Raw genomic sequence first — 256058 nt, forward strand, 5'->3', positions numbered from 1 at the left:
GCGGAGCGACCGAGAGGGGGGGGGGGGGGGGGGGGGGGAAGGGGTGTCCCCCTCCCACGGTGAGAACTCTTTGCAATCTGGTGTTGAAAAAAAGGGGCAATCTATAAATGCATGTTTTTGCGTATTTTATCGCATTGAAACAGTCCCACTTGTTCAAGGTAGCAGTACATTTTGATGTAGATTTTTATCGAACAATTTGCCAATAAAATGACATAATTAATATTACACTGAAAGTCTGAACGCGACCGAGTCCGAGCAAGGAGCGGAGCGCCTGGCGAGCAGGGACGGAGGGGAGGGTGTGGGAGGAGGTTGTTCCCCCTCCCACGATGAGAACTTTTCGCATTTTGATGTTGCAAATGGTGCAATTTGATGCATGTTCTTGCGTGTTTTATCGTCTTGAAACAGTTCCACTTATTTAAGGTAGCAGTATATTTTGATGTAGAGTATCACTGAACAATTTGGAAATAAAATGACATTTAGATAAGCTTCTATTCTTACACTGAATGTCATGAACACGACCAAGTCCGAGCGAGAGGAGCGAGCGAGGGGGAGGGGAGGGTGTTTGAGGGTGAGGTTGGGGGGTGTTCAAAGGTGCATTAATTCTCCTCCCACACGAAGGTGATTTTACATTTTCAGACCTGAAATTCACCGATCTGGTGCAACCTTTTGGTGCAACACTTAGATTTTTTTTTTTTTCAGTGCCAAATAATATTATGCAGATATGCATGTGTCACTTTTCTGGGTCAGGAACATGTTTAAATTTAATTAACTGTTGGGTAGCCTCACTGTTTGTTTGTTTTTTTCATTGAAAAAAAGAGAAAAATTGCAAAACAATAACATTTCATTTCTTTCATGAAAGTTTCAATACTCCAAGAGAAATCATCAGATATCATTGAAGAATGTAGATTTAACTTTGTGGTTGCAAAACAATAGCATTTAATTTCTTTCATGAATGTTTCAATACTCCAAGAGAAATTATCAAATATCATTGAAGAATGTCGATTCAAGTTTGTGGTGTAGCTTGTGAAGTAATGATACGGCATCATTTCTTTATTTCATCATTACGTTAGGCACATGAACATCATATCATCTTTCTCTGAAATATGCTTGCTCATGCAGTTGCAACCAAGTGCCAAGACTTCCAGGCATCTGTGCAAATGCACCCAACTGAAAAATGGAGGAAAAAAGAGCAACGCAAAGGAGCCATTAGACTTGGTGAAAGAAAAAAAAAACATATCTCACATATTTATACCTAACATGCTTAACACGATGAAAACATAGATACATTACGTGCCCTCCCTATGGAGTGAATCACATGTTGGTACATTATTGCACACTGCTTCTTTAGAGGCGGCTTAAAATGTTTAATGGGCAGAGTAAAACATCACGGTGTAGTACAACCTCAAACATCAAACTATAAAAAGTGTTCAGCATGGGAAAGTAAGTGTAAATTGTAAAGAAAAATGTATGGCGGATTATGTAACCTAAATTCTGTGCTTGCACACCTTCTTCATCGTGGTGTCTCACAGGGAGATGATGGGAAGTAGAATATTAAGTTTTACATGAAGAATTTATATGCATACACTAATAATATGACTCCATTTAATGTGATTTGTGGTAATATCCTAATGCATTGACGTATGCTCACTTTCAGTTTTGGATATGTAACTATACACAGCCCAGTCGCTGTGGGCACGGCGTCTAGTCGGGCTACTTATAATGGATATGTTGAATCACATTTAATATGCATCACACAGTTTTTAGGTTTCTTAGGTCCAGTTCGATGCATAGACCACCCTCGACAATGATAATTTTAAAAGTATTATAGTGAATCAATCCAATTACAATTTCAGGGTATGAAACTATAACTCATTGCCCACATCTTACAGAAAACCCCATTCGATTTGCTTCAGTGGTCAAAGAGAAATGAGGAATTTTGTAGAGCATGTCGGGAATCTCTTCCCTCCAAGTTCTACAGCTAATGTGTTCACACATTAATATGCAGTTCCAGGAGCATCCAAGTGCTAAATTTCGAAAAATCAGAGTCATGACATGCTTTACAACAATTCACATTTCTCTGTGACCGCTTAACCAAATTGAATGGGGTTTTCTGCAAAATAGAGCTAAGATGTTATATTTTAAGACTCTGAAGTAGCATTTAGACAGTTTAGTCAAATTGGGGGTTATCAATGCGAAAATCCAATTGTATTTTTTGACATAGGATGCATGTCGTGAGTTCGACACCCATGAATCATACAGCCCACCAGTAGCGTAGACAGGTCCTCAGACCTGGAGGTATGATTTGCGGCCCAAAGAGGCAATATCGTTCAAAGAGCCACACACAGACACATGGCCATACGTAAGAAAAGTGGCAGTCCAGATTGGGGGGGGGGGGGGGGAGGGAGCGGCAAAAATATACTTAAAAAAATAATATTCAAATACATAGCGAAGGGCTTATTGTGGTATCTGTCATTTCCGTGTGTGTCTTTATTGTGCCCTATTAAAGTCAATGGGAACTGGACCAAAGGAGAGGGTTCGGATCTTTTGCATTTTTGGAGCTAAAATTCTACGATTTCGAGCACACTTTTGCACTTCTGCACACTATTGTCAATCGGGGAAAAAATGAACATTCAAGGCAACGTGAATGACCATTATGTGATATTTTTCATATCGTTTTCAGAGTCTGCGTCTTCACTGTGTACATAATTCAATACACGGAAATAGAAAGTTGGGGAGGGTGTGGGAGCCTCTGCATTTTCAGAACTGAAATTCAACGATCAGGTGCACACTTTTTGGGGAATATATTTCGGAAAACTTTCATTTAAAATAAATCATATTTAAAGACATTGCGAATGTCTTTCACGAAAATACTTGCAGGGTACTCTCGATTTCATTTATATTACGTCTGCATCTATATCAAATGTTATTTCTATATATTTCCGTGTCCTTTTCACGCATCCCATTATTCTTTTCGATATACTTCTGTTGAGGATCGCTGAAACTGTTATGCCTTTCTGTCCGTTGTATTGTCTTCCTGTCATGTTAGTTTTGTCTAATTCTGACTTGTCTCTTAGTCTCCCTTTATTAGTTTCATTGTCCCAGTCTCGTTTAGTGTTTATTCGCGCGCGTGTGTGTGTCTGTTTGTTACTCTGTCTTCTTAGTGGGCTTCCAGACATTTTTTTTCCAGACTTTTTCCCCAGACTTTTTCCCCCTTTGCACATCAGCTTATTTTCCTATTTGACATCCTGTACCTGAGGGGCCCACATTCTACAAGCTTTTTATTTGGTCCCGCCATTTTTCGAAGTTTGCGTATTGTTTTATTTCGTCTTTATCACTATCAAAAGTTCTCATGACAACGTGATATAACTACAAGGTTCCACAATTATATTCTTCTCAGTTTACTTTGTTATGCTTATGCAACCTTATTCTCTGTTACCAAGGAAAGTGAAGTGTGTATGTTATTTTCGAAAAAATTAAACAAAATTTGAATTTGAAATTGAGTTTGAATTTGTATTTGAAATTGAATTTGAATGGCTTAAATTGTGGTATCTGTCATCTCCCTTTTCCTCGTGTGTATCTTCATTGCATCTGTACTAAGTATATAGAGCTGGACCAAAGGGTAAGATGTGGAGCTTCTGCAGTTTTAGAACCGAAATTCAACGATATGGCGCACACTTTTAAGAAAATGAATGGAAAATGTTCAATCCCAAGTAAGAAAAATGATTATTCAAGGAGTGTGAATTCAGCGTATAATAGTGATTACAAATAAGATATAAACCCTCAAAAAAAGTTTGGAAATCTGAGTTTTATCAATCATTTCTCATTTTTTCTTAGAAATAATTCATATTTGCCCAGTACCACACAAAGATTATTTAATTCTCTTTAAAATGATACCATACTTGTTATGATTACCGTATACATGGAGGTGCAGTGCTTACAAATATGAGTTAAAGTTAGAATTCAAAAGCTGCAAAATGGCCCAATTTTTGACGTCCCTATAATGGAGTTTAATAATAAGTTGTACTTATGAGTGAGTTCCCCATTGTTTTGGTGTTCTTTTGCTGTAACATCATCGTTTTTATGGAGTGAAACATGTTTTCGTTCAACCAAACAGATAAACACACACACACACACACACACACACACGCACACACACACACACAAACGATCATGACTCAAACCATTTTATCTCACAGAACCTCGCCACATTAACCACAATAAGGACATAGAGAAGTGAAATGGCATGGTCTTGATTTTATTGCAGTTTCATCTTTATTTTGTCTTCATTTTGTCGTTATTTTGTATTTACTTTATGTTTACTTTGTCTTTATATTGTCGATGAACATGATCGGGGCACAGTATCTGGAGGATGCTTGCTCAGACACCGTGTCTTCATGCTGTTGATTAGCTTCGTGATTCGCTGCTGAGGAATGCCGTTCCACTCATCAACCAGTGTCTGACGGAGTCCCGCCAATGTCGTTGCATTTGTGACCCTCTTCCCCACAGCTCGGCCAAGTTGATCCCAAAGATGTTCTATGGGGCTGAGCCCCGATCATGTTCATTGACAATTTTGGTGCCTTGTCACCATTAATCCACGCCTGAAATGCATGAAATTAAACGCTGAGCCGATACACGAGCGTGGCGTTCTTGGGACAGAATTATCAAGGAGTGAGACTGGGCAGTTTGCAAATCACTGTTCAAAGATCATTGTTTGTTTGTTTGTTTGTTTGTTTGTTTGTTTGTTTTTCTTATTTTCTTCTGAGAGAAGATGGCTGCATGGATAGCCCATATTCACCTGCAAGAGCTTGTCTTCCATGGGGTTCAGTTGGATGTCAGACGGGACCATTATTCACTGGGTTAACCCTGAAAGTCCGGTGGAGGAGGGGGGGGGGGGGGGCACATCGTATATTCTTTTGTCACTCCTATTCGCCCTTTAACAGAATTCAACAAAATTTGGTGACTTTTCTTAAAATTTTATTGCAAACATTTTGATATATAATGTAAGCTATGTCCGATATTTTTGGTTGGCATTGCAACCGTAAACTGACAACCATGTCCGTCAGATTTTGTATGTTTTCCTGTTCCAATTTCAGTTCACAATAAAATAATGGATGAGAAGGGGATTTTCTTGGCTGGAACATGCTGAAGGACCAAAGTGTGAAGTAGTTATGGTCGTGAATTACCCTGAAAAAGTCTTCTTATTATTTCCTCTATTTTTATATGACACAGGCATCCAAACAATAAAATGAATTTCCAAAGACTACCCTTTTATTTTGCGTCATTTTCAAACAAGTTTTGCCTGTAGTTTCATTTGTTTATCATGTCAATAATTTGCAAACTCAAATTCCAATATTATGGAAATATCATACCAAATATCAAGTAGACATCCCCAGCAATCATCAGAAGTCTCATAATGCTTCTTTATATTGTTTTGAATAGCGCCCCCACGTGTTGACCGTGAGAAATCTCAACCATAGCAAATGGTAAAGGTTGCTTTCTGGATCTGGATTTGTTACTCTGAAAAGCTCAGGTTGAGCATCACTCAGAACGTGACTGTGACTGGAGTGTCGTTTAGTTCAAATGCAAATGCTTTTGTAGAGCCGTTTTGAAAGAATTTGTGCTTATTATTGATGTAAGCTCTTCAGGCAATTTGTTCCACTCTCCTGCCATTTGCGGGAGAAGATATGAGAATAATGAGGTTGAGAGTTCGATCGTGGAATCACCAGTTCTTCAGGTTTACAGCTCCTAGTTCTTATCCGGTTCTTTATAAAAGAATTCTGGAAACTCAAAAAAAATATTAATATCTATACGTCGACATGGTCATGAATGATTTTGTGGAACATGACCAGGCTATTGAGTTGTCTTCTGTGCTGGAGGAGGGGTAGTTTGAGGTTCCTTAGCATGGTAGAAACAGAACTGTGATTACTGAAGCAATGGTCCCGACGTTGAACAGCGTTGTCTACGGTGGGACCATACAGAACTGCAGTACTCCACATGAGGTTGTACTAGTTTTACATGAGTCGGGGCATTGCTGACATTTCTTTGGATGAACCCATTAACACTGCTGGCCTTTGCCGAGACCGTGTCTATGTGACTGTTCCACTTCATATCTGACGAGAGAATGACTCCTAGGTACATAATATTTATGCCGATTTGTTTCTCTAAGGGTGTGACCCGAGAGTGTGATATAGCGTTGGAGGACAGGTGACCGTTTCCTTGAGAATCGCATGACGTTACACTTCTCTGGCTTAAAATTCATCTGCCATTTTCTTTCCCAGGTTTTTAGGGAGTGTAGGCCGTTTTGGAGTGCAATACAATCCTTCTTAGTCTTTAATGGGACGTAGTAGGAGGCAGTAATCTGCGAAGAGGCAAACTCTGGATGTCAGGCCGTCTGGCAGATTGTTAATAATAACATAAAAACAAGAGAGGTCCCAATACTGTGCCCACAGAGGCTACATGGACAGGTTTAGAGGACTTGCCTTGGGTGACAACAGATTGCTCTCTATCAGTGTAGATGAAAAAAAAATATTTGTGGCAAATTTCGATTATATTGAAAAAAAATGTATGAGATAAAAGCGAAATAGGCACCCTTTAAAGGCCTACTACATAGCGATAAAGAAACATAAAGGGAAAAAAGGATTTTAGCGTATTTTCTATGTAGATTCTTCATATGTTGGTAAATAGCGCCCTCAATTGGTAACCTTGAGAAATTTTAAATATTGAGTCATACATGTAGAGTATGAGTAATGTTGCTCTATATACCCATGTGTCAAACATGACGGCGATACATTATAATAAAGAGATTATAAAGAGGGCACAATGTGTTGTATTTTCAGTTATTTCTATTACATCTATTGTTTGATGCCTATGTGGCGTGAAAAATAAAGGAAATAATACGAAAACCATTTTCGGGTAATTCACGACCATATCACGACCATATCATACACAGCAAAAAAAGAAAAAAAAAGAGAGAAAGTAAACACTTTTTCGAGATCATATTTTTTTTATAGAAGATTTTGATGAAATTCAATGTATTAAATACCATTTTAAAGGTAATTTAATTGGCTATCAATTTAGTAAGTTGATACAAAAGGAAACTTTACGCATGAGTGAACACATTCATTTTTACCCGCCAAGACACAAAAGTAACTAGATCTATCGTCTTTGGGACATAAGTTTGAAATCGATAGGCATCAGAGCTAACCTCTGCACAACTTTTGAGGAGAAATAAAGAAGAAGAAGAAGAAGAAGAAGAAAAACAAAGAATCAGTACAGATACAGAAGGTGATCCGAGAGGATACTCGGATCACCTAATAATTGCAAAATTTGACAAGTTGCCTTCCATTTGGCAATGACAACAAAAAGCCATTTTAATACAATGAGAGACATTAATGAAATTGCATGATTTTTTTTGTTCTCTTTATCTCTTTATAACCTCAAACAAAAACAAAATGGGAAACTAAAGGGTTAAAATAAAAATTTGTTGTCAGCTTAAACTTCTCGAAATGACATGGTGAGTAATGGTATAAAGATAAATAAACCGAATTTCGTTATTTTACTTTTTTTTACTTAGTAAGTCAAGGATTCATGAGACGAATATCAAGAACCTAATATCATTAAAATACTTCTCCTAATTTGAAAGCAAATTGAAATTTCTACCATTTTTATCAATATTGCTTCTTCTCTTATTTCACTTGAATTTTGGCTCGACCCAAGATTCTTCATTTTCTCCCTTATTGTTTGCCTTTATTGATATTTGGGCTTCAAAGATATCACTAGAGAGATCAAAGGTTCATTTTTGCAACTCAATTCATGTATCTAATTGTGTTTAATTTGTCTTTTGTTCTTATTGTTATATGGAGGAGCACTTGCACATGAATGACAACTTGTTCAATTTTGCAATTTTTGTTTTCGTGCCTTAGAAGAAAAAAACCAAAGGTCTTCATTCATGCGTAAAGTTTCCCATTTTATTGACCTACAAGGCTGATAGCCAATTAAATAACCTTCAATGTGGTATATAATATATTAACTTTTAGCCAAATATTCTATGAGAAATATAAACTTGAAAAAGTGTTTACTTTCTTTTTTTGCTGAGTGTATGTTTAACTGTAATGATTTCATTGGAATAAAAAACAACAACAGGCAAATCTGACGGACATAGTTGTCAGTTTACGGTCGCCATGGCAACCAGCAATATCGGACAAAACAAAGTTATATTATATATCAAAATATTTGCAATTAAAATTCAAAAGTCGAAATTTGGTTGAAATTGGGTACAGGGTGTAACGAGTGGCAAATGAAAATATGGAAGGGGAACACTGTGCTCCCTTTGGGCTTAGAGGGTTTAAAGAAAGATCCATCATGTTGATTGATTTAAAGAGGCATTGTGATTACAAAGATATTCTGTTTGAAATTATCAATCCTCCTGCTGGATATTCTGTCTTCTCTCCATCTCTTATTTCCCCTCTCATATCAACTTCATTTCAATTATTTCATATCCTCTCCTCTTATGTATCCCCCTCTCTCTCTCTCCCATGCGGAGCTTCAGTTTATAGTTTAAAATAATTGTCGCGGTTCTCAATAGTCATTCGTATGCCATTCCGATATCTGCTTATTGTTATACGTGTCTCATTATGATGTGACTTGATCTTTTTTCCTTCTTCTTCTCCGGCGGCCAAAGTAAGTACTTTGTTTTTGATTTTGACTCCCCCATGTACTTTGGTTCTTACGACTGCAAGTGTTGCAAGTGATGTCATTAATTCATGCATTGTTGTTTCGATTATTTTTGTACTTAAAAATAGGAAAAAATAAATTAGTGTACAGTAATGATTGTAATAATCATTCTAACTCAGTTTGGATGTTTGTTTCATACTTTTGTGAAGACAAAGTGGAAACAAATTAAAATCAAAGCTATCAATACATCCGTATAACAAGATAGACCACCAAATACAAAGAAACAGCGAGCCTTGCATCAGCAAAGCAAATTGTACGGTCTGATTGCGTATCAGGGCAATTCCCCCCTTCGATTTTATTTCCTATTGGTTAGCAGGGGCGAATTCAGAAATTTCGTAAAGGGGTGGCGCGGAGGCTCAGTTGCAAATTTAAAGGGGGGGGGGGGGTTGCACCCCCTCGCCCAGTTTTTCTTTTCCTTTTCGTTTTAACAAGAAAAATAAAAAGGGTACGCATCCCCTCCATCCCCCCCCCCCCCCCCCCCCGTGGATCCGCCACTGATGGTTAGTGATAAGGTAAAGATTAGGGTTAGGGTGAGGTTTAGGATTCCGGGTTTGGGTTAGGGTTATGAGTTTAATGTTAGGTTCAGGATTAGGATTAGGATTGGGATTAGAGTTAGGGCTGGGGGAAGGGTCCGGGGTACCTATATTGCCCGCAGGGAGTAATTGCCCTAGACCCTCTGATTGTGATAAATTTGCATTTTGAAAACAAAAATTCCGGTATTGTGAATGAAACAGCAATATAGTAAGTCGAGAGAGACGGAAATACTGAAGGCGAGGGGGGGGGAGGGGGGGGGGGGGGCAAACAGAAAAGAAAACGAAGGTGACAAAACCCAGACCTCGTCTGTTGAAGTCTTTTCGATGTTTGTCTTTTGTGCAAATGCGCAGCGCGAAATGGGTTCAAAGATTGCCAACCAGTCTTTGTTTGTAAATCAATATGATTGGTACCTGCGGAAAGTTTAGTTGCTCATCGATCCGATAAGGACAAGAGCGGCGTGGGAACTGTTGCTAAAGAGCCGACGCTGTCTGGTGCATGCTGGCGAAGCACGGAGCACGGATCGCACCGAGCTATGTGATCGCAGTAGCGCCACAGGTACCGGTACTGTGTACCATAATACCAGTACAGAGCTAACAAGTATCCCCTTTCTCAGCTCCGCTCCCTGGTAACAGCAACTGAGCCGCTAGCCCGGTATCCGGACTGCACTACGCGCACCACTGTCGCTAATTAACTGCCCGCAATTTTCTTAACGTGTGTGAATGAAATGTAGCGGATGAGATCAGGTAGCGGTATCCACGCAGAATAATGTCCCGTGTATTTAGGCATCGCTAACATCGTCATTAAAACAAGACAGAGAGAAGGTTCAAAGGAAACACCGGCAATGCAGAAGTTTGCATGAACTGTAGTGTAGAGTAACACTCACAAGCCTTGTGGATGACGAGAATCAAGTGGGAGTTTGTTGGTTGCTGCAAGCATGTAAAGGTAAGCTCCCCATCTCAGAAGTGAAGCTCAAAACTGGAGAACTTCGCGCCCGACACGAAGTGGTTAGTAGTAGTATATGACTTATGAGCTGTGAAGTATACTAGTAGTACCTGTAAGTAGATCTAATATCAAATCCAAAGTGTAAGATCAACAACATACACATTACAACATGTAAATGTACAAAACGGTGTAACTTTTTAGAACTTAGATCTGCAAGTTTTCTTCTACTAGCTCATTGCCTCATTGGCAGATTGGTTTCTTACGTTTTTTAGAACAGTTATTTTTTTTTTCTCTCAAGTGTATCTCTACAAATTGTATGAAGTCTAACGTTAAATCTCTAGTGAAGAGTCTGTTTTCAGCTTAGTGTCTTCAATACTCTTAGCAACTCTTAGTCTTAAAGGGAAGATAAACCCCAAGAGCAATGTGGATTGAGTTAAAGCAACAACATTAGTAGAACACATCAGTAAAAGTTTGAAGAAAATCGGACAATCGATGCAAAAGTTATGAATTTTTAAAGTTTTGATGTTGGAACCGCTGGATGAGGAGACTACTAGAGGTTATGACGTATGAGTGGACATTAATACCAAGAAAATATAAAGAAAATTCTGCAAAAATAAATTTTTCATGAAAATTACAAATTCCATCAACTTGATGTTGACATATATTAAGGGTAGCAATTATTCCTCCTGCTCTCTGAAAGCGGTTGGTCCATTGCTCTTTCATAATTCTAGAAAAGTGAATTTTTGTTGAATTTCCTTTATATTTTCTTTGTATTGTTGTCCACTCATACGTCATATCCTCTAGTAGTCTCCTCCTCCAGCGGTTCCAACATCAAAACTTTAAAAATTCATAACTTTTGTATCGATTGTCCGATTTTCCTCAAACTTTCACTGATGTGTTCTACTAATGTTGCTGCTTTCACTCAATCCACATTGTTCTTTGGGTTTACCTTCCCTTTAAACGTTAGACATGCACCATTTATAATCCTGAAGATCCATTTTGAAGCAAGAGGATTCTGAACTGAGCTTTCCCCTAACGTTACAGTTTGTGAGCATGTTTCTGCAAAGACAAGTTTGTTACTGTTTTTTGCAAATAGTATTACCGTAGTTGTGGGTAAACTCGGCCTAGGGAAAGAGTGCTGACACAAGCTGTATTTAGGCTGTTTGGGCAAGGTGCCATGTCTCACTCTAAGATTTTATTTGAACCGAGGACCTTCCATGCTGAGAAATGAGATACCGGTAGTCAACCATTGTAAACTAGAAAAGCACTAAGAGAGTGCAGACCTCTGCCAACCTTCAGCTACTTTCCACTGATGGTCTTGCTCTTCCGTAGAGATCAGTGATTTCCAACCATACGTATGCATGCTGAAAAATTGCCCTATTTTCCAATATAGAAGCCTTTGTTACATCGTAAACCCTCAGCTGCGCGGCACGCCTCGCCCTAGCAGAAACTATAGCACACACTTTAGTGCGTGTATGAAACCTCAAGAATGCACAGCTTGAACTCTCAAGGTCATTGACTCTACCCCAGTACCTGCCAAAATATTGTAAATCGTTTAAAAAGTCCATTAAAATTTCCGGATGACTACCAAAATTTAATTTTCTGTTCCTTGTTTAATTCTCAACATTCCCTGCAAGTTTCATCTGTGCACAACTTTTTGCATTATTTTGCACAAGGACAAACTAGCTACACGTGTAACTAACAAACAAACCAATCCTTCCTTGGCGGAGGTAATTAAATCACCTCTCTAACCTTGTTAAGCTCTAACCTCTTGTGTACACATTCCCACTCAACATGCATGCCATGAACTGACTCCGCGTGATCGATACGATGATGCTGGTAATACTGCAGAAAGGATGATTTACAAATTATCTCACAAAATGTTTTAGGATGAATCAGTGTGTGTGCTTTTTTGCCTCCGCCAAGGGAGGAGGTTATGTTTTCGTTACCGTTGGTTTGTTTGTTTGTTCATTAGTTAGTTTGTCCGTGTGCAAAATAACTCAAAAAGTGGTGAACGGATTTGGATGAAACTTGCAGGAAAGGTTTAGAATGACACAAGTAACAAACGATTAACTTTTGGTAGTGATCCGAGAATTTTTGGGGAATTTATGAAGGATTTTTTATATTTTGGCAGGTAGGGTCAATGAACTTGGGAGTTCAGGCTGCGCGTATTTGAGGTTTGCATGCACGCACTAAAGTGTGTGCTGTAGTTTCTGGTAGGGCGAGGCGCGCCGTGCAGGTGAGGGTTTATGACGTACATGTAACAAAGGCTTCTATATTGGGAAATCGGGCGACTCTCAGCACACAATGCTATAAGTACGTATGGGTGGAAATCAACGATATTTCTATGGAAGAACAAGATCAGTGGTGGAAATGAGCTGCATGCTTGGCAGAGGTCTGCGCTCTCAGAGTGCTTTTCTAGTTTTTCAAGTATTTTCATAGATGAGAGATTTTTTATTAAGAATGTAATGTTGAGAACATATTTTATTTCTTATAGTCCAGTGGAGCGTGAAATGCATGGAAATGCCTGCACTTCAAAATGTTCAAACACTTACAGCTTAGAACAATTGCCATCATCTTAACTAAACATAGAATCTATACAAGTGAACGTGCACCCCATGCACTGACAAGATACAGTTGTATATTATTCTAATGCAGTTTCATATCCAAGAGGATTTTAATGATATCTAGATTAAATTGCAGCAAAAGTACACAAAATTTTACAGGAAACGGCCATTTATGGCTATGATATTCAATGTCATTGTATGTACATTAATAGAGTGAACACATCACTATACTGCTAGTTGCAGATTATTTAGCCCACTGAAACCCAGGATAGCCGAATCGACCAGAGAGACAGTGATATTAGCTCCTTATGAGGCTTAGCGCATCTAACTTGTGAACCACTGACTTTTATATCTTCAATTTGTTACTGGAAAATGGAGTTTTCCCAGATGCTCCGAAAATAGCAAGTAAGTTACTCCAATTTACAAGAAAGGTTCTAGGGAAGAACTGGGCAATTGGGGACCAATTTCAGTATTGCCAAAAATTGCAAAGATTTTTGGCAATGTTGTTTAATTACCCTCAACAGTATTTGTTTTGACATTGGCAGTAAGTATTATAATACAACATGGTGCATGTGTTGAATAGGAAGTTATACTTTCCATTTATCATAGTGAGATGATAGTTTCCACAGGTGTCTCTCTAGACAAACAATTTGGTTCTGCTTCCTTGAGCCCCAACTCATGCATTCTTATGGTGACTCTGCCATGTCATCATCCTTGTTCATTGCAATTTGTTCTAAATTTTGAAAGTATTCTTATTCTTTATCCCAGTCATCACAAATTCGCAAACTCTGTCTTCAGTATAACTAATTTATATAGTTATTCAAATGTAAAAATCTGAAAATCATCCGGAGGTCTCCTTTAAACACTCGTCTCCCGCTGCACAAGTGTATTTGTAAGATCGCACCTACTCGTCAGGATTTCAATAAGCATGTCTAAAAAAATGTGACATATAATTTTTCTTGTTAGTGTAGATACATGTAGCAGTTCTGATCATAAACTTGTACAGAGGGAGACAACTGATGAAAATTTTTCATTGCACATTTTCACTCCTATGCTTTAATAATCTCTTGCTCTTGATTTGGTCTTGTTTGTAGTAACTTGTGTACATGTCTAGTCCCATATTTTTGACATTTAACTGAAGGATACTTATAGTTGTTTTCAGTTTTGTTGTATGATTATATGATGTGCCCCTCATACTTATGTATGGATTCCCAGGGTTGGTTTTCCTGAGCGTCCTGTTTTTTTTGGGCAACTTTGTTTCAGAGGAAGTGAGTAATTACCATCGAACGTAAAGGTCCAACATTGTCCTTGCCTCTGTGCTTCCTGTGATTTGTAATACATTGCGGCACGCTTTGCTTGCTTGCAGTGTTGACAGCAGGCAGTGTTGTGGTGTGTGTATTTACCAAATGCTGTTCTGATGTGGGTGGAGTCTTACATTTTATCTGCTTTATCGAAGAGCTCTAGGCATATATACATAGTGGCATATGTATCTCATTCTCTATTGGCTGATTTCAAGCAGAGATTGGCATGTTTGCAGAATTTACTTTGCACACATAATTTTAAAGCTTTAAAAGTATCTCTTAAGAGATGTTTTAATTGTATGGACACATTTAATTCAAGTTTGCCTTTGTGACAACTGATTCACTTACGTTCTTTATCATTCACAGATATCTGGGCATTATGTTCATCTCAGTGAGGAAGGCAGATATTTGAGACAGGGGCCTCCCAAATCTAATGTAGTGTGGTTCCCAGCGATCCTGGTGCATCAAGCATGGGGAAGTCAAGACCCAAGTTACAGCGCAGTTTCAGCACCATCAAGCGGCAGTTCAGCTGGCGGAAATCCATTCGGCCCTTCATCAGCTCCACCTTCCTAGATTTCCAGGAGGAGAGAGGACATCTCCTCCGCTACGTCTTCCCCCAACTCAACTCCGTCTGCCACGCTCGCGGGACCTACTTTGCCCCCGTCGACCTGCGTTGGGGGATTAATGATGAGCAGGCCCAATCTGGCAACGTAGTGTCGCTCTGTCTCGAGTACGTGAACCACTGCAGCCCGTTCTTTATCTGCCTCATTGGGGAACGATACGGCACGCACAGGCCCGCGGACGCCAAGCTGCTCCCCTCTTCCCTTGACAAACTTCCAAAGAATGTCTCGTGGCTGGATCGAAACTATCTCGTCGCGGCCAGCAAAGGGTACGACTGGATCCTGCAAGAAGCCTATCAGTATTGCAGCGTCACCGAACTTGAGATCATTCAGGCGGCCTTCTTGAATGACAACAAATTCTGTCGTTTCTATGTCCGGGATGTCAGACACATTGAAGACAAATTTCTTGACCTGCCTGAAAGTGTCCGTCAAGAAAAGTTGAAGGTGGGTGATTATTAATCCTACAATGGAAGAAAAAAACAACAACCCCAAAAATACTGACAGTAACATTGTTTTCATATCAAGCCCATGAGCTTGGATAGTTCTTGATTTTGAAATCAGCAATTCAGGTTTTATATAAAAGGTACATGTAGTTAGCAACAGTGTAATATTACATGTCTCTATAGGGTAACCGAGTGATGATGTCACAGTCTTTTGTTACTGCTTGGATTGTAATTGGCAGAGTGCATTTAAATTCGGGCCAGGTGAGGTTGTTTGGAATCAGTTTCCATGACAACGAGTGGCTATGACATCACACTTTAGTGCTCTGCATGCCGAGTTTCTGTGGTGTAGATCTACCAGTCTCACATTTGATTTGAAAACCCCATAGAATTACAATAAGTTAAAGCAGCTCTGTGCTTTGGACGGATATCTATGTGTATTTGAGCAGAAAAATTGATTTGATCTAAAGGGATTACCAGATAATGTGACATTGTTTGCTGCATAATCCAGTCATAAGGTTTGTCATTAAATCCAAACAATGACATGGAGTGACTTAAATCTAGCACATGCTCAACTTCTCGCCTGAGGCCATTGCACTACACAGCAATCAAAATCTTTAAAATGTTTGTGAATGTTGGTATTGATTTTTTCTATACAGTGCATTCCTTTATGTGACAACAGTGAATGCAGGGTAGAAGGTTGTCAAGATTGTACAATGTAAGGCCTCGTGCACTGTAGACAAGTCTCCTGTACACACACAGTTTAGCAACACTGCAGGTGACTTATCTTTGCCGATTTCCTGGCAGATGCCAGCTAGGGTTTTTTTTGGGTTTAATTTTGGTTCTTGTTTAAACATTGTTTTTGGAGATACATAGTGTACTGGCCTGGGGTAGTGGGCTGGTGCCTCCCCTATGCACACTGACATGTGCATTGCAATAGATGTTTGCACTGCATTTCTGTAAAATCTGTGGAGTAAGCAAAAGGGTACCGGCAAAATTTAGACCTCACGTTATGTTGGCCATACAATTTATTTGCCTGAAAAGAAATTACGTAAGGAAATGTCACCAATTACATTAATTATTAATTAGATGTTTTGAATTGCGATTCTATTTGTTTTTAAGTAGCTTATGCTCATAGGAGAGAGCTACAGTAGAGTAGAACAACAACAATAAGAGAGCTGGATATATGTAAATAGGCCAGGAGGAACTTATATTGTTTTTTTTTTCTTTTTGGGGACTGTTTTTTTTTTTCTTTCTTTTTTTAACAGTGTATGTGCAGGTGTATTTCAGATTCAGCATGAGGGTAAGAGTGTGAATTGCACCATATCCTGTGTTTAGTCTGATGTGTGTGGAAACCTAAATGTTGATGTACTTTGGATTGTGAATTTCACCAGCATGTTGCAATCTGCCTTTTGCATTGCAAATATGAAAAAAACATAATTGTCATATTGGACTGTGGTTCACAACCCATGTTTTTATCCACATAGTAGTCACTACAAAATCTTTTCGGAATGAGCTGGGCTTGTGACATTGCTAACAGTTTGAATGGAGCAAGGACGTTGTGATTCATAGTTCATAGATGCAATTCATTCATGAGCTAACTACCGGAAATGTCGACATTTTCACGTAATTTATTATTTTTTTTTGTTGTTGCGCTGAGTGGCTCAAAAACATATTTGCAGGTTCTTGAATTCCCGCTGCACAGTTGTCAAGAAATTCGAAATGTGCAGAAAAGAATTTTGAAGATATTTTTACTTTATATAATGCAAAAATCAATGTAGTGCAAAAATTTCGACGTCTACAGTACCTCAGGATTGGCCATTTGAATACTTTGAATGGTTTTGAATCATTGTTATGTCAGTTGGATCATATTTGTATCATGTTGTGTTCAAGATGTTTTGAAATCTCATTGAAATTCTTTCATACATCATGGCTTAATCTCATACAATGTGCTGTTACTGTATGTCTAATGAATGTAAAAGTGTGCAAAATGGCAATATTGTTTTTAGTAGACACCTTGATTCATGGAAGATTTTGCTGTGAAATATCAAGTGTATAGTCCCTTGAAAGGGACTTCCATATGCAGTATGCCAGGTCTGCCCATGATTTAGTTCATTCTGTGTACAATGTATACTAAATGTAAATAACATGACCCCATACATCACTTCCTGAAGCAGTACATGCATGTATGTGTAGATTAAGTCAGTGTGGGGGTCGAATAATTGCCTCAAGCATGTATGGAGGAACAATTGTTTGATACAATTCGGTTTCAAGGAGATAGCTGATTGCCATCAGCTAAAGAAAATGGTGATATTTTCAAATGAATACAATTGTACTTACAGTTTCACTTTGCAGTGAGGAATGCATTGATTGTTGAAGGGAAGCCCTGCTCCACTTGAAATTCAAGTAGACTTTAGTGAAAAGAGCAAAATGACTTCATCGCATATTACAAAATTTTTAATGATTTATGGGCCAAAAGAAAAAAAGATAGTGAATGAGAAAGTCTTTCATAAATTTTAAAAAGAAAAAAAGTATATCAATCACTATAAAACTGTTATAATGTATAAGATGTAACATTTGAAGACCTGAATATAAGAATGACCCAAGTCCGATTTTTGGCCAAATTCAGTTTGACATGGGAAATTGTAGCTTATGCATGGACTCATCTTGTGTATAAATGATAAATCCTAATTACCCCCGGAAGTGCCTGATATAAATGAGTTAAATCTTATATCAATGTAAGAATGAAGGACTTGGGTCATTCTTTATTCATATCATAGCGCCCTCTATCACCCTTCTCTCATCTCTATAGCAGAATATCATGTATATGAATCAAAGAACGACCCAAGTCCATATGATTCAAAGAACGACCCAAGTCCATCACACAAAATGGCCTCTCCACAATTAATGTAAAATTATGTTAATTGTCAAAATAATATATGTTCTAATTTGTAGAAATGTTACCTTCCCATCACAGTTAAACATTATTGGACAAATAAAAAAGATATGAAGTTTTTTAAAGTTTACTCGAAATGGTCTTCCATGGACTTTGGTCGCTCTTTGTACTTTTATATTCAGATACTCATTTGCTTATTGCCTTACACACTTTTAAATTCCATAATCTTTTTATTTTTTTTTTTGAAAAGTATAATTCTACATCTATCATTCTGTGATATTACTCATGAAAATCCACATACTGATAAGTTTTCTCTTTTATTTTGTACAGCACAATTAATGAAAGAAGCTTTGAGTCAAATAGTCTACAGTTAAACATCAATAGATTAGGATGTTCTGATATGCTGCAAATTGAAATTCAAGACTTCACAGTTATCTCTATAATTAACTAATTGGTGGATAGATTTCAAGACCATGGATATAATGGTACATGAATGGAAAATATCTTGATATTGTGCAACAAATCATGCAAATCACAGATCTGATTGAAGCAAAGAGAATGAATGTAAGAAAGAATATTGTTTGCTTACAGGGACTCAAAGCAATTTAAGGAATTGCAGACCAGATCAAAGGTTCTATAGTAATAACTAGTTGTTTAAGAAACCATGAAAAAAGATGTCAAATATTTGCTTTGTGTGGCCCATTGTTTGTAAATTATCGTTGCCGCCCATGTCACGTTCAAAGTGCTAGACAAACAGTTGTGGGTTGTATCTGAGGTCAAGTATGCATCCTGGTATTAAAACAGGGAGATACAAGGTACTTGCAAAGTTTTGCTGGTGAGATTCCATGTCTGTGTACTGTAAAATCCTTGCCTTGCTTGCCTTGTGAACGGTATGATGTCACGGAGACGACTTTGCAAAATAGTCTTATAAATCAAGACCACAATCTTTTGAGTGGTCCAGCAAAGGCCTCCATAAATGCATTTTAGAAGAATGCTTGAATGATCATGTCCAACATGATCCTGTCATGCCCAAGAAGGGTACATCATATTTTCATGTTCTTGGCTTCAAATCCACCCTACTGAAAAACTTTACTCTGTGACAGGCTATTCATGAACCAAGTTTTGACAGATCCTCTGGAAATTTTTCCCTCTTGTAGGATCTGTGACACTTTTCATTCGCCAAAGGGAAATTCCATCCATATCCTGACATTACAATGTCTGTCACTTGGTATTAAAACAGAAAAACTGGAGAAGTAAATTAGTAAAGATTTTTGGTGAAAAAAAATCAGACACATAAAAAAGTAACAACCTGTTAAAGTTTAGACAGTAAAACAAATCAGCAACACTGTGTGACATGCGTTAGGCAGCTCTCCATTTGTGTTGTACACAGAGGTTAACTCATTTTCATTTTTCTCAAATATTTGGTTGGACACAGAACTTATCCACTGCTCAAGGAGGACATGCAAAGACATATGATCCTTATAACATACTAAGAACAGGTCTGAAGGAAAATTTTCTCAGGAGATAAATGAAAACTTGGTGACTTTTGTGTACATACAAACCAAATGGAGACCTGCTCATCTCTTATGTCACACAGAGTTGCCAATTTGTCTTGATACTTCCTGAACTTTAACAGTTCATAAATTTTCATGTGTGTCTGATTTTGTGTCCAAATTTTCACTGATATACTTCTCTGATTTTTCTGATTTCTGAATACAATTATGCAACATGACATCAGGATGGACTTTCCCTTTAACTAGTAGTCATGATGTGTAAAACTTGATGTGCTGTGGTTTGAACAAAAACATGAGCTCAGAGTAGCTTAAAAATCACAGAACATGCGAATGTGTGCACTTCCGTCTGAGAGGTGCATTGTAGTTCTAACGAAATTGACTGCGCCATTATGATAATAATCATCGAGATTTTGTATTAGGTACTGGGACCATTTTTAAAATCTAAAGAGGGTTTTTTTTTGCTTGTCACCTCAAAATACATTGTTTTCTTATTTGTACCCTTATCTCATACAGATATATCAGGCTGAGAATGCGGAGACAGAAATGCGAGTGACAGCTCTCAAGCACCGCATCATCAACAAGGGCCTGAGGGTCAAGTTCTTTCGCACCCCAGAGGAGCTTGGCCAGTTGGTCCTGGAAGAATGGATGGAAGTGATTAATGACCTTTATCCCCCACTGGATGACATTCTTGGTGATGTTGGTATGTTTTGCCCCTTTTTTCTCTCCATTTTTGTTGTTGCATCTTCCCTGTAAAAGCTTCTATCATATTTGTGATAACAACCCTTAACACTGGCACTCGTCCGACAGTCCTAGATTAGTAAAAATCACTGTTACAGTTACTCTTCAGGAATTACCAATTTAATTGGTCCAACTTACCAATAAAAAAAAAAGTTTGGACCAATTGAAAAAATGATCAGTACCAGTAAATTCTTTATTGCAACCGATTTGCCAAATTACCCTAACATATACATTGACATAGATAAGCACCAAATTAATCAAAGTGCTACTCAACTCGATGCAAGAATTTCATGAATTTAAAGGGCCAGTATGTTTTAGGTTCAGACCAGTAAAATATGGACAACTGAGCATCTACTGGTCGGACAGAGACAGGTTGGAGCAGTAGAACAAATAATGGTTAGTGTGCAGCCCTGAATTAAAAATGTATTAAGTTCTAACTTTGTGTCTTTTGTAGTCAAGACGTAATGAATGTTGAATGTGAATTACTCAGTGCCACTTATAATCGTTTGAGATAGATTTTAGGGGTTTTTTCATTAATGAGCTTTTGTTGTAACCTGAATCAGATGGCTTTGAAGAGAGCTTTCTGAGGGGAAAAGTCTTCAGTTATTGCTTTATGAGGGTTGTGATCTTAGGGGAACAGCAGAAAAGCAAGGAAAGAAAAGAAATTGTTTAATGAACATCCTGTTAGCGTCCAGGAGGTCATGTGTAAGTACTCCGAGGTGTATTCACGACAGGTACAATTTGTACATTGTACATTATTGTATTGGACGTATAATAGTTGTGTGTGTTCTTTAGTATAGGATTGTGCATTGAGTTTGTGTATAGGTTGTTTTTGTTGTAGTATGTGTATAAAAAGGGAGGAGTTTATGTGTGTGTATTTGATATATAGGTAAAGCATGGCATGCCCCAGTGTGGAGACAGTATGTCTCTGCAAATATTGTCAGAGAAAAGATCCCTGAATCCTGTGAAGTGCCCTTGCTACTAGCATTTAATCCTGCACAAACTAATACAGTGAACGAACACAGTTATAACGAAATTCCGGTTACACCGAGTAAAAATTCAGGCCGCAGCATTATCCACTCTATGTATTTTTGTTGTTTATTTGTTCAGTTATAAAGAAATTTTGATATAACGAAAAAAAACTGCAGGTCCCGAGGACTTCATTTTAACGGGAGTCTACTGTAGGAAACAGCAACAGCAGAATATATCACTCTGCAACATAACATATTAGTCCCCTCTTTCAGCAACCTCAGATGCATGCCATGTTTTTATGTACCCAGCAAACTGTCCAGAACTCACAGTAAATAACCTGTTAACTACAACATCTAATAGTCATTACTTTCCGATGAATCAAAAGTTGCATGAGATGTACTCATAGATGGCTTGATGCATTCATAAATGATGAATTGATATTCTTTGTAAATGGATAAACTAAATTGACCAACAAAGGGAAATCAATTCAAAACAGTAGACAAACAACCCTTAATGAGCATTATTGTGATTAATGATGTTAATTACTCCTGGTAGACAAAAAATGAGCCACAGTAAGCATTACATTCTATGACTTCCATACAGATGGAGAGCAGTTCAGGGAGTGGGCTGCTCACGAGGCGTATGCCGAGACGCGACGAAGGGTCTTTGTGAAGACGCCAGAGATCGACAAGCTCTTTCAGAAGGTGACGGATCACTGCGAGGCTTGGATTGACCCCGACACACCAACAACGAGTGAGAAGTCCGAGGAGTGGGTGGTCGTCAAGGGCAAGAAGAAAACACAGTATGTCTCTGCCGAGAAGCGTTCTCATCCTCCTCCTACTCCTTCTTCTCCTTCTTTTGTTCTTTCTCATAATCATCATCATCATCATCATCATCATCATCATCATCATCATCATCATCATCATCATCATCCTTTCACACTGCACTAGAGTTATTATTATGCATACGTATATAGTTTTATGTATCCATATACACTTTTTAGTTGGTCTGTTTTGCTTCTCTTTATGTTTTTCAGTATTCTTGAGTTTTCAACCAAAGATACATTTTAGTTTTCATTGAGAAATATTATATTAAGTTTTCTGCAAATACGACAAGCAAATAGGATTTTTGGTAGCAGACAAAGTCTTATAGTTCGTCAGGATATGAATATCACACCAATTGTTCTAATTTTCATTGTCGTTTGATTTGTCTCATCTTGACTACCATGGTTATTAATTTTTCTGGCGTCTTTGATGGTAGCTTCGGGGTAACAAATTAAAAGCAGAGTTTGTCTACTACTTGTGTTGCTCTCATGGATGAATATTGCCATTTTTTTTCTTTTTTTCCCCTCATCCTCTTCTTCCTTCTTCCTCAATTTTTCTTTTTTGAGGGGTCATCTTTGTCACCTTCTTTGACGTGGTCTTTTTGTTGTCTTTGTCTTGTTCTTCTCTTCCTTTTCCTCTTTTTGAGTTTTGATTATCGTCATGATTATCATCGTTTTGTTATTTCTGTTGATGTGTTCCTCTTTAGACTCCTTTAAATGCTTTTATTGTCATCATCGCTAATGGTATCATGATCGTTAATGGTATCATGATCGCCAATATCAAAACCATCGTTTATTTATACAGAGCGGCACCAGCCTACAAGTCCATAGTGACACTTGTTGGTGAACGAGGGTGTGGCAAGACGTCCTTGGTAGCCAACTGGGTCAGGGAGTTTCAGAGTTCACACCCGAATGTCAAGGTGTTAGCTCACTACGTGGGGTCCAGTGCCCTCAGCACGGACATCCGCAGCTTCCTTCGGAGGGTGACCTTCGAACTCCGAGGCCAGTATGGAGGTAGGATATTGGAACTCTGTTTTTAGTTTCTTTGTTTGTTTTTTTACCTGTGAGGCAACAGAAAAATGATTGAGTGTAGAAAACGTTCACTTATGTATTCACATGCTGCCTACCTCTCTGCTGTGATGTCTGATAAATTAACTTTGTGGCACATTTTGCAAACATCAACAGCTTGTGTTTTTAAGCTTTTTTGAGACCATCTGAAATTTATTGTAGCCCGAAGCAGGGAGGTGCGTCACCTCCCTGCCCAAAGGTACATAGATTATATGGAGTTGTATTTATGACTGTAAAATATACAAGTGTATCTCTTATAATTTATTGTTACATGCACCAATTGTATGTAGACAGACAAATTTTATGAAACCAACCATTTCTAAATAGTTTGTAGCATTATGTTGATGTGATGCCAATTTCTATTAGAAATCAGTATGTGTGATCAGTCTACAAATACAAAGTGTAGCCCATTTACAAGTATACAGTTTACATGGTCTCTTAATTTTTTTCCCCCCAAAAAGTCAAACTCCATATTCTGTAGTTGCTATTACCAAGTATTGTGACTCAGATGGCATATTTTACTGTAATGCCTGTGTAGTCACTGACCCTGTTTCAATCAAGTTTTGATGCTCGCAGAGATGAATTTCCTTCTCTCATTGTGTTTGCATCACAACAGGGGATGGTCCGGCCGAAACGGGCGGAGACTCGGAGGAGCTGTCCAACTTCCACCGCATCTGTGAGGCCTTTGTGGCCGCCATCGCCATGGGACCCTGCATCCTGGTCCTGGATGCTATTGATGAGCTGGGAAATACAATGGGCATGGGTGTCCACCAGGTGAGGATTTGGGTTACCTCAGTGAGACTGACCTCCCTACTTTACATTGTTGAACTTACCCTTGTGAATATGGTGCGTTGAAAATGCATGTGTGGAGTCTAAGCTTGTTTCTGTGTCATGATGAATGTGCTAGCCATTTTTTTTCTCTTTCTTGTCAGATGAAAAGAAAGAGAAACCATTCATTCATCCATAAATGGTCTTTATTTGTGTTTCATTAAACTTCTAATATAATATGCATTTGTTGAAATTGATGTATGGATGTTGTGTGTTGGGGTTTAAGTGATCATTTCTATGGCAAATATTGGTGAAGGTTAGTTACTTCAACATTCTAGGACACCCATATAAAGTATAGTGTGATCCGAAGTCACTTCTTTTCCAGATAGCATTGTCCTGCTTAGGGTTAAGATTATGGCCTTTTGCCACCTACATAAGTTTATGTATAGATCTCTGTCTTTTGATAAGATATCTTTTCACATATAATAGACTTCATCTGTAGAGATGCATGAGATTTTAAAAGTGTGTAGTCTACCATGGAGAATGCATCCATTGATTTGCGCACGTTCCACATCCCTTCCCCGACAGGTGAAAGAGCTGAAATGGCTACCCGCAGTCCTCCCGCCACACTGCAAGATCGTCATCACCACCATCCGCTCCGACCTGACCTACAAGTCGCTGTCGTGTCGGCAGGACAGCGAGGCCCTCACCGTGCCGCTCTTCACTGGCACGGAGGACAAGGCTGCTGTCATCAAGCACCACCTGGCCATGCACTGCAAGTGTCTGGACGCTGGCCACCTCAAGACCATTGTCAACTGCAAGATGAGCTCACGACCCCTCTTCCTCACCATCCTGGCCAGCGAGCTGCGGGTCTGCGGCACCTTCGACAACTTGTCGGCCCTCCTGGACCGGTACGTCAGTGCGCCCTCCTTCCGCGACCTCTGGAAATGCATCATCTCGAGGTGGACCCAGGAGTATGGATGGAGCACTGAAGGGAGACTGTCAGCCTCAATGTCCGCCTCCATGCGCACTGATGGTAAGTTTACATCTTCTTAATTCCATACTTTTGCTGCTTTTGTCTCATTAAAAGTGTTTCTTTTCCTGATACTCTACATAAGTCTGATTTTGTCACATGACATAAAACAAAACTTCCATGTCATGTTACTTTTCATTTTACAGTTGTAAATTCAAGTAACAGTTGTCTTCCATTTCATCCTTTCATCCATCTTCCCTCATCCCAACCCAACTCCCAGCCTTCTCAGGATGGGTAGCAGAGACCCTGAGGCTCTTGGTCTGCTCCAGGCACGGACTCAGTGAAGTAGACATCCTGGCACTTCTGGAAGAGATGGGATACCGGGGCCAGTCCAAAGTCACCAGCTTTGACTTTGCCCTCTTCCGCTCGGCCGCCTCTGAAGCACTGGTGGAGCGGCCTGGGGGACTGTTTGGATTCTTTCACCAGGATATGAGGGATGCTGTGCTTAACTCCCTCCTCGGTATGACAATAATGATGATAATTATGATGATGATGGTAGTGATGATAACAACAATAATGATATATGTCTACTACTCGTACTAGTGGTCAACAGTACAGTGGACTCCCGCTATAACAAAGTCTTAGGTACCGACAGTTTTATTTCGTTATATCGATATTTCGTTATAACCGAACATATCAACAATAAAAGTACATAGAGTGGATAATGTTGCGGCCTGAATTTTTACCTTGTTGTAATCGCAATTTCGCTATAACTGTTTTTGTTATAATGGGAGTGCACTGTATTGTCAATATCAAAATCATTAGTACTCTTTTTGTAATATTAGCTGTTTTATAGTGACAAAGGTGTAGCGAGCTCACTGATTATACATGTAGATAGAGAACCTGCATGCAGGCAATTAACACCTCAACTGTGCGAATTGCTTTGATAATGACTATGGCACACATTTAATGATTGTTGAATTTATTCTGTATGGGGCCTCTAATGTGAATCAGCTGTCATTGCCTCAACTACCACCACAAGTATTCCTACCCATTTTGCCCAATTGGGAACTCTGAACTTGCAATGAAACCTGGTGACCGCGATTCCCCCCTTGATCCATCCCCAGGAGTCATCCCCGGCCTCAATGTGGACCAGACATCATCCACCACCACCGGCAGCTTCCTCCCCCAGATACTCAACGGCCAGATGCAGCAGTGCCACGAGCACCTGGCAGAGTACTTCCTCCACCAGCCCGCCTCCCGTCGCCGGGTGGAGGAGCTGCCCTATCACCTGGACCGGTGTGGCGACATCCATGGTCTCAACAAGGTCATCACCAACCCAGAGTAGGTTGAACCCTAACTGAGAAAGGTGGCATCTTCTGTCAGTCTGTCTGATGGTGTCACCAATCTGAGACGCTGTAATACCAGAGCAGTTAAAATGTGGTGGTTCGTGGGGTCATTGTGGAAATTCCGTAGCAACTTTGACAATCACCTGTGTAGCAAACACATACATAGAGTATCCAAATGGAACATAAACTTTGTAAGGTACTGGAGCATCCATGTACCATATTTGACAGAAATTGTACATCATATGCTTATCAAGATACAGTGAAGAATGTAAAGTTTACATGGTAACATGTACCTTTGACCTCTGATCTTTTACATCATCACCTCAGTATCCAATCAGTTTGATATAGTCTTGAGTTTCCTTAAGGCTGTGATGTTGTTGCTGTGAATGTAGGATGATGATGAAAACCTGTCAGATTTCTTTCTCCAGTATTCCTTGAAGCACCCAAGGCACGTATGAAAAATTTTTATATTTTCTTCTCCCACATCCATTCAGCACCTTCCTGACGATGCAGGCGGACACCTCCCAGAACATCGCCCTCAAGCTGGACCTCCTCCACTACTGCAACCGTCTCACCAAGGAGAACTTCAATGTCACCGAATCGCTGACCAAGATGGTGGTGAGCACCGTTGGGCGCGAGGACAACCCCACCAAGGTCAAGAGTGGCTCACGGGTGTCCTTCGCAGACGACGTCGGGGAGATGGTGATGAGGAGCAACACACGGATGGACTGGGATCTTCCAGGATTCAAGAGAACCATCAAGAATACCAGTGTCGGTGCAAGAAGTGGTGCGTATTATTATCTCAGTCATTTTGTAAAATATGTACAAAATACTCCAGCGTTTTGTGAGAGGTGTACTCTTAGCTTCCAAGTCTCCCTATAAAGGGAAATATTTATATTCTATCTTATTATGCCTTCGCCACGAAGTGGTGCCGGAGGCATTATGTTTTTGGGTTGTCCTTCCGTTGGTCTGTCCGTCCGTACTTCCGTCCGTCCTTCCGTCCGTCCGTCCTTCCGTCAGTCCTTCCTTCCGTCCGTAATGAATTTTGTGGACAGCGTAACTAGAAAACCTTTTGAGGTATCCTAATGAAACTTGGCATGTATGTGTATTGGGGGGGGGGGGGAGTTGTACCTATCAACTTTTGGGTGCACATGCTCAAGGTCAAAGGTCAAAGGTCAAGGTCAAATACCTAAAATTTCACTATTTCCACCATATTTATGCAATACCGGAATATATTTTCTTGAAACTTAGTGTATACATGTATTACCCAATTAAAATTCTCTGGTGAAAGTTTGGGGTCAAATGGTCAAAGGTCAAAAGGTCAAGTAAAAATATTAAAACATCACTTTTTTTTCCGTACCTTGGAAATTGTTCAAGGTATCTTCATGGAACATAGTATATATACATGTACTGACTGGCAGTGATATACTGACTGGCAGTGATTATCTAGAGAATTTAGAGTTCATAGGGTCAAAGGTTAGGGGTCAAAGGTCAAGGGCAACACTTAAAAATTTTACTTTTTCCATCATATTTATGTAATGCCAGCAGGATTTTTTTTTTTTTACACTTGGTGTATGCATTTATAACCTAATAGAGATTCTCTCGAAACTTTCTTTTTTTTCCCTTTTTTTTTGCCTCAAAGGTCAAAAGGTCAAAGATCAAGGGAAAGTGCTGAACTAACTTTTTCCTCCATATCTCGGAAGTGGCTCGAGTTATCTTGAAACTTATTGTATATTTATGCATGTTCAGCCTGATAGTGATTATCCTATGAATTTTAGGGTCAAAGGCGAGATGAAAATGGTAACAATGTACTTTTCAGTACAGAAATTGCACTTTTTCTCCATACTTTGAAAATTACTCAATGCGTAATCTTATCAATGGGTCTAAGTCAAGTTAAAATCCTGAAATCCCCAAATACATGCTCTCCTCTTCATCCAATTAAACCTAGGTCAAGGAAGGTGAACATTCAACACATTTGTGACAAACTTGTCATTTTAATATTTTGCCAATTTTGTGAAAATGTAATCACACATTGACCACATGTACTATAGACCTTTTAGGAGAATCATGCATTATGGCGGAGGCATACCAGTCGCCTTAGCGACATTTCTAGTTTGATGTTGCCTCCCTTTTCATCTTTATTGTTCACAGATTGCCCTCCTGTGATCCTGTGTATCATCATGGCCTTCCTCTGCCTTCTGTTTGTTCTTCTCCTTGCTTTAATCACCCTTTGCTTTAACTATTTGGCTCCCTGCCTTATACTTCTAATCTACCCCTTTTGTTTTCATTATTCTGTGTCCCTAACCTTCCTCAGACTGTGCATGTTGTGTGTAGTCCACATAGTGATTACTTTCCCCAAATGTTTGTCATTTGCCTGTGATAAAACTTCAGCTAGGATCAAAAGCTCAGGCCCCTTTTGACTCAATTTTACTCCATTGGCTCACCACTATTGGATTCACAGTTTTCCGCAGCCTTCTTTTTATGAGTGACATTTCTCTCCACATCCATAGTCTCAACAGTTTGGGAAAGAGTTTCCCCCTTTTTATGCATGTAACATATGATTTAGTATGTAATCTGTCTAGGATCTCAACATTGACAGCTAAGAAAAATTGGTATCAATCTGAGGGACAACATTTAAATGTGCTTTTTGAAAAGGTAGAAGCATGAGTATTCTATACAGTGCCTGTGCATAGTAAGTGATTTCATTGTATTGCCTGGTAAAGATAATTCATATTGCAACTCTTCTTTATTTAGTTCATTGTAGAATTTGGTAAATGTTATCATATCCTCCACCTGTTAACAGCCATGATTTTGTTTCTCTCTGACTGATGCCCTCTGGGAATCCAAAATCTTACAACAACTTTCACTATCTATCTTTCCTGTACAGTGCACTCCCGTTATAACGAACACGGTTATAACGAAATTTCGGTATAACGAAGTAAATCTTCTGGTCCCAAAATTATCACCATTAAAGTCTATGGTTAAAAAAATCGCTTATAACGAACACGGTTATAGCGAAATTTCCGTTATAACGAAGTCTTTTCCGAGCGCCACAGACAATGAAAAACAAAAGAAATGTGCTCCATTATATTAAACGAAATGCGAATTGTTTTCGAAATTTCGTAGCGGAACAAGCATTTATAGCGTCTCTGCATGGGTGAACGCTTCACACCACTGTGTGTTCGCTCTTTGTGTCACGCACAGTTTCTGGGGGGAACTTGCGTTTATTATTGTGATACAGTTATTCCATCACATTTCACATAGCTTTCCAGTGTATGATGAGTATTCAGCAAACAGAATATGATATATATACGTGGTTTTCTTGTTTTCGTTATACATTGTATTTGTTCGGTTATAACGAAAGAAAACTGCCGGTCCCGAGCATTTCGTTATAACGGGAGTGCACTGTATTTCTTAATTATTGTATTTTTATGCCTCCGCCACGAAGTGGTGCCGGAGGCATTATGTTTTCGTCCTTCCGTCCGTCCTTCCGTCCGTCCGTAATGAATTTTGTGGACAAGGTAACTATCAAAACCTGTTGAGGTATCCTAATGAAACTTGGCATGTATGTGTATTAGGGGGTGAAGTTGTGCCTATCAACTTTTGGGTGCACATGCTCAAGGTCAAAGGTCAAAAGGTCAAGGTCAAATACATAAAATTTCACTATTTCCACCATATCTATTGAATGCCTGAAGATATTTTCTTGAAACTTAGTGTATACATGTATTACCCAATTAAGATTCTCTGGTGAAAGTTTGGGTCATGAGGTCAAAGGTCAAAGGTCAAAAGGTCAGGGTCAAATACATAAAATTTCACTATTTCCACCATATCTATTGAATTCCTGAAGATATTTTCTTGAAACTTAGTGTATACATGTATTACCCAATTAAGATTCTCTGGTGAAAGTTTGGGTCATGTGGTCAAAGGTCAAAGGTCAAAAGGTCAGGGTCAAATACATAAAATTTCACTATTTCCACCATATCTATTGAATGCCTGAAGATATTTTCTTGAAACTTAGTGTATACATGTATTACCCAATTAAGATTCTCTGGTAAAAGTTTGGGTTATGAGGTCAAAGGTCAAAGGTCAAAAGGTCAAGTAAAAATATTAAAACTTCTTTTTTTTCTCCGTACCTTGGAAATTGTTCAAGGTATCTTCATGGAACATAGTATATACATGTACTGACTGGAATTGATTATCTAGAGAATGTAGGGTTCATGGGGTCAAAGGTCAGGGGTCAAAGGTCAAGTGCAACACTTCAAAATTTTACTATTTCCCTCATATTTATGCAATGCCAGCAGGGTTATTTTTTTTTTTTACACTTGGTGTATGCATGTGTAACCTAATAGAAATTCTCTGGAAAGTTTTGTTTTTCTTCTTTTTTTGCCTCAAAGGTCAAAAGGTCAAAGATCAAGTGAAAGTGCTGAACTAACTTTTTCCTCCATATCTCGGAAGTGGCTCAAGTGGCTTGAAACTTAGTACATATTATGCATGTTCTACCTGAAAGTGATTATCTTATGAATTTTAGGGTCAAGGGCCAGATGAAAATGGTAACAATTTACTATTCAATTCAGAAATTCTCACCAATTCTCCACACCTGTACCTTGAAAATTACTCAATGCCTAAATGTATGAATGGGTCAAAGTCAAGTTAAAGTCCTTAAATCCCTAGATACATGCTCTCCTATTCATCCAATTAAACCTAGGTCAAGGAAGGTGAACATTCAACACATTTGTGACAAATTTGTTATTTCAATATTTTGCCAATTTTGTGAAAATGTAATCACACATTGTCCACATGTACTATCTAGACCTATTGGGAAAATCATGCATTATGGCGGAGGCATACCAGTCGCCAAAGCGACATTTCTACTTTTTACTATTATTACTTTTTTTTGTGGGTTGGGGGGAATCTGCAGATAACTTTACAAGTGCGTCCTCTCGCCCTATGATTGACCTCACTGATGGAAGACCAGGCAAAGCTGACAGCAGCAACCTGGATTCCAGAGATCGAAGGAGTAACTTCAGTAACAGCTATGATGACTTTGAGAGCTTTGGGAGCAGGCACACCATCAATAAATCCACCATGGAGAGTGAAGATGGAGATCGCTTGCCCAGAGAGGACCTGACAATGAGCCGCGCAACGAGGACAGACGCCGACGTCGACATCGATGACGATGACGGTGAGGCAGGGTTGAGTTCGAGGACCGAGAGCACCCAGCCCCCACCACCACCACCACCTCCACTGCCACCCCTCTCTCCAGGGGCTGTAAGTGGTAGAGACAGTAGCCGCAGCAACACGACCTTTAGCGAGATGGCATCAGAGAGTCGCCCTCAGAGTCAAGTGGAGAGGAACATCTCCAGGCAAGATGTGGAGGAGGTGTCATCAGGGGTGCAGAGCCTCTCCCTCAGCAAGAGCAGCTCGGTGGGAAGCGGGATTAAGGCCGCGATCAGCGATGCGGAGGTCGCAAAAGCGAGTGAGAAGATCAAGAGGAGTCTGGTGAGCTTTGCTGACGACGAGCAAGACATGCTGGATGACCTCGTCAACAGCCTCGGGGATGCATTCGAGAGCAAGAGTGGCAGAGAGAGCAAGAGCAGCAAAGGTAGCGGTGAGCTGCAGGGACTGAGAGAAGAAGAAGCAGATGAAGCAGGGGAGGAGGAGGAGGAGGCGGTCAGTGAGGAAGATGAAGAAGACTTTGACGAACAGAAGATCCGATGCAAGGGAGCTCTTCTGGCGATGCACGTGGGGAAATTCCTGGCAGAGAAGTCGAACTTTACACAAGCCGACGAGATGCTGATGTTGGCGTACGACAGGATCATAGAGGTATTGGCACTGTCACACTCCACTTACATTATTTATATATATATTGTATCATGTCCAGTGTACTTTTAACCAATGTGCAGCTCTTTATATACCTGTGTAAATGGTTGGATGGACAGCAGTAAGATTAAAAACAGAATGCTTCATGTGACTCCAAGTGTAAATGAGCTCAGACTTACAGATTTTATAAATGGATCACCTACTGTGAGGGTAGGTGGTATGTTGTCCAAGTAATCGCAGTAATGTGACAGACCAGAGTGGAAATGAACTTTGTATTCAATACATTTGATTATCAGATATGGGGATCTACTTCCATCAAAAAGACTTTATTTCACACAAGTAAAAAACAGTGTTTTCCCTTGAAAAAAAAAAAAAAGAAAGATAGCATTTAACCCTCTCACATCATCTCACCCTCTGTTGCCATGGCAGAGTTTCCCCTTGACACACAAGGAGCAGCTCCTTCTGGTGGAGGTGCAGGAGAGCATCGGAGAGCGCCACCTCTTCGAGCTCCGCAAGGACGAGGCCCAGCGATTCTTCAACAAGGCGCTCAACACGCTGGCGCATATCATCGAGGAGGAATCTTACGATGACATCAAGCCACTGTTGGAGAGCAAAGGTACATCTTCCACACTCATCTGTACTCGAAACTGATGCCTTGTTGATTTTGCCCTCTGTAGGCAACACATTTCTCGTGTATCTGAGCACATATTTTTACCGTTCATGTGAAACAGAAATCTAGGTCTGTTTCTCTTCAAATGAGCTTTTCTTTTTTCTTTGGAAAAGCATATTATTCTATACTTTGATTTGCAAATGTACAGTGGCTTCTATGTTTGGTTTTCTGTGTGAAAGATGAGGAAAAAAAACAACAACCCAAACACACATAGCAGTAACATTCGGAGGCAAGATGAGCATGCAGGCAGTTTATATTTTACCACAAGGTGAATATCAAGGGTAGAAGAACCAAAGTAATCTTTCCCGATTGCTGCTGAAGTCTAGTAATTTGGGACAATGTAAGGGATAACACTCTTTTTGTCATTCGTGGTGATCTGGTAGCTTGAGGGTTTAGATATTAACCCATTACGTCCCAAGCATCATATATCTGTGGGTTGATGCTGTGCAAAGTTAACAATGACAAGGTGATAATTTCTCAGCAAAATTCTTCACCACTGATGTATCTCTCATTCATCGGTGCCTTCTTCTCTCCCCCTGTCTAGGACGACTTCTCAATCGGCTGGGTAACATGGCAGTTCACGACTTTCAAGTGGGAGCAGCTGAGGAGGCCCTGGTTGAAGCAAGCGAGTGCATGAAGAGGGCTGGCAGTGTAGCTGGCATCGCCACAGCCCAATTCCACCTGGGTTTTCTCAAGTAAGGTTTCTTTTCTTAGTAACAGTATGCCTGTCGTCTGTGCAAAAATTCAGTGCTTGCTTGTTCACGTGTGCTTGTCATACCAGGATATTTTGTTTTGTTTCTGTCTTTTTAAAAAAAAGTGAATCTCCACTGTATGTTCAAGCTGGTTTGAATGAAGAGTCAAGTGCAAATCACTGAAAATTGAAACTTTTGTCATAAACAGACAAAATGATGGAGTTATTGAATTTTAGGTTTTATATGTTCTTTTGAAATGGGATGTGGTCACATTCACAAATGCAAATGGAGAGATTTTTATGCCTCTCTAATGTGCTTTCTTACACTCAAGCCTTCATTATTTGTCTAATCCAAATGAGAAAAAAAAAGAAAGATATTTTCATCTGGAGAATTATTAGAAGTAAATCTATATTATTTTGTTATGTGTGGGGGAGAGTTACATATACTGAAAAAAAAATTGTCAAAAGTGATTCGTCAATGTATTTGCAAACCAGTGAACAAGTTGTGAGGTATTGACGTCGTCAACTAATGTGATCATAGCGGCACTGGAAAACATGTGAACCTTACAATTCCATGACTGTATTATTTTGTTGACTGATTTAACATCAAATTACTTAACATGGGTGTCTGTCGGCCCCGATAATTTGAGTCTTTCTATTATAAAAGGATAGTGCATGATGCTGTGACAAAGTGAAGAGAAAAACATGTTTTGAGTTCTTCTTGTAGTGCCAGGTTTAGTACATAAAATATATGCTTAAAAGATATTCAGCTGATTGTGAAGCATCAACATTATCAATGGTTTCGATGTCAACTATCAGTTTTTTTTTTTTGCCGTATGGAGGCTTTTGCACAGTAGGTTCTGCAGGCTTCTTTAATGAGTTCAAGATTTACTGAATGAACAATGGAATTCTGAATGCTATGATAAATGTATGGTTTATAAAAATATGTGATTTTATATCATATTTTGGAGAAAAGTGCTGGTATTTAGGAGCATGACTGAACTAGATGTAATCAGAAATCCTACTTCATTGATTGATTGATGCACACCTGTAAGTAAATGCATGCTAGAGTTGCAAGTCTGTAGCCACTGAAGTGTATCTGAACTCAATTGCTTTGAACAAAGCGAAGACAATAGTGATTGCATTGACCTTGGGTTGTATTGTGTGTTCCTACACACTCTATATTTGGTTGTCAATGAGGTACAGATTTGCTGCAGTGAATACACCATCATCCTTGTTGTTGTGAGGACAGTAGATGTGTGGGGGAGAGACACACATTGTCTGGTATTGATTCCTCTGAAGGACTAGGAATCCTTACAACACGACCCCCTTTAAAGGGATGGTACAGTTTCTGTTGAGACAGGGCTACATGTTTCCGGCATTTTTTGATGATGGTTTCTTTTGAGATAATGAGAAACCTCTAATGAAATATGAAAGAGCATATATATGAGGAATTCAAAGTGTATTTGATGAAAATTGGTTAATGGCTGGGATATCCAAAACAAAGCAATCATGATAAAAGGTGGGACCCACCTTTTATTAGGATTCCTTTGTTTTACTCTGTTTTTGGATATCTCAGCCATTTCAAAACCCATTTTCATCAAATAAAATTTGAATTCCTCCTAGAATTTTATGCTCTTTTTGCATTTTATGTAGTGGTTTCTATCAAAGTGCCTCTCAAAAAGTTCAAAGCAGAATCCTCATCTCAACCGATACTATACCATAGAGACGGCAAAGTTGACAAAACTAGGCTTCTTATTACCTCTGCCAAGGGAGAAGGTTATGTTTTTGTTACTGTTGGTTTGTGTGTTTGTGTGTTCGTTAGTTAGTTTGTCCGTGTGCAAAATAACTAACAAAATAGTTAACGGACTGGGATGAATCTTGCAGGAAAGGTTGAGAATGACACAAGTAACAAACGATTAACTTTTGGTAGTGATCCGAGAATTTTGGGGGAATTTATGAAGGATTTTTGGTAATTTGGCAGGTAAGGTCAATGAACTTGGGAGCTCAGGCTTCGCGTATTTTAGGTTTGCATGTGCGCACTAAAGTGCGTGCTCTAGTTTCTGCTAGGGCGAGGCGTGCCGTGCAGCTGAGGGTTTATGACGTAACAAAGGCTTCTATATTGGGAGATCGGGCGGTTTTCAGCACACAATGCTATATAAGTACATATGGGTGGAAATCTCTGTGGAAGAACAAGATCAGTGGTGGAAATGAGCTGCAGCTTGGCGGAGGTCTGCGCTCTCAGAGTGCTTCTCTAGTTTGATGATGATTTCTTTTGAGATAATGAGAAACCTCTAATGAAATATGGAAGAGCATAACATTCTAAGAGGAATTCAAAGTGTATTTGATGAAAATTGGTTAATGGCTGGGATATCCAAAACAAAGCAATCATGATAAAAGGTGGGACCCACCTTTTATTAGGATTTCTTTGTTTTACTTTGTTTTTTGGATATCTCAGCCATTTCAAAACCCATTTTCATCAAATAAGATTTGAATTCCTCCTAGAAGTTTATGCTCTTTTTGCATTTTATGTAGTGGTTTCTGTTTAAGTACCTCTCAAAAGGTTCAAAGCTGAATCCTCATCTCAACCACTACTATACCATCCCTTTAAGCCTTAGAGACTGCAAAGTTGACAAAACTAGGCTTCTTAAGTTACTTTCATGTTACAATGTAGATTTTCATCGTCAGGCCCTGTCATTGATAAAGACGCTTTTTCCATTTCCAGTAGGAGCAGTTTATATCCAAAGATTTATTTATCAATTTTTTTGTTGGTTCAAGTTTGAGTTTAATCATTCAGTGTCATGTTGAGATAAGTCATCCATTAAGAATTGATCTTTTGCTCCAGTAGTGATTCATATCACATTTGCAGCTGAGCAAGTGATCATTCCTGTACTGCTCCTAGGGTAGAGAACAATGATCCTCTGTCAAATCTGGGAGTCAAGTTCACAAATTGTTCAAACATAAGAGTTTCCCGAAGTCATGCTCATATGCTATTGCCTTTTAGTTGTACTGCAGCGATGTAGAGAGCTTCACTGTAGATAATTTGTATGCATGATGGAAATGGTCACTGTAAAGCAAGATATCTTAGCAGTATGAAATTTTTACAAATTGGAGCTGATGGCCTTTTTTCCAACACAAAGTTTTTGTGAAAATTTGTTACCTGCATTCAGTGCAATAGTGTAGACAAGAACTTTCACACACATTTTAATCTTGCGTGTCTTGGCTCTCGCAAAATTCTTGAATTTAAAATGCACACAAACTTTCATCTTTTTAACAGTACTTCTCATCCCTGAAAGACAGATGTCCCTTGATGGATGGATGGATGGATGGATGGATAGATGATTGATGATTGAAAGGATGGATGGATAGATAGATAATGAAAGGATTAATGGATGGATGAATGATAGAATGGATGCATGCATGAATAGTTGATTGATGAATAGTGGATGGATGGATGAATAGTAGATAGAAGGATGGATGAATAGTGAATGGGTAATGAATGGATGGTGATTGGATGGATGCTAACGGTAAATTGTCTTGTCTCCCACAGAATGAGAATGAAACAGTACGGCCCTGCTCAAGCCAGTCTGCAGGAAGCTCTCCAGGTCCGAGAGCGATGGTACGGGTCTGCTCACCCGTCAGTGGCAGAAGTTCTCAATGAGCTTGCAGGGTTGTACTGCAGACATGATAACGAGGAAAGGTGTGTATTCAAACCAAGAATCTGTCACTGAAATGACACCCATTTTCTACTTCCAAGCAGAAAGCTGTTGGTGTAGGAGGTTTTCAGTACAGCACTTGGACCCTTCTTGTTTTCAAATGACCATATTTTGTGCTACCATGGTGTAAATGCTGCTTGCTGAAAGCAAAGGTAGCTATTAAATGATGTGCCTATATTCCTTTAATATCAGTGTTTGCATTTTGTTTTGTTTTTAAGACCTATGAACGTGAGATGGTTTGTATCCTGAATGTAGAATTATGGATAACTGACATGATGAATGTTGGACAATGTAAATGATATATATTACTGTGCAACAAAGAAGATTAGCAGTACTTACATCCGAGAAGATTACTTGCAGACCGACATATTGCAATTGCTGTCATGTGAGTGTTTGGCAAGCGGAAATAAAACTACTGCATTAAGAGTTCAACACCTTATGTCTACCAATGCAGCTATGACAGACTGAGAGCAGAGTCATATTACAGGAGGGCACTAAAGATCAGAGAGGACGCCTTCGGTGATGACCACTTGCTGGTTGCCACGACACTGTATCATCTGGGTAGGCAGGAATAATGACAGCTGTTCCTCTTACTCTAAGGAAATCTCCACAAATGTTCATATTTTAAAAGCTTGCTTTATGGTGCTGGCACACATTATCAAAAATTGAAAATTTGTTGTTTGCTGAGACATTAGAACGAGTGTCTACACATCATTTTTCATATGAATGTTTTGCGCTTTCCATCATAGCTGATTTGATAGATTAGTTCTTTTAAAGATGCAGAATGGTATGAACTTTCTCACCAATTAACTTGCAACAACCGAAGATTGTAACTGACATGTACTGCTTTTTGGTTAAAGTTAAGAACAATCTTGTAAACTACATATTCTCTAATCAGCAATGTGTACAATTCCAAATTGAGAGTTATAGCACCCTTGCCCAAATAATGGTTGTTGCTGTTTTAAGCATAACTCCTAGGATTATATATGACTTGTTAGTGACATGCCTCCACACCCAGAATGCAAGACATCTCAGATTTTCTGCAGAGATCAGATTAATTTACAGTAGTTCTTGAAGACATGCCATGTATGTAGTTGGAATACTGGATATTTTTTTGAATAGCAAAATGTCATTTTTTTTTGTGGCACTGAATAATATGCACAATGAAACTCCTTGATAATTTCAGGTGATTTGACAATGTTTTACTTGCTCTCTTAATTGATGAAGGCAAACTTCTGAGAGAGGATGGCAGTTTCCAGTCCAAGAAGGAGGCTCTGGCTGTGATGAGCCGAGCCCTTGACATTCGCACAACCAAGTTTGGTGCTCACCACAAGCTGACCTACTGCATACGGAATGCTGTGAAGAGCTTGCGAAAAGAACTCAACAGGGGTGACTATGATCGCGCCCCGGTCAAGCCTCCAGACAAGCGCTCCAAGCAGAATCCTCGCAGTAGCCTCAGCTTCCGAGAGCAGGATCTCCTGAAAGTCGGACAGAGGAGTCCCAGCCGCTCCCCGAGTCGTTCGCCGAGCCGAGGGGGCTCTGGACATGGTGGCCGCAAGAGCCCACGGGCCTGGCAGAGTGAGGATCGGAGTCAGTCCCCCCGACGGGGCAGCGGCCATCAGGGTGGTCCTCGCAGTAGCTTTCAGTATGGCAGAAGTGGACACTCGGACCGGAATGCTGTAGTAAGAGACAGAGCACAGAGCTTTCCAGCCATCAAGTTCTCAGGAGAGCAGGAGTTAGTTCCAGGAAATCATGGCAGGCAGAACAAGGTACCAGCAAACTCCAGCTCAGCCTCCTCCACATCCTCCACCTCCTCCTCCTCTGGCAAGGGTCCCACCCTCCGTGCGAAGTATCTCCACGACGGTCGCAGCGAGGGAAAAGATGACAGCGTCTCATTTGCGGAGGGCCACACAGTGCTGGGGAGCAGCGAAATGAACGATGATGCATCGTCAGAGGGAGAGAAGATAGGGGAGAGGAATCGTGGCCAAGAAGCAGCGAGCAGCAGGCGCTCATACTCAGCAGTTAGCGGGTCAAAGACTGCTATCAGTGATGTATCGGTTGCCTCGCACAGCGGCAGTGAGCCCTCCCCATTTGAAGGTAACGTTAATGGTCCTAAGAGCAAGATCACTGACCTCCTTAGAGACGAACCTGCTCCCAGGCCGAAGAGTGTAGACATGAGCATCAACAGTGCTGCCTGGTATCACGGCAAAGGGCGCTACCCCAAAGATCAGCGAGATATCTACCCTCCTCGCAGGCATCAGCAGAGACCGAACAGACATCAGCTGCCTGAAACGAATACAAACGGAAAGTAGGAGATTAACTTTGTAGGAGACATCTGGTGTATGTCATGCCATATTTGATCATTATGACTACCCAAATATTGAGGTGCGATGGGCTCTTTCTACCGATGAAATCTGTAGAATTGAACACATCACAATATATTTATCGCGCTTTCCCTTTTTCCTGTTGTGCATAGGCATGACTTTCCAATGCTCACTGCATCATAATTTGTGGTTTGGAAGCTGTCTGTGACAATTTCAATGAGCAGTTTTGTAGAGTACAGTGTGATATTGGCAATTTGCTACATTTACTCAACCAGAGCTACAAAGCATTTCAATTTGTCTTGTGAAATGAGGGACACATTCAGCTGATATAAGCCTGGAAATATAGATGTCTTCTGAAAACCTGCTATGCAACAATTTTACAGTGGTGGTGCTGATTAATCTGTGAACAACTTCAATTGTCAAGTAAAATGAAACGGAACATCATTTTTGCCAATTAATTCTCACGTGCATGTAAGTTTTTTTTTTTTTTTTTGAATTGACAGAAAAGAAAATTGTTTTTGGAATCTCTTCAAAACTACCCAATTGACCAAGTTGTACAATAGATAAGACTGTTCATGCCAGAATGATTAATTAAGTGTGGTATCAGGTTGTTATTAGATTGTGGACAACTATGATTAGTGTTTCGTTGATAAAGGAGCTTAGTCCAATCAGTGGGGATGACATACAAGCTGTTCTGCAGGCCAATTGCAGTTGTAGATATAAAATGCAGCTTTGTGTGAAAATTGATAAAGAAAAAAAAAGTTTTAGATACTTTTTAAACTGTCAGATAAACACTGTACAAATTCAAGAAATAGAACAATTACCTAACTCTGTGAATACATTCAGATTTCAGTTATGAAATGCTGCTTCAAGTTTTTAGCATGTCTGAGAAACGGTGCCTGGGAACTGTGCCTACAAACTGCCTGAAAGGTTGTTCAATTTTTACAGAAGCTTACATCAAGAAAAGATAAAAACAGCACAAAACATTGTCATGCAGCTGAAATTCATAAAGATTTTATATAGAAGAGAGCCTATGGCTATTTTGAAATATTCAAAGATATCAAGGGAATTCTTTCTAACTCTTGGCATGTATATGTGATCCTCGCATTTACTATGTCGCCAATGACACTCTCAGGATAATATTGTCACTCACTCTTGCTCCTAGAAAGAACTCTAAAATTTGCCAGGTGGTGGGGCTTGAAAAATCAAGCGCTTTTCTGTCCCGTTGAGTGTTCTTGTCTGTTGTGGGTAACAGTCTTTCCGAGTGCAGTGTGTGCATTGCTGCAAATAAGATGTACATAACAGAATTTTTATGCAAATTTTGTCTTGCAATGTGATATATTTCATAGCAGAATCTAACTCTCAAGTGTAGGCATGCAGAACAAATATACAGCATGAAGAGGATCTTATGATAAGAGCCAGACATTTTTTTTTCTGCTTTGTTTTGTCTGTCTGATTTTGTATATTTGTTTTATGTAATTCTTTTCTTGAAGTTTGCTGTGAAAATTTCATGTTATGATATTTGTTTTAACTTTTGCGTGATTTTTTTACAGTGTTTGTATGCTTGCAGCATACCTTTATATAAAAAAAGAGGCTCTTACCAAATTGATTCATTTGTATATATGTATGTGTACATATATCCATGATTCTTACCTATGCTGAAAACACAATCATTAAATCTTGTGAATGCTAATATGTACTAACTTCATGGTGCCATTTTTATCAAGATATTCCAAAAATAAAATGTTACTTTTAGTGTGTACCTGTCCTAAATGGCAGCATGTCAGTGTGATTTTAGGAACTAAGAAGATAAAATGACATCATAGCTACCAAAAACTGAAAACAATTTGCTTTAGTGTGAGTGTAGAATTGCATCATATTTACTGGGGACTAAAAATGATTTGCTTGGACATGATTAGTGTACAATTCAAATGCTGATTTCAGGAATACACATTCCAAGCAATTCCTCATTGTTGTTTTTGCTTTTGTTTTTGTTTTCCAGTCAGCCTGCTCTCTTCTGTCTATGTTCTTCTCAGTTTTTCGTCTAATGCAATAACTTCATTGTCTTTCAGAATGTTGCCTCAAAGTTTGTGATGTGCTTGATATATTATGTTCTGTCGTATTTGTTGAACATTGTTGTACTTTACCCAACTCTGTTGTTCCAATGTCAAATCAGATATTTATGTCTAGTAGAGCATCAAATAGGAAACTGTTAAACTGTCAGAAATGTGGTGAAGTTGTCAGTCCTAACCCTGTGAGTGTCCAATGTGTGATAACCATTAGTGTATGGTCATTAATGCTTCTTCCATTGGCAAGGGAATGGTTAAGCTGTCTGGTAGTGAGTCTCCTGAATTATGCTCTCCAATGGAAAAACAAAAACAAGAAGAAGTGGGGTTTAATCAGTTTTCAAATATCAAGAAACCATTTTTTATATCACTGAGGATAGCTGCTTCTGCAATAAATTCTTTCTTACATTTGGTATATTAAGCTGTATTTATATTTAGAAACTAAAAACTCCAAAAATAAGTGGCAGATTGTTTTGTATAATGTGTAGTACTTAACAATGAGTGCATAGGGCAAAAACAAGCAATCAAGGAGAGATGAATATGAAAAGAGTACAATGTCAGACTCCCCTTCCTCTCTTGAATGTCTGTCCGTCCTTCCAAACTATTAAAAGCCAAGGTATTGCTCATTTTGATAACTCTGCATCAGTAAATAATATAAATAATTATATCACAGGGCAAGAGAGATTCAGGCTCAAAAAGAAAGAAAAACAGAAAAAAAAAATGGCATTTTTGTCACTTGATTATTTTTTCTTGTTTGTGAAATTGTCAACTCCCAACAGACTTGTTTTTTGTTTTTTCTTAATGGTATTGATATATGCTTGTGAAAGACTTCATATATTGATTATATTACAGCTGGTTGAAGAAGGAAATGGCTTACCTGTAATGAAATTTGAAGCTATTGTCACTTTCCTGGGAGAAACATGATTAAATTTAATCAATGTCGTGGTAGTCTCACTTTTTTGTCCCCGCCGAACGAGTTCGAGCAGGGGACTATGAAACAGGCTCCGTACGTGTGTGTGTCCGTCCCTCCGTCCGTCCGTGTGTCCGTGTGTGCGTCCGTGTGTGATCAAAATCTTCAATTTGCTACTTCTCTGTCATTTATGAGCCAATTTTGATTCTGTTTGCTTTATATGATAGCACTACATGGGAGCTTTGAAACTTCTACACAGAATTTCAGTCGTGACCTTTGACCTTGACCTTTGACCTATATTGTACATTTTGCTACAAAATGCTACTCCTTCGCCATTTCTAACCCGATTTCGATTCCGTTTGCTTTATATGATGGCACTAGGTGAGGGCTTCAAAACTTCTACACAGAATTTTGACCTTTGCCTTCTTTGACCTTTGACCTTGATTTTTGACCTATATCGTACATTTTGCTACAAAATGCTACTCCTTCGCCATTTCTAACCCGTTTTCGATTCCGTTTGCTTTATGTGATGGCACTAGGTGAGGGCTTCAAAACTTCTACACAGAATTTTGACCTTTGCCTTCTTTGACCTTTGACCTTGATTTTTGACCTATATTGTACATTTTGCTACAAAATGCTACTCCTTCGCCATTTCTAACCCGATTTCGATTCCGTTTGCTTTATGTGATGGCACTAGGTGAGGGCTTCAAAACTGCTACACAGAATTTTGACCTTTGCCTTCTTTGACCTTGATTTTTGACCTATATTGTACATTTTGCTACAAAATGCTACTCCTTCGCCATTTCTAACCCGATTTCGATTCCGTTTGCTTTATGTGATGGCACTAGGTGAGGGCTTCAAAACTTCTACACAGAATTTTGACCTTTGCCTTCTTTGACCTTTGACCTTGATTTTTGACCTGTATTGTACATTGGCTACAAAATGCTACTCCTTCGCCATTTCTAACCCGATTTCGATTCCGTTTGCTTTATGTGATGGCACTAGGTGAGGCTTCAAAACTTTACACAGAATTTTGACCTTTGCCTTCTTTGACCTTTGACCTTGATTTTTGACCTGTATTGTACATTGGCTATAAAATGCTACTCCTTCGCCATTTCTAACCCGATTTCGATTCCGTTTGCTTTATGTGATGGCACTAGGTGAGGGCTTCAAAACTTTTACACAGAATTTTGACCTTTGACTTCTTTGACCTTTGACCTTGATTTTTTACCTATATTGCACATTTTGCTACAAAATGCTACTTCCGGCGGGGACATATATTACGCACCGCGTAATTTCTACTTTTCCTTGTTTTTTTTGCATTAAAAGACAGTGAAAAAATGGCTAAAGAATGGCATTTCATTTCTTTTATGAATGTTACTATATTCCAAGAGAAATTATCAGAAATTTAAGAATGTGGGTGTATGGCTTTGTGGTGTAGCTTGTGAAGTAATGGCACTGCATCATTCCTCTATTTTGTCATTCTTCAGCACATGAATATCATATCATATTTCTCTGAAAAATGTTTATTCAATTGCAACCAGATGCCAAGAATTCCAGGCATCTTATTAAATGCACTCGTTCAAAATTACAAAGAAAAGTAGAGTTAACCATCGTGTTTGACATCTTTGTACACAAGTATGAAAAGCATATTATAGTATGAAAATGTATGGTGGATTATGTAACTTATCAGTTCTGTTCTGATATACCAACTTCACCATGGTGTGTGATAGGCATATGATGGGAAATAGAAAATAAGAATTTACATGAAAAATGTAAATCCATACACTTTATGATGTGACTCCATTTAAATGTTATATGTGGTAATGTCTAAATACAGTCATTCAATGTATGCTCAATCTCACTTTTGCTGAATATTTGTGCTGTAATGGATATGCGAGATGATATTTTAGGTTTCTTAGGTACAGTTCGATGGATAGATCACTACATGTTCTTATGCCTTTTTTGTGTACAACAGACACTAAAGTGCCCCCATTTGTAAACACTTTTGAGAAATACATTCCAAATAGAGTATTTTGCTTTTTATAAAGAATACAGAATATAAGATCTTAATATATGAATATATTATATTTGAATACTGTGCCTTCTGCTCCTGTTGTAGACTGTGTAGTGTCAATCTACACTGTGTATAATCAATTTAATATTCTTCTTGAAATACTGTCATTGTATTGTCCGGTGTGTTCATAACAAATCTGTCAAAAGGGTACCAGCATGAGCTGTGACAGAAGTAGTAATATTGAACACACTGATTTCCTCAATCACTCAGCAATTTATTTGGTAATGATGCTTCGAATACCGAGTCTCAGTGAATTGTGGTTTTGTGTCGTACATGTGTTGTTTGGGTGTCTGAAATGGTTCAACGATTCTTTCATCCACATCACAAATATTTGTGTAGTATGTATATTTTGAAATATCTCTTCCTGTGAAATAAGTCGTATGCCTTTAGAGCTAGATCATTTGCTTGACTATCTTAATTCTGCCAGACACAGAGACAGGTAGCTGCTTTTTTTTTCTTCTGAACTGTTCTTTCATCATTACCGAAGGATATTCACTAGTATAAACAAAGGTCTGTGCAGTAGAGTGAACACCCTTTTGTTCTCAATGATGGATTGTATTTTTGTCAGTCTACTGTGTGTACTCCTGTATGTTGTTGTGCAATAATGTACACTGCACAGGGATCCTTTACTGGTCTGTTTGTACATGGCTGTACACGTATATCCGTATCAGTTGTCCTTTTCACAGTGTAATGTGCATTGTGTGTTATGCTACCTTAGAGAAGGTCTATCATACTTGTCTGAATAAAGCAATAACTCTACAGATTAACGATTGTCTTTGATGTCATTTCTTGGCAATGCATTTTTGAGTCTCTCCTCGGTGACATTGGCTACTATGCAATAGGAACCCGAGCAATTCATGTAGATTTTACATCTAGCATATTTATACCTCCGCCAGAAAGTGTTCATGGAGGCACTATGTTTTCAGGTGGTCCGTTCATTCTTCTGTCCTTCCATCCGTCCTTCTGTCCATCCTTCCATAATCAATTTTGTGGACAGTGTACACTGTATCTTATAAACCAATTGCTAATGCTAATGAAACTTGACATATTATGTATGTATAAGTGGATGTAGTTGCATCTATCAACTTTTGGGCGTACATGCTGAAGGTCAAAGGTCAAAGATTAAGGTCAAATTCTTGAAATTTCATTATTTCCCCCATATCTGTGCAATGCCTGAAGTTTTTTTCTTGAAACTCAGTGTATTACCAGATAAAGATTCTCTAGGGAAGGCTTGGTCCATGGGGTCAAAGATCAAAGGTGAAGCAAAAATGCTGAAAGTTCACTTCTTTCTCCGTGCCTGGGAAATGGTTCAAGGTATTTTCATGAAACTTTGTACATAGGCATGTACTGCCTGACAATGATTCTCTTGGAAATTTTTGGATCATTTGATCAAAGGTTAAGAGTCAAAGATCAGGTTGAAGTGCTAAAGTGTTATTACATTATGCTGACATTACACTTTTTCTTCATACTAGAGGTTACTTGGTGCATAAACCTAAACTAGGTAGACCCTATATACATGCATTACTGCATAATGATTCTGCAGGGAAACATTTTGGCCATGGGGTCAAAGGTCAAGTGAAAATGTTGCAATTTTCCATATTTTGAAAATAGCACAATGTATTGTCATGAAAATGGATGGTACCATTTGTCATTTGAAAAATTTGGGCCTTAGGGTCAATGGCAACGGTCAAAACTCAAGTAAAAATACAGTGTAATCAAATCTTACTTTAACCATCCTTCAAAATGAAACCAAGTTCAAGGAAAGTAAGCACTTGGCGCGGGACTTGGCACACTTGTGATGAACGTGTCATTTCAGTTGTTTTGTTTGTTTGTTTTTTTTGCCAATTACGTACGTGAAACTGTCATCTCACATTTTCAAGACGAATAGTCTGGTCCTATTGGGAGAACCATGTGATGTGCAGGAGGTATACCAGTCGCCACGGTAAATTTTTTTGTTGTCTTTACTTTGGTTATAAATTTGAAAATAAAATCTGAATTTGAATCATGCCCTATTTGGTCACCAGTAAATATCAAATTGTTCACACACCATGACAAATAATACAAATTTTTAGAATCCTACATGATGCAATGAACCTAAAATATTGAGTTTTATGACTCTCAGTTATTCTCCCTTTTTTTAATGTGTGGACACATTTTTATTCAAGCTTCTATTTGAATCATGTGTAATGAAATGAGCAGAGTCTGGAGTGAATTTAGTGGAATTACAGATGAGGAAAATGAGAGTGAAATAGATCAAGCACTAAATGTGAAGTTGATGACATGACTAATAGCATTCATTCCATGTCAGAGTTTTTAAAGGGAAGGTAAACCCAAAGAACAATGTGGATTGAGTGAAAGCAGCAGCATTAGTAGAACACATCAGTGAAAGTTTGAGGAAAATCGGACAATCGATGCAAAAGTTATGAATTTTTAAAGTTTTGGTGTTGGAACCGCTGGATGAGGAGACTACTAGAGGATATGACGTATGAGTGGACAACAATACAAAGAAAATATAAAGGAAATTCAACAAAAATTCACTTTTCTAGAATCATGAAAGAGCAATGGACCAACCGCTTTCAGAAAGCAGAGGGAATAATTGCTACCCTTAACATATGTCAATATCAAGTTGATGGAATTTGTAATTTTCATGAAAAATGGATTTTTGCAGAATTTTCTTTATATTTTCTTGGTATTGTTGTCCACTCATACGTCATAACCTCTAGTAGTCTCCTCATCCAGCGGTTCCAACATCAAAACTTTAAAAATTCATAACTTTTGCATCGATTGTCCGATTTTCCTCAAACTTTCACTGATGTGTTCTACTAATGCTGCTGCTTTCACTCAATCCACATTGTTCTTTGGGTTTACCTTCCCTTTAAGTGTATATCATCCAGATCCAGAATGTCACGTTGTACACAAGTTTACCAATAATAGATTATTAGAATTAGCAGACAATCAGAAGTCTAAGTTATTAATTTCCAATTTTCTGTGGATTGTTTTGAATAATTTAATGTGTAATATGTGTATGTATGATACGGGGCTGATGCAACCAGGAAGGGGGGGGGGGGGCCTTGGGCCCCTCTTTTTTTGTGCATAACTCATAGGAATACATATGGTTAAACCACTTGGGGCCCACCACTTTTTCATGCCTCCGCCACGAAGTGGTGCCGGAGGCATTATGTTTTCGGGTTGTCCGTCCGTCCGTCCGTCCGTCCGTCCGTCCGTCCGTCCGTCCTTCCGTCCGTCCGTAATGAATTTTGTGGACAGGTAACTATCAAAACCTTTTGAGGTATCCTAATGAAACTTGGCATGTATGTGTCTTAGGGGGTGAAGTTGTGCCTATCAACTTTTGGGTGCACATGCTCAAGGTCAAAGGTCAAAAGGTCAAGGTCAAATACATAAAATTTCACTATTTCCACCATATCTATGCAATGCCTGAAGATATTTTTTTGAAACTTAGTGTATCCATGTACTACCCAATTAAGATTCTCTGGTGAAAGTTTGGGTCATGAGGTCAAAGGTCAAAGGTCAAAAGGTCAAGTAAAGATATTAAAACTTCACCTTTTTTCTCTGTACCTTGGAAATTGTTCAAGGTATCTTCATGGAACATAGTATATATACATGTACTGACTGGCAGTGATTATCTAGAAAATTTAGGGTTCATGGGGTCAAAGGTCAGGGGTCAAAGGTCAAGGGAAACTCTTCAAAATTTTACTATTTCCGTCATGTTTATGCAATGCTGGCAGGATTTTTTTTTTTTTACACTTGGTGTATGCATGCATAACCTAATAGAGATTCTTTGGAAAGATTTTTTTTTCCTTTTGTTTTTACCTCAAAGGTCAAAAGGTCAAAGAGCAAGTGAAAGTGCTGAACTAAGCTTTTCCTCCATGTGTATCTCGGAAGTGGCTCAAGTTATCTTGAAACATACTACATATTTATGCATGTTCTGCCTGACAGTGATTATTTTATGAATTTTAGGGTCAAAGGCCAGATGAAAATGGTAACAATTTACTTTTCAGTACAGAAATTGCACTTTTTCTCCGTACCTTGAAAATAACTCAATGCATAAACATATGAATGGGTCAAAGTCAAGTTAAAGTCCTTAACTCCCAAATACATGCTCTCCTATTCAAGGAAGGTGAACATTTAACACATTTGTGACAAACTTGTCGTTTTAATATTTTGCCAATTTTGTGAAAATGTAATCACACATTGTCCACATGTACTATCTGGACCTATTAGGAGAATCATGCATTAGGGCGGAGGCATAGCAGTCGCCATAGCGACATTTCTAGTCTTTCTTTTTATTTTAACCCTGGAAGTGACACCAGAAAATTGCACTGAAGTCCAATTCTTTTTTGCCTTTTGCCAGCTAATGAAATCTGGAAGTGGCACCAGAAATATAACCTGCCCCCCCCCCCACTTTCAATGCAGCGCTGGCCCTGATATGATATTTACACCTACATACATAAATTTTATTATTGAATAGTTGAAAGCGTACAGCAAGTTAACTGCAGCGCAAATTGAGCAAATAAACTTTTGCTACTGTTGAAATGAAATGGCACACCTTCTGTTTTGGCACACTTCTGTTTTGAACCCTGAACGAATGGACAAATATATCGTTCTAAGAAATTAAAAGAACTGAAAATTAAGGAAAGGCAGCTTCAATTAAGACTAAAAGTCAGCAAAGATGGCATATGTCGTTTTCATACAAATCTTATACTTCTCTTTTTTATAGTTATTGGAGATACATCATTCAAGAAAATAATATTGCATGCGTGTGTTGTGAAATACTACACTCAGCAAAAAAGAAAAAAAAAGAGAGTAAATACTTTTTCCAGTTTATATTTTTTCATAGAAGATTTTGATGAAAATCAATGTATTATATACCATATTAAAGGTAATGTCATTGGCTATCAACCTAGTAGGTCAATATAAGGTGAAATTTTACGCATGAATAAGCACATTCGTTTTTGTCTACCAAGGCACAAAAGTAAAAATTGCAAAAAGTGACATGTTATTCATCTACAAATGCCCTTCAAGATAACAATGATTACAAAAGACCAGTTTAACACAATGAGAGATATGAATGAAATAACAAAAATAAGTTTTCATTTCCCATGTTCTTTTTATGTCTTTATAACCTCAAACATAATCATAATTAGTGGGAAACTAAAGGGGGAAATAAGAATTTTTCTATCTACTCAAACTTCAAATGACATAAGGAGTGAGGGCACAAAGATGATCAAATGAGCAGAATATCTTTATTTTTAAGAATTCATGAGATAAATTCAAGAACCAAATATCATTTACAATTTTCCTAATATGAGAAATAAATTCAAATTCCTACCATTTTTGTTAATATTGCTTCTCTCATTTCATTTGAATTTGGATTTGACAGAAGATTCTCAACTTTCCTCCATTATTTTTAGCTTTTATTGGTCTTTTTGGACTTCAAAGATATTATATAGATCATAAGTTTATTTTTGCAACTTAAGTCATGTTTAATATTGTGTTAAATTTGTCTTTTGTTCTTATCGTTACATGAAAGAGCACTTATGCATGAATGACAACTTGTTCATTTTTGCAATTTTTACTTTTGTGCCTTGGAAGAGAAAAACGAAGGTGTTTGCTCATGCATAAAGTTTCCCTTTTTATTGACTTACTAGGTTGATAAATTACCTTTCTTATGATGTACAATACATCAACAGGGCCGGCGGAGCGCTTTCAAAAGTGGGGGGCACTTCCGGGCGTCATGAGCTAACAAGAAAAAAAAAAGGACAAAAAAAAAAGAAGAAGAAGAAGAAAAAAAAAAGGTCCTCAGCTCATCTCTCCCCTTCCATTTCAGGGTTTCTTCAGCTGACAAGCAAAAAAAAAAAGAAAAAGAAAAGAAAGTGCCACTTAGTACCACTGGCGTAGCCAGGGGGGGGCGATGGGGGCGATCGCCCCCCCTAAGATTTGGACCGGGGATTTGGGAGGCGGAAAAAAAAATGCGTGTATACTGTATGCATGCACATGAAGCGGGTCTCCTTTGCAACCTTTCATCAAATAAGATATTTTTTTGAATATTTCACTCAAAGTGTGCACCAGATCGTTGAATTTCAATTCAAAATATGCAAAATCTCTCGTGCTTGGGAGGGGGTATCCCCCTCCCAAACCCTCCCCCTCTGTGCCTCTTTCCCTAGCTTAGTACACTTTTTAGATTTACAAAAAAAATATGAATAATTCTGAGTGCACAAGACCTATCACATACCTTCCAAAAACTCAAGGTTCCCTCATGTATAAGGGGAATTTCCCCTTTTAATCGACCCTTTCCTCCCTCAGTCCCCTCCCCCATCAGGTTTTTTTTTTTTTTGATTTCCCAAATGTTGATTCCATCAAATATGCATATACGAGATATCTCAATTTCAACCTTAAAAAGGCAAAAGCTCCATCGGAAGGGAAAGGTGGAGATAACACTCGTCCACGCCTTCTCCCTGCTCACCCGCCCCTCCTCCCCCCCCCCTTCCGCCATGCATAGAAGTAGACTGTGGCTATACCCAGATCGCTTTATTTCAATTCTAAAAACGCAAAAGCTCCGCGAGCGGGAGGCGGAATTCCCCTTCCCCTAAGCTCTACCTCACTAGACTTTATACACTGACACACAGATGGTGCACATTCGGAATAAGAGCTAAATTCCGTGATTTTAACACTTCGATGAAAAAGTATTGCACCAAAAATTTGCACCAGATCGCTGAATTTCAGGTCTGAAAACGCAAAATCCCCTTCGTGTGGGAGGGGATATGCCCCTATCTACAACCTCGTGTGCATGCTTTTTCTGTTTGATTGCTGAACAGACAGCGTTCATGATATTCAGTGTAAGAATTAATACAAGAAGTGTATTTAAATATAGGCAAATTGTTCAATGATAATCTACATCAAAATATACTGCAACCTTAAACAAGTGGGACTGTTTCAACTCGTTAAAACACGCAAAAGCATGCATCAAGTTGCACCATTTGCAACATCAAAATGCAAAAAGTTCTCACCGTGGGAAGGGGTACACCCCCTCCCACACCCTCCCCCTCCTCCTTCGCTCGCTCCGCTCGCTCGGGTTCAGTCGCGTTCATGATATTCAGTGAAAAGAATTAATACAAGAAGATTATTTTAATGATACCATTTTATAGGCAAATTGTTCAATGATAATCTACATCAAAATAAACTGCTACCTTACACTAATGTTACTGTTTCACGTCGATAAAACGCGCAAAAACATGCATCAAACTGCATCATTTGCATTATCAAAATGCAAAAAGTTCTCACCGTGGGAGGGGGGACACCCCCTCCCACACCCTCCCCTCTCCCTTCGCTCGCTCCGCTTGCTCGGGTTCAGTCGCGTTCATGATTTTCAGTGAAAAGAATTAATACAAGAAGTGTATTTAAATCATACCATATTATAGGCAAATTGTTCAATGATAATCTACATCAAAATATACTGCTGCCTTACACTAATGTTACTGTTTCACGTCGATAAAACTTGAAAAACATGCATCAAATTGCACCATTGCAACATCAAAATGCAAAAAGTTCTCACCGTGGGAGGGGGACACCCCCTCCCACACCCTCCCCCTCCCCCTTCGCTCGCTCCGCTTGCTCGGGTTCAGTCGCGTTCATGATATTCAGTGAAAAGAATTAATACAAGAAGTGTATTTAAATCATACCATATTATAGGCAAATTGTTCAATGATAATCTACATCAAAATATACTGCTGCCTTACACTAATGTTACTGTTTCACGTCGATAAAACGCGCAAAAACATGCATCAAATTGCATCATTTGCAACATCAAAATGCTAAAAGTTCTCACCGTGGGAGGGGGACACCCCCTCTCACACCCTCCCCTCTCCCTTCGCTCGCTCCGCTTGCTCGGGTTCAGTAGCGTTCATGATATTCAGTGAAAAGAATTAATACAAGAAGTGTATTTAAATCATACCATATTATAGGCAAATTGTTCAATGATAATCTACATCAAAATATACTGCAACCTTAAACAAGTGGGACTGTTTCAACTCGTTAAAACACGCAAAAACATGCATCAAGTTGCACCATTTGCAACATCAAAATGCAAAAAGTTCTCACCGTGGGAGGAGGTACACCCCCTCCCACACCCTCCCCCTCCTCCTTCGCTCGCTCCGCTCGCTCGGGTTCAGTCGCGTTCATGATATTCAGTGAAAAGAATTAATACAAGAAGATTATTTTAATGATACCATTGTATAGGCAAATTGTTCAATAATAATCTACATCAAAATAAACTGCTACCTTACACTAATGTTACTGTTTCACGTCGATAAAACGCGCAAAAACATGCATCAAACTGCATCATTTGCAACATCAAAATGCAAAAAGTTCTCACCGTGGGAGGGGGACACACCCTCCCCTCCCCCCTCGCTCGCTCCGCTTGCTCGGGTTCAGTCGCGTTCATGATATTCAGTGAAAAGAATTAATACAAGAAGTGTATTTGAATTATACCATTTTATAGGCAAATTGTTCAATAATAATCTACATCAAAATAAACTGCTACCTTAAACAAGTGGGACTGTTTCACGTCGATAAAACGCGCAAAAGCATGCATCAAATTGCACCATTTACAACATCAAAATGCAAAAAGTTCTCACCGTCGGAGGGGGGACACCCCCCTCCCACACCCTCCCCCCCCCCTCGCTCGCTCCGCTCGCTCGGGCTCGGTCGCTTCGCTCCCTCGCAGACTAACCGCCCCCCCTAAGATGAAATCCTGGCTACGCCGTTGCTTAGTACCACTTACGTACTTCCTAGTTGAAAAAAAAGAGAAAAAAAAAGGTGTGTGTGTGTGGGGGGGGGGGGGGGCGAGTCCCCATGGCCCCCATGGTTCCGCCGGCCATGATCAACTCTTAGCCAAATATTCTATGAGAAATATAAACTTGAAAAAGTGTTTACAATTTTGTACTTTCTTTTTTTTGCGAGTGTAATAGAGGGGCTTTTGAGATTGATCCTCGCTGTATGACTATTGCACTCCACTAGCTCTCTATTAATGGATATAACAGTTTTCAGCGGCTTCTTTTTTTTTTCAGCATCAATTGTAACATAAGATCGAACATCTCTGAGCTGATAATCAAAAGATATCATGAGAGTCAAGTCCATCAGTGACAGTCGCAGAACTTTTGACCGAGTTGCTTATTTTCAGTTTGGCGCGCTCTCTGGTCATTGGCCAAATCTCCCTAAAGTTTCACCACAGCCATGCTGCACGTGGTATGTTGTGTGCAATCCATCTAATTTACGTACTTGAACCGCCCAGAAAACTCTACATAACAAGCTGCAGTGCATGCACTGTCCCATCGCGCGCACCCTTCGTCGCCGCGCGGTAAATCTTGATCACATGGAAATTACCCCGATGTGCATGCATAAAGTATTCGATCCGCCGCCGAGTCTCTGCAGCAAGAGAAAAGCTCGGAGACCGTACCGACGTGTTTGCGTAATAATTCTGTGCCAAATTACAACGTACAGTACTACCGGTAGTTAGGTTGTGCGTGCGATCGAGTTCTCGGTAGAGATTCTACACACTCGATCTTGAATGGATTGCCGCCGAGTCATCGCTCACTACTTTTGAGTTTTACGACTGGACAACTATTAATTTTAGCAGAGATTGTGTAGCTGGGTGTTGGAGAAGAATCCGAATTTTCCCTGGTTTACAAGCGGGAGAACATGGCGCCTGTCGCCCGAGATTTGCGGGCGGTCCTGCTGGATCACATTCGGTCCAATGATGTTATGATATTTAGCAAGACAACATGCCCCTTCTGCGATAAGGTTTGTATCATGAATTGTGCGCATTATCACTGACCAGTCATAATCAGGCTAGTCAGTATTAATTTTGTGCATGCATACTAGATCTAGGATTCTAGGCCTATAATGTTTAGTAGATACTGTGACAAGAACAAGGCTGTGTAAATTTGTTGGGTACCCCGGCTATTTATAGGCGGTATCTTTAACGTTAAAGACTTTTTACAGGGCTGCAAACTTCCAATGTGAGTTTACACTGTAAATTTACGCGGGATATGTTTGTCCTTCAATTTCAGTGAAAGTTATGACACACTGCTAAAAAAGAGGGCAACGATCACACCAAGGGGGGGGGGGGGGGGGTTCATAAGTCGAAAGGCATGGCGTGTTAACATTCCCATCCAAATTTCCGCAGTTGTTAGGGATCTTTTCTTTTTTATGCGGTGCATTCTTTTTTTCAACATCCAACTAGGTACCTAGTTCAGTGTGGAAAACCCGCTCACGAGGCCTGCTCCCCTGTATGAGCACTGGTAAACCTAACCTTACCACTAACGTTAGAATTCAGTCACTTTGACTTACCGAATTCATGTTTTCTGCAATATTTTTTCAACTGAAATTAGAACCTCTAACATTAGTCTAGTCCTCTACTTAACAGTTCAGTTCGGGAAACCCACTCACAAGGGGGGCCCCTCCTTATAAGTAACCCGTCCCCCTTATAAGTAACCCCGTCCAGGGGTCGTTCATAACTTTTTTTTTAACTAGCCAGGCGGACTAGGCCTACTTAGAATCAATCTTGACACTGAAGCAATATTTTGGCTAGCCAGACGGACTAGTAACTTCAGAATTTTATGATTTTTAGCTAGTCCGACGTGATTTTGGGTGGCCAATGGCCAGCGGACCATCGCCAATTTCGAACCCTGCCGTCCCCCTTATAAGTAACCCCCGGGGCACCCCTTATAAGGAGTCTCCACGCTTTTTTGCAATGCAACGCGAAAATGAAAGGACTGCGGCAATTCGCTTGATTATGTCCATAAAGCTTCACAAGTTTCCTAGTTACTCACAAAATTTGAGCAAAATCGGTTCGAGGCATCATATCTAAAATCATGGATTTAAATGCGATGTCAAACGACCCATGCGAATGCTGAAATGCGAGCGATTACTGGCGTGAGTGTCGCCAGGCGCGGCGGTGCGGCAATGCTTGAGTGCAGACGTGGCGACTGAGTACGAACGTCTCCGTACTCAGTCGCCACGTCTGCACTCAAGCATTGCCGCTCCGCCGCGCCTGGCGACACTCACGCCAGTAATCGCTCGCATTTCAGCATTCGCATGGGTCGTTTGACATCACATTTAAATCCATGATTTTAGATATGATGCCTCGAACCGATTTTGCTCAAATTTTGTGAGTAACTAGGAAACTTGTGAAGCTTTATGGACATAATCAAGCGAATTGCTGCAGTCCTTTCATTTTCGCGTTGCATTGCAAAAAAGCGTGGAGACTCCTTATAAGGGGTGCCCCGGGGGTTACTTATAAGGGGGACGGGTTACTTATATGGAGGGGCCCCCCTTGTGAGTGGGTTTCCCAAACTGAGTTAGAAGTTCTAACGTACTCTACCGTATAGTCGCCACTTGCACGGACCAGGAGAACTAACGATAGGCACTGAATTAGTTCGCTGCTTAGCGCGCCACGTATTAGCGCGTGCGTTGGAAACTTATACACACACTTCAATGTAGGATGCATTGTGCATCATGGGATTTGAAAAACTTTGTTAATCTGTCACCTGGAATCCATTCGAAATCAAAAACATTCTCGCATTAAAAATGGTTTTGTCACCTGTTACATATGGTAAAATGTATAATTTGAATTACAATTAGACGGTCTATTTGTGTTTTTATGGAGGAAAAAGGTAAATTAGGAATGTCTTTTGAGAGTGATGAAAATCCGTCGCCCCAGCGGGAGTGTGAGTTGGCTTCCTCTCAGTCCGGGAAACCGGCTCATGAGGACCGCTCCCGCGTACGAGGACTGCCCCGCCTCATGAGGACCGCCCCCACGCCTCATGAGGCCCGGGGGGAACGCCTCATGAGGCCCCCTATTCACTTCTTATTCATCTCACATGTGACGTATAAATTGTCGCAACTTTGCACGGGGATTTTTTTGTTACACACACATGTCCACTATCCATGATGAAAAGAAGAAAAAATCCTGTCTGGTTTTTTTTTTTTCGAAAACCGAGTTTTAATCAACCGATTCAGAGCGCCCATCAAAACACGGGCACCAGCGTGTTCGCACAATGCAAGACTGCCGCACCTAGCGGCCTGATCCGACTGTCGGATCAGGCCGCTAGGTGTGAGATGAAGCGGGTTTCCCGGACTGCTCTTGGCATGTGGTGATATCCTGACATTAGTTTTTATTTGTGAAAACTGTATGCTGACATTGTCCTCTTGATGGGACCGGGGCATAATTATTCATCAAATGACCAGTGACTACTTATTTGATTGGTTGAAGGTATCAGCATGGGATGTGATACATTTAATGAATTGTATTTCAAACTGGTTGCCAATGGGATGTATTCACCATGTGTATCATTTGACCCTGTCCTTCAAAAATGAAAAAGAGTGGCTTTTGCATGCACAAATTCCTGCCTTCTTTCAAAATAGATTGGTACATTGTACTGAATACACCACATGGACATACTACATTGAGTGTTGTTGGTGCCATTGTTGCACAATAGTGTTATGAAGGTACTAAAAGTGATTGGAAATACAATGTAGAAAAACCCTCAAGATTGTGCATGCATGTGCATGCATTTAGAATGAAAGACATGTTTCTACTGCAGCTCTAATGCACAAATGTGTGTATACTACCAGACCTTTGTTTATGTTTGTTCCCTTTCCTTGGTCTGAGTGAAAATCCTTCAGGCCTGCATTCATACATCCCAAGTGATTCAGTAGGGAACTGGCCACTTGGCAAACTAGCTGTCTGAACAGTTTTCCTCTCTGAGGTCACAGTGCAGTGATCCTGTTGAAAAAGGAACACATTGTGTAATCGCAGGATTTCAGCACTGTTGCACAATACTAGCTTGTAGGTAATTCAAATTACTTAGTCATTCTCTGCAATGTTCCTCACACCCATGTCTGGGTTTAATAGTAGATTGCAATGTGGTTGTCCACGTTTCTGCTTTATTTTTGCTGAAACTAGTCTCTCAATGATGCCTGGAATCATGGTCGGGGACAATATTTCAAGTTTAAATCACAGCCTAACTTTTTGTGATAACACGAGACTTTCTAAAATCTAGGTATCTCAGTAACGACCTCATGTGTATATATCCCTCCCCCATTGTCAGTGTTTGATAGTACATGTAGATTGCAATGTGTTTGTCCATGTTTCTGCTTTATTGTCCCCGCCGAACGAATTCGAGCAGGGGACTATGAAACGGGCTCCGTACAGTATGTGTCTGTGTGTCCGTCTGTCCGTCTGTCCGTCCGTGCGTCCGTGTGTGATCAAAATGTTCAAAATGCTACTCCTTCGCCATTTCTAACCCGATTTTGATTCTGTTTGCTTTATATGATAGCACTACATGGGAGCTTTGAAACTTCTATACAGAATTTCAGTTGTGACCTTTGACCTTGACCTTTGACCTATATTGTACATTTTGCTTCAAAATGCTACTCCTTCGCCATTTCTAACCCGATTTTGATTCTGTTTGCTTTATATGATGGCACTAGGTGAGGGCTTCAAAACTTCTACACAAAATTTTGACCTTTGACTTCTTTGACCTTTGACCTTGATTTTTGACCTATATTGTACATTTCGCTACAAAATGCTACTCCTTCGCCATTTCTAACCCGATTTCGATTCCGTTTGCTTTAAGTGATGGCACTAGGTGAGGGCTTCAAAACTTCTACATAAAATTTTGACCTCTGACTTCTTTGACCTTTGACCTTGATCTTTTTACCTATATTGTACATTTTGCTACTAAATGCTACTTCCGGCGGGGACATATATTACGCACCGCGTAATTTCTACTTTTCCTTGTTTTGAAAAAGTACATGTATTTCATTGACAGAGAATACATGGCCATACTTGTGAGAGATGACGATGAATACACTGTATTTCAAAGTAGTTTCATCAAGGAGGTATACCTCCTTGGTTTCATCCACGCTCTTACTGCTGTTTAGTGTCACCATTGCATTGTCATATTTTCTTCAGTTGGTCATTCTTTCTTAATGAAAAGGTAACCCAGATTCCTTGATCTGTTTTAAACATCTGAAAATATATGTATTACTGTAAAACGAGAAATTTTCGCGTGCATTTTAATTTCGCGAATTTCGCGAGCGCCAAAATTCGCGAAATTAGAATGCACGCGAAAGCTTTTGTCTACACTACATGCATTGAATGCCAGTAGCAATTCGCGAAAATTTCATGCCACGAAAAAGGCTTTCGGCTCCAATTCGCGAAAATTTCAATCATGCCGCGAATATTTCATGTTTTACAGTATTAGAGTTTGTATGAGTAAGATAGTTTCTCTTCAAGTACTGCATTGAGTCGTAATCGGGATGCAAAGGAGTGTGTGGATACAGCTGATCATAAGATGCACTAGTATGCAGGATTTTCAGAGACATTTATACAATTTAGTCTTGAGATAACACATGATATACTTAGTGAAAATTCCTCATTCCACAGCACAACGCTTGAAAACTTTTTTTTTTCTTTGGTGGCCTATATGGCCCACTAAAATCTTCAACTCATGCAGTTTTGGTGGCCTGAAAAAAGAATTTTTATGTAGTGGTCTTTACATTTAGATAAAACCACAACGTAACAATTGCGACGCATTTTAGGGAGGGGAAGGGAGATGGATGCAAAGGACAAAGCTTTGAGTCTGTGATTCACAGAATGTGGTCATATTTTTTTCCTATCACAGCAGCATTCGAGGTTGCCATGATGAAAAGCTCTGTTGGCTGAATGACTTGCTGTTTGTTGTTGTTTTTTCAACTCACTCAGATATATGCTATCTTTGAATGGCTTAGGTTTCAATTTATCGTCTTTATCCAGGTTTTAATACTTTTTTGATTAACTGTGGCATTCAGATAATTTCAACCTGTGAGTTACATATAGCTTGCATATTTGTTGTCTTTTAGTGTTTCTAAAATATTCCCATTTTGTAAGAAGGGTCTGCTTGATACTGAAAGACACTACATGTACAAGTGTATGTACATGTTGTGACGTACAATGAGATATACACATTTTTTCTTTAATAATATTGCCTTGTGCAGTTCAAGAGAAAGTTGCCCTCAAAAGAGAGAGCTGTTTTGATTGGAAGATGACCCCTGAATTGCAGTAGATCAAAATGAACAAATTGTATGGACAGTGTACTTAAGTGTGGTGCTCGGCTCATATCAAAGGGATGTAGAAGAAAAAGCACCTTTGTCTCATTACCAAGTCACCATTCTCTGTTCTTTTTTTTTTCCTTTATTCATATAAATGCAAAGTGACTCAAATCTATGTTGTCTATTTTGAAAAGAGTTAAGTTTTATGCTAGGAAATTCACTTGTACAGGAAGATACTATAAAACAATACATTCGCGGCATGAAAATTTCACGAATAGGAGCTGACGGTCTTTCTCTCAGCATGAAATTTTGGAGACTTACCACTGGCATCCAATGCATATTGTGTGTGTAGGCAAGAACTTTCACATGCATTTTAATTTTGCGAATGTTGCTGCTCGCGAAATTCGCCAAATTAAATACACGCAAACATTCCTCGTTTTACAGTAGCGCCTTCAATATGGTGTGCTTCACTTTCGATCACTAACATTTCTGTGGAGACAAAGGAAAATCTTTGAATTTGTCATACTGTTGCATGAGCAGTGGCTGTAATCTTGTACAAGCTGGTAGCTACTATGTATTCAGTAGTACAGAACACACAGTTGACATAATACATTTGGAGTTGTCATCACAATCTGAATGATTTGTGTTGTACATTCTAAATTGCTAGGTTGCTCTTATGATTCTTAGAATACAAATGTGTACGTTTAAGAAACAGCTTCCCCCTTCGATATATTTTCCTTTCCCCTCCATTGAAGGTCACTTTTTTTTTTTCTATATATGAATACATTTGTGCTGTCATATAGAGCTGAGATTGTAAACAATAGTTGAGCTTGTTACTGCATAATTCACTCAGTACTGTAAAAGCATTTGCAACGAAACAATTATCTCTTTATTATTTTTATATTGTGTGTGTGTTTTTTTTTTAATTGGAAAACATCCACGCTTAAAAATGAAGGGAAAATGCTAAATTTTGTTTCAGAGGCTGAGATACAAATTGTGTAAGCACTGTGAAAATTTGAAGGCTGCAGGTTTACAAGAGAGATGACAAAGCACAATTTAAATCCTATTCAGCAAGTTCCATTCCACCCTGGTTGCTTTGCTGACGCAAATGGGATCCTTTAGCCGGCACGTTGGACCATTCAGGCGCACTCATCGTGATTAAATAGGACCGTCGTGGAGCGGTAGCGTGTGTGGCTGAAGATGATTGCCTATCATAACTTGACCAAACATGCTCACATCACTAAGGGAGTTTTGTATTTGTGATATGTGGGGTCAGATTAGATGGGGTGATCCAGGTGAAAATTTTACAAGGCACTACTGCATTACTTATAAGTCTTGAAGTACAAAGTTCTACTGGTACACTTAAGTCTGAACCAGTGCTTTAGGCTTCTTCAAATAACTGGCCAGGAGTGTCACTGGTTGTGGTGATAGAGTTGCCCAGTCGTATGGGGAGGGGGGTCTTTGTCCAAAGAGGCAAGTGATGTCAGAGGAAACTGAAATGGCCAAAAAACACTGGAATGCACGCACCATTGTGAAATTTGTAGATTTTTAATGTGGAGAATGTTTGTCGGTGCTGCGTAATTAAGCAGATGAATTAAAGAACCCCATGAGTATCGTCAGTGTATGTCACAAGGCACAGCACGAAACAGGCTGGCCTGCATGGGGCATGACAGAGCTGCAAGTTAGTAAGGGCATTCAGTTGCCTTTAAAACTAATTTTCTCAAATAGCCCCAGAAAGGGGGGCCCCTTGCCAGCGCTGCTGACCGATTGCGGGATTACTCAATGCCCATTGTGGAGTTACGGGGACACAGTCGTGGAATGGAGGCGTCAGCTGTTTGTGGGAGCAGCATGCAAACTTCCCTGTGTGTTGGCCAAAAGGTCATAGTCTTGTGTGCATAGTCTTCTCTTGGTTGTATATATTGCAAAGTACTTGTCCACTCAAAGTCGCCCCTTGTACAGTATTATGACTGTTATCAAGATCCTACATACCTCTGAATTCGCTTGCCCCTTGTGCCCGGGACATTTCAGATTTCACTGAAGTTGCTTGCCTGATAGGAAGCTCAAGTGAACCAAAGGCGACATTTGATTTGTACTTTATGTTTAGTTACACACCCAGTATTTACATTTACAGCGTTTGTAGGTATAAACTTAGCTGTTGAATTTCATGAAATTGAATATTTACTCTCGGCAAACATGATAATGATAATGATTATCATATTCAGAACTGCCAGCCGTTATTAAGTAACAGACACAAGTCTGTTTGTAGATATTACGATACTTTGATTGGATTGAGGACCCGAAAAATGCATTTAAAGACTCTTCGACCAGGAGAAATTGGAAGTCTTTCTGTTTATAGAATTTGTGTCATAATCATTTGGTTACTAGGATGAAATAGGTAAAATAGAAATAGATATTAAAAAAAAAAACAGTTGTGCAGCCTGTGTTTTAACGCCATCACACATTTTACGCACCCCACAAATCTAATTTGCCTGTGCCAGATACTTCCCCAGCATATATATCTGACGTAATTAAAACGATAGACTGTTACTCCTTGCTCCCTCCCCTGCTAGTCTGTAATGGGGATGATTCTACGGTGTGGGCAAGAGAGAGCTATCTCTTTCCTTTCTATCTGAAATCTCCTCCTACCTTCTCCCCAGCTTTTATCTTTCTCTCGCAGTCCAAATGCAAGCCAGGGTTTTTTCTTTTAATGGGCCGAGTCGCTGGCATTGTGGCGAGAAATTTCACTCTGCAGAATCGGAATCTAATAATGGAAGTTGGCTTGTCCACTTGCCTGGAAGGCTGTGAGAACCAGTGGATAGCTACTGCTAGCTTATGCTGATGGATGCTGGCTAATGGTGCTCAGTTGTGCGGATGAGTGATATATCAATAGTTCGCTTCACAGAACCTTGTTCTGCAAGTGAAAATATGCTCCCTGTCACCATAAGAGTAGCTTGGTATATTGTTTTGTTTTGTCTTATGTCTGTTTTTGATTGCTTTACCAGTACTTCTGAATGACTCATAACAAATATCATACACTGGACAGTAGCAAGCATAATATGTCAACATGTGCAGTATAATTACTTTAGAAAAAAGAAAAAGGTATGCTGGCGACATTTAAAGTCTTGTTTGTTCACCCAACAAATGCAGCACAATCTCAGCCTTCACCTACCTACTATCTGTCTATCTATCTATCTATCTATCTATCTATCTATCTATCTATCTATCTTTCTGTATATTTTTGCATGCTGTTGGGCGCATACCATTGCTTCTTAAAGGACAGGTCCCCCTTCATATACGTAAAGGATTTAGAGAATGCAGCAATATCAGTAGAACACATCAGGGAAAGTTTGGGGATAATTGGACAATCTGTTCGAAAGTTCAGTTTTTTTGAAGTTTCAGTGCCGCCATCGCTGGATGAGAAGACTACAACAGCTTTTGATGTCACATGTGTATATGGAAACTATGAAGAAAATTCAACATGTTTTCACTTTTCTCGCATAATGACAGAGCACGTGGCTTGCCTCTTTCAGAAGGCAGGGGGAGTAATATTACCCTTAACATATACATGGTGTACGTACAGTGTATGCCAGTAGCGAGTAGAGGGAATGTGTACTTTTTTTCAAAAAATAAAATTTTGTGGGATTCTTTTTGTTTTCCTTGTATCGTTCTACACGTGTGACATCATACACTGTACTTAGTCTTCTCATCCAGCAGTGACTGTGTAGAAACTTTAAAAATTCATAACTTTTGAATGGATTGTCTGATTTTCCTCAAACTTTCACTGATGTGTTCTATTGATGTTGCTGCATTCTCTCAATCGTTATGTGTAGGAAGGTGGCCTTGTCTATTAAATAGACCAACTCATCATTTTGTCATAATTGTTGTTTGGTCCTAAACCTGGCAAGAGATACAATATACAATGTACATGCGTTTTAATAGGAAGTCTTCTTTCCATTATCGTGATATGTACGAGTCAGAGCTGAACCTGTGTTGACACAGTGGCATAGGATGTTGTGATGAATCACTCAAAATATTAAAAAACAGCAACAAAAGACAAGCAACAACAACACAGGATACACCTTGTGATAAAGTGACAGATCCAATATCTCTAGAGAGGAAGCTGCGAAGAAGCACCCTTCAATGTGTGAGCAAGGGTGTTGGAAATGATCTGTAAGCTGTGAAATTTGAGTTGCAAATAATTTCTATTTGCATCTGTCTATCATTTTGAGCGGTTTGTTGTGACTGATTGGGTTAATGTTTAAGAGAAAATCCACTGCAAAAATAGATAAGCTTCAAAAGAAAGAGAAAAATATTACCTACAGAACAATACAAACATGAAAAAATTGGATAAGAAATAAGAAAGATGTGACATTTTGAAATTTCACTTTTTTTTTGTGGAAACATTTCTTGACCAGTCCTTATGCCTGCATCTATAGGCGTTTTCACATCAGCCCGATAAAAATCCAAGCTCGAGATATTTTTCGTGATCGCAAATTAGCGCGCTATTTCATTTCCTATTCTGACACATCAGCCCGAAGAGAATTAGCCTGAAATTTTTTCGAGCTAATTCGACAGCTGAGCATGCGCAAACAGTGTCGGGTATACCAGTAGAGCGCGCACTTTCGGGTCACACACGCTAGGCATGATGGGATGCATCGCGCTTTTTTTTTAAAGCGATTTCACATTATCAAATAGCGCGCTAGTTCGCTATGTTATCCCGCTATTTCAGAAATTTCCCGAGTTGGACTCGAGAAATTTTCTCGACCAGAGCGATACAAGTAGCGCGCTAGTTTGTGTTCACATTATCAAATAGCACGCTATTTCGTGATCGGAATAATTTCCCAAGTCAGAAAATAGCGCGCTATTTCGAAACATCGGGCTGATGTGAAAACGCCTAATGTAGATCGTATTTCTCCATGTCATGAATCATGCAAATTGGACAGTACACTGCAATGTCAATCAAACACTGTCTCACCAGGGCACCTCCCTGATTCTCACTGCCAATGAAAACACTGGCAGTTACATAGTGTGTGAGTGTGATGGTTGTGCAGAGGTCCATCTAAACTTAGTCCTGATGGCTATTTTTTTTTTCTCTCTCCCTCCGTACTGTCGCCCGAATTAATTAACGTGCCCAGGCCATCCCCTTTGTGAGTGTCAACACATTCTGGTGGTGCAATATTAAAAAGTGAAGCTATATCCAGACCTGTAGTGTAACAACAGCATTTTTTTTTTTGGGAAAAATCTTAGCCTGGAGGCTTAGTGATGTGAGGCATTGCTCTTTCTGGTGGCATGGGGATGGTGGCCTTGGCACTTTACCGTTGTAGCACCATTTGATTACAAGATAGCATGCAAACGTGGGGTTTGTAGAGATTTATAGCATCATTTTGCCTCAGCAATTTGTATTAACAGGGAGGGCTGGTTTAATAGACATTAGTCTGAAGTCATTTTGCCTACAGTTGATCAAGGGATACAGCCTAGCCATTATGTTTGCAGTGTCATTTTGTAATTTTATTGGTATGTAATTGTTATCTGATTTTTATTTTATTATTATTATTATTGTTATTATTATTATTATTATTATTATTGTTATTATTATTATTATTATTATTATTATTATTATTATTATTATTTTATTATTATTCTTTTGGGGGGGCAGGGGGAATTATTGTAACAGGCATTTGTGTCTGTGTGATCAATTCAATGTCTGGAACTGGACTAACATGTAATGTTCAAGTAAGGTAGATTATGGCTGTATAGTATACAAATATACCAGGCCTGAGAGGCTCTTGAAACTATGCGCATGAGGTGACTTCAGTAGCACTATTTTCTTCGGGGCGCAGTAGCACTATTTTCTTCGGGGCACAGCCCCGAAGAAAATAGTGCTACTGAAGTCACCGAAGGCACATAGTTTCAACCGGGGCCTCGAAAAATTGGCCTGGTATATTTGTTTTATATCCCTCCCAATGAATTTAAGAGTATTCGACTGCTGGTATTCTGTAATTTACCTCTTTTTTATTAAGGGCATCTTGCTTTACTTTTCAAGAAGATTGACTAGTCATTTACGCTCGGGAAAGCAGCTCAGCAGGAGGGCAGCGCGTACGCGTACTATGAAGAGACAACTGTGCGCTCAGCCGCTGAAGTGTACTCGGTGCATTGCTGTACAACGTACTGGTAAACATGCGCAAACTGCAAACTCACTACGCGCTTCATACTATCCGATCTGTCAACAAGTATGTTCGGTTGCCAGTGCGGTGATGTGCGTGCTCGAGTACTGATCAACGATGTGACTGTGTGAGCTGCAGTTGATTTTGTTTTCTGTCGTCTTTCTACCTAGCTGTCTGTACATGAATATGGACTATCACTTCCTGTTAAAATGCAAGTATACATTGTAAATTTGGGTAGCATTCAGTAACAGCGTATAAGGTTAGATTAGGCACTGGAAAAATTCTAGCGATTAAAGCATCGAGTGCCACTGTAAATTCGTGTGATTCGTACGGTTCGTACGGTAACTAACTTGTTAGACACTCTAAAAAGTAATTATTAGGAATGAGATTACGGGAAATAGGGCCTACTGTTAGACAGGTAGAACTAACGTTTAGGCTTAACTAGCGTTAACGTTAAAGCAGGCCTACTATCTACTGCAGTTTCGTTTGTCAACATCTTTTGGGTGGGTCGCTCGAGTTAGTGAACTGCGAGACCAACTTTCAAACGGCGAAGCATGAACTCCCCAAAGGCCTACGGTACGTCGAAGAACCCTAGCTTGCTTATTGTTGTCTAATTATAGATCTACGATATCGCCTACTCTGTTGTAACGTAATACAATTTTTTCTTTTTAGGTAGAATGAGGGCTTTATAAGAGTCTCTCTGAGTCTCTCTAACATAACCCGTGTCGCATTGAGTGTATGCGTGCCTTATGGTTCTCGAGAAGTGCAGTGATCTAAGGCGCCGCGATACCCATTCATTTGTACATGAAATCTCTCGCGTAGCAAAGGTGCTGCGATACCCATTCATTTACACGTGAAATATTTCGCGTCGCGACGCGAAGCAAAAAAGGCGCGAAAATCACCAGTGTGGTATAGTTTTTACCATTTCCCTAGGGAGTATAGTCATTTGTATGGTAGAATTATGTTTTGTTGTTTACAGTGCTCTCGACCAATCAGAGGACGAGAAGCAATTTGTGAGGGATATAAATTATGATGTTTAATGACATGAGTAGTTCATCATGCATATTTATTGCATCATGTAGAACAACTTAAAATCCCCAGTTGAGCCTTGGAGGAAGTCTAGGCCAGGGCTTAAAAGACTTATTTGTACGTAAGCCTATCTGTTGCTCTCAATCTCCCTCTTCCACACACTCACTCTTACCATAAGCATTTTAATCTATACCCTTTTATATAAATGGTGAGTTAGCTGCATGTATATATGGCTGTACAAAATTGAGGTACAGTGTAATTAGAAACACATTAGACGTGTATTGACACTAAATGGTGCCATTAGGCAAGGACTTATTTACAAATAGTTATTGCTATACAACATATGGCAGATACACCACTCATATTAAACCATATCACAGCTACATGTACTCTTATCTCAATAATTCCTACCAACTCCATGAAAGGACATTTATTTCATCTTTTGCTGGTTTGATGCTCTGTGCAACACACCACTTGATGCAGCTGGAGTGACATAGAGCGATATATTGGTGGCCCTTGCATGTGTATGTGTGCAGCTGATGCTTTAATACTAGTAGCAACAATACAGTCTAGTAGACACAATTTTTGACGCAGTGGGCATCAGTGGTTTAAATGTCATTAAGATGCACAGACAAAACTTAGGCAAAGAATTTCTATACATTTTGCATTCCATAAATTCTGATAATATTATATCTTTGTTTTCTTTCGAAAGAGATCATCGCCACCCTATAGATATTTAATTGGATTGCATTTTTAAAGTAAAACCAGATCATGAGCAAACATCTTCCTTAGTCACCCAGTCCCTTGTACAAATTGTAGCTTGTTGATATTCAAGCCGTGTGCATGCAGCTCTGATTAACATACTTCATTGCAGACCTGATCAATTTGTATATCAAGTACAGTTGTATCAAATTTTACTTCGAGGGAATTATTCTCTTTTACAAGCCCTTGTACTCCTTCAACTCAGTTTATTTGAAGAACACTCGTTCTACAGTACCCATTAAGGGTGCATTTATGCTTCATTTTGGAGGCCAAAATCAGGCTTTTGAAACGTGATTAGTGCAAAACGCTGTTGCGTTCATGCTGATTTCGATAGAAACGCTGATTCAAAACGTCGATCCAAAAAGGTGCATTTACGATCAGCGTTTCTGACTAATCACGTTTGATGGGGAAGCATAAACGCAACTCACATCACAAATGCGTTTAAATGACGTCATCTCCATCGCCTTTCTGGTTCACTTGAAAATGAGCGCGCCAGGCCAGCCGACCTTTCGATAACTCTACGTGCTGTGCAACACAATTTGCAGGTGCTGATCCTTCGAGCTCCCTGTTGGTACATTACTGTACATGGTGACAGACATGAATTAATGCATGAAGAGCTCACTATTATCATACATTCCGACTTTGTCAACAATTTGTCAATGAAATAGAAACTCATATTTCCCATCACTGTTTACAGTTCATGTTAGTAAAGCAATCAAACTTACATTGTATATTAGACATGCTAGGGAACATGAACAATGCACACACTCGGGCCAGAACTTAAAAAAAAAAACGCGCCCCAATTTGACGTGTCTCTGCTGAGGTCAGCAAAGCAATCGCAAACGCTCTTTCCAAAGCTCGAAGAAAGTGAGCATACAATAATGACAACAATAGTAATAGTAGTACACTTGTAGTAGTAGTAATGATAATAATGATAATAATGATAATAACAATGACAACAATAACGAAAATAATAATAAAAAGATGACGATAATAATAATAGTGCTCCTGTGAACGGCGTTTTGAATCGGCGTTTCAAAATAAATCTTGGCGGATCGGCTCATTAGCATATATGTGCTGTGGTCTGACTGCATTTGTCTTCTCCATTCTTGTTGATGGAAATTTCTGAGCGCTAGCTTCTTCGTCGCGATCGACTAGGTTAGAATTGCACTACACGAGCACGTGTACTCGCAAAATGTCAACAATGCGATTTGACCCCGAAAGTTTTACCTAGGTCGTAATCCAAGGTATGTAAGTTCAGAGATACTCCGAGGGCTTGTCCACATGGGCAATTTACTCCGACCGGCTGGTCGTGGTAGCGAGATACTCCTGAGAAAACTCAGGAGTATGTTGGTCGGAGGAAGAGGTCGTGGTAAGTTCCTCCGACCGGAGGAAGTTACCATGACCTTGTTCAGACGGGCACTTCTCTGACCTTTCCTCCGAAGTTATTTTGACCAAGCTTCCTCCAACCCTTCCTCCGAAGTTGCTCCGACCAAAACTGCCCTCGTCTGAACACAGCTATTGTTTGATATATCCTGCTTCAGCTGCCATTTTGTAGGATCACTCAGTTCCATTCTTCCGCAGGAACGTGGGATGTCGTTTTCTATAGGTGAAGTCTCTGCTTACTGTAAATCTGGTCTGTTTGGTAGCCACCAGCAACATGTTACAAGGCTTCAATTTTGTTTTACATTTTTGGGTGTAAAAATATTGCATAGTTGTAGGTTTACTTGTCAGTGGTAAAGTAAGTAAGCACCATTTGATTACAATTAATGCCACCTTTTACAGCCATTAGAAAAAGTGTGTCAGTGCCACATACATTTATTTGTGTCAGTGGTTCATAAAGAATAGAGTCCATCAAATTGAGGCCACTTGTTTGGATACATGTGTGACTGGGGTATGTGTGTGTACATACAGATGCATGCATTTGTTCACGTGTGTATCACATGCATATTTGTGAAATATTAAATGTATACAAGAAATATTTGTAACATACTGACATCATCAGTGGTCTGTCTTTCATAGCAAAGTCAGTTTCTTTCAAATAATACGCAGTCTATAATGGAGCGGGTTTAAGGGTCAAATGGGTATGTTGAAGTGTTACTATAAGTGTATTATAAAGGGGTGGTACACTTTCAGTTAAGATGGGGCTTCAGGTTTCCAATGTTTTTTGATGGTGATTTTTTTTTTTTTTGAGATAGAAACCTCTTTAATATGAAATACAATGTATGGAAGAGGATGCAATTCTAAGAAGAGAATTCAGAGTTTATTTGATAAAAATTGGTTTTGGAATGGCAGAAATATCCAAAACAAAGCGATCCTAATAAAACGTGGGACCCACCTTTTATTCCGATCGCTTTGTTTTACTTTGTTTTTGGATATCTCAGTCATTTCAAAACTGATTTTTGTCAATCAAGCTTTTTATTCATCTTAGAATTGTATGCTCTTGAACATTTCATGAAGTGGTTTCTACACATCTCACAAAAAGTTCAAAGCTGGATCCTCACCTCAACCAATACTATACCAGCCCTTTAAAATATATTTTCTCTATTTTTTCAGGTTAAGGAATTATTCAATGGAATGAACGTGCAGTACAAGACTCTGGAGCTGGATAGTTTAGGTGAGTATGGTAGTTTTATTTTGATTGAGTCCTAACCCTCTTTTATCATGCCTGAACTAGAGCTTGTTTAAATACAACACATATCCTGCTGTCAAACATAACTTTCATGTCTCTGTTTGTGATTGAGAAAGACAGGTTTATGATCCAAAGTCACTTTTTTTTTGTCAAAACTCTTACAAAAGTGATATTCAAAGAGTTAATAATCAATTCTCAAAATTCATGCAGATGATCATCATATTTTTTTTTTCTTTCCTTTGCTACATATACATATCACAATGTTTGAAATTACATTTTTTGTTTTAAGTCAACTTTTCTGATCTGTATCAATGCATTTAAAATACCTGTATTAAGTGCTTAATAAATACCATTTATTATTAATATTATCAATATGATTGATAATGAAGTAGTCATATTATCGTGATTTGGCGACATAACTGTTCGATTATTCCTGGCTATGATGACCGCTGTCCAGTGTTTTCCTCTGGCCATAGCCCAGTGCAGTTGCGATGAGACTGCAATCTCAGTGGGAGAATGGATTGTCATGCTGACAAGTGACATACTTTCAGGACATGTGGACAGTTGTGTATGAAACCATTCCATGGGGCTAGGTCAGGGAACTGTGGTACTTTCCAGAATATGACAAAGAAAGAGATGATTGTAGATGATGATAATATCAGAGTAGATTTTTGTTTTAATATGCTATTAAAGATAGACCGTTATTTCCCAAGAGTGCATTCCATAAAATCATGACGAAGCAAGAAAAAAGCATACAGGAGGCTCAGGAGTTCATGCTTCCAGAGCCTTTGTGACCCTGCAGACAGGGGTTTGCCTCAGTGCCTACTGTATTTCTACTGTATTTTACAATCATGTGTAACAGGCTTTTGTGCTTGTTTTTGTTTTGTTTTTTATCCACGCATTGTGAAGTGTTGCAGCGTAGATATCAAGACTTCTGGTTGATGAGATGTTTATTGATGTGTTTGCAGAATCACCATTGTTCAAAGTAACCTGCTATACCCTGGTATGATAAGAGTGAGCAATATTCTGGTAGACTAGACGAGGGGATATTCCTACAACAACAAAAAAAAGTGCCTTGTCACAAATACAAACAATGACTTGACGTATATCCAAGCAGCAAGTTGATTTAATGCAAATATATCGGGGGGGGGGGGGGGGGGGGGGCGATGTTCTGAAGTCTTGCTTGAAGTTTTACATTTAAGTGCAAACAGATGGGTAAACAAGATACTAGATGTTGCCTAAAATATCACCCTCTGTTCCATTTTGAAGTGCTAACCTTTGCTCCAGTCTACAAGGCTAACCTGTCAGCAGAGATGTGTCTCACTTGATTTGAAAAGAAAACTTGAAATCTATGAGACTGTTTGAAGAAATATGAGGATCAAGCAGGAACAGATTGGTGAAAATTTGGTTACGGTGTATTTTTGAAGAAAAAGCAGACAGGAGAAGGGTCTAAAGTTGATTGCTTAAATGAGAAAACAAAGCAAGAACTGTGTACATACCAAAAAATGTGGAACCCATTTGATAGAAATACAATGTAGCATTACATATCTCCACCCCCCCCCCCACATAACACAAACATTTGTCTGTGAAAGATATTGCAAGAAGGTACATTTGTAGGAGATACAATGTATCTCTGTTTGAAAAGAAATAAAGTGTAATGAAAGGTAATGTCACTTGAGGTCTTGTGCCCCCTTGTAACAGATTTTACCTACACATGTTGGTCCTCTCTGTGAACCCATCTAGTCTTGAGTATAATTGTGCTTCAGGAACGATCATTTTGTTGTCACTCAGTTAGCCAGCTGAATTTTAATGCAAATCCTGTAATTGAGAATCATTATAAATGGAACTGGTTGAATGTTTTTGATTTCATTTGCACAAAATCAGCTGGAAAATTATATACCTTACCAGTGTGAGACAGAAACATTTACACTATTCTTCTAAAATGTGTTGACAATTTAGTGATTGGTTTCAAATTTAGTGTTTTAAAAGCTTTAATTCTGAAACAAAGATGGTGTGACTCTATGTAGAATATGGTTCCAATGAATGGGAACATTTTTATTTTTCGTAATTGGAATATACAGCAATAACTTTAACTTTGTTTGTAAAGGTTGTACAGATCAAAATCCAAAGATACTAGTAAGTAAGCTGTAGGAGGTTTCAGCTCATACACATGTCTGTACCAATCCTACAAAGGGGGGAGGGGGGATGTATAGTACAATATTTTTTTGTCCCCGCCGAACGAGTTCGAGCAGGGGACTATGAAACGGGCTCCGTACGTGTGTGTGTCCGTGTGTCCGTGTGTGTGTCCTTGTGTGCGTCCGTGTGTGATCAAAATGTTCAATTTGCTACTTCTCTGTCATTTATGAGCCAATTTTGATTCTGTTTGCTTTATATGATAGCACTACATGGGAGCTTTGAAACTTCTACACAGAATTTCAGTTGTGACCTTTGCCCTTGACCTTTGACCTATATTGTACATTTTGATACAAAATGCTACTCCTTCGCCATTTCTAACCCGATTTCAATTCTGTTTGCTTTATGTGATGGCACTAGATGAGGGCTTCAAAACTTTTACACAGAATTTTGACCTTTGACTTCTTTGATCTTTGACCTTGATTTTTGACCTATATTGTACAGTTTGCTACAAAATGGTACTTCCGGCGGGGACATATATTACGCACTGCGTAATTTCTACTTTTCCTTGTTTTTTTTTAGTTGGTAATTCCATGTACAGTTGAACCTCTCGTATCCGGACAAGTCGGGACCGGGGCTCATCCGGATAAGGGATTTGGCCGGATACGGGAGACTCAATGCTTTATACATGTATACACATGCACGTATGTACTGATGTACAAACTAGCCCATTGTAGTACCACATGTAGTAATGTGTATACTGCAACCTTTTCATTGTTACATTTGTTGATGTTTGGGGATGTTAAAATGTCTGAAGGTAAGCAATTTAGAAGGAAATGTGATGTAATGTATGTTATTCACGTTGGAAGTAATATGTAATTCATGTGTGTTTGTGTAGGAGTTCTCAAGGAGTTGGGAATCCCCCTTTCCTCAGGTAATTATAAAAAAAAAATCACGGCGAGATTGCATCCGTATAATAGAGAGATCCGGATAAAGGGAGGCCGGATAAGAGAGGTTCAACTGTACTCTGTCATCTGTGAAGACCTGTACAATTGTACTTAGAGAACAAAAGAAAGCTTGTCAAGAAAAGGAGTACTACAATGTAAGTACTGTAAATACTTCAGGAAGCTGTACAGCATTAGAACGAAAAATCAGGAGTAGTGTCAACCCATTTTGTTAATCATCATAGTATCGGTGTTCTTGATGTAAACATTTCAGATTGTGGTTGTTGCCTTTGCATGAATAGGGAGCATTCAAGCTGTCATGGCCTTGATGCAGCCATGTGTGTGTGTGTGTACATACATACAGTTGTATACAGTATCTCTGTGTGTTGGATAAACAGTGAACAGTGTTGTGTTTGTTTTGGAGTGTTTATAAACGCTGTATCGTACATATACATCTACAGGGACTTTGAAGATGATCAAAAGATATCATTTTTCTTTCCTTTTTTATGTCTAAATGTAATTTGTCATATTACGAAATGGTCAGTTACAAAGTGTGAGCAACTTTGTACATATTAGTATAGGGATTAGCAGAGGGACATTTCGTGGAGATTGTCAGAATTCAATATTTCTTAATAATTGAAAGCTAGAAAATCTGCCCGAGTACAATGTATATGTTGTGTTCACACTTTCAATTTCTAAAAGATATTACGACTATATAATTTCATTCAAAGTTTATTCATTCTTTGTTTCTCATTTACTGTTCTACAATGTACTGCAGTTAGTTGCATGCAACTCTTCAGTCGACTGTCGTGAAGTCCTACTTTCCTTCAATTGCACTTGTACCATGCTCTAGATACGGTGTACGTCAGAAATCAGTTACAATTGTATGGTATGCAAGTGACAGATTGAGGATTTTCAGTTGGGGTCTGGGGTCCAAGACTAATTGCATCTCTCATATATGGATGCCACATCCTCCCTGAGTATTGGATAGAAGAGAAAATTAATACCTGCCCAACAAGGTCAGCTTGGTAAAGATGATGTGATTAGACTGGTGTTTTTGCCGAGCCATTGGAGCACACACTCCCCTTGCAATTATGTCGCTCGTTTGGATGCTTGCGGGCGATCTGAGCAGGCTCTTTGTGAAAGAATAACAAGTTTTGTAAGATGCAGCAAGAGTGGGCTTTAAAGGAGACTAACGTCAAGACTGCATCACCCGTTTTAAATTAGATATAGGCATGTTTTGTCCTCTTGCCTTGCACCATTTTACGTACTACATGTCCTTGAGATTCAGTCATGTAAAGGAAGATTACAGCAAGCAGGAGGTCTTAGAAAATGACAATTTTGTAATGATTTTAATTCCTAGTAGGAAAGAGGCAATCTTGCATTAGGCATACTCTTTGCTCTGTATCATTTGAGCTGAAATTTGCTGAATCATCAGCTGCATCATGTTTTGATTAAATTATTTCATAAAGCGCTATTAAAATGAGAGTTATTCAGTGAAGGACTAGTCCAGAGGTTTATTGATTCAGACTTGTTCAATTGATTTCCAGCATTTCAGCTTGTAAACTCACAGGATTTTTATTTTATTTTTTAAAGTATGTTTCTTTTTAGGATATAAGCACATGTGTACAACAGGCATTAGATTAATTGCAATCGTCCACATACATGTACACAAGGTGTAGGTCTACCACTCAATCTATAATGGCCTTGTAGCCTACGTGTACAATGTACATGTTCCAGTAGAATGCACATTGTGTTTTGATCTTGTGGGCCAAATATTATTTTAAGAAATCCAATCCAACTTTAAAAATACTACCAAAGCGATGTACTGAGATTTCACTTAATGTTTTTAAAACAAGAGTTATACATTGTAGTTCATATGCTAAAAGTCAGTGACACAATGTGAGTGTCCCATTAAGCTCAGGCTAACAGGGCACTAATTAACAAAATAATGCATGATAATACATTTTATTACACTTTGACCAGTCTTGGGCTCAGGGTTGTCACAGGAGCAAATGTCATGGAACCGCCGTGGTATTGAATGGGAAGTAGGATCTACCAGTGATCTATCACTACGTAGTATTAGCGGTAGACCAATGTTCTTATTTCAACCTTGTGCAGTGGAGCTTGTTTGTGGTGGTTGTGATTTCCGCGGTTTACTGATGTACAGGTGGAGAAAATTAACAAACTGTGGAGGTTACCAGTTACACATTGATTTCTGCTGATTTCTGCAACATGGTTTCCAGAATCACCTGCATTTAGGCAGCAAATTAATAAAATGGTCATGCCAGCAATCACTAGGGTACTGTTACATGTACATTCATGAAATTCATTACTCATTTCTCATTGGTGCTAGTTGCTAGGGATCATGATTTATGAAAACAGCTAGAAATAGCAATAGGCATGTGCAGCGCAGAATTGATTTTTAAAAAAAGGAAGAAAAAGAGAAAAGACTAAAAATAACCCAAACAAAACTTTTTTTTTTCTATTTGTTTCATTGAATGTTAAGAATCTGAAATCAAGCATCATAATATCTTATCTCAATACTGTGATGAATATTTAAGAGTGAGGTGTACACTGTACATTATAAAGAGGCTGACACTTCTCCTTGAACATCTTAGATGTACATGAAATAGAACATTGAACATCTTAGAAGTAGTGGAAGTAACAAATAATGCAAACAGAAGAAAACTGACCTGAAATGAATATAGTTTACATTAGTGGAAAAATGAGCAAAGAAAATGGGATTGTGTGAGACAGAATAGCCGTTTGGATTGCACGAGTGTGCCCAGCATGCTTTAGTGCCATTCCTCCCCATTTTACTGTTCCGTTGTTAATATTATGCATTCAGAGCTAAGAGCCAAAATATGCTTCTCAATGAAATTAAGCAGGAATTTGATTAACAACCTGTACTTGGGTGCCAAAGGAGAAAGTCAGGTGACCTTTTCTCCGTCCGTGAGGAATGCCAATCCAATAAAGTCATATCTGTCGCCTTCCAGGGTAGCGTTTCTTCTATTATTGTCGGTATCCATATTATAGCAGATTATGCGTCCAAATCCACACATGAAGATCAGTGCCGTTACCATGGTTTGCCCGAGGCCCCCGCTAGCTGTGCCTTCACACGTATTCCCATTCATGGCTTTTAGTTGGAAGCCCACGAGCTGTATTCTTCAGCACAGCTTTGACCATGCTCTCAATGCCATGTGGATTTTCTTTTCTCTATTGTTAGGGAGTAAATTTTTGTGATGCCGGCTCTTTAGTGCTCAGCTCTTTCTGACTCTGCTTTTCAGACTTCTTCCCCTCCCACCCCCCCCCCCCCCCCCCCCCTGCCAATTTGGAAAGAAAACTCAGCATTATGAGGATTTAGCTATCCACAGTAGATATTAAATCTGTAATCTTTAACCTCTGGATTGCTTTGTGTACATGCTTTGTGTATGTTTTTGTACCTTTTTTAAACAATACCCCTCTCCCATGAGAATTCTGTTTGTTGTAAGCCATTCTGTGTAATGAGCAAAAGTAAGTTTGTGTCCTACACTGATGACAGGACTTGTGTCCTACACTGATGACAGGACTTGTGTCCTGTAAGTCCTGTAAAAAAACAAGACTCAATAGATTACCCAGACAGTAAGTTTATCAAGCTATACTGGTACAAAGAAAGACATTCACAGTCACTTAAATTCTGTATTTTTGGCTACTTCGTGACCATTGTTCACTACATCAGCAGCTATTTCTGACCTTTACAAACGTTTTGTGGTACTGAGAGCAAAAATTCTGCTACAGTGTACCAAGAGAAGTCAGTCCTGAGTTGAAAGTGCTGGCAGCCAATTTCCTTACAGACAATGAATAAAGTGACTGTTAGCTTTATACAGTGTAGGTGTATCATGCATTCAGTGCTCTAGTCTTTTACATTGCAGTAAAAGCAAGATTTTTGGAAAGGCCAGTTAGAATCGCCATACAGTTTTAATCGTATGTCTCGGTCTATGGATTGATTTCTTTCAAATATGAATGTAGAGTGGATGGTAATGCAAGCCTGATCTAAACCTGTTCAGTGATAGTTTTAAAGTAAGGAATCTTCTCACATTGAAAAGAGCTATACTCATCGTATCCTTCCCTGCTAGCAAATTTTTCACAGGACCCTTTAAAGAAATTAATGTCAAGTCTGTATCCACCTTTGATTCAACCTGCATGGAAATGAGTCATAAAAAGACCCCGTTTACAGTAAGTGAAAGGGCCAGGCTCGGCCCCTGGCCTTCATTTCACTGTAAACGCCCAAAAGGCCAAATGCGGTACCAGTACCAAAATCGGCTGCGCATTTGGCCAAGCTCTGGAGGTAGTTTAGGCCACGGCTCAGCCGCGGCCGAACCCGGCCTTTTCTCACTGTAAACGCAACCTGGGCCAAATGCGGTACCAAATTTAGTCTGGCTTCCAGACCCTCTGCCCGTACTATTTCGCCGTTCAGGATATTAACGCCCTCAACGTCAAAAAATAGTATAGTTTATTAAGGTGGTTTTGTTCTGCAAAGGCATTTGCCTTCGGCAGAGGTGCCGACTTTGTCACGGGGCGGCAACTTCGCCGCCAGGGAGTCCAGTTGGCAAAGGGTCTGGAAACAAGACTAAGGTCGGCGCCCTCCAAATGATAGTGTTTGTTTACAAGCAGAGCGCCACTACAACAAAATATTGAAAGATTTGAATTAAAAGCCTGGGCCGAGCCCGGCACCGTAATGGACAAAATTGCGGGGCTGAGTACTGCAATTGAGGCTGGGCTCCGCCGTGGCTCGGCCGCGGCTCGGCCCGTCCCCTGCACTGTAAACGGGGTCTAAGTGTGGAAGTGTATTGTAAGTGTTCATTAATAGAGATTGTGGCAAGTACACCATGTTATTACCGATAAATCAGTCGCATAGAGTACTTTCAGTATCATACATTGTACATGTACCAATTCGCAGTATCTGCTGTGAGAATCACGTGTATTGTAGCTACTTTGTACATATGCTATTGACAATGTTACCTCAAACAATTCTGCTTTTATACTACTAGTATTCCCTCAGATCCCATACAATCTTATTTTGGTATGTTTTTTCTCCTGTTGATGGGTTGGATTTTGAAAACATCCACAAAACAGAGTGACTTTCTATGTGACATGCATGAATGTGTAAGTGATAAAAAGCACTATGAGGTTGTTTGTGGAATTCAGTACTTGCTGTAGAAGGTGGCATGTTTGCCAAATTGTAATTGCGTATGGGCTGCATTTAAGCGTTCGTGCCAGTCTGGAATCCTATTGTATTAATGTAGGGCATCACACATGTGGGGCAGTTGTCAAATGCCTAAAACAGGCATACAGTGTATCATGCACTCCAATTTGCTTTGCCTCATGGTGTTTTTTTTTTTCTTGTTGTTTGCTAGGGCAAAGGGGACATGCAGTAAAATATAATGGATTTTGTAGATTGTATGTGTAGCAATGCATTTTTAATAGTGACAATGCCTTTGATATTATTGCCTTGATGCTTGATGAGTTCACTTGAGATAGAAAAATAAAGAAATTGGATACCATTTCTAACTTGCATTTTGCCTGCTTGGAAGCCAGGTGAAATTTTATTTTGCCATTCAGGTTGCCTTCTTGTTTCAAGTCATATGCGTCATGCAATAAGACTTTGAGGGATATAACCTGTCATCAGATTTTGATCTAGGGAAGATGTTCAGGCGTAGACCCCGTTTCCAGAATGATTCCCTTTTAAAATAAGTATTCACATACCTTCATGCATGTTCCCCATTGATCCCACGCCCTTCACTAAAGAGCAAAGAATGGAATACAGCTGTAGATCCCAATTAAGAGAAATTCCATCCTGAAATTATGAACCGAGCCCCCATGTTTGATATGATGGGGAAATGCAAAGTTTCTCTTTTGTAGTGATGTGCTGGTGCAATCCCAAGTATTGAAAGGCCATCACTTTCCTTTTTTTTCCTTTCACTTTCTCTTTTCTTCAGAGGATGGCAAAGAGCTCCAGGCAGCTCTCCAGGAGCTCTCGGGCCAGAAGACTGTTCCCAACGTCTTCATCAAGGGCACCCACCTCGGTGGCTGCGACAATACCTTCAAGGCCAAGTCGGACGGCAAGTTGGCGCGGCTCCTCAGCCCGCCGCCCTCCACGTACGACTACGACTTCATCGTCATCGGAGGGGGTTCCGGAGGCCTGGCAGCATCAAAGGTGGGTCTGCAGAGGGAGAGTAGTTTAGTTTGCTTTGAGAGGGTGCCTGACAATCACCAACAAGCCGGTTCCACGACATTTGCTCCTGCGCCAATTGCTTCCATAAAATATGTGCATGCTACATGTAAGCCAAACATGAATGATAAAACATGCATTATACCTGCAAACATAACCCTAACCCTAATCCTAATCCTCACATCAAGCTAAACCTAATATCCTATCACAATCCTGACCCTAACCATTAAGTCCTTGGAGAAATTAAAGACCGGAGCAGTTGTCCCAGGAGCAGATGTTGTGTCACTGACAAGCCTCATGTAATTTACTTAAGTCAGTTTTCTGTCTCATTGCACCAGTGTACGTTATTGCTTTGTACATGTAACTTAAAAAGAAAATCAACAGAACAGATACAGGCAGACAGACATACAGACATGCACACACACTCACACACATGAGTGCTGAATCATGAGATCAAATGTAAGAAATGGTGTGACTGTTTTATTCAGCAGTTACGAGCTTTTTAATAATCGTAGCTTCCTCTGTGTACATGTATGTGTGTATTTGCATACGGTTTTCCTATAACCTACCCCAGTCTTACGATATCCATTCATAAATATAACAATGCATTCTTCTCTGTCAGATACGGTGTATGATGATATGTGGCGTGTATACTTTTGTTTGTACCATTGTTGAAAGAAAAGCATTTTAGTGTAATACTGTGGCAGTAAGAGGTGGAAATATAAAGTATAGAAAGGGGCATCAATGGGAAATATTTGGATATTTTGTGATAAGATGCAGCAACTGGTCAATATTCAGTGTGCCACATGTTCAGCAAGATACTCTGGTGTATGAGACATGTAGGATTTTTCGTTACTTCTTTTACCAGGAAGCAGCGCTGTATGGCAAGAAAGTTGCTGTATGTGACTTTGTCTCACCTTCTCCAAAGGGAACAACATGGGGTAAGAGATGAATGATTTGACTTTGCGTGAAACAGTTACTTGAGATATTGCATAATGTCATTTTTTCCCCCTCGCTTTTGGTGTGTTGATTTGACAGTGTAGCAAACATGTGGATGATCAGACTTTAGATCAGTAACGAAGTATCATGTGAGCCTGAGACTTGCCTGTAAAGTGATAGCAAATGTGCACCTGTTGTCTGTTATTCAAGCATATTTATATATCATGTGACATCATATTGATTTCATTGTCTGTTTTCCTACACTTGAGTCGATAGCGCACTGTCTTGGTTGCATGGCTGTAAATGAGATATGAAAATCACAGCATTATACCATGTTGTAGAAATTAAGGTGTACCCAGTACGCTATTTTTGTATCCGATAGGGACAGATATTATCAGCACTCTGTATGAATCCCCCTTGCCTCGCACCAATAGTAAGCGACCACTGAGATATTTGTCAGTCGATCTATCGCAAAAGAGCAAAAATTTATCTCACAGAAAGGAACGAATAGTTTCCGGTTACTCAGCTGCATTTATCTATGGAGTGTCAAGCCTGATTGTTGGGATGCATACTCGTAGCATCAAAGTTTTGTGGTCAATGTGAACTTGCCGCTTTTATTGTAGGCGAGTGGATGTGGTGAATGATTCATAGGTGAACCTTGGATGTTTATGCTTCAATTCAGAGACAGATACATGTATCACCACACAAACAGGTAATGCAACAGGACCCGACACTCCTCGCATTTTTTGTACTTTTGCTCAGCATCAAACAATTAGACTGCAGAGATAACTAATTCAATGGCAGTATGCCAAACTACATGTGTAGGTGAAATGCAACAAGAGAATCAAAGGTCTTCTGTGTTTTCTGACCTATCCCATGGGCTGGAAACAACATTACCGTAAAATGTAATGTGTAGGGGCCCAACAAAGATAGCATAATATATAATGTATATTTGTTTTGCATTTGGAAATGTACATTGATGTCGTCACACATGGTATGAATGATTAAATACAAATTTTAAAGAAATGTATCCCATTCCATTTGAGTGCTGTGTAAACCCAACTCTGTTCACTATTAAAAACTGATGCATCACAGTTATGCTGAGAAGGAAAGGCAATGGGAACTGTTATTTTCCAAATTTGACCTTCCAAGTGCTGGCAAACGGGATTAATAACGATTTCAGGTGAAAACAAGCTTGTACAGCTCTATGTCCAGAAGTGACAAAAATATTCAGCTGTTTTCAGTGCCATGAACTGCTATCTATTGCTATGAGTTCAAAAGGCAACAACAACAACCCATATTCCAGTTGCAACCCATTACATTTTGTATCTCTGTGTTATAATTGTATGCTGTCAACATAACATATCATAATGAACATTTTTTACTCTAATTGAAGGAGTGTCCTTGTGTATTTCTTCGCGTATCATATTGTGTTAACCCCATTGCCTGCTATTGGATGTTTGTGCCAGTGGTATGTGGTTTGTGCCACCCACAGACACTCTGCTCCCACGTCTGCCTCTAGTTCTCAGCCCAGTTTAATTTGGCTCTTCATTATGATCTTGTTTGCGCAGAACAGCCAAATTCTGACAGACCTTCAGAATTTTGATAATGCAGTTCTCTGAAAGGAACTGAAAGGAGCTGGAAGCAGTCATTGTTGCCGCTCACAAACATTTGATTGCTGACCTTTTTGCCACACAAAAAACAAAGGCGATGTATGGAAACCGTAAATGGTGGAATATTCCACATCTGATATTGAGCACAATTAGAGGCAGAAATGATCAAGGGATCATTATCATTGGTTGGAGATAAATTCACTGCTTGCATTTAAAATTTATTATGGGTCGTGAGGGCCAGCCTTAATCAGAAAGCTGCAAAGTAGATATGGCATGGTTTTTGTACCCACGTCCCACTGGAAACGAGAACAATTTCTGCATCCAATGGAAATGAAAACAATTTCTTCATATTCTGGGGGATGCATACCTGCATGCCCAATGCTCTGAGCAAGCAATGAATGTTTGTTTGTTTGTTTGTATTTACAAATTGTAAGTAGGTTGTAGGGACACTGGTTACATGTATGTCAATATTCTGGATACTTTACAGTGCTGGTGGTGAATAATATACTATATTTATAGTGCTTGTGAAAAGAATATTTATGCAAATAACTCTGGATTGACCGTATGTTTCTTTTCTTCCTTCACAAGGACTTGGTGGCACATGTGTCAATGTTGGCTGTATACCCAAGAAACTCATGCATCAAGCAGCTATTCTTGGTGAGATATCATAAAGTGAATTTCTTATAACTGTTTAGTTGTTAGAAATAACATCTGAGTGTATCGGTGTGTCATTGTGGCAAGCTAATGTTATTATGATTGATGACTAGAGGAACATCTGCAAGTAACATTGATGGCTTTTGTTCAATAAATGTGTGTCATAAAAATGGGTTACAAACCAGCTTTTGAAAAGACTTTGAGCTTGTATGATAGTAGTCCTATGGATTCTTGAAACAATCTCCTCCCCCCCCCAAAAAAAAAACACCCAAGAAACAAACAAACAGAAACATATACCAGAACAAGAACTGATCTGTTCTGTTATTATGATTATATTTTTAGTGTAGTAACTATGCATACAAGACATCATATTTAGGAAGCAAGATTGATATTGTAAAGACTGAAGCGAGACAGAAATTACTGGTGATCATATGACCCATGGAAGATGATAATGTTTAGCTGATATCCCATTACTTGTGAAGTCATGTTTGTTTTTGTCTCTTTTTCACTTTAACTGTGCACAGGAGAATCATTGCAGGATTCCAGGCACTATGGCTGGGAGACACCAGATGATGGTGAGTATAAATATGCTGTGTGTGCCTTCAAAATGTTCTTTTCTGTGTGTAGATACAGTGTGGATGGACATTGTTTGCTCGAAAGACCCTAACGAGTTTAAATGCCTTTCTTCTATTTTACTTTACAATCTCATGTAATACCCCTATGTAGAGAAGATGGGTTGGCTTCAGACTGCAATCTTTCATGGCTTTCTATTCCAAGTTCTGGCATATCTACAAAATGCCAGGAGTATGGTATAGCTCTGTAATTTTCGCAGATTTCGGGAATCACTGCTGGACTGCGAATTCAGCAACACGCAAAAATGTCGCCATGAGCTAGGGTGATAGTGCACTAACGATAGCCTCTGTGTCCGTTTGCAAAAACAACATCTCGCAAAAATGTCCATGATTTCCTCATTAGTGAAAATATCTGTATACTATAAAGTAACAGTTTATGCAGTATTTACCATGAGAGTTTATGAGGTTCAGTGTCACCTGAATTTGATGAGGGTGTGGTAGGTCACTCTAACTCTACCTCACATGAGAAAGCATAAGTGTCGGGGACTGTGTCATGCCATCCTATGTTTGTCCCTTCTATGATATCTGAATCAATGTTTGATTTAAACTTATATCATTCTGAAACTGACAGTATGGATTTGTATACTCACTGTGCCACAATTATGTCTGTAACTTCCTTGTGTAATACCTGGCATGTAACAGTGTTGGATTTCTAGAATGAGACAAATACACTTGAAACAAAGCGTACCGAAAGCTTTTTTTCGGGCACACCCATTGTTTACTGTGAAACCAGAAACATTTGCGGCATGAAACTTTCATGAAATGCCAACTAGCATTTAATGGCGTGTGTAGACAAGACCTCTTGCACCTTTTACTTTCGTGAATCTTGGTTCCTTACGAAATTTTGCAATCATACTTCATGCACAAAAAGTATTTGATTTTACAGTACTTCAGTTTCAAGTAGTTGTGTAATAATCCATGAATTATATTGCTTGTATGTGTCAAGGATTTAACTTCTTGGCCCTATTTTATCAAAAGATAAAACCGATTTTAAATTTCCTTATTACACAGTCTGCCATAGACTTACAGTTGAAATCAACTTTATAATCAATTTCAACTACTAGTATTCATAGAACAGGGTCCAGGAGTGTTATCAAGTGTGTGACTTTGTAACCTTCAAAATGTCCATCACTTGCCTGTCTTCCACAGTCCAGCACAACTGGGATAAATTACGGGATGCGGTCCAGGCCCACATAGGTTCCCTGAACTGGGGCTACAGGGTGGCCCTCCGGGACAAGGACGTGACCTACATCAACGCCTTTGCCCAGTTCACTGACCCCCACACCATCAAGGTCATTACCACTAACTTTTGTTTGTTTTGTTTTGAATGTCTTGTTTGTTTTGTTTTTGTTGTTGTATTTTGTTACATATTTTGTTACATGTAATTGGAAGAGTGCAGCTTTTGTTAAGATGTGTATGCCTGTGTTTATTTGCTCTGTAGACATTTATCTTTAATTTTGCTGTAGAGTTTTGATGTGTTTGTGTGTGTTTATGAATTTGACAGTTGCCAACTTGGCATGGTTGACATGGATTTGAAGTGCGATTTCATGTTCAAGTTGACTTTTTAAAATGGGATAGAATCAGATAAGTAGTTTGGTTGACGTTTTCATAGAAGTTGGACCTGAAAGGAGGGGAAGCTTTGGAATTGGTAAGTTTTATGTTGTTATTTAAAAGGGATATAGACTACAACCACACATGCGAATTAGAAGAGACAGTGATGTCAGCATGCCATAGGTCTATCATTGGCTGGTACACGAAAATACAGATTGTTTTATGGTTGGTAATTTAAAAAGCACTGCTCTTTTCTCTCAAAAAAGTCATTATCACTACGGTATAGGTTATCAAAAAAGTACAATATTTTTGAACAAAAGACACAAATCATTCTAAATTGATTTCGGAAGGAAAGAGCAAGTTTATTAAAGATTTATGAACAGGTCAGGGGAGACTTCACATATTTCAAGTCCACTTTTGCCACCACCATTCTTTTTCTTCTGATTCTGGTCAACTTCAACATGGTTTGGAACTGTGAGTTACATATATTAGTAGAATACTGTAAAGCAAGACATGTGCACAGCGTGAAATTTTCACAAATTGCCACTGGGGCTCAATGCATACAGTGTAGACAAGAACTTTTGCAAATCTTGGTTCACAAAATTTACAAAATTGAAATGCACACAAAAAATTCATGATTTGCAGTGGTGCTTTTATTCACTAAGAATGGAGTTTCGAAGGCCATTGCCTCATGGAGTGTGATATACCACACTCCGCGGTCAAAATTCAGATATACAGTGTAGCCCACACTGCTTGCAGCAGCTGCATATTACATGAAGATTGGTGCAATGAGACAAACAAGTCTTTAAATACATCTGTATAGTATGTCTCCTAGTTAGGAGACTGGCTTCTTTACAATGCCAAGATATATGCTTATTTTAAGACTGTGTCATGCGGTACATTTCTCCCAAGAAAGAATTAGCATGCTTGGCAAACATGCTGTCTTGTTTTCTCACTTCCAATATCAAAGTTCCCAGGTGTAACCACTAAATTGATTGTAGACTTGTTTGTGATTGAAAGTGAGTAATAAATATTTACACTTTTGTTTCGGTTCCTTTGTTAATTCAAGCCAGTCATATTAAGATATGCCCACTTCTGTTCTTCGAGGGATGTTCTGTCCTGAATAATTTTGCGAGTTGACCATGAGTGCCTGTTTGCCTTCTGTTGCCATTCTACTTCAGTACAAATTCTGCATTGTCACAAAGATTATGGGAGTTCTTTGTGGATGAAAAGCTCACTAAACTGAAGTACCCTTCTGGTGATGTTGTGTGAAAAATGATATTGTCCTTTCCTTGTGGTATTTTCCTGTTTTTGTTGTTGTTGTTGACTCAATATCAAAATCTGTTGTGTTATATTCTTTTGTGTGCAGTACGGGTGTAGAGATTTACAAAAGTTTGAAATGGGCTGTGACCATAATGTTAGCTGTAGATTTTACTGATGCTGTGTAGCGGGTGGTATTTGCTCTCAGCTGTTGGGGGGGGGGGGGATGCACACTCTGTCCTCTGTTTCTTCTTCCTAGTTATGAAACCATGGCATGCAAAACTTGCCCCCCCCTCCCCCCGCCCACCCCGTAAAAGAAGTAGCTCTATGGCTGACACCACTAATGCATAGTTGCCATTACTGTGGACTTTAAAACCTATTAGTGGTCACTGGGCATGTGGCCATTTCCTGTTTGACGAGTAGTAATGCAGACATAGCGGAAGCCATTTAAAACTTCATGCGAGTAAATAGTGGTAGATAAACAAGAGAACACTTTCAACCTCTTTTTTTCCCCTGTGCATTTGGATTAGATGTTCAGGACAAACAATATGGATTATGATAGATGGTAAGCTGTGCTTGGACAGATTGAGGCGATGCTGCTGTTGCTAGGCAACAGATGATTTTCCATTCCATTAATCAGGAGCACCTGTGAATTTGTTTGTGATGAGAACTTACTGGACTTTGTGTTCTATTAATGTCCTTTTTGCATCATGAACAATTCTTAAGTACATGTTTGATTGCCACATTATAGCTTACCCAAAAATTTAACTTATTAATGCTTTTAAAGTAATCATTTTGAAATGGCGGTTGATTTATAACTCAGTGAACTGTGCCTCTCTATTCTTTCTCTTTTAGATTTTTCTGTTTCGAGGAGTAGGCTGTGATAGTGATACTTTACCTCAGCTTTTGTGGCATTCTCTCTTAATTTTACTAGGTTCAACTTTTTGTACAGTGTATGATTGAAAACAAAATCTTCATTACACTGTATTTTTCAGTGCCTTTTGTAGGTACAATTGTAGTTGGTGCATGCTCATGTAGACTTTGATAATCGCAATATCTCGGAATGAGTTTATGAACTTTGATTTCATGCATCCATTGCTCAGTTGGAAATAAGATGTAACAAATTTGCAATTACTATTATCTTGCAACAAATTGTCCTAGACTCAACAAACCAAGAAAGTGTTCTGGATGGCTCTATACTTATATTTTTGTCTCTCGTAAAGGGAAAAATAATTTCAAAATTTGATTTAAAAAAGAAGAAGAAAGGAGCAGATAGTGCATGAACTCACTGCTAAGTTTTGCCCAACAATATGTGAGTTGTTAACATATCTGCTCTCTTAAACCTTTGATGTCCGGAGCACATTCTCAATTCCCTGTTCCGTTTCCCTTACAAGATCAGTGAGTTGGCGTTCTCTTTCATTCTTTCCTATCTTTCCATTTATTCTGTTTTGCCTCGTGTCCTGTCAGTTGTATACCCCAGAGTCAAGGCATGTCATGTTGTTATGTTTCTCCTTTTTTTGTTCTGTCCTGTAAAGTGTTTTATATCATTTTTGTGTTAAGTATTTGTAATTAAGTATTCTCATAAGAATCTTTTGAGTGGTTCACAATATACAAGCATGCTTTGTAGTCGACCATTCAGTTCTTTTTCCTTCTGTAACTTTGTATATTGCCGCTATGCATGCATATCTTTATTTGTTGATTATCATTCATCTTTTACATAGTTGAATTTATGCCTATGGTATACCGGTAATTCCTGATTTATTCTGTGTTATGTTTTGTTGGAAGATAAACAAAGAAATAAATGAATTGCGTTGAATTGAATCGAAGGATGTTATCTTTCAGGAAACATTTTAAGGGTTGAGTGGCACCCGTGTCTTCCACTCATAGAGCTCACCTTATTCTCTAATCTGAATGGATGGGAAATCTTCAACTCTTATGTGCAGTATGCCATGGACAGTGAATATGAGTTTACTCTCAGTATCAGAGAGAATTTGAATTTGATCTGACAGAATCGTAGGGACAGGCGTAGATGTAGGATGACATGATTACTGTGGCTGTCTTTGTCTGTGAGCATACAAACAACATTGTGATTTTCAGACACGGGAAGGAAGAAATCTTGTTCCTTTTTTTTTTTTGGCAACTGACTTCTCTGTTTCATTACCTCTATTTCAATTTTCAACCACCTCCTCCTCCTCCTCCTCAACAGACGGTGAACAGGAGGGGTAAGGAGCAGGTGCATACAGCAGAGAGGTTCTTGATAGCCACCGGGATGAGGCCTCGCTACCCGGACATTCCAGGCTGCAAAGAGTACTGCATCACCAGGTACTGGCCCCACGCTCAGAGCTCCACCTCTTTCTGTAGTGATTAGATGAGACACCCCCTTCTTCCCCATATCGTCTGGGTGTTTGACTATTGAGCTCACAGATATCTTTCAGATCGTTAGAAAACTCTTTTGATGCGCAATGTCTGTGTCTGTTTGGATGATGCTGTTCACTTTTTTTTTTCTTCATGTTGGATACCATTTTTTCAAATTTCATGGGGTTTAGAGCTGCCTTTGTAAGCCTTTGCATGTTCTGGACTCTCTCCTGTCTAATATCCCTACCTCAGATCACATATTTTTTTTTGTTTTCTTTGGCTGCCTGCTCTTCCCATCTCTCCATCACAGATTGAATTCAGAATTCTCTGTCAGTTTGTCTATCTGGCGTTGCTCTTCTGGTGTGCCTTTCCCAATATGTCCTCGTCTCTGATTTTCCGTGTCATTATCATCTATCCTGCCTTCAATTTTTGACATTCTTTCCTTCCCTGCATATGAATTTCCTCTCTCTGTTCTTCCGTTGTGATTATTGTCGTTCACCTCTCGCATCCCTCGACGCAGTGACGACCTCTTCTCGCTGCCGTACAACCCTGGCAAGACGGTGTGCATCGGGGCCTCCTACGTCTCGCTGGAGTGCGCGGGGTTCTTGGCCGGCATGGGCAATGATGTCACTGTCATGGTCCGCTCCATCCTGCTGCGAGGCTTCGACCAGGACATGGCCGAGAAGATCGGCACCTACATGGAGAAGCACCACATCAAGTTCATCAGGAAGGCCGTGCCGACCAAGGTGAGTAGTTTGTAGAGGGCGGGCTTTAAGCAGCTTTGCGCCCTACCCAGCCACCAGTCTGGTATCGAGCACAAACTCATTGCAGACCTACCTCAACGCTACACAGTGGCACTGGTTCGATGGTCCAGGGCCAGTAAAAATCACTGTCAGACCAGTAACTTTTGAGGTTTGGACCAGTAAAAAATGAAAAATATGGGTACCTATTTGTCCAACGTACGGGGTGGACCAGTAGAAAAAATGGGTTAGTGTGCAGGCCTGCCTACCTTGAATCTTTGATGAGGGAAACTTTTACCTTTTGATACAAAATAAAAAGTCAGTGCGTAGTCACATTGTCCTTCACGATCTTGATAATGAATATGAGAGAAAAACTTGACACAAGCCGATTTCTGTGTCAAAGTTCTTTTTGCTTTGTAAATTAGAGCTATCATGGATTATGTTTGTGATGGCAAGAACCCGACTAGGTTTTGTCATTTATATGAAAATTAAAAGTCGGTCTTCATATCCAGTTTACAGTAATGAACTCTCCTCATCCCGAGACTTGTCATATTGTGTCCCAGCCTCAAGCTTGGAGGGAGGTACTGTAAAAGTGGTTTCTTTCGCGGTAGTTTTATTTTCACGCTTTGAGGTTGAACCGCGAATTTAACATCACGCGAAAATGTTTAGAAAAGTCACGCGAAATTAACCACGCAAGGAAATGTTTTAAGCTCGCTGCTTGTTACAACGCTATTGGGCACATGCGCACACGAAGAATGCGCGCAATGTAGGTCATCTAGGCAACAATAGTTTTTTACAAGCATGTTATAATGTGCTCGAGGGACGGGATTTCAGGTGAGCCTGCATTTAATTTTAATTTCTAGTTAATAAATAAAAAAAAAAAATGATTGGATTATAGTTTGGATTTTCATGTGCAAAATAAAACAGTTTTTGCCGACTGTGAATTCACAGATTTTGCCGACCGCGAATTTAAACACACGCGAAAAAGTCAGCACCGATGGAAACCGCGAAAGTATCTGTACGCGAAAGAAACCACTTTTACAGTAGTGTCTTTGTTTGGAAATCCACTCACATGCCACTCAGGTCATGTCATTCATTCATTAGGACATCTTGTAGCACATTTTATAGACCATGAAATGTATAATGTCACATTTCCATGTTTTAAGCTCGAATGACATTGGAGAGTGTTTGTGTATTCCATGACCTGTAATAATTGGGCATTTTTTTGTTTTTTTCCTGGAATATCTCTGCATTGTGTGTAAGCATTCTTTGTGCATTTCTTCGGAGTTGTTAGGTAGACCTCATGACTGTGTGGTAAAGTTCTCATATTTACCTCTTTGGCACTTTTATGAAGTGCATGCAAGACAGTGTAACAATTGAATAATCTACAGTTGAACCTCTCTTATCCGGCCTCCCTTTATCCGGATCTCTCTCTTATACGGATGCAATCTCGCCGTGATTTTTTAAAAATAATTACGGGAGGAAAGGGGGATTCCCAACTCCTTGAGATCTCCTACACAAACATAATGAATTACATATACTTGATACATTTCTTAATAATTATTTAGGTAAATCATCCCAAGAATTTATAAAAGAAAATGATTTCATTCTTGCAAACACGAACCTCTATTTTGGGGTCTGTTACTGAGTGTAACAATGAAAAGGTTGCAGTATACACATTACTACATGTGGTACTACAATGGGCTACATCAGTACATGTGTATGTATATGTACATGTATAAAGCATTGAGTCTCCCGTATCCGGCCAAATCCCTTATCCGGATGAGACCCGGTCCCGACTTGTCCGGATACGAGAGGTTCAACTGTATTTAAAGTTCTGTGCATTTAATATTGTAATGCAGTGTTGTGTTTATCTTGCTTTGTTTGTTCCTGATATGCCTGACTTAGCCAAATCAATTATATGAAATATTGAGAAAAGACACACTTTCTGTCTACACCCAGATTGAGATGGTAGAAGAGGGACAGCCCCCAACTCTCAGGGTTCACTACAAGAAGACGGAAACGGGCCAGGAGTCGTCCATAGAGGTCAACACGGTGAGTATATGTAGGCCTTGACCTGTCTCACATCCGTCTCCTATGTACATGGGACTTTGGAAACACAATGTCCCAACAGTGTGAGGTTGATACAGAGGTAATATCATGTCCTATTTCTCCAGATATGATTGTTTGTTTGCTTGTGTGTGTGTGTGTGTGTGTGTGTGTTTGTGTTTGAAAATAATTGATGTGCTCAATATTCAGCAGGTACTGATCACAATTTTCTACTTACCTGGCATTGGATATTTGTCATATAGTAAGCAAATAATCAACGTTGGTGAAGGTGATGGGACAAACTGTCACTTCCGAGGCGATCTGGATGTAGCTATCTTTCCGAAGCGCAGCTGAGGAAAGATAGCATACACATTCAGATTGCCGAGGAAGTGATAGTTTGTCTCATTGCCTGAAACTGAAAGTTGATTATTTGCTTTATATTCCACATCAAGGGTCCTAGAAATTCCCATTTTATTCCACATCTGAAACCGTTTTAGCTGTCTTTAGGCATCCTTAACCCTAATCAGGCTGGGGGGGGGGGGGGGGGGGGGCGGACAATCCGCCCCCCCTCGATGTTTCGCGCAATGTCTTCGCAGCGCGATAAGCTCCCGCCGCAATGTTTCATGACTTTTTTCTTTCAAGTATTGTGCAACGTTTGAGACCAAAATCGTTGCGCCCGCGTGTACCGTTTTGACGCGACGCCCGTTCGAAAAAAATTTGTCAACCCCAAAATTGCTCCAAAACGTGATTTTGTGTACAAATCCAATGCAAATTGTGTTTTTTCAATTAATTCACATAAAAATTCATATCTTGACTTAGAATGGACAAAATTAATTCATTTTAGTATAATAAAGCTTCGAAAAATGTCTGTGACAAATTTTGGTCAAAAAACAAACAAAAACAAAAGGTCGAAAAACAAAGAAATACATAAATTCAAAAAAACAATCAAATACATAAGAAATTAATTTCGATACAGATTTTTTTTTATCCTATGTATTAGGAGAATGATACAAGAAACATTTTTAAAAAGAAGTTAGCTTAATTAGAGCATTAAAAAGTGATTTAGAGCCCAAAACTGATTTTATGCATAAATTACAATAATTAATTAATATAAAATATAAGAAAAATTTTTCGGAGAAAGCAACCACACATTTTGATAGCATACGTCGCGGGCGTCGCGTGTGCCGATTTTCGGCGCGATCACGTGTTCCATAGGCGAGATCTGAAGGGGGGGCGGAATCCGCCCCCCCCCGATATAGCATAGCCAAAAAAGCCCAGCCTGATTAGGGTTAAGGCTAAGGCTACGTGTGCGTGTAGATGACAAAACAATGAATTTGCTGCGCGCACCGCGCGGCACCGAAGTGAAAGTGCGTTGCACTGTGTACTATCAAGTGACCTAGGTCACATGATAGTCCACAGTGCAACGCACTTTTATTTCGCCCGTACTAATCTTGCGTTAGGACTGTGTGGACTGTGTGGAGATCAGCAAAACAAAAGTAACTATCAACATAGAGTGTAACAAACTTTTCTTCTCAGGTGATGTGATGGGCAAAACTACGCTTCATCACGTGATCAGCTCTGGACCAATCCTATTGCAACATTCTTAGTATGTGGAATATAATAGTATATCAACATGACTTATATCCGTAAATGCGTGAAACCAGATGTGTACCAGCCACTTTGGCATACACATTATAGACTTATGCTGACTTAAGCATGCAAGACATACAACAGTGCGCTCTCTTTGTTTTTATCTCTCTTTTTGTGATAGAAATTGACTTCAAATTTCCTATTTTGTTTTACAACCCTAATGCTATGATGCTCATTGAACACGATGGTGTGGTAGTCACTTGACTCACAGGTGGTGATTTCTCACTAAATTGATTCCTGTGCCAGGAAATGCTTGTTGACTTCATTTAAATGGTCAGTTTACACTTCTTTGTCCACCAGGTCCTGATGGGAATCGGTCGGGACGCGTGCACAGACAAGATTGGGCTGGACCAGGCAGGAGTCATCGTAAATCCAAAGTGAGTCTTGCATGGTCAGGCATTTGTCAGGGGAAGGCACCGTTGTTTTTAAAAATCATTCTCTGTGATCTATGTGTTGGTATTTGTTGCAATGTGAAGAAGATGAATGTGGAAAGCATGATTTGTTGGATGTGTAATTTGTAGTCAGAATTTAGTGGTATGTATAGCATTTCTCATTGGCCCTCCTGCTGTAGTGAATGCAGGATGAGGTTACCTACCTAACATAGGGTTACTGTGCAAGACTAGTCAAGTGACCAGCGACAGGGTCTTTGCTGATCAGTTGAGATTTCCTAACTATGCTTTTGTATTATCTAATTTTGCTGCCACTGTTAACGGTAGCAAAAATCACAATCAGTTTGCTGTCACCGCTTTGGTAGCAAAGATCACAAACAGTTTGCTACCACTGTTAATACAGTAGCAAAGATTACAGCCATTGAATAGAGCACCATGCGGAGATGCTCATGCCTACACATTTTATTTGGATGAGCAGTGGGCGAATTGAGCAATTTCATGCACATGCTCAAGGTCGAAGGTCAAAAGGTCAAGGTCAAATACATAAAATTTCACTATTTCCACCATATCTATGCAATGCCTGAAGATATTTTCTTGAAACTTAGTGTATACATGTATTACCCAATTAAGATTTTGTGGTGAAAGTTTGGGTCATGAGGTCAAAGGTCAAAGGTCAAAGGTCAAAAGGTCATGTAGAAATATTAAAACTTCTTTTTTTTTCTCCGTACCTTGGAAAATTGTTCAAAGTATCTTCATGGAACATAGTATATACATGTACTGACTGGCAGTGATTATCTAGAGAATGTAAGGTTCATGGGGTCAAAGGTCAGGGATCAAAGGTCAGGGTTCAAAGGTCAAGTGCAACACTTCAATATTTTACTATTTCCCTCATGTTTATGCAATGCCAGCAGGATTTTTTTTTTTTTTACACTTGGTGTATGCATGTGTAACCTAATAGAAATTCTCTGGAAAATTTTTTTTTTCTTTTTCTTTTTTTTGCCTCAAAGGTCAAAAGGTCAAAGATCAAGTGAAAGTGCTGAACTTTTTTCTATATCTCGGAAGTGGCTCAATTTATCTTGGAACTTACTACATATTTATGCATGTTCTACCTGAAAGTGATTATCTTATGAATTTTAGGGTCAAAGGCCAGATGAAAATGGTAACAATTTACTATTCAGTACAGAAATTGCACTTTTTCTCCATACCGGTACCTTGAAAATTACTCAATGTATAATTGTATGAATGGGTCAAAGTGAAGTTAAAGTCATTAAATCCCCAAATACATGCTCTCCTATTCATCCAATTAAACCTAGGTCAAGGAAGGTGAACATTCAACACATTTGTGACAAACTTGTCATTTCAATATTTTGCCAATTTTGTGAAAATGTAATCACACATTGTCCACATGTACTATCTAGACCTATTAGGAGAATCATGCATTATGGCAGAGGCATACCAGTTGCCAAAGCGACATTTCTAGTTGTTTTTTTTTTAAATCCTTGTTGCTTTGAAGGAATGGCAAGATCCCAGTCACCAACGAGCAGACCAACGTGCCACACATCTATGCCGTTGGGGACATTCTGGAGGGTGGGCATGAACTGACACCGGTGGCCATAGAAGCAGGGAAGCTCCTGGCTAGGAGACTGTACAACAACCACTCAAGACAAGTGAGTACCTTGGACCAGTGTCAAATCACTGAATAGCAACGTCCTCGCCAGGTGTTTTACGCGTGGCGGGCGCGCCACGCGTGAATTGTGGCAGCCAATTTTGCGCCACGCGTAAATTGTGGCGACCAATTTTGCACCACGCGTAAATTTGGATTACCACGCGTAATCTTCAGAGTTTTTGTTATCTTCCTTCCCCATTTTTTCATGTTTCCCATAAAAAAAAAAAATAAATCTTTTGCAGTTTCCTTCGAACGCATGCTCGACAGTTACTTGCTCGGCGCTCGCTTAAACGGCAAGATCGTCGATCGTGTGCGATGTACCCGCATCGCACGCGGTCGACCTATTACCGATTCCACTTTGCTTGCCAGCATACGCAGGTGCAGCGCACCACGTTCACCGAGATTCCGGTGCAGAAAATTTACGGGCGCTTCTCTCCGATCACTGTGAGTTGCATGCCACTGTTACTACACGTGTACGCGCGCAATCCCCGGAGCAGCAGATCGCAGATCCAGCCATGTGCGAGTGATCCAGCAAGCAAAGCTGCCAATGTTTGGAAGCACAAACTAGTATTGTACTCAGCAGCTCTAAAATTTGTATTTTTTTTTTTTATTTCATACGTTTCAACCTCCTTTTTTTCGGTTATTTGCCTTTACTTTTGGAAATGAACAGCGTTATCAAACAATCGGCTCCGTAAGATGCTAAAATCAATGTCGGATGACCTCTTTGTCGTTCAGAAATGAATAACAATAATATTCAACTCCGTACGATAATAAAACACATGTATGATGTTTGCTCTCATGTTCGAAAGTAGATAGCAATAACATTCAGCTCCGGAAGATGCTAAAATAAATGTCGCATGTTTGCTTTGACGTTCGGAAAAGAATAACAATAATATTCAACTCCGTACGATGATAAAATAAATGCCGGATGTTTGCTTTTACGTTCGAAAGTAAATAGCAATAACATTCAGCTCCGGAAGATGCTAAAATAAATGTCGAATGATCCCTTTGACGTTCGGAAATGAATAGCAATAATATTTAACTCCGTATGATGATTGAATAAATGTCGGATGTTTGCTTTTACTTTCGAAAGTAAATAGCAATAACATTCGGATCCGGATATGATGCCAAAATAAATGTCAGATGACTGCTTTTACGTTTGGAAGTGAATAGCAGTAACATTCGGCTCTGTAGGATGCTGAAATAATTGTCAGATGATTCATTTCACTTTCGGATGCGGGCAACAGTAACATTCGGCTCCGTACGATGATGAAATAAAATAATGTCGGATGTTTGCTTTTAAATTTGGAAATGAATATAACGGAAATATTCTGCTCCGTACATGCTAAGATAAATAACAGATTGTTGCTTTTACATTTGGAAATGATTAACGGTATCAATCGGCTCAGTTAGACGCTAAAATAAATAACGGATGTTTCCTTTCACGTTTGGAACTGAATAGGGATAACATTCTGCTCTGTAAGATGCTAAAATGAATGTCGGTTGTTTGCTTTTACATTTGAAAATGATTAACGGTATAACATTCGGCTCTGTAAGGTGCTAAAATACTTGTAAATGTTGGATGATTGCTTTTACAATCAGAAATGAATAACGGTAACTTTTGGCTGTTTACAATGCTAAAACAAATGTCGGATGTTTACATTTTAATGTCTACAAAATAATGCTCCCACTTTCTCATTTCAAACGTAAGTTTTGACCACCTAAATAGGCATCAACTTTTATAACAATCTATAAACCTATGTTGAATCTTAGAACTCAGAATAAGCCATGCGTGTTTATAATAGGCTTTTTTTTTATTTGATTTGATTTTAAACATCATCATTTTCCCAAGTATTCCAGTTTCTTTTCCCATGATTGAAATCAGATTGTCTGCCATAACGATGATTGCTAAATGTCTCGCTGTGTGTCGATGTGCCGATGTGCGAAACACGTGCCATGTGCTCTTGCCTTGTTTGAGGCTACTTCAAGTTCAATAAATCGAATGCGCCGCAGCTGCGCTTTATGGCTTGATTGCGGTAACAGTTTACATTCGATACGAAGAAATCGTCATGTCTTGTACGAGCAAAAACAAAACCAAACAAAAGCAAGCAAGCAAACAAACAGACAAGACATAACAAAACGAGAAACGAACGAATGTTGATAGCCAAATCATCTCCGTATATAGTGGACCGTCACAGTTCACAGGTGAAATTCTTTCAAGCTTTGAAAAGTAATACGCAGTCTTAAGAGCCTGAAATTGTCGTGATTTTACTGTCTAATCGGGTAGTGGCTGCATATCACATACTCGTAGTGAATTTCTGTCTGCAATCGAGACGTGTCCTTTCATAATTACTGTCTTTCTGTGATTCAATAAATCGAGTGATTAATCAATCCCTTTCTATAGTTCAGGAACATCTAAAATAATCAGGTATACACTATTATCCCGGATTATGATCGACTGTTCGATGCTTCTACTATGGGCCAAAAGAAAGACTAAATTAATAGAATCATGATCCTTGTAATGATTCCTTTAATTCTATTCTCGAGCTAGTTCTTCGATCGATATTTCCAGGCTATTTACACTCTGTTTGTTAACAGAATTCTAGTGCGCGCATTCTTTCGTCTGGCACCTGCGTCTGGCACCTGGTTTTGTGGAAATTTCTGCAAGAGGGGGGTGGGGGTGGGAGGATGTCAAGCGTCTTCGATCCGAAGAGAATGCATGCGTATCTTTCGCTTCTATTTGTTGTCGTATTTCCCCACGGTGGCTATTCTTTGCTAGCAATCAGCAGTTAGATTCAACTTTACGAAGGTTGCTAGCACGTGGTTCTTTTTGTTGTGAGAGAGACATGTATTACATAATTTTCATTTTCATCATTCATTGGAGGGGAAATACAGCAAAAGAGGGAGACATGAAATAAGACGAAGACGTATGCATGTTCTCCTAAATTGCGTGATCTTTGAAGTATATTATAATATAATGGAAAAATAGACGAAAGAATAAAATGTGATGCAAACCTTCACTTTATTACTTGATAAGTACTAACAATTATAAACGAAATCATATGATTTCGTTCGGACTCTATAAATGCCACATTTTAGTGACATAAAGCGTTGATATAGTGTGATGTCACGGACTCTGCGATCAGTTCGTTCCACTCATCCTTTATTCTTTTAAGTTATTTTCTCTTTTTTTTTCTTTTCTCTTTTTTTCTTTTCTCTTAAATTTCGCGATTCTTGAATGATAAAATAAAATGAACTCTAGATAAGTCACATTCTCAGCGACGCAAGAAAGCTTTGATAAAACGCAGCTTTCAGATGGCGGGATGCCGGGCTTCTGTTATCTTGTTGCACCGATATTTTCTTCTTATTCCATTTTTCTTCAAATCAGTGTAATCCTTGAAATAAAAAAAAGAACTTAATATAGCGCACAAGAAAGTATGAAAGCAATGCAAACTCTCACTTCATTAAGTGATAAGTATCCACAATATTGTCATAAAAGAATAGATAATTTCTGAGATTTTTTGAAGTCACATTTAGTGCGAGGACGCTGACTCTGCGCTCAGTTTGTTCCACTAATACTTTCTTCTTTTAATCTTTTCTTAGTCACGTGATAAATATCAACAATCATGTCATGAAAGAAAAGAATTTCGGACACTTAAGTCACTTCACAGAGACGTTTAGTTAAACTAAATGCAGAGTTGATAGAGCATGGATGCTGCTTCGTTACGACAGTTGCAACTATTTTTTTCTTCTTCATCATCTTCGTTTTCTTTCCACATTCTTCTAAATAGCGTGATTTTTAAAGAACAGAACAAAAAAAAAAAATGAGACGAAAGGAAATAATGAAAAGATGCAAACCTTCACTTTAGTTACATGATGAATAACAACAATTATGTCATTGTATGATGAAAGAAAACATAATTTCGGACACTGGAAGTCACATTTTCAGCACCGCAAAGTTAAGCTAACGCAGCTTTGATACCGCGATGCCGTTTTGTTATACTTGCATCAATATTTTCTTCTTTTTCTTTTCTTTTTCAAAACTTCTTCCTTTGCTCATTTTTTCTTCTTAATCGTGTGAGACTTGAAATAGAGAAAGAAACGCACAAAAATAAAGGATGAAAGCGATGCAAACTTGCACTTTATTACGTGACAAGTATCAACAATATTGCATTAAAGGAAAGATAATTACGAAGACTTTTAGTCACATTTTCAGCAATGCAAAGTTAACGTAAACGCAGCTTTTATGGTGGGTTGACGCTTCGTTATAGGCTAGTAGCACCAATATTTTCTTCCTTTTTCTTTTTTTCTTCAAATCAGTGCAATCCTTAAAATGAAAAAGAAACGCAAAACAAAGTGTAAAAAAATGATGCAAAGCGATACTTTACTAAGTTATATACGTATCTACTATTGTCATAAAAGAAAAGATGATTTCGCAGACTATAAGTCACATTTTCAGCGACGCGGAGCTAAGCTTAACGCAGCGTTGCAGTGTGATACCGGTCCGTTAGACAAATAAAAAGAAAGTATGACTGAAGTGATACAGGTATACCATGTCTGAAATAAATGAATAAAAAAATCAATCATCTTACCGTTATTCAGAGTTCTAAGATTTAGCAAATAGGCTTATAGATTACTATAAAAGTTAATGCCTATTTAGGTGATCAAAACTTACGTTTGAAATGAGAAATTGGGATCATTTGCAGACATTTGTAAACATCCGACATTTGTTTGAAATGAGAAATTGGGATCATTTGCAGACATTTGTAAACATCCGACATTTGTTTTAGCATTGTAAAGAGCCGAAAGTTACTGTTATTCATTTGTGATTGTAGAAGCAATCATCCAACATTTACTAATATTTTAGCACCTTACGGAGCCGAATTATACCGTAAATGATTTTTAAATTTAAAAGCAAACAACCGGCATTCATTTTAGCATCTTACGGAGCTTCATGAATGTTAAATCCTTATCTATTCAGTTCCGAACGTGAAAGCAAAGACACATCCGCTAATTATTAAAGCATCTAACTGAGCCGATTGATACCGTTAATCATTTCCAAGTGTAAAAGCAATTACAATCTGTTATTTATTTTAGCATCGTACGGAGCAGAATATTAACGTTTTTCATTTCCAAATTTAAAAGCAAACATCCGACATTATTTTATTATCGTAAAAATGTTACTGCTGTCCACTTCCAAAAATGAAATGAATCATCTGGAAATTATTTTAGCATCGTACGGAGCCGAATGTTATACTATTTTTTTATTTTATAGTAACTAAATGTTACTGTTATTCGTTTCGAAATTTAAAAGCAAACATCCGACAGTTATCTTTGCATCGTATGGAGCCGATTGTTACCGCTGTTCATTTCCGAACGTAAAAGCACTCATCTGACATTTATTTTACCATCTTCCGGAGCTGAAACTTATTGTTATTTACTTTCGAACATAAAAGCAAACATCAGACGTTTATTTCATCATCGTACGGAGTTGAATAGTATTGTTATTCATTTCCGAACGTCAAAGGGATCATTCGATATTTATTCTAGTATCTTCCGGAGCTAAATGTTATTGTTATTTACTTTCGAACGTAAAAACAAACTTCCAGCATTCATTTTATCATCGTACGGAGTTGAATACTGCAAAAGTGTATTGTAATTCATTTCCGAATTTCAAAGCAAACATCAAACATTAGATTTACCATCGAACGCAACTAAATGTCACTGTTATTCATTTCGAAATTTAAATGCAAACATCCGACAGTTATCTTAGCATGTTTGGAGCCGATTGTTACCGCTGTTCATTTCCAAAAGCAAAGGCAAACATCCGACATTTATTTCATTATCGTACGGAGCCGAATATTATACTATTTTTGATTTTTCAATGTCAAGGCAGACATCAGATATTTACTTTATCATCAAACGCAGCTGAACGTTACTGTTATTCATTTCGAAATTTAAAAGCAAACATCCGACAGTTATCTTTGCATCGTATGGAGCCGATTGTTACCGCTGTTCATTTCCAAAAGCAAAGGCAAACATCCGACATTTATTTCATTATCCTACGGAGCCGAATATTATACTATTTTTGATTTTTCAATGTCAAGGCAGACATCAGATATTTACTTTATCATCAAACGCAGCTGAACGTTACTGTTATTCATTTCGAAATTTAAAAGCAAACATCCGACAGTTATCTTTGCATCGTATGGAGCCGATTGTTACCGCTGTTCATTTCCAAAATCAAAGGCAAACATCCGACATTTATTTTATTATCGTACGGAGCCGAATGTTATACTATTTTTGATTTTTCAATGTGAAGGCAGACATCAGATATTTACTTTATCATCAAACGCAGCTGAACGTTACTGTTATTCATTTCGAAATTTAAAAGCAAACATCCGACAGTTATTTTAGCATCGTATGGAGCAGAATATTACTGCTGTTCACTTCCGAACGTAAAAGCACTCATCTGACATTTATTTTAGCTTCTTCCGGAGCTAAATTTTATTGTTATTTATACCTTCGAACGTAAAAACAAATTTCCGGCATTCATTTTATCATCGTACGGAGTTGAATACTATTGTTATTCATTTCCGAACGTCAAAGCAAACATCAAACATTAAATTTACCACCGAACGCAACTAAATGTTACTGTATTCGTTTCGAAGTTATAAAAGCAAACATCCGACAGTTATCTTTGCATCGTATGGAGCCGATTGTTACCGCTGTTCATTTCCGAACGTAAAAGCACTCATCTGACATTTATTTTACCATCTTCCGGAGCTGAAAGTTATTGTTATTTACTTTCGAACATAAAAGCAAACATCAGACGTTTATTTCATCATCGTACGGAGTTGAATAGAATTGTTATTCATTTCCGATCGTCAAAGGAAAACATTCAATATTTATTTTAGTATATTCCGGAGATAAATTCTATTGTTATTTACTTTCGAACGTAAAAACAAACTTCCGGCATTCATTTTATCATCGTACGGAGTTGAATACTACAAAAGTGTATTGTAATTCATTTACGAATTTCAAAGCAAACATCAAACGTTAAATTTACCATTGAACGCAACTAAATGTTACTGTTATTCCTTTCGAAATTTAAAAGCAAACATCCGACAGTTATCTTTGCATCGTATGGAGCCGATTGTTACCGCTGTTCATTTCCAAAAGCAAAGGCAAACATCCGACATTTATTTTATTATCGTACAGAGCCGAATATTATACTATTTTTGATTTTTCAACGTCAAGGCAGACATCAGATATTTACTTTATCATCAAACGCAGCTGAACGTTACTGTTATTCATTTCGAAATTTAAAAGCAAACATCCGACAGTTATTTTAGCATCGTATGGAGCAGAATATTACTGCTATTCACTTCCGAACGTAAAAGCACTCATCTGACATTTATTTTAGCTTCTTCCGGAGCTAAATTTTATTGTTATTTATACCTTCGAACGTAAAAACAAATTTCCAGCATTCATTTTATCATCGTACGGAGTTGAATACTATTGTTATTCATTTTCGAACGTCAAAGCAAACATCAAACATTAAATTTACCACCGAACGCAACTAAATGTTACTGTATTCGTTTCGAAATTTAAAAGCAAACATCCGACAGTTATCTTTGCATCGTATGGAGCCGATTGTTACCGCTGTTCATTTCCGAACGTAAAAGCACTCATCTGACATTTATTTTACCATCTTCCGGAGCTGAACGTTATTGTTATTTACTTTCGAACATAAAAGCAAACATCAGACGTTTATTTCATCATCGTACGGAGTTGAATAGAATTGTTATTCATTTCCGATCGTCAAAGGAAAACATTCAATATTTATTTTAGTATCTTCCGGAGCTAAATTCTATTGTTATACTTTCGAACGTAAAAACAAACTTCCGGCATTCATTTTATCATCGTACGGAGTTGAATACTAAAAAAGTGTATTGTAATTCATTTACGAATTTCAAAGCAAACATCAAACGTTAAATTTACCATTGAACGCAACTAAATGTTACTGTTATTCCTTTCGAAATTTAAAAGCAAACATCCGACAGTTATCTTTGCATCGTATGGAGCCGATTGTTACCGCTGTTCATTTCCAAAAGCAAAGGCAAACATCCGACATTTATTTTATTATCGTGCAGAGCCGAATATTATACTATTTTTGACTTTTCCACGTCAAGGCAGACATCAGATATTTACTATAACATCAAATGCAGCTGAACGTTACTGTTATTCATTTCGAAATTTAAAAGCAAACATCCGACAGTTATTTTAGCATCGTATGGAGCAGAATATTACTGCAATTCACTTACGAACGTAAAAGAACTCATCTGACATTTATTTTACCATCTTCCGGAACTGAAAGTTATTGTTATTTACTTTCGAACGTAAAAGCAAACATCAGACATTTATTTCATCATCGTACGGAGTCGAATAGTATTGTTATTCATTTCCTAACGTCAAAGGGATCATTCGACATTTATTTCAGTATCTTCCGGAGCTAAATTTTATTGTTATTTACTTTCGAACGTAAGAACAAACTTCCGGCATTCATTTTATCATCGTACGGAGTTGAATACTATTGCTATTCATTTCCGAATGTCAAAGCAAACATCAAACATAAAATTTACCATCGAACGCAACTAAATGTTACTGTTATTCATTTCGAAATTTAAAAGCAAACATACGACAGTTATCTTGACATCGTATGGAGCCGATTGTTACCGCTTTTCATTTCCAAAAGCAAAGGCAAACATCCGACTTTTTTTGGTGACCCCGGGCCACCGTTAGTGTCGAGCCCAGCATATTATATAAAATCTGTTACAAACGGAGGGATGATTTCGGACACTTTTAGTACCATTTTTTTAGCTACGAAGCTGTAACGTTATAACGCAGAGTCGACAGTGCGATATCGCACCAATTTTGTCCCTTTTTCTCTCTCTTTCTGTTTTGTTTTGTTTTTGCATGCTTCTCGCGCACGCGCATGTCGGTGTGTAAGCGCCGTTTCTTCTCCCGACGACCCGACCACGTGTTCAGTTTGAGCCACCACGCGTAAATATTTCAAACTACCTGACGGCACTTTTCCGCCACGCGTACTTCATTTTCTGGCGAGGACGCTGCTGAATAGTGCTGTTGAAACCTGTGATTAGAATTTAAAGTCTGCAAAAGTAAGGCCTAAGAACAGTTATGTTTAAAGGTATTCAAAGATGAAAAGAATTTTGAATATCAATTTAATCAGGACCCTGTTACATAAAGTTAATTGTAAAGTTGCGCATGACTTTATGAATGACTTAGGTATGGCAAGCCAAGTGGGTTTCGTAATCTTTGTTAATTTCTATAGCTAAGTTAAAATTCGCAGGTGATAATGATTGACGCTTTGTGTGTCTCTATTTCTCCCTTGTGTAGTGTGACTACGTCAATGTTCCCACAACTGTCTTCACGCCGTTGGAGTACGGATCATGTGGTCTCTCGGAGGAGGACGCCATCTCAAGTTTGGGGGAGGAGAACATCGAGGTTAGGAGCAGACATTCTCTTGATGGTGCTGGGTTGCCATGGCAATGCTCATTGTTGCATTGGTTGATGATGTTGTAGAAAGCATCCTTTGAACAATATATAGTTTCTTCCATCAGCAGGATAGGCATTTTGTAGGAGCAAACATTTGAGCATAATTTGTGTATCATTCAGTTGGTAGTCCTCTAGACCTTATCAGTTTTAAAACTCTAACTTTTGTCTACCCTGATTGGAGGCCTTCCAAAATAAGAAGAAAAGATGATTTAATGGCTTATGCAACAAATCAGATGCATTTGCTGTGTCAGTACATAAGTGAACTATTGTTAGGTATACTTCAAGCAATGATTTACCCCCCTCGAGTTGTGCTCTAAATACTGTAAAAACTGTTAGTTTCATGAGGGTGTATTTTTTGTGAATTTTGCAAGTCACTGTTGGGCTACAAATTTAACAGCACAGGATAATATTGTGCATGGACAGGCATTAGTGCACTTGCGGTGGACTCCCTGTCAAGTCACAAAAACAACATCTCGCGCAAATGTTTGTGCCCTCCTCAGTCACGAAAATATCAGTACATGAAAATAACAGCTTTTCCGTTTAACATTAACATTTAGAACGACACCTAAACTATACAGGTCTACATAATTATATGCACCCCTTTCCTTTGTCTCTTGTGTTAGCTACCAGCTTATTTTCTTCTCTCACGGATTCTTACCCATTGCTGACGCTTTTGCTACCATGTTTTCTTGCAGGTGTACCACACGTACTTCCAGCCCCTTGAGTTCACAGTCTCACACAGAGAGGCCAATGCCTGCTATGCCAAGATCATCTGTGACAAGAACAAAGATGTGAGTTGAGTCAGCAAAAAGAAGAAGAGAAATCTCTCCTGTTATCATCCACTTGCTTGCACCAATGTGTAATGTCTTAAAAGTTTACAGGCAAAGGGGATTCATCAAAACTGCTTGTAAAGCAAAACTCGATTTTATTATTTTTGAAATCAGAGAAATAAAGATATACAGTATAGATACATTTATTTACAGCCTTTGTTATATCATGGCATTCTACTGCATTTGGTGATATTAATCTTTATTTGTTATACTTCTCCTTTCTCCAATATTCTTAATTATGAGAATATGAGAATATACAAAATATCCAAACAGAAATTGTGAGTTTACTTGTAAACTAACACCTAGAATTTAGATAAGCCTTTGTGATGGAAGCTAGTCTTGAATAGCCTGAAAACTCGATGCAATGGTTGCCTTTTAAGTTCTCAAAACTACATTCCATGAAATAAAATAAATTTAGAAGCACCAGATCAATGGAAAAGCCTGTTGACTAGGTCCACATGGAAAAATCTAATAATTTGAATACTTTATTGATCAGGCAGTTGTGCAAATATTATGAAACCACCCCCCCCCCCCCCCCGAAAAAAAAAAGAGAGAAAAAGCTAAGTAAGAGAAAACTTAAATATTTATAAAGCTGGTGCCATATTCTCCTTATGCTCTGATATGTTTTTTTGGTTTTTTTCCTCCGACTGACTACACATGTAGGAGAGAGTGATAGGATTCCACGTCCTGGGTCCTAATGCAGGGGAGATCACACAGGGCTTTGGAGTAGCTATGAAGGCTGGTGCTACGAAAGCCCACTTTGATTCCACAATAGGCATCCATCCCACATGTGGAGAGGTAAGCCCATTCCCCTCTGCTACTGCACGGGATTTCCACCTCCTGGTTTTATGTGTGTACAATAGCTTACCTTCCGTCTTCTGATACTATAAACGTCAATATTTTCTCATGATTAATTTTTCACGCTGAGCGACTCAAAAACATATTCGCGGGTTGGTGAATTCATACTGCGTTATTGTCAACCCATTTACACTGTGCTGAGAAAATTGTGAAGATACTTTCATGGGTTTTAGAATTTGTGCTAGCCAGAAGTAGCGTGAAATATGCGAAAATTTCTTTGTTTACAGTAGCTGGAAGTTGAAATTTGTGGAAATTGTTGTATGCACTGAAAAAAGGTGAGCTCTTCAGATGGGGTAACATTAGGATTAATCAATTTGTGTATATGATAATGTCCATTTACAGCGTGATTTCGGTGATGAATGCTTAACAGTTGTATTTTGTGCTGCTCAGAAAAAGATCAGGAGAGAGATGAACCTTTTCAACAATGGTAGCCCAGTGTGGTACCCTCTGGATTGAGTCCACTGTATTTAATGTTATGATCTGAATGTCCTTTATTCTTTATTCCTTCGTGAATATAAACTCTCTTCATAAAATTATATAATTAAACATGATTAAAATGCTAGGGTACACCTTTGTTATATACTCTATCATAATGGTTCATTGTACTTTCCTCCCCATCTGTTTTTCCCCTCTTCTGCAGTTATTCACAACGATGCAAATAACTCGAAGCTCGGGAGAAGACATCACTCCACAGGGTTGCTGAGGTTAAGCCCTACCGCGTTAGTTCCCACGTCACCAAAACAATCTGCCTGAGAATCCAACAGCATTAAATGTGCTTGCATGAAATATCTACCACTGTGCTCTGATCTATGTACACGGGATCTTAAATCACTCTGTTTCAGCTAAACGTGCAGTGCGTTTTCCCCCATTGTAGGCAGTTTAATATGACCAAGAAACTTAGTTGGAAAGCCCAGAGGCTTTCATTTTTGATGCTCTTTCGCTCAAAAGACGAGCAAAACACTGAAAGGTTTTACTCTCGTGAAATGATGCGAAAGGTTTCATCAGTGATCATCTTTGTTTTTACACCCTCCAGTAGAGAATGTGTGTTAGTCTTCCTGAATCCACTGATATGGTAGAAATAAGGGGTGAGAGAATGGGGGGTGGGTTGAAAGGGGACGATTATGGAAACCCAAATGAACACAGCGTGAAAAGCGCATTTTTATTATTAAAAGCAATATCAAGCACAGTGGATGCGCAATTGGTCTCTTGAGAGTGGTTGACAGATTGGTAGGCAGATTTGGTTTGTTGACGTGGGAACAATAAGCGGTGGGGTTACTCCGTCTTTCTCATTTTTTTTTTCCCTTGGATGGAAGCTGTGTTAGATTGGGCGCTGGAGCAGTGTGAATGCCCAGCACAATGACGGCCATCTTTGTAAACCCGTACTCCGGGGCGAAGTTGGCTTGACGGAACCCTCTGGCACAGTTTCTAAGCAAGTTATTTTTTTGTATTATTACCTTTTTTTTTTTGGAAGGAATTTACTTATATCAATCCATCTGTAACACATTCCTGTGTCTTGTGTAGATTTTTGGCTCCATTTCCCTTGGAACGTGAAAAGTATTCAACAGCAAAAATTTGACAGAGCCAGTGGAAGCAATGACAGGCGACTTTAAGTTCTCTCCGTAATCAATTTGGAGATTACCTGTGCTCCTCTTTCGCACTGATCACAACAGGGGAAAGGAGAACAGATCTCAGAAGTCCAGGAAGTGGTGCGGCTGGATTAGATATTTGAAACAACCCTTTTCATGCATGAGTCTGTGCATTGTAAATACATGAAATGTAGTATGTCATGCAATGGAGTTCTTGACAGCAAAGAACCACATGTGAGTTATGTCTGTGCAGAGTCGTGTGGCACATTGTGTTATTTCTACAATAGAAATTTTCTTGTTTGTCAAAAGTGTACCTGTATTATTTTCTCTCCTTTTTAGGAGGGTGGGGGTGGGGATGTTTATGATTTTGCCTCTGTTTGATTTATTTTTGGAGTCTTACAACACAGCAGTAGCAAGCAAGAAAAAAATCTCTGTAATATTTACCATCACTGTGTAATTTGTGTGCTAATTGCTTGCAAGTTTTTCATAATTTCATCTGTTATGTTGTTTTGAAAGATTGTTGGTCCCAAGTTCGACTGCCATGACTGTAAAATGGCAAACTGTACTTGTAATTGGTATTGTAGAACATAATAGCAGCTAATATGTGACCTTTGAGGTAAATTTCACTTTCAGCTCACTCTTGTGGTGATCAATACTCTGCTTTTGTTTTGTGTTTTTTCCCCTTTTTTTCTTCGGTGATATGAGAATATAAAGGAAAGTTTTGCAGCAGAACGGACTACATGGCTCGTGCATGGTTTGTGCTCTGCCATTTAACCTTTCTGTGTGTCGAGACATTGAAGGTTGTTACTCTTGATACTGTCCTGACAAACAAGGCTTTGTCTGAATTCTTGTGAGGGGCATTCGAAATGAAAAAAAAAAAAATGGGGTTTTGAGATTGGGAGAAGACCAGTGCATGGAACAGACACCACAGACCAGTGGCAGAGTGTTGAACATGTGCAGAGTTCAAAATACCTGTTCCAAAAACAGCTGTGTTTCAGTGAAGACCCCAATTCTTCAATTAGCTTGCATCTGTCAATATTCCCCCCCCCCGACCTTTTTCGAGTGGGGGGTGGGGGTGGGGGGGGGGGGGGGTGTTACCTTGCATCCTGTATCAGTGATGTGCCTGTGGATGTGTGAGGTGTGTGATGCAATGTGTTTGGTTTGGAATGATTTGTTCTATACCTGTGGTCTGAAACTGAAAGTACAACAGCAGCAAAAGAATCGAAGTGATGTTTGTTTTTTGCTTGAAGTAATTTTATTTTCAGAAATTTGACTTGCATACTGTGGCTTAATTTTGTTGTGAGCCTGTGTGTTGAATATTTTTGAGTGGTACTTGCTTACATTATCTTTTATTGAGTGAATATTTGTACCATGTTTGCCTTTCTTTCCATCAAGTGTTATGACAGTTGATTTCTGCAGTTGTAATCGTGATGCGTGATGAATACCATCACTTTTCTAGGACCATGCGTGAAACTGTCTCTTTGTATCATCAATACTTTGTTTGAAATCGCGGTATCAAGCTCATTGAAGCTGTGGATCAAGTAAAGGAAGTTGATTAGGATACCTCAGACTGTAGAGGGTCATCGGTTTATATATGTTGTATGTTCATATTAACAAAAAAAAAAAAGGAGAAAGAAGCCTGTTAGGTGAACAGAATTAACATGATTGGAATTGTATGCAGAATATAGTTGTGTAGGTCAGTACAGGACCCCTGCAATATTTTCACAAATATAATCACTTGTACTGGTATTTCAAGTGTTGTAATTTGTATGCGTTGTTTGTATGTTGGAAGATGAAGAAAGCCTGTTTGATATGCTTGGATTTGCTGGTGTCTGGCTATTTCATTTAGTATTTCTCTATCTCAACAATCCTGTATCAAGTGATGTATTCAAATTTGTGGAGAATTGTCTCCTGTCTCCTGTAGTCTATAGATGACGGGTAGATTTCGGAACCAGTCTAGAGCAGTTGGACTTTGGTAGGAGTGACTTGATATCATTTGTTTGTCATGCAGGTGCTGTATGACATAGTGTGGATTTGAAATTAATTTTTTATAGAACAGTTTCTCAGTTCTCATTGAAATATTTTTCTTACATGTACATCTGTACTTGATGTCAACCAGTCAGAGTCAGATTTCATGACATGACTCACTAGAATTAACGATCTGTCTTTGCTTTGTTTTTTTCTAACTTATTTTTCTGTTGATAAGAGCTCAAATTTATATGTCAAGATTGAAACAAAAAAGCATATTTTCTGTTTAGCCCGAGGTGACATCAGTGGAATTTTCATTTCTTGTTTTTTTTTTTTTTTTGGTGTATCATATTGTGAGGAATGCCATGTGTCATGGAAAAGTTTCGTGCGTGTTCATTTATTCACTTTGATTTGAGAGGATTGACCTCTAACTACTAGTGACATCAGCTTACCATCCTATGCCTAGGGCCGTGCCGCCGAGATAACGCACAGCTATGACTCGAGAAAGGTGTGTGAAGAATACCTCAAGTCATTTTTTCCTCATTGATTAAGTTTGATTAAATCATATCCAGATACTGTCCCTAAATTTGTGAGAGGTTGTTGTAATTGGCCCTGGCCTAATGCAGCTGCTTGTTGTTGAGTACTTGTGATTTTGTGTAAATATGAGGGTGTTCCCTATTCAATTCAAGGAAATGGGTCCATTTTTTTTCTTTTACTATTATTACATTTTTGTTTTAAGCGAGAGAGGGATATATTGAGTAAGTGTTTATTTTGTGTGTGTATTTCTGCTTTATATACTGTATAACCAAGATGTATCACTCTGACATATATAACCCATGTCCTAGCTGTCATATGTTTTAAAGGTTTGCTGTATTTTTTTTCTTTTTTTCCTGTGTATGTGCCTCAAGTGCGACACGTCTCAGTTTTCTTGATTTCATTTTTCAGCATCTGCTGCTGTACAGGACACTATATTTACAGGTATTCTGTAGTGTAGAGTTCAGATTCAAAAATTCTCTGCACAAATCTTATACCATACACTTTTTTTGAGGGTACAAATTCTAGCGTGTATATGAGAGTAAATGCTTTTTGCAGACAAGCAGTATGTGTATATTCATAGGTCATGATTATGCTCTTGAAACTACTGAATGAAGAAAAAAATGATTAAGTACAATAAAGGATAAGACACCTTGTACAGACAGTGTCATGACATTTGTATGTGCTTTCTTTTGACTCCTACAGTATATTATAGTCAACCTTGCTGAAGTCGACCTGCCATAAGTCAAATAATCATCCAATTCGAATATCTTTTAAGTCCTCTTCTCTTTATATTCCATTGATCTTAATCCCTAATAAAATTTTTCTCCATGTCGAACTATTTCTTTAGTCCAGATAGATTGCGACTTAGGCGAGGTTGACTGTATATGTGTGGTGTGTGCATTATTGTCAATGCACTTAATGACACAGTGTCAAGTCCATAGTATACAAATAATGACTGCTATGAGGGGCACTGTTAAAATTATGGGCCCAAGGTGATGTGAAAACCGTAACCATGCGGGAAGCGAAGCTGAGGGCATGGTTATGGTTTTCACATCACCGAGGGCCTACATAATTTTAACTGTGTCCCGAATATCAAGCAGTTATTATTTGTTTTATATACCGAAAATATAGATTCTAGTCCCTTTTACAGCACTCGTAATCAATGCTGATCGACAGCGCGGCGGTCGTATCATTGGTACGTACATGAGTGATCATCAATATGTGTACAGTTTACGGGGTTGCGACTGTATGTCTCCAAACCAGTCCGCTAGTCTCTTTAACAGCATGCTGATCGAATGCGCGGCGGTCGTATCATTGGTGCATACATATGAGCGAACTTATGTGTACGGGGTCGCGACTGTCTCCAAACCTATTTACTAACTGTGCCCGGGCCCCGGTCACAGTAACTCAAAAATAGGGCACAGCTATTTTCATGACTCCCCTTTTAACCAATCAGATGAGAGGATTCTAGAAATGAGGTATATAATTTGTCTTACCCCCCTCCCCCTGGGGCAAAGGGACCCATTGTTGTTGTTGTTGGTAGTGGTAGTGATGGTGGTGGTGCAAGTTCAGTGGTGACCAGTAGCCATGTTTGTTTGTTTTTTCCCCCCAAGAAAAAACTAGTCTGGTGACCAGAGATCAAAAGTGAAGACGGTATCGTGTTCCGGAACAACCTTAAAGTGAGGCAGTCCTCACGAATTTCAAAAAAATATGTTGTTGTTTGTACCTCCAATGAACTACTTTCACCAAAAGCAAACTTTCAAATCATCAAACACAAATAAGCTTGTAAATTTTGATTGAAAAAGTGTGAATCTGCATGGTGAATATGCTAATGAGCAAGTCTTGGCGGAGAGTCAGACGTCACCGAGGCACAACTCTTCCAGCCGTGTTCTGCTCGTCATGCGTACGCTCCCTAGAAATTTATAAATTTATGTTTACTATTTATTTTTATATTAATTATATATATAAATGAGCTTGAAATATTTTGTTTGAAATAATAAAACCACATATTGTCACATTTTATGACAAAATCAGGTATGATCATTTTAAACACTTAAATTGGTTTTCTGAGCACGGCTGTCAACTTAGTGAGTTGGGCATCAATGACGCTGCAACCTTTTTGCAGGCTTTTTACACGATCGCTTGCAGGAATTATTTTTAAAATATCGCGTACAGAGACAGTGTTTGCTTTCCACGTGTATAAATTGGTGAAAGGTTATAGTTTTTTACTCTTCTTAATTATCATACAGTGAAAATTCTCAGGACTGCCCTCCCTTTAAACAATGGTATATTTATTATACAAATGTACCTGCTTTAAAAAGTCATAAGTGAATTGGATGAATACCAACTGCAGGCTATCTTTGATCAAATACTGTACATGCAGTCTTCTGGAAATGCAAAAAATCTCCCTTATGGGCGAGGGGGTATCCCCCCCCCCCCCCCCCCCTCCTACACCTTTCCCTGCCCGTTTCCCCCTTATATGTTGATAGCAGCAACAATTGAATATTTTACCAAAAAATGCGTACCTAATGTCTCTGAATTTCAAGTCTAAAAATGCAAAAATCTCCTTCGTGTGGGAGGGGGTATACAGTCTTCTAATACACTGTCTCTCTTCCACAGTGACACTCCTGGCGCAGAAAGGCTGGACCTGAATTTGCAGTGCCACTGCAAACGGCTATAAACTACAATTGTGATTTTCATATACCTCAGTGACCAAAGGTTGAAATTTGGGCTTCTTTGAACAGGGTTCCTGCACCTTTAACAAAAATAAATTCCATGACTTTTCCTTGACTTTTCCAGGCCTGGAAAAAGATTCCTTTGACTTTTTCAGGTTTTCCATGACTGCAGGAACCCTGTTTGAACCTTGGTGAAGTAACTGCATTGTAATCTTTACTTCCATGATAAGCATGTTCACGTGATGAAAACTGCACCAAAGGTGTAAAAGGGACTTGTTAGTTTGTTCATGTAGTTTAATACAAATTAAAAAAAAAAAAAAAAAAGGGAAAAACCCCACCCCCCCCTTAAAATACATGTTGCAGGTTATCTTGCAATGTGAGAAATTCTAGGGTGGCATTCAGCTGTGTCCCCCTCCCAAGTTTTGTACAGTTATCTTACATGGTGTCCCACATAAGTGGAAACATGTCATCCAACAAATTGACCATTCATGTCTGATAATTCTACACGCACATTCAGCCACATTTATGTGGAAGTGGGACTGTGTGTAGGAAACCAGCCGTCTCTCAAGATTTTTCTTGCATGAATACATATTTAGATGACATGAATCTCTTAACTGTTTGTTTGGATGTTTGTGTGCATGTGTGTGTCTGGTTTGTAAGTCTGTTTACAATGTACCTATTATTGTAAGAAGTCCCGGGTAAACCATTATGATATTGTGCCTTTTAAAATTACTTGCCATAAAGCAAATGTTCATTGCTAAGTAATATATAATAATAGTGATAATAGTAATACCACACACAAAACAACTCTTTCAAACTTTACAATGCACAGCACAAATAAAAATCTTTTTTTTTTTTTTAAATACATGAGACAGTAAAAAGAAAGCTTCTTCTGAGACTGAAAATTTTCTTTTGGTATGAATGATCAAATTCCAAATTTTAATCTAATGAAAAAAAGAGATATAAAAACAGGTATATATACATATAGGTCACACACAATAAAATGTCGAATTGATGTACTGCACACTCTGTGGAAACTAAATATATGGCAGATACATTTTCTTCGGCTAACTAGACCACACAAAGATTTCTCATATGCACATTTATACATGTTTAATTTATTCATTACAATCATTGATTGTGATTGCAGTAGGCTGAAAGACTGGAGGAGTTGTATTGAAAATCACAATTAAAAAATTCAATCAAGGTAATTCAACATGCACCGAGTATCTACGCAAGTATTTACAATATAGATATGTGTGAGTACGAAATGGTTCTACAGCTTGTATCACAAATTCAACACTTCACTGTTTTCTATACACAATATACAGCAATCTCACAAACAAACCTAGGGGATGTCTTACCAGTGAGTATGGAACAAATGGACGGACTATTCTTCTTGGCACCCTCTCCCAACCTGTTTGAGGTGCAGTGGACGCTTGCGTCTTTTTTTCTAGCGAGGCTTGTCAATCATGGGCTGCGTGTCTTGTGACCACAGCTCTCTGTATTCTGTCCTGTTCATTCACTGACCACAACTGACCCTCACATATGATTAGTCATGCAGCAGTGAGAGAAGATAAAAATCTTGTTAAAAAGCAGCCACAACAGACAACTTACGTGGTAGGTACAAGACAGCAAGGTCGGATTACAATTAGACAAAGATAAAGTTGTAAAATTGTCAATAGAAGCAATTAGACTAGACGACAAGAACACATCTTTGTCCATGTTTCATCTATCAAAGGCACATGAAATTTGTCCTTCGCTCTGCAATAATTCCAGTTTAATACTCGAAACTACAAGTACTGTGTATATCAGAATGCATGTCCAACACAACTAGACACACACGGCACACAAACTTTGTACATGTAACATGCAGCTCACCACCTCTCAGATGGTTTATCAATTAATTGAATTATTATTCCCACTAAATCGTTTGATCAAATCAAAATAACTTTGAACATTGAGACGTATCAGTACATCCTTGCACTTTTTGCATATTGTATTCTCCCTAGCTCACATGATGGAGCTCAAGAAGCTTTTGTGTCTTTTATTTTTTAATGAAAAAAAAAATCTTATTTTCTTGGTTTACCAAGAATACAGTAAAAGGTACATCAAGTAGTATTGTACTATCATCAACTCTTACAGTATGAACTGTCGATTTCTTAAATCCCTCTTTAATATATATGTACCGGTAAATGACTACATATACAACAGTCAAAGAGTTATAAGTCGTGAAGGCACACAACACTTTATATTTTAGATTTGGTACTTGCTGCCATTATATTAAGAAGAAAACAGGCTCCATCATTTTGACAGCTTCTGTTTCAAAGAATACAGAAACCTCTACTCATAATGATCTGGAATAATCATTTTGTTGACTGAATCTGCAATTACAACATCTGGCCCCTGTTGCATAAAACTTTTTACCAGAGAAAAACTAAGGTTAATTTTGAACAGAATTTTACTTGTGTTACTTCAATGGCGGAATCTTACTACCCTGAGATTACAGTTCTTATCAGAGTTTTTCTCAGGTTAAACGTTTTATGCAACAGGCCCCTGACATGATCTGAGCTGTTAAACGGTAGCAGAGCTATTGCTATAATATTGCTGTTGAGGTCACACTTTATACAACAGTTACCACACGATGTGGCCCTACATTGCCAGTCTTTATATCTTGAGCTTGGGTTGCCTCAAGCTATGATACACACAGCTACTCCTTGAAGGGTAAAGGCGAAGCAACCTTCTCCTTGTGACGCTCCCTCAAGGAGCTCTTCGACCCGCCCACATCATCCTCCAATCCGCCAACCGCTCCGCCTTTCTGCAGCGACCCCACCGACCCCCCGAGGGCAGCCTTCCTCTCTTCGGGTGTCCAGTTTGGAACTGTGGTCTTGAGCACGTCCAGAGTGGAACCGGAGTTCTCGGAGGACGGGGCTGATGTGGTGGCCTGGTCGCTGCTTTGCAGGACGTTGTTGGGGAAGCTGGGGTCTCTGAAGACGGCGATGCCCTGGTCGGCCATGTTCCATGCATCTCTGTCGCTGCTGTTGTCCCGCATTGTAACCAGAATTTCATCCAGATGAAGGTCCTTAGCTTTCAGACTGGAAAGAGACAAACAATCATGCATTAATAATGGAAATTCAATTTGAAAAGGTATTCATCTACTTACAAGATTAGCTACAAAATGAGCTATAGCCAGGGCTCTGCCAACATTTTTAACAAGGCCCCACAATGCTTGTGCATACTCACTCAAATTTCCTGTGACTGCAACATCCACAAACACTTTCCATGGCTTTAATGCATGGCCTTTTTTTTTACACCATATCACATCTTTTCTTTATTCCATTCAAGCACAGAAAATAACAGTGAATCTGGTCAATCATCTCCACACTTTGAGCTCATTTTAATCATTGCAGTCTTTCCATTCTGGAAATACATCTAATCCTAAAGCATTCACACAAAACACAGATGATATACCTATATCTGAACTCTGATTGTATTTATTTTAGGAAAGATTTATAAGCAAAAATAATGGTCTTGCCCTAGACATGGCACCTTTGTATACAGTAATACAATGGATTTGCAGTGACACTTTACAGACTCACTCTGAAGTTCTGGAGAAAAAAACAAAATCATGGCAATCACTGGTTTTCTCCAAGATTCAAGAAGTTTGTTAAAAATTGTACAAAAACCATTCATATACAAACAAACAAAAAGGATTTAAAAAGGAACATGTCCTGCAAAATTTCGCTGTTTTATCAGGTTATCTTGTTATATCTTTCTGCTCTGTTATTACTTCACAGTCTGTTACACAATATTTCCCAGAAATCAAATATGCACGACATTTTTATATGATGGATATCAACCATATTTGTGCCCGCAGCTTTAGAATTCACTGCATAAGATACCATGGATGTGAAACATACAATGCCAAACTGCCAGCATGTATTTCATTTCAGTAATTCTGGGAAAATGAGCACTAAATTTTGACAACAACAACAACAACAAAAAAAGGAGCACAGTATTTCAAGTTCTGTCTGAGGATGATTTGCCCCATAACTTACGCCAAATCCCTCTCCTCGGTAGCAGACATGACAATCTTGGCGACGACCTTCTGCAGCGTGGGTTCCTTGGTCTGCACAAACTGGGTCAGGCTGGCGGTGAGACTATCCTCCTGCAGCAGTCTGCTACACGCCTGGTTCAAGTGCGACAAAACCATGTTCTTACAAACTCACAAACTACGACGAGTTCAAATTCAAAATGGAACACATCAGAGAGCAATCATGCCTTAACCCCTTAATGTGCCCATGAACTTTGCTATTATTCACCAAGCTTCCTAATTGCTATTTGATTGATTTCCAATCAAAACTTGACTTTGTTAGACAAGCTGGACAATCTCTTATCATTCATGTCACACACAAACATAATAATTATGCCAAAACACATACAAACACACAGTCAAGCTCATGTGGAAAGGACAGACGTATGCGAGAGCAGCTCAGCCGATGCCATCTCTAGCACTTCTTTGTTTGATTTTCTTTCAGTTCAAGATCAGCAAATCAGCCAATACTGATAGTCAAAATGAAATCTTGCACATCTTTCACATTCATGGCAAGGTTAATTCCTTGAAATGATCAGATAATTAAATTGTACACTGTGGATTTACACAGACACAAAATTCCGTCAGTCACAAATCTTTCTGACTACTGTAAAACCAGAAATGCTCATGTGCAATCGAATTTTGCGAATTTCACGGGAGCCAAGATTCATGACAAATGCACATGAAATTTCTTGTCTTCACTGATATGGACTGACAAGTGGCAATTTGCAAAATTTTCATGGCGTAAACAAGGCTGTCAGCTCCAATTTGCAAAAAATTTCATGCCGCGAACATGTCTTGCCATACAGAAGTCCTTTGTTTACAATGCAACTCAAGTGGTGCAGATCAGAGAAAGCAACAAAGTTGACATCACAACATCTTGTCATATGTATGTCATTGTCTGAACTATTCCTACCTCAGTGTTTTCAGCAAAGTAGAGGAGAATCTTTCCGGCCAGCAGGTAGATACCTGCATCCAGTGAGTTACTAGTGATGTCCAGTAGATTGGGCAGCAGGTCATCCTGAGAGAAGGATGAAGGTGAGTAAACAAAAATAGAAATCAAATTGTTCTTATTTACATGTTCATGTATATATTGATTTGTTTTTTATTCCAATACAACACATTAAAAAAAAATAGAAATCAACATATGCCTATGTCCTTCACTTTCTCTCTCTCTCTCTCTCTCTCTCTTCAGATTGAAACAAGGATTAGTGGTGCTTAGGGTTTTATTGTCAGTAATAAATAATCAAGAAATCTGAAAAAAAAAATATTGTTTACTCAAAATAAAATTGTTGTTTGGAGTAAATTTCTGAATTCATAAGGAGGCAACATTGTTTTGCTTTTTTTTTTTAAAGTTTCTTTTTTGAAAATGAGAATAAAAAGTGAAAAAATTGTAATTGATAAAACACTTGTAATACGAATAAGGTGATAAGAAACAGTGCCAACAAAAAATGTCTTTTTCATTTGTTTTTTTCTCTCTCTCAATTCTACATTTTTGGGGTTAATGTTCATTTTAAGTGCCTGCATAGGAGACTAACCTGTTCAAGAATGACGTCTGAACTCTCAATGGCCATCAGCTCCAGAGTCTGGAGAGCCAGTCTCAGAGTCTCATTATCTTGGCTGGTGCAGAGGGAAACCAGAGCAGCAGCTGAGGGATTCAAAATCAAAATAAATGTAATGTTACAGAAAATACTGCAAAGTTAAAAACAGTCCATGTGAGCATCAGTGTGAACTAATAAATGAACCAAACTTTCAAGACATTAGAATGTTAAATGACATAAAATTTAGCTATGACAAAAAAAAAAAGATTCTACAGACCACTTCTTTCCCAGCAAGAGAAAGATGAAGAAGAGAAGGAATAGCAGTCACAACAACCAGCAACAAATAATGAGTTATCTCTATTTTGTCTTCCCTAGAGTTGATATCTCCATTGCCCTGACACTAGCCTTTTGTCAATGCCCTCTCGCTGTAACGGATGAGCGAACGGACGAGCAAAGCGAGTCCAGCCGAGCCCCACTCGGCTGGGCTCTCTACACCATACAGCAAGAGGGCCTTGACAAAAGGCTACCCTGACACCAGCATTCATTATTCCCTCATCTTGGACCCCAAGTCTCTCACATGGAGTCAGCATGCTAGCCATCTGAGTCCTGATGTCCGCGCTGAAAGCTAGGTCCAAGTAGATCCCGGCCACGTAGCGCCGCGTCACATCAGATCCCGTCTTGGCCGCATGTGCGAGGTCCTCCAGCCCGCGGTCAGCGATCACGGCATGCTTGTTCTCCTCGGAGTCGGAGACGATGTAGGAGAGTGCTGTAATGGCCTCCTGCACCAGCCGAGGGTTTCGGGAGTGGAGGAGGGTTGTGAGGGTTGCCACGCCCCCATTCTCTACAAATTGATCCTGTCAGAAAAAAGAAGTTTCATATCAATTTCTGAAATTTCTTTGTATCTGCACTCCCAAGGCTTTATATAATATAGGTCATGTGTGTAATATATTCAAATTCCATGGACGTTTTGTTCACAAAAAATTGCCTTAACAATCACAAAGCTTGCCGGACACTTGCCCTACCTACCAAAAACTGATGAATACTACGTGAATTCCTGCCAAATAAACTTATCTTGAGGGAGCAGGTGTATAAAATGGCTTGCAACTAGGCTGTAAAGAAAAGAAGCATCTATGAGTTTCAATAAATCGCACAAGGGTGTCAGTTAGAATGAAAAAGAGGCCCTGACATACATCTAAATGAAGTGACTCTGTACATGAAAGAGCCTGAACTTTGATACTACAAGGACCTGAACTTTGATACTACAAGGGCCTGAATCAGACTTCTGCGTGAAAACTGGCATCCCTGATTACACAAACAGTCTATTGAATCTTAGTTTCATAATGTCCTAAATCCATTACGACCATGCACTCAATGATTTCAATTGTTTCCTAATATCAGTTCATATGAAAACACAGTCAAATAACCATTAGCCGTCACACATACTGGCATGGTCCCAGCTTTCATTTAGACCTAGCCCCATGTGCAGTGTTTCACGTCAAAAGTAGAAAACCAGAGGGTAACTCTTGTTGGTCAAACCTGGCCTGTTGGCCGCCATGATCCTAACCTGAATTGCTGGAACGATCAGCAGTTCAGCGAGAGCCTCTGTGGCATACTCTTGGATGGCTTCATCTGTGGACAGGCCAAGTGAGATGAGTACCTCCAGTCTGCAATAAATGGGTCAATCAAACATTAGTCCTCTGATGCAGATAATGTAAAGGTCACTTAAACCTTTGCTCTATCCTTGTAATCATGAGCAAGAAAAAATGTTACATGCGTATACTCTTTATATCATGGTTAAAGCAACAAAATTGTTAACAGGCCAAAAACTTCACAATTAGTTATTTCTAAATCTTACTTTTGCAAGGTGGTATAATGAAGAATGAACTGGACTTAGCTTTTACCAACCACTTGATAAAAAAAGTATACAAAAATTGACCACATGAATTGTTTTGAACAAAATTTAGCCTATTTCTGAAGATAAACATTCCCTTAAAAAAAAAAAAACAGAGAAGTGTGGAACAGCTGCATAACAATACAACATGTTTACATCACAATGATGCCACATCGAAACTCAATAGTGCAATGATTGCAAAGCTAAAGAAAAAAAAAAGAAAAAGCAAGGTACTCTATCCTATTTGCCTGTAGTAATGAGGAGGGTTCTCTGATTGCTTGCTTCTAAGCATTCAACACTTCTTTTACTAGCAGTAACATAAAAACATATAAATTCGAATGTAAATTAAAGTGAGTTGACATTTGATAATTGTTGACAATTGATTAATTTATACAGTGACATAATATTATCATAGATGTCACTATAAACAATGATCAATGGAGGAATATATCTTTAACTATATTTCATCTACTCTATTTCTTCATGAATAAATATGTTCACATATGCATGATGCTATTAAGTACTTCTTCATTACTATAATACAGGGCCATAGATGTGCAGGGAGTTGAATGATATCTTACCCGCCTTCAGCCACAATTCTAAACTTGCTGTCATCTCCTGCAGTGGCCAATGTTGCCAACTCAAAGGCTGCCTGGCGCTGCTCCTTGAGTCTGACAGAAACAAGGGAACGGCATGATCATTTACGACCTATTCTAAAATACACAATTGTAACACACACATGGAATCAAAAAGTTCCATACCCAGTGGTTTACAGTAGGGCTTAATGTGTAAATATTTGACATATCTTATGACTATACCTTGGCAAAAATTGTGCCTCGTGATGATTTCATTTTGTTTTGGTAAATACTGTTACAAATGCTACTTTTAATATCACAAGACATCATCTGGACAGTGATGATTGCAAACATAGGCTCTCAAAGGATTTGCTTTTGTTTTTGTTTTTTTAAGCTTGATGTACAGTGTACATCAAAGTGATTACTTTTCTTTTATATTATAGAATTTTACTTAAAGTGTCACATGGGCTTATTATTATTTAAAAAACAAAAACAGATTTGTTATGCACCATCTCTAATGGTGGCATCACATTTAACCTAAACTGGTAAATTGTAGATGGTAATAGAAATATGGGATAATCATTTCTGTGCGAAGTTGGCTCCAAACATTTTCAATAGCCAATCGACTGTTTAAGTGCATACAGAAGGTCACACGACTGCACCTGAACCAAACATGAAGGTTACATGAAAGCTACACAGATATAAATCTTCACTATAAGAAGTTTAAGTGAAGGACACATGAAAGAAACACAAGATTTTGACACCACTCACGAAGTTCCTGCTGGAGCTTGAGAAACTCCACTGGTGGTCATACGATGGCTTAAAATGCCCTTGCGAATGACATGACGTTTATACAATATGAGCCAAATTTGAACATCAATTTCCATTATCATGTTTTCATCTTTGCTCAATTTTGGGACACTGTGATGCCTGCTTGCCAGCAAATTGTAAACACTGAAATACAATGAGCATGATATGATCTCATCAGAAAAGAATGCAAACACCTTTCACAGCATGCACAACCACTGACATTTCCCTCACCTCCCGTTCTTGGCCATCTCGACGACCTTTTCAACGTCGCGACTCATGACGAGGCTCTCTTCCAGGAAGTCGCCGATCTTGAACTTGAAGTTGTAGAAGAGCGTCCAGCCGGCTGTCCAGATACCGAAGAGGTAGATGACATGCAGTCCATAGTAGATGAGCGAGTAGATGGCATTGACGTAATCCTCGGTGCAAGGTTCTACCGTCGTGCAGCTGAAGTTCTGTTGAAGTTATAGGGAGTGCAATGTAAGTGCAAGATAGGGTTTGGGGGTAAGTAACCAGGTAAGTTTGGTGTAGGGCAATGGTGTATGGGCAAAGATAAACAAACTATCATTGTTTCTGTCTCTCTCCATACACAGTAACACATTTTTATATCTCATATTTGCATTTATACAGTATATTCCTTTCACAATTTATATAATTTTATTTCTTTACCTACAGAAAAATCTATATCAATATCAAAATAAATCTTGGTAAATGGAAAATGGCTAGATAGATAGACAGTAGCTTGATGTAAGATTTCATGTGGATCTTGATTTTGCAGTCCTGCATGTGTACTTTGACAACGTTAAATCTATTTTTGATTACACACAGGAACGCCATAAATTGGATTCTCACTTTTGACAATATTTCCCCTATATTATATGCATTTGTCTAATGATACAATGTAGCAATGGTATTCTTGGTTGCGAGGCGTGAGCATCTGATCCAATCCAAAACATAGACTGTATGTATATCGTGCAAAACTATGTTGTCTTCACTCTATATAAAAAGGTGTGCAGAGCCATGTTTTATGAATAGCATTGCTCCTACTACACAAGACCATCATAAAATGGTGTAATGTGAAATCCCCACTTTATCCCCACCCCATCCTCCATAAAAAGAGATGCTGTATCTGATATAGCATTGGCAACCAGCTGCACTTACCAGCACAGACAGAAGGCAGAGAACACCAAGAGCCAGAGAAGCCGCCCAGTTCAGCATCGTCATGACATTGAAGATAGCCATGAAGAACTTCGGCCTGGAGTGGACAAAAATGGATGAGGTCAATATGGTGCAAATGGATGACCCATGTACAATCTTACCGATGTGCTGTCACCAACAATCAACATGGCTCACAAATTTGCATATGCAACTTATATTGCCCTACATCGACATAGGAGAATTTCATGAATTTGAAAACTTTGCATATGACCAAACCGATGGAGCAGTCAATATAATGATTGTTTAAATGGTCTACATACAGTACAGCTAGATACTGGTCAGAAATGAATCATAATACAATCACAAGAATACTGTAGAGGGCAGAAATAATTAAATTGTGAGCAGTAAAGTCACATCAGATAAAATTAAATGGGTTAGTCAAATACCGGTTAGTGATTGGCTAAACACAGTCACGTGATGGAGGCACACTGGTTATGTTCGCCCATGGGCAGAACATTTTTGTAATGTTCTCCCGCGAGAAAACATTTTCACGTAACAAATGACAAACGATACCACTCGGGATAGGGAGGGGGAGGGGGAGGGGGAGGGGTAGTATAACTCATGAGAGATACTGAAAAAAGCTGACATTTACAAATTAGGAACTCAACATGAGTACTATTTCTACCAAGAATCCGGCACTGGTCCACATTTACCACAGGCTAGATGGTCCAACGAAGCCTGCCTTGTGGGAGAAAGACGGACACTGGAGCAAACCATAGAGGGCGACAACACCGGTCCAGAGACCCGAGTACCAGTAGGTAGTAAAGAAGGCAAAGAGAACAAAGAGCCAGTTGATGTAGATGGAGGCCTGGGGAGGGAGAAAGAAAATACAGTCATGTCCAAGTGGCCACCAATAAAAGTTTGTCTCACTGGGGGGTGGGGTGGGTTAGTTTCAGTTCTTTGCTTGACAAACTTGTGTCATTATGTTTAGCTGTTCTGACCTAGCTGACAACAAAATTATGATTAATTTTGAAAACCCTAGTTTGGGTCTGTCAGCAGTAAGTAGTGTTAGTGCTCAAGTGCGGCATCCTTCCTGTTATGTCATGGAGGAGGGGACATGATACTTAAACTGGATTGCTCCCTTTTTAAGTAGCCAGGTAAAAATGGATCCACGCTCCAATCTCTCACTATCAATTGGATCCTCCTGTCTGCTTCTATAGTTTACAGCAAACTTGGAAAAACCAACATTTCCTTCTTTAAGGATTATGTCCATTCTTTAATAAGGAGATGCGTACACTTGTACCAAGGTAACATGCATGTACATTTTCTAAAAGGCAGTTACAAAGCTGCCGTGTGCTTTGTTAATATTTCTTTCTTCATCATCAAAATATCCAGCAAACAATTTTAGGATATTAAAAATGAATGCTGGTCAAAATTTGTATGGACAAGAGAGGGGCTAGAAAGAGAAATGATGTAGACTATTTTTGTATTTAGTTACTTCTAAGACATTGCGAATGCATCTTATTAGCTTATATATCAGGACACTAGGGATTGTATTCGCAGATTAGACAGCAAGAAAAACACCAACTAATATTAATAAAAATAACAATAAACAGAACAACCATACCCTGAAATCTCGCAGCAAGGCCTCTCTCCACCTCAGTGTGGCCACTTCCTTGATGAGGGATGTCCTTATCTCTTCTGTCTGCCCCGCCCCCAGGTCATTCTTCGCCTTCGTTGCCAGGTCAACAAATGACTGCCACAAAATAACATTAGAAATAGGAATATAAGTGTCTATAAAGGCTGTACTCATTCATGGCTTGGGCATTCTTTCCCTCTAGTGTAAGTTTATAAATGACACCTAAAAACAGAAAAAGAACATTGCGTACCTGTACATACACTTGTAGTTTTTTCTATACTTTATAAATTTGTTCAAACTAATGGAGCACTTTTTTAAAAGTTGATGTTTTCTCTCATCTATAGAGTATGCACAAAAAGGACACTAACTTATAATTAAACTACTAATAATTCTTTGATGCTGCTGTAAGTGTAGCAAACAAAGTATACCATGAGCACTAGACATACAATAAGGTCCTAAAACACTATAGAAATAAACAGAAAAACAAGAAGAAATTCCCCAGGTTCTTGTCATCCCATGATAATTTATAACTCTCCAAAAAGAAGTAATTTTCTCCATGCGAAGGACACTTTGCTTAAATGTGTATCAAAAAAATGAGAGAACTGTGGGAAATGTCAGACTGTAATGTATCCTACTGCCTCACATGACATGTTTAACTCAAATAGTCAAACCCTGAAAGTGTTTAAACTGTTAATCTTCTTAAAGGATAAATTCAAGTTTGCTTTGTGCAATACATGTATGTACTCCTCTATTCTCTTGAGGGATGATATAATTGAACTTCTTATGAACATCATTTTACAGGCATTCTATCTGTTTCAATAAGTAAAATCAGTAGGCATGCATGATGGGTGTGCCCTACTATTAAAATGTTTGTAAAAAAATGTCTCTGCATTCAGGTGTAATACTGTATGGAATACCAATCAAGCATTCTACGATCCGACGTATGCTTTTTAAGATCTGGCAATAGGTGATTCTACACAGTGTACAAATTGTTAGAGGCGAAGGCCAGATGAGCAACTTTTACAAATACTTCACCACTCATAAATAACCAATTATGACCAATAAGCCAAAGTGACATATTATATGTTTAAAAAAAAGTAGAAGAAGAAGAAAAAAAAATTAATACAGTGAACACATACCAGGGTATAGTAAGTGGAATGAGCAGTGTAAGAAAGCAAGAATTTAAGTAGTAGAACTAACGTGAAAGACAAGTAACTATTTCAGAAAAGTTATGTACTTAAGGCAATTACTGCTCGAGGCAATACAATGGAGTGCGAAGAAAACTTATTTTGCCAAAAAAACATGTAAGATTTCTACTAAAAGTTAGACTCATGAAAAGTACACAGGTTTCCTAGACACAATTATAAGTGGAAACATCAAAATACACATTATACTTCAGATCAAGAAGAATGTGTTACAGGTATAAACACACAGAACAAGGCTTTTGAGGCAAGGAGTGAAATAAAATAACTAAAAATCTTTGCAAATTGTCATTCCTTATACTAAGTACTATTAGCAAACATTGTTTCCATACTTCACATTTCCTTTTCCACACATGTACACATTCTAGTAGGCTGATGTCAAATTCTGTCCTAACTACATGTACTGTAAGTACTAAAACGGAGACCAGCATCACCTGTAGACTTATCATGCTTTTGTTTTACTTTGTATTTACATGTATGATGTATACATACTGTGTTTGTTTGATTTGATTTATTCCAGCATGAAAACACAAATTGGAAATAGATTTCAAAAGCAAGAAGACAAAGAAGTGCAGCGAATACTGTGTAAAAAAAAGAAAAAAAAAAAAAAGAAGAAGTTAAGAGAAAGAGGAAAATTCAGGAAGCATAAATTCACTAATCAAGTACTACATGCATTATGCTTTTGGGCAAGTCCAAGCTATTTGATCACACAAGACTGAAAATTCAAAATGGGTCAATCTACATAAACTTGGTATCATTTTCAAGCTAAGAAGTTAAAATACATGAATTTCAAAAAGAAAAAAGAAAAATCCTTCCGCATATTAAACCAGCAATAAATTAATTAATCTGCATAAATGAAAATTTAGAGTAATGCGTGGGACATTCAAAAATCCTGCATTTTAAAATATATCTTTTAATTTTTACAAGCTTTTATGAAAATAAGTATGGTGACCTTAAGTCTGACCAACAAGTTATCATGACTGTGATTTTCAGTTTCTCAACTGATTAAATATGCAAATGAGGGATGGGCCAAAATTAGCATGTCCCACGCGTTACTATTTTAGGTCATTATTTCTCATTTGCATAAAAGTTAATGATTTAATTGACTTGAAACTTTCAAAAGACCAAATTCACAATGGACCTAATCATATCCAAGAGATAAAAAGTTAGTCTGATAAATCTCATACTTGCAATTTTCAATTAAATTTAGTAACGCGTGGGACATTTTAGTAACGCGTGGGACGATTTGTGTACAAGTCAATGGAAGTGTACTAAATCTTAGTCTTCTATGGGAAATGTGTACATTATTGAGGGATTTTTTGTAATTTTGTGAATTCTGACTTGAAATTTGGTGAAAAGTTCCACTTTGGATAAATAATTCACAAAAGATCATTACATGCTATTTTCAAGGTCACATTCAAAGTCAAATGTCAAAAAATAAAGGATAACACAAGCATTTCATATTTTTTATTATATCTATTGTTCTGGTGGGTCTAAATCATTTAGATTGCAAGAATTTATTAGAAATACATCTATTTAGATAATTAGTACCCCCATATTAAAGTTTCTCTGAGCAAATGTGCAATTTACATCACAATATTCATAGTGACAAAAATGTCCCACGCGTTACTTGTCCCACGCGTGACTATACCTATTTTTCTATTATTGACCTTGAGAGAAAACAGTTTCATGATTTTTTCTGAAAAGTTTTGTTTCAGGTACAGTTATTGTTGTAGAAAAAGATGTTTGTAATGATTTTATAGTATACCAAGTATTTTCACAATAATTGAGATAAAAGTAAAAGAAGAAAAAAAGGACAATTTTTGTGGTCCCACGCGTTACTGGAGAATAAATTTGCATAAATTAAATACTGAACGTGTGATTTTCATTATTTCTATTGTTTTGAACGAAGATGCCTACTAGCTACCAAAAGCAACCCAACATATGAAGTTTCAATCTTAACAGTGCAATATAGGGCTAAATCTTCTTGTGATGTCCCACGCGTTACTGGTGCAAAATAGCTTGGACTTGCCCTTTTTGATACATCAGTGAGAGGACCCTGTCCTGGAAACGACATGGGTGTACTATGTATAAATAGATAATTTTGCAAGTGGTCGAAGTTGTTATCATGGTGTACAGCTACAGATGGAGAAATTGAGAAGTGCATGCATCCATTTACAGACAAAGAGCTGTTTCAGAGGGGAAAAAAACATAATTTCTTACAGCATAAAGCAACACAATTGTTAACACATCCGTAGTTTCTTAATGTCCATCACAATTGATACAGAGTGTATTCATAAAATGCCACTTTCACAAGACTTTTATCATCTTCTTTCAACATTGTTTTCGTACTTTCCACACTTTCCACTTGAACGATGTCTCTTTGAATCTCAGTTTCTTCTGTTCAGTTATCTTTTTTTCCCATCGATGCCTCATTATCCCTAAAAAGATAATCACATTGGTACACCAGTCTCCCTCCCCAGCTCTCCTATTGTGTGTGTGTGTTTTTTTTTTCCAATTGCTTCATTTCATTCTACCTTTATATCTCTTGAATAGAGATATACAAATTGTATAACAGACTCATCACTGTTGAATACACAAACTTGACAGAAATAAATGGCCAATTAAATTCATTGACAGTCATGAAGGAAACAACCGCAGTAAAACAAAATATGGGTGCCTATTCCGTTCTATATGATGAAAGCATCCTTTTTTTCTAACTAGAGGGCATCACAATATCAATGCACTGTCCTTAGAATACAGAGAAAGGTTAGGTAAGGTTTGACCACTGAGGGAAGATTGATAGTGGTACATGTACATAATAGAGGAACACCATTTCAACAATATTTTATTGTTGTTTCATTAATGTTTATTAATGCTTTGTTGTGCTTGTGATTTGACACTGAGACTCACGCACACACACTTGTAACAGAGCATGCACACAAAGCAACCAAGAGCAACTGCTGCTGCACTCTCTTGTGCTTGAGGTTTGTCAAGGAGGGATGTGCATGATCTTAATACACATACTAGCATGCATGTATCTGGCCAGCCATGGCCATGATTTCACCCAAAATCGGAAGGTGCCAAATGCCATGAAATGAGCACACTGATATTTTCGTGCTGAAATTAAATGTGATCGAGACCAGTGGTGATTTTTGTGTGTGTGTGTTGTTTAGATTTGTGATACAACACTGATTCACCAAAATTCATGAAAATTTGACTTTCGTGAAAATAACAGCTTTTACAGTACTTTGGGCCAGTTTTGATGATGTTTATCAGAATTATCCCCCAAAACAACTTACAGTCACTGCACTGGACAGTCTTAGGTCTAATATACCTCTTGCCGCTTCGCCATGGGAACCATCTTGAGGATGCAGCGGTCGGCGATGCGATAGTCGTCCAGGGTGTAGGCATCCCGCAGGTACTGGCCCTTGAAGCGAAGCCGGAACTGGTGGTCCTCGCGCCCCATCACATAGAGGATGTGGAGCAGTTGGGCCCTGATCCTGGCCAGGGTGTCTAGGGCACTGCATTGCAGCACAAAGGTGTGCACCTGTGTCACAATTGGGACAGGGAATATGATAAAAACTAGCACCACCTGTTTTGCAGCCAACATGGAGGTTTGCAAATTGTTTTGAGATAGTATTCAGAATGGCCAGCGCCACGTATTTAAAAGTTTGTTTTTTTTTTCTGGTGCCACTTCCGGGGTAAAAAAAGTGGGGGGGGGGGGGGGGAATAAAGTGAACTAAAAAGTGGCAAAGTTGCTCTCAGGCGTTATGCCTTTGTAGTATGTCAAATATTTGAATCAAGCATGCAAACAAAGCACAGAGTATACTGATCTTCTACAATCAGTTTTTGTTTTGTTTCGTTTTTTTTTTTTTAAGCAGCATTTTGAAACAAGCAGGATGGTTGCTTCATCTCAACTTGTGAATTTTGTGTCAATGGGTACATATTGCCTAAGGATAATTGGGATAATATGTAAACCTAGTGTCATTACAGAATGACTTTGATTAAAGCCCATTTACAGTATAAGTGGATTGAGGAAATGCAGCAATACATGTAAATGTATGTACAGCTGTAGGACACAATCAGTGAACAGGTGAAGTTTGAGGAAAGTTACTTTTTGAAAAGTTATGAATATTTGAAGTTTTGGTTTTGCAATCTCTGGACAAGAAGATCTACACTGTACATTGTGTAATGTCATGTATGGACAATGACATTTCCTGAAGAAAATATAAAGAAAATCTAACATGTTTCCTATATAAATGCACTTTTTTTTTGCATAATGAAAGAGCACTTGACTTACAAGTACATGTACCTCCTTCAGAAGGAGCAAGGGGAAACATGATACGTTAAATCTAGTATTATAAGATGAGGGAATGCTTACTTTTCATATACAGGTAAGTTCTTATCTATCAGATGTCTATTTATAAATCTTTTAAGATTTATATTTTCTTAATTCTATATCAATATGTGATGTCACAATCAGTATAGCGACTCCTACTTTGTAGCTCCTTCTACATACGAATAGTCATACAACTTTGTACGTCATCTCATCCAGCAATGTGTGTCGCGGAAACAACAAAAATTTCAGAGATAATCAAGTCAGGCCCCCGTCACATATAAACATGGATTCTCAAGGATCTGCATGGTGATCCAGGGAGATACAGGGAGATCCAGGATAGTTTCAACCTGGATTGAAGTGTTGACAAGCTTTGATATGACTGTACCCACGGTATCAACACGGCAGCTACACGGATAAGGCCGGAAGAGCGCGGCATCTACACGGTCAAGCGCAGCGTCTACACGGACAAACACGGCATCTGTACACTGATCAACACGGCAGCTACACAGCAGCCACACGGACAATCCTGGATTGCTTTGCCAACACGCAATCCCCAGATGACACTGGATGTTTTTGACCTCCAAATGTTGCTGTGTTGGCCTCCCGAATGTCCCCACATCTTCACGAACATACATGGATGTCTAAGATGTCAGAGTAAAGGCGTCAAAACGGATCTCTCCCCGGATCACCCCCAATTGGATCCGGGGTGGTCCTGGGTGATCTGGGATGTCTAAAAAGTTATGTGACTGGGGCTTCACACTTGATGTTGATGTTGCTGCTGAGTGCTGGCAGCACGGTAGGATGATCTTGGAAGGTAAATTTATACATTTTACTGAACGCCATGCAAAGCATTCACACATACCCACACACACAAGTTCAGTTTGGGAAACCCACTCACAAGGGGGGCCCCTCCTTATAAGTAACCCGTCCCCCTTATAAGTAACCCCGTCCCCCTTGTAAGTAACCCCCGGGGCACCCCTTATAAGGAGTCTCCACGCTTTTTTGCAATGCAACGCGAAAATGAAAGGACTGCGGCAATTCGCTTGATTATGTCCATAAAGCTTCACAAGTTTCCTAGTTACTCACGAAATTTGAGCAAATTCGGTTTGAGGCATCATATCTAAAATCATGGATTTAAATGCGATGTCAAACGACCCATGCGAATGCTGAAATGCGAGCGATTACTGGCGTGAGTGTCGCCAGGCGCGGCGGCGCGGCAATGCTTGAGTGCAGACGTGGCGACTGAGTACGGAGACTTTCGTTCATTCAGGTGGCCCATGCTGAATGAACGAAAGTCTCCGTACTCAGTCGCCACGTCTGCACTCAAGCATTGCCGCGCCGCCGCGCCTGGCGACACTCACGCCAGTAATCGCTCGCATTTCAGCATTCGCATGGGTCGTTTGACATCGCATTTAAATCCATGATTTTAGATATGATGCCTCAAACCGAATTTGCTCAAATTTCGTGAGTAACTAGGAAACTTGTGAAGCTTTATGGACATAATCAAGCGAATTGCCGCAGTCCTTTCATTTTCGCGTTGCATTGCAAAAAAGCGTGGAGACTCCTTATAAGGGGTGCCCCGGGGGTTACTTATAAGGGGGACGGGGTTACTTATAAGGGGGACGGGTTACTTATAAGGAGGGGCCCCCCTTGTGAGTGGGTTTCCCGAACTGAGTTACTAGTAATGCATGTTGATGTATTGTAGACCCTACTGTAGGGTAGGGAGGTCTCTTTCCACCTCCCTGGATCCTGATTAAACTATCCACAACTCGTTTGTCACACATTCAATCTGCATGATTTTAGGGTCTCACAGCTCAGTTAAGTTTAATACTAGTTTTATATCTTCAGTTCTGACTATAAAAGCCCGAAGGGTCTAGAACATGCAGATACTGTGTAGCAAATAGCAATGAATGTTCACGAGCTGTAACATCACCGCTATCGTTAGTCGATGCACACAAAAAAGGCCCGGCTCTTCGGCGACAATTAACGATATCGAATGCACTGCAGTTTCCATGGGTATAGACTACTTACGATAAATGCGCTGCTCTCGATGTAAAGAAGCATCTTTGTATTTTCTGTAGATATCTGTGGACAGTTTACTTATACACAATTTGACGTGCTGTTCTGTTCAGCTCCTTCGCGATGTAATTCTACATATTTTTGGCAATCGTGATTCGACATGCTTGGCGCACTGCACTGCTTGCTACATCAACACAAGTAGCTATGAATTAGCATGAAAGATCCTACACTACTCCAGTAAGCACCATGTAACCATACACGTTACACACAACACCAGTAGGTTTCTGTAATAATTCTCTGCAGTCTGCGCTGCAGCAGCGATCACGCACTTGTCGCAATGATGGCCCACTCAATTATGCTAATCAGCGTCACTGTGACGTCATCGGTCCCACGGTAACCTCAGAGCTCGTGTCCGCAACGTTGAGGTCGTGCAGAATCAGTACACTGCGGTTGAAAATGGGATTTTCTCAACACCGCCGTTAATTAATCATAATGCCGAAAGATGAAAATAAAGATTAATGCAGGTCTGAGCGGCGAACGTTTGCGAACGTAGCGAATTTGAGATTCGCCAACTTTTCTGACGAATGTTTGCGAAAAATCAAAGTTCGTTTCTGCCATTAGCGACAGTTAGCGACTTTTAGCGATGTTTAGCGACAATTAGCAACACTTTAGCGAATGTTTGCGAAAGTGTTTGCGAACACAGGTGGCGAATATTAGCGAATGTTAGCAAATGTTAGCGACAGTTTTGCAAATGTTAGCGACAATTTTGCAAATGTTAGCGACAGTTTTGCAAATATTAGCAACTGTTTGCAAGTCCTTTGCGACAATTTTGCGAATGTTCTTGGACCTAGAAAAGTACCAGGCGATTGTGTATAGTAATACCCATAAAACGACATAAAACCTTCCACTGAATTCAGATCTCTTGTGACAACCGTTCAAGATGGATTTCCAGGATATGGAAATAAATTAATTTCTGCCAAGAAGAGGCTCAAGGTGTTGCTATCCTTGAAGAGCTTCTTTGTCAGGCTGCTGCTACAGCTATGTATTGTGCAGCATAAGAGAAATAAAATAAAGAAAAACAAGAAAGGAAGAAGAATTAAATTTAAAAGAAAGTGAGTCAGAGAGTGCTTGTTGCAGAGGACAGACTTTAGTCAATATGAAAAGCTTTTGAAGCAATTACAATCATGATGCAGATGTCAAGAGCTTCAAGAACTTTCTTAGAGTGAAACCTCTTGTCTGTTTCAGAAGCTTTTATATAGGAACCATGTGGTTACTTGTTCGCTAGCAGTGGCGAATCATATAAAAATGTTAGCGACACCGTATTACGACCGTTTGCGAATTCTTACGAGTGTTTTGCGAATGTTTGCGAATGTTTGCAACTGTTAGCGAAAATACAAATTCGCAAAGGTTCGCAAAGAAATTTTGAACATGTTCAAAATTTCTTTGCGACAAGAAAAACTGTTTGCGACAATAAAAACCGTTTGCGAACTTTCTTGCGAATGTTAACGAACGTTTTGCAACCGTTTACGAACCCTGGCGAATTCCCAAATTCGCTACGTTCGCAAACGTTCGCCGCTCAGTGAGATACCCCCTCATCGCCCAAAAGTGAAATCATCCATGATGTAATACACTCCGAAAACACTGAATGCGCTGTCGTGCGTGGCTCAGTGGATATTGGACCAGTCTATCAATCACGAAGTTTGTGGTTCGAGTCCTCTGCTGCGGCTGTTGTGCCCTAAGGCAAGGCACTTTATCCTCATCGCTCAGTCCTTAGGTCTCGTGGTTGTTTGCTTGTTAAGCATTCGATGCTTCTTAAGCTGTCAAGTGAATTAAACTAATTCGTTCAGCTAACCATCCATCCATCAATTGCGAGACATATCAAACTAAACCAAACCAAACAAAGCCAAACAAACAAGTAAACAAACAAACAGACAGACAGACAGACAGACAGACAGACAGACAGACAGACAGACCATCCTCGAGGTAAGAATAAGATGTTGACAGAAAAAGAAAACTTACGTATTGATATACAGATACAGAAGAATCCTGCGAAAAAGAAACAAACACAAAATTTCTCTTATTGCATATTAGAATTCGCTTCAATTAACCTTAATCTAATAACTCGGAAAGAACTGACTGTTTATTTTAAATCATCTTCAATTTTCCTTCGCGACATTATACAGTAGACTTGTTGCATGTTTCTGTTTAATAAAAGAAAACTTTTTGTCTCGACTGCAGTTTAAACTTCGCTTTAATTAACAGTAGGGTAATCAAATTAAACTCGAAAGGAAATGGGACTGTTTCTTTTAAATTTTTTTTTACTTGTCCGACCGGACATATACACCAAGTACGTATATTTCTGTTCACAGGCATAATAGCTAAATCTTTATGCTTGTGAAGTTAGATGCGAATGATTCGAATTGAAATGGAATGTCAAACTTATCCAACCTTCTTTTTCTGTTGTGACTGATATTAACTTTCAGGTTATGTAAAATGTTACTGCAGCTGTACATGAATTTGAAATCTTTCAAATCTGTAACACTCACAATAGTGATGTCACAGCTGCGGTTGAAATAAACGATATTTTTTTTTTGCAGCTCCTACGCCACGTTGTTTTTAGTGTAAAGATGCAAAGCAGAGCGGTGTATCGGTGAAGAGTAATCATTTCTACTTTATGATCATGTCCAGATTTTCCTTTAAAGGTCATATTTACCTTTGGGAGCAGTGATTAAAAATGTTCAAGATATCACATTTGATGCATATGTGTAGGTCCGTTGTATCACAAAACATCCTACCATATAAAAATCTTGCAATAAAGCCTAAGATACAAGGAGATGTCACTGTTTTTCTCAATAAACCATAACTGTAGACGGTTTACTCTGTAAACATCGACATCGCCCCGCTGCATGATCAGAGTAATCGCGTCACTCCGCGAGAATGGGACAGGCAGAAGACGACGTCGCTCATCGTGAAGCTAACGGACTATACAAAGTAACAAGAGAAGGGAATCTACAAAACGCACAGACCTCAGGCACGCGTATCTACATCCACGAAGATCTGACGTCGACGAGACAACGACGCATTGGTGCGATGCAAAAGCATGTGAAGGTCAAACGAGTTTGGACCCTGGACGGCAGAATCACGGTTCTGACACAAAAAGTTCCCATAACCCCATGCAGATCTCAAGAAGCTGGGACGCAGACACATGTTACTGTAACTGACTATAATCATGAAAGTCAAGTGAGTGTATCTCTGATAATTATGCAGGTTCAATTTCCGATTGAAATGAAGTATATACACACATGACCAAAAAAAAAGAAAAGAAAAAAAGACACTTGTGTTGGTATGGCGCAGACCGCCAATCTCTGGTGTGGAAACTTTGCAGAATTCTGAGGTACTTTTCTTTAGAGAAATGACGACATAAACATGGACGTGGTTGTTATTGGTGATACAAACTGTGATATGCTATGGCAGTCAAAACATGTATATAATACGTAATACCATTAATACATGTATTTACGAGGTGAAAATAGTACGTTGATAAGTTCAGAGGAGGTTACCGATCGATTTATTTCTATTTTTTTACTTATTTATATATCTTTTTAAAGTAAAGTTGGTCAAATCATCTCCATACAGAAGGGAGTCACACATGGTAGTAATAATGGCCACAGGAAGTATGTGACTGTCCATCATCCAAACTTTAGTTTTCGGCAAAATTTCTGAATCAGATATCAAAAAAGCCTTAGAGGCTTTACCGAACAAATATCAAGTGAAGGAGTGCGCTACCACTAATCTGTTAAAATCCGTTTCTGAATGAATTATTGCACCACTAGCCCTTATATTCAATTTGGCCATTAAGACTGGTTAAATTCCGACTCCACTGAAACGTTCAAAACCATCCGTATTCATAAAAATGGAAAGAAGACAGACGTCAATAACTATCAAACCGATCTCCATCACTGTCCATTCTGCCAATCACTGTTTAGACAGTGTGTAGTCAAGTTTCCTCTATTTTACATCTGCATGCAGTTCACGCCATGAAAAAAAAAACAACAAAAAACAGTCAGGTTTTTGCCCACAACATTCAACGAAGAACACACTGCTGAAAGTTACAGAAGACTGGCTTTCCTGTATGGATGATAGTAGGATGACAGGAATTGTCAGTATAGACCTAAGACAAGCCTTTGACACAGTGGACCGCGCAATACTGGTAGACAAGCTGCGAATGATTGGTATGGTCTCACAAGCATGTTTATAGATTAAGAATTACCTCAGCAATCGCACACAATATACTTTGAGGTAAATTCAATCGTAATCACTTGGCGTAACATTTAGAGTCCCGCAAGGGTCCAATCGTGGTCTATTGTTTGTCACAATCTATATCAGCGATTTGCCTAACTGCTTACAACGTTCATTCGTGTCGTTGGTTGCGTTATAATGCTGACGACAAGCGTATTCATGTGTCTGGTCAAAATGTGAAACAGATCGAAGAAAATTTAAACCATGATATGGCCCGTATTGCAGATTGGTTATCGTGTAATCGATTAACTCTTAAATCGGAGAAATGTGAAACTATGCTGATAGGGTCCAAGAAAGAGGTTAGACAAGTGAATTTGAAAGTGAGGGTAAACGATGTTAAAATAACATTTACTCAAGTTCCTCATGGTAATATCTTGGGGTGTATGTTGATCAGTCACACAACTGGAGCCATCATATTGGACATTAAATTGTGTAAATGCGCTGTAAAGAAATTTATATTTATGAAAAAGAAGAATTTTCATATCGGTTGAAACGGCAATTTTGATTTATAAATCAATCATTTAAAGTCATTTTGATAATTGTGATGTTCTAATGTGGTCAAATATTAAACATAGTTAAACTCAGCGTCTTCAAATTCTCCAGTATCGGTCTCTGAGAACAGTGCTGCAGGTAAATTCGAGATATCCAACTGATTTGTTATACTCACAAATCAATATTGACTCACTTGAAATGAGAAGAAACAAACATAATTATGTTGTGCACAATGTATAAAGTCGTTTATAATCTAACCTCTTCATGAGTGAGATGTTTGAGTTGAAATTTGTTTTTATTATAATGTATAAGGAATACAACATTAGTATTGAAGTTACCACAAAACCTGCTTTAGGCAAAGGAGTTTTAATTACCAAAGTCCAAAATTATATGGAATACAATGCCGACATGTATAAAACCTCAAACAATAGAGGTTATAAACGGAGGTTGAATTTGTATCTGACACCACAGTGATTTTGTACCACTCTCTCATTTTGAGGAAATCTGAGTATGAATTCATTTTTTCTGTACATATTTTTTTAAACTTTTGCTCTGTTTTGTTTAATCTAATCTATGTTGTATATTCTATGCTTTTTATGTACATGTTTATATGTTTTGAAATACGTGTATGTCATTCTTACCATAATGTTTACCTCATGCATGATAAAGAACATCCGTGCTGGCTGAATCATGTGCAGTGCTGAAATAAATGAAATGAAATTTCCCACATAAGTTAAATCCGAATCCCCAATCTCAACCACTATACTACATACCATCCCTTTAAGACGATCGAAAATAACAATGTTTTACTCTTTTTTTTTTGCATTGCTGTCAATGTAAAGATTTTCTTTGCTCTTTATGCGTTAACTTCGGTTCTTCATTTTCTTTGCCATAATTATGTTTCCTCTCTCTCTCTCTTCTTGAGAAGATTGCATTTTAAATGTTTCATGTGCTGTTCTATATGTTGTAAGCAGACATGGACCGACGCCTAAAATCCCTCTGGCTGATAGTGTTTTTTTTAATCGCATTGAAATAAATAAAACAGAACAAAACAAATGTAAATGTAATCCGCAGTGGGGAAACATTAACGCGGACAGATGGAAAATTCCTTAAGAGCTGAAAAGCTTTTCGGTATGACTGTACAGTAGTCGGAAAATATCGGACGATCTTTCCTGAGGTTCATGAATTTAATCCCTTTCCAAAACAAACAAAAACAAAAACAAAAAACAAAAACAAAAACAAAACAAAACAAAACAAAAAATAATCCCTTTTCTTGCAGCAAAAAGCAAAGTTGTTATTTCTCACAAAGTAACAAAGCATCGGGAAATTGAAGTCGTGAAATTGAGATGTAATACATGACGCACAGTTGATCAATACTCATACATCAATTTCTAATGACATATCGATGGTGATGAGACCTTTTACAGATGGATTTTCCTGACAAAATCATGCGGTTCATTTCTTTTTCTGGCTCAGGTATAACCAACTATATTTTGATGTTTGTGTAGATATGTCTTACATCACTTATTACAAGTGTAGCGTAAATAAGTCGATTAGCAGTGGAGCGGCCGTGCTGGAAATGGGGTACAGAATTCAAAATAACACACACACACACAGACAAACAAACACAAACATCATATCTTGAATAGCAGTACAGATGTACTCTTGTCACGCCGCGTCGCCGCATTTAAAATTGAAGAAAAAAAGTGCTAGTCAGCGGCATTTGCAGGTGAATACAGACAATTTCCGGTGGGTGGATACCGCATGAAGTCTGATAAAAGATGCGACAGAGATCCGGGTACTTCCGGAAATAGCATATTCTTGTGGTCAGTGCCGGTCAAGGTTAGAGGGGGTGAGAAAATAGTATATTGTCACAAAGCGAAAAAAAAAGTGGTGACGCTCTATGTCATGATTGCTAAGTTATAATTCTGACTCCTTGCGATTAGACTTTGGCATGACAGGGGGCTTACTGTATCACGTCAAGCAAAACGACAGTCGAAGAAAATTCATTCCGCGAATGCCAAGAGACTTTCTTATACTAAATCGTATACTAACTCGTACACTGAATTGCATATGTTGAAGAGAATCCGTCCTCCGGCGATCTCAAGGAGTTGCATAAAACATGTCGACTATTATATTGAATAGGAAAGTGCCTTCCTTTTGTTTGTGTGTGGGTGTGTGACTCTGTAGACGCACTCCAAAACAAAGTTCCCATTTTCTTTGCTGAGAAAATGTATGGAGAAGATTCACAGTGATATCAAAGTTGATATACGTGTACTCTTCAACTGATATCCAGTCTAAACAATGTCGGCGGCCCTCGGGCCTCAAGGCTTGGTAGCATTGAACATTGTGTAAAATTTGATCCTACCACTGAAAACGATTTGCTGAGAATCATAATGCTGTAAGGAAAGAAAATCATGTAAGTATGAAGTTGATCGCGCAGCCTGCCATGAATCCCATTCATATCCTATAGCTGGCATTGAAGGAAAATGTTCTTCACTTTCTCCCTGTACTAATCAAAATCATCACCTCATCATTTTCAAGATGCAAATTTCCATCCGCATTGAAACCTTCAGAATCGTGCCTCATCTATAATAAAACGCCTAAACTGGCCAGAAAAAAAAAATGTTTGGGTTTACCTTTTTTTGTGTGAAGATAAGTATATTACTTAAATGCTCATTTCTCATATAAAAGAATTATATCTTTGTTTGTAAATTTCAAGGAAAATTCTGAGAATAATCATATTAAAGAGGAAGACTGTAAATATTGCAAAACGGAAGGGGAAATTAAGGTTCGATTTATTGGAGGTTTGATTTTCAATTTGACAATGCAAGTTGCTGTATCATACCTTAATACTTTTTTTTTTTGTTTGATGCTAATTACTGGAGGCTTTTTCCTTTGTTTACTATATCAATCACTGATTAGACTATAACAACTGTTTTTTCCAAATCAATAAAGTCGGAAGAAGAGGGATAATGTACCCTTTTTTTCAAAATAATGTATCCCAACTGTTGTGAGAATGGATATAGACTACACACTGAAGTCACTATGACCTCACGTAATGTTGTCGAAACAAGTTTGCGGTTTCTTTCTTTGTTGCTTGTTACATTTTCTCTTCTAGTATGGGTAGTGTTATGCATTATCATAACTTGAGACTACTCCGTGTTGATTTTGTTGATTCTCTTTAACATTTTATATATATATATTGTATGTACATTTAAAGAAGTTGTATCCCGTTCTGGTCTGTGGTGCGGAATGTCATACAATATCCTAAGAAGAACAACCTATTTGTGTAATTCATCGATGTTTCTTGATTATAACTCAATTCACATGATTGTAGAAGTTAATACTAAACTCAGCATTTAGATTTTTTGGGGGTAATGCAACATTGTTATAAAACACTACAATACGCTACACAGTATTTCGTCTGATAAATCCTGCCTCTTTTGAAGTGCTTACCTTTCCATATAGTAATGATTGTTTGAGGGAATGTCGTAAATCTCGAAAAACACATCTCTGCACATTATTTCCGTTCATTTAACGGATGACGTCTGTCTTGATCAGCTAGAGCATTATTATTTTTATTTTTATTATTATTATTATTATTATTATTATTATTATTATTATTATTATTATTATCATTATTACCATCATCATTACAAATCAACCTTTTGTATGTCGTGCCCCCAATCTGGAACACATCTGTTTTCATAGAATATTTTTTTTCGCCTCGTATCTGCGTGAGTATTAATTTGCTATCAAAATTGAAGTGATCTAGCTACTTCGGAGTACAAACGAAAATTCAATCTATTATGCCGAAGTTTGATCCTATAATCGTAAGGAGTTGAGTAAAACTTCATCACTTCGTCAAATTTTACAACTTGTTTTCTCTCCTCTTTGACCTTGGCCGGAACTTACAATAAGAATCTGCTCTATCCGGAAGTAGGCTCATCCTTTTTCAAACAGAAAATTTTCTTTATTCAACTATCAACGTGTGCTGCTTCGGTCTCATTCTTTTTTTTTTTTTTTTTTTTTTTTGCTTCAATTTCAAACAAGTATACAGGCACACACACACACACACACACAGACACAAAGAGCAACAAGCAAAGCAGCACATCTTTAGCCTAGCGTAATTGAACGTTCTAAAAATGTTCTATATCTTCATGATATACTTATAATATTGTACTTTCAAAAGTAGTACTCTTCAGGGGATATAGCAAGACACTTGATGCTAAAACTGAAATAGTAAATTGATAGTGTTGATGATGTTTTAAGTACCAAAGCCTTGTTTCGTATTTGTGTTTGTATGTATTAGAGTTTTAATGAGAGTAACTGAGATGCATTTTGTTCTGTGTTTCTGCCCTAGGTGGTTTCGAAGTTTCGATACGATGCGTGTGTACACACACACACACACACACACACATATATGTATATATATATATATATATATATATATATATGTGTGTGTGTGTGTGTGTGCGTGCGTGCGTGTGTGTGTGTGCGTGCGTGCGTGTGTGTGTGTGTTTGAAATTTGAAAGTTATATATGAATTTGACATAAATTCCAGTAGGTACTGACAAAACAGTAGACATACGAAGAAGCTGATGATTACTGGAAATAACACGTGTTGAAAAAGGATATATGAAAATCGTTTTCCGTGCAATGAAATAAAACGAGTCTCATTGTTCAATATTCAAGGCTCATTGCATCACAATTGTTTTGGCGCTCTTTCTTTACCCACAGCGATTGTTGTGATTTGATTATTTTTCCTTCAATGGAAATCAACATTCTTGATTGTGTACACCCGTTTTCTCGTTGACTTATCGAATCAGCCTTTTTGATGATGTTATGTAGATGTGTGTGTGTGTGTGTGTGTGTGTGTGTGTGTGTGTGTTTATAGGAATGCTAAACTTGATATTACCAGTACTGGGATGTAATTGATTACACACTATAAAAAATGAGAGCATTTTAGTCATAAAAATCTTCCTGCAACGTGTCAAGGTTTGAGACAAGGTAATATTTTGACGAAGTCGCTTCCCATATAGACCACAGTATATAGCCAGTCGATGAGACCAGTATACGTATAAAGAGTAATGATTCAAAATAATGTTACCGGGATTGAATGTTGTGCTGTTTTGTCTCCTGCATACTTGACAAGCATCGATGGACAATATATTGACTGTTAACTTTTGACTTCGATGAGAATGAGTTTGATTTGCTTAGTACATAAAGATGCTAGCTGATCTAAGGTGTGCGTGAATAGAATGGTATAACAAGAATCGTTGCCTGAAATTGGAAAATTTATCATACCGCTAATTATAATCAACTACATCGATAGTAGTTTCGTGCAGGAGCGAGCAGCAAGCACGAAATTGAGATTTGCAAATTTACTCACAAATAGAGGGGGGGGGGGGGCTGTCATCGGAGGTACGCCCTAACCTAAAATGCTATACAATGAAATGCAAAGAACATGTCAACATTTTACTGTAGAAGAAATCTATGCCAATGATATCAAAGTACGGTTACTAGATGGTGGTGTATGGCACGGAGTGCCGCTCTTTTCTTTACTTTTCTTAGTGATCATGCGTTTTCGTCTCCTACGCAGGTTTAAAGTTTGTCTGATCTGGTAAACGAACGAGCAGTCTTTATACTCCAATGAGATCACAATTTTGAACACACGCTCATGTTGGTACATCACGTGACGATCGACAAACACGAGTGTGATCCAATATGATAGGTTGCATTGTTCTACATTATCATTTACTTTAAAAAAAATAGAAAAAAGACCCCAAAGCAAATCATCACAACAAGATCTTTAAGCTGTCTCTGTTACTTTAAAATATTGGTTTCCTTTAACCACTCTTTATTTTTCTAACTTGTTTACCCTTCAAATGATGTACCCATCCACTACGTCATGTGAAGAATACTGGCCGTTAAGTCCTACTGACTCTAATCGGCGAAAATCTTGATACATTTTCTCACATCCCATAATACATACCTGTTGCCAGGGGGCTGTCCACGTTGCTCTGAAGTCCAACACCCAATCAGCATCCAGAACACTAAACTATAAAGGCGCAGGAAATAAAACTCCGCATCCCATGCTGAGCTACGTATGAGAGGCGGAGCTGAATATTCTCGTCTTGGTGTTGGATAATTTCAGCGAAAACGTCTGCAATGATTTCGTTAGCAAATGCTTTCAAGTAGGTGAAATCCATTATCGTCAATCCAACGTCTATCCAACTATGCCTTCTGTAAGAAGGACTCTTTCCTCCTGATTCTTTACTATTAGCAGTTATATGTGAGTCAGGAGTTGCTGTTTTCCACTGTAAGATCCCAAAAGAAGAAAATCATATTTTCTGCCTTTATTTCCTTCTTTTTTCACGGATACAAGCAAAGCAAGAGGAAAGATGACTTCTAACTGGGACTACAATACAACATTCTATTATGTTGAAGAAATGTTTTTGTCGACTGAAGTGAACAAGGAAAGAGAGATTGTTGACGGTGAGGTGCGAAGGCGAGTATTGCCATTAAATATTGTTCTTGGGGCCGCCATGACTCTTCTTACCGTCCCGACGGTGATGGCGAATTCCCTCATCCTCATCGCATTTCTGAAGTCGCGTCACCTTCGCACGTACTTCAATTTCTTCGTCTGCAGCATGGCGTGTGCCGATCTCGTGATCGGCTGTGTCACCATGCCCATCTACTCCATCGAGTTTTTCAGCGGTGGTTGGCCCTTTGGTCCAGAGGCGTGTCTCGCCTTCTCCATCATCGATCACGTGTTCGTTCACATCTCTGTCTTGTCTGTGCTTGTCATTGCCATCGACCGCTATCACTCTTTATCTAATCCTCTGGTACACCTGCGAAGGAAGACACTAGCCCGTGCGCTAACCATGATCATACCGACCTACGTTGCCCCTATACCCCTCTGGTGCTGGTTTGTTCTCTTCAGGAAACACGGACGCAATGTTCACTGTTACACTGGCAAGAGACGCGAATTCCCTTACAACGTTGTCACTCCTTTCCTTCTTTATATCATCCCCCTCATCATTCTGATTTCCTTCTGCATCAGGATTTACAACATCATCCGTAAGCGCGGAAATAACCTCCAGTCGATCCAGGACAATTCACTTAGGCGTCATGACGATCCATATCCAACGGAGGCGGACGTCAGTTCTGCACTGCACAACAACGAGACTCTCCTCTTCGACGTAACTAATCCCACTTTCATTTCGTCAGATACAGACGACATGCAACGGAATCGTTTCGGAGCTGAGAAGAACAATCAACAGAGTCCGAGCGCAGAGAATGCAACAGAAGGGGACATCGAGGATAATACGTACAATCGAAATAACAAAGAAAGTTTTGATACCGAATTCAACACGGACCAACATCATCCGGCGGCAGCCTCTGCAGAAATATCCATCACAGCTGTTACAAATGGACCTGATCATGTAACCCAAGCGAAATATGACAGGGGAGTGCAAGCATCAGCGAGTCACAGTGTATCAGGGACGAATACTGATGGCCTCCCAGAAGGAGGGACGACCAAGAACGATGCTGTATCGACCTCAACGCCTGGAGCCAAGAGAAACGAAGTCCTCCAGGTGAGAGAGGAAGGTGAAGGCGTAGAATATCGGTTAGTCAATGCCATCTCTTCCGACAGCAGAGAGGGATCGACAGGTATGAAGCCTTCGCAGCACCACCACAGAGATGCGGACGGGAAGGAAAAGGGGAACTATGTCCGCAAGCAGCGAATGTTGGCATCAAAGCACACCGAAGAGAACTCGAAGGCATTCCGCACTCTGACGTTTGTGGTGATGGCGCTTGTGTTCTCCTGGTCGCCCTGGGCTGTTCTCGTCTTTGTCGTTAACATATGCGGGCAGAACTGCTCTCTTGAGAGCGCTTACTCCGTAAGTTTAACGCACCCTGTATGCATTATTCCTGAGTCTGACACAGCAATCCTGAGTTATAATAGTATTATCTTTTAAAAGCAAAATAAGGCATTTGGTGAGAACCTGAGGGAGGTAAGATGACTCTTTGTCTTATTTCTTCATTGAACGTAGAGTCAAATTTTAGGAAAACAGTCAGCAAAACACAAACTGCATACCTTTCTATTGTCTGTGACAGGATGGCAAATCTCCCTCCAAAATACCATTTGTTTAAAATTTAATGAAGGACAAAAAGACAATGTTGTCGATGTTGTAGACCATCATTTTCTGTTGTGCCTGTATGATTTTAATGACTCTGAAGTAGCCTACGTGTCAGTGAATTATGTTTTACGCCAGTTTAATTCTTTCTTTGTCTGAATAGGATTTTGATATTTTCTCTCATAGACTTATTTCAAATCAATATACAACTCTATACTATCTTACCACGAAGCGTGACCATAAACAATAGGAGGTTGTATATAAATCTGACAAAGTTTTGTTGAAAGGGCCAGAAAGAAGTTGTCTTCACAGTAGGCCTAGAGTAAGACATAATAATTTTTACGTACCATTACTAATCTCACCTACCGAAAACGACCTTTTCGCCCTATAGCATTTCACCATTCCTATCTGTATAATCATTAAACAATGTTAAAAGATAGTTTAGATGTTAGATAGCGCTAGGGGACCAATATAGCATTGACATTTCGCTCAGATGATGATAGGAATTCAACAGCTGATGCGCTTAGAGACGTCAGTATTAAGCGCTAGAAATGTTATTCATTATCATTATCATTAACTCAAGTCAACTGGCAGGCAAGAAAGAAAATCAACATTATATACAACAACACGTACATACACACTATACACAATATTGTATGTAGGCCTACTATGTTCTTCTTACTGAGAAGAAAAATCGTAGATTATCATAATTGTCTACCTTTACAAAGTCGATCAAGCGATTAAAGTATAATATGTTAATATCATTTATTGATAATAATGATATTGATAATCATTAAATGAAAAAAGGTTCCTAATATCATATCCTTAGACGTGCATTGGATATTGATTTACAAAATATTGGAAAGAAGTAAGTTCGTGGCACAAAATTAGAATCTGAAACCTGAGCTCACACGTATACATAGTAAATTTGTATGAAATACAAGAATTGCTAAAGAAGAATTGACGAAATATGAAAATACATATCTTTCTACTGGTATTTCGACCGGACATATCAAAGCAATAGATTTGGATAAAGAGGGGGAAAATATGAAAAAGTTTTTGTGCAAAAGCAAAATGCTGGAATAGATACGAGAAATGAAGTTCATACGATATTTTGCATTCTTTGCTTGTACTCCAAGAGCTCTAGGGAGATTAATTCGGGGTTTCTTGCTAGGAAAACATGCCCAGCGGGATTTGCGATATCTTATATACACAGTTCACCGAAATTTTGTATATATCTAGACAGCAGTGATGTATCATTATCTGTCTATCGAAACAGTTTTTTTAAATCGTATTTGGTATTCTTAAGAGTCTAAAATGTTGGGCTACAGAGCCTACAAGAAGATAAAAAAGGGGAGAAAAATTTCTTAAGCTTTCATCCAACTTGTGAAGAATTCGAATGAACAACCACTGAAAACAACCAACAAAGGCATTCCTCTTAATACTATGATCTTGTCAATCGGAAACGTCAGGATTAAAGTTAAAAATGCGTGGAAACGTCATTCAAAAACACCCAGGCTATATTTTGCGAGTATTCTATATAGCATTCAAATACTTTGAAAGGTGAACATGCCTGGCTTTAAAGTATCAAAATTGTAAGAACAGCTAGTAGTTCAACCACTCCTGACATACCAACAAAGATGCTTACAGATGCCTGCAGGTGACGGAAGAGAACACCATATTTTTGGATATGGGTAATTCCATTAAAACATAAGAAAAGGTCACACTGGTTAAATTCTCCTTCTATAAGTCTCATCATGTCATTGCTTACAAAGTACCAGTCCTACAGTTATTTTACGGACTGTTATTCAGGTAAGTATCTTCCTTTCTGATGACAAACACAATTTGCTACTACAAAGTAACGGACATATTTTCACAAAGTGTAAAATCAAGACGTTTTGGGACATTATTCTTTATGGGAAATCTTTATTGTAATACCAGTTTGGTAGATTTGCAGCTTGTTGGGGGATAAAAAAATTTCATGTTACTTTTCAAGGTTTCACTTAAAAATTCCAAGATGATAGAAGCCAAGCTAATTTTGAATACTTGAACAAAATTCTTGCATCGAGACAGTAATTATGGATATGTTTTTTTTTTTTTTTTTTTTTTGCATGAGTGAATCTCAAGTTGGTTAAGAATTAAGTTCTTCGTGCAACTCTGTCGTGCATGATTTGGTGTCTCGAAAATTGCTTGCATGAGGGTGGAATCCATGTCAAGCACCAATATTGAACTATTTGCTATCATTTTGCGAGTGGCACTCACATAGTTTTACAGATTTTGAGAGAAAATTGGGTAAAGACACAACAAACATGAAAAATATGACCAATTGTGATTTTCACAGATGCATTTGCAAGTCCCGCGAAATACTTCAGGGCACATTGACAGCTCTCTTTTTTTTTTGTTTTATTACAACAATGATTGTACCTCATTCGCGTTTTTACAATGCAGCTGTGGTCTCTTTGTATTAGTATCAAACACTGACTGTCAACTGTCAGTGTTAATTAGAAAAAGAAAATGAAATGGAGAATTAATATTTGGTGTCCCGCTGACACAAGAAACCTTGGTGAATCTCAACCCTGGCCAAAAACTGGGCTTGTGTGATTCTTTGAATAGATAGTTGAATTTTGATTGGAGATGACCACTTGTATTGGAAAAAAACAAACAAACATAAAAATAATGTAAAGTAGGTATTGTGACGCCAAAAAGGGAGGTTCCTCTTGGAAGCGGACACCACAGTGTAACAAGTGTCCATGAAGAACCATGTTTTCCTCTCAAAGACTGCTATTTTGTAAGCTGACTTGCTTTCTTTTTTTAAAATTTAGTTTGGAATGTTCGTTTTCACTAAAATCTGAAAGGAATTACTAAATATGATTTGAAGAAAAACATTTGTTCAACGAAAAAGCTTATTTTCTTATGTTATTGTCAAAATAGGCATGTCACATGTTGGGTACCTTATCTATGGAATAATCCATAAGACACGGGTACATGCGTAACTGTAAACACCCACTCACCCTGCGATTACAAAGTGTATATTAAGTGAATGATAAAATGAAAGTGAAATGGGTCTATTGCTTATGATGCTCTGATCATCAAGTTAGCACATAATTGTTAATACTGATATGATTTGCCGATAATGATAATAAAATTGTCATAATACTAAGAATAATAATGATCTCTGAAAATGTTGATCATTGAACACAACAGAATAAGGATAGAAAAATATCAATTTGCAGAATACATGACAGCCTTTTCGGGAGATGTTCGTTATTCCGAAGGTTCGCTATTCCGAAGGTTCGTTATTCCGAAGGGTCGTTAATCCGAAACACGCAAATTCCCTATACCTAGAGGTTCGTTAATCCGAAAATGAAAAGGGTTCGTTAATCCGAAAATTTGTGGAGTTATTCCGAAGGTTCGTTATTCCGAAGATTGGTTAATCCGAAAATGAAATTCGGAACAATGAACCGTCGGAATAACGAATCTTAGGAATAAAGAGCCTTCGGAATAACGAGCCTTCGGAATAACAAGCTGTAACCGTATTTTCGAGGTGAGGCACCTTATGGATGATTGCGCGAAATACGAACTTGTATTCTTGAAAATGAAACTGAAACCGGTTTTTAGGACTTTACTATGCCCAAAACTCGACGTACTGATGGTGGGGAAATCTAATGGGGGTGTAATATGCCGCAACAAAATAGTCTGTCACTAATTTTTATGATATTATATGGAAAACACTTATCTTTGACCCCAAATTGAAATGTTTGCAATATAAAATTTGAACCAAGGGAAAAAACGATTCAGGAGAATCGCTCGAACATAAATGATTGTTGACGAATTTAAATGAACATTAATATCAAATTAGACAAGAAAACGTATTGTAGAGCTTAATTTTTTCATTTTTTTTTATTTATATATATATATATATATATATATATATATATAATCTTAGTTTTTTAATTTTCTTTCCGTAATCATTTTTTTTTTGTTTTTGTTTAACGATAGACGTTCGCAGATTCTAAACAGGCTTTTCGCATTTACCGCTCTCTCTCTATTCCCTACCCCTCCATTATCTCTCCTCTCTCTCTCTCTCTCTCTCTCTCTCGTTTTAAATACTAACTTGTAGGTGAGTTTCTTCTGGGTGTACATCAACAGCCTGCTGAATCCACTTTGCTACGCTGCTGCTAACCGCACCTTTCGCCGCGTCATCGTGGGCTTCTTCAGGGGATGAAGAGATCACGGACATACACGCGATGCGGATCTTGACAAGTGCGGGTGGTAATTCCCCATCACGACTTTACCACAAACATCAGCGATATAGCATCTTCTCAGTAATCACCAGCCGCCATGAATTTTTACTTCGTTTGGCAAAGGATTTTGATTGTTGTGAGAAAAGCTGCACCTCACGTTAGCGATCAGTATTAGATGTCGAGTTAGATAAAGCAAACTGAAGCAACGGAATAACCGCTAAATGTCATCATGCATGTGCCATTCATCACCAGGGCTAAATGGAAGGAGGGAGTAATGTCATTCAGCGTTTTGAAGCCAAAATGCGGTGACTGAATTTGCAACTGGAAGCGTTTCCTTATTGTTTTTTTTCTTTTAAACCAACACTTCTCTATAAAGTATATCTATGAAGATGAGGTACTCTTCTAGATCCTCGAAAAATCCCATGAGGTGTCAGTGAGCTCATACACTAATTTATCATCCTGACACACAAACGACATCTATAGATGCTTCAACTTAAGTTATTGCTGATCAGCATGGTTTACGTTTAATCCACACTTATCTTGACACAAGCAAGCAAGCAAACAAAGTAATAAATTGCCATTATTGTATATCACCATAGTTTATAACTTCTATTGTTATTATTTAGAGGCATCATTTTACGTTTCCATTGGCGTTTGCTTTCGGGGTTCATGGGGTTATAGGACAAACACAGACATTGAGTTTCTGCAGTTTTCACAACATGTTTACGAACTAGAATCATATTGTCACGCTAATCGATTTGATGACATGAATTTGTTAAAATGTGTTAATTTCTTTAGTAAATGATGATGCCCTGAACTGGCGATTTTTGTTTTCGATAATTAAAAGCCAGAAATTACTAATTATTGAAATATGTGAGACTTTGACAGGAAAATATTAAGATAATGTTTAATCATTTACGTCAACGATCAAAATCCAGTAACGAGTTATCCTTAAAGCAAAACAAAATTTTATAATGAAAGATCAACATAAAGTAGTAACCAATGACAAAGTCGTACGATTGTAGAAGTAATGAGAATCTAGGTACACCGTAAAAGTTGTAATATTTCATCAAACTTTTTAAAAGTTTGCAATTACCACCTTCATACCAAATATTTAGCCAACCTGTTGTCGAAGTTATTCCAAATTTACATTACTTGATAAGAAAAAAAAAATCGCTTGTAAATTATGACATACAGAGTGACGAAGAATCGTATGGTAGGTTTCCGGGTTTATTTCAATATTAAATGATTCCAAGTGCGCCTATAAATGATAAATTATTAGTTTTGCCACTCCTTAAAATTCACGAAGAACCACCGCCCGTGTGCACGGTCAATTTAGTGTATTGTATGAAGTTGTATAAAGTTGCTGGTAAAAGTGCATTCATACCGAAATTTCCAAAACCTTTTTTCCAAAATATAAATCAATAGTGACCAACGAGAGTGATTTCCCTCTATCCATTCATCTATGATGTCATGTAATTCCAGAGATATCGATTTACACATAAGTGCAAGGCAATAACAATATGTTTTCTTTTTTTCCCCTCTGGCTAGAAGAAGTTTTGCCTCTTTCTGTTAACAGTATGTCCTCTCCAGACGTTACAAAAGTAAAATACTAGTATTGCAATATTTGTCTCCCTTATTTTTAGGGGCACTGTACTAAAAGTGACACTCTAAGCAAGGAAACTCTTCCGCTAGAATTACAACCTGCAAACAACATTAAGACGTTTTCTCCAGCCTTTATGGCCTTGTTCATACTTCAGTTTGCAATCGAACTCTGCTGGCAACGAGAAGGGAAGCGAAAATAATCGATAATATCTTGAACAAACAGAAGAAATTCAATTATTCTAATCGAGCTATAGAAAGAAACTGACATTTAGATACCTCTCTGATGGTGTATTGTCGTCTTGATACACTGTGTTGTAAACGATGTACAACTCTCTAAGTCTGTCTGTCTGTTTCTCTCTGTATATATGTATATATATATATATATATATATATATATATATGTATATACATATATATGTACTGTCTATATTTATATATTTATATATTTACATATATCGTGAACTGAACATAAGCAACGATGTAGGTTTGCAATGAACTATTGGTAACTATATAAAAGATCATTGACACCATAGAGAGCTGTTTAGAAAATAACAGGAGACGGAGTTCTTATCATTTAATTAGTGGAATTATGATAGAAAGTAATAATTGGATAGTATTTTCAGTCGGAATCATTCCGCTGAAAGCTAGAACGTGAAAAATATTGTCATATAAACATTATCGCGGTATCGTTATTTCACTTTCGAGTTCGGGCGAAGACGGATTACTGTTTTCAAAATAAATTGTCATCAACGTAGCAATTGCTTAAGTTTTGTTTGCGGTTTCCACGCAAAATGTTATGTAATTTCTAACATCGAGATAGATTTTATGGTGATACAGCAACTTCATTTCAGTACAAACAGGTAAAAAATTGCAGTCAGAATATATTTCCCATAGGAAAAGTATTGATCAGATGTTGTGCTCCTTAAGTATACGAGAAGTAACACAAAATAATGGAGTAAAAGCTCACCATGCTTTGGTGCTACCGTTCACTAATATGAACACAGTCTGTATATCCCGAGAAAGGTTCAGAGTAAGGTGAGGTTTTTTTTTTTTGGTTTTTGTTTTGTTTGTTTGTTTGTTTTTTTGGGGTGTTTGGCAACCGATTTTGGGACACAATTAACTGTCATCCAAAATGTTCCCCCTCCCCCATCCTAAAGATGAATCGAGATCCCTGTTCCCTATATAAACTTGGCCCCTCACGTTTAAAACGTAGCGCCGGCCCTGTGTATTACCATATTGAAGATTCTATAATGAAAGTCTTAGGCAATGGGGTCGAAGGTCGGAGTTAAAGGGTGAGGGGAAAATGGAAATATTTAACTTTTTCTCCAATACTCGGATATGGCTCAGGTATCTTCATGAAACTTTGTAGGCTTTATATGCATATACTGCCCGACAATGATTAATTTAAGAATTTGGGGTCATCGGTCAATGGTCAATGGTCAAAATCCAGGTTAGAATGTAAAATTCTACCATTTGATGGTGAAATTAAACCTCTTCTAGATACCTTGGGTATTACCCAATGCATAAACTTAGTCATCCTATTAAAGCATATGCATGGTTTTCTGCACAATGATTCTGTAGGAAAAGATTTTGGCCATGGGGTTAACCGTCAAGAGAAAATGCTAAAACGTCACAATTTTCCCCATGCTTTGAAAAATAGCTCAAATTATCGTTAGGAAATGTACATTACCAATGAAATATTGTGAGCCATGGAGTCTAAGGGTCAAGGGTCAAGTGAAATGCTAAATTTCCCAAATAATTCCTACTCTAAACAATATAGCCATCCATCCAAACGCCGAATGAAACTATAGTTCAAGAAAAGTAAACACTCAACACTTTTGTAACAAACATGCAATTTCGATTTTTTGTTGTTGTTTTGTTTGTGAAGCTGACGTCTCACATTGTCAAGGAGTACTCTAGACTTACTGAAAGAACCATGCGACGTGGCCAGGAAATACCAGTCGCCATAGCAACATTTCTAATTCCCTTCTATAACAGGAGAGAATAACTCGCAGATAATTTCTTGAAACCTGCTAGCATTTTAACTAACTGCTTCGTCCAGTGTTTCCATATCGCTGATATTCTTCAGGACCAAATTCTGAATATTTTTTGGCCAAAATTCGGGCAAACTGTTTTTGTTTATTTTGCTTTGGTTTTGTTATTGATTTTTTTTTTTTTTTTTTTGCAGGGCCAAATTTATATATCCATTAATAGAGCTAGGTGTGTCTCCTATGGACAAGATATAATCATCTCATGAATGTGTGATGTCATGGAAAATGATATTTATACCTCAATCTATATGATATGTAAGACTGTAATAGTGAAATGTTACGTAGTCGTACAGTACGTGGCAATTGAAGCCCTTTATCATACTAGACTTGCCACTTTTCATATGAATGTAATTGTTTAACCTTTATCATATTCTATGTAATAGCTTATCATCAGTTTGAAATCAGCAACGTAATCACTTTCATGTTGTCTGTCTATGAAAGTTGCAGAATCGGTATTTTTTATGTGTTCATGTTGTCAGGTCGTGAAAAATTAACCAGTTCAGGGTTCAGTGAAAATTCAGTGTGTATTTGCACGTATGTGTGTTCATGTGTCTGCGTTTGTGTGAGCTCGTACATGTGAATGGAACTTAATAGGGTAATGTGTCGAATACAATCAGGTTAGTCTTGTTAAATATGGAAAAGGACGTGGAAGGATAGATGACATTTTAAACTGTTGATTCTGGTTTGTTTGATGTTGTCGTTGTATTTCCAGACTGAAATTCACTAGATATATAAAAGGTTTGTTCATTCCCTTTCTGGTTATATCGAGATGATCGTGTACGCCTAAAAGATATTTTGTTTTATCATTCATTTGATATGAGATTATTCACGTGAAATTGAGTAAGTCATAACATTTTTTTTTGTTTCAATAAGTGTGTACGTTTTATGTACGTGCACTTTTGCAGTGTACATACACAAGTGAATGGAATGGAAACATTAAGTATTACAGGAAAAGATCAAAATCGTGTTGCATTGGTGAATTTCGATGTATCATCTCATGCCTCTGAAGGTCTGTGTGTTCCTGTCGCATGCATTGTTAAAAAAATGTGCGTTATAATTGTGGGTATGTGCGTTTATTGTACTCGTGTATAGTATGTATGGTACATCTATATGATAGTCAGCAAAAACAGAAAGTAAACACATTTTTCGGAGTTCATGTTTTCATAGAAGACTTAGATGAAAATTAGTGTATTGTATACCATATCAAAGGTAATTTTATTGGCTATCAAGCTAGTGCATTAATACATAAAGACATTTCATGCATGAGTGAACACATTCATTTTTGCTCTCTATAAGGCACAAGGGTAAAGATGGCACAAATTGCAAGTTGTCTTTCATTTGCAAATGCTCATCAAGAAAACACTGACAACGAAAGACCATGAATGAAATACTAAATTAAGTTTTCGTTCTCTTTATCTCTTTAACCTGAAACAAAAACAGAGCAGGAAACTATAGGGGGAAATAAGAATACCATGTCAACTCAACTTCAAATGATATAGAGAAAAGGCATAAAGATTATTACATGAACAGAACAGAATTTCTTTTTTTATGCTATCAATTTGGTAATCTAAGAATTCATAACACAAACTTCAGAACCAAATATTTGCAGTTTTCCAAATTTGCGGAAAAACAATACAAATTTATATAGTTTTTGTTGACATTGGTTGATATTGATTCTTCTCTTATTCTATTGGAATCTCGATTTGACAGAAGAATCTTTATTTTGTTCTATTATTTTAGCTTTCATTGATCTCTTTGGCTCTTAAGATATATAATAGAGATCATAGCTTTGTTTTTGCAAATGAACTCATTTTTCCTTTTGAAATTGTGTAAATGTGAAATTTGTCTCTTGTTCTTATTGTTATATATAAGAGCACTTATACATGAATGGCTTGTTCATTTTTGCAATTTTTACTTTTGTGCCTTTGAAGAGAAAAACAAAGATGTTCATTCATGCTTAATGTTTCCCTTTTTATTGACTTACCAGGTTTATTCTCAATTAAATTATTTTTGATACGGTATAAAATACATTAACTTTCAGCAAGATACTATATGAACTTAAAAAGTTGTTTACTTTCCTCTTTTGCTGAGTGTATATGCATATATGTATTATATCACATACACACACACACACACACATATATGTATATATATATATATATATATAGGCCTCTGTATCTTTATGCATATGTATTATATAGGCACATATATATATATATATATATGTGTGTGTGTGTGTGTGTGTGTGTCTGTTAGTCTGTCTATCTGTCTGTGCGCGCGCGCGCCCGCGTATCTTTATCTCTCAGCAAACGTTAATTTGAGCATCTTGGCAAGTGCGATAACTTCTCTGAAGAGACTTCATGCCCAAACATGTTGTTAACTAGCACGCTCAGTATTTCATTCTGACTTTATTGTTCAAATGAGACAGTATACACAACCTGAGCATATCTTTTTCAGAAGTATTATCAAGGTAAAGACAAAGTCATAAATTATTTTCATAGGTTGAGCTAAACACAAGAGGAAAATCTCGAATTTGCCACGTCCACCCACTCACATCACAGATCATGAAGGACTTTGAGCTCCTTTTTCTCCGACAACGTCATGTGATTAAACCCATGCCCAAGATATCTTAAAAAGATTCTTTATACTTGATGTATTATATATCCTCATAACTGGTAGAGATACCAAAACCAATACTGTGTGCATTCTGCTTTTGACTTGTGTAAAGAGAAGGAACTACGTCATAAGCATTTCACATTGTTACTACTGTATCATATGACCATAAATATCATTGTTAAAAGTATCTTTTTTGTGCAGGCAAACGATTATAGAACATTAATTGATACATTATTTTTTCATTACTTGACGGACGCATCTGGGATCGAGTAAACATGCGAGTATTAAACATAAATGTATCGCGAATATAAGGCGTCAAACGGCATCTAGACGCCCCTCTTCTTGCGGTCTCCTGCAGATGGTGCGTTCTGCTCTCGCTGTCGGCGTCTCTCTTCAGCCCTCCTCTGGAGGTACTCGGCTTCCTCTGGATCGGTTACCTGAAACACTTGACGCTTCATGCGATCCAGGACATTAGGTACAGCGGCATTGTCGACAGACCGTCTGTGAACGATGCTCTCGGCTTGACCACCACCACCGCCGCTTGGGATATTGACTGCAGGTCCTGGTGCCGGCTGGTTCTCGCCGTTACCGTTGTCGTCCGATCTCTTCACAACATGTGATCGCTGGCGATCCAGGTCCTTCGGCTTGGCGGCATTGTCGACAGACCGTCTGTGAACGATGCTGTTGGGGCCATCGCCAATTGGCAAATTGACTGCAGGTCCCGGTGTCGGCTGGTCTCCGCCATTGCCGTCGTTGCCAGATCTCTTCACAACGTGCGATATTCTTACTGAGTCGGGATCCGCAATGCCATTGTGAGCGTTCCCTAATATAGGAAATTTAAAAGAATTAAACTATCATTAACCATAATAAATGAATAATTAAATAAACAAATGAATTTTTGAGATGGAAATGTCATTATTTTTTTTGTATCTAGAATAATGCATATGATTATATGTGTATTTCTAAATGCATGTCAAGATAAATCGGATACAAGATCTCCGAATGTGAACATACGCATGAAATATCGTTAAGATGACATAAGATCACGACAAAGTTAAACTGCTCTTTGTTAATGTTCCATCGACGGACGTCATTTAATCCTTGATTGCCTGTGGGAAAATAGCAAGGTAAATATGCTTTGACTTGAAAAAAAACTTATTAGAGAGATCAAAATGAGGTTTAATGTATAACATAATAATTTGTAAATAAGATAAGACATTCTAGAGGGAGACGAACATCTAAATTTTCGATTCATTTCTGCATAATAGACAAACATCGTAAATTTCAGTTAAATTATGAGATGTCTTTTTAGGTAGGGAGGCACCAATAGACCAGTTTGTAGATAGTCAAATTAAAGTTTTGAACCATCAAAACAAAACAGCTGATAGATGTCACACACTTACATGTACGTAAGGCAAGCTTACTTGTGTGTTAACAAGCTCCCTTGAATGCTTGCGTATGTTCTTTTACTGAAAAGAAACCATTCAGACCCGTCTATGACATTGCTCATTACAAATTTGTGTCTCATTACTTTGTTTTTCTCAGGATGACCTTTATCTGCTCATACGTAAAATACAACCCCAAAGTTTTTTATCCTTCCAAATCCAAATAGTTTTTGGATGTCACGAAATCCCGCAACAATACTTATATCTTCGTCTTGGAGTAAATCTCTCCTTGGATCCCATCATGCCCATGGGAAGTATGACGCATTTTGTCGTATAAATCTTTGATACATGTATTGCATTTAAGAGATAAGCTGTCTTTAACCCTTTCTAATTGGTGTAATCAATTTGATTTAAGAGTGATGTACCCTTTTGGAGAAAGCTCAAGAATGGTGAAGACCGCATGCTTTTTCTTTCTCTCTCTCTCTCTGTTTTTTTTTAATAGAGTGGGTTACTGAAATGTATCAAGTTAGATGAAAATGGCGACTTTAGCCGTAAGAAGGCCTATGGCTAATGCGTTTTAATCAACAAGAACAGTTCTGATCTAAGTAAGATAATCAGTGATCAAAAATGCAATTATCAATGAAACCGTGGGAGTCAGAAAGTGGTAAGTGCTTCAGTCTTTAGACCTCACGACCGCACGTGGCACCCACCATATGCTACTATAAGACCAACTACCTCCTATGACAGTACTGAAAATATTTATAAATCATTTCTGGTTAATGTCCGATTTGATATCTTTTAGTTAGCTCAATTTCCTCATAATGAATAATAACTCTCTTTAACCAAGATAATAGAAATTCATCAATTTTTTGGAAGAAAAAGCATTAAACATGAAGTAACAAATGGCGACAAGGATCCAAATCATGCAAGTAAAGCACGTAAGAATTAATAACGTGACATTCAGATGTCCCCAGAAATATTTATGCCTATAAAGGGACACAACAAACGTCGTCTATATACGTTCAGATCAATTTTTGTTTGAATGGAAAGAGAAGGTCTACACATTTTTTTTTTCACTGTGAAAGAAATATCATTATTTCTTCCATTTAGCAAATTTCAGACAAGGTTTCACACACCATAATCTGTTTGAAGCACACGTTCTTTTAACAACTTCTTAGGTGATTTATGGTGCGATAAAGCAACAAGAGGTTGACACTTACCGTGTGCCCAACTGTGAAAAACAACCACAAAAATCGCCGCCCAAATCAGCTTGTCCATTGCTGTCACGCCAGTGGACAGTTTCCAACTGACCCAAGCAAAGTTTGATCACTCCTTATGACTTTGATAAAAATGTCAATTAAGAACGTGTGCAATAAAATTTACTACACATCAGAAGTAGATCGTCACGCCCCACCATTGATCTAAAAATGGCGCCTTTTTGGTGCTCCGCTGTATATGCATATTACCGATGAATAAGATAGGTTCATTGATTTTTAGCGTTTGGTGTCTGACTGTGGTGTCTGCGACGACGACGTACGGGAGTAGGGCACGATGAAAATAAAAAAAAACAGGATGTAGACGATGAGGGACGATTAAAATAAGTGATTTTATTACATCAGTCATTGCATTTTTTTATATGTATGACGGATAACTCATATGCTATACTAAATATGAGGACTTGCAATTGTGACATTGATTTTAATGGTAGTCGTGTGTATTTGATTAATAATCATTATTAGTACAGGTGAAATGCCCACTATTGAAAGTGGCGGTAATGGTGATAGTAAGAAAAATAGCAGCAGCGGTAGTGATTTGTCGATTCCTTACAGTAAGACAAGGTTTTGTATCTAAAAGAGGGACAACAAGCCTTGCAACCGAAAGCAGATCAATAAAATTATTAATGCTAAACTTGAACAGTTATATATGAACTCTTCATATTTTACTGCTTAACGTACCCCTAATTCGCCACGTGTCTTTTCCACTTTATAAGGCAGTATACGCCTTCAATCTTATATAAACTATTTCCTGGATAAGAACCAAAAAGCTCCTGCATAATCATTTAAATCATCTTGTCGTGTTTGGAAGATGCCATCGCTGAATTATCTTCGTCGTGTATACATAGGAGAGTGTTGTAACACGGCGTTATGCATTTCCAAACACATTTAGAAATAGTCGCAGATGGTTACAATGCATAAAATGCCTAAAATGATACTGTTCAAAGCGGTGGTTTTAAATGGAGCGTTGCCCTTCCTAACCGTTCCGTGATAATGCGTCACTTTATGCGAACCCACCTGAAAAACGTAAATATTTCAACCGTGGGAAACTTTCTAGCAGAGCGTGCGCTCCAAATGGTTTCACACCTTTTTTTCCTTTCTGTTAACGGCTGTGAATAAAATTGCGTGAGGCATTGTTTGAAACTCTTTGGGTTTTATTGATCCAGGAAGGAACAATCATCGCAACATATTGCTCAAAATTATTTTGCACCATTTCCTACCTTTTGCTTTTGTTCCTCTGCAGATGATGACCTTGTTCTCTTGACCGGTGAATAAGATTTTGCTAGGTCTCATTAGCTTAGCTGAATACAGTTTAATGTTGCAGTGACTCATCAGGAATGAAAATTCAAGCATATGAAAAGTTTCTAATTATGTGCTGTCATTGGCAAGATCGTAATAAAGCCAGTAAATCGTTCACTAAACGGTTATTCTATAAGGCTCTATGGGAACAAGTAAGTATAGCAAATCCGATCACTCATATAATATTATATCGCTAATACTGTTCAACGGCAAATTTATCAGGGCTTCGAGTCCACACAATATCGGTTACACGTGGGTAGAATTAAGTACCATGTAATTGTGAGCATGCTTCAATAGAAACACTTTTAAAACTATGTTATTCTTCTTTTTTTTGTAGTTTAACTTAACATAACAGGAGAATACAATATTTCGGGGGTTTTGTCCTTAAGAAACCGTAGGAAGCAAGCAACTTAGACTTGAATACATCACTTAGTAGGGTTTTCCGGTGTAGTTTGTGTGTGTCTCAATTGTTAGCGAGACATTTGAATAATCATCAATAAACTTGCATCAAAATACTGTCAGGTGGTAAACTGGGTTAGGGTGTGGCGTCGCGATGGCGACAGAGGGTATAGTTCAAATCATTGTATGTAATTTACGTGCATTGGTGATCAACTGGTGAGTCATATACTCTCTGCTTGAGTAGAAGGATAAGATCGAAAATGTTTATGATAACAGTAAAAGTGTTAACATCAGGGATAATAATAAGAACAATAACAATCCTATCAATGCTAATGCTAAAGTTTGATTTTTTTGTGTGTGTGATTATGTCTATTTTATGACTGGATTTAGTATTGCCAACGATATGTGAAAACACTTTGAAGATTTAACCTTGTTTTTGTCTTGTAAAACACTGTCATTACAGTTTTTATCACTGTTTTATTCATTATCAGCTTTATTTTCATTATTATCAATATTGTCAATGAGTACTCACGACCGTTCCTTCAGCTAAAAGGCTCCTGGCCCAAGATAGCACTAACATCATGTAAGACTTCCAAAAGTGTTTATAAAATGCAGATGCATCATAAACTTGATTTATGTGGAGTCAAGAATAGTGAGATAGGAATTTTTGAATAATTCTTCTTTCTCTAATTCTCCGGACTTCTGACAGTACATGCATTGTTGTTGTTGTTGTTGTTTTTTAAAGCAGTCACTGAGAGGGAGACGCCTATTAGTAACTTGCGTCTGCGTCAAATTGTTCAAGATTTGCTTATTTTCTTTCTTTTTTTTTCAAAAGCCTTGACAAATATATATAATGTAACTGATGTATAGCAGTCAAGGAAGTACTTTTGTTTTTGTTTCTGTGGGGTTTTTTTTTTCTCCCGAAATAATTTCCCCATGCAAATGAATAAATATTTCAAGCATTGTAAGACTTTTCTCATTCCAATACGATCTTACGATCTACATTATGATGAACTACATGGAAATAGGATGTTAACAAAAAGCAACAGAAGAGACAAGATAGCACACTCACTCAACTCATGATAAAGATCTTTGGTTATGGCTGTGTGTGTTAATACAGCGGAATTAAAACATGCTCATTGCATTTTCCTTTTTTTTTGAGGCATGGTTTTTTTTTTTTTTTTTTTTTTGATGGCATAGTTGATACAGCCTCCCATTTCCAGACCACAGTTTGTTTTTTTTTTTTTTTTTTTTTTTTTTTATAGAAGCAGCTGATAGCCCCATTTTCTCCCACTGGTAGCAGTCGGCCAGGAAGAATACCAACACTCTCATCCGAAGGCACGCATGTCTCCTCAACATACTCACTTAAAGGATCCACACTCCAAGGTATCCACACTCCAAGGTATAACACTCCATGGCATCCACACACTAGGACATCCACACTACAAGGTATCCACACTCCAAGGTATCCACACTCCAAGGTACCCACACACCAAGGTATCCACACTCCAAGATAGCCACACTCCAAGGCATCCACACACCAAGGCATCCACATTCCAAAGCACCTTACTCCAATGCCTTCAACCAAAGTATCCACACTCCAAGGTATCCACACTCCATGGCATCACTACTCCATGGCATCACTACTCCAAGGTATCCACACTCCAAGGTATCCACACTTCAAGGTATCAACACTCTAAGGTATCCACACTCTGTGACATCACTACTCCAAGGTATCCACACTCTGTGACATCACTACTCCAAGGTAACCACATTCCAAGGTATCCACACTTCAAGGTATTCACACTCAATGGCATCCAAACATCAAGGTCTCCACACTCTAAGATATCCACACTCCAAGGTATCCACACTCCATGGCATCCACACTCCAAGGTATCCACATTCCAAGGTATCCACGCTCCGTGGCATCCACACTCCAAGGTATTCACACTCCAAGGTATCCACACTTCAAGGTATTCACACTCCATGGCATCCACACTCCTAGGTATCCACACTCCAAGGTATCCACACTCCGAGGTATCCACATACCAGGGTATCTAAACTCCAAGGCATCTACACACCAAGGTATCCACACTCCAAGGTATCCACACTCTATTATAAGGCATCCACACTCCCAGGTATCCACACTCCAAGGCATCCACACTCCCAGGTATCCACACTACAAGGCATCCACATTCTACACACTCAAAGTTATTCATACCAAGGAGGTTCATACGCCATGGCATCCACTCTGCAATGCATCCATACTCCAATGCCGTAATTATCCAAGGCATTCACACTCCAAGGCATCCACTCTCCAAGTGATTTACACTTCAATGCAGAGTTTGGCTTCGGTCTACCTCACATGAAATTTACAAATTCACCATTTCCTGTAGTTCTTCATCATTATTTGATCCACATACATACATACACAAGCACACACACTCACGCACACAGTTTTGATCATATGTCTCAATATAGAAATTCGTTTTGTATCATTGCCAACTCCTTCGCCAGGATAATTCATTATCCCACCCTGTAAAAGTGTTGAACTTCAGCGTGTTTGCATTCTGACACATTATCTCTCCCTTCAATTGAATCCAATCACCTTTTAGTTCTGTAATTTGCAAGCTCCATTCAATGTTCAAACAGAGCCTTACAAACACTACGCACACATACACATACCACAACCATGACAGCCGCAATATACCTTGTAAGTAATTTCTGGTCTTCATTCACCACTTCACTTTAGTTAGTTCGAAGGTTCGTTATTCCGAAGGTTTGTTATTCCAAAGGTTCGTTGTGAAGGTTCGTAATTCCGAAGGTACATTAAATACGCTCCTTCTTTTCATTTTCGGATTAACAAGCCTTCGGAATGACGAACATAACCCCATGATAACTACTGTATGACACTGCTTACACCAAACAGCAATACTTCCGACTTTGAATTTTTACAGGGGAAAGATTAGATTTTATTGTACCACTTTAGTAACATTTCAGATATTTCACAGACACGCTCAGGATGAATGGCGATGAAATTTTTCGAACATTTTTTGCTGGTTACATTGATAACGGTTACTATGTGTGTGAGTGTTTAAATGTCAAAATCAAACTACGCTGACTATTGAAAATATCATACGCAGAATACAAAACTGATCCCTTCAGTAAAGTCATATGTACAAGTGTCTAGCTCTTCTAATGCCGCAGTTATGCTTACGTTGTAGCAGAAAGGTAACTAACGATATTCGTCATTGCAAGAAAGGGTATAAATATAGATACTAGCATGTTTATATTGAAAAAAAAACAGCAAAGAAATCGTCCATACACCTAACTTATTTTTTCAGGAATAGTTAACATTTCTGTATCATAATATGACATAACAGATAGATAGATATGATTTGCAACGAATCTGGCAAATTAAAATCCCCATTTCACCTTAATATTCATTTGTATGACACGTATACATCCATTTGTCTTCTTGCTGAATTTTTAATCAAAGAATACTCCCTGCAGATTATTGAATAAACAACAAAGTACTATTTCAAGCTGAACTATACAAACAGTGACTTGAACACTCTTTGATATTTTTCACATGATTTTAAGAGTTGTGTCTCACTCGCGTGTCATAATTACTTTATTAATTCCTATTCACTTCACATTCCACGTCGAAGAGTTAAATAGAGAGAGAGAAAGAGAGAGGGGGAGGTACAGACAGACAGATAGACCGAGAGAATGAGAAATCTCAAAATTTAATTTTCGTGATGAACACATATTAAATGTTGATATGGAAATTCAGCAATTATGAAGAGTAATCGGGCTACGAGCAAAAATCCCGATACTAATATTTTACAAAGATTTGACGAATGTCTTCAAGCGATGACTACATGTCATCGTGATGAACGACGAATTTGTCGCCATAATACATCGTGACGAAATAATCAAGGAATTCGATGTGGCGCACTAAAATGGACCGCCATTTCCTTCTCCAGAGCCAACACTGCCATCGCATTCAACCTGTCTGCGGAACCTGCCTAGTCTTGCGTTCAGGGGGAGGCCGTCTGCCTTTTGGATTTCGTTGTCCGCTCCGCGAAGGAGCGTTGGGGCACGGTGTCGCTGCGCCTGGCCTTGGAACCAAAATAGAAAAAAAAAAAAAAAAACGTTAAAATTCGACATTACCGATGATCTCAGAAGTTATAATGGCGGAAGTAATCCATGTCATTGAGTGGAATATACGGGTAGCAATGGAACAGGGAACATTCGTGAGATAATCCCCATATAAACGTATCCAGAACCTGATTGAATGTTTGCATAATGGAACGATTAAAAAAAAATCATGGTACCCGTAGTTGTGAAATCAATCGCAACCTAAAATCGAACAAGAAGTTTCTTCTCCCTGTCCCTTTCTACTAAATATTCCAAGGTCAATAGGCCCTACTACAATCAGATTGATGAGAACGACAGTATTTGGAGGACGGTTAGTTCGTAAGTGCGGTGATTACTTCATTGAGATGAGATGAGACTCATTACTCCGAAATGAGAAGAAAGTTCCAACTAAAGGGTGTGATTTCACGGATTTGCGAAGGACGCGAATGGTAAAATTCAGCATTCGTATTTTAGTCTGCAAAAGATCGCCAAACGAACGTGAGGGTTCGGAAGCGTTCAATTGTTTACGAATGCCGTTTTTACTTCGGCGAGAATTTCAAAAAAGTTTGAAATTTTTTGCGAACCTTTTCCACACACTTGGTCGTGATTTGATCGTGAATTGTTCTCGGAAGTGTCTTTAAAGCCTCGTCATATGCGCAAGACCTTCGCGAGACACGCGCGATGTTCGCAAAATGTTCGTTAAACCCCAAACAGACTCCGAAACTTGGGAGAATGTCTCGCGTGTGTTACGCTAAATCTGCGAAGTTTTTTCCAATCATTTTACGACGTATTCGCAAACTGTTAGCGTACCTTTTGAGACATTCTCGCGAACGTTTAGCGCACGTTTGGGGGATGTATTACCTACTATACGTTTTCTACAAATAAAAATCAAACAATTATTAACAACTATAGGAACAAAAGAAATTAAAGACTATAAGAGAAAGAAATGTTTGATATACAAAAAAAAATTGCAGAATACACTTAAAATTAATCTTAAGTATGTAAAATTTCATTTGAACTATAGACATTATGTGTTGGAGGAACTGCAAAAAAAAAAAAAAATCAAATGCTTCACTAGTGGAGATAGGTCCTAGGAAAATAAATGTAGGCAAGCACACGATAGAGAAATGAGAGAAAAAGAAAGGAGAAATAGAGGAAAGAAAAAAAAAATCTACTCAAGACAGCTTCCACCTCTCCTTGGGTACATTTTCTCCCACGATTATTGAAAATTTTTCGATGTTCGCATTTCCGTCGCGTGTTCTTCGTGTACGTAACATGGTGTACTTTAGCAATGATACACACGACATTCGCACATACGTCGTGGAAACTTCGCACAAATTGCGCAAGAATAGTTTTCAGTTTCATTGTCGGAACATTCGGAGAAAAACTTTTCCGAATGTTGGATTTTGTCATTCGCGTCCTTCGCAAATCGATCGCGTGCTCCGTGAAATCCCACCCTAACGAACCTTCGAAGTTACGAAGCTTATTTCATTTTCAGATAAATGGACCCTCGGAATACATTGTGTGGCAAAGCAATGAAAATGACATCTCTACAAAGTACAGTAAAGGATTAGAATAAATGATATCATTTGTCAGAAACATAAGGACAACAATTGATCACTCTCGATTTTTTTTTAGTGATAAACTTGTCACGATCAAGACCCACACTCAACTTTTTTTATACAAGCAGTATTAAATTGCAGGACTGGTGTATTGCCTATTGGTGGACTGTCTTTAAAATTTTCACAATGTAATATAGATGATACTTTGCAATTTGAACACCAATAAACATGGTTTCAATTAATGACAAAGTATGGGGAAAATAGTCATACCAGAACATAAAAAAGTTGGAGACTGTTCCATTAGTGAAGAGAGAATGAAAAAAGGTAAGATGAATTTGTATGTGTTGTTGACCATGGCCTCCTCCTTTTGATTAGATGCAGAATTTCAGTTAACTAAGTTTGCACTCATTCGGGTTCTTTTTTGTTACTAAAACAAGTTCTAAAATAAAAAAACAGGTTTATTCATATTTTCAGGAGTGAAGTGACTCTTTAATCCATATCTTCAAGAGTACATTTATTCTTTGAAATAATCTTTATGGTGTCTTACATACTACCCATATATCCGAAATGATTTTTTTTTTTTTTTTTTTTTTTTGGTTAGGTTCCTTTATTTGTCACGCTGCAAGATACAGTTACATTTCACATCGAGGACATTGCAACGCTACACCAGAGCCAGGGATTACAACATCTAATACCCTGCAGAAGAATTTTCAGACCCACATCTAGGATCTCTAATGGTGCTATTTCAACAAAAGCTTGTTTGATTACCAACAGGAGATCATCTTAGACACAAGGGGGAAAAAAAAGAAAAAGAGAGGAGAAGAACGTTGGAGAGTGTGATCGGATACAGCAGTATACTTACCCGATAAGTAAGAAACTACTGGTTAAACCAGTCCTATAACTCAGTAAGATGATTTTCCTTCAAATGAAAAATGAAGGGGTTACAACAAATAATTGTAAGTCTCATTACCTTCATTTATGAGAATGACACCAATGAGTAACCCTAAGAGGAAGATTGTAGACCACTTCGCCATTATCAGATGTTCGGACTTCAGAACACAGAGAAACGTATACGTGCAATTTGAAAGATATTAGATATTGAGCAAAGTTATATTGCTTTTATAGGGCAACTAACCCCCTATCATTTGGTTTTACAGGGCTTAACGCTCAATTAAGTACCTTGACGATTGCAACAAACCTTAAAAATGTAGTATTGATCTTAAGTCTAACAAAGGACATAGTCAGACTAAAGGTGCATCTAATTAGCAGGGTGTGAAATCTATACGAAGCAGATGTTCGTCTCCTTACAGCACTTGTTCGTCGCGCGAAATTTGCAGCAAGCACCTCGGAAGTATAGTTGTATCGAACGCCTGAATTCGTTTCCTTTTGTCCTTTTCTTTAACCGTTATTGCATTTTCTAATCTTTAAGAGCCATTGATAGGAAGTTCTATCAGTTAAACTTTGTCCATCATAAGAAATATGTATGACAGGTCACACTACATTTCAATATGTACTATAGATGCTATCATGCTTACTAGGGGGTGGCGTAGCAGGTACGTGAAAGGATTTACTCGAATGTAATGTTTTATAGTGTTTCGCCAAATTGACATCTATCATAATGCCACTGTCACGTCTGGTTGAGAACTATTAGGAAGGTATAAGAATAACACACACTTTGTGGTTATCTACATGTCCATTCTTATCCTTTCAAGCGTGTTGACAGAAGGCAAAAAAAACCCTGGCGAACGCCACATTAGATATAAACTTTGAGATTGTAATGAATCCTACCTTTAAGATTTAGGAGCTATACCACGTGGTCTATTGATACTAGCCAGATGTTTATCACGTCAGAAGCAAAATAAGAGAAACAAAGAAAAGTAATGTAAAAGGCGAGAATTAGAGGCACGCTAATTAAAGTGTCGCCAAAAAGGTGAAAAACGTTCGCTCCCACCATTGGCAATAATCCACGTGCTACATGGCGAGTGTGAGACACGCCAACAATCTGCCACAGTCACGGAAGTGGTTAATGATCTGGAAGGCGCCACTTCGCTGTAACTGGTGTGAAAAGGGCCGAACACCCCCGCCCAACGTGTCATTTGAACTTTCTCATGGGATACCTTGATTTTACTGATATATATATATATATATATATATATATATATATATATATATATATAATGTGTGTAATCTGACACTAAATACCTTACTTCGTAGTATACATGTACCATGCATGCATTTTTAAAGTTGAAATATTGATCGGGTTTAAAACGGCTGAGATATAAGAAAAACAAAGTAAAACAATGTGTTCCTCCTGATAAAAGGTAGGACCCAGCTTTTGTTAGAACTTCTTTGGTTTTGTGTTATATATATATATATATATATATATATATATATATACATATATATATAATTTGTAACGGGAATATTCAGGCCGAGCAGATAAGTATATGCCGATGTGACCATAACCATTGGTGTGCGTGTGCGTGTGTGTGTGAATGGATGTCTGATGGAGCCTGACAGATGTACAGTATGGTTACAGCTGGACAGTCCGACTGCTATGGTCTAGTTTCACTTGCTATGCTGAGAAATATCGATTTCAACATTGCTAAACTTGAGTTCTGCCAAGTCCAAGGCCGTTGTCCTTTTGTCAGGTTTAGATAAGATATATTTCACACATTCTGATATGATTTTTCGTGCCAGTCCGTACCAGAAAGTTTCGTAGTCTCATTCTTCCAGCCATTTGTAACTGTCTTGCAAAAGCCCGTACAAAGCAAGTCCTGGCACGACGTGCGTCATTATACCAGGTAATTTGCACGAACGAGTGCGATGGAGTCTAAGTTTGAAACTGCTGAAGCAGTTAAGAGGACAACTTAAAGACTGAACTGTTTCAACAGCATTCACAACGGCTTAGTCCACTTCCAAATGTAAACTGTTCTGCAGCCCTTGTCGTTTCTTTTTCCGACGCTTTGCTGATTGTGCAGGAGTCTGGTCATTTCGCAGTTCACTATGGGCAGACGGGCCGCTAGTCTCGTCTGCCTTCTTATGGCGGTAATCTGCGTTCAATACGGTGAGAAGTCTGTGCATTATTCAACCAACTTATATCTCACTGCACTCTTTATGCTATATTATACAGGGTTTGACATTGACTTCTTTCTGTGGTGGTCCGTTTGGGACACTAAAATCTATGAATACGAAATGTTGGTGGCCTAAATGAAATGAAAAAAAAAAACATTATATATATAAAGTATATGTATTATATAAACAAGATCATTCCTTATTTTAATAGCCCAATCGGGCCACCAAAAGAGATTTGGAAGCCAGGCGTGATTTTTAGTGACCTCCGGATCGGCGAGTCCTCCTGTAATGTATACTAGTGCTCTCGAAAAGTTTGCGAAATCCTACAGCTTAAACACAGCATCTGTAATGAGAAATTTGATATCTCAGATCAGTCATAGATCAGTTCGTAAGTTCCACTTTGCTCCGAAGTAGAGAAAGACAATTTGTACTGACAGGCATTTTGGTTTGTAAATTCACCGAGATAAGCATCTGTGTTATGATGATTATTCATGTTAATTGTGTGGCTTTTGAGTGTCATTCGGAACCCTTTAAACATTAGAAGAGTTGGCCACTGTAAGCCCCCTAAAATTTTATCGCCTTTAACATGTTTTACAAAGAAAAATGTCCGTTGCGTAAAGAGGGGCAATATATTGGATTTTTATTATGCATCCACTTCTTGCATCTGTAAAACAAATCTACCGACTACTACTGAACGAAAATATACATACAGCCTGTAACAATGTCATACACATTCAAGTGTCACACAGGAAATCAAGTTGAGACCATTCCCTTTCTGTCGGGCAAATAATAGTGTTCAACTCCGTTGCACAATTCATATTCTGATTCTTAACTGCCATTGTCATATCCCTTATGATACCTTGCCAAAGTGTGCACAACATGATAACCATTACGTGTATTATTCTCTACCCCTTCACATCGTTACTCTCACCTAGGAGTGTGTAAAATTGCACCGAACATCAACAATCCGCCTCGGATGAATGGCCTCCTCGTTGACGAAAGTCCACACGGGCCCGAGCTGTCCCGAGATCGCAGGGAGTCCGACGACGCCCTAGAAAGTGACCGGGGAGATGTGCCTCTCTTGAAGAATGCCAACGTTCACCAGGTTTACGAGCGTGCTGTGGATACTGTTGTGAGCAGAATCAGGAAACGCTCCACAGATGAAGCAGCTGTTGCATTGAAAGAGGCTGCAGATGCAGAAATGGTCTTCAATGAAGAGGAAAACAATGCTGGACCGTTACTTCGAAGAGTGAGGCGGGAACCAATGAGAAAGAGCAGGAATCGGAATAGGGTGGCGAAGGCGAAGGCGAAGAAGAACAATAAGAAGCGAAAGGGGAAGAAGTCTGGCAAAAAGAAATCTGCAGGAAAAAAGAAGTCTAACAAGAAATCTAACAAGAAAGCTTCAAAAAAGAAAGCTGCCAAAAAGAAAGCTTCGAAAAAGAAAGCTTCAAAAAAGAAAGCGTCCAAAAAGAAAGCGTCCAAAAAGAAAAGCTCCAGAAGAAACTCTCGGAAGAAATCGCCGAAGAGGAAACCAAAGCCTAAGCCAGTTATGAAAAAGCCGCCACCTGTCGTCCAATCAAGTATTGCACCAAGGTTTCGTGGCTTGAAGGGGTTTAGGCCCAAGTTCATTGTGTGCATTCTTGAAGCTTTGCTGGACGACGACGGGAACGGCACACTGGCGGAGGTCATGATGAAACATTCGATGATGAATAAGACGATGAACTCCATGATGAATAAGACGATGGACTCCATGATGAACACTACTATGAACAATACCATGACTGGCAAGTTATCAATGCATGCACTGCGCAACCTGATTTCTCTGCTCCGTTCGAATTATGGATCAAATAACACCCTACCAAATCTGAAAGTGCTCTTAAGCGATGAGTCCTCTATGAACTCTTCTATAAACTTTCCCTATTGGTTCACCAAAAAATTCAATGTACCACCCAAGGGGAAGCTTCGCCATCAACTTCTGCTCCAACACATTTTCTCGTGGTTCTACGAGGAAGGGGACGATGACGTGGGTGAGCTCCTGAAATTCATGAAACGAAAGTCTCAAGATGTATCCTCGATGACCGCCAATATGACAATGATGGATCTGAAGGAGAAAAAGGGGGAAAAGGTATCCGAAGAATGCCCTGATTTGATCTCGGAATTCCTAAGTGAGATGGACGAAGTGGTGGCCTTTGGTCTCTTTGACTCTTTGCAACGTGGATTAATGGCCCTTTATTCTGGCGACCTTAAGACCCTGCTACACATCTTCTTTGACGAGTCCGATAAATCCTTGGAGCTTCTGTACTACATGAAACACATGCGCGAAGAAAACGAATGTATGAGTTCATCCATCTTGCTTTCATGCATCTTCGAAAGTCTGCTTGACGAAGATTTTGCAGAGGATATCATTATGTACCTCGGCCCCTATCTCAGCATGTACCGTATGTACGGCAATGAGACCAATGGGACTAACGGGAACATGTCCATGATGGGAATGAACGTCTCAATGTCGGAAGAAGTGGAGCGGTGGGTGTATGATGCGATGTCATCAAATTATTCCTCGATGTATTCCTCCAACATTACGGACTCTGATTTCTGCGAGATGGAGAGAATGGACCCGAAGATGATGCTCGAAAACATGATGAATGAATCGATGATGGATCAGCAGATGATGATGGAAATGTTGATGAACCTGTCAATGATGAATGAAATGGACATGGAGAAGACTATCATGAACATGTCAGCAGATATTCCTGTCATGAAAATGATGAAAAAGATGATGATGTTCAAGAAGAAGATGATGATGGGGAAAAACAGAAAGATGATGAAAGATGACATGGAATGTAGGCCCATGAACAAGATGATGACCACTATGATGAATCATTCCATGATGATGAACAATATGTCAGGAAACCCAATGAAGGCAATGATTGGGATGATGAAGAAGATGATGATGATGAATGACTCAATGATGATGAACTCTTCAGGGATGAACAACATGACCGAAGACTCGATGTACATGAAAATGGGAATGATGATGATGATGAAGATGATGAAGATGATGGATGATCCGATGAATGATACCATGATGATGGATTCCTCTATGCCTGGGTCCATGAAGAAGCCATTTATGAAGAAGAATCCATTCATGTATCATTCGCTTTTCCACCATCTGACCAAAGACTTCAAACATTATCTTGCAAAACTCGTCCACAAATTCATCCGGTACGCAATTCATTTCGCTGAAGAAGACGACTTTGATATGATGATCAGTCACTTCGTGGAAGCTACGATGCACGGCATGTCTCTGGAGGACATGCTTGACGAAATGGGCAACTCTTCGATGTCGGAAACGATGATGATGATGAATGGCACAGACGAAGGCATGATGAACTCGATGATGAACTCGACGATGAGCGACAACAGCACGATGCTCCACAACTATCTGGAAGGAATCGACATCCTTGACAAGGTCTGTCCTTCCGTCGTCATGGACTACCTGCCGAAGATGAAACTTCGAAACGTCATGCGACTCGTCCGTAAACTCATGTGGGCTAGCAAGTTCCTTCTGTGTGGCGACATGGACGGCTGGATGATGGCGATTATGATGAATGAGAGGCCAATGAAGTCGATGATGATGATGGACAACGAGCCAATGGATATCATAGGAATGTGGTAATAGTAAGGTTACTATGTTGTACAAGTGTCATATTGATTTTCGGCTTTTCCTTTGGTTTTCTTTGATAGTTTATCCGATTCTGAGATCTTAGACGTTGTACATGTAATTTCTATCACAGTTATCAGTTGAGGGAAACTCTCAGTTTCTATTGTATTCCTAGCAAGACGCTGTTTTTCCGCCTACTTAATTTTAATTTCAATGTCAATTTATTTTCATATTTCTCGATGAAAAAATACATCAAATATAACAAAACTAAATGAGATACATGACATACATAGAATATTGCAAATATAATAAACATAATAGTGGTCGATCTGTTAAGTTTGGAATCTGTGAATGAATGCTAAAGATATATGAAGGAACCTACTTAAAAGCGAGCTTGTTGAGCGTAGGTCCCTGTTAAAAACGAGTTTAAGATTGAGAAGGGGAGTACAACAATGACCGGAACATAAGAGAAAAACAAAATAAAAAAGTACAATGATACAGTTATATAGCAAATTCTTCTCTAGCGCAGGTTAGGGGTCGGAAAAACCACATACTGTAGGCGGATGAACCATTGTCGTTCTGGCAATACAATATGACTTAATATATAATAACAATGATACCGTTTAGACAGTATTAGAAATGTTTACCGTTTAGACAGTATTAGAAAATTAATTTCGAAGGCATAGATTACTCTTCGTCATTTTAATGTCACCAGAACATGATTTCAGAGATGATTATTAAGATGTATTCTCGCTTCTCGCATTGCAGAGTCAAGATTCTCGCCTTGATATTGAGAGAGCGTTTGAATGACATCCTACTTCCTGATTTCTAGATCTTTATATGCTTACAATGTCAAAATGCATCCGAGTGTGAAGATTGTATGCACTGAATCCAATTACTGTTGGTATTTCGTTTCACTTAATTACCAAACATAATTATGTTACGTAGCAATGGCTTACCTCTATATATTGACAGTGACTTTATCACTGCAAATTTTTTTTTTTTTTTTTTTTGTCTGCCTAGCAGAAGGGCTCTACCACGAAATTTCACCCCAAATCAAAATTTTGTTCCTGACATGCGTTGACAGAGTTTTGAAACTCTTCCATATGAAATCATTATTTTTTCGGTGATTTTTGGAGCTGGCAGGCATTGCATTTTACAATGGCATTCGAACTGCATATGTCAAACGATACTTCGATAATCTTTAACTGTATATGATATGGAATAGCATGTAGCATCATTCCAATACTAAAAATATTGTGAATCTTGCATATCCAGCGTTTGATAGGCGTTTGATAGAACCCTACTGAACCATAGGCTATGTTATGCTTGTATTGGGTATTTTGCTGTTGCTGCAATGATTGTATTTACGAGCTCATTCATTCTAGAGTGGCTTGATTCTCTCCCCATCTTGCCTCTGTATACTTTAACAGATATCTGACGACCATCAATTTTTTTCTCGATATATCCAGTAGTTGAACGTAAGTAGGAATGGTACCTTCAATTATAGTTTGAAGTAGAACATATCTTAACGGTTGCTTTAAGACTTATATACTTAAGTATCAAAGTAGCCTATTTCTGTTGTGCACCATCAAAATGGCAAAGCCTGTGAATGCTACCATTCAATCTTACTAAAATTTCCGAAATTGTTAATACATATGCTTTAAAATTTTAATTCGTCTTCAATGTACTGTTACAAAATATCACAAGTAAATGATATTTTTGTGCAGATTCTTTTTTCTTAAACACAAGCGCTTTGTGAGGTTATAAGTAGTGGGGCAATAATCTGTGATATAGTTCTGACATGTGTCTACAATCGTTTCGCATTGATTCTTGTCCTACGGCTTGTCTCCTATAGTTTCTCTAACACCTTTCTTCCCGCATGCACATTTATATCATTCATTGAATGATACTCACAAAGAAAAAGAAGAAAATTTCATGCACACAACAAAAGTTACACGTGTAACCTAAGGTGAAGGATCTACGAACAGGACTCCGTATTAGGATATTTCTGAATTGACTTCGATATATCTAATTAAATCTTTATTGGTGGTTGGTGAGTAAAAATTGTTGCTCTGTGTTATGTGTTACTCTTGACTGTGTCAGTTATCACTCCAGAGTTTGATTCAAGTAATAATAATAGAGAAGAATAGAGAGGTACAAATCGCAGACGTGTCGATAGGATCTAACTCGTTAGATGCCAAGAAGACGTGAAGAAAGGCGATGTGAAAAAGAATCAAACCTACATACAACGGCACAAAGCAAAGTACATATTGAGATAGGCCAGAAGAAAAAAGAAATAGTGGGTAGCTGAGAAGTGTTATTCCTCTTACTGTTCTTAATTTTGTTTAAAAAAAAGCTGGTTGATAAATTATGCCCGCCGGGAATCGAACCCGAGTCCTTTGGCATGGCACGCCAATGCCTCAATCGCTCGGCCACGGAGACTTCAAAGCGGTTCAGGCAGACCTAAGCTCGATTATCCAGCAGACCAATTGTTCAACCCTGTATGTGCATGGATATTATATATATATATATATATATATATATATATATATATATATATTATGCATTATCAATGAAATCCCTATTCATTTTCATCATGTTTATGTTGGATGGCGATGACATATTGTCATAACCATAACAGTGAACGTTTAAAGCATCTGTGTGAAAATGCTACTAGTTTGTATTGTACTATTTTACGCAGTCCTCTATGTAATGAGAAAGTGCAGTATATGATCAATATTGATCGATTTTCGTAGTGTAAACAGAAATGAGCTGAATATGAATGCCATGGGATGTTCTTTCTGTTAGACTGATTGTATTTCCAACAGTCTGAAATATACACGGGCACAACAAAACAGGAAGTAAGCCATCTGGTGCAAGAGGACGTTGTCTCTCCCATGACCCATTAGTCTAATCTGTATCCTACTCTCTCTTTAACACAATACTGACAATTATTGGAACCTTAACTGTTAATGTGTTAATTTGGGCTTTTATTTAATTCACTCCTAATAGCATACCATTGTTCATTCGACAGGTGGTTGACGAATCTTTAGTTAGGAGAGAGGCAGGTCAGGATCACTCTGACAGGTCTGAGAATGACAAGTGACTATGACAGAAGATTTGTCTTTTATCGCTAAAATCGTTTTCTTTATTAAAAACGACAATACTAACTTCGAGGTCAATATCAAATGAAAATCCTTCAGATTAGCATTGACTCAGAAAGAACATAACACTGCAGTTGTCCAGAACAGTTCACATGCCACAGTGAACAAATTTAAAGTAAACAATTCACGCATATTAAATATTTCTGTGACCATATTTCTGTAGATATTACTCTACTGAATTTATTTCACATTATGAACACACACACACACACACACACACACACACATATATATATATATATATATAAATATATATATATGTATATGTATTGAATCACAACAGTATTGATTCTCAACTCCGTGAGAGACGTAGTTTTCATATTGAACTATACTGTTGTGAATCAATAATTTCTTGGATTCCGAGCAGAAAGATATATATACATTACATATATAATAATTATGTATAGTAAAAAACTTTAGGCAAAGAAAATGGATGGAAACCCATTTTCTTTCCTCAAAGTCCTCACTATCTATATTTGTTTCTGGTCAGTTTTCCTTCTTTGTTTCAATATACACTCAGCAAAAAAAGTAAGTTTCCCCCTAGCATTTGTGGATATATCTCAAAAAGTATTTAACCGATTTTCATAATTCAAACGGAAATGGATAAAGAATTTTATTACTCATAACATGAGTGGAAAATCATTGCCACCAGATATCATTATTGGTGTGAAAAAAATGCATTTTATGTCAAAATGCATGGAAACAAAAGTTGCACTTTAGTGATTTGCAATGACTTTTACACAAATAATCAAACAATCACTCATGATTCTGAACATTTCAGCATGGGTGATTGCATATTTCTCTATCTCTTTCTTTTCATGAGCATATAGTGAAGTATTTGATAATTGATATGTCCACCACCCGCAATGACCAGCCGCCATCTCCTCCTCAAACTGTTAACTAAAGTTTGTACTTGGCGCTGCTCAATGTTGGTCTATGCTCTCTGCAAGATGCGCTGAAATTCTTGCAGTGAAGTGTCATCTTTCAACTTCTTGCTCGCTTTCCACTTAATGATATCCCAAAGATCCTCTACTGGATTACAGTCAGGGGATCTTGCAGGCCACTCCATACGTTCGATGCCATTTCCCTCAGCAAACTGATCTACAACTTGAGGGCATGATGCAAAATGCCCACAGGCACATTAATGTGATCAACCTGAATTGGAATTACAAATCACATGACTTCTACCAATATTTTCATATTGAGAAGGCCTATTGTTCAAAAAGTATGCATAACATCTGTTTAATAGGGAAGCACATTGTACCTGAAGAAATTCCTGAGAATTACACAATTTAAAAAGATCATTTGATAACTTACATAGGAAATGTATACAATATGCTCTCTATGGCCTAAAGTGCAACTTTTTTTCCCATGCATTTTGACATAAAATGCGATTTTTTACACCAATAATGATATCTGGTGGCAATGATATGCCATTCATGTTATGAGTAATGAAATTCCCTATATCCATTCCCGTTCGAATTATGAACATCCGTAAAATACTTTTTGAGATATATCCAAAAATGGGGAACTTACTTTTTTTGCTGAGTGTATATATATCATATATATATATATATATATATATATATATAGGTGTGTGTGTGTGGGGGGGTATGTATGTATTGTTTCGAACTGGCTGTAGTTAGGTAACTTATAAAGTTACATTCAGAGAAATGGAAGTGACAAGCCATGATTGTACACGTATGTACGTCAAAGTTTGCATTTATTAAGTGTAGAGAAGGATAAAACACACCCCGAGCTCTGTAGATCATGAATAAGCGTATATATGGCATAGGTGTATGATCATAAGTTTGCAGCATACATGATTAATCTTCAAAATTTCTACTTTGTTCGTCATGGAAGGGAAGAGAAGCAACGAAGGAACATTGAGTTACATCTGATCCCTATGATCTTTTGTTAGCGGTACTCTCAACTAGTTCCGCTGCTGGTATTTCGGGGAACTCGGGAGGAGGGGGCGTGGTTCGCATTTTCGGAGTTGATCTCGATGAGGTCGACGAGGTTGTCATGGTTGTGGTATCTCGATCGCAGTCTCCAAACAACCACAACCACCACCAAGGTCGTCGATGTCCATGGTTGTTGAAGTCGGTTTTGCCCTCGGTTCGTCCATTGAAGCCGTTACCCCAACCTCGACCAGCGCCGGGTTTGGATCCGTGAGTCTGGCCCGAAGTGCCGGTTCCCTGCCAGTCCCATCGCCCGAACCATCGGTCAAGGGGATGTCGATGTCTGGTCGTCGCCTGAGAGGCGCCTCGGTCAGATTTAGAGTTTGGCGGAAGCAAACCATCTCGTTCCCATGGCAACAAATGACCGTCTGCCTTCACAAGGCCGGGTGGCAGGTGGTCCCGTTGCTGCCAAAAGGCAGCCGGTGACTCGGCGACTGGTTGTTGTCGGGCTGGTGATGGTTTCGCCAGAACAGCTTTCGAAAAGAGCAAGGGAAGATATCAAGTTCGTTTGAATCTCTTCACACATATCCCATTCAACTTGACTGAATACAATCACAGTATTTACAGACGTTACTGCCTGCCCCTTTGAATTCTTCTTTGAGTATGTGCGCCACGAATCGTGTATTTGCCATGTGGCTAGGTCAATCGATAACAATTAACCTTAATTCAATAAATTTTATATCAGGTGGGTGTGTGAAATCAAATTGAATTTACTCTACTTTATTGCAATCATTTCACAATTAAATACAACGCACGTTATTGGACAGAATGCTAGAAGTATCTAAATACGAAAAAAAATAGGCATCAACCAGAAAAAGGAAATGAAACGAAGTAGGCATTGATAAAGAACACAAAATTGGTAAATAACGCGTTATAAGTCTACAACGACTAAAGCTGATTTATGACAGAACCAAATAAAAGCAATGCTTGGAGATAGTACTCGTCTGTATAGAATATCAACATTCTTTAAAAACGAATAACTCATGAAGATAATGATATGCAGTGTCTACTTATTTATTACTTCCACTGATAAACAAGAGGGAAAATATGGTGAAAAATTTCATGTCTACTTCGCTTTATAGTAAGCACCTCTATGACAACAATATGGGAGTCAGAAAAGACAAACACACAACGCACACATGAGCACACATGAGCACACACTCACACACACACACACACGAGACAACAAATTATATGAGTGATGAATGGAAATTAAAGTAAATGAATGATACTATGTCAAATACCTCAAAATCACATTAGATAGCGGAAGTTTAAGCAGGAAACTTCATTGCTTTTAGTGCCGAAGTTTTGCAAAATGTGCCATGACAACTAACTCCCATGGCAAGGAGAGGTGTCCACGGTAGTTGAGCATTTGGTGGAGTACAATAAATCAAGATTTCAGGACCTGTGTACAAATATTTTTCAGTGGCTTTTTTCACTCTGCCAATATTGTTGGAATAATCAATTTGTGGAATAGGATTGCACTGAATAAATACATAATTCGTCGAAGGTGCTTTCACCTAACTTAAAGCATATCATATTTATGGATTCAGAAATGTTTTAGCTTGAATTTCGTAAATATGAGTTCTTTGAAATATTAGTGTTTGTCCAATATTTTCAAAAAATTTAGTGAATGCGAACATTCCTGTTTCAAGTTAGCTTTCACACCTCATTAAACTCATTTGTAGTAGATGTTTCCACTGTAATAGTTCATACTTGTTTCCCACAACTGTGTCTTTGTCAAGGGGAGAAAGCAAAACCACCTCGCCGTAAAAGCCGGGACGAGCTAGGCTAACAATGGCTTGTCCAACCGTACGAGTCACAATTGAGGTAACTGAAACCAAGCCACTTGCAACAGAATTTATTTCCCCATCAAACATTTAGATAACACCTGGCATACAGGCAGACAGCAAATATACAAATTAAAATGGAGGAATCACAAAAAGCCCACAAAGAGGCTTGTTGACAGTGACTCCGGGATACAAAATTTAATAACGTATATTAGATATACAAAGAAAAATCATCAACCAGAATCACGCTTAAAACATTAAAGATACGAAGTGCACAGGAAAAGTAAAAAAGCGAATTTCGACTGCAAATCTCACGAATTACATTTATTATTCAAGCTTATCAAATAACTGACTTTTATAAAGTCTATTGAATTGATTAAAAATCTGATGAAAATTTATTTGAATTTGACATATTATTTTCGTATATTTACGCGGTTCACCTTTATTGCATTTCTCGGTTTGATTTCCAAGAATATATCGCACAGTGTTTATAGACCAGTTTATCGACATGTTCAAGTTTTATGCATGCCTTCTGACAATGACTCTTCTTGAAAACCGGAAAGCCCGACGTAGCAACAAAACTTTTCAATACCTGCAAACCTGTTTCCAGGTATTGAAAAGTGTTATTGAAGTACAAGTATTTCAATAACTCGTTACTAGTCAGGACGGAAAAGCATTCATAATTTTTGATATGTTATCAAACGGTCTGTTGATCGTCAGGCCCTAGTTACCTACTCACCGACAACAAATATCAGCACAAAGGCCAAGACTCTTCCATCGAAGAAGAACATAATTTCTCGACACTCCTTGGGCTCAAGCGTTTGGAAAGGATTCTTGCCTGGTATGACTGGGCTGTAATCAAAGTGTGAAACGTGCTGTCCCTCTCAAGTCACACTGTGATGCTCAGTGTTACGTGCGAAATATATTGGTGACTTTTATACGATATAACATAACGACAAACAAATCTATGACTAGTCGAAACTTACAACCCGTGACCAGACAACACTCATAGCCCCGCCCCCATCATTCCGCACTGTCACTGAATGCAAACCATGGAGATATGCATAAATGTAAACACATAACAGCATAAAGAGTTTTTAAAAACACATTGACCACGTTAATGAACCCCATGGGATTCACGTTCTCTTTTAAAAATAATCAAAACAGCTGACCATTCAATTTACCAAGATGGCGTTGAGTACTATAGGGCTCACACCCATAAATATTTTCCCATAGGGACGTGTGTTAAAAATCAAATTTCAAAAAATTCTGTAAAATAGCTGGGAGAAATGAGGTGTTTCAGCTTCACTAACCTGGATAAGTTAGATAGACCCTTTCATCCATCAAATTCTCAGGGTGGATAATTCAGTTCATATTCTGTTCAGGGGTACGAAAAGCCAGACTACGAGTTCTTGTCACTCAAAAAGTCACCCATTTTCCGTGCACGTACCCAATGAAATATAGTCCCCTCAAATTCCACCAGAAAAGCTTTCATCTTCTAACCAAAATGCAATTTGTAGAGGAATTCATACTCAATATCTACAGCTATTCAGTTTTTTGCCAAACTGCATCATTGATTTTTAATTAATTTTTTTCTTCATTTATTTTGGTATCTTTGGTACGAATTTGTGAAGGGGTTTCGGACATTCCATTGTATTTACGGGTGTGAGCCCTATAGTGAAGGTCATATTTCTCATTTGACTTTTAAACATCATAAATGTGTTTTTGATGATATTTGCACCTACATCATATGTGTGGCGCTCCGACAAAATGAGTCATAAGTCGCACGGGGAGTTTTCCCGTAATGAGCCGAAAATGAAGGGGAAGCACTGCTCGGGTCGAAATTTTTTTATCACGGATTTTGATTCCTTTATGTTTTATCTGTTTGTACAGAAAATTTCAGCGTGTAAAAATGAGTACAAGTGTCCCAAATCACAGTTTTTCTGAGACAATTTTTTCGGTTACATTTTTTTCGAACGCTCGCCTTTGCGTTGCGTCTCGCACCTATTGTTCTTGCCAGATCGAGACTCCGCCTCCGTTGCTAGGGTGTATGCTAATGAGGCATTGCTCTTGACCCCATTGAAGACAAAACAAAGCATGGTGCGCGCGGCGGCGGCGGCGTCGGCGGCCAAGCGGCGAGGGCTATAGAATTACGCAATAATAGTGAGCTGACCAAGGCTATTGATTGCATGACCAGCGAGTTTCGTTTGATACATGCACTCCATTTCATGAAGTGGTGATTGACATGACGCACAAATCGCACTGAAAAAATTAATTCCAACGAACGATCACGCAAAATTTATGATACTTTATCTATGAGCTAATACAATGATCACATATCGAACTTTAAACCTTTTTATGCGTGTGTGTACTTTTACAACGGTTATTAATTGGCCTCATTAATGAATTTATTCAAATAATCATAACTTTCGTTCCTTGGTATGTGACTCGCTGTTTAAAGTTCATCTCTAGAGATACACGTAGGGCCTAAGTTGTCAATTATACTCGTTTTTATAAAGTCGACAATTTGTGTGATAATTCGCCAAATGTATGTAATGCGTTCTATTATTTCCCTGGTTAATAAAACTTATTGCCTTATTTCTTATGATGGTTTGGGCCGTGACGGCATGGAGAGAAATCGGAAGACAAACATTATTAATGCCCAGATAGCTCGTGTTCCCTTTGGAGGATATTCTGACTCTTGTCATTTTAGACCGGGGGCCCAGAAGATTTATTCAGCTGAAAAGGGTCACACTTTTTAATGGTCTCATCGTATACGGATGTGGCCAAGGGTCAATAAAATGAATTGCTGGCAAGTCACATCCTGTACCATAAGCCTAGGGACCACAAAAAGGGACCCCGAAAAATGGATTTATTCAGCCGAAGGGGGTCACGGACAAAAGTTGGTGGCTATTGTTCCTTTGGGTGTACTTATCATGAAAACAGCAATGCCAGCTATTTTATCCTGTACGGGGCCCCAGACAGTAGCCCCAAAGGGCCCCACAAATATGGTGTTATTCAGCTGAAAAGGGTCACGGCCAATTTCTTTTGCAATGGAAGTAGTTCCCATCAGAGATATCCAAAACACCCATGCCAGCTATTTTATCCTGTACGAGGCCCCAGACAGTAGCCCCAAAGGGCCCCACCCCCATAGGCCCTACGTACAAACACACACAAACATTGATTTCATTCAGTTAAAAAGAGTAACGGCTAATTTCTTTTGCAATGGAAGTAGTTCCCATCAGAGATATCCAAAACACCAATGCCAGCTATTTCATCCTGTACGGGGCCCCAGACAGTAGCCCCAAAGTGCCCCACCCCCATAGGCCATACGTACAAACACACACAAACATTGATTTTATTCGTGCAGCTGAGAAGAGTCACGGCTAATTTCTTTTGCAATGGAAGGAGTACCCATCAGAGATATCAAAAACGTCAAAGCCAGCTATCTTATCCAGTAAGGGGCCCCTGACAGTAGCCCCAAAGGAGCCCCCCCCCCCCCCCGGCACACACGCACATATAGTTTCATTCAGCTAAAAAGGGTCACGGCTAATTTCTTTTGCAATGGAAGTAGAACCCATCAGAGATATCCAAAATACCAAAGCCAGTTATTTCATCCTGCACGGGGCCCCAGACAGTAGCCCAAAATGCCCCCTCCCCCTCCCCCCCCCCCCCCCCACACACACACACACCTTGATTTTATTCAGCTGAAAAGGGTCACGGCTAATTTCTTGTGCAATTTAAGTGGTACTCATCAGAGATATCCAAAACACCAAAGCCAGCTATTATCCTGTACGGGACCCCAGACAGTAGCCCCAAAGTGCCCCCCCCCCCCACACACACACACACGCACACACACGCACATTACTTTCATTCAGCTGAAAAGGGTCACGGTTAATTTCTTTTGCAATGGAAGTAGTACCCATCATATCCAAAATACCAAAGCCAGCTATTTTATCCTGTACGGGGCCCCAGTCAGTATAGCCCCAAATTGCTCCCTCCCCCCCCCCCCCTCCCCCACATACACACATTGATTTTATTCTGCTGAAAAGGGTCATGGCTACTTTCTTTTGCAATCGGAAGTAGTAGGCATACTCATCAGAGATATCCAAAACACTAAAGCTAGTTATCTTATCCTGTACGGGGCCCACACAGTAGCCCCAAAGTGCACCCCTACACACACACACACACGCACACACACACATTAGTTTCATTCAGCCACAAAGGGTTACGGCTAATTTCTTTTGCAATGGAAGTATAAATAGTACCCATCAGAGATGTCCAAAGCACCAAAGCCAGTTATTTTATCCTGTACGGGGCCCCAGACAGTAGCCCCAAAGTGCCCCCCCCCCCCTCTCCACACACACACACACACACACACACACACACACACACACACACACACATTAGTTTCATTCAGCTGAAAAGGGTCACGGCTAAGTTCTTTTGCAATGGAAGTAGTACCCATCAGAGATATCCAAAATACCAAAGCCAGTTATTTTATCCTGTACGGCTGCCCAGACAGTATAGCCCCAAACACGGGTAATTTCTTTTGCACTGGAAGAAGTACCTATCAGAGATATTCAACACACCAAGGCCAGTTATTTTATTCTGTACAGAGCCCCAGACAGTAGCTCCACAGTGTCCCATCCATTATACATGTACTGTGAATCAGCTGCAAATGGTCTTACAAATTCTTTTGTAACGTAAATATCAGGGCCTACTGAACAGAGATATCACATACACCAAAGCAAGTCATCTTATCCTGTATACGGAGTCCTATAGGTTACAGTAGCAAAACACCAAGAAATTTGCAAAGGAAGCATACTTCTGTATAGTGCACAACCGAGATGACCATACGAAAACCAGTCATTTCATCCTGTACTGGGCCCAGTGCAGAAGCCATAAAGTGCCCCTCCCCCACATAATTATTATGACATCATTTAGCTGAAAAGAGTCATAATTGTTTTTTCTTTTACAATCGAAGTATGCCTTAGTTTACATCATAGATACCCAAAACATCAAAGCCAGTTAGGGTTTCCCAGCCAATTTCGCACTTTTGTCGGTTCATTTGATAGAAGGTTCGAATTCGTAAAATGGGTATTCAAATTGGCTGGTACCATACGTTCATTCAAATTCGCCTTGACTTGCCGAAAAGAGTATTTCAGTCATTAAATTTCGCGAAAGACAGTCAAATTCCAAACGTGTTCATTCAAATTCAAATCATGCTATTTCTGTGTTTCAGATCATTTTAACGGGTTTTTCTATGTGTGTTTTCGTTTCATCTTTAAATTACTGTTAAAAAGCAGTAAAAGTATCATATTTCTTATCTAGTATAACTGGATTTGGTTGTTCTGTAACCAGACTGGTAACGCTCCTTCTCTTTCATATACATGTCATTATAGGCCTATACGTGTACCAGTAATGCAGATTAACTTCATTTTTTATAGTCATGACAGCACAATAGATACAGACATAATACAACTATATCTCTAGAAGACATAGAAAGAATTATTTAAAAAAAAATTGAGGATCATAACCTTGACTTCCTGGAACTGACCGACCGCTCGTAATAAAGCGCTCGTAACGGCCAGATAATTTGTGGCTTCTTACTTCTTCGGATTCAAAAAGCACGTTAAAAAAAAATGGTGTCAAAGTCTCTTAAACGAATGCGAAAACATGAAAAGCTATGATGCTTAAAAAACAATAACTACGATGAAAGAAAATAAGGAAAGAGGTCAAACATGAACATATCTGTTTAATTGACTGCAGAACATGCTAAATTAGATGGCCAGAAATCAATTTGAATGAACGAGCGCAGCATGTGATCACGTGACTATATCATTATGAATTTATGAATGAACGGATAGTGGAATGGTGCTTGTCTTATATATGGATTTCAGTTGAAAAAAGTGTTATTCAGAATAAGGTTTGAGGTAATGTGAATGTTTCAAAATGAATTTGAATGAAGAGATTATGACATTGAACTACCATGTCATCTAGGCGAAATTTTTGCTAAATTTAATTCAACATTAAATAATTCGATTAAAAGAGGTGCGAAATTGGCCCGGATGCAGGGCCTTTGACAGGTATAGCCCCAGGGTATTCCCACCCCATATGAATTAAGTGTTTTTAGGTGAAAAGAGTCATGTATGCCTATTTTCCTTGGCAGTGGAATTAACAGCTGAGATACGTAAAGCACAAACCCATCCAGTTAAGGGGCCCCCAGCCAGTAGCTGGAAAGTGCTCCCGTATTATTTTATTCTAAGTGAAAAGAATCACTGCTATAATTTCTTTTGCAATGAAAGTAGTACTCAACGAGGTATCAAAACCACCGAAACCAGTTCTATAATAATAATAATAATAATAATAATAATAATAATAATAATAATAATAATAACAATGATAATAATAATAATAATAATAATAATAATAGTAATATATCAATTTATAAAGCGCAAAACCTATAGACATATATTCTTCTGCGCTGCAAAAGCTTCTGATGTGCTTAATAATAACGAACAATTAAATGAAAAGATGTGTTTTGAGTCGTGATTTAAGGACTGCTACTGTTGGGCATTTCCGGACTTCTAATGGTATACGATTCCAGAGATTGGGAGCTGCACAGGCAAATGCTCTGTCTCCCAAAGTTACCTTTGTTTCACGTGTTGGAATCTGTAAAAGAAGAGTGTCCTTAGAACTGCGCAAATTATGAGTATGTCGATGAGATTTATATACATGTAGCTGTGTGGGGCCCCACGGAGTGTTCCTAAAGTGTCCCCACATGTAATTCCACTATCAAGATCTGCATCCCGATCTATTCAATCTGTCAGATCGGGAGAGAGCGGCAAAAGTGTACGGGGACCGGAAGCATCATAGCAGCAGCGTTTGGGTGATGGGGTTGGATCTGGCAAGTTTACAGATCGGGAAGAAATTTTGAACTGGTTCAAAATTTCTTCCCCATCTCCCCATCAAGATTGACCTATTTTGAATCGTAGCTAAAACGGGGAAAGAGCAGTGACAGTGTAAATACCGGTTTTTCTGACCGTAGTAACAGCGGCACAAGAACGGGACTAGACACCGACGACAAGGTCCCGCTGCTCCGCCGCTTTCTTGATCAAAGCACGACCTTCCCGATTTAACGACGCTCTCACTGAGTTCTCTACTCTCGTATAAAATCAAGGCCTGTTCCTACGACGCTTCATTCCTGTTTCGATAACGCTGTTGGCCGCTTTAGCTACGCTGTTCCTACGCTTTCCCAGACTCAATGACGCATGTCTTCCGCTCTCGCCGCTCTAAAATCGAACGTAGCCGATACGCTGGAAAATGTTTGCCAGAACAGCAAAACTGATGATGAGGAGGACGTTGTCGTTGTCGCGAAAATGAAGACGAAGGAGCGCATATTTAAGAAGAAGAAGAGATGCAAACAATAAAGAGAATAAAGCAAAACACATTAGAGCTACTGTCTGGGGCCCCGTGCAGGATAAAATATCTGACTTTGGTATTTTGGATATCCGATGGGTACTACTTCCATTGCAAAAGAAATTAGCCGTGACCCTTTTCGGCTGAATGAAACCAATATGTGTGTGTGTGTGTGTGTGTGTGTGTGTGTGTGTGTGTGTGTGTGTGTGTAGGGGGCACTTTGGGGCTACTGTTTGGGACCTCGTACAGGATAAAATAACTGGCTTTAGTGTTTTGGATATCTCTGATGAGTACTACTTCCAATTGCAAAAGTAAGTAGCCGCGACCTTTTTCAGCTGAATAAATCAATGTGTGTTGGGGGGGGGGGGGGGGAGGGGGGAGGGGGTAAGGGGGCAATTTGGGGCTAACACTGTCTGGGGGCCCCGTGCAGGATAAAATAACTGGCTTTGGTATTTTGGATTTATCTGATGGGTACTACTTCCATTGCAAAAGAAATTAGCCGTGACCCTTTTCAGCTGAATGAAACTATTGTGTGAGTATGTGTGTAGGGGGGGGGGGGGCACTTTGGGGCTACTGTCTGGGGCCCCGTACAGGATAAAATAGCTGGCTTTGGTGTTTTGTATATCTCTGATGGGTACTACTTCCATTGCAAAAGAAATTAGCCGTTACTCTTATCAGCTGAATAAAGTCAATGTGTGTGTGTGTTTGTACGTAGGGCTTGTAGGGGGTGGGGCACTTTGGGGCTACTGTCTGGGGCCCCGTGCTGGATAAAATAGCTGGCTTTGGTGTTTTGGATATCTCTGATTGGTACTCCTTCCATTGCAAAAGAAATTAGCCGTGACTCTTTTCAACTGAATAAAATCAATGTTTGTGTGTGTTTGTACGTAGGGCCTATGGGGGTGGGGCCTTGGGGCTACTGTCTGGGGCCCCGTACAGGATAATATAGCTGGCATTGATGTTTTGGATATCTCTGATGGGAACTACTTCCATTGCAAAAGAAATTAGCCGTGACCCTTTTCAGCCGAATAACACCATATTTGTGGGGCCCTTTGGGGCTACTGTCTGGGGCCCCGTACAGGATAAAATAGCTGGCATTGCTGTTTTCATGATAAGTACACCCAAAGGAACAATATCCACCAACTTTTGTCCGTGACCCCCTTCGGCTGAATAAATCCATTTTTCGGGGTCCCTTTTTGTGGCCCCTAGGCTTACGGTACAGGATGTGACTTGCCAGCAATTCATTTTATTGACCCTTGACCACATCCTTATATGATGAGACCATCAAAAAGTGTGACCCTTTTCAGCTGAATAAATGCTCTGGGCCCCCGGTCTATTTGTGTATTTTTTAGAAGTAGGACCTATTTGAGAAAGGGACAGAGAGCTGTGTCGCTACTCAAAAGTGTGCGTCTTCATTTTGTTTTGTTTTTTAATCAGAATGTTTGTAATGATAGCTGTTTGTCGTGTATTGCGTGTAGCTGACATGTGAGAGGTCAAGTCTGCAAAGAATTGGGTTGGCTAACAGCTTTGCCAAGTAGCAGCGCTAATTGCCCATTGAATTGCGTATTCTGAGGAATTTCGAATGAAAGAACTCGGACGGCAATGTTCACGCCTTGTATCCGAGTAAACCCCGCATCAACGAAGCCTTAAACAATGAAAGGTAAACTTCCTGCTATCAAGGGGTGGATAATCACGCAACCAGTATTCTTTCTTCGCCATTGATAGCAGAATCAGTGACGGAATGGAGCAACAGTGTTGGAGGATCGGCATTATGTCTGCTAATTTGTAAAGGAATTTTTCAGTCTCCTTTTGTGTTCAGAACCACAGTCAGGGACGCTAACTTACTCTATCTCCTACAAGCTATCGTTACCATCTTAAAACGTGAATTTTATGAAAGGTTAAAAGTGATCACGGAATCAGTTCTTCTGCGTGACACATGCAGGCTTTTATAATAGCATACCAAGCTTAAATCGTTTACCTGTATAGAAAGGGCAGGGATACACACTTATCGCAATCATCCGGATTTGAGAGTGATACACTCTACTACTTTTCTTCATCTTTCCCCCGACAAAGACCATGGTAATTCAAAACAAACAAACAAACAAGCAGTTGATTTATATCAGAACGTAGAGAATTTTTGTGTTTCATGTATGTATAGGTCATCTCTTGATGTATAGTAGGCATTTGTTGTCGTTTTTACAGCGTTTCCTAATAAATGCCTATAGCGAAAACCCAACAAAACTTTTATCAAGGAGGGAAGGGAACTTAAATTTAAATATCACATAGTTTACAGAAATCAGACATGTAAATAAGGCAATCATATACATCCGCACGGCCGATTGTAATCTCTTACTTTGATTATCAAACTTGATTGCCAGCATTTACGTGCTTTTTCTAATTTCTTGAACTTTGCCTCATTTTCTCCTTTTTTTAAACAATTGCTCGAAACATTTAAAAATCGTAACACAGTCTGCTATCCCACAACATAATATTCCATTTGATTTGCCACTTATTGTTGGTCGGGTGACGCCAAATGTTGGAATCTCGAGCGATGATACACGGCATTTTGTTTGTTGGTTTTCGTCTCATCGCTCAAAAGAATTATGACTACGATTACAAGACATAACTGATGGTTTTACATACAGAAGTGATCATCAATTCAGTATGGATTAGTCAAGTCATGAATTCACTTTACCCATCATGTCTAATCGAACTACGACATTGTTTGGGTAACCGCGCCTTTTTATTCTCATAGTTCAAACTAATTCTTGACATAATCAAAACAAATAATTCTTTATATAATTTCTCAAAATACTCAAAAGATGGCCTAAGTCAAAACTTTCTACAAAGATTGCCTATACGGCAATCTTTACTAGCCTCAACAAGTTTTCTAGAGCTATCAGTTCCCCCTATGAAAATGACTTCGATTGCGTTTTGAACTTGTATCGAACTACTTTCAAAACAGCTATTACCTTTGTAGTTCGATTAATAAACCAGCCTTTTGAATTCATAACCAACATTCGTAATCGTAACAATACAGTAACATAGTACTGCATGTCAATAAAAGTTGGAAAATGTAAATGCTATAATAGTAGCGCAAAATAAATGAGTAACGATTATCTTAATACATTTTAATTCCTAGTGATGTCGCTACGAAAATGACACATGGTTTGGTTCAAGCAAATAAAAGTAAAAAAGGAATGGGATATACTTCTAATGATAGTACCACGCCGTACAATGCATTTCACTGTATTTTGTAACATTTGGTTACGTTTCTGTGCGCTTTACGTATACGGAAAATAAAAGGCAGATTGGTGCTATTAACATGCTAACACGCAACGCATTCAAAATGTTTTTGGAAATACACCGTATACAATATAATGTTTTAGTATACGGTTTGAAACTTTGAATTTGCGAGTTCTTTATGAAATTATAAGCAGGGTTATTACATTATCACGCAAAAATTAAAGTATTTAGGGATTCGGATTTGCGCAGAAGACTAACAGTGCTATATATGGCGATCGTTCGCAACAGAGAAAATCCTCTTCAATAGATATACACAATGTAATTCTGTTTTCATGAATTGAAAGAGAAACGAAAATAAGTCAACTTTTTAACTTCATTTAGCTTTCTCACCAATTGAACTTGATTTGATCTGTCATGCATGATATCGCCGTGTGCTCTATTAATTATATCAAATTACTTAATCGGCGTGCTTGTTTTTTATACAGAATATCACAGGTAAGTTTAATTCATTGAAGTTCATAATGTTTGTACATATGGCGTGTTCGTTGTTTTGTATTTTCATTTTTATAATATATCACGTGTCCATTATCTGATTCTGACCACGAAAATATGGCGACTGTTTAAATGCGTAGCATGTACTGGAAAACTGTAATGTCTCCTGCCAGTATAGACAAACTAATTTCTAGTCTATCCCCGCTTAAAACTGAAATGAAATAAATAAAAAAAACGAAGTTCGACTTTCAGTAGATTTCAACCGTTTTGTACAGTGTCTGATTCATGTAATGGACACAATTCTTTAGCACATAAGCAATCACACAACTTTCGTGAATAGATGTGTCTTAATGATTGCATCTCATGGAAGAAAACTCGTCTCCTTGCCTGAATTTTAGCTTCTTCCTGTTCAAGCTTGCATGAAAGAAATAATTGAACATCAATCGCAATCATTAAGAGAAGCACATCCTTAGAAATAAGCACAGGAGTACTGAGACACACTACGAAATAAAAACGGGCCTTTTATCACTATTGACAACGCATGATATTGAAATGCTTTTTTTTCTCGGGAGGGGGGGGGGGTAATACAATTGATTATTCTGAAGGTTCGTTAATCATATAATGAAATATGGTTCGCTATTAGCTTAGGTTCGTTAACAAGAAAATTAAATGCGGTTCCTTTCCGGTAGTTCCTTTACCCGAAAGTAATCAAGCAATCATTTTTTTTTCTGATAAGGTTTGTGGATACAAAACGAAGTGAAGAAGGCCTAAGTATTAATTCCGAATATTTTTCATTATTATTATTTATGATCCACTTCTCAAACGCAGAAAGATTGTAACTGCAAATGTGATGTAAAAAAAAAATAATTCAGCTGAAGCTACAAGTTAATGGTTTTTTATATGCTATGCTATTAGAAAAGTGACTGAGAATAAGAAGTATATTTATGATGCAATCATTGTAAACCCAACGTGAAGCTGTCAAGCCTACATCAACCTTTGCTTCTGATACGTATAATATGTGCAGCATTGGCAAGCGTGATAAGCGATAATTACTGTGCACGCAACGCCTATAAAGGAAATGTGCCTTTAATAATATGGCGGGAATTCATAATGTTACGGCTGTATACAGCTGCAGCAGAACAGACGCGAAAGCAGTTTTTGATGCTCTGCAACATTACGACCATGTGCGTAATTTGAGGGTTTTAAGTACGCGCAAAGAACACGATCTCAAAAAACGACTATCGTTAATCAACTTCATTGACTTTTTCTACCGATGCTGTGTTTTGAACCCCCGCCTAGAATAGGTTCTCAGGTTCTATTTAATAGGTATTGGTACTTGCTAAACGCATCCTCTTTAGTTTCCATTGACAACAACATGGGAGGAGAATGGAAGCGATGAACCCCCTCGCTAAAAGACGCTTCTCGTAAGACGCATTGTGCGTGCCCGCCTACAATAGGCTCTCAGGTTCTATTTAGGTATTGGTACTTGCTAAACGCATCCTCTTTAGTTTCCATTGACAACAACATGGGAGGAGAATGGAAGCGATCAACGCCCTCGCCAAAAGACGCTTCTCTTAAGACGCATTGCGTGCCTTCTTTCTACTGTTTCCTATTGTTTGTGAGTTAAAAAATTGCGGCAAACCACAACGCAGCCGACACACAACGCATACCGACTCATTCATGCGGCGGCAGCGGCACGGACACAAACGCGCCGAAGTTTACATTCGGGCTGCCGTATTGGTCAGAATCGTTAATGACAGACATGTCCTGCGATTGGTTGATTATCTTACATACCCAAGCTATCGCCTTATACGGTAGTGCGTGCGATGGAGCGTAAACGCCGTCGCTAAGCAGGACAGTTGTATTGTTTCGTCCCGTGAAAGAAACAGGTGTGAGCTTGAACACGGCCTGAACTTTGAGAGCGATTTTCTCCGTTATTTAGAAAATCAACTGACATAACAAACGTGGTTAATATTCGTTTTTTATGATCTATAGGGATGTCGAAATGAGTTGTATTACATATCAGTGTAAAGCTTAGAGTCTGTAGAATTCACATATAGGCATAACTACGATTTCATTTTTTGCGACTTTTGACTCATTCCGACGGAGCGCCACACATATGGGAAATTACACATTCTAGGGTTATAAAGCTTCTCAAAGGGACACTTTTGAAACTCACACCCTTTGAGGTTTTGTAAAAAAAATAAAAATGTAGTGTTGATCAGTTCTTCATAAGATGAATACCTAGATGCAGGCAGTAATCTTTGATTATGGGGGTGTCATCATCACATTATTGCCTACAAAATACTTGAAAAGACTTTGTTTTGTCAAACAGACTAACTTTATGAATTTTGACCTGTTCCAGTGGTAGCCAAACAAAGAAATACATTAAAATAACACAGTCATTCAAAGTTGTGTGATACTGATGACTGCTATGTACAAAGATCTATCTATACCACAACAACACAACAACATAATAAGAAAACAAATTATAGCCAAACAGAGTTGGGGGTAGAGGAGAAGGGGGGGGGGGGGTAGGAAGGGGAAGGGGGGAGGGAGGAAGAGATCTGACACAATACATCAACATAAACCAGCAGAGTTTGTATGGGATGAATACTTCCCATAGACTTGTGTGCATTGCATGCATCCTCTATAGTGAAGGTCATATTTCTCATTTGACTTTTAAACATCATAAATGTGTTTTTGATGATATTTGCACCTACATCATATGGGAAATTACACATTCTAGGGTTATAAAGCTTCTCAAAGGGACACTTTTGAAACTCACACCCTTTGAGGTTTTTAAAAAAAATAAAAATGTAGTGCTGATCAGTTCTTCATAAGATGAATACCTAGATGCAGGCAGTAATCTTTGATTATGGGGGTGTCATCATCACATTATTGCCTACAAAATACTTGAAAAGACTTTGTTTTGTCAAACAGACTAACTTTATGAATTTTGACCTGTTCCAGTGGTAGCCAAACAAAGAAATACATTAAAATAACGCAGTCATTCAAAGTTGTGTGATACTGATGACTGCTATGTACAAAGATCTATCTATACCACAACAACACAACAACATAACAAGAAAACAAATTATAGCCAAACAGAGTGGGGAGGGGGGGGGGGGGTAGAGGAGAAGGGGGGGGGGGTAGGAAAGGGAAGGGGGGAGGGAGGAAGAGATCTGACACAATACATCAACATAAACCAGCAGAGTTTGTATGGGATGAATACTTCCCATAGACTTGTGTGCATTGCATGCATCCTCTATAGGGCTCACACCCATAAATATTTTCCCATAGGGACGTGTGTTAAAAATCAAATTTCAAAAAATTCTGTAAAATAGCTGGGAGAAATGAGGTGTTTCAGCTTCACTAACCTGGATAAGTTAGATAGACCCTTTCATCCATCAAATTCTCAGGGTGGATAATTCAGTTCATATTCTGTTCAGGGGTACGAAAAGCCAGACTACGAGTTCTTGTCACTCAAAAAGTCACCCATTTTCCGTGCACGTACCCAATGAAATATAGTCCCCTCAAATTCCACCAGAAAAGCTTTCATCTTCTAACCAAAATGCAATTTGTAGAGGAATTCATACTCAATATCTACAGCTATTCAGTTTTTTGCCAAACTGCATCATTGATTTTTAATTAATTTTTTTCTTCATTTATTTTGGTATCTTTGGTACGAATTTGTGAAGGGGTTTCGGACATTCCATTGTATTTACGGGTGTGAGCCCTATAGTGAAGGTCATATTTCTCATTTGACTTTTAAACATCATAAATGTGTTTTTGATGATATTTGCACCTACATCATATGGGAAATTACACATTCTAGGGTTGTAAAGCTTCTCAAAGGGACACTTTTGAAACTCACACCCTTTGAGGTTTTGTAAAAAAAATAAAAATGTAGTGTTGATCAGTTCTTCATAAGATGAATACCTAGATGCAGGCAGTAATCTTTGATTATGGGGGTGTCATCATCACATTATTGCCTACAAAATACTTGAAAAGACTTTGTTTTGTCAAACAGACTAACTTTATGAATTTTGACCTGTTCCAGTGGTAGCCAAACAAAGAAATACATTAAAATAACACAGTCATTCAAAGTTGTGTGATACTGATGACTGCTATGTACACAGATCTATCTATACCACAACAACACAACAACATAATAAGAAAACAAATTATAGCCAAACAGAGTTGGGGGGGGGGGGTAGAGGAGAAGGGGGGGGGGTAGGAAGGGGAAGGGGGGAGGGAGGAAGAGATCTGACACAATACATCAACATAAACCAGCAGAGTTTGTATGGGATGAATACTTCCCATAGACTTGTGTGCATTGCATGCATCCTCTATAGTGAAGGTCATATTTCTCATTTGACTTTTAAACATAAATGTGTTTTTGATGATATTTGCACCTACATCATATGGGAAATTACACATTCTAGGGTTATAAAGCTTCTCAAAGGGACACTTTTGAAACTCACACCCTTTGAGGTTTTTAAAAAAAAATAAAAATGTAGTGCTGATCAGTTCTTCATAAGATGAATACCTAGATGCAGGCAGTAATCTTTGATTATGGGGGTGTCATCATCACATTATTGCCTACAAAATACTTGAAAAGACTTTGTTTTGTCAAACAGACTAACTTTATGAATTTTGACCTGTTCCAGTGGTAGCCAAACAAAGAAATACATTAAAATAACGCAGTCATTCAAAGTTGTGTGATACTGATGACTGCTATGTACAAAGATCTATCTATACCACAACAACACAACAACATAACAAGAAAACAAATTATAGCCAAACAGAGTGGGGAGGGGGGGGGGGGGGTAGAGGAGAAGGGGGGGGGGGGTAGGAAAGGGAAGGGGGGAGGGAGGAAGAGATCTGACACAATACATCAACATAAACCAGCAGAGTTTGTATGGGATGAATACTTCCCATAGACTTGTGTGCATTGCATGCATCCTCTATAGGGCTCACACCCATAAATATTTTCCCATAGGGACGTGTGTTAAAAATCAAATTTCAAAAAATTCTGTAAAATAGCTGGGAGAAATGAGGTGTTTCAGCTTCACTAACCTGGATAAGTTAGATAGACCCTTTCATCCATCAAATTCTCAGGGTGGATAATTCAGTTCATATTCTGTTCAGGGGTACGAAAAGCCAGACTACGAGTTCTTGTCACTCAAAAAGTCACCCATTTTCCGTGCACGTACCCAATGAAATATAGTCCCCTCAAATTCCACCAGAAAAGCTTTCATCTTCTAACCAAAATGCAATTTGTAGAGGAATTCATACTCAATATCTACAGCTATTCAGTTTTTTGCCAAACTGCATCATTGATTTTTAATTAATTTTTTTCTTCATTTATTTTGGTATCTTTGGTACGAATTTGTGAAGGGGTTTCGGACATTCCATTGTATTTACGGGTGTGAGCCCTATACACAGGGAGTTTTCGCAAGCACGACGCGGCTGGGAGTTGAGCGTGCCGAGTGCAAAATTTGCTTCTGCGCATGATCAAATCCGAGAAACGTCCCGTCCTGGGGAAAACGAGTACGGTACTCGGCCAAAATAGCGTTCGGTCCCGATGCTGGGCAGGAGTGAGCCAGTCAGCCAGCCAGCCAGCCAGCCAGCCAGCCAGCCAATCAGCTATCTTGTCCACACGCCTCCGTCCTGCACAGGAAAGCGAAACTGCTTAGATATGAGGACGGGAGTTCTACGAGTACGGGGACTGTCACGGGTGATTGCTTCCCGTAGTGTAGCGAAAACTCCCTAATAACGTCATATGGGGATACTGAACTAGTCTTTGTAGCCGATTAGCTTTGCCTTCGAAACGTCTTTTTTTTTTCTTTTTAAATGGAAGCACAAACCCCTTTCATAAACAATACTTGCAAATGACGAATGGCAAGTGAGATGTGTTATTTCCCTGTGTTCTATCTGCTTACGGCATAAAGACTAAAGAGTTATCTATAACAAACATTACACCTTCTATTGGATTAGTAAATTCATCGTTGCCTAGGTTTCGTGCCAACTATAGTTGTACCTTGAAAACCCTCTAAAAGATAAGAAGTTTCAAATTATAAACATTCACTTCTGTATTTGATGAATCTATGCAATATCAAATTGCAAATGTGTGTATTCTAGCACTTGATTGCTCAATTCGATTAAATAAAAAACAAAAACAAAAACAAACCAAATAAGCACGACGAGAATTTTCCTTCGTGCATCGTTGTTGTCAACATTACAGATATGCCGTCAGAACTTTTTTCCTTCTTCCATTAACATAAAAGAACAATGGACTTATCTCCTTTAGAAGGAAGGAGAGAGATGTTTCCCGTCAAATTTATTTTCCAATTTGGGAGAGTATGCAGGAGGTGTAGCATTTCCTGTATATGTATATATATATAGTGAGAACTTTGAGCAAAGAAAATGGGTTTCCATCGGGATTCTTCATCATTCTTTTTCTGGTGCATTTTCCCTTTGTTTGTTTTTATATTATATATGTATACATATATATATATATATATATATATATATATATATATATATATAATCATATAATGCTTCCATTATGTAATTTTGTAACATATTGTGATATAGCCTGATCTAGTGATGACAGCCCAAGCATTGGAAAAATACAACTTTAAAAAAATCGCCAATTATGAGAAGAGATTCTATAAAAACTTCACGGTGTTCTAACTATTTATGCATCCAAAAAAAAAAGAAAGAAAAGAAAAAGAAGTCACATGATCATATATCTTGTGAAGATCTCCTCATGGATGGTAAACGTAGTGGATGGTGCTAGTGAAAGATTGCGAAATGAAATTGATTACTCATTTCGAAAATCTCGTAAGGTTACCAAAACAATTGGAAATGAGTCAAACCGAATATTCACATTAGGTACCACATATGATGTATTGTCGCGGCCTTGACAATCACTTTTGATAGTGCGTTAAATCCTATTTGCTCTTTTCGTTTAGTCATCATCTGCTTGTATGTATGTGCATGGAGGTTCCTCTATGGTATGTGTTTGGAGATGCAATATGTGGGCGGATATAAAACCTATCGTTGTCGGTGAACTATGGTGAAAACAAACAATAATACATTCTACACCTATTGACCTTTCATTGCACTTTCCCTGTAGAGTTCTCCTTGGTGATAGCGATTAATTAATCAATCAATCAATCGATCAATCAATCAATTAATCAATCAACCAACCAATTAATCAAGCAATCAATCAAACAATCAATCAAACAATAAATAAATAAATAAATAAATAAATAAATAAATAAATGAATGAATAAATGAAATAAATACATAAATAAATCAAATAATCAAACAATCAAGTCAATCGATCGATCTTTGATTCAGCCATCCTAAATACGATAGAGTTCTCCTTCCTCGTTATTTTCAGCCCTTTATCTTTTTCTCCTTTTTTTTGTTCTGAAGTTGCTCATTTTTCTCTCAAATGATATGCAAACAAAAAATTTTCTCAGATCATGTGCAAAAAAAAAAAAAATCTGTCCTGCAATTCTAATCTTTAAATGATAATCTCGACAAGCTTTTAAAGCTGACTGTTAGCTCAAGTTTGACATAGCTAAGTGGGAACATAATAACTGACATGCAGATTCGTGCATGGAGTTTATACTTGATGAGCATGGTTGCAGCCCTCCCCCCCCCCCCCCCCATCTCACATCTTTTGGCTCCGAAGAAAAAAAAAGAGGGGGTGGGAAGAATGAGACTAATCAACAGGAAATCATGCCTGTTTCAATGCCTTCGGGATGTACATTACTCTACAGGGGCCGTGGAACGGGGGGGGGGGGGGGGGGCGGGGAGCTGCAGCTGATTCATCATCAGCAACAACGACAGAAATAAATGTTCTCCCGTCTCATGCGGGGGTGGGGGGGGGGAGTACAATTAAGGTGACTTGATCAATTGTTAAACTTTAGCAGAATTCTACTCCAAATAAAAATGACAACTTCATCCTTGCGAAACAGCTAACAAATGCCTATTGCTTCATTACTGGTATGATATCCTAATGAATGTAATACCTATACATGAATGAATATATTATATACATATACATAATATTATGGATATTGATCTATACACACACACACACACACACACACACACACACACACACACATGCATATCGAATAAGGAGATTAAGTAATGTAGACTACTAAATTCAATTCATTTATTTCCATACTTCTCAATTATGGACATTATAACGGAAATTAAACAAGTTCTTTCACCTTGTAAACAATGTGCAAAACACAAACAATATATATGGTGATAACACAGTAATTACATGTAATGATAACTGGTCAAAATGGAAATCGAGATGGGGTTGATCAAAGAAAAGTATGACGGGACCTACATGGAGCAAGCTTGTTTGGCTGTAAGCCCCGAGTAATCAGTGTTTGTGACAAAGAAACGGAGAACGGATAGAAGATAAGACCAGATGATGTAATGGTGCCAAATAGGAAAAAAAAACAACTAAAATGTGAACCATTACTGTGACCGAGCTATCATTGGTTTCAGGAGTACAACATGATTTGCATAATCATAAAGCCTACTTTGGTATATACACTATAAGCTGTTGTTGCATTAAAACTATCGCCAGGATATGATCAGTAAGACACAAAAAGTAACATGTACAGCTGCTTAAGCCATGGTGCCTGCCGTCAAGCTCTGTATAGAAAGTTAGAGAGAGGAAGAGGGAAAGAGGAAGAGAGGGAAACGAAGTAGAATGTGGAATTGCTAATGATGAATTCGGAGAGCATGACGGCAAGACCCAAAATGGAATCTGCAGCGTGTTGACAAGAATGTTTGATCGGACAATAACATACCACAATATTACATAAGACATTGCAATTATTCAGTTTCTGCAAGATATGCACTCTATAAAGACTCTTTTAATTTGCGTTTAAAGGAATATAAATAAGAGCAGCTTGTTATTTCGGTGGAGAGGTCATTCCAGTATCTAGGGCCCTTATACATTATCCTTTTTTTTTTTCGAAAATTGTTCGAGTACGTGGAAGGTGAAATGCGTCACTTTGGCGGGTAGGATGATTATGTATCAAATAGTTTTTCCTGAACATGCGAGTAAAAACATCCGGTAACTCCTTGGCAGAAAATTTATACATAAATATGCCGACGTTGTAACTAAATAAATCTGATGTTTTCAGTATCTCATTTTTGAGAAATAAATCATTCGTGTGGGACAATATCCAACATGGTTGATATTTCTGATGGCGCGTTTTTGAACACGGAACAGTATATCAAGAAGATTTCTAGGTGCATTTCCCCCAAACAAGAATACCATAATAAGGTCCGGAGTAATCAAAGTATAATAAAGATTAAGCAGGATTTGACTTGGAAAGACACTCTTCAGTTTGATAAGAACACCCGTATTTTTGGAAAGAATATTACTTAAATAACTGACGTGGGATTTCCAAGACAAATCACTGTCAATAAAAAGCCCTAGAAATGTTATGCTACTAACTTGATTTAATTCAGTTTCGTTAAACTTAATGTTACAAGGAAGGGTTTTAAGACTATTGCTAAAAAGCATACAATGAGTTTTATCGATATTAAGTGACAATTTGTTCGCGTATATCCAAGATTGCACGGATTTAAGTTCTTTATTCATTGGAACACCACATGAAATTAACTTTGACTGAGAATCACGACCATTTATACTCACAAATTGTTTTCTGTTTGATAAATAATCTCGAAACCAGTATAAAGCCTTCCCATGTATGCCATAATGCCGTAGCTTGTAAATCAAAATATCATGGTCAATTGTGTCGAAGGCCTTTGAATAATCAAGAAAAACTCCAACAGTGTGGGATACATCATCTATAGCATGAGCAACCTTATGGATAAAAGTGAGTAAGGCATGGGTCGTACTGTGCATATTCCATATGCTTTTTATAGAGCAAAAGAAATGCTGTTACCATAGGAACGTGTTGTTCAACATTAATTCTGCTCATTTACAAATTATGTCGGTCACATATGCCAAATCTCATGCCAAATGCGCAAAGCGAGTGAGTGAGCTAAGTCCATAGGTAGGCTTACTTTGTATGACTTTCATTAAAAAAAAAATGGTTCCATGGAAGCACATTGACAAAAAAAAAAATGAAGTTTGCATATCTTCATTGAATAGCAGTCACATATGATAAATTTCAAGTTAAATGCTGAAAAAAGTAGGGGGAGTAAGCTCAATCTACAATTTTTGTTTTTCAAAAATGTAGTTGCTATATCAACGCATTGCTCAACATTGGACAAGAGACGTGTTTTGCACATCCTAAAACTACAATGGTCACACGTGCTAAACTTCAAGTCAAATGTTAAATGAGGGAATAAGCCAAATGCAAGGACGATGAAGGAAACTTCTGATAAAGCTATATGGAGATACAGCTCCTTGCCACAAGGTCCCTCGATTCTTACGCGATTCCAAGTGAAGACAACGATCAATAATTTTGTTTTCAGAACTGGGTTATTATGGTGATTGACAAAATCCTCACCGTTGAACCCATTTTTGCTTTTATACACAGCAGACTGGACTTACATTAACGATTAATAAATGTCAAAAACTTCAATCACCACAATTATTCATATTTCATTTACACAGTTATATCATAATCACTAAAGTAGAGCCTACTTCTAAAAATTAAAGAACTGCAGGATACGATATGAAATTTTGTATCGTTCAATAAATACTGATAAGCTAATTCGAAAGACCAACCAGCTAACATGCATGTTAGTTTTTAAAATCACTGGATAAGCATCTGTGTTAATTGTATTATTGTAGAATGATTATTCATGTAATCCTGATGATGCTGCTTGCCAGAACATCCACCTGACAGCAAAACGGGTTTTTGTCAATATCAATAGAAAGAGATTGTTGATATACATTCAATGCAAGATAATGAAATGGATTCTTTCCCTATATAGTAGGCGTTTTCACATCAGCCCGATGTTTCGAAATAGCGCGCTATTTTGCTGACTATTTTCTGCGAAAAATATCTCGAGCTTGGATTTTTATCGGGCTGATGTGAAAACGCCTAGTGTTAATTGAGGGACCATTCTGGCCATCTGGTCTATGCGAGTTCATTCTTTGTTTGAGCAAGATTGATGAATACCATAAATCGTTACGTAAAGCTTATGCATAATAGGCGTTTTCACATCAGCCCGATGTTTCGAAATAGCGCGCTATTTTCTGACTTGGGAAATTTTCCCGATAGTGAAATAGCGCGCTATTTGATATGAGGCGTATTCACATCAGCCCGATGTTGCCAAATAGCGCGCTATTTTCTGACTTGGGAAATTAATCCGATAACGAAATAGCGCGCTATTTGATAATGTGAACACAAATTAGCGCGCTAATTGTATCGCTTTGATCGAGAAAATTTCTCGAGTCCAACTCGGGAAATTTCTGAAATAGCGGGATAGTAGCGCGCTAAATAGGCGTTTTCACATCAGCCCGATGTTTCGAAATAGCGCGCTTTTTTATGACTTGGGAAATAGGAAAATATCTCGAGCTTGGATTTTTATCGGGCTGATGTGAAAACGCCTATAATGTGATAACGACTCGAGAAATTAGCGCGATGCATCCCATCATGCCTAGCGTGTGTGACCCGATCGATCGAGGGAAATTGCACACAAATCATGAGGAATTTTTGAGAAGGCACACACATTACTGATGCTGTTTGCACATACTCAGCTGTCGAATTAGCTCGACAAAAATTCGGGCTAATTCTCTTCGGGCTGATGTGAATAAGAAATCAAATAGCGCGCTAATTCTCACTTGCGAAAAATTTCTCGAGCTTAGATTTTTATTGGGCTGATGTGAAAACGCCTTTTGTCGCTCTGAAAATGAGTGAAGTGCCCCTAACTGACTGAGAAAAAAGAAAGGTAATTCGGACAAAATTGGCTATGGGCTAACTCCGAACTGGCTTATACACCATGATATATAGAAAGATGAAAGGTGACCTACCAAACAATACTATTATAAAAATCAATAAGCTTGAGTAATACTAGTCCCCTTATCCTTGGTCGATCTCGATTGGTTAGTCTTCCTCGTGGTCCTCATATGGTCCCGGTTGCAAGGGTTGGATCAAGGACATTTAGTACCGAGCCAACCAAGTATGTGCTGCCAGTTACAAGGATCTGAAGGTGATCTGCCGACTGAGGAGCTCCTCGCTCAGCGAAAGGTGATATTTCCTGGTTCTGTATTACCCCGCCGCTGAGGGGGCAGTATTTATCATCCAGCGGTCCCACTGCCCACTGAAGCGCTTCGGTGGCGGACGGTGCTACTCGAATGATGGGAATCCCAACCTTGCCATTGCTGTTGCTTGGAGGAGTCGACTCGTTTGTCATCTTCTTGTGCAGGTCTCGATATGCATCCGCTAGTGTATCCAGCTTCTTCAGTAGAGCAGGCAGCTTCAGAGGCGGTTTCTTGTAGTCTTAGGAGTTAAATGCAAGATACAATCAGGTAATCAATCGTCTGTGTTAACTATGTTAACCTGGATTTTGTTTTAACTCTGTTATGTCCGATGTAACACAGTAATTAAATCGTGTGTCAACTACTCTCTAAAAAAAAATCGAGTGAAAATATTCACTCTTGAAGGAGTGAATACAAAAAAGAGTGAATTTAGAGTGAAATTGGAGTGAAAATGTTCATTTTCACTCGTTTTGGAGTGACCTCAGGGATCACTCGAAGATTTTGGAGTGATCCCTGAGGTCACTCGAAAAAGAGTGAAAATGAACATTTTCACTCAAAATTCACTCAAAATTCACTCTAAATTCACTCTTTTTTGTTTTCACTCCTTCAAGAGTGAATATTTTCACTCGATTTTTTTAAGAGAGTATGCCCTCAAGACCAATTCGCCAACCTAGACATTTGCGTCCATGAGACACCTAATGCAGTCTCAAAATTGCACAAAATAGAATGAACTTAGCATTTTGAAGTGCAGCAGCTAACAAGAAGACAAATCTGTTTAGGATTGTTTTCAGGTCTTGTATGGCGGTCGTCTGGAAGTCTGGATATTTAATTGACAAGGAAAACTAAACTTACCCATCACTTCGTTGTGCTTGTCAGTCACGGTGCGATTTCCACACAGAATCACAGCATCAAAGTTGCAACCCTATCACAGTCACAAAACCCAGAAAGATTATTTTATTTTATTTGAGAAAGCATTCACGTATCAAAGCAAATGTCACATACAACATCTTCTTTCATCATTTGGATCTGCTTTAACTTCCCTACGGTGGCCACATCTACCATTTCACAAGATGATGAAAGACGTGTATTCCTTGCTCCTAAAAAATGAATGATTTCTGCCAAGGTTGGTTACAATTTGACCATAATACGGTAAAATTCAAAGCGACGGGGGGCTCGCGCTCATCTGAGTATCGCAAGACCACCTTCCATGCATTGAAGATAGTAAACAAGAGAGTACAATGTATATCACCCTAGAGATAATACCCAACCGAGTTTGGTAAAAACATTGACCGTGTGTTTTCAAGAAGGAAATGGAAATGTGAAAAGTGGGCCTCTATTGGGTCCTTCAGGCTCCCAAGGGGGCATAAATCAATGAATGGAACAAATTTAATAACTGCAGTAACAAATTTACTCACCCATAACATTAATTTAGCTGTATCACTTATGCTTCTCGTGAAGATTAATTTTGAGGCGTTGCATAATTCCTTTTAAGATTTCTTTTAAGATGGCGGCATGTGAGGGAGGGGCATGGTGCACATCATTTGAACGAATTGTATTCCAATCGACCAAGAGATGCTATATGCCTGCCAAGTTCGGTGTGAATTAAACCATGCGCTTTGAAGGAGATGTTTGTTTGTTTGTTTATCAATTTTCACTTGCATTATCACATTTTTGTTTTCAATATATTGGGCCATTATTGCCCCCCCCCCCCCCCCCACCACCACCACCACATAGTGGGCGGGCAAGGGACTTTATGGTTCAAATTGTTCCTAAAGCATCAAATCTGGCACACATGTAACCCAAACCATATACTATTCTGATTTTTGACGGGCGCCAAGAAGGGCGCCCTCTGGGGCGGCCATATTGGCAAAATCCAATATGGCCGCTATCTCGGTTTAAAGGTAGGCCTAAGTAGTCATTGAAAACTAACATTATAAAACTTATTCATTAGCAAAATCAGTTTAAGAGATTTTCTGGGTCAAGAATTGAAAGCCGATTCTTAAGTTATTTTTGTGATCTGAGATTAACTTCGTCTTATAAAAACACACACACACACACACACACACACACACACACACAAACCCTAAATGTCATTTGGGGGTTAACCCATTGTATTCAGGAGGGGTACATGGAAATAGCATTGCGGTTACTATGAGCGGTGAAAAAGGCATCATTGATGATTGAGTGGTATGAACTTTGCTAACGTTAAAGGCATCGTGATGGGAAATGAATTAGCGAAAACAGTACGTGCGAATGCTTCTATCTCTCCTGCTGAACTTATTTGTTAGTGGGGAGAAGAATAGCAAACAAAAGGAAAGTCTCGCTTCATGAGAGATGAAAAGGGTGACACTGGGGATGGAAGACCCCGCTCAACGTACATGACTTGTATATACCAGGGGGCGGATCCAGGAATTTCGTAAAGGGGAGGCGCCTTTACAAACTCGAAAAAAGGGGGAGCACGCCCCCTCCAATTTTTATGTTTATTTCTTTTGTTTTAACATAATATAAATAGGGGCGCTCTCCCGGTCCACCCCCGCCTGGATCCGCCATTGTATACCATGCACAACAAATGTTTCAAGGCTGTGCTGTGTAAAGGAGCCGTGAGACATCCGTTGATTGGAATGTAATTGTAGAGCACCAGCCGTAAGGGCGGATTTACATGCTGTCTTTTGAAGAGAAACAATGCTTTGTTTCACACGAGATGATAGCAGATATAGACGGATAACACTCACCCCCTCATATGGAATCAGAACCTGTTCTCAAAACAATCCCAGAGACATTCTGATGAGTTACAGTCTGTTATTATAGATATGTCAACAAAATGTGAAAATGAATTGAAGGCCACCAGCAATATACAGCCAGCCGCCTCACATTTTCTGACATCACACCAACTTTGATCAACACATTCCACATTCCACATGACGCATTTGTGCCTAAGCAACAGACGGGAACTGACTCCATGTCAGAGACATAAACTGAAAAAAAAAAACACGTCGAAATGTCTTTTTTTAAAAAGATATACAGCACCATTGACGCCGCTACTCGAAGAGGAGTGATTACTTTCTTTCTTTTGCCGTTTGGGGATCATGATTTATAAAATAGAAAACAATAAGAATGATAAAAATGCACTTTCCCAGATTATTAATGAAATGGTAGACAAGAAGAAAGTTACCACCACAACAATAAAAAAGAATGAGGGTCAAGATATTCGAGATTCTAAAAAAATATTAGTCGAAAATTGGCTTCCGACTTCGAAACTTCTCGTGATGAATTCACCTCTTCATGATCCCCCAGTAAAATGATTATTTTTCGGCAAAGCGAGCCCGTATGAAATTGTTAATGTTGTACAATCTCTCAAAAGTAGTAAGTCAACTGGACACGATGGAATGAATGCAAATCTTTTGAAAAGGTTATTCATTTTATACCTTTTCCTTTGTGTTATATATCTAATTTATCTCTTACCACGGGCGTGGCGGGTACTTGCCCAAATTTCTTTAAAAAGCCAAAGTAGTACCAATTAAAAAAAAAAGAAAAGATGATTCATCAGTTGTGTCTAATTATCGACCAATATTGGTCTTACTAGCCATATCAAAAATTCTTGAGAAAATATAATGCATTGCCTTCTTCATGATATTTTAGTTGGTAATAGAATATTTGTATCAAATCAGTATGATTTTAGAAAATTTCATTCAACGGATAAAGCTATAATTGAAATGTATCATAAGGCAATAAATTGATTGTCACGTAAATAATAATTATGTTATTGGTATATTCATGGACCGTATGTTATACTAGTAAGGCATTTGACATAGATCATGATATACTGTTTTACTCGGCCCCATTACTATATTTCACACATTTTGCGTAAGTATGTTAGATTACTGAATTATTGAGAGTTCATTCACGGTTCAAATGTAATAGATTATCATTGCACATTTCAAAAACTAATTGTATGTTTTTCTATGTTCTGCATTGTCAACCTGATGAATGCAACATTTTTTGTATAGATGGGAAATTATTAATTGGACGAACGGGTACTAAATTTTGGAATGTAATTTTGAATAATACGAACTTGACTTTACATGATCATGTAAGGAATACATGTATAACATATTACTGTTTTGTTTGAAGGTGAATCGTAATCCGTCAGGTGCTCAGCAGCCGCTTATAACAGAAGGAGCCATGAAGTCCTGCACTTCTACACGTTCTGTGAGCGTTGATAATGAATTCTTTTACACATCACACTACAGCAGAGAGAAATGGTGTGGAACGATATCCGGAGATTTGAGTGGGTGACCTACCAGAAAAGGAGCCATGATGTCTTGTGCCTGTCTATCTCCACCGAGGTAGAACATCAGTACTCGCTTGACGACCCCTCCTATGTCCCCCGCGTCACGCTCTGTCACTTCAGCGAACCAGTCTCTACACATGAACGCACTGTGGGTGGTGTGTGCGTTGTCGAGGTAGTATGTCACGTGGCTGCCTTTAACCACTTGGTTTCGCCCAGGCCAGTGACTAGACGCCAGCGCTGGAACGAGAAAAAAGGAAGATCATAGGCACGTAGTGCAGAAGTTGTAATACATCACAGTTGGTCAAAACAATTACAAGAACTCGCACAAGTGCTCCTTTTGAAAGAAAAAGTAGCCATGATATGTAAATTTTATTGATCTGGACCGACAGTGTAGTTGAATGATACCATAAGCCAGTTCACAGTTAGCACTATAGTCTGCAATGACCTCTCCAACCACAGACTTTGCAAAACATGGAATAGTCCTCAACCAAGAAGAGCAGTTGAAAACAGTAATGCAGGAAGTGTTAATTTACATGTCAGTGCTGCATGAATGGCTTTTGTTAATGTTGCTGAAAAGAATGCAAATTCACCTGTAAATACCAATCTGAACCTCGATCATTTACAACACAGTTGCCAAGAAGCCCTATCTAGGCTTTGAATACCTCAGTTGCAAATCCATTTCAAGAGAAGGTCTGCAATGACCTTTATCTGCACATGCTCAGATTGTAACTGTGAACTGGCTTATCACATAATATACATATACATACATTTGTTTGTGTGTTGTTGTTTTTTTGAGGGGGGATCAGTATTTTGCTTCTATTTGTGATATGACATAGATTATTTGAATAGGAGCATCATTATGAACATAATTACGACATTTACTATAAAGGCACTTAATGTGTACTCATATTCTCATTACAATTGATTTGGATGAAAGTAACTGAAATTCTGAACTGCAAAGACTACGAAGAAAAATTTAATGAAACGGATGGAATATTATTCGTATTTTGAAAGCGAACCAATCTTATTCTTATGAATGCATCTATATAAATATATATATATATATATATATATATATATATATATATATACAAACACACCTGTATATATATATATATATATATATATATATATATATTTATTTATTTATATATACCCCCCATATATATATATATATATATATATATATAAACATTTTGCACGAACACTTTAACACAAACAGTCACGTGCACTTTCACCGAGTTCACAATATGAATATGATTTTAAATGTGAGGAGCTCTTGCTAAAAGTTTGGAGTGGAAAATTTGTTTGATCAATTCAGCTGGGCATCGAAAACATTCGTGATCGTGCATCACAAAACGAACAAAAAGTCGCACCCCTTGATTTTACGTGAGGACTCAAAAAAGGTGAAATGGGTCAACTGATTCAGTCTTGACTTTTTTCGTATTTTCTGAAAGAGTTATCCTTCTACATTATTCTTTAATTCGGGATCATAACATGAATGGTAAAGTGTGTTTTCAGCAGTTTATCTACAACTCTTTTGGGGGAGAATAGAATGATCAGATATGTCTTAGAGTCCCCTTTTCATTTCTTGAAATCCTTTACACACTCATGACCTTCAAGTCCAATAACTTTTGATAACTTCACTGCCTTGAAAGTTGGCATTAATCATGGACAGAACGTGTTAATAGAACATGCTCAATTTCAGCTCAATCTGATTATCCCTTCTTTGTTCATCGCTCGGGTAGTTTACATCCTGTGTTTTGTCCCTTTCATTGCCCAGCTAGCACAGCTTGGTAACGATTTAATGCTTGAATAGACCCTGTACTTCAGAAACGCTTTTCTCAGTTCACACTTTTCCAGAGTGTGTGCTTTCTTTCCAATACTTACAAGGTTATAGGGGAGCCCATTTGAATTGAGTTATATATCATTTTAAAGCTTAGAGTCTGCTCTTAAATCCATGTCTGGCGACTTTTTGTTGGTTTTGTGATGCAGGGTCACATTTGTTACTATTGCTTTTCCCACGGATGAGAATAACCGACAATACGCAGCATATTCTCTTGATCCTCCCCCTTATTTTTATGGACTACGAGTACGACTACAGCCGAATGGTTATCTGTTGAATTGCGTTACCCACCTCGAATAAACTCAGAAGGAAGAGTAAAGGGCAATGTCCTTTCAAGCTCTCCGTAGGTCAACTGTTGTTCACCAGTGGGGTCAATCAGTCCCGTGACAGAGTCCGGATCCACGGGGTGCTCCGGAACTGAGGGAGCAAGAGAAAAGCAAGAAACAAAACAATTGTAGGGGCAATATATTCTAATTTCTTTCATTCAAACTTCCTCGTAGAAAGCATATGAAATGAAATAGATCGGGAATTTAAGTAGGTCATAAAGTTCAGTTAATGTATCTTCTATGTGTCTTATACAATCAGGGTACGAATATGCATTACCCACCTTGAAAGCGGAATCTGCCTGAATCCTTCTGCTCGATCCAAGCCTTGGTAATCTGCACGGCTAGGGATGCATTGAGAAGCTGATGCTTTCCGAAGAGGCCTACTTTCACTGGGTTGCCTTGAAAGTCGTTGTGTTCAAGTGGCGTACACACTCTGAGAGTGGCCTGGTCGTGACGCCGAAAAAAAAAATCAATTTTTTTTCTCTCTCTCTTTGAAAAAATACATTGTGAACTTTACTTGCTTAGACTCCTCCGCTAAGACTGTTTTCTTCTCAACATGTTCTAATACACATGCTGTTTTTCAAACTACGAATAGCAACATTTTGTTTAGACGAGATTACTTGACATCAGATTATCAATTTGTATCTGGATGGGGAAAACCATTTAACAGATCCCCTTTTCAAAGGGTTGTGATTTAGTGCGAATTTTGGATTTTGCAGTAATTTTTTTTCTTTGTCCATTTGCAAATATCGAAGTGTAATTACACTGTATGCTTAAAATTCGCCTAGGAAGAGATTAAAGAAACACATTTTTAATGAAAAAAAGAAGAAGAACGGAATAATATAATTTTTGTTAAAAACGCGCAAAATATGATTTTTTTCGGTTTAGATTTAATTTTTCGTCATAATTGTTTCATAATTTAAATAATTGTAATTATTTCATATTCTAGATCATTTAAATTTGATCACACTGAATGCGCACTTGAGCGTTGCGCGTTACCGATATAGAAATTGAATAAATTTTGTGTAAATAGTGAACATGCAGGGTAATTTTCTAAAGAATTCATTGACAATTCCACTTGCAAAATCAATCATTCTATATTTACTATGAAATTATTTATATTCGTTTTGGCTGATTTGCCAAATCATAGTGTTTTTTCTTTGTATCATGAAAATTTGTCTAAAGAACGTTGAACTGTTCCTACTGTTATGAGATCAAATAATCGAGAAAAAATTCAAAATATGTATGAAGATCCAGGCTAATATTGTATTGGAAGTACAAAACCTTAAACGCATTGCAGCAAGCACTCGAAGTGCCGAAAATTAAGAACAAAAATTTGACTTAATTATTCACAGAAAAGTGTTATTAATGAAAATAATAATGCAAATAGTAATAATAATAAATTTATATATTCACACACAGCCCTATATGGCAATTGACTGCGATGAAGTTTCGGTCAATGAAAACAATTTCTAAAACAAACTAGGCTTTTAAATACATGAGGCAGGAAATATCGATTAGAGACCTTGTACAGTTTTAATTTGTTTAGAGGGCTGCCATGATTGCTATTTTTTCTCATACAGAGGTACCGTTTTTAATTACATATCATATGACACAAACTAATTCGATGTAAATGCTTCCCAATGCATGTTACCTAATAATGTTACAACGCAGGTTGCAATGAACGTGATATATTTCGATTACTGGAGATACCTGCTTATCAAAATACTTTAATCTAATAAACGTTCATTTCTTTTTTGACGGCAACTTAGAAAGTGGCGAAATTCATACCTGTAGTGAATCTATAAATTTCCATCTTATGTATATATAACCTCAACACATTGCATATTGTGTGAATACACACACACACACACACACACACACAAACCATTCATTAACAAATATTTTGATTCACGCATGTAATACCCAAGTAACTCTTATCAGCAATTAAGAGAATTAAACAGAATCATAAACAACTCCTGTCTATCTTTTTAAAACTCTTTTTCAAATAAAGGTATACCTGTTAGTGTATCTTTACCACAAATAATCGTAGAATAAATAAATGAATAATAGTCGTTTTGGATTCACATGCATATGAATCGAAGAATCCTTGAAAAAAAATTTTCTGACACAAGACCATACAGATAATACAAACATTATAATACCTTTCTTTCGGCAGCTCTGCGGGCTAACACTCGCATGGCCCCGGCGTCTTGGGCGACCGTGATGGCTGTGTGACCCTCCTACGAGACGGGGACAGCATGACTTATTTAGAGGGGACTGTATTTTTGTACTAAATTATGAACGTTACTGCCAATACAGTTTTATATTTGGAAGCGTTTCTTTCATATGATTAATTTGCGCTTAAAATGTTTGGTATCAACATCTTATTCTAAACATCCTATTTTTTTCTTTGTTTGATATGATTTTGATTTGATTTGATTTATTTCTGCTTAATTCCGTTGCATCAGATATGATTGAGTACAAATCATTTATGACAAACAGTATATCGACACATAGTTTTTAGTACAAAATAAAACAAGTACATACAGCTTAGGGAACTTAAACAGAAGGGTCTCCAAAATAAGCCGAGGCTTGACGGTATGGAGACCCTATACTTACAGCTACTCTGGATAGAACACTCTGGATTGTTCGTTTGCTTGTTCGTTTGTTCTTTTAAGATACGTGCTCGGGTTCGGTGTCAACATTCATTTCAATGAGATAGCAACTGAAACATTAAATGACATGTCCATAATACTGTACAAAATTTCTTTGCTCTTCAGGGACACATTCACAAACATATGATGATATGTTATTGTGACGTCAAACCGATTTAGATTGATTCTAACCCTCAAGATGCCGGACTTGTGCCAGGCGATTTCTTCGATGGTATGTCCAAGAAAGTGAACATGATCGATGCCGAGTGACGTCACGCCGGCAACTGTTGAAGACCTTTAAAGATATCCGATGAAGAAATGAGAAGTCTGGTTAACTCATAAGAAATCGAATGATAACTGCTATTGCACAAATGACGTACAATGATTGTTGAACATTCTGCATGGAGAGCATGGATGATGAAAAGCAGAATTTATTTTCACCATTATTCTGTCTTTGTTTGTAAACTAAACCCGATATCTTTCTTATCACAGCTCACTGCAAATATCAATCAGTTGTTGAAAACGCATTTATATTTGCCCTGAGTCCATTCCCACTCAATGTTTTATAGTCCTAGGTATATGACATTGGATTCTGTACATGATGTCATTACAGAGGGCGCAATTTAACATTTGAAGTCACCATGACATCTAATGTAAATTCAGAGTACCCCCCCCCCCCTCACTCAAAAGAAGTAAATATAAAAACAGCTGGGAATACTGTCCTGTGCTCTAAATTAGCTATTACTTTAATACCCTTTTGTCACCTTTTGTGTGACTGTTTATAGCATAATCATGTAACATATTGTATAATTGTTTCCCCATCCCCATCACGACAAAAGGTAGATAGATGTCCCTGCCTCTTTTCCTACGGTCCTTAACCTATGAGTTTAAAGACAATATTCATTTTGCAATAGCATTCAGACAGGAGAGTTGAGGTATGTCTTCTCACCAAAGGGCATTCGTCGTGTCGTACTCGCCTCCCATGCCTACTTCAATGACTGCAACGTCCACCTTCAGATACAGAAACCGCGAAAACAGAAAGCAGAAAAAATCACTTGCTATGATGGCTATACAAAATGTTAACAAACCAAACAAAAAGAAACCTACATGGAGTCCGTGCTAATATGAAAGATGATGATTGAACAAGATGTAGTTTGGAAAGCAAAGCGAATATTAGTAATGAAAGAAAAAAGGAGATATATCATTAGTATTTGTTTCTGCGATTCAATTCATTTCTTTTTGTTTCATAATTTGACACTGTGAACTTAATGGATTTCGAAACAAGTTAATTTTTTTTTGAACTTTTGTAGTGAAAGGGCCTTTATGTTTTTTCTTTTCTTTTTCAATTGGCCCAAAAGGAATGGAATTGTAGGCTGCATCGGTTTTTTTTTTTTCATGTTTACGAAAGTAAGGTACACCATAAACATACTTTTTCCTGCAGGAAGATGTAGAACGACATGAGAGTGAAAAGCTGGTAATGGCCCAAGTTTTCATAGTACAGTGGATCTTCTGCATTCATATAAGCATTCTTTTCGATCATCTCGAGGAAGTCCAGGCCGTAACGGGCAAACTTCTCCCTGGGAAGCGCTGCACCCCCGACACGGATTCGTTCCCTCACTTCAATCAGAGGTGGTGAACTGCATAGAATGAATTGTAGCAAACGTTGTGAATAAATTGAAGCAAACAAGTGGCCCGTGGATCGTTTTTCAGCAAAAATGAAACCAAGAATAAATTTAGGCGTTGCATCAAAATTATACCTTGAAGGATCCTGCAAAATATCAGGATCGTGCAGGATCGTGCAGGATCCTGCAAGGTTTTGATGCAACGCCTTATAGTAGGGTATACCTAAGGGGGGGGGGGGGGGGGGTCACCGTGCACCCCCCCCCCCAGGACTCCTCGAAACTTACATTTTCAGGATCCTCATGACATACCAAAACATAATCAAGCTGTTAACAGGAACAAAAAGTGGCTGTTCTAGATGAAATTTAACCCTTAAAGGGCCGGCCGGACTTTTTTTTGGCTATGCTCAAACCGGAGGGGGGATTCGGCCTTCCAAAAATCTCGGCCCCCAAAAATCTTGGCCATCAGTGGTGCAATCGCGATGAAATTTCACATGTGTGAGACCCACGTCAAAATCTACAAGATTGTGTCATAAGATTTTTTGAAATAATCAATATAGTTCTAATTTTAATTAATTAATTATGCAAATTAAGCTCAAAATCATATTTTGGCCTAATTAAAAGCATTGAGAGTCTAAATTTTGATCTGTAAATCTGTTTCAGCATATGCAACAATTGTACATCACAAAAACTTCCAAAGCTCGTTTCAATTCTTATGTATTCTATTGTTTTCAAAATGTCTTATGTATTTCTCTGTTTTTCAAGTTTTGTTTTTTTCTTTTTTTCGATTGAAAATTGTCACTGACCACTTTTTTACCATAATTAGCACAAAACTAATCAATGAAAGTGATTAATTGTAAAAATAATCAGGTTTTCATGACTTTCATGACAGAACATCTTTTTTCCATAGAAAATGTACACAAAATCACAAAATTGTGCCCCTTGATTGTTCCATAATGTCGAATTTTAATACAACGGGACCGCGAAAAAGCGACTTGGAAAAAAAAATGATTCATGCTCACGTCAGAAGTCCAGTTTTGTATCCACAGGTCCTGAGAATGCGTTCTGTCAAAGCACACGTTGAACCCTTGCCCTTGGTCCCCGCTACGTGAATGCAGGACAGTGAGTTCAACACCTCTTTCTGTTTGAGAGTAAGAAACGTTCCACCAATTACCGTCTCTTAGTCTAATACCAAACTGGGTCTACTTTCTAAAGACCAACTACTTTTGTTTTTTTCTTTGTTTTGTTTTCACATACACATTGCAGTGTCCTGCATGCTCTTGGACTTTAATGACCATTGGTCCTAACGACGCGAATGCGGTCTCTCTTTTCTCTCTCATTAATTCAAATTTCTTTCTACTATCATAGGAGGGCTAGGTCCTTGCATGATTTTAATAGATCGTGCTTCAGCATATAGATTGTTTCTATGTGGCGTCGTTCTTTTGCCGATGTAAGTGAGCGTCTTACATGGTATCTACAAGTAAGGATGGGTCCAGGGCAATTACCCCCTAGGCAATTACCTCAAACCCTTCCCCTGACCCTAACCCTCGTCGTATCCTAAACCTTATCTAAACTCTTAACCTAACAACTGCCTAACTTTAATCTTTACGGGTGGTAATTGCCCTGATACGGTAAGGATGTTTTGTAACAAATGGGAATCATCATCATGACAGCAAAACGACTATGTTAATTGTAATAACGAGTGGAATAAAAGTGATACAATATAAAGTAAGCAAATACTAAAATTTCATTGAAAAACTCAGTTAGCTGCATACATTTCTACCTAATCTTTATCTCTTAACTTGCGACATTCAATACAATGAAAGTTCCTTGCCCCCCACACCTTTACTCGCTCTACAGTATGAAACACATGGATTAAACTGCACACAATAAATAGAGTACTTCCCATTTGGCCAATTCTACTACACACTGACGTCACTGTTACTCCTTTACCAGCGTGTTCACAACAGGATACACGGTACACTTTCCAACCGTCCCTCTTCTAGACATAATACCCCTCCCCACCATGATAATTATAATAAAGAACTAGAAATGTCGCTATGGCGACTGGTATGCCTCCGCCATGATGCATGATTCTCCTTATAGGTCTAGATAGTACATGTGGACAACGTGTGATTACATTTTCACAAAATTGGCTAAATATTAAAATGACAAGTTTGTTACAAATGTGTTGAATGTTCACCTTCCTTGACCTAGGTTTAATTGGATGAATAGGAGAGCATGTATGATTTGGGATTTAAGGTCTTTAACTTGACTTTGACCAATTCATACGTTTATGCATTGAGTAATTTCCAAGGTATGGAGAAAAAGTGCAATTTCTGTATTGAATAGTATTAGTCGTAATAGTAAATTGTTACCATTTTCATCTGGCCTTTGACCCTAAAATTCATAAGATAATCACTGTCAGGCAGAACATGCATAAATATGTAGAAAGTTTAAAGATAACTTGAGCCACTTCCGAGATGTGAAGGAAAAAACTTAGTTCAGCACTTTCACTTGATCTTTGACCTTTTGACCTTTGAGGCAAAAACAAAACAAAACAAAAACTTTCCAGAGAAACTCTATTAGGTTATACGTGCATACACCAAGTGTTAAAAAAAAATAATCCTGCTGGCATTGCATAAACATATTGCCTCCGGCACCACTTCGTGGCGGAGGCATAAAAAAAAAAAAATACCCAGTGGTTCAAAGAAAAAAAAAAAGAATCGTGCTCGAATCATGTAATACCGTTATGCCGACTCTCTTCAGTAGCTTCCTGCAGTCAGAAATCATATCCGATCTCTTGTCAGGGTAATACTCCCTAAAAACATAGACAAGCTTTTCAACCTTCTTTAAGAAAATCTAGATAAAGGAGAACAGAAACGAAGGAAAATAATCATAATAAGACTCTGGAACAGAAAAATTATTTATAACAACAGCAATATTTACATGATAATGTGTCGGAACAGTTTCGTGTGAGTATCGATATAAAGTGAAAATCAATTGTACATCAAAGCTGACTTCAGTATAAAGAGAAAACTAACGAACAGAACGGTGAAATTTGAGTAATATCTGAATGAAAGTGGGAAAGTTATAAATTCTTATATATCAACAATTTTCCTTGAACGGTTGTGTCAGTCACAGTCCCACATAATATAAGCTGCTTAAGGCATTGTAAAATGACGAGTCCCATATATAACCTGCTTAAGGTATATGTAAGGTGACGATATATGTCATATCAGCCTATAGAAGTCTTTTCCTCGCTTACACAATATCTTCAGGAAATTGTCGGCGTTAAATTTTTGACAGGAATTTTTTAAAACTTTACCAAAGTTCGTAGTACCAAATTGACGGGGAAAGTTAAGGAATTGTCCCAGTACCGCCTAAATCTGTCAAAATGCATTCGAGATGCGTATCAGAAGATGATAGAATGATGAAAATAGAGTTCTCTTTCAAGTATAAGTGAGATGGACAAAATAATATTTGTACGATATCTGCACTCATTGTGCCTTCAATTAGATCTATATTACATGAGAAGAACATATCTGATTTCAAAATCAAAAGAGAGAAGTAAAATCCCTTTTATTTTGTACACTTGTTTGTATGCAAGTTTTCTTCTTGATTACCTCCGGTAAGTTAAAAAATGATATCAGGCGATATGTAGGAATAAATCGAGTGATATGATTTCTTTCATACATGCAGTTATAGATGCAGTGCATAATTCAATGATTACCTTTTGAACAGCAGTGCATTTAAGTGAAACTTGCTTCTAGTTTTGAATTCTAATACCGACTGTTTAATATTCCAGGTATATGGAATTGCCTTAATTTTGTCATGTAAAATCATTGAATATTTGAACACACTTGGATCTTCACCGGCTTATCAAAACAACCGAAAACAAAAAGAAAAAGAGAAAAAACAGTTGACGTTGTGCAAATGCTTGCAACGCAGTGGATTCACCACAAGATGACGAATAGCAAAAAGAATACATTGGAATCGAGCAGCAATGACATATGCAGTCTTATATGAAGAAATAAATATTGAATGAAAATTAGCAGTTAGATTCAATGAAAGTGATAAAAGACAAAATACTAATCACGTAAAAAGTGGAGACAACATTTCCTTTCTATAGTCTTGAACAAGAGATGAAATTGGGTTCGGGAAGAATTATATTCTGTACAATTAAGAACACCTGGTGATACTATATAATAATGTTGCTTTTTTTAAAAGAGATATGATTGCACTGTAATTGCATTGAAAATTTTAATTCTAAATCAAATATTAACTTTTTACAATGTGAAGTTCTTCATCATCTTTTTTTTTAATAACAGGAATATCAAATGAATAGAGTTTTTAAATTTATCAAAATCTGATAAAAAGATAAGAAAAGTATGGAATTTTCAAAAGTGTCATTTCTTTTTGCAAATAAGATAGATCACCTCTAAACAGCACGCAAGTGAGATGATCCAATGTTGTTATTACCTCAAAGACATTCAGATTTAAATGTACAGTATTGAATCATGCTTTTGGCAACCCACATTTTACCCTAGATAGAGTCATGTTGATCAGGTTATCCCAGGATCACAGTAATTCGATAGGAAAGATCCAACTTATATATTTGTATCTATTTCATGTCAACAATGATAATTTAGTGAAAATGTATTTGAAGCCATTTGGACTTTTTGAGGTGACAGCATCATCACCTTTTACCAATTTAAATGCATTGAATTGAATTGAATTGAATTGAATTGAATTGAATGGATTGAATGGGGTTTAGTCATTAGGCCTATCAGGCTTGGCAGGCCCAATGGCTGAATTGGGTCTGGTTTACCAGCAATGATTAAAATATACAGAGAAAATGCTAATATACTATACAAAGAAGGAACGAACCAGCAACTTCATGAATACAGAAAAAAACAACCTTATACATACGGTTAAAAAAGGCAATTGCATAATATAAAAAGAAAAAAATTGTAACCAGATTATAAGCCTAAAAACACATCATTATTCATGGATGTAACATTACAGTTCTCCCAGTTGACGAAGTAAGAGATGAAGACAAAACAGAGAAATATGAAAAAAAAAATAACATTGAGCGAGTGAGAATGAAGATGAGATATATAGGATAGGGCGAAAGAGATGAAAAGATGGGTGACGGTTCCTACTAATGTTTATACCTTTTGTGAAGACAAATTTAGGAATTCCCTATTTTTTATTTTGTTTACGGTCATAATGTGACGATACCTATACCATTGCGTATCGAGTTTACACATTGACTTTAAGATACAATGAAGTCTCTTCAGGTGACGTTCAATACAGGGGGAAAATACCACAGATCATAAATTTGTACAGTGTGTGGACGAATAACATTTTCTCCTTTAAATGGCCCTCTGAACTTATAAAGCTATCTACTTACGGAGGCTTTAAAGCGAAAAAATCTCAATAAGATTACTATACCTCATACAGGCCCTCCTCGTCATTGTGTTGAAACCCGTTGGTGACATGATCTGACTTGGCAGTTTCCATCTTGGCAGAATTCTTTGTGGAAGAGTTTCTGAAATAGTTTCCTGGTTGAAAGTAAGCGAAGTGTTGATATACTTCAATATCACATATATAGATACGATGTCTGTGTCAGGTTCTCGGTGCCATGTGCAGGAATTAGAATGTCGATAAAGTAAAATTCACACCCTGCTGCGGCACTCGCTCGACATGTGATAGATTTGAAATAACAAAGACAGATTTAAAGCAAGCAAAAACGAACTCGCCTGGAACAAGGGAAAGAAAAAAAATGTAAGAGAAACAATTAGTCTTATGCTGATCATACACGTGATGATAGAAAGAATAAAAGCAAAATACGAGTGTTACACACACACACACACAAAAAGAAAAGGTTGTGGACGAAAGTGGATGAATACGATCAATGAACATACCCTACAATGCGGACTACAGCGAGGGATGGGCATGAGCGCTGGCCTGGAAAAAAAAAAAGACCACAGAAAACAAGACAAAAAAACAACTTCTTTGTCTCTGAACACGTGAAGCACTGTCGTTTGTTCTCTCGACGAAAGTCATGTAATCTAGGGTATAGGACTAAGAACTACATTGTACAGCTAATCCGTAAGCTTGTATTTTTACGCACATACGCACACAAGCACACACACACACACACACACACGCACACACACACATACATTTTATATATGTACAGAGCATATAAAAAAAAGAGGTAATCCAACTTTGGAGGGCTTCCATTGTCAGCTACAGAGGGCGCAATGTTGGTTTTGGGCGTGACCAAATGACCAAGTTATCAACATTGGTGGCCATATTGGAGGTTACGGATCATAAAGGTTAGGAGAAACCCTAAACACAAACATGCAGTCATGCAGGATTGTTACCACTTCCATTGACAGAATCCATTCAGTGAGACACTCCTTGTTCCTTCATGTGACACTTAAACTTGGACAAAGTTCAATTTGTCATTGTTGTCTGTTAAGTTCATTTGCTCAGTCATGCATGACATTAACATTTTGTCATCATAATTAGGTACCAATGTTGTGTCTCTGTTGTTTGTTTCATTTTGTCTTATTTTCTGTATTATGTATTATGTACTTGTAATTATAATAAGTGTTTTTGAAGATATTTCAGAGTGGTCCACAATCTACAAGCAATGCATTTTAGTGGACCTCTCGGTTCTCAATTTTAATCCTTCAAACATAACTTTGTAATTATAATAAGTGTAATAATAATATAATAATTATAATTGTAATTATAATAAGTGTTTTTGAAGATATTTCAGAGTGGTCCACAATCTACAAGCAATGCATTTTAGTGGACCTCTCGGTTCTCATTTTTTACCCTTCAAACATAACTTTTTATATAAATTCCAATGTGCATATCTTTGTAAGTTTGTTGATTACCATTGATTGTCATACTTTTTAATGTATATATGCTTATGATTGAATTTTTGATTTACTTTGTGTTATGTTTTGTTGAAAGAAAAACTGAAAATGAAAATGAGAATGAAATAAATGAAATGAAATGAAATGAAAGAGGAAGAGCATAACAAATGCATTTTTTTAATTGAGTGAGATTTTCAGTCTAAACTAACGATTACATTCTATTAATGGCAACATATTTGGCATTGACAATTGATGACACGATTAAGGATAGTTACTGCGTATACTCACAAATATAATGGTTGTAGGCCTATATTCATTGATACATGATGTCAATTCCAATAAATACAATATAATATAAATATGATATAACACGAATGGATGAAATAAGAAACACCATGATAAGGAACCAATTAAACATAGCAAGAGCGGTATTTATACCCCTTCCCGCTGAAGAAAATCTTCCCCGGGGGCACCTGGGGGCACCCGGGGAACCCCGCAGTGTGAAAGGTCACTCGGTTGAAACCTAGGGGAAGCCTAGGTGAAACACCGATGAAATTTTGGGCAATTTTTACCCGAGAAGCGTCCTGGGTAAACACCGATAGTTCAACGGGAAATCACCCGGTGGTTCACCGAGACCGCCCAGCGTGAAAGGTTGTCTCGGTGAAACACCGGGGGAAATATGCAGATTATGTCAAAGGTCATGTTTTGTTTCTGGTCATGCACACGTTTTCAGCTAGCTAGCGCGAACTCGACCTCCCAAATCCACACCTACAGGGTACTAATATTTTAATTCGTGTTTGTAAACATACACACGACACTACATAGTACAGTTCAATGTCGTTTCGTGTGCAATGTGGCGTTCACAGTGCGACGGCATTGTTTTGCATCGTGCTGTGCATTGTATTGTTTAATTAGCACGCCGTGTATACAAAGCTGATATAGCTTTACAGTGTACTTGATCGATTTGATGCTTCCTCCTTCTTCGTCTTCCTCTAGTGTCTAGCTCTTAACTCTTCCAGTAAAGTCTGATACAGTCCGCCTCTTGCTTGATTTTTTCGTATTTTGTGCTTTTCTCGTCAAGTGCTGGGTTTACAGTGTGAAGGAGAAATCCGTTGACGTTTTGTGCTGTTGAAATTTGAGGGAATTTTGCGAATGGCTGGAGTGTGGACCAAAGACGAAGAGAGACTGTTACTTCAATTACGTAGCGAGGAGGCAGTGAACGAAGAACCAAGGAGGTACTAGGCAATGCCTAGTACCTCCTTGGAAGAACTGAGCGGGACGTCGGCTGACGCTGCCGCGTACGAGTCCCTCCTCCGAAAACTTGCTGAACATGCGATCGAAAAAACCAAATCGCAGATGCACAACAAACTAAAGTACATAAGATCACCCACGTTGCGAGCAGAAAACCCGTCTAGGGGAAAGTTTCACCGAGAGCAGTGTGAAACGACGGCACTCAAACTTTCACCGAGAGGTTCCCCGGTGAATTCACCGGGGAACCTCTCGGTGGCTCACCGAGACGGGCAGCGGGAAAGGGGTAGAATCTCCAAAGGAAGATTACGATATTTTGGTCATCTAAAACGCATGCCGATAACACGCCTTCCTAAATTAGCAATGGAGGGAAGAATTTCTGGTAAGAGACCACAGGGAAGACCACCCAAGAGATGGACAGACTGTGTAAAAACAGACTGTAGGAACAGAAATATGCTCTCTAGTAGAAGTCAGTCATCTAGCCAGGAACCGCCAAGAATGGCAGGACATCATGAAGCGGATGCCACCTCTCAACCCTTTGTTGGAGTGAAAGGCATAGGTCAAGATAGGTCAAGGTCAGTACAAACATGCACATACCGGCTATTGATCTACGTTTTAAAAAAGAATAGTGTTCTACAATACTCATCTCCATTGATACCATGAGATATAAGTTTGTTTTTACATATGAATACATGTGTAATGCATTACTTGTATTATCATTTTAATGCAAGTAGTTTCATGATTTCTTTATTCATATTACAAAAAACAAAGTAATGTAGATTTATTCAATCAATTTGTTTTTTAGTTTGTTAGCTTGTTAGTTTGTTAGTTAGTTAGTTAGTTTGTTTGTTTGTTTCATTTCCATCTGAAAAGATAGCTGGATAGCCCATATTCAGCTACAATACCTGATCTTCCATGAGGTCCAGTTGTATGAAGTGACCGCTTCACCGGGTTAAACACCCTGTTTCTTTGCAATGAATAAATGAAGCGGGATCTTTTACGTGGATGAGTTGTAACTCTCTCACACACGAGACCTCTATTTTGAGCCCTATCCGAGGGACAGAATGTTTTGCTTCTTACCACTTACCAGTGGGGACGGTATGATTACATGAAGCATTGCTCAGCGGGACCCGGGAATCGAGCCGGGGTCCTTTCGAGCTTGAGGTAGCTATACCGACAGAGCTAACTCACCGCTGATAAAGTATACAATTTTGCATGTTTGTTTGCCCTATTATTTTCTTCTTAATCAAAAGTAAAGTCGACGATTTAAGTTCATATCACATTTTGCTACTCATCAAGGAATGAATTACATGGGGATGTTGCATTCTATGGTTATCGGATGATTATGATACTCGTCGACGAGCAACCTTTGGCTGAGATGAGCCACGGTGTTCAAATTAACTCAAACTAAAACTCAGCCCTCAACTTCCCTATATTCGTCGAACTTTTTAGGCTCATTATTTGACTTGCTCTCTCTCTCTCTCTCTCTTTACATTCAACCAGACTCAGCCAAGCTGCAAATTTTAGGAGCAAATCAGTATGTCTAGAAAACAACAATTGCGTTGCCCTTGGTATTGTGACATTCTTCCTTTTCTTAACCCTAAAGCGTACAAACGCCGTGGGAATTTATTTGATGGATTGTTGCGCTGTAAGTGTTCACTATTGAATTATTCCACGCGCTACACTCGAAGTGCCTTTTTGAGTATACAGTTGGTGTGGATATGGGCCATAGATGTGGCAGGGCGAATGAACTGTGAGGAAAGTAGATGGAATTAAGTTTCAACCGACAGAATGACTCAGAGTCACACCGAGGCAAGTCCACTTAAGCCAGTATCTAATGCTGGTTGCAAAAATAAAGGGCAGAACAATCATGAAGACGTATCATATAGCTATGTATAGATACCTACTGACGAGGGGATATATCCTTCCAAATTACCAAACAATACCTTTGTTAACTCCATAACCTGATGATCCAAGACATAGAAAAACAGTTGGCTCAACGTGGGGAATAGTCTCATTGTTCAACAGGTAGTGATATATCTTTACAAAAATAGGTAAAAAAGAATATGTGACATTGAAAACGACTAAGACCCCATCAGTATCTTTCTTTTTGTGTGGCTAAATCCAGATTCTCTCAAATTCTCTCAAATTCCCTTTCAACGTCGTCATGGCGTCTAAAATCAGTGATTGTAATGGGGATTGTTATTATTCTTATAGTATAAATTGCGCCGAAAGAGAGATTCGAGAGAGCGTAATCAATGGTAATGTTTCTCACAGCAATATAATGGCCAGTGCATACATAATTCTGACGTGTTTAAAGTGAGGAGTCCAATGGGGCGTGTCTCTGCGAACTTGAAAGAACCGCTAAGTCAAGCGTGTCACAAAGGAATCTCTTCGTGTTTGCTTCTAGCTGTGTGTTCATGAATAGAGGTAATCATCTGTAACTGTGTGATTTGGTGTATTTGGCATTCGATATTTGTTAACATGGGGCCTCTCTACAGCATGGCAAATTGTGTTTTCCACACATACTTTCACGGGGTATCTCACTGAGCGGCGAATGTTTGCGAACATAGCGAATTTTAGGGAATTTTAGGTTCCGCCAAAGTTCATTATAAGTTGCAATCGAATTCGTAAAAAATTGCAATCAAATTCGCAAACAGTTTTCATGGTCGGAAGCTTTTTGTTGTTGTTGTTGTTGTTGCCAAAAAACCTGCTTACCACCATGAAAGCTCTTTGCGAATTTGATCGCAACTATATGTTTTCCCGGTCAATTTCATACTTTTGTCATTCAAATTCATTAATGTGCATTCAAATTCACACAGTGCACGCACGCAAAAATATTCGGGCATTCAAATTCAGAATCCGAGCAATCAATTTCATTTATGGGCGTTCTATTTCGTTTTCGTCCAATCAAATTCACGATTGGGCATTCAATTTCCAGATGCGAGCACCGACTCTCTTATTCGTGCATTCAAATTCATGCGATAGTCATGTGATTGTCCCGATGAGCTTGTTTGGACCCTTCAATTTCATTTTTAGGCGATCAAATTCCTACTTCGTGTAATCAATTTAACGAGGAAAATGGAGTAGACTTTTTTAGAAAGGAAAAGGGGCCAACACAACCAATGAAGGTTTGTATATAGTGTAATTACGATTGTTTACAGGTTCTACATTGTTCTCTGTTCATGTATTCTTTGTTTTTCATCTCAATGAATTTCAGATTGTAAGGTCCAATCAGCAATGCATCCAAACAACACAATTTAATCATATTTCTTGGTGATACTGCATGCTGACAACGCCCCAACACCAGCCACATAATGACAATTCATCAATTTAAAGGCAAACTGACTCACAATGATCTCACTGTGTATAGTCCCGCAAAAGTAAACCAATAAGATAGCAATACACAACAAACTAGACGTATAAAATGTTCATGTATAATCAGTTTCAATATAGTCGAAATTGTTTTTGTTTTTTTCTCACAGAAGGTGTCAACCAACCCTCCGTATTATGCTCGTCTGTAGGCCTATACAGTGCCTAATGTTTGTTTAATTTTCCATCAAAGAAGATGGCTGGATAACCCATATTCAGCTGCAGTAGCATAGCTGGTCTTCCATATTGGGTCTAGTTGGATGTAAGCCTTAAACACCCTGCTCTTTGCGATGAATAAATTCATGAAGTGGGATCTTTTACGTGCATGAGTTGCGACTCTCTCACACATGGGACCTCCATTTTATGTCCAATCCGAGGGACATGTGCCTGTTTATTCCTTTTCGCTAAGCGCGAGTTCAAAATTTTCAATGAACAGGTGGACCTCTACTGCAAAATAAATAATAATCATCAAAGACAAATGGAAAACACACAAACAAACTAAATTCAGGATTTCTTTTAAATTGAATGCAGTTATTTGGAACATGGTTGCCGATTCACGAATTTGAATGACCGACGAGATTCCGTCGCCAGCTTGACATTTGAATGCTCATTGATGAAATGCGTGCTCCTCCCTTAAATTTGAATGCTCCGATAGTGAATTTGAATGTTCTGATAGTGAATTTGAATGTTCCGATAGTGAATTTGAATGCTCCGACAGTGAATTTGAATGCTCGGATAGTGAATACGAATGACCGGATTTTGAATTTGCTTGCTGATTCAGTGCTGCTAGTGTGGAATGCGTGAAATCGAAAGCTCGGAATAGGAACTTGAATGACATAAGTATGAAATTGACCGGGAAAACCTATCTTAACGAACCCTGAAATCCCCTTGAATTCGGTTTATACGCTCGCAAATATTCTCAACTCAGTGGAATACCCCCTTTACTGCTCTGCAACGAGCAAACATTAATGGTGTGATGAAGAATCAGCATTGAAGGATGTTGTTCCTTACCAACGAACCAAGTCGTGTATCATGTATTGTTTATGACTGATACCCATATTCTTTTAACCTGCGATTTTTCAAAGTCGTGCATCAGATGGTATTGCTTGCGAGTTTTCATGAGATATATGCATATCAAAATTATACAGTTATGAATATTGTAACGAATACAGAGAGTTTAGTATTCTATAAGAGGAGAAAACAGGTTTTAAAGGCATTATTTACTACTTGCAGATGAAGCAAAAACCCAGATTTAATGATTCAGTATAGTTCTAAAACGTGAGTTAGGGATATAGAAACAACCTTTGTTATAATGCCAATCAGTATAATCAATGTTAAGTATTGTTAGATATACAAAATGTGAACAATAGTTATGATAAAAGTGTTTCAAGAATAAATCGTCTACAGTTACGGTTTACTGAGAAAAGTAGTAATATCTCCGTTATGTCCGTGTAATTTTAGCAAACTCAGGAGCCTTGAGGGCCACCAAGGAGGCATGGTGTGCATCTGTATATGCCACTATCGATAACACGTGCCAAGTTCGTAGAAAATAACGTTTAACTATATACTGAGTATGCGTTTCGAAAAAGGAGTCCAAATCCGTGATTTGCTCCTTTCCCCAAGGGCATAATAAACTTGAAAATACACCCACTGATGTACATGTTTATTGAAGGGCTTTGTAGTTGTGCACCTTAGTGTAAATCCTGTCTGCCACATCTATATTCTCAGAACAGAAGCTTTTTTGAAAATGCTGTTTTTCACAGCCATGCACTTTTTAACAGAAGTGTCTATGTCATGAATAGAGACTAAAAACTGAACGGTGTGCTGAACAGTAATATAATTTTGTGCTAACAGGCAAACCTTTTCTGAAAGCAGCCAGGCCTCTCCTTTCCTTCTTCCCTTTCTACTCTTCTATCTCTACGCAAATCACAACTCCCCTCCATCTTTTTTTTTCTCTTTGTATATGTATTATGAAAAGGGTTGCGAGCAGTATCAAGTTATGCTCAAGCTGTAGCCCTTTTGTATTATGTTTTGTTACCCGCAGTATTCATTTTTGTTACACAATATTGTGTGAATCCAATGGATACACAATTACATTGTTAGCAACGCGTGCACACACACACACACATATATATATACACATATATATATATATATATATATATATACCCGCAATGGTAATGCCAAAGCCAATAAATCACATCAAATAAAAGAAGGTGGCATAGAAATGCAAGCTTTGCTGTGATGGCAAATCTTTTTACAAAGGTATGACCTCTCGCGATCTATCAATCGGCTTGTGAGGGATTCTGCGTTTGAATAAAGTTTATACAGTTGGCAAGCCGTCCATCGAGCCAGGCATGCGAACGTGGCACACAAAGAATTACAAAGAAAATGTATTGTGAACTTTTTCTTCTGTGGGAACTTCTAGGTCCTCTTGAGGCCTCCAAAGGTGGCACGGAGCCCATAATCAAGAATATCATAGGCCTTTATATCATACTACCCAAGTGATCCACTTGCCAAGTTATAGGTGACAAGTTTGATCATGCGTTTTCACGAAGATGAAAATGTGAAAAATCAATTGATTTATGCACCCCTCTCCCCCTCCCCCGTAATAAAAGGGGTATAGCTCTGGATCTGACATGAACAAACTTGAAACAGCACGCGCATAATTTACTTACTTATAGCATTTTACCTATATCATGTTTTAGAGAAGAATATATTTTGAAGATTCTCTGATTTGGGACTTCCGGAGCCCCTGGGGGCCCTTAAGTGTGTTTTTTTTTTTGGGGGGGGGGGAAGATCTGCAGATCAATGAGTAGTCAAAACTGTATTTATTCATAGCTCCAGCTTTATCAGTTCTAGTTACTGAAAAACAAATTCTTAAGGTGGGGGTGGGCATGGCGTCCAGTTGAAGAAATCTAGAGAAAGCACGAAATCATGAGAGAAGATCTATGGATATATTCTACTGTGTGTGTGTGTGTGTGTGTGTGTGTGTGTGTGTTGTAGCTTGTCGTATTGAAGAACACAAATGTTTTGGTGCCAAGGAATAAATCATATTATATCCCTCATGTAAAGCTTCTTGCCATAGGATTGTACAGAGCACGAACATGGTGTAGTTTTACTAGCTAGCGACGAGCAGCTGGATGCAGTGCAATTGGTTACTAGCCAGCGTGATATAGTACTTTTGGGAATCCACGATTTGCACCCAATCGTGATCGTGTGATCGATATCTACATTTCTCACTTAAGAATGTACGCAGTGCGCGTAGTAGCGATACTTTTGAGCGACAGTCCTGTGGCTTGTAGCGAGCTAGCGCTAGCAGAGCGGTGCGCGACAGCATTACAGAAATCTGTGGTGCGATGGCGTGTGTGTGTAACGTTATTAACAATAAGTGTGATCAATGCATTCAGCTCAATTGACAAAGTGACTGGTTCAAGTAACGGAGGAATGATCGCAGGAGGACACCATATCAGGTACGAATTAGGAATAAACTAAAACCGATTTTGAAGATGATCTGGCTAACGAAGCTGCTTTAGGCCTACTTCTAACGTAGTCCTGGACCTCCTCGATCTTTCGGAGTTTTGCACGCTGTAGTGTAGCTCGTGTGAAGGAATCAATAACCGGTAACAGCGCAGCGGTACGTGTCGTTCGCTACGCGCTGCACGCACTGCTGCTGCACAGCTACGGCCTAACGTTAGATTTATCGTTCAAGAAACCTGCACATTTTTCCAAAAGGGAACCGTCATTACTCTAGTAAAGTGCTCGAGAGGGATATAAAACAAATATCGACTGCTTTCTTTCGGGCCATGGTAAAACTATTTGACCTCGGTGATTTCTCAACAGTGCCATGTCCCTCGACTTCGTCTCGGGACATAGCACTGTTGAGAAATCACCTCGGTGCAAATAGTTTTACCATCTCCCTCTGCAGCAGCCGATATTTGTATAATATTATCTGATGTAATTTCATTGAATGTGGAAGGGACTACCGTGCCCATGCAGTGGAAGATGACTTCTGACTTATATTGATTTCATTTGACAAGTATTGGGCATGAATTATAGCAGACATGCAAACACTGTTGATGGACAAAGATTGATATTTAAGAATTGAGATTTAATATTGTTTCCATATTAATGTGCTTAGAAACGTCAGTATTAAGGGCTATTAAGTGTTATCTATAATTATTACTATTATTATTGGTAATATTATTATTATTATTATCATTGTTATTATCATCATTATTACTGGTAAAGCGCAGTCATGACCGTGTATTCGCGTCCATCAACTAGTAGTAATATAGTAATAGATGAAATAAGATATAATAAAATGGAAGTAGTAGTAGTAGTAGTAGTAGTTGTTGTTGTTGTTGTTGTGACTTAGTAGCAGTATCTTACGCTATAAGTGAAAATCCGTCGTGCCGTTTTCGATAAGAAGCCGAAAGTGTAAAGATAATTTAAGGACGACACAAGATGTGATGGCGGGGCACGATGAATGATCGCAATATTTCATTATTGAGTTTTTGCTCAGGTGAGAGCTGAACCCCTCAACATCACGATCATCCTGCGATGGTTCCCACGCAGGAACGGTGACCGTCTCGTTAAAAATTGAGACCTGATTAGATCGAATAAAAAGTGAACGTTGATATCCCATACAACGACACGTAGTTGATATAATACTGATTTCAGTTATTTCATACGCGCACACACACGCTCACCCACTCACTTACATACGAAGAACACAGGCAGCTCTCCGTGATCATAAGCCCGTTCAATAATATGGGATCAGCTCTCTTAATTAAAAATTGGGAAATTTTCAACGAGCCTATATGTGAGCTTAGCGTGTTTAGAGTGCATATGGGAAGCAAAAACAATAGTTTACACGAGAAACGTATCTGACACGGTAACAAATCGTATCATTGTGCTATCCTCATGGCGTGATGATAGATTAATTGGATTTCATTGTGTTGGGAAATTCAAAGGATGAATAGAATTCGAATAAAACGTTAAAAAAAGGTCATGTTGCCGAGTGCAGTTTCCGTGAAGTAGGCTATTGAAGAAAACAAAACGACTCCACGCTCCAAGCAAACAGAATTCCAATCACCACAAGCAAGAAAGACAGCACCGACAGATTGCTATACGATTGTATGTCTATCACTGACCAGTATAATTTCGCCAAGATTTCGTTTTTGTGCTTTTATTTCATAACTTGTAATGTATTTTGTTAAGGTTAATGCAAATAATGATAATAATGATACTGAATTGAAACTATGAATAAAATCGAGGACATGATAGAACACTGCGCATTAACACATCGACAGATGTTGAAGAGCAATGTGAATACACTTTTATATAGTGAAAAGATTTCTTAGCTAATAAAGCAACAGTTTCTGAATGAAACACAGGATGATGATAACTTGTATTACTATGCGTTTTTCCACATCTATAATATATCTTGAAATTACATTAAAATTTCTAACCTCTAAATGCGAAGCAACTCATAACTCAATAGAAATCAATGACATAACCATAAAATTATTACAAAAGAATAGAAGAATGATTCTTATATAGTCACACACTTGTTGATTTAAGAAAAAATGTCTATTACTTGAATGTGAAAATCTTACAAAAAGTAACATTTGAAAATTCACATTCAGCGTAGCCCACTTAACTGTGATCGATTTCATTTGCGGCCTTGGGTCCCAGCAAACACTGACTATGATTAAACGAATGTGCCTGCAGTGTAGGGTGCTTATATCCATGATTGAGGTGGGGTTGAAAACAATGTTGAAGGACTTTTTCTCAGACTTACCTAAACAAAATAACTTTGGCGACAGTGGAGTTTGTACAATATTTCAGCCTTGCTTTATAGAATTACAGCGTTTGAATTTGGATGAATTCACATCGATTATAGGGGTACCTTCAATGAATAAAAACTCTGATATGTTGTAACATTGTCAATGTATGTAATATAATTTATATATATTTACCTATATATCTTTGGCTTAAAATGTCAATACACAGGAAAGAAAATGTATACATTTACGTGCTTCTTCCATGTCACCGTAATGATAAAAAGCAAAAGCTTCATGGTTGAATCATTTTTGCTGCCAAAGCATCTTCTTAAAAGAAAGGAAAGAGCCATTTAGCATTGCTTTTAAAACTATGTCTGGTCGACATTGATAATTTTGAATAAGACAGAGATGTTTGTCATTTAATATGCTTGCAGGATCCGTGAGAATCACTGCGAGAAGAGTGTCAGTCATGGAATCTCCATGTGAACAAAAATAACATAATACAAACACACCAAAACACACTACACACACCAAAAACAAAAAACAAAAGGAGAAAAAAAAACTCATCAAAAAAATACTCATTTAAAAAAAAAATGAGCAAAAAAAAAAAAAAAAAAGAAGAGAAAATGTTAATGTATAGTTCATCATCGTAACCCATACAGTTATGTTTGTTTCGTTACTTTTGTGAACTCAAAGTGGAAATACATTCAAATCAAACAAAATCAAAGTAGAGGAGCAGCCAAGCAGCTATTACTAAAATATCACCATTAAACACCCTTATTGGTAGCTTAAACTTAATGTATGTCTTTTATGACCTATGGTCTTTGACCTCATGACCCCAAAATTTAATCGTTTCTTTCTTATCTCATCATGCATACATCCTGAAATTATGGTAAAAATGCCAACATCCGTTCTCAAGTTCTTGGCCACAAACAGACAGACATATCGACAAACATACAGAACCGAAAACATAACCTCCACAATCATCTTCTTTAGTTATATCCGCACAATGGAAAACTGAATGTCAAGAACCACAAGAATAATGAATGTCTGTAAATCCACTTACGTGGGCCTGAGTCCTTAGTGCTCTAAAGGGTACCAGTAGCAAGAGTTGGATCTAGGACATTTAGTACCGAGCCAACCAAGTATGTGCTGCCCGTAACCAGGATCTGAAGGTGATCTGCCGATTGAGGAGCTCCTCGCTCAGCGAAAGGTGATATTTCCTGGTTCTGTATTACTCCGTCGTTGAGGGGGCAGTATTTATCATCCAGCGGTCCCACCGCCCATTGAAGCGCTTCGGTGGCGGACGGTGCTACTCGAATGATGGGAATCCCAACCTTGCCATTACTGTTGCTTGGAGGAGTCGACTCGTTTGTCATCTTCTTGTGCAGGTCCCGATATGCATCCGCTAATGTATCCAGCTTCTTCAGTAGAGCAGGCAGCTTCAGAGGCGGTTTCTTGTAGTCTTTTATGCCAAAAATGAGATGGGCACAAATATGACTAATAATGATATGATGTAATTATGTGAAAGTTCAATTAGTTTTGCTGCATTAATGGTAACAATGCCTGCCTAAATACGTTCCCTTACAGGGAATGTGTAGGGATGTAAGATCTCAATCCGAGTTACTGAGACCGACAAAATAAGGAACATTACAATCTGTCTGAGTTTTATCCATTTTCAAATTGTGAAATCATCTGTTTTGTTTCAGAAAACAAGGAATCTGCATCGTTGTTGCTGTCACCACACTTACCCATAACTTCGTTGAGTTTGTCAGTGACACTGCGATTTCCACATAAAATCACCGCATCAAAGCTGAAATCCTGTGACAATCAGAAAAAAGGGAAAAAAGAAAATTGAACTGACATTGTCGACTATGTGATAACAAGGTTCAAGCACAGATTTAAGGAAATTGGTATTGGTGATCTACCATCAAGTTCCTTTCTCATGTCTTTTGCTTAACCCTATAAAACCCAAGGGGGGGGGGCACATTGTGCCCCTATACCATATTTTCGTCTGCCACTCCTACACACTTTACACAATTTCAACCAAATTTGGTGACTTTTCCTAAAATCTTATTGCGCACATTTTGATGTATAACTTTTATTAGCTATGTCCGATATTGCTGGTTGTCACGGCAACCGTAAACTGACAACCATGTTCGTCAGATTTTGCATGATTTTCTGTTCCAATTCAGTAAACAATATGAAAATGGAAGAAATGGGGGTTTTCTCGGCCGTAATTTGCTGAAGGACCAAAGGGTGAAGTAATTATTGTTGTGAATTACCCTGAAATGGTATTCTTTTTATTTCTTTTATTTTCTATTTGACATAGGCATCAAACAATAGATATAATAGAAACAATCGAAACTACAGCATTTTCCATAGACTACCCTTTTATTTTGTGTTATCTTCCACTCAAGCTTTGCCAGTAATCTCATTTGTTTATTATATTATCAATCTGCAAGCTCAAAATTTCTATATTTTGCAAATATGAAATATTCATTCAAGCAATATATCATAGGTTTTATACATTCTTTATATTGTAATAAATAGTGCCCCCGTATGTTGACCTTGAGAAATTCCAACCATAACAGATAGCGAAGGTTGACTTGCTTTTCCTTTGAGGCAGATATGAAAATGATTGATATAAAATAGATATATATATATATATATATATATATAATATACTGGGGATGAAAAAATGAAAAGAAAAAAACATGATTTTTAGCAATATTTCTATGTATTTCTTTATATTTTGGGAAATAGTGTCCTCAGTGGATGACCTTGAGAATTTCAAATGTTGGGTCATGTAGAGTATGAGTTGCTCTAGCCATGTGCCAAATATGCCGGTCATACATTATCATAATAAAGAAGTTTATAGGGGGCACAATGTGCCCCCCCCCCCCCTCTTGGGCCTGGAAGGGGTCAAAATAGCTTGGGCTTTTTGTAGCGTTAATTCTTTTGCAGAACTCTTTCGTACATCAACTCATCTCAACTCAAATCATTTCTGATTACTTACTTTTACTTACTGCCCGTTATGCCTCTATTGGCATGTAGGGCAGCAACGAACATCCTCACTTCTGACGGTCCTGGGCGAGTTTCTGGATAGATCCCCATGTATGTTTTAGGGCCTTTAATTCTCCTTCCACTGTTCTTCTCCAGGTGGTCTTGGGACGTCCCCGCTTTCTCTTCCCTTCGGGTGTCCAGTGAAGTGCCACACGAGTGATATTTTGAGCATCCATCCTGAGTACATGCCCGATCCATTTCCATCGTCGTCTCAGAACAATAGTACTCATGTCTTCTTGGTTGCATTTGGAGAGCAGTTCTTCATTAGATATCTTGTTGGGCCAGAAAATTTGAAGGATTCTTCTGAGGCTTCGTGTATGGAAGACTGACAGTTTTCTGACGTCTCTCTCTGTCATTCTCCAGCACTCTGATCCATACAACAATGTGGAGAGGACACAGCTTTGGTATAGCCTCAGCTTTGTTCTTGTGCTATACTGTTTTGACCTCCATACGTTGTTCAACATTCTGAAGGCCGTGCTGGCTCTATTGAGGCGTTGTTTGATGTAATTTCCTGCACCTCCGTCGCATCTCACAATGCTTCCAAGATATCTAAATTCTTCTGCAGTTGGGACATTTTTTTTATTCACTTGTATCGGTAATGGATCTGAGTTATTCAATATCATCACTTCTGTTTTACTTTCGTTTATCTTTAGACCAATTTGCTGTGCAAACTCACTCAGGCGTGATGTTTTCGCTTGCATATGCTGGTGTGTATGAGAAAGTAATGCAAGATCGTCAGCAAAATCAAGGTCTTCCAAAGTTGAGAAAATGGACCATCTGATACCTCTTGATTTGTCTTCAGTTGTTCGCTTCATTACCCAGTCAATGGCAATTATGAAGAGAAGTGCGGACATGACACAACCCTGTCTTACTCCAGACTTCACTTCAAACTTTATACCACTGCTTCCAACACTGCATGAAAAATGTGAGTAAAAGCTCTTTATGACAAGAACTATATCGCGTGGTATTCCATACATACGCAGAATTTGCCACAAGCTCTCTCTGTGGATACTATCAAATGCCTTCTCAAAATCAACGAAATTTATGTAGATCTGTCTTTGCCATTCTGTGCATTGTTCGATGATATTACGCAGTACAAATATTTGGTCAATGCGCCCCCTTCCTCTGCGGAATCCTGCCTGTTCCTCTCTAAGCTCTTGGTCGACAGCATCCGTCAGACGTTTTACAATGATCTTTGAAAAAATCTTGCTTGGTATCGATAAAAGGGTAATTCCACGCCAGTTATTACAGTTCCTCAGGTTTCCTTTCTTTGGAATTCTAATAATCATACCTTCGGACCAGTCTCCTGGAATTTGCTTTCTTTCCCACACAGCTCTGAAGAGTGGTTCAAGACCAGCTGCAATCTCTGGTTCTACTTTAAACAATTCTGCATTGAGGTTGTCCTGTCCAGGAGATTTGCCATTTCTTAAGGACTTAATGGCAAAGATAATTTCATCTTTGGATGGAGGGCCAGTGTTTATGTCAAGGTCTTCTTCTGCTTCTTGAATGTCTGCCTCTACAGATGGTGGTGGTCTGTTCAGTACTTCACTGAAATGTTCTGCCCATCGAGCTTCTTTTTCCGTTTCTGTGGTAAGTGTCTGGCCCTGTTTATCAAAAACTGGTGCATCTGTCTTTCCTCTGCACTTTCCACTAATTATCTTGGTAAGTTTGTAAACTTTACCTTGCTCCCCTTTCTTCGCGGCATCTTCTGCTTGAGATGCTAGACCATCTAAGTAGCTCCTTTTATCTGCTCTTGCCTTTCTCTTGACTGTCCTATTCATTTCCTGATACTTACAAGTATACTTTTTCTTTAATCGTTCTGACTTTGCATTAATTACAAGCTTCTTTACCTCTTTCCGTTTCTTTATGGTGTCCCATGTGTCTGCTGAAATCCATTCTTTCTTTTCCTTTCCTTTGTAGCCTATGCACTCTTCGCTTGTCTGAACAAATGTCGTCTTAGTTTTCTCCCACATTTCATCAATTTCCCTATCAGTGTCGTCAAGATCTGCTAAAGCTTGAAATCTGTTCTTCAGCTGAAGAATGAAAGAAGATCTGGTCTTGGGATCGTTGAGCTTTTGAACATCAAACTGTCTCCTTCCTGTTTTCTTGGTGCCTGCTCTCTTAAGTTTTACTCTTAATGATGCCACTACAAGATAATGGTCGCTGCTAACATCTGCTCCTCTCCTCACTTTGACATCAAGGAGCGAGTGTCTCCATGTACCATTTATTATGAGGTGGTCAATCTGGTTCCTGTCTCTGCCATTTGGTGAGATCCAAGTCAGCTTATGGATGTTCTTGTGTGGGAAAAGTGTCCCTCCTATGACCAAATCATTTGTTGCACAGAAATCGAGCAACCTTTCACCGTTGTCATTCATGTTTCCACAGCCATGTCTGCCCATAACTCTTTCAAAGCTGGTGTTGTCATTACCTACTTTTGCATTCAAATCCCCCATTACAATTTTCATGTCGTGTCTAGGAATTCTGTCCAATTCAGCTTGTAGTTGCTCATAAAAATCATCTTTAACAGATTCATCACTATCGTTGGTTGGAGCATAACATTGAAGAATTGAGGCATTGATATGCTTTCCCTTCAGTCTAACTTTGATCAGCCTACTGCTCACAGGTTTCCATTCCAAAATGCAGTTTTCAACTCCTTTCTTCAATATAACTGCAACTCCTTCACGAGCCTAGCCGAAAATAATAATCTATTGTTTAAATACCGTTGTTGGTCCCCAAGATTTCAAATTTGTCTTTAGCACAGGTAGTGGTCCTACACCCCGGTCACCTTGCCAGTCATATTGAATACAAATGTCTTATGAGGTACAGAATGCTAGTATTAGGCATTGGTTTCTTGAATAATATGATTATGCATTACATTTCGAAATGAAAATTCACAGTAGATGTTCCTATCTAAACACTTGAAATTATTAGGGATGTTTCAGACTAAAGCTTTATGAAAAAAATATCAGCATTTGTTTGTAGTTATTTCATATTTTGACCTGAATTTTGGCATCTCATGAGGTAAATCTCTCGTTTGAAGAAGCTACACCCTGTAGACAATGCCAGTGTATATCTTGTCAATCAAGGACTTAAAAACCAAAGATATAAAACACCTGTTTCTTCTCCCTGGCCTAACAGGGGGGGGGGGGGGCACCCGCGAGAGGAGGAGGTTGTTTTGGTTTTGGCATGGGCTATGTAGCTCCATGGTACGTGTGTGTCGACAAACTTTGCTCTTCTTCTTATTCCTGTATTTTCTTTATTTGTGGGTCAAATTTTTTCTTTCGAAATTCAAAACGGATGACAATAGAATTTCTCAATAGAATATAAAATCTGAAACTTTAGAAAGAATAGAGAAAATTGAGTGCACTTTGAATGGTCTGCCACAGGCAGATATCCTTATCATGCTCTTACGTAATATGACAGCTGTTGCAGTCATTAAACCCTGGCTTGGCCTCCAGGTTTGGCACGCCTGAGTAGAAAGTTATTTTGCAGTGGGCAAATACATCTACTCTCACCTCTCAAACGAGGAATTGTTAGAGGGGTATAGCACCCCATCAGCTTCGTTTGGCGATGGGGTCTCGCCTGAAACGGGGGTTCGACGGCATGTTAGCTGTAAGTTCATAAGGCGAGATCTTTAACAATATACATCCATTTAAAGGAATACCATGTCATGTTCGTGTTAACTCTGCAGTATTCCGCATAATATATGTGCGTGTATATCCTAGGAAGGTGTGCGTATTCAGTGAATGGATGTGTTAGCTTGCGAACGTTTGTCAAATTAATGGCATTGATATTTCATTTGTTTTGGATATACGTAATGCCTGCACTTTTTTCCAATTGTATTCTATTGTCTTCTGAAGATAAGATTATAATTCGAGTAGTTTTAAATCATGCCATTACATGAACAATCGGACCAATTGCTGCTCATTTTTGTCTTTCCTGCAAAAATTTGTGATAAACTCGTAACCAGACGTAGGCCTATTGTATTGTATTGTATTGTATTGTATTGTATTGTATTGCACTGCATTGTATTGTATGGTATTGTTGTATTGTATTGTATTGCATTGCATTGCATTGCATTGTATTGTATTGCATTGTATTGTATTTTATATTGTATTGTATTGCATTGTATTACATTGTATTGTATTATATTGTATTGCATTGTATTGTATTGTATTGTATTGTATTGTATTTTCAGTTACAAAATCTCGGAAGAAATATCATATACATGTTACAATTTCATGATAAATGACTGGATAGCCCTTTTCAACATTATCAACACGATATTGCTGGTTTTCAGAGGACAACCATACGTCATAGAATGAAAAAAAAACCCAATATTGAAATATCCTACATACGCAGCAGGAGATATAGGAAGCTCATAAAACACTTCTGAGTACAAAAAGAAACAAAAAATAACATAAAACACCAACAAGATAAAATAAAACAACATCTTTCCCAGGGTACTATGGTAACCTCTCTATGTATCACAATATCTGTAACGAAAGATATCAATACATAAACATTTTTTACTTTTTTCTTTCATCCCGAATGAATATTTGAATAGCATTTCTAATTGCAGTCGATACATTGATTGGCAATGTGCACTTTCTCATGCAATACATAAAGTTTGCTTGGAGGCCAAAGACCACAAGAACACATCTTCTTCCATCTAAACATTGTACGTGTTTTAGTGAATCTACGCCGAGGCCAAGTATACCTCCTTGGTCCAAGCGTGTCCAGCCTCCCAGTGGAACACAGAGCGTTTTTTTTTAAATCCTCTCATCAACCGCAGCTGATTCGTTCTGTGAGCGTTGGTAATGAATTCTTTTACACATTACAATGTTCACAGTACAGCAGAGAGATATGGTGTGGAACGACATCCGCAGATTAGATGACCTACCACAAAAGGAGCCATGATGTCTTGTGCCCGTCTATCTCCACCGAGGTAGAACATCAGCACTCGCTTGACGACCCCTCCCATGACCTCCGCGTCACGCTTTGCCGCTTCAGCGAACCAGTCTCTACACATAAACGCACTGTGGTTGGTGTGTGCGTTGTCGAGGTAGTATGTCACGTGGCTGCCTTTGACCACTTGGTTTCGCCCAGGCCAGTGACAGGACGCCAGTGCTGATCAAAGAAATACAAAAACAACAGGGGATGCTGATTAGGTTCTTTTTTATGTTACTGTTGCTGCCTGTCAAAAGGCTAGCCAGATTAAGATTGTTACTTGTTGCTTCCATCAATTCTTTTGTTAAGTAGATAGCGTTACCTACCTTGAATAAACTCAGAAGGAAGAGTAAATGGCATTGCCCTTTCGACCTCTCCGTAGGTCAACTGTTGTTCACCAGTGGGTTCAATCAGTCCCGTGACAGAGTCCGGATCCACCGGGTGCTTCGGAACTGAAGTAAGTGGAAAATACCACCATATAAGATATCGAAAAGAAAGACAAAAGGATAAAAGGTTTTGAAGATCTGAACAAGTCATGCTGGTGTTTCTATCTCCCGCGAAACATTCCTTTTCTCTCAGATCATGAATTGAAAATATTCGAGAACATGCATGCAAGAGTTTATCATTTTAAAAAAAGAGCCCCACACACCTTTTTCAATGTCACTGATTGTATTTGGTTAATTCTATGATGCGCGAAGTAAGAATAGTGTGGTATAACAAAGTTGAAGATGTTCTTGTAATGTAATTATGAGAAAAAAAACACAAAAAGAGGGTGAAAAGCGAAGACATTTGTACATAAATCAGATGAAATGACGATGGCCAGAATAACAACCATGCAATCGGTTTGAAATGGTATTTAAGGGAGGACTGGTTGGTTGTCCCTCATCAGGGTAGTCGAAAGACAGGTAACCTTCTCGAAACAGCGTTTCAACTCAGGAGCCTGCAACAGTCTGTACATTTCCTGCAAGTCGTTGTCTATCACCTGTTCACCACATGGGTTAAGGGCTAGTGTAGTAAGGCAATTCCTCGACAAATTTCCCGGCTAAAACCAATGTAGCTTTTGGCGAACATAAAAAAAGAAAAAAGAAGAAGAAATTGAACCTAATGCCAGAGCCGAAAAAGATGTAAAAGAAATATTCTAAAGACTTCATCTCGTCTTGTTCATAGGTATTTGTTCATGTATAACGTCGCTTGAGTTAAATTATCAAAGAAATATAAATACTAAAAAGGCGATCATCTGCATATCGAAATGATTGTAAACCGTGTCTTACCACAAAATTGCGTTCCCCTAACTGCCTAACACAATAACCCCCTTCACATTACACCGTGTAAATGATAATTTTACACGTTGTATTCGATTGACAGGATTCAGGTATTTAAAGAAGTTTTTATGATGCTTCTCCCTTCTTAGACCAAACCTTTCCCGAAATATAATGAAAACATAATATTGAATTTCCTTGAGAATTGGATGTCTGTTTTCGTACCTTTATGTAATGACACGTATGCCGATGACACAGGTATGTTCAGTCGATTCGGGGGTGGGGGATGGGGGGGGGGGGGGTGGAGAGTACTGACCCGTAAAGTCGAATCTTCCTGGGTCCTTCTCCTCGAGCCAAGCTTTAGCCATCTGCACTGCCAGCGTTGCGTTGATAAGTTGATGCTTTCCAACGAGACCAACTTTGAGCGGGTTGCCCCGGAAGTCGTTGTGTTCGATTGGCGAACACACCTGAAGAGTCGCCTGATTGTGACAGATCATGATATTCTTGTCTGTTTATTGATGGAATGTCTTGAAGCCAAATCATTCTCCATAAAGATTGAACGGCATTTGACAATGTTCCCAATTCATTTCTGGTAACGACACAAAGTTTGTGTATTAATGACGGTTGTAAATTGTGAATTCCCTGCAGCATCCATTCATTAAACAGCGTAAAAATGCACAGATTCTAACGATTGGTCTACCTACAGATCAGTCTGATTTCACGAGAACCATGTTCAAACTTAAAAATCAACAGTGGAACTATAAAATGAAAGACCACAGCTTGAACACAAACTAAGAAAAGAAAATCACCTATACCTTTAATAAGATAATGAGAAAGAGCGACATTATCAAAACTGTTCCAGTATAGCTACACATTTCATTCCTTCATTCATTCATTCATTTTTCCATCTCCAACAAAACTTGTAAATACATTTCTTTCTCACATAAGTACATATAATAGATGTCAACATTACAAATATGATAAATGCAATAAGAATACACAATAATCGGGTGGAAAAGAAACAGCACCAAAAAAAAAAAAACACATTCTGAAGTTTAAAAATTGAGGAGATGGGGAGGAATGCTGAAGAAGCAATGCTTGTAGGGTGTGGAACTGGATAAATTATAAACGACAAATTGGTGATCACCCTTGAGTGTATTGCTTTCCTATAGGCATTTTACTTACAACTATAGAAACGAATACGAGCAACTAATCACCTTTTTTTCAGCAGCTCTGCGGGTCAGAACTCGCATGGCCCCACCATCCTGGGCAACTGTGAAAGCAGGTCGGCCGTTCTTTGTGAAAGAGACATTACACATTAATGTTATGAATTTGCAACTGTATCCAGTTATTGTGATTCTTTAGTGCAAGTTAAGAATGACACTCACTAGGCATTCATTCAAGATTTATTTTTGATTAATCTTACAATTGCGATGAAAAACGAGCAAAAACACAAACAAACGAACAAACGAGCAAACAAACAATGAAGTGTCCATGCCGTAATGATCGACATTTCATCCTAATTTCGCGTTTTCTCTGTACCTTAAAACTAGTGCTGTTTGCAATACTATTTTGCATGAATTACATCATATAGATCAGATATCAAAATATTTGAATTGTACATAAATACATTTCGGATATATTATAATTATATTACTAACATAATTGTTTTTCAAGTGATGCACGTCTTACCAGTTCGGCTTTTCAGCAAATCACACATTTCAATCCCGATATTATTACTATTATTATCATCATCATATGTATATATATTCATTATTGCAATTTTTCATTGGTTTTCTCGTTACATATTCATTCGGACGTACATGCATATCTTTTGTTATGCTTCATGACCTGAAATTTTTACAAATTGTTCAATATTACAATTTTATAAACGTTATAGGTTATATTATGCCTTACCTTTTGTTGGATGGGAATAAAGTAGAATTAAATTGAATTGAATTGAATTGGAAACAAGCAAACGAACATAATTCCTTCCATTGTGTCGTTCTATATTATTTAGCTCGTACGTACCGACATCCAGATCGACATTAGAATCCTAAGGGCTATTGGAACCCTGTCTTAACCTCCATATCGTGCAGCTATATGATGGCTCGAGAATTTATTCAAAACTTTGAAAATTCCTGACGTTTCCCTTTAAATGGATTGTCCGATTTTCTACTAATATTACCGCAAATATCCTCTGCTAATTATACAGCAAATTTTTCAAATAATCATTTTAGGAGGGCTAATTACACTTTGAAAGAAAGAGTGTGCAAACTGAATTTTCCTTATATCAATATCAAGTGGAAAGCAAGTTCCCTCTTAACTAACCTTAAAGATGCCGGATTTGTGCCAGGCAATTTCTTCGATCGTGTGTCCCAGATGATCCACGTGGTCGATACCTAGAGAAGTTACTCCTGCCACAGTGGAAGACCTTTGAGTATACCGGAAGAAGAAATCAGACTTTTGCTTGAACATAATAATATAACCCATTAAGAGGGCCTAAATGTTGCTGTGAACATTTAACATCATCTTGACCTTAATGATTGATTGATTATATTTCTGCAATTCTTGTCCACGCATAAATACATCACAAAGTCAATTGAACAAACTGATTGGTAACGATATTGTTTAAATCTTACGGTTGAAGCAGGTAAGTGGTTGATGCAAGCATACGATATCATTTCATGATTATGCAAAATAAAGATGAGCAGGTGTTATTTTATGCACATATAGGGCTTCTATACGCAAACTTAAGAATCACAATGTGCCTGCTGTTCAAAAGACAAATCAAAGAGCTCTAGATATAACAGAAATACAAGAGACCATCATCAAAAGCAAACGCTTGACGAGGAAAATGGGCTCAGAAATAGTTGTCTATGCAATGCGACAAATCTCATGTATACACATGATATAATTCAATTCAATTCAATTTTTTCAATAGTGTATTTATTTCCATCATCAAAAAGAAAAGAAAAAGTTGACATAATCCAAAGTGATACAATTTTTTCATTTTTTCTTACACTCGTCTGAAAAAGGATTTTTTTTTTCAAATACAATAAAAGTATATGCACGAATGATGTCATAAAAAAGAGACAATGCACTTTGCCATGGCAACAAAAATAGTAAATAATCACAATGATGGAAAACAGTGTTCCTCTAAAAAATATCTTATTGCAAATTACAATCACCCAAATTACAATCACCCAATTCCTGATTTATTCTGTGTTATGTTTTGTTGGGAAAAAAGAGGATGAAGATAAATGAATTGAATTGTGTTGAATTGAAAAGGAATTTACTCTCGATTGAATGTGAAAGTACGAATTTCACTGCAATTAGAATAAGAACTAGTTAAATACACATTCTGCACACAGTCAGAAAGAAATAAAAACAAAATTGCCACAACGAGAGAAAAGAAAGCCCTTCAGTCTTTTTTCAATATATAATATAACTATGCTACCCATTTTAAATTGAGCTTACAAGATTTCTAATTAATCTAATTAATAAATCATCAATGATACTCCTGTAAAATCTGATGCGTGCAACACCTTCGCAATGATTTATTCGGGCTTAGACCACAGCAATACAGTGGTGGATCTTGATCATTCTCTTTGACTCTTTGTTCACTACTAAAGACAATCTTCTCACTTTTTCTAAAGATTTGGATTTTTTTTCCTAAAATGTCTCTCTTTCTAAAAAAAAAGAAAGAAAAAAAACCGTAGAAGAAGAAATCAATATTTAAATTCAACGCTAATCATTTAAAACGTACGAGCTTTTGATTCCGTGATAGGTCATTCCCTTCAGTAGGTGACTTAAATCAGTGAGGTTATATCTTGATTTATAATCTCATGCAAAAAGATGATAATGCATATTTTCTTCCAGCGCTGCCAATATACCTGGGTATATTGGTTCAAAGTGGCTTTAGATCCTTCAAATCTCCAAATTTGAGCACATTGCCATTTAGTAGGCCTACATTATTCTGACAGAGCCGTCGGTGTGCACAAACCTTAATTGCTAACATGGCGCCCAATTAAGTTATCTACCATACCTGCACCAAATGCGTATAATACATTTTCTCATAGCAGATTCTTAGCCTTTGACCGTTTGGGTGATTGTAATTTGCAATAAGATCTTACAGCAAAGCTATAAAGGGGTGAACGCGCAAGCTGGTACCGTTAGTCACTATTGACGTGTAGTCTTTTTTTTTCTCCTGAAGTACGTGTATTACCGTCATGCTGTTTCTAGCACCGGTAACCATGAGTGAATCGAACTGAAGCGTGTAGAATACAAGAGAGATTACTAGTGTACTGGCTGTTTGACCAAGGAGCTTCCCCACAAGGATCATAACACGTGTTATGATCCTTGTGATTTTTGTGATTGTTACTCTGTCTTGCGTGACGACCCGGCTCCGTTTACATGAGCCTATTAATTCAGCAAGATGGTCTCTGACAAAAGCTTTCCCCGACGCCTCGCTGATGAGCATTCAATCCTTGCCTCGACATTCTCCATCGTAAATAGCTGCTTTTGAATCAAGTCCCGGGTGCGGAACGTGAAAGCCTTTTAGGCCACGACAAAAGCTAGCGGCTTCTACAGCGGTTAGAGAGTGATGACGCCAGAAACTCACATGCAAAAACGACCAGTTCTGATCAGAAAATTCTATGCATTGTGTATCGAATCTCTTCAGTGCGGACGTACTGAAGCAAATCGTTTTTTGAATATATTATTATCATTGTAAGGAGTTGTTCTCACCAAAGAGTATTAGTCGTGTCGTACTCTCCTCCCATACCAACTTCTATGACTGCCACGTCCACCTGTTAAGATCACACAAACAGATTCAATTTAAGTAATTGGTAAACCAATCAACAAACCAACAAAACAAACAAAAAAATACACTCACAAGGACAAATACACTATACTCATAACTCTATGATAATTTTCCGAAACCCATCAGATGCCTGATAAAAACATATGATAAATGCTCAACAAAATTAGCATGCTAGGGTAGAACCTCATCTGTATTGAAAATTTCATCCGAAATTATTAATTTTGTGAAATTTGTGAAAGTCTCTGACCAGCGTATTAATAGACCGTCACGTGATCAAGGTGTGACGGTTCATTTTGCTGAAGAATGACAGCTGTAACTTTCGGAGGTAAGCATTTGTATTAGGACCAAAAGCTTAGCACAAATTTCAGAAAATTAACATACATCATTGTTTTTCTATGAGGATCCCTTGTGAAGGTTTGTGTTTTATGCGTAACGCTTCAAATTAATGTGAGACTGCATGTAACTTCCTAAATTCGGATTGTGTTCGCATTGAAAAGTAAGTATGAATCGAGTGAGGACGCTCTCCATAACACAACAATCCCAATAAAAGACCGAGTGAGGAATCATCTGAATCTTTTCGATTCGACCAGATAGAGTGGCAGGTTATCATGGTTGTGGAAGATGTGCTATTTCAAGATTTTTCCCAAACCTTTTCTTGAATGAAGATGAAGAATGACAAGAATGTGAAGAGTTGGTATTGACCAAGTTTATCACTGTAAATTGGATCTTCTTCATTCATATAAGCATTCTTTTCGATCATCTCGAGGAAGTTGAGGGCGTAACGGGCAAACTTCTCCCTGGGAAGAGCTGCACCTCCGACACGGATTCGTTCCCTCACTTCAACCAGGGGTGGTGAACTGGAAAAAAAAAAGTGTTCTCACCTGTTAAAGTGCAGTTCAGGAGCTTGCGCGAGTTGTTTTGAAGCCGCTTCAACCGCACACAAGCAAACCAAAAAGGAACTTCCAGTGACATCCACGCCTAAATGAAACTACTTTGTGATCGTTGTTGTTTTTTTCACAGTTCTCACAAATGATTTTAAAGAAATTCTATCAATCTACCTTTATTACCCAATCAGAACCTTTTCACAAGAAGATGGATAAAGGTTCACCAATGTTTTTTTTTTTTTTTTTTTGCTACCGCATGGGATGATCGCATCCCAAGCTGTGCGTGAAACTCGGAGTATGGCATTAAGGCACTGATGAGCCTTTAGTCATCTTCTTGTGTAAACGTTATCATTACATGCTGTGCCATCCGGACATTGAGCACTCTGAACGAAGATAAACTATCCATTAAAAAAAAAAAAAAAAAAAAAAAAATATATATATATATATATATATATATATATATATATGTGTGTGTGTGTGTGTGTGTGTGTGTGTAGATATATATTCAAAGAGTACAGCGTAGCGAGAAAGAAGTCTGTATTTGCGTTTGATATGTTTAAGCAATGATTATCAATGTTGAATTCCAATTATACAAGAGGACTAGAAAATTGAACAATAGAAAATGCGCCTCTTTCTTACGTCAGAAGTCCAGTTTTGTAGCCACAGGTCCTGAGAATACGTTCAGTCAAAGCACACGTTGACCCTTTGCCCTTGGTCCCCGCTACGTGAATGCAGGACAGTGAATCCAATACCTCTTTCTGTTTTGAATGCATAAGTTAAACCGTTTTAATGATGACATTTCCCCAATTCTAGTGCTGCTAGAGTTCATTTCAGGCCACATTCTCATCTCATCTCCTTTTTTGGTATGTTTACCTTCTAATGTATTAACTCACTGTGTCTCTACAATAAGATAGTGGCTTGTGATTTCATTGAACACGAAGAGAATGAAGATATGTTTACTAGCTTTAAATTGCTCACTAAAACCAAACGTGTTTCAAATGAAGAATGTGTAAATGTGGCTAACATACTCGAGACTAACACTGCAAGGAGATGGATTCCATTAAAAATTTTATCCAAGATTTGAATGATGTGTCAATGTATCTTTATTAAGGTTTAGGTTGATAAGGCCGTCTGAAAACTGATACATGCCGTCTTTGTACAACATGCAGCTTATTTTGGAAACATTTACATATGGACCCAAACCCAAATAACCCCACTGGGCATTTTCCCCCGTCATGCAAATACACAGACCAACCAAGAAAGAAGAAATTACTGTATCTTGCATAAATTAATTAACTTTAAATAATCAAGTACAATCATGCAGGTAACTGATTTAGTAACTTTTATATTTGGAAGCAGCACCCCAAATTTAACAACTTTGAATATTTTCATAGTTCCACAAATGAAGAAAGAACAAAAATACTATGTTTTGCATAAATTAATATAATTTGCATAATCAAGCACTGCACTGGTACCAGGTTAAAATGATGGCTGATGATTTCTCATCATTCATAAATGAACTAAGCACCCTAAATAACTCCACTCTATGAATTTTCATTAGTCCAAACGCATGATACCACAATGAAATAAAAATAACAGGATTTTTGCATAGAATAATTAAGTGAAATTTGCATAATTAAGCATTATCATCAAAAAAGCGCGCACATTTCCGACTAAATAATATTCATATAGAATATGGACTCAGCACACAGAAATTATCCCACTACATTGTATGCTAATTTTCGGTGATCCAAATGCAGACCCACCAACAAAAAAGGAAAATATCACATTTTGCATAAATTTGTTACATTTGCATAATTAAGCACTTAATATCATTAGAACGTGCATTTTGCTGACTTTGCAACATTGATATTTGGATTCAGCACCCGAAATTACATCAAGAGACACATTTTCAGGTGGAGCCTAAATGCGGACTACGAAACTCAAAATTAGGCTGATTTTTCCATGTCGTCCCATGGTCTATATTTACATAAAATCACAATAAACAATACATGCGACAAGACTGAATTTTTCCATGACCTTGAGTCCCCCTCCCCTATTTGATAAGTAATGAAAATACTATGACCACTTTAAAATATCTGGACTGCTCACATCATTCATTGCACACAATTAAGAAGTGCCTTTATGAAAATAAGGCCAGAAAGTGAGAACTCCGCTATTATACAGTATTAGTTGAGATATTTCTACTGCAGTAGTCATACCGTTATACCAACTCGTTTCAGGAACTTTCTGCAGTCGGGAATTTTTTCGCATCTTTTGTCAGGAGGGTAGGCAATTTGAGAAGTGGTCATCTTTCCGAGTTTCTCCAAGAAGGTCTAGGATGTAAAGCACAAAATAATACTCACTCATTAATATAAAAAGTTCACAGTAGACACAATGAGCAGAATATAACAGCTAGGGTTTGATGACAAATTCTTCTCACTTGTTTTTGGCAGCTACTGGAATGTTTGAATTTGAAACGTTGGTGTCCAGAGGAAAAAAATAAGAGGGCCGAAAGAAAGAAGACAAAAACAAAAAGATTCTCTTTGAATTTCTGTTAGTGACCCGTTATCAATGTTTATTGTGGCTCCGGACCACCGAGCCATGCTCATGTCATGCCGCACTACAATGTTTTATTGAACCACTTCATTCACGTTTGCATTTCATCGAAGGATCTTTAGGCGAAGCACCGAAGAAATACATCGCATCACTGAGTCCTGCCTGTTTCCATGGCAACTTGAAGTTTTCTAGGGTGACATGTTTTCAAGCATTGTTTTCTTTGATCCATCCACATCGACATTAGGAAATGCATCAAGAACATATTAAGAGTGATGGCCGTTAATCCGAAAGTGAAATAAAGTTTTCATTCCGAAATTCATAAATTTCATGTATACATAGATGTTTGTTAATCCGAAAATGAACTACGGACCGCTAATTCGAACATTTTGTGGCATTATTCCTCAGGTTTGCTTTTCAGAAGATCTTTTTATTCGAAGATTCACTAATCCGAAAATAAAGTACGATTCATTATTTCGAGGATTCGTTCATCCGAAATTCAAATTAGGTTCGTTTTAGGAAAAACCCGTTAAATCCGGAAACAAAAATGGTGCGTATATACTTATTAATCTCACTATCAAAATAACAAGCCTTGGGAATAAAGAACTTCAGCAAGCTTAGGATGCAACGATGGATAAAAATCTCACAATGATGCGGCAACAGTCAAATTTACAGATAAAATCCCATGATGATATAGCAGCAGCCTAATTTACTAACATGTTCAATTTGTATTTGGAAACGTTAATGTAAACGAGGTTATTCTTCACACCAAGAAAGTTTGACAAGGAAAATTGCTTGTATTGCTTGTCATATTATCAACTGCAAGCAAGGTGACCTTGGAGATCACAAGTCACTCAATCCCGCTGGAGAGAACAAAGTGTGAAGACATTGTGAACACAGTGTGAAATCTCTTCACACTGTTAGATTTGAGTATATTAACAATGTGAACACTTTGGGAATCATCAATCCACATTGTGAATCATCAATCCACATTGTGAATCGTCAATTCACAGGTGTGAAAGAGAACTGAAGTACATTACCATGGTTACTGTGTAAACTCTTTGTCGAAAGCCACCCCACAATGCAATATCATCTTAACACTGTGAGCGAGAGTTCTCACATAGTTGATTGTGTGAACACATTGTGAACACACTGCGAGAAAATGTATTCTTTTCAGTATGGATGCTAGGATAATGGGATCAAAAGTTCGAATGGATTTAGACAGTTGAATAATTTCTGTCAGAAAGAAAAGGATACCATTTGCCGAACAAAGGATTAAATTTGGTCAGAGTAATTGTTTCCTTATCTGTCACAAGTACCTAGAATTTATAATTGTCTGTAATCTTTAAGGCGAGACATTTTAAATTCAAGTTTATCACTTTTACCTCATAAAGACTCTTTTCGTCGTTTTGTTGAAAGCCGTCGGTGACAGGATTTGACTTTGCAGTTTCCATGTTGACAGTATTCTTCTTGGAGCAGTTTCAAGAATGGTTTCAAAAGATGCAGCTGTGGAAGTTACCGAAGCGCTGGTGATTGTACAGTTCGTGTCTGTCTCTTCAGTGCCCCAGTATTTATCCAGAGAAATTGAGATGGAATATAGTATGGTTATTTGCACTCTGGCATGCTCTCGCTTGAGAGCCGTATGGTCTTATACGGGAAATCTTGCTGCTCACATTCTCATTATCACGGACTTGGCATGAACGAGGTAACCACAAACAAAACAGTGGATGGGACCGTGACGAAAACATCCCGCACGTGACATAGATTTCCCCTCTGCCAAAGAAGTAAAAAGAAAAGAAAAATAGAAAAAAGGATGAATACAAAAAAAAAAAAATCGATGAAACACTGACAAGATCACAAACCACGTAGATTTTAAGAAAGCGAAGCCATCTGACCTTTTGCAGTTTGCCGTGAAATAAAGTTATGCCTGATAGGACAAGATTGATTGGTCAAATCGTGATGCGAGTTGAAAAGAACAAACAAACCACAGACTACAGAGAATTAGGTGTCCGAGGGTTGGTCTCAGAGGATCGAGTCTTCGCGGATCTTGAGAACATTGTTGTGCCGCAAAATACGACAAAAATGGTAAAATGGGGGTGTTTATATCCATGAGCCATTCCATATTCAAAAAATCCGCGATTCAAACGGGAATGTAGTATAATGGTCGAAAACATAATCAAAATATCTTTTGGGAAGAAATAATTGAAGTCTGCAAATAACTGCTACATAAATGAGCATTAATCCTAACCCTTAAAAAATCCTGAACCTAATCCTATTACTTACTGGTATTCAGCCCGGAGGGGTAATTATCCATGGGGATAACCGTCCCAATACATTAACTGTACAATCGGATTGAATATGGAGTGATGTCCGTTATTCTAAAACAATTGTTTTTTCCGAAAATGAAATGAGATACCTTATTCCAAAGCAAGGATCTTCAAATCCAAAGGTACAAAACACACCAATTCCTATACCGAGATGTTCGTTAATCCGAAAATGAAATAGGGCTCGTTATTCCGAACATTTATGTTTCGTTATTCCGAACGTTCAATTCAATCATAGTTTATTTCCAATCAACGAAAATCAAAACATAGTACAAAGTATACATGTCATGAAATAATATTGTTCAAACGTTTGCAAAAGATTCATGTAGTATACGAGATAAATTATAGAACAATATATATGTACATATACATATATGTATATATATATATATATATATATATATATATATATACTGGGTGTCCCAAAAAAGCGGAACGGTGGGTTTTCAGTACCTTGCGTTCTAAAAGTGATATATTTATTGACATCATTAGAAAGAGCATCTTCCGCAGAAGACCATGATACCAAAATCATTAAATTTGGTTCAGTACTTTTTATTCTACGCCAATTTCTGTAAATGCAGTCATGTTTTCAATTTTTTGCGACTTATGAGATAATAATTTGGGTGCGACACACGTTCCATACGTCTGTAAGCTCGTTGATCCACAGTGGCGGATCCAGAGGGGGGCGCAACCGGCGCACGCCCCCCTTTATTTTTCGTTAAAAACAAAAGAAATAAAAAGAAAAAACATGAAATGAAACCCGGAAGTGGCACCAGAAATATTAGTCACGCCCCCCCCCCCCTTTACAGAATTCCTGGATCCGCCCCTGATCCATGTCAACAAAAGATACAGCTTTCATATTGGGAGCACACACACACAGACACACACACAGACACACACACACACACACACACACACACATACACACACACTGTTTTTTCCTGGCCCGTGTAGTCCATGGGCCAGGCCAGATATTGGTACCATCTGAGGTGGCAATACCTTTTTGGTGTCACGTTGTTTGTCGGGCATAGATATGCTTATCAAGCTATGATAGCATTTCCAAATGAGTAGCTTAGTCATAATAAATGAATTTTAAACCAATTTGGTCTCGTTGTTATATCCCTGTACTTCTGAATCGAGACCAACCGCTATACAAAGAAGAGCACTGTCTTCTGTATGTTCACAGGTGTTCTGTTGTAAACGCGGTGCGTTTAGTCTTTATTCAAGGCAGCGAAGGGAATATCCAAGGGTCATGATGTCCACAGCGCTTAGTCTAATATTCAAGACGGCGAAGGGAATGTCCAAAGGTTATAATACAGTGTATATCCCTTTATCTAAAAACAACAACAACAACAACAACAAAGCAATTCCTCGTAAATGTTACCGTATTTTTCAATTATTTATCATTTTCCGGTGAAAACGGTACGGTGAAAACGCTAATACCACGCCAATTTCGCTTTATTTCCATCCAACAATGAAAGATTATGCAAAAACAATGTACCGGTACACTACAATACATTATAATCAATAATGTTGTAAATGAAAAGAGTGATTTTTGTTTAAAACTGAAGTATTTGTTGAGAGGGTGATATAAAAACAGTATAGATAATCCCTTTTATTAGGAACTTTAGATATGATAACGGTACATTGTTCTAGATAAAGACTAAGCGCACCGCGTGACAGCTGTGGACATCATAACCCTTTGGATATTCCCTTCGCTGCCTTGAATAAAAACTAAGCGCACCGCGGCATGGGATCTCGGGGTAGAAGCTGGAGGTCTAGCCGTCGGAAATTGACCCGTGAGCCACGGCGAGAAGTTGATCCACACAGGGGCATCTTGCATAGCCTCGATTAGCTGAGGAAAACAATAAAAATAAAAGGTTTAATGAATAAATGAGACAAAAAGAAAAAAATACAACACACATTGTTCCACACGTTTATGAATATAGCACCGAGTCTGGCATTGCGCAATTGCGCAAAAAAAAAAAAAAAAGAACATGGACTCCATAAATTGAAAATGTTCGAAGCCAAACCTTGCGAAACTGGAACTGCGTTTATAAACGCGTTAGCACTATCGTGTTTAGTTGCGTTGCGTTGATGCGATTTTTCCAAACGCCAATCTGAAACGCGGAAAAAGGGCGTTTTTAATCACGATTCTGCCAGAATCACAATCCGAGAAACCGCATGAACGCAACCGTGATTTCAATCATGATTTTATGACGTCATTAGTGCACTGCGCGCATGCGTGTCTCACCGGGTATCCCACCGCTTCCGGTTCTGTTCGCGCGCTTGTGTACGTCTTTTGAATCGTGTGTTTCGGTACCATATTATACTTGCAGTAGCTTGTTAACATCAACGCCATACGCCGATTCTATTTATGCTAGTATCTGGCTGTTTATTATAATAACAGTGGCGGATCCAAGGAGGACCGCAACCGGCACACGTCCCCCCCCCCCCCCTCCATTTATTATTATTTTTTAACAAAAGAAAAAAAAATGGGGGGGGGGGGTGATGCGTGCTTTAATTTTGTAAACGCGCCCCCTCTTTACGGAATGCCTTGATCTGCCCTGTAATAATACATGTAATTACTGTCCGATTGAGTTGAGAGTAGTAATGGCTGCACCTGTTCTACCAAGGAACCAATTGGACAGCCTTTTGCTATGGGCAGAGGCTGAATGCCACAGCAAATTGGATGGTATTCACCGAAATAAAAACGCATACAATAAACTCGCAGATTAGTTGGCAAAAGAGGGCTTCAACAGGAGGTCAGGCTCGAGCAGCAGAGACTTCGTGCGCTACGCAATGTCAGAGGGTGAGCTGATCCAGAATCAGCGTTGACGAAAACCCGCACGAACGCTCTGATCCGCGGAGACCCTGATTTGAAACGCCGTTTTGAATCATGATTCATGTTTATGACTTATTTGAAACGCCGTTTTGAATCATGATTCATGTTTATGACTTAAATAGTCAAACTGTACGTGGTATAACCTTGGTCCTCCGGGAATGGGGGGGGGGGGAGCGGAATTTGCAGATTTTCATGATCTTCTTGAAAAGTATATCACAGATTTTCACCAAACATGGCAGGTAGCATCCCTAGAGTAATAGAATCCTCTGCATAGCATCATCCCAAGGGTAATAGAATCCCTTGCGAAGGAGCACTAAGCCCATGGGGGATGGAAGAGGTTCGGGGGGGGGGGGGGTTAGGTTGGGGCAGAGGCTCAAATTTAAGGTATTGTTCTAAAAAGAAAAGAAAAAACTCCTCCCCCCCCCCCCCCCCTTGGGCATCCCCTCATCCGCCATCGTAAACTTGAAACTACATTCGGTTTTTGTCGAGCCCACCGGAGGTAAGGGAGACTAAGGGATCGAGTGCGGTGTCTGTCCGTCCGTCGTCTGTCCGTAACGCTACAAAAACTTCAATAACTCTTTACTCTGGGTGTCAATTGCAATCAAAGTTCGAGGGAAGAGGGGTCATACAAAGTTTCACATTATACCATGTATGAAGGTCACCTCAAGGTCAAATCTCACTGGCAGGGGTCAATGAACTTTAGGGCCCAATGTTAAATTTTATGGCGCGTTTCTATTATGGGTCATAACTTTTGATCCTAACTCCATTTGTGACCAAACTAGGATGGTAGATGTCCCTTGGGGAGTGGATGATCACCGCAAGTCAAAGGTCACAAACAGGGGTCAACGAACTTTTAGAGCCCAATGTTAAGTTTCTATGGTGCGTTCGTGGGTCATAACTTTTGATCCATAGCTCCATTTGTGACTAAACTTGGATGGTGGATGTCCCTTGGGGAGTGGATGATCATCACAAGGTCAAAGGTCACAAGCAGGGGTCAACGAACGTTTAGAGCCCAATGTTAAGTTTTTATGGCTCATATTATATGGGTCATAGCTTTTGATAATAACTCCATTTGTGACTAAACTTGGATGGTGGATGTCCCTTGGGGAGTGGATGGTCACCACAAGGTCAATGGTCACAAGCAAGAGGCAATGAACTTTTAGAGCCAAATGTTAAGTTTTTATGGCGCATTTCTATTATGGGTCATAACTTTTGATCCATAGTTCCGTTTGTGACTAAACTTTGATGGTAGATGTCCCTTCAGAAGTGGATGATCACCACAAGGTCAAAGGTCTCAGTTTTTATGGCGCGTTTCTATTATATGTCATAACTTTTGATCCATAACTCCATTTGTGACTAAACGTGGATGGTAGATGTCCCTTGGGGAGTTGATGGTCACCACAGGGTCAAAGGTCACAGGCAGGGGTCAACGAACTTTAAGGGCCCAATGTTCAGTTTTTCTGGCATGTTTCTTTTTTTGCTATAAATTTTCACCCTTTTATATCTCTTTTTATCAGTTATATCTCTTTTTTATCTGTTATATCCCATTCGCGTACAATTTTTTGTACGCGAATGGGCGAGACACATTATGGCACTTGCCTTGTTTCTTTTAATAATCCCTTAAATTGGGGCCTTTGCCCCAACCCCAGCCCAGCCCGAACCTCTAACCCCTCTCCCACGATCTTGGTGCCCCTTCGAACAAAATGGAATTCTATTACCCTAGGGATGCTACCTACCATGTTATAGATCAAGTGTTCTCTAAACTCATCCAATAGCTGTTTTCACCTGTGGCAGTTTCGACGACGGGCTGTCATCTTTCTCAAACGATGGCTAATCGGCACCTGATGATTTGGCGCGGATTAGCCATCATTATTTGAGAACGATGACAGCCCGTCGACAAAACTGTTACATGTAAACACAACTATTGGATGTGTTTAGAGAACTCTTTTGTCTGTATTCATCAACCATCAACTATTTCTCAGTGCTATCCAGCCACGTTTGATGAAAATCGGCCATAGAGTTTACTAGATGTCGCTTCCAAAAGCGCGCTACAGCGGTGAAGAAAAAGAAAGTGAAAAACGTGTTTAAGATCGAAAACAAAATATGACCATTAACAATTATTTATGATTTCACCTTCATAAATGTCAACAGTTTAAAAGAGGTGCCTTCCTCACGTGATAGCTTCAAACTTAAAACCTCAGGGAGAGAGAGAGAAAAACAACAACACTTTTTAAACGCTATTTTACCGGGAATTTCATCCTTGAGACCTTTTTAACGAGTAGTATCTCAAGGGTGCACCCAATCGTGTCCATTGACCCCTAGTGTGATTATTGCTAACCATGAAAGAGGTATAAATGGGCATAGCCATAGTATATATCAATAAACAATTGCACAAACACACACACACACACACACACACACAATTAATACCCACCG

At 38.5% G+C, this 256058-nt stretch overlaps 6 protein-coding genes across 6 annotated transcripts; 3 read left to right on the forward strand and 3 right to left on the reverse strand.

The window, feature by feature from the left end:
- The first annotated feature begins 9785 nt into the window (after positions 1-9785).
- LOC139710701 (uncharacterized) lies at positions 9786-40871 on the forward strand. The gene is made up of 16 exons (XM_071622621.1): positions 9786-10271; positions 14444-15141; positions 20061-20247; positions 21861-22059; positions 22886-23094; positions 23765-23922; positions 24505-24952; positions 25170-25409; positions 26017-26233; positions 26733-27025; positions 31157-32061; positions 32488-32674; positions 33273-33423; positions 36970-37119; positions 37590-37696; positions 38363-40871. Exons 2-16 carry the CDS (start codon positions 14548-14550, stop codon positions 39445-39447), a joined length of 5130 nt encoding a protein of 1709 aa, XP_071478722.1. The 5' UTR covers positions 9786-10271; positions 14444-14547; the 3' UTR covers positions 39448-40871.
- A 13172-nt stretch (positions 40872-54043) lies between these two features.
- Positions 54044-108896, forward strand: LOC139710697 (thioredoxin reductase 1, cytoplasmic-like). Its single transcript, XM_071622616.1, has 16 exons — positions 54044-54331; positions 70138-70198; positions 79272-79489; positions 80373-80445; positions 82645-82713; positions 83235-83285; positions 84492-84634; positions 88360-88475; positions 89029-89254; positions 91211-91303; positions 93248-93324; positions 94850-95003; positions 104423-104530; positions 105277-105372; positions 106075-106209; positions 106910-108896. The coding sequence occupies exons 1-16, from the start codon at positions 54230-54232 to the stop codon at positions 106970-106972; spliced, it is 1785 nt and encodes a 594-aa protein (XP_071478717.1). The 5' UTR covers positions 54044-54229; the 3' UTR covers positions 106973-108896.
- Positions 108897-114962: 6066 nt separating this feature from the next.
- LOC139710695 (uncharacterized) lies at positions 114963-132449 on the reverse strand. The gene is made up of 13 exons (XM_071622614.1): positions 132315-132449; positions 129279-129491; positions 124728-124856; positions 123814-123968; positions 123104-123197; positions 122177-122397; positions 121142-121231; positions 120234-120333; positions 119247-119523; positions 118667-118776; positions 118045-118149; positions 117094-117224; positions 114963-116130 (listed from the first exon to the last, which is right to left on the reverse strand). The coding sequence occupies exons 1-13, from the start codon at positions 132345-132347 to the stop codon at positions 115746-115748; spliced, it is 2043 nt and encodes a 680-aa protein (XP_071478715.1). The 5' UTR covers positions 132348-132449; the 3' UTR covers positions 114963-115745.
- Positions 132450-143499: 11050 nt separating this feature from the next.
- LOC139710696 (muscarinic acetylcholine receptor M2-like) lies at positions 143500-149464 on the forward strand. Its single transcript, XM_071622615.1, has 2 exons — positions 143500-145002; positions 149360-149464. Exons 1-2 carry the CDS (start codon positions 143500-143502, stop codon positions 149462-149464), a joined length of 1608 nt encoding a protein of 535 aa, XP_071478716.1.
- Positions 149465-202730: 53266 nt separating this feature from the next.
- Positions 202731-219131, reverse strand: LOC139710698 (folylpolyglutamate synthase, mitochondrial-like). The gene is made up of 12 exons (XM_071622618.1): positions 219063-219131; positions 216354-216467; positions 214628-214746; positions 213416-213623; positions 212936-212997; positions 212179-212281; positions 211495-211572; positions 209611-209773; positions 209295-209420; positions 207168-207394; positions 203719-203788; positions 202731-203107 (listed from the first exon to the last, which is right to left on the reverse strand). The coding sequence occupies exons 1-12, from the start codon at positions 219129-219131 to the stop codon at positions 202731-202733; spliced, it is 1716 nt and encodes a 571-aa protein (XP_071478719.1).
- A 12870-nt stretch (positions 219132-232001) lies between these two features.
- LOC139710699 (folylpolyglutamate synthase, mitochondrial-like) lies at positions 232002-250152 on the reverse strand. The gene is made up of 12 exons (XM_071622619.1): positions 249839-250152; positions 248120-248233; positions 246537-246655; positions 245663-245870; positions 244938-244999; positions 242520-242622; positions 241406-241483; positions 240505-240667; positions 239256-239381; positions 238883-239109; positions 232665-232734; positions 232002-232378 (listed from the first exon to the last, which is right to left on the reverse strand). Exons 1-12 carry the CDS (start codon positions 249905-249907, stop codon positions 232002-232004), a joined length of 1716 nt encoding a protein of 571 aa, XP_071478720.1. The 5' UTR covers positions 249908-250152.
- Between the last annotated feature and the right edge of the window lie 5906 nt (positions 250153-256058).

This window comes from Diadema antillarum, unplaced genomic scaffold (genome assembly GCF_040938485.1).
Source record: "Diadema antillarum isolate AM-2024a unplaced genomic scaffold, OU_Dant_1.0 seq00001554_RagTag, whole genome shotgun sequence".
NCBI classification, from domain to species: domain Eukaryota; kingdom Metazoa; phylum Echinodermata; class Echinoidea; order Diadematoida; family Diadematidae; genus Diadema; species Diadema antillarum.

What these genes read in the sequence shown, in the direction of transcription:
- LOC139710701 (XM_071622621.1), top strand. Translation starts at nt 14,548, where the DNA reads ATGGGGAAGTCAAGACCCAAGTTACAGCGCAGTTTCAGCACCATCAAG. An exon ending in ACTCCGAGGCCAGTATGGAG is followed by an intron (nt 23,095 to 23,764) that starts GTAGGATATTGG and finishes GCATCACAACAG; the next exon opens with GGGATGGTCCGGCCGAAACG. An exon ending in GCCACTGTTGGAGAGCAAAG is followed by an intron (nt 32,675 to 33,272) that starts GTACATCTTCCA and finishes CCCCCTGTCTAG; the next exon opens with GACGACTTCTCAATCGGCTG.
- LOC139710697 (XM_071622616.1), top strand. Translation starts at nt 54,230, where the DNA reads ATGGCGCCTGTCGCCCGAGATTTGCGGGCGGTCCTGCTGGATCACATT. An exon ending in GGAGTCATCGTAAATCCAAA is followed by an intron (nt 93,325 to 94,849) that starts GTGAGTCTTGCA and finishes GTTGCTTTGAAG; the next exon opens with GAATGGCAAGATCCCAGTCA. An exon ending in TCTGTGACAAGAACAAAGAT is followed by an intron (nt 105,373 to 106,074) that starts GTGAGTTGAGTC and finishes CTACACATGTAG; the next exon opens with GAGAGAGTGATAGGATTCCA.
- LOC139710695 (XM_071622614.1), bottom strand. Translation starts at nt 132,347, where the DNA reads ATGCTTCTTTACATCGAGAGCAGCGCATTTATC. An exon ending in TCTGCCTTCTGTCTGTGCTG is followed by an intron (nt 122,398 to 123,103) that starts GTAAGTGCAGCT and finishes TAACTTCAACAG; the next exon opens with AACTTCAGCTGCACGACGGT. An exon ending in ACCGAGGAGAGGGATTTGGC is followed by an intron (nt 116,131 to 117,093) that starts GTAAGTTATGGG and finishes GTCTCTTTCCAG; the next exon opens with TCTGAAAGCTAAGGACCTTC.
- LOC139710696 (XM_071622615.1), top strand. Translation starts at nt 143,500, where the DNA reads ATGACTTCTAACTGGGACTACAATACAACATTCTATTATGTTGAAGAA. An exon ending in CTCTTGAGAGCGCTTACTCC is followed by an intron (nt 145,003 to 149,359) that starts GTAAGTTTAACG and finishes ACTAACTTGTAG; the next exon opens with GTGAGTTTCTTCTGGGTGTA.
- LOC139710698 (XM_071622618.1), bottom strand. Translation starts at nt 219,131, where the DNA reads ATGGAAACTGCCAAGTCAGATCATGTCACCAACGGGTTTCAACACAAT. An exon ending in TGAAGAGAGTCGGCATAACG is followed by an intron (nt 214,747 to 216,353) that starts GTATTACATGAT and finishes ACTCTCAAACAG; the next exon opens with AAAGAGGTGTTGAACTCACT. An exon ending in GCAGAGCTGCCGAAAGAAAG is followed by an intron (nt 209,774 to 211,494) that starts GTATTATAATGT and finishes CGTCACGACCAG; the next exon opens with GCCACTCTCAGAGTGTGTAC.
- LOC139710699 (XM_071622619.1), bottom strand. Translation starts at nt 249,907, where the DNA reads ATGGAAACTGCAAAGTCAAATCCTGTCACCGACGGCTTTCAACAAAAC. An exon ending in ACGAAAAGAGTCTTTATGAG is followed by an intron (nt 248,234 to 249,838) that starts GTAAAAGTGATA and finishes TTTACATCCTAG; the next exon opens with ACCTTCTTGGAGAAACTCGG. An exon ending in GCAGAGCTGCTGAAAAAAAG is followed by an intron (nt 240,668 to 241,405) that starts GTGATTAGTTGC and finishes TGTCACAATCAG; the next exon opens with GCGACTCTTCAGGTGTGTTC.